Here is a 288,358-nt window from a genome sequence, read left to right on the forward strand (position 1 = left end):
AAAAAAGAATCTTTCCTTCCTAGTGACTCTTGCACCTGCATTGCACCCCTGATTTCTCTCTTGTACCACCTCCTACCTTGGCATGTATGAAGTCTGGCTACTTGTGTCAACTTAAATCTGTTACCGGGCAATGTAAAATCTTCCCTGGTTTGTCTCTCTGTGTTTTTGCAACTGCTGTTTGCTCCTGTGGACAGTGGGCAGAGCTTACATACATTTTGATTGTTTTTCCTGTAGGTAAGTCAGCACTCACTCATTCTGAGGGTGTCTATTTTCCAGAGGAGTGATTTCAATTTTGATGGGCTCTTTGATCATCTTTCGATTGACTTGCCTCTGGGTCATAGGGTGCCGATTCCAGCCCTTTCCCTTTTCCTCTTAGTTCATTTGTTCAAATCTCACTATCTGATACTGTGCGGATATGAAGGTTCTAACCAGACAGCATGCAAAACTAAATATTAAACAGGAAGATAAAATGACTCTTATTTTGAATGCGGAAAGTAAAAAGAAGACCAGAGTTTCTCTATTCTTCCTTGGAAATGAAGGAAACTGCAGACTTTGGGAGCATCACAAAGATGACTTTTTCTCCCCAGTTGGACAAGCAGCAGCCTGAAGCCTGGCAGGTTCTGCCTGCTTGTGTTTGCGCTGCCAAAAGCCTGTGATTCTAAAGCATATCAGGTTTCTAGAAAAAACAGAAGTCTACCTGTGGAGGATCGGGGAGGGATTTCCCACCCGGAGTGAGGCCTGAGGGTAAAAGGATTATTTTACCAATGTCATTTGCCAAAAATATGATTTCCCTGAGTTGCATGGAGACAAATCAGTTTAAAGAATCCGGTTTTATTTTTGTCTTATGCCCTGGAAAAATCTGACATGTGGAGTTCTTTTTTAAAGCTATGTCTTTTACTTATTTTATTTAATTTTTTTACTGAAGTATAGTTGAGGTACAATATTATATTAGTTTCAGGTGTCCAACATGGTGATTCAATAGTTTTATAGATTCTACTCCATTTAAAGATTTTTTTAATATAAATTTATTTATTTATTTTTGGCTGCTTTGGGTCTTTGTTGAGGTGCGCGGGCTTCTCATTTTGGTGCCTTGTCTTTGTTGTGGAGCACGGGCTCTAGGCACGTGGGCTCAGTAGTTGTGGCACATGGGCTCTAGAGCGCAGGCTCAGTAGTTGTGGCACACAGGTTTAGTTGCTCCGCAGCATGTGGGATCTTCCCGGACCAGGGCTCGAACTCATGTCCCCTGTGCTGGCAGGCGGATTTTTTTTTTTTTTTTAGACAATAATGTTTAATTACCTCACAACTGAAGCTGCCTTTGGGGCCAAGGGACAGGAAGGAGGCAGCGAACCCAACACTCGAGCTGCACTCTAATCCTAGGTTTATTCAACACAATTCTTTTCTCTACACAACAAAGTACAAACACAATATTATCTAAAATGCTACAAAGTTACAAAACTCAAAACAGAAAATGTATAGTACTGACTGTACAATAAAAGCCAAAAAAGCAATGTACACGTTGCCAAGGTAACCTGCACAACCACCACAAATACCAACACAACAGGGGGTTCTGTAATGACCCAACAGAGCTGGCTTTCAACTTACCAGTTTCAGAGAGAAAGGGAGATGTGGGTTTGTGGGTTTGTGTGTCTGTGTGTGTGCACGCACATGAGTACATGTGAAAAGAACCATTTTGGGTATTTGGCCCTAGAGGTCAGAAGAGGACTCGAGCAGGGGAGCAGGGCCACGCTAACAGGAATGGCAGCTGCGTAAAAGCACACCCTTTCCTGTGGGACCCTGCAGGCCAACAGGTTAGGGCATGACCAGCCCACCAGATGGGCCCCACGGCATCTGTGAAATGGGAAAACATGCTCCCAGGCTGGGGCTGTACCACTGCCTGGAGCCCCCTGCTCATCCCTGCTGGCTTTGCCACTAAACTGACTCTTAGGAACTAGAAATGTGGAAGCTTTCTAGCCAGAAAACTGGAGGGCATCTTTATAAGCACGACCCCAAACCAACAACACTCCTGCAGCCGGAACTCTGCAGCCAGGGGAAATGTAGCAATTAGCTGTCTTCACCTTCGAAGCCTGGCAAGCGGATTCTTAACCACTGCACCACCAGGGAAGTCCCATTTAAAGTTTTAATAAAATATTGGCTCTATTCCCTGTACCACACAATATATCCTTGTAGCTTATTTATTTTATACACAGTAGTTTGTACCTTTTAATCCCCTACTCCTATCTTGCCCCTTCCCCCTTCCCACTACCCACTCACTGGTAACCATTAGTTTGTTTTTTATATCTGGAAGTCTGTTTCTGTTTTGTTATATTCATTCATTTCTTTTATTTGTTAGATTCCACACATAGGTGATATCATACAGTATTTGTCTTTCTCTGTCTGACATTTCACTTAGCATAGTACCCTCCAGGTCCATCTGCGTTGTTGCAAATGGCAAAATTTCATTCTTTTTTCTGTCTGAGTAATATTCCGTTGTGTATGTATGTATGTATGTATAGCCTCTTTTTTTTGACACCAATTGTACTTGAACATTTGTTATTTTATTTATTTTATTTTTTAAATTTATTTATTTATTTTTGGCTGTGTTGGGTCTTCGTTTCTGTGCGAGGGCTTTCTCTAGTTGTGGCAAGCGGGGGCCACTCTTCATCGCGGTGCACGGGCCTCTCACTATTGCGGCCTCTCTTGTTGCGGAGCACAGGCTCCAGACGCGCAGGCTCAGTAGTTGTGGCTTGCAGGCCCAGCTGCTCCGCAGCATGTGGGATCTTCCCAGACCAGGGCTTGAACCCGTGTCACCTGCATTAGCAGGCAGATTCTCAACCACTGCGCCACCAGGGAAGCCCTGTATATCCTCTTTATCCCTTCATCTGTTGATGGACACTTAGGTTGCTTCCATATCTTGGCAGTTGTAAATAATGCTATGAACATTGGGGTGCATGTATCTTTTTGAATTAGTGTTTTTGTTTTCTTTGGATATATACCCAGGAGTGGGATTGTTGGGTCATATTGTAGTTCTATTTTTAGTTTTTTGAGGAACTTCCATACTGTTTTCCACAGTGGCTGCACCAGTTTACATTCCCACCAACAGTGTATGAGGGTTCCCTTTTCTCCACATCCTCACCAACATTTGTTATTCGTGTTCTTTTTGATGATAGCCATTCTGGCAGGTGTGAGGTGATATCTCATTGTGGTTTTGATTTGCATTTCTCTGATGATTAACGATGTTGAGCATATTTTCATGTGCCTGTGCCATCTGCGTTTCTTCTTTGGAAAAATGTCTATTCAGGTCTTTTGACCTTTTTTAAAAAATTTATTGATTTTTTAATTTAAATTTTTGGCTGTGTTGGGTCTTCGTTGCTCCATGCAGGCTTTCTCTAGTTGCGACGAGCAGGGGCTACTCTTGGTTGTGGTGCAGTGGCTTCTCTTGTCGCAGAGCATGGGCTCTAGGCGCATGGGTTTCAGTAGTTGTGGCACGTGGGCTCAGTAGTTGTGGCTCGCAGGCTCAGTAGTTGTGGCACACGGGCTTAGTTGCTCTGCAGCATGTGGGATCTTCCTGGACCAGGGCTCGAACCCATGTCCCCTGAACTGGCAAGCAGATTCTTAACCGCTGTGTTACCAGGGAAGCCCATTTTGCCCATTTTTTAATCGGTTTGTTTTTTTTTATATTGAGCTGTATGAATTGTTTATATATTTTGGATATTAACCCATTATTGGTCATATCATTTGCAAATATTTTCTCCCATTCAGTAGGTTTTCTTTTCGTTTTGTTGATGGTGGCATGTGGAGTTATTGATTTTAATTGTCAGGTGTTTAATGTCACCCATAGCTTGCCCAGCCTGTAGAATAACTTGCTGAAATTATTCAATGCTTTCATTCCAACACAACAATCAACAGAATAATATAATCCGGCATTTCGTTTTTTGCAAAGTAGATTGAAGTTGGTATGCATCATAAACCTGGCAAATATGTGAGCCTTGTTATTTTCATTCAATAGCATCTTTAAACCTTTAAGACAGGGATGCGAACTGCTGTTATGGGACAATCTGGCCTGCCACTTGTTTTTGTAAATAAAGTTTTATTGAAACATCACCACTTCCATTTGTTTACATATTGTCTATGGCTGCTTTCCACACAACAGCAGAACTGTGGAGTTGCAGCAGAGACCACATGGCCCAAAAAGCTGAAAATATTTACTATTGACTCTTTACAGAAGTTTGACCATCTCTCCTCTAAGAGGTAACATCTTCCATAGTCAGTTTCAGAATCCCCATTAGTCCTGCACTCGGGCCTTACTTTTGAAGTGAAGAATGAAAAGGTAGCATCTGTGTTGTGAGCATCTCTCTCAAGAGTACAGATATTTTGTTTTGAATAAAGAATAGGAAGAAAGCTAATAAAATTATTGTTTGTTTTCCTAGAAAATATCTTAGGCAAAGTTTCCAGCTGGCCCTCTTTGTGACATAAAATTTATGGTCATGTGTTTATGTGTTTTCAGGCACATTCAATAGTAAATAACTTAAAACATCTTATGAGAAAAAGCAATCATTCTTAAACTTTTGGTGGTTACCGACTCTTTTGGGTACCAGCAAAGGCCCAAAGAGCCTCCCTTAGGGCTAAAAATGGGCAAATGCACTCAAACTCTGCGTATAATCTCAAGCGTTCACAGAGGTCTGAAGCCTACCTGTGCAGTCCAGGTAAATTACTCTTTTACTGACCGGTGAGTCTCTACAGGCAGGACTCCAGGCAGGAGCTGGTCCGAGGAGGGGGACGCGGAGGGTGCTGGGCAGTCCCAGCATCCACAGAAAATCACACCTCAGAGGCAGGCTCTTTGTTTTATAAAAGTAAAGCCTTAAAGGGTATTTAGGCTGCAGACACTAGTGTTTGGATGCTGGCTCTACATGATCTGAGGTACAAAAAAAAACCTTTGTGAGCCTCTGAATTGCAGAAGCTGCAATCTGGTGATTAGGGAATCTCCGGTAATAGAAGGCAACTGCAGAGGTCAGAGGTGATAAATGTCCCAGAAATATGCAAACACTGCACAGCTCTGAGAGTTCCGTATGGGCCCCACACTTAATTGCAAGGACCTATCTCTTACCTCTTTCAGTTTTTTCTACCCATTAGTATGCAGCGCAAGTCAGGTTTGCAGAAATATCTCTGCAGAGGTAGGATGTCACATACACTTAAAGCAACTGGAATAGGGGCTTCCCTGGTGGCACAGTGGTTAAGAATCTGCCTGCCAATGCAGGGGACACGGGTTTGAGCCCTGGTCCAGGAAAATCCCACATGCTGTGGAGTAACTAAGCCTGTGCGCCACAACTACTGAGCCTGTGCTCTAGAGCCCGCGAGCCACGACTACTGAGCCCTCGTGCCGCAACTACTGAAGCCCGCACGCCTAGAGCCCATGCTCCGCAACGAGAGAGGCCACCACAATGCGAAGCCTGCGCACCACAACCAAGAGTAGCCCCAGCTCGCCACAACTAGAGAGAGCCCGCGCACAGCAACAAAGACCCAACACGGCCAAAAATTAAAAATTAAAAATAAATAAATTAAAAAAAAAGTCACTGGAATAACTAAATGATAACCCACCAAGTTAAAGATGGGAGCCAGGAACCCTCCGGTGAAGTCTCCACTGGCATGCCAACCCACACTGCTCAGGAGTCCTTGCCAAAACCGGTGTTCATCATTTGCATATAAGCTTTGTTTATTCACCAACGGAAGAGAGCGGGTGATTTGCAAGTACCTGCTAAGTTGAGTAAACAGTTATGTGTTCTTCCCTCCAAATTCAATATGTGTGATTGGGTGCTCCGCTGGTAGGGTCCACTTCTTACAGAAATCTATTTTGTGGACGGTGGGCACCCTAGACTGGGGAGCCATAACTTCCTTGGGATGGAATGGCCCACGTCACAGAGTACCTGTTCCCCGAGTCCAGCTCATGGGTGGTTCCTGTATGGTTTTATGGGTGTGGAAGGGGTGCAGAAGGAATTGCCAAAGATAAACTACAACCACCCAGAGAGCCCTGTCACACCCGTGTCAGGTTACATTGTTTGCTAGAATAATTCCAGGAGAGCAAAGCCTCGCCACCTGGGTAGTTAGCCACGCTGTTTGTCTGCAGGCATCGCAAAATGCTGCCCAGACCCAACAGAGCAACAGGTTTTAGTCCTGATGAAGTAAAAATAAACAAGAAAGGTAATAAACTTTCGCCTTGAATGCTTGGTGATTCATTGCTTAGCCTTGATATTTTCTCTGTTAAATTATAATTGTTTCTACAGGTATGTGATCAGTTTATTCTTTTTTCAGTGTGAAAGGGAAAAAACTGGGGCACTCCCCATCTGCAAGTCTGCAAGTAGTAGGGCACTTTCCCCTCTGGCCCTCCCTCTTTCCTTCCCTCTCCCTCTCTTTCTAAGATTGGGGACAGGTTAGTAGCAAGGGGCTGGACTAAGAGTTAAAGAAACTGGGGGTCGACTTGAGCTTCAAGGTTGCTGAGTTGCCTCACGCAAATCCTTTAACTCTGTTGGGTTTGTTTCTTCAGCTATAAAAAGAGAGCTTAGGAGGAGATGGTTTCTAAATCCCCTTCTAGCTCTGAAATGTGATTTTGTGATTGCTTGGGAATACCTTGGGACATTCAAAGAATCTTTGACTCCCACAGAGGGAACAGAGTTCCAGGAGGGACATGGCCTGTATATTACTTAAACAACAGAATTTCAATAAGGCTTTTCCCATTAAGGCATTTGGTGCAGGCAAGCATTTTACAATAAACTTCCCATGAGCTCATTTAAAGCACCATTAAAAAACAAACATATTTTGGGACTTCCCTGGTGGCACAGTGGTTAAGAATCCACCTGCCAATGCAGGGGACGTGGGTTCGAGCCCTGGTTCGGGAAGATCCCACATGCCACGGAGCAACTAAGCCCGTGCGCCACAACTACTGAGCCTGTGCTCTAGAGCCCGCGTGCCACAACTACCGAGCCTGTGCACCACAACTACTGAAGCCTGCGCGTCTAGAGCCCGTGCTCCGCAAGAAGCCACCGCAATGAGAAGCCCGCGCACCGCAAGGAAGGGTAGCCCCCACTCACCGCAACTAGAGAAAGCCCGCGCGCAGCAAGGAAGACCCAACATAGCCATAAATATATAAATACAAAAATAAATACATAAATAAATAAATTTATTTAAAAAATAAAAAACAAACATATTTTTTAGAGTGAGCTCCTTCTAATTACCTGCTATTAGAGCTTCATGTTTCCTTCCAATCTTGAGTTCTGGGCATCTGTAGCTGCCCAGGAAACTGTAGCTGTCAAGAAAGATAATTGGGGCTTCCCTGGTGGCGCAGTGGTTGAGAATCTGCCTGCCAATGCAGGGGACACGGGTTCGAGCCCTGTTCTGGGAAGATCCCACATGCCATGGAGCAACAGGGCCCGTGAGCCACAACTACTGAGCCTGCATGTCTGGAGCCTGTGCTCCGCAACAAGAGAGGTCACGACAGTGAGAGGCCCGTGCACCGCGATGAAGAGTGGCCCCCACTTGCCGCAACTAGAGAAAGCCCTCGCACAGAAACGAAGACCCAACACAGCCACAAAAAAAACAAAAAACAAAGAACAGTTTAAAAAAAAAAAGATAATTGGTTTGATAAACACTGTAGATACAATGACTAAAGCATATAAACTAAATGGATTTGTCCTAATCTCCCTTCCTGAGTTCTTCCCACTCTCCTGCATCACAGCCTCTATCATTTAAAACAGTGATGTAAAAGGTAACATTTACCCAGTGCCTAATTGCCAAACACTGTTCTAAGGGCTAACACTAAACATAGCACTCACAATATTCCAAGTCTTACATTTGTTAATTTAGCAAGTTCTCCCTACAGTCCTATAAGGTAGGTAATTTTATTATCCCTATTTAACAATGAGGAAACTAAAGCACAGACAGCTTAAGTAACTTGTCCAAGGTCACACAGCTAATAAGTGGCAAAAGCAAAATTTGAAGGTGGTAGGGCTCCAGAGCTCAGACTCTCAACTACTTTACCATAGTGCATTATACTCGGGCATGCAAGAATTCAGGAAACAATGTTTTATAACAGAAGTTTTTAAAATGTCATTTCATCTAGTATTTTATCATCCAAGCAAAGGCTAATCTAGAGATGATTTGGAATGACAAAATGATTTCCATCTAATAATCTTTCCATTTAGTAATCTTTTATGCTGATAATAATCAGCATAAAAGCAACAGCTCCAAGATTTTATGGAACAGCCAAAGATGTTTCAGTACTTTCTTTTTATCTCTGCTCCCATAGTGAATTCTGAAAAAAACTGCCAGAAGGCGTCTATTTTAAACCAAGTTAGGGAGTCTCAGCCTCAGCCTCCTCTCGGGCTCCGCCCGGGACCTGCAGCCGGAAGCTTCGGAGCCGCGGCCCCAGGCGCTGCGGTCTCAGGTTTCTTTACCTCCAGAAAGAAAACAATTGACACCTTGCATCCTGGAAGTTCATTTAAGAGATTGAAATTAGAGACTTCTTTCAAATTTGGACATGGCTAATCGAGGGGCAACAAGACCCAACAGGCCAAATACTGGAAATAAAATACGCCAGTTCAAACTAGTGCTTCTGGGAGAGCCTGCTTTTGGCAAATCGAGCCTAGTGCTTCGTTTTGTGAAGGGCCACGTTCATGGATTTCAAGAGAGTACCATGGGGGCTGCTTTTCTAGCCCAAACTGTGTGTCTTGATGACACAACAGTAAAGGTTGAAATATGGGATGCAGCTGGTGAAGAACAATACCACAGCCTAACACCAATGTACTACAGCGGAGTGCAAGCAGCCATAGTTGTATATGATGTCACAGACGAGGAGTCCTTTGTCAGAGCCAAAAACCGGGTTACAGAACTTCAGAGGCAAGCCAATCCTAACATTGTAATAGCTTTATCAGGAAACAAGGCTGACCTCGCAAATAAAACAGCTGTCAATTTCCAGGAAGCACAGTCCTATGCAGATGACAACAGTTTATTATTTATGGAGACATCAGCTAAAACATCAATGAATGTAAATGAAATATTCATGGCAATAGCTAAAAAGTTGCCAAAGAATGAACCACAGAATCCAGGAGCACATTCTGCCAGAGGAAGAAGAGTAGACCTTACTGAACCCACGCAGCCAACCAGGAGTCAGTGCTGTAGTAACTAAACCTCCAGTTTAAACTAACTGGAATGTTCTTCTGCTTCCTAATTGTTAATAACAGTGGAACTGGAGCATTTAACCAGCCCAGTATGACTTCCAAAAAGAAGAGACTTACAATAGCCAAGTTTCTAATACAGAATTATATTAAGTGTTTTGAACTTAATTTTTAATAACATGCATGTGACCCTCTGACGAGTGTTTCAGCAGTGGAAGGGGGAAATGAGAGCTGTGTGTACACTTGTTTCTTTGGAAGGTTAGCGGGACTCACTTCTCTTCACCAGTGATATAAACAAATGACTCTGAACCCACAGGTAACCAGCCAGTTCTGTGAAAAAGATTTGGAACTTACTCATTTGGACTTTTCCAAAAAAATTCTTTCTTTGGAAGGAGGTTCTAAAGATATTTCTGCTTAGCTACCATATTCAGGCAACCTGTAATTTCTCTTAGTATCCTTATTTAAAGTATACATTCCACATTTTAACAAATTAGCCACAAGGAAACAGTCCCACATCTTCAGCGGAAAAAAATGAACATTAGTGGCATCTAAATTATAGCTAGTCCTGTTATTTTTTAAATGGGGTAAAATAAAAAAAATCAAATGTAACCCTGTCTTATTTTAGGAATATGAAAACTAATAAAATGCATCTTAAAGGATAGTGTTCCCTTTAAACATGTAAGTTCTTCAACAAAAATGAAACAAACCAGGTGTCTGTGATTTCTGTTTAATCACTGCTGGCCAATACATAGCTTTTGTTGTTTGGGAGTAGGGAGGCGGCTTTTGTGCCCTTTGGATATAAACGTAGTCAACACACTAACAATTATGTACATTCAAACTTGATTATTTTAAATTCGATCTTCAGCTGTACTGTAAATAGGGTACTGCATTGCAGTCTCCATATATGTTTATTACTTTTCTATAATATTCAAGAGTTGCTTAAAAGTATACCAAATGTACAGTTACTAAAACAGCTAATTTTTTCCTTCTCTCCCCCTTTGAAAGGAAGAGACTTCAATTGTTCCTACCTGGCTAGAACCATAATAAACAATGTACCAGTAATTTGTAACATAAGTATTGGATATGTTAGTAACAATCTTGCAGCCTTGTTTTCCAAAGTTCATTTTATTTTGATCAGGTCAGTATATTGCACTAATTGTTTTAGGTATTTTCATTATATGAAATCTACCATGTGTCAGAGATGATTTAATCTATTTAAGTGTTGAACTGCTAGCAGAACTTGTACATTCACAGTAATTCAAAATTAGTAAGGAAAACATTTCTCCAGGGTTTAGTTTTATATTGAGGTGCTCAGGTTGGAATACAGTGGTATAAAAAGCAAAAAAACCTTTTTTTAATTAAAAAAAGTAAACCGGGCTTCCCTGGTGGCGCAGTGGTTGAGAATCTGCCTGCTAATGCAGGGGACACGGGTTCGAGCCCTGGTCTGGGAAGATTCCACATGCCGTAGAGCAACTAGGCCCATGCGCCACAACTACTGAGCCTGCGTGTCTGGAGCCTGTGCTCCGCAACGAGAGGCTGCGATAGTGAGAGGCCTGCGCACCGCGATGAAGAGTGGCCCCCGCTTGCCGCAACTAGAGAAAGCCCTCGCACAGAAACGAAGACCCAACACAGCCAAAAATAAATAAATAAATTAATTAATTTTAAAAAAAAGTAAACCAAGTTAGCGTTCACAGGTCAGGTCCTTCCATTTAAGGCAGTTGAAGCTACAGTCTTGAAGGCTGAAGTTAATTTCCCCAGGTGACGTACATTAGGTCTACCCGGAAGTAATAATCATAATGGTCATCCCTTGTGTTCATACATGTAGCCCATGGATCCTCTGACAAGCTTATTTTAGAGAAAAGGAGACTGAGGGTCAGAGTACTTGACATTTCTCCTGGGACAGCACACAATGAGAGCCAGAGCTGAGGTATCCGGACTTGCAGCGCTGGTCAATTTCCATCCCACCCTTTAAACATATAGGCATCAAACCATCTGCCAAACTAGTTCTTGGAGGAACCATTTCAAAGTTCTTTGCTTTAAGAATCTTCGATATGGATTTGTTGGATGGCCTCTGTCCATCTCAATGCCCAGTGAAATGGTCCCTTCCTCGAAAACATTTGCTTGGATTTAGGGCTGGGTAGGTGGGGGCCAGCCTAATGTTTTTGATCCAAATGGTGGATTTGGTGACTAAGATGAGAGATCATTTAAATAGTAATACATTTAAAGCTGAGTATTTCATCAAGTGAAAGGGAAAACAAAACGTTTTCAATCTTTGTATTTATCATTTATTGTGATGGAATTTGTGATGAGGAGTCAAAGAAAGGTTATGGAACAGCAGCCGCATTTGTTCACCAGACTTAGCATGGGAAGGTCAAGCCATCCTGGTTAAAGTTAAAAATTAGTTACGTTTCCCCATGATACGATTGAATAAGCACATTAACAGTTTATAAAAGAGGTTGTGAAACCTCCTAAGGGGGAAAAAAAATATTATGTAACCAGTTTAGGGGAGAGACTTGCCTGACTCCACTTCTCAGTAGGGGGTTGAACTGCCTGACTGGGAGGTTCATTCCTATTTCAAAACTATTATTATTTCTCCGGAAGGGTTTATCTTTTATTGCTAATAACACTTTACTCTCCACTTTCTCTGCTCTGTCCTCTCAATCTACGTCACCACCCACACCCTGAACCAATATAAACATCTACCCAACATCGGAGCACTAATCTTTATTAAGTAAAAGCAGCACCGTCTTTTCTGCCTACCAACAGGGTTATAATCCTTGAACTGTCATTGGGCCAAGCTTTATTGGACTTTGTGGTTAGGGTGCTTGACTATCTATTTAAACCCAAACTAACAAAATACATGTGGACATCAATTAAAACAATGACACCCAAAGGTGTATTGAAGAGCCACAAGAAGTGTTTAGGATTGTAACAGCCCTGCTACCTTAATAAGGAGATTCTGTTAAGCATTTATACATGGTTAGTCGTAACGTCATTCATAAATTTTTTTCTAAAAAATGTTCATCTACTATAACCAGACAGTAAGGGCACTGATATATATATCAACTTTAAATTGTTTAAAAATATCCTACCTTTTGTGATACTTGTCATCATTAAATATGTATTAGGTTGCTGGGTAAAAATGCTCTAATGCTAGATTTGTGATAGGAGACAGAATGTGAAGTTCTACCTACAGTGGGAATTCAATTAAACTTTTTAAACAAAATTATGGCCTTCAAATACATGAAAAGATGCTCAACATCACTAATCATTAGAGAAATGCAAATCAAAACTACAATGAGGTATCACCTCACGCCGGTCAGAATGGCCATCACCAAAAGATCTACAAACAATAAATGCTGGAGAGGGTGTGGAGAAAAGGGAACCCTCTTGCACTGTTGGTGGGAATATAAATTAATACAGCCACAATGGAGAACAGTATGTAGGTTCCTTAAAAAACTAAAAATAGAACTACCAAATGACCCAACAATCCCACTACTGGGCATATACCCTGAGAAAACCATAATTCAAAAAGAGTCATGCACCACAATGTTCATTACAGCACTATTTACAATAGCCAGGACATGGAAGCAACCTGTGTCCATCGACAGATGAATGGATAAAGAAGATGTGGCACATATATACAGTGGAATATTACTCAGCCATAAAAAGAAATGAAACTGAGTTATTTGTAGTGAGGTGGATGGTCCTAGAGTCTGTCATACAGAGTAAAGTAAGTCAGAAAGAGAAAAACAAATACCGTATGCTAGCACATATATATGGAATCTAAAACAAAAATGGTTCTCATGAACCTAGGGGCAGGACAGGAGTAAAGACGCAGACGTAGAGAATGGACTTGAGGACATGGGGAGGGGGAAGGGTAAGCTGGGACGAAGTGAGAGAGTAGCATTAACATATATACACTACCAAATGTAAAATAGATAGCTGGTGAGAAGCAGCCACATAGCACAGGGAGATCAGCTCGGTGCTTTGTGACCACCTAGAGGGGTGGGATAGGGAGGATGGGAGGGAGATGCAAGAGGGAGGGGATATGGGGATATATGTATACGTATAGCTGATTCACTTTGTTATACAGCAGAAACTAATACAACATTGTAAAGCAGTTATACTCCAAAAACGATGTTTAAAAAAAAAAAAACAATTTTTAAATGTGAACAATCTGTCCTCTATATTCTTCCAGAGGCAATATAGATGGCCTTTAGTCCCAGTTCCACATATTAACAAGGAGATTTTGGCTAAGTTAGTTAACTCCTCTGTATCTTAGTTCATTTATAAAATGAACGTAACAAAAGAAGCTGATTCAGAGAGTTGATGAAGATCAAGTGGGATGTTTTTGTCTTTTGTATCTCAGTGAACATTCAATATGGTTAAGCTATTATTATATTCCATCACTAATAGTTAATACTGATTAACGGCTGAACTTGTACCAGGAAGCTTTGTTACAAGTACTTTACTCATCTTACCTTAATGATATAACAATCTTATGAAGTAGGTAGTTTTATCCTGGTTTTATAGATAAGGGAAATGTGGCACAAAGATTTTGAGCAATGTTTCCAATCTCACAAAATCACTAAGTGAAAGGGCTAGGATTTGAACCCAGAAAGTCTGGCTCCAAATCTCTTTTACGTAAGTAGTGTGGCTAGACAATAGTAATTCTCAAGTCATTGTACTTAACTCATGGCAGGTCAGTGACACAGAAAATTGTCAGCAAAAATTTGAAGCCATTGGCAATGGGTGTTTCTAACCAAAATACATCCATTAGAGCCTAGAGGGTTTTTTGTTTTTTGTTTTTTTGTTTTTGTTTCTTTCACCTACAGAAAATGTCATTGGAAAAATAACTAAAATAACTGAAAATGAGGTGTTGCCTTATCTACACATCATTCCTGAAAGAAAAGTAAAAGAATTCCAAATTTTTGGTTTTGAAGAGGCAAGTCAATACATGAACATCAATACATGCACTTAGTTACAAAACAAACAGACTCCCAGACTTAGAGAGAGAACTTATGATTACCAGGGTGGGAAGGGTCAGGGGGAGGAATAGATTGGGAGTTTGGGATTGACATGTACACACTGCTATATTTAAAATAGATAACCAACAAGGACCTACTGGATAGCACAGGGAACTCTGCTCACTTATACATGAATCACTTTTCTGTACACCCAAAACTAACACAACATTGTTAATCAACTATACTCCAATATAAAATAAAAAGTTAAAAAAAAATCAATACAAATAGCCAAACGACACATGAAGAAAATGTTCATCTTGATAGTAATGTGGTAATAGTAACACGCAGTGTGTGTGATCATGGGGAGGAGAAGCAGAGGTTCAGGGTCAAATAACCTTCCACAGGGCAGTTTGACAGAGTATCAAAAACCTTCAACAAGGGGACTTCCCTGGTGACGCAGTATTTAAGAATCTGCCTGCCAATGCAGGAAACACGGGTTCGATCCCTGGTCCGGAAGATTCCACATGCTGCGGAGCAACTAAGCCCATGTGCCGCAACTACTGAGCCCACATGCCACAACTACTGAAGCCCGTGCTCCTATAGCCCGTGCTCCGCAGAAAGAGAAGCCACTGCAATGAGAAGCACACACACTGCAATGAAGATTAGCCCCCACTCTCCACAGCTAGAGAAAGCCCGCACACAGTAACGAGTACCCAACATAGCCAAAAAAAATAAATTAAAAAAAATTTTAAAAAACCTTCAACAAGCATGCCCTCTACCTGGCCATTCCACTTTTAGGAATTAATTCTATACAAAAGAATGCATAAATGTGTTTATTTAAACATTATTTATAATAAAAACGGGAGCAACCTCATGAGAAATTTATTATGCATATGGCAATTCAATTTTTTTCTAAGGAAATGGACATGGATGTGAGCAAAGATTTACCAAAACAGATGTTCATGCTAGTAAATAGTAAATAATACGAAAAAGAAAGAAAAAGAAAAGAAAGAAGGAAAGAAAATGACTTCATTTGTTAAAAAGGAGGAATTAAAGAAATTACAATGCACCTGCATAATTTGGAAATTATATTGTAGAAGTCCATAAATATGCATATGAAAAAGACTCAAAGAACATACACTAAGATGTTAGCAGTCCTAACATCAGAGTTGTAGTACTAAAAGTGAATTTTGCTATATTTTCTTTGTGTTTTCCAGATTTTCTTCATTAATCATGTATTACTTTTGTACTAGGGGAAAATAAGAATATTATAATAAATAAAAATATTTATTTTAATGTGGAAAAAATTTCAGGTCTATATGAATCAAGATTCTAAACTTTGAGTGACAGAAAACCCAGATCAAACTGTCTTAACAAGAAGGAAGTTATTCCTGAATATGCCTCAGGCATGGTTGGACCAGGTCTCAGACCTCTCACCATCTCTGTATCTCTTGTCTTTCTTTTCTTTCTATTGCTTCGTTTTTAGGAATGTTCTCTCCATGTGGTGGCACATGTGTCCACAAATCTATTTATATCCTCCTCTCTCAGCAAATCCACCAATTGCCTTTTCAATAAGACTTAAAAGTCCTGACTCTTATTTTCTTTGGCCGTCTGAGGATAGTGTACCCGTCCGTCTGTGATCTTATCAGCTCTGTGAATGGAATGCCATGATTGGTTATGCCTGGGTCACATGCCCAGTGCTGGAGCCAGGAGGTGTGGTTAGCTAGGATGGCTGGAGTGAGAGTTGGGGGAGGTGTTTTCCCTAAGAGACAGTGGGGTTGGTTTCATGTGAAAAAAGAAGAGTGGAATACCTGGTAAGGTAAAAGCCACAAAAACAAAGACACATTCACCACAAGACTGCAGTTTCTTTAGAGGCTGGCTAGGCATGGCTAGGAGTAGCATTAGCAGCCTTGAATCATTTAGATTTCTTTTGGTTGCAAGTGACAGAGAATTCACTTAGATTTGGATTAAACAACAAAGAGAATTTATTGGTTTACATAACTGAAAAATCCGGGCTGGCTTCAGTAAGGCTAAGCTACCCAAGGATCTGGCTCTTTCAGTCTTTCTAGTGGTGACAGTTTCAGCTCCAGATTCTACACAAAGGCTCCTGGCAACTCTGGGCTCTCCCTCCAGGGTAGCGAATTGCTCATCCTCACCACCCACCAGGTGTGATCTAGGGACAGAGAATCTCTTTTAGTATTTTTCAAGCAAGCGATCCTGTGATTGTCACCTCTCTCACTGGCCCAAATGGAAAGAGTTTGAGAAGGATTAGTATTCATTCTTCTTTAAACGTTTGGTAGAATTCACCAATGAAGTCATTTGGTCCTGGATTTTTTTTTGTTGTGGAGTTTTTGATTACTGATTCAAGCTCCTTACTAGTAATCAGTCTGTTCAGATTTTCTATTACTTCATGATTCACCTTTGGTAGGTTTTATGCTTTTAGGAATTTATCCATTTCTTCTAGGTTGTCCAATTTGTTGGCATATGATTATTCACAGTAGTCTGTTATAATCCTTTGTATTTCTGTGGTATTACTTGTAATGTTTCCTCTTTCACATTTTTTTTTAAATTTAAAAATTTTAAATCTTTATTGGAATCCTCTTTCACATCTAATTTTATTTATTTGAGTCCTCCTGCTTTTTTTCTTGGTAAGTCTAGTTAAAGGTTTGTCTATTTTGTTTGTCTTTTCAAAAAAACAGCTCTTAGTTTCATTGATGTTTTCTATTGTCTTTTTTTTTCTATTGCCTTTTTAGTCTCTATTTCATTGAAAATTTCTGCTCTGATCTTTGTTATTTCCTTTTTCCTACTAACTTGGGCTTAGTTTGTTCTCCTTTTTCTAGTACCTTGAGTTGTAAAATTTGGTTGTTTATTTGCGCTCTTCCTTTTTTCTTAATGTAGGTGTTTATCGCTAGGAATCATTGGCCTAAATTGAATCATGAACTCATCCCTGACCAATCCATACGGCCTGAGGAATGGGATACACTGATTGGCTTGAGCCAATCATAGTTCATTCCTGAAGCCGGGGCCAAGGTCAATCCCATCTGGACCACCAGTGAGGGTGGAAGAGGTGTGTATTCCCAAGGAATGTCAACATGGGAAAGGGAAGAATCCACGCTGGAGGGGTGACTAGCAAATGTCTATAACAACTCTTTAGGAGTCTGTTGTGTTTAAACACTGTCCAGGTGTCCATTTCTGAACAGGAAATATTTATTAAAACTATATCTTGGGCTTCCCTGGTGGCGCAGTGGTTGAGAGTCTGCCTGCCAGTGCAGGGGACACGGGTTCGAGCCCTGGTCTGGGAAGATCCCGCATGCCGCGGAGCGACTAGGCCCGTGAGCCACAACTACTGAGCCTGCGCGTCTGGAGCCTGTGCTCCGTAACAAGAGAGGCCGCGATAGTGAGAGGCCCGCGCACCGCGATGAAGAGTGGCCCCCGCTTGCCGCAACTGGAGAGAGCCCTCGCACAGAAACGAAGACCCAACACAGCCATAAGTAAATTAAAAAAATAAAATAAAATAAAATAAAACTATATCTTGCCTGCGGCTCAGTTGCAGAATATTGCTAACTTACAGGGCTAAATGAAGAAGCGTACACCTATCACAGGTCTTCAACCGTATCTCCATTTTGAGCCTTTCCAACACGCCTGCTGTTTACCAAGAGAGGCAGAGGCGATCAGGGCACCCTGTACACTGCCCTACGCAGTCACAGGCAGGCAGCGTCACTCCTCTTGGGTTGTAACAACCTAAAACCCGTTATATTATTACTGAATACATATTTTCATGAAACTTTGTTTAGGGAAACATATGGGGCTTTGAAATGTCAGCACACTGGGAGGAAAGCAGGAAGTTAAGGAGTTTTGTGCTCCTGTCTCTTTTATTTACGGAGTGGGTTCAAAGTCGTGCAGGGTTAGCAAGAAAAACAAGCAAAATGATCCATGCCTGCTTTGGATGACATCTGTCCCCTAGGACAGTCACTAGCTTTTGGTTTGGAAAGGTTTTCAGTGGATTGCACAGGCTAGGAATGAGATGTTTTCTTTTCAGCTCCAGAAGGAAGTTTGCATGGGTCCTTTCAGAGCGAGGCTCTTCTGTGATAAATAAATGTGCCTCTGCCAGAGAGAGCAGCAAGAAAAGCTCAGCCACTGACAGCTTAAGTTGGGGAAGAAATTCACCCAGGCTAATGTCATTGTAGCTGAGGCACAGCTTTGAAAGTTACATGATTAAAAATGCTCTGCATAGACAGTAGCCGGGCTTGGCATATGATGTGACTAGCGGATCTGTTTGCCCAGGTGGCAACTGCTGCAGAAAAATCCCCCATCTTGTCTTGCATGAGTCAACGGAATTCTGCAAAAGTGTCATAAAATGTCAGTGAAAACATTTCCTTCACTAGGGCCTACGAGATGATGAAGGTCATGAAGGGAAGTGGTCTGCCTGGCCACCAGAGGTCTACCACACATCAAGAATGGATACCCTGTTCATTCATGCCGGCAGCCTAGGACAGAGACTCATAGCCCAACCACAGCGAGCCCTGCCACAGTTCCGGGCTCCCCACCACACTCATGGAACATCTCTCATTGCCAAGGACCTACATTATCAGGCAGTAAAGGGACACTTCCATTTTCTAATCTCTGACTTCTGCCATGACTATTTTATCCATTGGATTTTCTAGGTCCAAGACCTGGTGCAATGAGATTCCAGGGGCCCATAAATATGGCTGAGTCCATAAAGAAAACAATGATCGGTTCTCATACACACAAGGAGCATTGCAAAACCCGAATTCACAGGTGCTTACATAAATGCTCACAAAGCACAGCATTATCCCCATTTCATTAACTGTTGAATTGATTATTCAGAAAAATTTCATTACATTTGGAGACCATTTGAAAGTTAGATTTGATTTCACTTCCAAAGAACTCCCAAGTGCATGACTGCTGAAAGTCAGAGCCAGTTATAAATTAACTTTGTCACTCATTGCCAAATGATTTCAAAAGCAAAATTATAACAGTCCTTCACAGACCTACTAGAGAATGGACTTGAGGATATGGGGAGGGGGTGGGGTGAGATGTGACAGGGTAAGAGAGTGTCATGGACATATATACACTACCAAATGTAAAATAGATAACTAGTGGGAAGCAGCCGCATAGCACAGGGAGATCAGCTCGGTGCTTTGTGACCACCTAGAGGGATGGGATGGGGAGGGTGGGAGGGAGGGAGATGCAAGAGGGAAGAGAAATGGGAACATATTGTATATGTATAACTGATTCACTTTGTTATAAAGCAGAAGCTAACACACCATTGTAAGGCAATTATACTTCAATAAAGATGTTAAAAAAAAAAAATTATAACAGTCCTTTAAAAAAATTTAAGCTAAAATTATGTTTAATGTGAAAGGTAGGTGCGTTTAAATAGATTTTCTAAGATGTAAGGATTTTCCAAGATGTGGGATCTTCAAGAGAAAGGGTGGCTAGGACTTGAAGACCTTTCGAACAGTCTGAAGCTGCTGAGTATTTAGTCACATGCATGCTTAAGTCCAAAGGTCCTCTCTTCCATGCCTCACATTAACATCCATGCATCCCTACACCAAATTCAGCACGAGGGTCAGGGCATACGAAAACCTGAGTAGAGTGATTCCTGTCTGTTTAGTAACCAGTCAACAGACGTTTATGTGCTATATTCTACTATATTCCAGGAGATGTTCTGGGCTCTCAGAATACAGCCATGAAAACAAGTCCCTGTACTGATGGAACTTTTAGTCTAATGGGGCCAAAGAATATCACCACATAAGTTAAAGGTATAATATGTTAGGTGGCAGTAAGTGCTAAGGAGAAAGTAAAGCAGAGGAAGTGTACTGAAGGTTGCAGTTTTAGACAGACATAGTGGCAAGAGAAGGCCTCATTGAGAAGGGGTTATCTGAGCAAAGAGCTGAAATTGGTGAAGAAGAAAGTCAGGCAGATATCTGAAGGAAAAGCATTCCAGGCTGAGGAAAGAGCAAGCACAGATGCCCAGAGGCATGAAATGTTTGGGTAGCTTGAGGAAGAGCAAGAGGTCAGCACAGTTACAGAGACATAATCAAGGCAGGGACTAGTATTTGATAAGGTCAGAGAGGCATCTGACTACCAGACTGGGAAGGGCCTCATGAGTCATCGTAAGGAGTTTAGACTTTATTCTGAGTGAGATGGGAAGCTACTGGAGGCAACAGTGTGCCACAATCTGATTTACATATTATTGACAAGATGACCATGGCTGCAGTGTTGAGCATAGACTGAAAGTGACTAAAGCAGAAGCAGGGCGATCATGAGTTTTGCTGTTGCTATGGCCAAGTCTATGGCTCTCACAGTCATCTAGATGAGAGATGTGGGCGGCTTGGACCAGTGTGTGTGTGATGGAAATTATGAGAAATGATAAAGACGCTGGATCCATTTAGACTTTATATTTTTCCTTTTTCTCTGTGTGGTTGCTTCCCTCCTCTCTCCAGCATTCCCCACTCTGTTCAGGGGAAACAGAAGCAAAACAGAGCAGGAATAGGTGACCCAGAAGACCCAGCACCCCTTCCATCCCAGTCATTTTCAGTGACAGAGATTCCATCCCAGCTACCTCGATCTCCATGCACTATCTCTGGTTCCTACAACCTCCGCGGGCGGCTACACTGGGAGAGAAAACAGATGCCCAAGTTTAGAACAAGTTGCTCACAAACACTAAAGAAAAAAAATCTCATTACTCTTTTCTTCTAGGAACCAGTTAGTCGCTGGGAATTTCTTTTATCCTTGTTCCCAGCAGCTGCCCTGGGAGGTCACAGCCTGCCTTTGTTGGGCGTTGGCCTCCCTGGCATCCATTTCTCTGGAGATGCCACAGCTGCTGTTTCCAGAAGCTCAGATGAGTTTTCTACATATGAGCTAGCCTCTGGGCTTACCTTAAGCCTGGCATCTGGAAAGACTCACTTTTACAGGATGGCCTCACAGCTCTCTGCTTCCCCTGGGGCCTGGGTCTCAGCTTCCAGTAACGGGCTGGTCTTGAGTCCAGTAGCTGTCAGGCGGCCGTGGGGTTTAATAAGAGAACTGGGATCCGGGCAGGGGTGAAAAATAAATTTTAAAAGTATAAAAGTGGTATATGCCTGTTTAAAGATATTCACACAATACAATACTTTTAAAAGTAAAAAATAAAAATTCTTACTCTCTAGGTGAAACCATTGGAAACAGCTAGATTGGAGGCCTACCAGATTCTCGAAGCTGGTTGGAAATGCGGACTCGTGGGTCCCCACCTCTTTAGTAGAAGCAGGAGTGTGCTGCTACATACATTTTAACAAGTTCATCAGGCGGTTCTTACCGACTCGAAAATTTGAGAAGTCTATTGTCCTTGACCTTCCTATTAACACAAAATGTGCGTGTGTACATATAGTTTTACACAAACACACACACACACACACGCAGATTAAACACATTCCTGCCTGCACAAAGGGATTCATATAACACAAACTGCATGCGGCTGGGCTAGTCTGACTCAGTAACACATGTATCAGTATATGCAGCAATAACCCATATTTTAAACAGCCACTTCCTGTTCCCCAGTAGGGATCAGCATACAGTGTTAAACTGCCACCCCCGCTGTTAGGCATTTGTGTTGTCTTCCATTATTTGGACCTGATTTTGGATCCCTCCTTGGCCACTTGTAGCTGTGTTCCATTAATCAAGTTCCCTTCGTCTGTAGAATGAGGTTTCTAACAGTCTCCCCCAGGGTTGTTCTGCGGACTGAGAGAGTACCTGTAAGAAAGTCCGTAACATTGTGCTCAGCGTAGAATCGATGATGAAACAATAACTGACTTACAGTTATTTTCCGACTCGCCTCTAACTCTTGGGTCTAAAAGCATGGTATCTAACACGGGCTTCCAGTGATCCAGCTGGGGTGCTGCAGGGCTTCCCCTCCCCTGAGGTCAAGGGGGCCGCTCTTTGAGTAACACCCCACAACCCAGAGACTCAGATCACTGTGGTTCCTACGTTGGGACACTGTACTTATTACTATGACACCAAAGACACATTTGAATCTACCTAGGAGGACATTTCTTCAAACTGAGTTGAACTTTATTTCCTTTCAACTTTTTTATTTTGCTATAATTTCAGACATAGAAAAGTGGCAAGAATAGTACAAAGGATCTTCACTCACATCCCCCAAATGTTAACATTTACCACATTTGTCTTACATATGTACATACACACAGACACGTACACATAGACACAACCAGACACCAAGACACCCACACATACACATTTTTGTTCTGAACCTTTTGAGAGTCAATTGCAGCTGGGGTGACCAAATCTTCCCAGCTTGCCTGGGCCTTTGCTGATTTTAATATTAAAAGCCCTACATCTGAGAGCTCCTTGAGTACCAGGCAAACTGGGACAACTGGTCACTCTATTTGCAGCTGTGATGCCCTTTTACCTGTAAATACTTCAGTGTGTATTTACGAAAATCAAAGACATAACCACTGTACAATTATCAAAATCTGGAAATCAATTTTGATGCAAAATACTATTCAATCTGCAGACCTTTTTCAGATTTTGTCAATCTTCCCAATAATGCCCAATTTTTCTTTATAAAAAGAAAATCCTGGATCATATGGTGCCTTCACTTGTCATGTTTCTTTTCGATTCTTCAATCTGGACCAGTTCCTCAGTCTTTGTCTTTCGTGGCACTGATATTTAGAAGAGTATAGTCCAAATATTGTGCAGAATGTCCCTCAGTATGGGTTTCTTTGATGTTTTCACACAACTGGACTTGGATTATTTATTTTTGGCAGGGATCCCACAGAAGTGAGACGTATGGTGTTGATTTACCCCATGACCAGGTATCTTAACTTTGATCACTTGATTGAGGGGGATTTTGCCCGGTTCCTCCGCTGTAAAATTACTATTTTCTCCTTTGTAATTAATAAGTATGTTGTGGAGAGATACTTAGAGACTATGTAAATATCTTGTTTCTCATTAAACTCTCTCACTCGTTTTAGTCTCCACTGATGACTCTTGCCTGAATCAATTATTTTTATGATGGGTTGCCCAATAATTGGTCTTTATTTTTGAAAATGTTTAACAGGGGAGAATCTGCATTAGAAGTGCATGGGTTTATGGAGGAGACAGACAAGTTTCAGGAAATTACAGTACAATATAGCAAATGCTCTGAGGTAAAGCAAAGGAGGGGATGGCAAGCTACAAGCCCCTGGGTCAAATCTAGCCGAACACCTATTTTTGTAAATAACGTTTTATTGGAACACAGCTATACCCATTTGCTTGCCTATTATTTCTGACTACTTTCACACTATAATGGCAGAATTGAGAAGATGCAGCAGAGACCGCATAGCCCTCAAAGCCTACCATATTTACTACCTGGCCTTTATAGAAAAAGTTTGCTGACCCTTGATAAAAAGGCCCGTGGGGAGAGATCTGCTGAACTGGACTTTTCTTTAAGTCATACATAGGCAACATTCATCTACTCTGTAGGCCCTGAGGGGTACAGCAGGTCTGGGGGGATCGGGGTACAGCAAGTCACATGCATTCCTGCCCCAGAACCTAGGAATGTGTAAGGCTTCCCCATTTGGGCTACCACACACATTACAGAGGTGTCATGCAATGTCTTACCTAAAAGAGAGTAATTCTGGTTTTTCGTTTCTTTGTTTTTTGAGTATAACTATAAATTATCAAGAAGGAAAATTATACCAAGTCACAGCAATTAAATACAATTATCATAATTAGCATGATCAAAATCTTTGCATATCAAAGTATTGCCAGGTCCTGTAAGAATGTCCTCTTTATTTCTAGCAAATATTTGGTACAGCAAAACTCCAGGGATCAAACGAATTTGAACAATTCTCAAAGCTGTTTTGGCGGTAGATTTGGTAAAGATAAATAATAAGGGTTATTGGGAGGTTAAAAGTATCAACTGGTCATTTACATGTGAAGTCTCTTTTATTTCCAGAATGCATCTTGTTTGCTAAAGCTCCAGGCAGAATTAGGCAAAATTTAATGTGCTGCTCGGGCTTCATTTTGTGATAGGAAGAGGAAGTTCTGGCAAACCAATTAAGAACTCAAAGTAACTTAATCTTGTTGATTGTTCCCTTTTATGGGGAACACCCATGTAGTGTTGGAATGACCAACTACTGGAAAAGATCAAATTTTTAGGCCACATCTATATGATTAAAGTAAAATAGAGAGTAGAATAACTTTCTGTTGAATTTTGGCCACACAAGAAAACTGATCTCGATTTTTCTAAAGCCAAAGCAACAATTTCTTATTGATAAAAACCATCCACAGGAGATTCTTGTCTGAGATAGTGTTGGCTTGAGGCGGTGAAGAGAATTTCAGTGAATGATAGAGTCCTTACTAAAAATTATTACTTTACACTCTATGGAAATATGTGACTTTAAAGCAGATAGAGAAGCCCTCAAAACAGGACAGAATATTGAAGATCATAAAAATGAAGCCCAAACAATTACAAAATGGCAGAAGATGGAAAAGGAAACGTAGATTGAGCCCTGTCAGGTTAAAACACACAAGCTTCTGGCTAAGACACTCACTGAAGTTGGATGACAAAAATTAAGTTCAGGCAGCAAAGAAGGTGGACACCTAGGAAAGAGAGAGGGCAGGCTGGGGGCTTTCCTTTTTCTAGTCACCTCTGGTCTCAGCATAGGTATACTTTGCTTTAACAAAGTGTCATGAACTAAATGTTTGAGTCCCCCCAAAATTTATATTTTGAAACCCTCACCCCAATGGGATGGTAGTAGGTGGTGGGGCCTTGGAGGATACTTGGAGTAAGATGAGATCATGAGAGTGGGGCCCTCATGCTGGGATTAATGCCTTTATGGAAAGAGGAGGAGACACGGGATCTCTCTTCCACCAGGTGGGGATACAAGGAGAAGACGGCCATCTCCATCTGCAAACCAGGAAGGGCCTCCTCACCAGACACTAAATCTGCCTGAGACTTGATCTTGGACATCCCAAGATGTTTGCTGGTTAAGCCACCCATGTTGTTTTTGTTATAGCAGCCTGAACTGACTAAGACACAAAGCAAATATTCTTCTCCAGAAGATTTGGGAGAATAGGCTATTCGGAATAATTGAATATTCAAGTTTTCTAAGCGTTCTTGAATTCTTAGTATTTCTGTAGTTTCCTGGACATTTCTACATACATTGATTTGTTTTATTATCAAGGCACACTCTGAAATAGGCATATCAGCCCCCTTTGAAGGTAGGAAAACTAAGGAGGAGAAGAGTGAAATGACTTGCCCAAAATCAGCCAATCCTGAAACTCAAGCCTCTTGATTCAAGCTCAGTGCATTTTACAGGGCATTACAGGGACTCTCTGATTTGTCAGCGTATTGGTTGGGGTACAGCAGGAAACAGCATTCACTCCAGATGGTTCAAATGGAGAGACTCTAACAAACGAGCCGCTTACGAGGTGTGGGCAGGATACAGAGAACAAACACGGAGGTGGGTACATCCACCTCCTGCAAGAGTGGGGAGCAGATACTACCCTTAAGAGTTGAAGGAGGGAGGGGTTTAGTGGTTGGAGCTGTGAATGTGAATTGGGCTGCCAGGCAGGAGCTGACATGGGGAGGGAGGCAGGTAGTGCCAGCAACGGGCACTGAAGCGGAGTGCAGTAGGGAGGAGACACCCCAACTTCCCTCTCATCTGGTTCTCCAGCCAGCCCCTGACACTGGCCACCCAGAGGGTCAGCCAGAATGAGGCCGTCCATGTGGGTGGCCACCTGGGACAGAGAGCCGGGGCGGGGGGGGGGGGGGGGGGTGAAGTATGGATCCAGGAGGCGACAGGAGGGCGGCAGGCAATGAAAAAGGAATAGCCAGCACTTCAACGTCACAAAGCTGAAATACCCTAAAAAATGTCTAATGTCAACTAAAAACATATTCACAACCTAATAGTTGAGAATTATGTTTTATTTGACAGGAGTTTTTAGGACTTCAAGCCCGGGAGGCAGCATCTCAAGTAACCCTAGGACATCTGCTCAGAGGAGGTGAGGGAGGAAGCCAGGTTATATAGGAGTTTTGCAACAAAGGGCAGGTATTCTGAATGTCAAAGGAGTATTGTTAATTAAAGAAAACCAGATATCCCAAGTTAAGGAATTTAGTGCTTTTCTATGTATGGGAAGATGAAAGAGTCTGGGCTCACTGAAATCATTCCTTTGATATGCACCTCACCTATCTGGGGCCAGTATCCTGTGTTTTCATATCCTGAGTTTCCTTAGGCCTCACTGAAGGGAGTGGCTGCAATCTGATGGCTGCTAGATGGCAGGTATTCTTTCCTTCCTGAGTTCCCTCAGGGCTCACCAGCTCACCACTGGCTGCAATTGCTGATGACTGTGACATCCTTTGTTTACTGATATGGCAGGAAATATTCCATTTCTCACTAACACTAAAATAAAGATGAATACAATTTACACGAGCTCAGGCTCATAATCCCTTATCTGAAACCCTTTGGGCCAGAGGTGTTCCGGAATTGAGAATATTTTTACTCTCATGAACTATATATTATATAATGCCCCCAGCAGGGTCTAGGGCAGCACCCTGTAATAAAATATATTCGTGTGTTTGAAGCAAAAGGCATGAATATTTACTTTAAGTGAGATAAATGAATATAAATAACTTCTCATTAGTTCAGGTCAATTTTTGCTATCAAATGATTTTTTGGAACCGTTGGTAGGAAATTATTAACCAGTAGTTAAATTTTCAGAAGTCATCCTAGGAGTTGGTAGCATTTTCTTGTCATTATTATGAATGCTGATTGTCCTTTATAGTCTTTATTTTACTGTGTAGTTATTTATAGATACATATATTATCTGGACTCTAGAAAAAAGGAAATTTACCTTATATAGGTTTTTCAAATTTTTAATTAAAAAGTAGAAGAGAATGGTGATCCACTTCACAAGAGAGTCTCTGTCCTGGAAATGATTCACAGCAGGATTCCTTTAAATAGCAAGCAGCCTGGTCATTACAAATTGGCTTTGTGGCAAGAAGTGGAGTGGTGCAGGACTCTTCCTGAGTGGCCTTGAATACTCTGTCAAGGATGGGACCCCACAGTGAGGAGAACAGCTTATCCCCCTGGATGGTTGGCACTCCCTGAAGTGCCCAGGTTAGCAGAGTGATGAATCATTTCTTGGAATTCATTGGGGATCTTTAGTGGTAATTTTGCTGGCAGGCATTCCTGGTCTCTGAAGCTCTGAAAACCACAGTTCTCAGAACAACTTAACAGGAAGCCTCACCCACTAACAGAGGAAGCTAAGGAAGGAAGGAAAGATGGCAGTGCTGGGGGAGGGTCAGTATATGAAACAATAAGTAAAGTCACACGTTTTGCGATGGTGTCTACATGGTCAGAGGAAGCACCCCCAGCGGCCCCCTCCTCACTGCCCCCCCAGAAGCTCTCCTGGGCGCTCTGCACTCTGCTGGCCTGGATCATTCCTCAGGACACTTGTGCTCACGGTTCTCTCTCTCTAGGACACCTCCTCTTCAATTCCACTGCCCAACTCTCACCATCCTTGATGACTTTCGAAGCCAAAGTGCATCTCTTTTACAAGGAAGTCATGGCTGCCTTGTCTCTACACTGGCTGCCCACAAAGTGGTTTAGACTTTCCTCATGATTCTCACCATATCCCACCTTGTATTAGAAGAATTGTCTTATTCCCTTTTCAAAATTAAAAACTTTGTTCATTTAGTACTTTTTTCCCCCATTAAGTCATCAAACATTTTTTCAAAACCTATTCTGCATAGGTATGGTGCTAGGCTTGAGAATTTGAAGATACATAAGATAGAGTTCCTGCGTGCTGGAGCTTACAGTCTAGTGAAAGAAAACAGGCCATATGAGGACGGAGTGGTCTGGGAGCACGGAAGAGGGACAGGTCACCCAGCTTTGGTGCTTGCTTGTCGGGGTGGCCAAGGAAGCCGGCAACCTCGCAGCCAAGTGGGAGGGAGACAAATGAACGGTGGCGAAGGATGTCCCTGGCAGAGAGACCAGCATGGCACCGGGCCAGAGGCTTGAGGATTGGAATATATTCCAAGAGCCACACATAACTGACGGTAGCTGGTATGTGGGAGTCACGCAGGGGGGTGGGGTGGAGAAAGGATTGGGGAAAGGTGACGCTGGACAGCCAGCAGCGGCCTGATTGTAGAGGATCTTATCAACCTGGCTATGGAATTTATTTATTTATTTATTTATTTATTTATTTATTTATTTATTTATTTATTTAAATGCTTTCTTTTTTTTAAAATTTATTTTTATTTATATTTATTTTTGTCTATGTTGGGTCTTCGTTTCTCTGCGAGGGCTTTCTCTAGTTGTGGCAAGCGGGGGCCACTCTTCATCGCGGTGCGCGGGCCTCTCACCATCGCGGCCTCTCTTGTTGCGGAGCACAGGCTCCAGACGCGCAGGCTCAGTAGTTGTGGCTCACGGGCTTAGTTGCTCCGCGGCATGTGGGATCCTCCCAGACCAGGGCTCGAACCCGTGTCCCCTGCATTGGCAGGCAGATTCTCAACCACTGCTCCACCAGGGAAGCCCGTCGCTATGGAATTTAGACAGTTCGGTCCACAGTGGCTGGTAAGTGACCTGGATAGAGGAGGCAGAGGAGGCCAGAGGTCAGGATTAATCAGGACCCCTGATTACCTGGGGTCCTAGGTTGAGTTCTCACAGAAGCAGATTCTGAGGCAAAGGTTCAAGTGCCAGCAGCTTCGCTGGGCGACGATCCCAAGAAAGACTGTTAAAGGTTGGGAAAGTGGGCCGGGGAAGGGAAGGCGGCCCCGATGAGCAGTTACCGCCCTGAGCAGCCCGGCTCAGACCCCTGGAAAACTGCGGAGCGAGCTTCGGAGTTATTCCACTCCAGGGGCGAGGACGCCGGGGGTGGGGGGGGGGGCAGGACTGTCCATCGGCTCCCGCGTCATTGCTGGAGGGCAGCTCCCAGGGGCTTTGGCTCGCGACACTGTGGCTCCCGGCGCGAGCGCCAGCGGAGCCTGCAGCCTGAGAAGCCCGCAGGCAGAGCCGCAGGCGTGCGAAGAAGCTGTCCTCAGAACCTGAGAGATAGGTTGGGGGCGGGACCCGAGCATCCGCGCCCTCTGGTTATTCAGATAGAACGATTTGGAAAGACAGGGCGAGTTTTGGAGTCAGGCAGGGAAGAGAAGGCACACCCAGGGGGTAAGCGAAGAGAACTGCATGGAGGGACGATGGGGGCGGAGGTGTGGGCGGGCGAGGCCGGCGTCCACGGGCAGCCGGTTAGAGCTCCGGGATCGGAAGGGGGACCCTGGCCTCCCCACCCTTCAGGCGGGACAACGCGGAGGTGCGTAGACACTGTTTCGCCGAGGTCTGAGCCGAGCAGCTCAACAGTGCTCCCTGTATCGCCACCTTCCCTTTCCTGGCCCATCTCCCTACTCCCCTAAACAGTCCTTCTTAACCCAAGAATCTTCTTGGTGGGAGACACGGAGAGCTAGAGCCCAGGGAAAGTGGTTGTCCAAGGGGAGTGTGGTCTTCCGTAGAGAATTGCAGCCCTGCCCTGCTTGCTAGGCAGGGAGCTGAAGGCAGAAGTTCCGTGTCCCCTCTCTTGCCCAGTCCCCCAGCCAGAGGGCAAGGAAGCCCCAGTGATGTGGTAGGTCCCAGAGGAAGGGTCTCCAGGGGCACAGAGCAAGGAGAAGAGTGGAGGGCACAGTCCGGGTGCGGGGCAAATAGAGAACACCCAGCAAACCTGTATCCCACCAGGATGTAGCATGTAACCTGCACTGTTCAGAATAGCGTCCATGCTGCTGGAAAACTCATTTCATGACAAACACAGCTTTACCCAACAATGCCTTATATTTGTGAGCTCTTCATAGTTACAGTTACTTTACATTGACCCCAGATCCCTTTTGCCTCAAAATAACTGGGTCAGCTAGGCAGAGCAGGTACAACACTCATTCCCTATTGAGCCAGGAATCTAAATCTTCTCTTTTGCTTCCAAGTCCAGCATTCACCCCGGTACACTATGTCCTCCCAGAAAATAAGGTTATTGGTGCTCAGCAATGACCACATTCTGAGTGTTTACTAAACACTTCTATAATTGTTTAGTTGGTGCTTAGAATCAGTAACCAAACTTCTTGATTCCTGGAGGTCCCTTTTAGCTTCAAATATCTTAGTTTAATAATGATCTCACTTAGATTAGATGTGACCTAAGGTAGTTCTATAGATGGGATGTTTGCATCCCCCCACCAAATTCATGTGCTGAAATTCTAACCCTTAAGGAGATGGTGTTAGGAGGTGGGGCTTCTGGGAGGTGATTAGGCCATGAGGGCAGAGCCCTCAAGAATGGGAATAGTGCCCTTATAAGGGTCTGAAGAGACTGGGGTTCTCCCTTCTGCTGTGTGAGGATACAGGGCCAGGAAGCAGCCTCACACTAGACACCCAATCTGCCGGCACCTTGATCATGAACTTCCCAGCCTCCTGTGAGAAATAAATTTCTGCTGTTATTAAGCCACTCAGTCTATGGTATTCTGTTATAGAGGCTGGAAAGGACTAAGACAGTGGGTATATCATACCTCCTTAACTGTGGAATTTCATGTAAAATCTACTTAGGCAGAGGGAGCTGACAGAACTAAAATGCTGAATACCTACCATGTGCCAGGCAACTTGTAAATGCCATCACTTTACAGGTGGAGAAACCAGGATCCAAAGAGACTGAGTAACTTGCTCAAGGTTACATATCTAGTGAGGCCAGAGCCAGGAATGAAATCTATGTCTCACTGACTCCAAATTTGATATTCTTCTATGCTTCAATAAAGGTTTCTAGTGGATTATTGCTAAGAAAGTCGATACTGGTTATTTTTAGAAACACAAACAAGGTAAGTCCTCAGAGAAATCATTTTTGGGTCCTCAATGATAGCATAATATGCTTCTTGCAAAAATGGGTCCTTCAGCTCTGATATCAGCAGTGGCTGGGAGCCTGGGCTCTGGGGCCAGACGACCATCATCACACTCTGGCTTGTCACTTGTCCCTTATTCACTGTATAACTCGGGATAAGTTATTCAACCTTCTCATGCCTCAATTTCCCCATCACCAAAGCAGGGTTTAATAGTAGTCCTTACCCCTGTGGGGTGTGATGAACATTAAATAGAGTTCACAGTGCCTGGTACAGAGTAAGCCCTCACTAGGACCAGCTGTCATTATTTTAATTAGTCTCCATTGTCCTATCAACCTGATATAGTGTGTAATTATGTCTCAACCTATGACCTGGCCTAGAGAATATAGGGATTGACCTTAAAAGGCCAAAGATCCAGAGAGAGAGAAACCCACCGGAGCTGCGTGCTTTTGTGTCCTGGGTGAACTGATAATGTCCCCCCGTGGATGGGAGAGAATGAACTCAACCCGCAAGTGGCACATTGATGGGTGGGCGGTTCTCATCAGAAACGTATTTTGGTCTGTGGTTTTGCCGAGCCATTTTTATCTTTGCCAAATGACCCCCTTGGGAAAATGAGGCAGCTCAGTGTGTATAAATAGCCAAGATTCAGAGAGGAAGTGAGAGGTTTCCCAAGAGAGGGCAGAGCAGTGGTTGTGGGAGCCCAGAGTCAGGCTCAGTACCTGGCACGCGTCGGTGTGGGGGGGTGGGTACTCACTCGGTGTCGCCGAACCAATGGATGGGTTTTAGCCGCTTTTGCTGTGGAAGACCTTCCTCCCACCTTGAACAGAGGCCATTGTCTTGATGACAGATGGCGGCTTGGTTTATGTTGGGCTGACCTTGGCTGAAGCAAGCCCGTTACTGGTCTCCCCACCTCCAAATCGAAGGTGGGAAGGACTCTGGGTCCCCAGCTGTATATCCCGAGGGGACCCTGTCTGCCAGCACCGCGAAGAGCTCCCTGGTAATGTTAGAGGGAAAAGGAGGAGAGGAGCGTTTGCCTTCCCGTGGGAGTCAGTGTGCTGGGAGGATCTGAACAGCGTGTCTTTGAATTATTCTCTCTCTCTGACAGCAGCTACTGGCTGTTGTATTCGTTTGTACTTTGCCACAACAAAGTACAAATTGGGTGGCTTAAAACAACAGAAATTTCTCTCACAATCCTGGAAGATAGAAGTCCAAAATCCAGGTGTCAGCAGGGCCACGCTCTCTCCGACGGCTCTGGGGGACGATCCTTCCTTGCCTCGTCCTGGTTTCTGGAACTTACCGGCAATCTCTGGTGTTCCTTGGCTTCAAGTTGCATCAGTCCAACCTCTGCCTCTGTCATCACATGGCTTTCCTCCCTCTGTGTCAGTGTCTGTGCCTGTATGTGTCTTCACATGGCCTCTTATAAGGACACCAGTCATTGGCTTTAGGGCCTGCCCTAATCCAGTATGACCTCACCTAATTGCACCTGCAAAGACTGTTTCCAAATAAGGTCACATTCTGAGGTTCTGTGTGGACATGAATTTTGGGCTCTATTCAACCCAGTAGAGATGTCTTCTTTATGCCAGACACCCTGCCAGTTGACCTGAATATTAAGATGAGTAAGATCCTCCCATAATCTCACAATCTGCAGATGACGTAGGCACATAAGTAAATTATTGTAATTCAATGAGACAAATATGATCTAACACCTTGAGCACTAAGTGCCTGGCACTGTTTTAAACAATGTACATTTTCCATAGATGGATGAATAGATAAAGAAAATGTAAGATATATAATATTTATTTATTTATATAACATATTTCTATAAAATATTATTATATATTATTTTATTTATTTATACAAAATATTATATTATTATATATAATATTATTGAGCCATAAAAAAGAGGAGAATCCTGTCATTTGTGACAACATGGATGGAACTTGAAGGCATTATGCTAAATGAAATAAGTCAGACAGAGACAGACAAATACTGTATGATCTTACTTATATGTGGAATCTAAAAAATAGTACAAATGAACTTATTTACAAGACAGAAAGAGGTTCACAGACATAGAAAATAATTATGGTTACCAAAGGGGAAGCGGGGGGGAGGGATAAATTGGGAGTATGGGATTAACAGATGCACATTACTATGTATAAAATAAACAAGGATTTATCTATTATGTATAGCACAGGGAACTGTATTCAATATCTTGTAATAAAGTATAATGGAAAAGAATTTTTTAAAAGAATATAGATATATACTTGTATATGTATAACTGGATCATTCTGCTGTACACCTGAAACTGACACAATATTGTAAATCAACTATACCTCAATATAAATAAATAAATAAATAACTACAGAGAACAGATTGGTGGTTGCCAGCAGTGGGGTGTGCGGGAGTGGAGGGAATGGGTAAAGGTGGTCAAAAGGTATAAAGTTCCAGTTATAAGATAAATAAGTTCTGGGGAGGGAATATACAGCATGGTGACTATAGTTAACAACACTGTACTGTATATTTGAAAGTTGCTGAGAGAGTACACTGTAAAAGTTCTTATCACAAGAAAAAAATTGTAACAATGTGAGGTGATGGATGTGAACTAAACTTTTAGTTTAGTGGTAAACATTTTGCAATATATACATATATCAAATCATTATGTTGTACACCTTAAACTAATACCATGTTATATGTCAACTATATCTTAAAAAAACAGGAAAATAATTTTAACTAATTTTACATTTAAACTCATATAATCTTCATAGCGACCCTAAGGGGCAGGTGCTAATATTATCCCCATTTTACAGATGAGGAAACTGAGTTCGGAAAAGCTGAGTGACCTGCCAAACCTCACAGAGTTAGTCCCTTTGGCTGTGACGGTCAGAGCAAATCTCTCTGAAGAGATGGCCTGCAAGCAGAGACTTGGATGAGGAGAAAGCAGCAGCTGCGGGAAGGCCGGGGGGTGAGTCGGGGGGAGCACAGGTGTTCCAGGCACAGGCAAGAGCCAGTGTCAAGGCCGGGAGTGAGGCACAAGTTTAGCATGTGCACGGGAGAGAGGGGAGGCTATGGCTGAAGTCTAGAGCGAGGCAGCAAGGAGAGAGGAGAGATGCAGGCCTTGGGAGCAGGGGGCCCGGGGGCCTGATTTAATCTTTATAGAGCTCTCTCTGCCTGTGCATGGGCGTCAGCAGTGGAGCACAAGGGAAAGACGGGAGACGGATCAGGTAAGGGGGAGGTCAGGAGGAGAGGCTGTGACGGGACTTGTTGGGGTAGGAGGCAGGGAAGGGGAGAGAGAGCACAAGCTCGAGGCCTGAGCGACTGTGTGGCTAAGGCTGCGATCTGGGAGGTGCGGGCGAGGTAGGAGCAGTCGGGGGGAAGTACTCGGCTCTGTACTTCTGTTAAGCATCCATTGGTCTGTTAGGCACCTCATCCAAATCCTAATGAGGACCTCTGGGTTGAGAATCTTACTGGCATCCACTGTAGGGGCTGGAGACACTTCTGCGTGAGGTCTTGAGACCCTGGTCTCCAAACCTGGTTGCCCAGTAGAAACCCTTGGAGAGCATATTCAAAATACAGATCCCTGGGCCTTTTCTCAGACCCACTGAGTCTTCATATAAGAGGGTCAACAACAAACAACCCAATCCAAAAATGGGCAGAAGACCTAAATAGACATTTCTCCAAAGAAGATATACAGATTGCCAACAGACACATGAAAGAATGCTCAACATCATTAATCATTAGAGAAATGCAAATCAAAACTACAATGAGATATCATCTCACACCGGTCAGAATGGCCATCATCAAAAAATCTAGAAACAATAAATGCTGGAGAGGGTGTGGAGAAAAGGGAACACTCTTGCACTGTTGGTGCGAATGTAAATTGATACAGCCACTATGGAGAAGAGTATGGAGGTTCCTTAAAAAACTAAAAATAGAACTACCATACGACCCAGCAATCCCACTACTGGGCATATACCCTGAGAAAACCATAATTCAAAAAGAGTCATGTACCAAAATGTTCATTGCAGCTCTATTTACAATAGCCAGGACATGGAAGCAACCTAAGTGTCCATCATCGGATGAATGGATAAAGAAGATGTGGCACATATATACAATGGAATATTACTCATCCATAAAAAGAAATGAAATGGAGGTATTTGTAGTGAGGTGGATGGAGTTAGAGTCTGTCATACAGAGTGAAGTAAGTCAGAAAGACAAAAACAAATACAGTATGCTAACACATATATATGGAATCTGAGGAAAAAAAAAAGAAAAAGTCTAGTGGCAAGACGGGAATAAAGACACAGACCTACTAGAGAATGGACTTGAGGATATGGAGAGGGGGAGGGGTAAGATGTGGCAGGGTGAGGGAGTGGCATGGACATATATACACTACCAAATGTAAAATAGATAGCTAGTGGGAAGCAGTCACATAGCACAGGGAGGTCAGCTAGGTGCTTTGTGACCACCTAGAGGGGTGGGACAGGGAGGGTGGGAGGGAGGGAGACGCAAGAGGGAAGAGATATGGGAACATATGTATATGTATAACTGATTCACTTTGTTATAAAGCAGAAACTAACACACCATTGTAAAGCAATTATACTCCAATAAAGATGTTTAAAAAAAAAAAAAAAAAGGGTCTAGGAAACTGTAGTTTCCTAGGCCTAACGTAGAGTTAGGGAATAATAGTTCACTTTTATTAAGCACTTCCTATGTGCCAGCACTTTACATTCCCTTTTTTTGTAATCTCATAAGAGCTCTATGAGCTAGGTATTTCCCCCTCCAACTATAACAGATGCAAACACCAGGGCTGAGAGCAGCTAAGTAATTCGCCCATAGTCTCATGGCAAGTCCAATCAAGCATCTGTGCGATGAGGAGCTGGGCCACGTGACCTCAAACTGTAAACTGATTTCCTGACTCTCCTGAATCTTCACTCCCTCTTTCTTTCAACCAGGGGGTTTCTGTGTGGCCGGTGGCCGACTGCAGAAAGGCAATCTTCAGCTTCTCGTCCTGAGTCTAGGTTAGAATGTTTCAGCTGTCCGCCTCTCTGAGTAAATATTTAAATCACGTTTAAATTTTTCCTCTTCAATGTTTCTAAATAAAAATAAACCTTGCCCTCTGGACTGTGTCTGCGCTTCCCGTTTATTTAAGAGCTCCGTTTATCGCGCACGGCGCAAGTGCTAGTGAAGTGGATGGCTGCGCGCAAGGAAGGGGAGAGGGGCCCTCCAGCCTGGGCTGACCTCTCCTACAGCTGCTCAGGCAAAGCCGGCTCTGTCCTGCGGCCGTGCCTGGTCGTCTTGGCCGATCAGAGCCAGCTCCCCTTTCAGTGGGACGAGGTTGCTTCCCTGCTCTTTCAGGGCGCTCTTGTTTAGCTGAGGTCCGCCAACTCCGCCCCCCCCCCCCAAGTGAAAGGCTGGGGAGGGAGTCACGTCCCAGGTAGACTTTCAGATGCCAGGGTAAATGCCCGTGATCTGCTGGCAGAGATAACCAGTTGTCAACTTTTTAATAACCCAGCTAGCTACTTGCTTTTTTTTTTTTTTTTTTTCTTTGTAGGAGTTAGATCCCTGGGCCCTCTGAGACAAGTCCACTGAAAGAGAAATTGAGGCTGCCCATTGAATTCCATCTGAATTCATTTGAATCCATTGAATTCCAGAAAATTCACCCTTCCTAAATCAACTCCCCCCTTCCCTTTTATTTATAATGTAGCTGCAGTTTACTGAGGGCATGCAAGCAGTAAAAATTCTTGTTCAGAGGGCCCTGCAAAATCAAAAATGAAAGAGACATTTCCATCTCCTCCTTTCCCCAACCTCTCTCTCTCCCCGCTGTTCTGCCAGAACCCCCTCCAGCTTGCCAAGAGCCACCCAGGAACAGATTTCCTCTCTAATCTGTTGCATCTGTTCACCCACTCCTACTCCCTGTTAATCCCTCCAAATGCACCGTTTGCCACAAATGGGCTGGAGACAACTGGGAGCGGGACCACAGAGCTGATTCACGCGGCTCCAGCCACAACCGCATTTGTTCTGTTTCTTTCGGAAACACATACAGGCGGCCACTTTCACCTCCACCCCGAGAAGCGACACTGGATACTCTCTGAAGTCACGGGGCCAATTCCAAACTCCCAGGCTGTGAAGCCAAGCCTTTGTCATTTATATGTTTGTGTTCATCGATTTCATGCTAATGACTTGGTTATATTTATCTGGGAATAGTTCCGATTCAAGCCATGGGAAAGTCAGGAGGCTTGGGTGGTATTTATGGTTCAGTAATTGCCTTGCTGTGAGGCCCTGGCTCAGGAAATAATCCTCTCTGAGCCAGCATTTCTCCATGTTGAAAACAGGGAGAAATCTTACGGGCTGCAACTATTAGTCAGGTGCCCTGAAATCTGTTGGAACAAGATAAATCTTTATTTTAACAGATACATCTTGTGATTCATTTTCTTCTTTTTCCATTCTTCTCTTTTTTAGTTGTACTGTAGCACCCCCAATGCATTGTTGGTACCCCAGGCAACCTGTATAGACAACTTAGGACATATCTGTTATGGACTGGATGTGTCTGTCCTTCCAAATCCATATGTTGAAGTCCTAACTCCGAATGCGATGGTATTAGGAGGTGGAGTCTTTGGGAGGTAATTAGGGTGAGATGAGGGCACTTACCAAGAATTGAATTTCTTGATACCTTGATCTTGGACTTTAGCCTTTAGGACTGTGAGAAGTAAATGTCTGATAATTAAGCTGTGGTATTTTGTTACAGCAGCCCTAGCTGAATAAGACCTTATCCTTCCATTATTTTTTCTCCATGTTCATATAATCATCTGTAAACATCCATGTACATCTATACAGTTTAAGTTGTTTACCATTGTTTTATTATTTTTATATTTTTCTGTATCTTGCTTTTTAAAAAACCTCTAACACCTCATGGAATCTCTCTTCACCCCATTTAGCTCCAACTTATTCTTTTTAATGACCACATATAACTTTATGGGGTGACAGAACTATAATTTATTCAACCGTTCCCATATGGACGATACTCACTTTGTTTCCAGTTTTCGGTTTTTGTTTGTTTGTTTTTATCATATGCAGTCCACTTCCATGTAAACATGTCCTTCGGTTTGGAAGCTTTCATTCCTAAGAGACATATTCCCGGGAGTGGGATTTCTGGTCAAAGATGAATGTATTTTTAATCATAACAGATGTTGCCATATTGCTTTCCAAAAAGACTGCATTAATACATATTTCCAACCAGAAATGTACTACGAAAGTCCGCATATCCCCTTTAGCAATAAGGATTGTTGCTGTCTAATTTTTCCATCTGACCCGTGCAAACTGATGTCTCATTGTGGCTTTATTCACATCTGCTTGATTGCATGTGAGTTTGAGCCTCTTTTCACGTATCTGTTGGCTACCTGGAATTGCTTTTTTGTGAATTGCCTATTTATATCCTTGGCTCAATTTTCTGTTGTGGTGTTTATCCCTGTCTTATTTATTTGTTTTGTAAGAGTTCTTTGTATATTATAGCCATTTACCCTCTGTCTGATCTCTGGGTTGCCAGTCCTCCCCTGCTTCCCAATCTAGTGTTTATCTGTTGACTTAGTTCATGGTATCTTTTCCAAATATATCTGATTTTCGTTTTATCAAATATGTATATATGTCCTTTTATAGCTTCCGAGTTTCCAATCTTGATTAAAAAGCTTTCACCCATCCTTGATTTTACATGTGATGTTCTAGTATTATTTATCCTATTTAATTTTTTACATTTAGGTCTTTAATCCACCCAGAATTTATTTTTGCATATGGGATAAAAGAGGGGTTCATTTTTATTTTCTTCTTGCTGGATAGTCAGTTGTTTTAGCAACCTTATTTAATATCTAATCCTTCCCTACTGGATTGAAAAATGACTTTTAAAAACAGCTGTACTGAGGTATAATTTACACACCATATAAAATTCACCCGTCATTAAGTGATTTTTAGTAAGTTTAGAGAGTTTGGCAACCATCATCACAATCTAGTTTCAGAACATTTCCATCACCCCAACAAGTTTTCTTATGCCTGTTTACCCTCCAGCCTAGGCAACCACAGATCTGCTTTCTGTGTTTATAAATTTGCCTTTTCTATAGGTGAAAACTCACTTTGGTCCTACCAGAAACTATAAGTATGTGGTTAGATCCATTCAGGACCCTGCTTTGTTCCACTGATTTATTTGTCTATCATTCAACCCAGTAGAAATATGAGCAAAGGATACGAAGAGTTTTTGAAAAGAAAATACAAATGTCTTTTAAAAGATGCTCAATCTCACTCCTAATGTAACTGTGCCAAGATACCATCTTTAACCCCTTAAATTGGCAATAATCCAAAAGTCTGCTGTGTTGGTGAGGCTATGGGCAACACAATCTTATTCATTTCTGATAAGAGCATGAGCCCTAGGTAAGGCAATCGGGCGATATGTCAAATGCATATTCCCGGCAACCGTACTTTTGGGAAATTACTCTACAGACACATTTTCATTAAGGAGAAAAGGTGTGACACACACAGTTGCAACATTGTTTGTAGTAACAAAATATTAGAAACAACCTCAACTTTCAATAACAGAGGAATAGTTAAATAATTACGGTATATTTATGCAATAGAACATGAGCTATATAGTAAAGGACAGAAAAGCTCTTTTTATACTACAAATACCTTGGAGACTTAGTAAACAAAAAAACAAGATTCAGAATGAATAATATGCAACCCTTTATGTAAAAAGTGGGGAAAAAACAAGATTCTGTATTTGTATCTGCTTATACATATACAAAGAAATTCTGGAAGGATATGGTGGGGGGGGGTGAGGTGGACCTGGGCAGATGTGGGACAAGGATGGGAAAAAAGTTTTCACTCTATAATTTTTCCCTTAACTTTAATTAAAATGTTTGCCTATTCAAAGTTTTCTGTTAGCCATTCTCAGGCACTTATCCTTCCGTAGAAATTTTATAATTTTAGCCAATCCTCACCTTCCTAACACTGCTGGTATTCCAATTGTAATCGCATTAGATTTATATCTTAGTTTTGGGAGACTGGATTTTTATGCTTAATACAGTGTTTCACCAGATATATAATTCCTTCCTCCAATTTTATCAGTCCTTTAGAAGAAAAGGAGGGCTGATTTTTCTATTTTTACTAATAGATATTTATGGCGATAAAAATGTGTGCTCTTAGACAGATTAAGGCTGATTCCTGCACTGCAGATTGACGGCTGTGGGCCTGGCTGGGCTGGCTTTATATAGATGTTTCTTTCTTCTTTTTTTTTTTAATTTTATTTATTTATTTTACATCTTTATTGGAGTATAATTGGTTTACAATGGTGTGTTAGTTTCTGCTGTATAACAAAGTGAATCAGCTGTACAAATGCATATATCCCCATAACCCCTCCCTCTTGCGTCTCCCTCCCACCCTCCCAATCCCACCCCTCTTGGTGGTCACGAAGCACCAAGCTGATCTCACTGTGCTATGCAGCTGCTTCCCACTGGCTATCTATTTTACATTTGGTAGTGTATATGTGTCAGTGCCACTCTCTCACTTTGTCCCAGCTTACACCTCCCTCCCCCCCCCCGCCCACCCCCATGTCCTCAAGTCCATTCTCTACGTCCGAATCTTTATTCCTGTGGGAGAGTGGATTTTTAAATTACGTTGTCCTCTCAACCAAGACTACGAAATATTTTTCTATTTGTTAAGATTTTGGCTTAGATACTTTGATTTATGGTTGTGTCCTTGTTATTAAATTTATTTCTAGAAAAGTTTTGACTTTATTGTGAATGAAACATTTTTCCCCATTTTGTTTTTCACGTGCTTATTGCCCAAAGAAAGAACACATTAGTTTTTTTTTAAATTTAATTTTATTTGTTTTTTTATACAGCAGGTTCCTGTTAGTCATCAATTTTATACACATCAGTGTATACATGTCATTCCCAATCTCCCAATTCATCACACCACCACCCCCCTACCACGGCTTTCCCCCCTTGGTGTCCATACGTTTGTTCTCTACATCTGTGTCTCAATTTCTGCCCTGCAAACTGGTTCATTTGTACCATTTTTCTAGGTTCCACATATATGCGTTAATATACGATATTTGTTTTTCTCTTTCTGACTTACTTCACTCTGTATGACAGTCTCTAGATCCATCCACGTCTCAACAAATGACCCAATTTCGTTCCTTTTTATGGATGAGTAATATTCCATTGTATATATGTGCCACATCTTCTTTATCCATTCGTCTGTCAATGGGCATGTAGGTTGCTTCCATGACCTGGCTATTGTAAATAGTGCTGCAATGAACAGTGGGGTGCATGTGTCTTTTTGAATTATGGTTTTCTCTGGGTACATGCCCAGTAGTGGGATTGCTGGATCATATGGTAATTCTATTTTTAGTTTTTTAAGGAACCTCCATACTCTTCTCCATAGTGGCTGTATCAATTTACATTCCCACCAACAGTGCAAGAGGGTTCCCTTTTCTCCACACCCTCTCTAGCATTTATTGTTTGTAGATTTTCTGATGATGCCCATTCTAACTGGCGTGAGGTGATACCTCACTGTAGTTTTTTTAATTAATTCTTGTAACATTTTATAAGATTATCTTGGGTTTTCTAGATATATAACCATATCATCAGCAAACAGAGATCTTTTAGACTCTTTCAACATTTATACCAGTTATTTCATATTCTTGTCTGAATGCATTTTTTAGAACCCAAGACATTGTTAAATAATAATGATGATTATAGTTTTCCTTCCAAGTTCCTTTTTTTAATGGAAATAGTTTTAGCACTTTGCATTTAGGTCAATATTAGGTTGAACCATACACAATTGTTTTATAGGTCTAAAAGAGTTGAACATTGGTGATTTCACATGGTTCAATAGAAATGTTTGTTCTTGGTTTCCATACCTCTTTTACCTAGGTTTTTTATTAGAAATGGCTGCTAAATTTTATCAAATTTGTTTTGCTACTCGTTGGTAGGGTCCTATGATTTTTCTCTTTTAATATTGTGGTCAGCTGTCACATTGGTGACCCCAATGAATACCCTTCCCAGTATTCCCACCCCTGTGTGACTTCAGCCAATTGGACATTAGCAAGCATGCTGCAATCAGAGCTTGATAAGCACTTGCACAATGGAAGTGGTCCTCTTGGAACACTCCCCCTTAGAAGCCAGGCTCTATGCTGTAACAAAGCTTAGGCTCAACTACTGAGTGATGAGAGTCCATCTTGGATGCTCCGGGCCCAGCTGAACGCCCAGTCAAAGACAATCACATGGGACTCAACCACACCATGTGGAACACAGCGGCCCTGCTGAGCCCAGCCAAACTACAGAATCACAAGCAATACTACATTGTCATTTATTGAGGCCACAGGTTTTGAGGTCATTTGTTAAGTATTAATAGATAATTGGGAAAATGTTGTAGTAATGAATTATGTTGATAGATTTTCTGAAACTAAATTAACCTTGAATTATTGGAATAAAAACTCAATCATGAAGCTATTATTCTTCTCATTCATTGCTGGATTGTATTAACTGATTTGTTTTCAAGTTTTACATTTATGTTTAATCAATTAGTTTATTTTATCTTTTAACTGAATTACAGAACTTTTTACATTTTTCTATGGCTTAGAATTATTTAAGTAACATTTAATTATCCATTTTTAAAAGTTGAAATTCAACTGTGATGCCATCTGATACTAATGTCTGTTTCAATGGTGGTTTTAAAGTCACATTTTCCATCTCCTCTATGGTAATTAATATTTGACATTTCTAGTTCTTTTATGATTAATTTTGATATTTTGTATTTTGTTTTAAAAATCATACATTTCCTTGATGTTTTCCATTGTACATCCATTTGTGACTTTTAATCTCTTCTGTATATGTGGTTGTGTTTCCTTTTTACTTATAAATGTACATTTTTCTCTCTTTTATCCTTAATAAAGCTCATAAAATCTGTTTATTAGTCTTTGCAAGTAATTCAACTTTGGATTTATTTATCCTTTCATTATTTTGTTGATTTCTATTTCAATAATGTTAGATTTTTGTCTCATTAATTTCATCTTCCTAGTTCATTTGGCTTATTTTCTTATTTAGAAAAATTAATTTTAAGCTCCAACGCATTAACAAAGTAGGCTGGAAAACGTGAATAGTTAAGTGACAATAATTCTTGACTAAATTAGGATTTTTTTCCTTCAAAAATAAGTTGAAATTAGTAGTGTAGAATGAACATCAATATTTCTTTTTGCTCCTGTAATATGCATCCCCCTTCTTTTTGGCAACAGAACATCAATTTTCCTTTAGGGACAATGTCTCCCTTATCCTTAGGCAATGAGATCTCACTGCCAAGCTCGAGGATAGAGGCACATGACTCAGACCTAGCTATTCAGAGCTCTGCATCTACCTGGCCACATGATTGGTCCAGGAATGTGCTCAGGACCCAAGATGAGCCAATCAGATCTCTTCCCAGGGCTTGCTAGAACTGTTGGGAAAGAGAGAGACTGTCCTTCTGAGATTTCAGATGCTATGAAGCAAGAGTCTGGAGCTGCTGGCGGCTGTCTTTGTTGCCGCTAGAAAGAGCCTGAGACTGAAGTCAACACAGAGAAACACAGAGACAAAGCAATGGATTCTTAATGACATCATGTCATGTCTGAGCTGATTCACCTCTTTTGAACATTCTAGTAATATAAGCAAGTAAATTACCACTTTAGTCTAGTGAGTTTGAATTGGACTTCTGACACACACCATACGAGGAATCCTAATAGACACAGATTGTGTGGTCACTGCACATCTCTTGGTAGAGAGGGGTCAAGTCACCCCCTATACTTTAGGCTTTCTTAGTCGCATCCCTCTTGGCCCACTTCGTAGGTCTCTTCAGCGTGCAACTTCTACATTATTTGGTTCCCCAAGTCTTATGGGTGTCTGTTAAATGTTGATGTTTTTTAAGGGAAACAGGAAAGAAAAACCCTTTATTTCAAAGCTGGCTAGGAGTTTGAGTGTTTTGACTTGGGAGAAAGGCAGAATTGTTTAATTTTTTGGTCACAGAACTACCTCCTTAAGGGACCCATTTGCCTGGAAAGGCAGGAAGGCTGCAAACAGGGTGTGTGTGTTGGTGCAGAGAGAGAGGGAGGCCAGGAAAGGAGCTGTGTTCAGGGTATAGAGGGCCTGGAAAGCCAGACTAAACAGACAGACCTTGATCTGAACTCAGCTTCTCAGAATGGGGCATGTATATATTTTGAGTACTTGCAGGAAAAGAGGACAAATATAGCTTTTTTTTTTTTTTTTGGAGGGTCAATTTTACTCAAAGATTTTGGGAGGATAAGTTGCTTGTAAATTAATACATATTCTTCAGAATAAAAGGGAAAATTGATCTGAATCTTTAAGACGTCAAAGAAGTTTTATGCTTGTGACAGGCTGCTTCAGCCAACGCACCCTCAATTTTCTGCTGACATACAAATATGATGCAATTTCTCCCATCTTCAGGAAAGCCCTCTCCTGACCCCATATTCTCCTCCAGCTCTAGCCCCTTTAATTGACTCCCTTAATAGCAAAACTCATTCAAAGGGCTATGTCTAAATTTACTGTCTCTCCTTCTCCTCATCTTGGTCTCTCTTGAACCTACCCTACCAGTGCTTTGCTCCCACTTTGATCTTGTCATGTTCCTAGTAGCTTCCATGTTGCTAAATCCAGTGGTCAATTATCTGCCCTCAGCTTCTGTGACCGCTGCAGAATCTGATGTAGTTTACCAGCCTCTCCTCCCGGAAGCACTCTTTGCAGTTGGCTCCCAGGACCCCACATTCCCCTAGGGTCTCTTTTCTCACAGTGGCTACTCCTTTTCCATCTCCTTTGCTGGCTCTTATTTCCCAGACCACTTTGCATGGAGGTGGGGGGAGGCAAGGGGGTGGAGCATTCTGGGTCTCAGCCCTTTGTTGCCTGTTCTATTCACATGTCTGGTGTGGTGATCTCGCCAGTCTCACAGCTTTAAATACCGTCTACATGCTGACAACTTCCAAACTGCTGTCTCCAGCCTGGACCTTTCCCCTGAATCCCAACTGCATACTTGACATCCCTACTTGTGTCTAATATACATCTCATGCTTAACACACCCAAAAAGGAAACTTTTGGTCTTCCCACAGTAAACCTGTTCTTCTCACATCTCATTAAATGACAACTCCATCTTTGATATTTTTAGGCTTCAAACAATGGAGTCATAGTTGATTCCTCTTTTATACCCCACTTCCAATCAATCAGAAAATTGTCTTGGCTCTATGTTCAAACTATATCCAGAATTTCTACTGGTGCCACCCTGGTCTAAGCTGCAATGATCAATTGTCTCTTGCTCATATACTCTTCAGCTCCTTACTGATCTCCTGGCTTCCGCCTTTGCCCACTTTAGGGTATTTTTCATCTAGCAACCAGAGCTATCACTTTAGTACATAAGTCAGACCATGCCATTCATTCCTCTGTTGAACCCTCCGATGGCTTCCCAGTTCACTCAGGGGAAAAGCCAAACTCCATCTGATGGTTTTCAAGTCTTCACTTGATCTAGCGCCTTTTCTCCTTACTCATTCCATGCCAGTCCTGCTGGATTCCTTGCTGCTCCTCAAACATACCAGGCCTGCTCTTGGCTCAAATTTCTTTCTTCTGGAATGCTCTTCCTCAGCTCTGCACATTCCTTGCTCCCTCATGTTCTCAGGTCTTGACTTAAATATCACTTTTCAGTGAGTCCTTCCCTGATCACCTATTCAAAACAGGTGCTATTTAAAATAGCATCTTCCTACACCCACACCTGGTACCTACTATTACTCACCCCTAATTAACTATTTTCCTTCTGCTTATCACCATTTAATGTACCGTGATTTAACTTATTCATTTATCCTCTATCTTCCTGCACTCTAGTGTAAGCTCCTCGAGGGCAGAGATTTTTTGGCCTGTTTTTTCACTACCCTGGGTTCATAACAGGTGCTCAAAAGTGTTATTGGAATGAACTGAATCAATGATTAAAGAATCGGTGACAGAGTTTGTTCTCTTATTCCATTATGGCTCTTCTCTAGAACAGTTTGAGCTTCTCTGTGGGAAGCGGCCAAGAGCCATGCAGGGTTTAGAGCAGGAGAGAGAGAAGGGACAAAGGAGTATCTGGGGGCAACTGTCTTGGGGAAAGTGTGATGGATGGCTGTGGGGTTGGGCGGGGGGGCATGGGGAGGAAACTGGGGGCAGGTTGGCCAGCAGGAGACCATTTTTATAGTCAGGAAAAGAACTAATGATGACTTTGGGGTTTAAGCCTTTGTGACTGGGGCAGAAAGACAGCAGTGCAAGGGAAAACCCAACATCTGGAGAGGGAGATTCCTCTGATGCATGTTCAGTTATGACCTTCCTTCCTTTCTTCTTATTTCCCAGTAAGCAAATGATTATAATGATTATTTGAGTGGAAAAGTGAAAATATTATTTTTTCATAAACACCATATTTGATTGGAAAAAAATTTAATTGTCTCATCCATACTATATCTCTATGAGGAAAGTGGTAGACTTTTGTTTTTCTTCAAGAAACATAGGAATGTACTAATAAATGCTTCAATGTATTTTTCTACAATGCCATCTTTTGACCCCAAAACGCAAACTCTACAGCTGTATGGTAAAAATATATTTTTAATATTATCTTGGCAACAATCTAAGAAATAAGACTCGGGCCTAAGTGAAATAAGGTAGATAGAGAAAGACAAATACTGTATGATCTCACCTATATGTAGCATCTACCACAAAACAAAACAAAATCCAAAAATGAACCAAACTTATAGAAAAAGAATCATATTTGTGGTTACCAGAGGGGAAGGAGGGGGAGGGGGAATTGGATGAAGGTGGTCAGAAGGTACAAACTTCCAGTTATAAGATAAATAAGCCCTAGGGATGTAATGTACAACATGATGACTATATTTAATACTGATGTATGGTATATTTTAAAACTGTTAACAGAGTAGGTCCCAAGAGTTCTCCTAAAAAGGAAAAAATTTTTTTTCTTTTTCTTTTTTTTATATCGAGATGAGGTGATGGATGTTAACTAAACTTATCATAATAATCATTTCACAATATATGTAAGTCAAACCATTATGCTGTAGACCTTAAACTTATACAGTGCTGTGTGTCAATTACATCTCATAAAACTGGGAAAAGACTCTGGGGCCAATACCTTTGCAATCCTTAAAGGTAATTCTCTCGGTCTCTCACTTTCTCTCTCTCAATACCTAGTTATCCATCCATCCATCCACCTATCATGATAATAGCAATCATGTATGTAGCTCATTTATATATATATTCCAGGCACTGTTTTGAGCTTTGCATATGTTACTTCATTTAATTATTACAACTGCCTTATGAAGTAGGCTAACTGCTGTAGAAACCCACTCTAGATTTTCAGCTTCTTAGCACAATAAAAGTTTGTTTTGGGTTTCCCTGGTGGTGCAGTGGTTAAGAATCCGCCTGCCAATGCAGGGGACACGGGTTCGAGCCCTGTCGGGGAAGATCCCACATGCCGTGTAGCAACTAAGCCCATGTGCCACAACTACTGAGCCTGAGCTCTAGAGCCTGCAAGCCACAACTACTGAAGCCCGTGAGCCTAGAGCCCGCGCTCCACAACAAGAGAAGCCACTGCTATGAGAAGCTCGCGCATTGCAATCAAGAGTAGCCCCCGCTCGCTGCAACTAGAAAAAGCCCACGTGCAGCAACGAAGACCCAATGCAGCCAAAAATAATAAATAATTTTTAAAAAAAGTTTGGTTTTCACTCAAGTGATAGTTCATGCAGGTGCTTGGCAGGCAGCCTTCTTCATGGTGACTCAGGGGCCCAGGCTCCTTCCATCTGGTGGCTCCCTCACCCCCAAGGCCTCAGAGTCCTCTTAGGCACCCTAGGCTAGCAGATGGGTTAAGTGAGAATGTGGAGGATCACCCAGGAAGTTTCCATGAGCCAGGCGTGGAATCAGTGCACATCACTCCCTTCTCATTCCATTCGCTGGATTCCATTCGCTGGAGAATTCAATCCCATAGCAGACCTACCAGCAAGGGAGGCTGGGCTGGGAAGAACAGTCTGGCTGTGTGTGAACAGTGGGCACATATCTGTCTTTGCCAAAGGCGGGCACTAGTATATTGTTTTACATATGAGAAGACCAAGGGCTAGAAGGTTAAGAAATTTCCCAAGGTTATATCAGTAAAAAGCGATGGAGCCAGGATGCAAACCCAAGCTGTCGGTACCCAGAGTACAGGCTCTTTATCACTATAACTGTGATGATGTTCCATGGAGGTTAGGGCAAAGTGATGACCAGCCACCCCCATAAATGAAAAAAAAAGCAACAATGATTCCTAGACCCCCAGAGTGCTCCCATTTTTCTGCTCACTCTCAATCTGCTGTCTCCCCTGAGGGTACAGCCAAGAGGGCCATAAACTCAGCAACAATCCCATGCCCATCCTCCCCCTCCCTGCCAGGTGCTTGATAATCAGGGAGCCAGCCTCAGCAATCCTCCCATCACAGATGCCTGTCACTAAGAGCGCGTTGTTCTCTTAACAGGAAGCCAGCCTGGCAGGTGGGCGGGCTGTGGGGGAGGGCTTCGCCGGAAGGCGGAGAGGGGCTGGCGGGATCAAGACTTTCACAGTAGTCCGTTTGACAGGTCTAATTTCTGTCTAGGGAGCCCTGTTCAGAACATCATGGGCTGTCGTCTTATTTTAGGCTCTCTCATGGGGCCAGGGCAGTGGAAAGGGCCCTGGAGACCTCGCTTCCTCTCTCTTCTCTGCTGCCCACTGGTGGAGTAGCTTTGGGAAGTCACTCACTCATGTTCTCTGGGCAACGTGAGGAGTTGAGATGTGATCAAGACATCCAGGGGGGTTTGAAAACCGAAAGTATCTAACTAAAACTAGGGGTCTTCTCCCCACAAAATGCACATAGCCACCTGACTTTGCAGGACTGCCAGACTTCCTGAGGGGTATCCCTGAAGCCCTCGTTAAGATCAGCTGACTCTGGTTATTTTTTAGCTTGAATGCTCTTGCTTTCCAAAAGCAGTGAAGAGCCGCTCCCCCTGCTTTCGCTGCCTCCTATGGAAGGAAACCTCCAGGAACCTTCTGGGTTCCGGGGTCAGCCTCCAGGAGGTCCGCTTGGCTGTGCTAAGCACAGCCGCACCCCACGAGCCAAGGCCTCTGGTTGCCTGGCACCGCGCCCCCAGATCTGCTGGCAGACAGCCTTCTCCACCGAGCCTTGTGAAAGTGTGAGTCATGGCAGAAGCTCTTCTGATTCACAGGGAGCATTTGTTTGACAAAGGAGGTTTAAGGGGCCTTGTTTCCCTTTGTGACAGCTAATCTTTAAAAAGCATTTGCTTCTTCACTGTCAGAGGAGGGTTTCTGTAATGGAGGAAAGGCTGGCTGCCACAGTCCTGCAGCTGTCCTGGGCACAGGAAGTCCAGGGGCTACTTGTAAAAGGTAAGGGAAACTAGAAATACTGTAAAAAATGAGAGCCTCCAAGTTCAAAGGAAGTCCGGATGTTGTCAAGGTTGGGCTGAGGAAGAAAGGGGGCCCAGAGGGAGCCTTTCTGCTTCCTCTGAACCTTCCGTATTCCCTGCTGACCTCTAGGGAAAAGCCGGAACTCCTTAGCATTTCAAGTCCTCTAAGCTCAGGCCTCAATTCGCCTTTGCCACCTCAGGAAACTATGGCTCCAGGCAGCCCCCCTTAGTGACACCGAATGTGCTTCCAGCTTTTCTAGGCACACGCTCTCATCATGCTGTTCTTCCGCCAGACGACCCTCTCCCTGCTTTCCATTCATCTCAATCCCATCCTTTCTCCAGGCCTGCCTTTAATTCATGTCCACCTGGAAACTTTTCTAGACCATGACGAATATAAATAAGTCACTCTTTACTGAGTGCCCACCATATAAGAGGTGTTTTCCAAACCTTATCACATTTGATTCTCTCAGCAATCTTGCAAGGCAAGTATTATCATCTTATTTTATAGGTGAAGAAACTGCGTTTGAAGGAGTTATTTAAATCTCCTGAGATCATGTCACTAGTAAATGACAGACCAGCAACTCTTGCCCAGTTGGCTTTAAAACCACTGTGGGACTTCCCTTGTGGTCCACTGGTTAAGAATCGCCTTCCAAAAAAAAAAAAAAAAAAGAAAAGAATCGCCTTCCAATGCAGGGGACGCGGAAACAAAGATCCCACATGCCATGGGGCAACTAAACCTGCGCAACACAACTAGAGAGAAGCCTGCAATGAAGAGCCCGCACGCTGCAATGAAGACCCAGCACAGCCAAAAAACCAAAACCAAAACCAAAAACCAAAAAAAGAAAAAGCCACTGAGTTATGCTGCAGCACCCATGCACGTGTACAGGCACCCATCTGTCTGCCCACCCCTCTACCCTCCCATCTATCCATTCAATTGACCATCTACCACCCTCTTGTTCCTTCCCCAAATACCTACATACAGCAAAGCAGTTCTCTTCCACTTCCAATGTCCTGTGACGCTCAGTATCTGTAAGGCTCCTATGGTAGCCCAGTGTGGTACTAATTCTTTCCTAGTGTAGACGTTACCATTCTAGCCAGATAGGAGTCACCAAGGACAGGGATCAGGTGTCCCTCATGAAGCCTGTCACAGCACTTTGGGCATTTTGGATACTTATTGACAGCTGGTTGATGACTGAATATTTACCCTGCTTTTTATGGGCAGGCTGAGACAATAAAAACCACGTTCCCAGATGACCAGGAGGCAGGAGGCCAAGTCTTTAGGCGACCAGGGCCAGGGAAGGCCATTCAAGACAGGTCAACAGACAAAGGGCCTCTTGCCAGAGTCCTGAGCCAGCGTCTCCTGGAACCCCAAAGAACCTGAGTTTTATATTCTTTCAAAACCTTTTGACAGGTATACAATGCTGTCAAGAAAATTCTGCAGTGAGCATTGAACTTTAGCCTTGAGATTGTAATCACAGGAAGCAGTGCTCCGTTTCCTAAACAACCATAATTCTTTTTCTTTCCATCCTGCCTGCCCCTTTATATTACAGTGAAAGCTCTGATGACTGGAATACAAATCCAACCTACTCTCCAACGGCAACCAAAGTGGTATTTTAAAAAGCTCCTGGAGATCCTGGTCCTATGCAGCACAAGGAAAAGGAAATGAATAAAGCAGCCGTTGTCTGAACCCAACTCTATGCCTGTTTGCACAGCAGATGGACAAACAAGCGGCTGTCAGCCACCCATGCACATCCACGCAGCACCCGCGTGTGTTGACTGAATGGTGTGGTCCCCACCCGCTCCCCTGCCCCCAGGCTCGGTAGAGTTCTCCTATCTAAAGTCCTGATAACACTTCATGCAATGTTCTCACCGCACTGTATGATCACCTGTTTACTTGAACGCTCCCTCCCCTAGGCTGTGAACTCCTGGAGGGCAATAACCATGTCGTCATCATCCTCATCATCACATTAACATCTTTCAGTGCAAACTGTGTGACAGACATTGTGTTAACCACTCTGCATACATTATTGGAATTATTGATGATTGGCATAGAAGCTCGGGGGAAGCTTCCTGGAGATGGCGATCACCAGAAGACGTTGTGCTCCAGGAACATTTCTGCCACGGCTGAACCATACCTATTAGGGGAACTATGAGGAGCCCCTATTTCTCTAAATTAAAAACCGTGAAGAGCATTCCTTCTCAATTTTTTCACCCCGCCTCCATCCTCCTATCTTATATCTCCCCCATCTAGCTAGCATTTTGACATTGTATTGCCAATCTTTACACTTTAGCTCAAAAGGCATACCTACTTTATTTCTTGGGATGACAAGTTCTTTTGCATTAAAGGGAGAAAAAATAGGATTGGCTAAGGTTTCTACCAAATAGCTTCTTTTTTAAAAAAGTGATTTTTTATCTTGGAATAAGATATTCCAATTTGTTCTGCTCTTCTGGTCTATTCAAGATGTCTTTCAGTAGACCTTCAATCGGAAACCAGATTTTGTTTCCCTCATACATTTCAATGGAAGGTGCTTCTCTAACACACGGCGAGTCATCTTCCCTGATCAACATCTAGAATCAATCACTCCTCATGCCCTTAATTAAATCTTCAAGTTGGAACCTACGTAGTGAGATTCTTTATTCAAAAATACCAAGAGTTATGGGAACATATGTATATGTATAACTGATTCACTTTGTTATAAAGCAGAAACTAACACACCATTGTAAAGCAATTATACTCCAATAAAGATGTTACAAAAAAAATACCAAGAGAAACATAAGCAGGCTTCATTTCTTGTTGAAACAATGCCAGTTTTCCATAATCTGACCTTCACTTGACATCAGCAGACCTGAACCTTTCTTCAAAGCAGTGCGTATATTTTTATATCCTAGATGCACAACATGACGACAGAGGATTATCTTCAGTCATTTAAGATGTTGGAACATTCTTTATTACAGTTGGAAAAAATAGCCCTGAGGTTAGTTATAATTCCTGTTTGAAGCTGACTTGAGTTGTCTTTTGTTGTCACAAGGTGTGGACTCCAGCTGTAGGATTATAAGTACTTATATTCTTTAGGACCAATATTTAAAAGCAGATTAGATATGTGACACACATTCTGTAGAATGTAGAATGTGTGATCATAAAAAATGCAAATATACTCACAAACAGGAAAACTATTTGTATTCTCTTCCCTGAGCAATCTGTATTTATTTTCAAGGAAAACTTATTAATGCCTTGTTTTCAGGATATATGCTATGTTTTATTCTTCCATGGTTTGCTGTTGTTTCAATTTGTATTTTATTTTATTTTTAATTACTTTATTTTTTAATTGAAGTATAGTTGATTTACAATCTTGTGTTAGTTTCAGGTGTACAGCAAAGTGAGTCAGTTATATATATATATATATATATATATATATATATATATATATATATATATTCTTTTTCTGATTCTTTTCCCATATAGGTTATTACAAAATATTGAGTATAGCTCCCTGTGCTATACAGTAGGTCCTTGTTGTTTATGTTTTATATATAGCAGTGTGTGTATATTCCATGATCTTTAAAAATTTGTTTTATAAGAAAAAAAATCAATGTTGTTTTTTAACCTACACATCCTTCTGGAATATGAATAAATAAACGATCAGTTACAGGAAAAACAGGCATTGCCAAAGACACCAATGTCAAAAGAAATTTAATCTGACAATAAAGCTTTTGGTCACCATTAACCGTAGTACAACACGCAACGCTAAATTTAAGACAAAGATGCAAAACCGTGCAAGTAATGGAGTCTAACTCCAGTTTTGAGGTTTGTCTGCCGACAACCTTCAAGCCCCTCTCCCTTTCCCTGTCTGGCCCACGGCTGGGCAAGCTGAGGAGCCCGCCCAGGTGCAACCTCCTTTGGCACCAGCAGGAAGTCCAAACCATGCAAGGCTCCAGTCTCCGTGCAGGAACTCTCACCCAGCACCCCCTTCTGACCACACTAAAACCCCCAAGCCAGTCTCCTTTCTCTACTCTTTCGAGCCATTTTTGGACCTCCTTTGAAGCCTGCCCTGCATTCCCCAGAATACCTCACAGTGTGAGTAATAAACCTTTTCATGTCCTCCTGGTGCAGGTGTGGCATCATCAGTTTTGACATTGAACCAAATTTTGAGTTGGGGTGATCACAACAATACAGTGAGCTCCTATGAAAAAGTTTTTCTAGATGTACACATATTAATAGTTACACCTGTGAGCAGAAAACCAAACCACAGAGAAATATATTGAAACCTTAACAGTACTTGAGTGATGATCTCTAAGCAGTAGGATATGGGTGTTTTCTTTCCTCTTCATAGTTCTCTGTATTTTCTAAAATTCTTGCTATAGAGATATACTTTTTAATATGTAAGTAAAAAACAATGTAGCATGCAATATAGAATCAAAATTGTTGTGCCTTAAGAGAGAAGGAAAATGCTCACATTGTTTTGATTAGTTTTGTTAACTTGGCCTGATCCTGAATTATATATATGAAAAGCCCAAATTAAGCTTCCTCTCTCTCTTAAAAAGTAAAAAAAAAACAGATGTAGAGGACTAACGTATGGACACCAAGTGGGGAAAGTGGCGGGGGTGGTGGTGGGATGAATTGGGAGATTGGGATTGACATGTATACACTGATGCGTATAAAACAGAAAGCTAATAAGAACCTGCTGTATAAAAAAATAAAGAAAAAAGGAAAAGAAAACAAGAAGAAAAAAAAAAGAAGTGGAAATTTGGACACACAAAGAGAAACCTGGGATGCACACACAGAAGGAAGACCATGTGAAGAGGTAGCAAGTGGGCAGCCGTTTGCAAGCCAAGGAGAGAGACTTCGGAAGGAGCCTGCCAACACCATGATCTTGGACTTCTGGCCTCCAGAACTGCGAGAAGATTAAATTCTGTTGTCTAAGTCACCCAACCTGGTATTTTGTTATGGCAGTCCCAGCAAACGATACAGTGAATGACTAGGTATCACGGTTATGGGCACAGTCTTGTTTCAGGGACATCATTGCCCACCTGTGCTCCTTGACATCTCAGCCCCAAATGGGACATTTATTATGTGTTTTTACCTTTCACTCTCCTGTGTTCTATTCAATTAGGAAGTGAAGCTGAGAGCTGATCAGCTCCCTCATTCTGAAAAGTTATTAAATGAAAGAGGTGCATGACTGCAGAACCACATAGAGATTATGGAAAGTACTTTGGCGATACATGTATATGAAAATCCTTGAGAGAGTTCATATTCTTTGGCCCAAGATTACATTCCAATAAATATATCTTTAAAATTAAAAAAAAAAAAAAAGGGAAGCATCATTGCATGAAGTTAAGGTTCACTTTTTAGGAAAGTTTTAATTTAATCTTTGAAACTATTTGGATGAAAGTCAGCATGAGGAAATATATTTCTGCTAAAAGAAAAAATCCTTATCCTCAGGATTCAAAGGCTGAACTGAACTCTTAAACCTAGAACCATTAAAAAATGTTAATTAAAATATATTAACATTAGCATCCTATACATGTGTGGCCATTTCCTGTCTTGCCGATTTTCACTCTAAGGACAGTAGGTCTTGTTCTGTAAATTTCCTATCAGAAACAGTGGAGTGGGAAAGAGACAGAAACTATTATATGCTCATGACCTCCTGTGGAAGAGGTGTTATTTGCCCCATCTTAGAGCCGAGGGAACCAATTTGCAAGGTCACATGACTAGGAAGTTGCAGAGCTAATATTCAGAACCTGACAATCTAACTTGGAAGCCCCACTTTGTGACCCAAAGTCACATCCATTACCTCTGGATGGTCCCAAAGCAGCCTGATGTCAAGGGGCTGAATAAACGATGAGCAGTAGTCCTCGTACTTGAGCCTGTGCCAGAATCACCTGGAGGGCTTGTTAAGTCACAGATTGCTGGATGCCACCACCAGAGAATTGAACTCAGCGGGTCTGGGACGGTGCCTGAAAATGTGCATTTCTAACAAATCCCCAGGCGATGGAGACGCTGCTCCTTAGCAACCACACCGAGAACAAGCGGGTGAGAGCAGGACCTTAACTCGGGCTTTCCAAGGCAGACAGCTCAAGGCCTGGGTCTTAGAGCCCTTAAGAAGTTCCTCTAATTTATTGGATGCTTAGGGCTGTCAGAGGGCCCCAGTGGCCAGGCTGAAACTTCCAGTCCCATAAACAGACAATCTCCACACACTGGGCTGTTTCTCCACTTGTCGGGTACTTCCCTCCAGAGCTGCTTCCGCCTCTGCTCTCTACTGGTTAACTAGCTACCCCCAGGTGAGGTTTCACTAGGCCAATTACTCACTCGCCAGGAAATAATTTCTTCTTTTGTTTCCACCCTCAAATGCCTACATTTAAATAGTGCCCCCGAGGGGGTGTTATTAGGCTTGGGGAAGTGAAGACAGGAAACTAAATCTACTTAGACTGGCCATGGGAGACCAGAGGCCCATCTGAGAAGCTGGGTCCAACCCACTGATTGCGCTGTGGGTACTTGGCCACTTAGTAGCTGGGACCAGAGCCTCTGGGAGGTTGTTGAACACCCGCGTCTGGGGAATGAAGCATTCCCTTGGCTATCCTTTGGGGAACAATAAGGATTAATTATGCTATCAGTAGAGAGGAGAAACTTGCTCAGCCTTTGAGCTACATTAAGTCTTTTAGTTCCCAGAGTGGCTTTCTCTAAATCCTTGGAAACTGGCAGGAAATTAAAGAGAGTCTCAAGAATCTGGAGGGTGGGAAGGGCGGGGGGTGGGCAGGTGTTATTGCAGAGGGTGAACAGTTTGTGTTCTGATGACTAGTTTTATGTGGCACGTGGTAAAATGCCTTGTAAGTAGGGCTTAGAAACATCAGTGAACAAGCCCCAAATAAAAAACATGGGATAATCCCAGTTAGAAAGAATCCCCTACTTGGCGGCCTGTGCACTAGACATCTTAAGGTCTCAGTTTTCCCTTCCTTTCCCATTTTTCTTTTTTTTTCTGCCAACCCTAAAGAAAAGTGAATTAGTTTGCTCTGTTGTATAGGTTAATTTTGGGCCCACTGGAATTTTGGGTAAGTGTCCTGCCTTCTTAGAAACAGGGCCAGGGGGCTTCCTCAGCCTCAGTGTGTCCAGAGGGACCCCTTACTCAGCCTTCGCGTCACAACCAACCAACCCAGCCCTGCCTGCTGGAGGCCAGGGGATCTGAGTCAAAACTCTGGACCCAACACAGGCCCGCCTCGCACTCGGCAGGTCCCACGCAACCTGCTGATGACAGTTGCTTGGGTCTTGCCAAGGGAGAAAAATATGTAAATTAGAAGCTGGAGTGAGCACAGTGTGTGTTAAGTCCTGCCAAGCTCCAGTCGTCAGACCGAACCTTGCCTGCCATGCATGGAGCCGGGATGAACAACAAATGGAGTTCCGTCACTCCGGGTCTCTTCGTCACTCATCCTGTGGCCCTTATTCTCCTGGCTTGAGTTCCTCAGTGTTATGGCCTGAACTTTTGCAGTTTTGACTTAGTCTAAAGCCCGAGTAAGCACACGCGGGGCCGAGCAAGTGTCCCAGGGCCTGCTGGTAAGCCTAGACGCAGGAGCCCAGGGAGAAGTGAGAGAATAACTAGGGGAAGAAAAGGTAGATGGCCCGTGAAGGCACAGGCAGCCAGAAAGGAGAAGCGCGTACTTGCAAGAGCTCCGCCCCGGGGCCCCAGTGCAGCCGCCCGATGCTGGCTGGCCCATCAGCCCGGGCTTGGTGTGGCTGCCCGGCCCAGCACCAGGTGTGAAGCAAGCGGGAAGGCCACGGAAGAGCCTGAAGCACCCGCTCCCTTCTCCCAGAGCTCCTTATTGCATCTCACTCAGAGATGAGCAGGCCAGGACTGTGCCTTAGATAAGCTTGCCTTGATTCTGTGCTATTTGCGTTTATTGGTATTGTTGAAAGAAACCCCAGGGAGTTTCATTTTGCTCCAGAAACTCCTCGGACCAGTAGCATCTGTCATCTGGGAACTTGTTAGAAATGCAGAATCTCAGGCCCCGCCCCAGATCCACTAAATCAGTATCTGTAGTTTAAGATGCTCCCGGGTGATTCCTAGGAACATTAAGAACTAAAAAGCTCTCCCTTAAGCACTGGTGTCCAAACTTGGCTGTACTTTTGGGGAGTTTTAAAATATACTGATGCATGGGCTCCATCCCAAGAGATTCTGACTTACTTGGTAGGAATTGTGGCCTGGGTATCCGGATTCCAAAGTGATTCTAATGGGCAGTAAAAGTTTGAGAACCGCTGCATGAAGCACCTTCAGATATTTCTCCTAGAGCAGTGCTTCTCAAATTTTAACGGCACAGGAATCACCAGGCCATCTTGTAAAAATTCGGATTCTCATTCAGAAGTCCTGAAGCAAGGGAGATTCTGCAGTTCTAATGAGTTCCCAGGTGATGCCAATGCTGCTGGTCCAAGGACCTTACTTTGAGAAGCAAGGTTTTAAGACATATGAGAGTGACCATGGGAAGGAAAGGCAGTGAAACAAACACAGTGAAAGGCCGATTTCTGGATCCAGGCAGCAGGGTAGTGTGGGAGAAAGACCTCGGGATTCAGAGTTGAGCAGCCCAGAGTTCTAGTTCTATTCCTACAAGCTGTGGAAGCTTGAACAAATTGCATAATCTTTCTGATCATCAGTTTCATTCACTGAAAAGTGAAGAAGGCTTATCTAATAGAGCTATGTAAAGATATCAGGGGGTCTACTATCCCAGGGTTTCCTGTAGAAGAAAACCAAAAACAAGGAAACAGAACAAATACTAAACACTATATTTCAAGAAAATTTTCTTGAAATTAAAAAAAAAAAAAGGTTTGAAATTATGTGTTGAAAGAGCACAGAACGAACCTCAGAAGATCAGCACAAAACTACCAACACCAACATCCTGATTTGTCTGCCTAATTTTTCTGTAAATAATTGATAGAGGGGTGCTAAAATCTCTATGATTTTAGATTTGTCTCTTTTTCCTTGCACCTCTATCAGTTTTGCTTCATAATTTTAGAAACTCTTGTATGTATAAACATTTAGGGCTATTATATATTCTTGATGATTTCACCTTTTATCATTATGGTAACGTTCCTTTCTTTACTTTGAAATCTAATTTGTCTGATAGTTATACAGCCACTCTAGGTTACTTTTGATTAGTATTAGCATGCTATATCTTTTTTCATCCTTTTAACCTAAATATACCCTCATAATAATGTGGGTTAATTAAAAGGAGTATATAGTTAGGTCTTGTTTTTTATCTAATCTGACAATCTCTGCCTTTTAATTGAAATGTTTACATTTAAATCTTACATTTTAATGTGATTATTGATTTGGCTCAATATTTTGCTATTTTCTATTTTCTCCATGTCTATTTTGTATCTTTTTTACTCCTTTTTCTGCCTTCTTTTGAACTGCATGTTTTTATGATTCCACTTTATCTCCTTTGGCTTATTATAATAACTGTTGTTTTATTTTAGTGGTTGCCTTAGGATTTATTATACACATCTTAAACTTATCATAGTATACCTTCCAGTGATATTCATACCACTCATGTGGACAACCTTAAACTGTATGTATACTACATTTCTACCCTACTTGCTGTTGTGCTATTGCCATGCATTTTACTTCTATATAAACCTCATAATTTCTTATTATTTTTGCTTGACACGGTTTATTTTAAAAATAGATTTAAATAATAAGAAAAAAGTTTTTATATTTACCTACATAATTATTATTTCCAGTGCTCTCCATTACTTTGTGTAGATCCAGGTTTCCTTCTAATGTCATTTTCCTTCTGCTTGCAGGATTCCCTTTACCATTTCTTTAAAATTAACTTTATTGATGTATAGTTGATTTACAATGTTGTGTTAATTTCTGCTGTACAGCAAAGTGACTCAATTTTACATATATAATATTCTTTTTCATTATGGTTTTTTAAAATAGATCTTTATTGGAGTATAACTGCTTCACAATACTGTGTTAGTTTCTGTTGCACAACAAAGTGAATCAGCCATATGCATACACATGTCCCCGTATCCCCTCCCTCTTGAGCCTCCCTCCCATCCTCCTTATCCCACCCCTCTAGGTCATCGCAAAGCACCGAGCTGATCTCCCTGTGCTATGCTGCTGCTTCCCACCAGCCAACTATTTTACATTCGGTAGTGTATATATGTTGATGCTACTCTCACTTCGCCCAGCTTCCCCCTCCCACTCCATGTCCTCAAGTCGATTCTCTATGTCTACGTGTTTATTCCTGCCCTGTAACTAGGTTCATCAGTACCATTTTTGTTTTTCTGGATTCCATGTATATGCGTTAGCATACGGTATTTGCTTTTCTCTTTCTGACTTCCTTCACTCTGTATGACAGACTCTAGGTCCATCCACCTCACTACAAATAACTCAATTTCATTTCTTTTTATGGCTGAGTAATATTCCATTGCATACATGTGCCACATCTTCTTTATCCATTCATCTGTTGATGGACACTAAGGTTGCTTCCATGTCCTGGCTATTGTAAACAGTGCTGCAATGAACATTTTGGTACATGACTCTTTATGAATTATGGTTTTCTCAGGGTGTATGTCCAGTAGTGGGATTGCTGGGTCATATGGTAATTCTATTTTTCATTTTTTAAGGAACCTCCATACTGTTCTCCATAGTGGCTGTATCAATTTACATTCCCACCAACAGTGCAAGAGGGTTCCCTTTTCTCCACACCCTCTCCAGCACTTGTTCTTTGTAGATTTTCTTATGATGCCTATTCTACAATTTGTATTCCTTTTATTTCTTTTTCTTCGCTGATTGCTGTGGCTAAGACTTCCAAAACTATGTTGAATAAGAGTGGCAAGAGTGGACATCCTTGTCTTGTTCCTGGTCTTAGTGGAAATGCTTTCAGTTTTTCACCATTGAGTATGATGCTTGCTGTCGGTTTGTCATATATGGCCTTTATTATGTTGAAGTAGGTTCCCTCTATGCCCATTTTCTGGGGACTTTTTTATAATAAATGGGTGTTGAATTTTGTCAAAAGTTTTTCTGCATCTACTGAGATGATCATATATGGTCTTTATTCCTTAATTTGTTAATGTGGTGTATCACATTGATTGATTTGTGTATATTGAAGAATCCTTGCATCCCTGGGATAAATCCCACTTGATCATGTTGTATGATCCTTTTAATGTGCTGTTGGATTCTGTTTGCTAGTATTTTGTTCAGGAGTTTTGCATCTATGTTCATCAGTGATGTTGGTCTATAATTTTCTTTTTTTGTTATATCTTTTTCTGGTTTTGATATCAGGGTGATGGTGACTTCATAGGATGAATTTGGGAGTGTTTCTCCCTCTGCAATTTTTTGGAAAAGTTTGAGAAGGATTGGTGTTAGCTCTTCTCTAAATGTTTGATAGAATTCGCCTGTGAAGCCGTCTGGTCCTGGGCTCTTGTTTGTTGGAAGATTTTTAATTACAGTTTCAATTTCATTATTTGTGATAGGTCTGTTTATATTTTCTAATTCTTCCTGGTTCAGTCTTGGAAAATTGTACTTTTCCAAGAATTTGTCCGTTTCTTCGTGGTTGTCCATTTTATAGGCATATAGTTGTTTGTAGTAGTCTCTTATAATCATTTGTATTTCTGCAGTGTCAGTTGTGATTTCTCCTTTTTCATTTCTAATTTTATTGGTCTGCATCCTCTCCCTTCTTTTCTTGATGAGTCTGGCTAAGGGTTTATAAATTTTGTTTATCTTCTCAAAAAACAGCTTTAGTTTTACTGACCTTTGCTATTTTCTTCATTTTTATTTCATTTATTTCTGCTTTGATCTTTATGATTTCTTTCCTTCTACTGACTTTGGGTTTTCTTTGTTATTCTTTCTCTGGTTGTTTTATGTGTGGGGTTAGATTGTTTATTTGAGATTTTTCTTGTTTTTAAGGTGAGATTGAATTGCTATAAACTGCCCTCTTAGAACTGCTTTTGCTGCATCCCATAGGTTTTGGGTTGTCATGTTTTTCTTGTCATCTGTTTCTATGTATTTTTTTATTTCTTCTTCAATTTCTTCAGTGATCTCTTGGTTATTTAGTAGCGCACTGTTTAGCCTCCTTGTATTTGTGTTTTTTACAGTTTTTTTCCTGTAATTGATTTCCAAAATCATGGCATTGTGGTCAGAAAAGATGCTGGATACGATTTCAATTTTTAAAAATTTTCCAAGGCTTGATTTGTGACCCAAGATGTGATCTATTCTGGAGAATGTTCTGTGTGCACTTGAGAAGAAAGTGTATTCTGCCACTTTTGGGTGGAATGATCTATAAATATCAATTAAATCTATGTGGTCTATTGTGTCATTTAAAGCTTGTGTTTCCTTATTTATTTTCTGTTTGGATGATCTGTCCATTGGTGTAAGTTGGGTGTTAAAGTCCCCTACTATTACTGTGTTACTGTCAATTTCTCCTTTCATGGCTGTTAGCATTTGCCTTATGTATTGAGGTGCTCCTATGTTGGGTGCATAAACATTTATAAGTGTTAATCTTCTTCTTGGGTTGATCCTTAGTGTCCCTCCTTATCTCTTGTAACAGTCTTTATTTTAAAGTCTATTTTATCTGATACGAGTATTGCTACTCCAGCTTTCTTTTGATTTCCATTTGCATGGAATATTTTTTTCCATCCCTTCACTTTCAGTCCATATGTGTCCCTAGGTCTGAAGTGGGTGTCTTGTAGACAGCATATATATGGCTCTTGCTTTTGTATCCATTCAGCCAGTCTGTGTCTTTTGGTTGGGGCCTTTAATCCATTTACATTCAAGGTTATTATTGATATGTATGTTCCTATTACCATTTTCTTAATTGTTTTGGGTTTGTTTTTGTGGGTCTTTTTCTTCTCTTGTGTTTCCCACCTAGAGAAGTTTCTTCAGCATTTGTTGTAAAGCTGGTTTGGTGGTGCTGAATTCTCTTACCTTTTGTTTGTCTGAAAAGTTTTTGACTTCTCCATCCAATCTGAATGAGATCCTTGTTGGGTAGAGTAATCTTGGTTGTAGGTTTTTCTCTTTCATTACTTTAAGTATATCCTGCCACTCCCTTCTGGCCTGCAGAGTTTCCACTGAAAAATCAGCTGATAATCTTACGGGGATTCCTTTGTATGTTATTTTTTGTTTTGCCCTTGCTGCTTTTAATATTTTTTCTTTGAATTTAATTTTTGTTAATTTGATTAATATGAGTCTTGGTGTGTTTTTCCTAGGGTTTATCCTGTATGGGACTCTCTGTGCTTCCTGGACTTGGACTATTTCCTTTCCCACATTAGGGACGTTTTCAACTATAATCTCTTCAAATATTTTCTCAGACCCTTTCTTTTTCTCTTCTTCTTTGGGGACCCCTATAATTTGAATGTTGGTGCGTTTAGTGTTGTCCCAGAGGTCTCTGAGATTGTCTTCAATTCTTTTCATTCTTTTTCCTTTATTCTGCTCCTCAGCTGTTATTTCCACCATTTTGTCTTCCAGCTCACTTATTCGTTCTTCTGCCTCAGTTATTCTGTTATTGATTCCTTCTAGCGTATTTTTCATTTCAGTTATTGTGTTGTTCATCTCTCTGTTTGTTCTTTAGTTCTTCTAGATCTTTGTTAAACTTTTCTTGTACTTTCTCAATCCGTGCCTCCATTCTACTTCCGAGATTGTGGATCATCTATACTATCACTACTCTGAATTCTTTTTCAGGTAGATTGCCTATTTCCTCTTCATTTATTTGGTCTTGTAGGTTTTTACCTTGCTCCTTCATCTGTGACATATTTTTCTGCCATCTCATTTTTTTCTTTTTTTAATGAGTGGGATTGTGTTCCTGTCTTACTGGTTGTTTGGCCTGAGGCTTCCTTCACTGGAGTTTGTAGGCTATTGCGTAGAGCTGGGTCTTGGTGCTGAGATGAGGAACTTTGTGAGACCTCACTCCAATGAATATTTCCTGGCGTCTGTGGTTCTCTGTTAGTCCAGTGGTTCGGACTTGGAGCTCCCACCACAGGAGCTTCGGCCCGACCCCCGGCTCGTGAACCAAGATCACGCAAGCCACGTGGGGTGGCAAAAAAAAAGAAAAAGAGAACAATAACAAAGTAAAAAATAAAATTAGACTCGGAAACTAACAGATATGTTAGAAAGAATATAAAAATAAAAATACAGATGAATCAACAACAGGAAGGTACATCATTACCACATTAGTAAAAAAGAGGAGGAGGGAAAAGAAAGAAAGAAAAAGGGGGGGAAAGGCCTTGGCTGTGGAGGGCAGGGCCTAAGCAAAGGTGACCTTTGGATGGTGGGCGGGACCTATGTTTAGGACCCACAGGGCTGGAAAAGGCCCTGGGGGCTGTGGGGGGTGGGGCTTAGGCTCAAGGAACAGAAGGGGCCCAGGTGTGCCCCCCACCCCTTGTCTCAGAGGGCGGGGGACCTCACCTGGGAGCCCAGCAGGCTTCCCGGGCTCGAGTGGGCAGGGCACATGCCCTCCTCTCCTCTCCTGCTCCTCTGGTCTGGGAGGGCCCCTCCCACCTGCCTCTGCTGATCTCCCCAGCCTCTCTCCTATGCCCCTAGGACCCACATGGCCTGGATGGGGCTTTGGGGGGGGTACTGGCTTGGGAGCTCAGAAGGCTTCCTGGCCCGAATGGGCCAGGTGATTGCCCTCCACTCCTCTCCCGCTCTTCCTGGAGAGTCCCTCCTGCCTGCCTTTCATGATGTCCCCAGCCTCAGGGTCGCTGATCCTGTCTGGCTTTTCCTCCCTGCTCTGTCCCCCTATGTCCTACTGGTTCACTTTGGGGTTCCTCCTGTCTCCTTGGGCGTCAGAGTTCCCCACCGGCAGCCGGCAGGCAGTCTAGTTGTGGGGAGATGCTAACTCCACGTCTTCCCACACCACCATCTTGACTCCGCCTCCTACCATTTCTTTTAAGGCATGTCTGCTGGTGATAAATTCTTTCAGCTTTTGAATGTGTGAAAAAATTATTTTTATTTCCCATTCATTCTTTTTTTTTAACAGTTTCTTTTTTTTAAGTGTTAAGATTTTTTTTTAATTTTAATTTTATTTTTGGCTGCATTGGGTCTTCGTTGCTGTGCGAGGGTTTTCTCTAGCTGTGGTGAGCAGGGGCTACTCTTTGTTACGGTGTGTGGGCTTCTCATTGCGGTGGCTTTTCCTGTTGTGGAGCATGGGCTCTAGGGACATGGGCTTCAATAGTTCTGGTGTGTGGGCTCAGTAGTTGTGGTGCACCGGCTTAGTTTCTCTGCAGCATTTGGGATCTTCCTGCACCAGGGATCGAACCCGTGTACCCTGCATTGGCAGGCGGATTCTCAACCAGTGTGCCACCAGGGAAGTCCCTTCCCATTCATTCTTGAAAGATAATTTTACTGGGTAAAAAATTCTAGATTGACAATATTTTTTCTTTCAGTACTTTAAAGATATTACTCCACTGTCTTCTAGGTGGCACATTTCTGGCAAGTAATATGCTGTCATCCTTAACCTCATTTCTCTGCATAGAATGGGAGTTCTTCAGCTGCTTTTAAGATTTTTTCTTTATCACTGCTTTTAACCAAATTTATGATTTGTCTTGTTGTGGTTTGTTTATATTTCTTGTGCTTGGGGTTTGTTGATCTTCTTGCACATGAGGTTATTTTTCATCAAATTTGGAAAATTTTTTACCTTTATTTTTGCAAATATCATCCTCCCTACCCCCCACCTTAGGGATTCTAATTACAAGTATATTAGGTTGTCTGAAGCTGACATATATCTCATTTATCTTTTCATTTTTTTTTCCAGTCTTTTTTTTCTTTGTATTTCATTTTGTATACTTTCTATTGCAATTTCTTCATGTTTCACTAATCTTTTCTTCTGAAATGTCTAATTTTATGTTAAAACATCCAGAAATTTTTCATCTCACTGTATTTTTGTTTTTCTCCAGAAGATTGATTTGGAACTTTTAAATATCTTCCATGTCTCTACTTAACATGGTTAGTTTTTCCTTTAGCTTTTTTAACATATAGGACACGGTTATAAAAAAACTGTTTTAATGCCCTTATTCACACATTCTATCATCTGTGTCTTTTCAATCAGTTTTTTTTAAAATAAATTTATTTATTTTTATTTATTTATTATTTTTCGCTGTGTTGGGTCCTCGTTGCTGTGGGCGGGCTTTCTCTAGTTGCAGCGAGCGGGGGCTACTCTTCGTTGCAGTGCGCAGGCTTCTCTTGTTGCGGAGCACAGGCTCTAGAGCGTGTGGGCTTCAGTAGATGTGGCGCGTGGGCTCAGTCGTTGTGACTCGCAGGCTCTAGGTGCATGGGCTCAGTAGTTGCGGCACACGGGCTTAGTTGCTCTGCAGCATGTGGGATCCTCCTGGACCAGGGCTCGAACCCGTGTCCCCTGCATTGGCAGGTGGATTCTTAACCACTGTGCCACCAGGGAAGCCCCTCAATCAGTTTTGATTTACTGTTTTTTTGCCTCTTATGAAGTGAATTTTTCTACTTCTTTGCATGCCTGGTAATTTTTAAATTAAATGCCAAATATTGTAAATTTTACCTTGTTGGGTGCTGGGTATATTCGTATTCCTATAGATATTCTTGAACTCTCTTTTGGGATAGGGTTAAGTTACTTGGAAACCATTTGATCTTCAGTTTTGCTGTTAAGGTTTGTTAGGTGGGACCAGAGCACCATTGGTTTGAGGATTAATATTCTCCACTAATGAGGCAAACCCCTTTTGAATACTCTGCCTAATGCCCCATGAATTATGAGGTTTTACACTTTGACTGGTGGGAACAGGCACCATCCTGGCCCTGTGTGAGCTCAAGGGATTGTTCTAATACTTTTGGGTAGTTTTTGTTTTCCTTGGCCTTGGGTACTTTCCTCACATGCATGCTCTGAAGAAAGCTCTCAGCTGGATAGTTGAAAAGGATTTTTTTGCAGATCCTTAGTTTCACTTCTCTGTGCATCGTTCTCCTCTCCAGTACTCTGTCCTGCAAACTCGTGTTGCCTTGGCCTCCTTGGCCTCCTAGTTCCATTTCTTCAACTCAGGGAGACCATCAAATTCTTACTGGGTTTCCCCTTCCTATGTTGCATCATGGGACCTTTCTATAGGCAGTAAGTTGGGACAATGTAAGGTTCACTGTCCTTAGTGTCTGATGTCCCACATGTCTTGAGACCTGTTGTTTTAGTTTGTTTTTTAGTTGTTTTAGGGAGAGAGTAAATATGATTCCAATTATTTCATTAACTGGCTGCTATAACAAAATACCATAGACTGGGAGGCTTAAACAACAGAAATTTATTTCTCACAGTTCTAGAGGCTGGAAAGTCCAAGATCAAGTTTCTGGCAAGGTAGACTTCATTCTAAGGCCTCTTCCCTTGGCTTGTGGTGGCTAATATATCTTGGTGTGCCCACAGGACCTTTTCTTCCTTGTGCTGGAGAGAGGGCTCTGGTCTCTTCCTCCTCTTATAAAGACACTAATCCCATCAGGAGGCTCCACCCTCATGACTTCATCTAAACCTAATTACCTCCCACAGGTCCTACCTCCTAATACCATCCCATTCTGTGTTAGGGCTTCAACATATGAATTTGGGGGCAACACAAACAGTCAATAACAACCACCTTGGACAGAAGTGGAAGTTTCCCCAAACTGTGCTTTGGGGAAGACTAAATCTGCAAGATGTTAATAGTCTGTGTACATACGATGTTGAAAAACCAAGGGCTAAGTAATCAGGTTGTTTATTGCAAGAGTTCTCAGAGTCTCTAATGGCAGTGTAAATCTCCAAAAGGAAGATATTGTACTACACATTTCCCAAATGTATTGATCATGAAATCCTAAAAATGGCAGAGATTTTGGTGGGCCCTTCTATTCAGGACTTGTTATTTTTGGTGTGACTATGTACCTATTAATTCTATACCTCTTGAGGAAAAGAACAGTTTCCTTTCTTCTTTGTAGGTAAAGTGTCATGTGAAATGTTTTATATGCATTGTCTCATTTAATTTTCAGAGTAATCAGTCCTATTTGGTTCTAATTAGCATTTTATAGATGAAGAAATTAAGGCTTATAAAGTTTAGGTAATTTCACCAAGGTCACATAGCTAGCAAATGGTGGAGCTGGGCTTAAAGTTTATGCCTAACAGGGCATAAAAAAATATGGGGGGCTTCCTGGTGGCACAGTGGTTAAGAATCCTCCTGTCAATGCAGGGGACATGGGTTTGAGCCCTGGTCTGGGAAGATCCTACATGCCATGGAGCAACTAAGCCCGTGCACCACAACTACTGAGCCTGCGCTCTACAGCCCGTGAGCCACAACTACTGAGCCCACGTGACACAACTACTGAAGCCCACGCGCCTAGAGCCTGTGCTCCGCAACAAGAGAAGCCACCACAATGAGAAGCCACCGCAACGAAGAGTAGCCCCCGCTCGTCACAACTAGAGAAAGCCCGCGCGCAGCAACAAAGACCCAATGCAGCCAAAAATAAATAAAGTGAGGCCACTGACCTTGTCCTAGGGCTGAAGTCCTGGGTTGGCCTTCTGTCCAGGGGAGTTCTTGTCCCTCATACGGTGTCCCCTTACAACATTTGTGAACTTGGCCACCAGCCTGGCAATGTCAGAGCCCTGTCAGAGTTGGGGTCCTAGAGGCCTGTCCGCAGATCTAAATCTTTCTTCCCATACATTTATTCCGGTCTTTCCATTTTCTTTAGGCTCTCACACACGAGATGTTTAATTATTCAGCCACTTTTCTCCTACAATAAGGGGAGGAAGCCCATCAACACAAAAAATAGTATGCCCTTCTTTGAGGGTAAGGCACACAGTCCTTTGAAAGGTGAGAGAGTTTCTTCATATACAGTCTTAACATTGACATTCTCATCCTTTCATTCATTCATTCATTCATTTTTTCTCTCTCTCTCACATACGCACATTGTCTCTCAATGAGTCAATCCATCACTTGTACAATGGGTGCAAATTAAATTGTAATTAGAGATAATTTGTTGCTTTCTATTTCATGAAAATTTGCAGTGATTCCATTTATAAAGGAAGGATCCTTTTGTCTGAGTAATTAAAATAATCTCTCCCTAAGCCATGAATAAGTTGAAACATGAATAGGCAAAAGTCCAAAGAGGGAGAGGAGAACCAAATTCACTGGATGGGGAAAAAAATAGTTAAGTCACCAAACTAGTGCAGTACTGGCACAGAGACAACCACAACTCCTGCTGACTGAAGAAGCAGCTGACTATAATTAGACCATACCAACCCCAGGCTCCCTGAGGGAGCAGCTGCTCCACCACAGAAAACAGTCTGGAGCACAGCAATCATCTCTGAGAGGATTCCATTTATTCCTCTCTCCATCAGAATTCTAAGCTTCCCAGTCATCAATTACTAACCTAAACTTTCTTCCCTTATTCGGACCTAATTCCCACCCACCCTTCATTCCTCTCCCTAGTAAATTCCTCCCCCTTTGTCTCTTAAAATTCCTAATTCCCAATGTGAAATCAATGAACCCTTGTATTTTTCAACCCTTTCTCTGAAGACTGTATTCACCTCTTAACTGACAGTGGCTGTATCCTGGGGACATGGTTTCTATGCAGCCCTCTCAAATGGATTCTTTCTTTTCTCTCAGACCCAAAGTGCTTCAGCATCAGCCTTACTCCTCAATGCCAGTTGGAGTTTTATCCCCCCTTCCCTCTTGCAAACCCCTTCTGCTCCTTTGAGGCTCACAGCATCCAATTGTACCACTCTTCTTCCTCCATGTTATAGTCACTAATTAGTAGCCTCTGGGTCTTTCTTCCTCATTCTCAGTAAAACTAACTTGCAATTCAGTTTTCTTCTTATCTCTACCCCTGTCATCCTTCTTGCTGATTTCAACATGTAGGCTGATGATTGATTCATCCAATACTACAGATTCTTGGTTTCTTGACTTCCTCATATTTTCAATGATGTGTTCTTCTACCCTACCTCAGCTATCCACCATGCCTTAGATCTCAGCATCAACAAAAATGGCACAATCTCCAAAATTTCAAATGCAAATATCTCATCCTGGCTACAAATATTATTCTTCCAAGCTACCTGCTAAAGCACCCTTTCTTCAAAAGTGCTTTCACTTTTTTGTTGTGACCTTTAATCCATCCGCTTCTCTTTATTCATATAAGAGAATAAAAGCCTTCAATCACCAACCCCTCCTTATCCCTCATTTCTTCTTTTCTAGTTTATATTCCATGACCCATTGTTATAGTTTTTTCCTTGAAACCCTTAACTTCTTTGCCCTTCTTTTTTTTGGCCATGCCTTGCGGCATGCAGGATCTTATTTCTCCGACCAGGGATCAAACCAGTGCCCCCCTGCATTGGGAGGGTGGAGTCTTAATCACTGGACCGCCAGAGAAGTGCCCTCTTTGCCCTACTGAATGAAGTTTGGAGGTCCAATAAACAGCACCCTTCTTCCTGCCTGAGTTCTGAGTACTTGAGAGGTAAGATGAAAATCTAGGTAAATAAAAGCAGATGAAGATGATGTATCTTCTTTCCTACTGATAAAGTTAATCCCGGAAATGTGACTTAATTTTGCAGCAAGGACAGGCTTTTCAAAAGTGTGTCTTGGGCTTATGTACTCAGTGATGACCTGAACAACTGCAGCCACTCCCTTACCCCACTTTCTCCCCATACCACAGGATCCAGACTTCTAAAGCTAGGGCATAGAGGAACAGTACAGAACATACGTATGCTCTGGGCGGCTAGACCCTAAAAGAAAGGTGAGAGAAAGGGGTTGGCTTTCTTTAAATGCCCACTCATTGATCCCAACCTCAACAATAATATAATTCACTCCTCTCTATGGGAGGAGAGAGTGAGAAGCATTACACCAGTGAACTCCCTCCAAATGGAGAGAAACATTGCGACTTGGCAATGCATTTCCCCCAACACGTCTCTTCCTCCGTTACACTTGCCTTATAAATCCCAGCCTTTTGGGGTCTTTTCCCTGTCAGCACCAGAGCAATAGAAGGTTGTCTTCAAAATACTTTCACAAATTTTATCCTATTTGAATATTATAAAAACCACATGAGAGGAACTCGACAGGTAGAATCACCTATTTTTTAGGTAAGAGAACTGAAGCAATGCGAATTTATTGTCATAGGTTACAGTCGATATGGTAAACACAATTTATCTGAGAGGAAGTAGGTTAGTTTCCTGCTGTTGCTGTAATAAATTACCATATATTTAGTGGCTTAAAATAACACAAATTGATTATGTTACAGTTCTAAGGTCAGCAGTCTGAAAATCAAGGTGTCAACAGGGCCAAGTTCCTCCCAGAAGCCCTAGGTGAGACTCCATTTCCTTGCCTTATGCATTCCTGCATTCCTTGGCTCATGGCCCCTTCCTCCATTTTCAAAATCAATACCATAGCATCTTCAAACCCTTCTCTGACTCTGATACTCCTGCCTGCCTCCCTCTTTTCCTTATAAGGACCCTTGTCATTACATTGAATCCACCTGATAATCCAGGATAATAGCCCCATCTCAAATCCCTTATATTAATCACACAAACAACACGCCTTTTTGTCATGTAAGGTAACACATTCACAGGATTCAGGGATTGGGACATGAAAATCTTTGGGGAAACATTATTCTTCCTATCATAGAAGGGATAGCACCATTACTTCAAAAAAAGAGGTGTTAGTATTCTAGTTCCAGAAAAAGTAATGTCTCTTACCACATATATTACTGAAAAAGCAAACATACAAATACATATAAACATGAGCACCCAGAATAGTACCTTGTTCAGAGGAAGCATTTAGTGTTTGTTGAATAAATACATGCATACCACATATCTAAGAAAAAAGTTTTAAGGGTAAAGAATAGTTGAAGTAATATAAAATAAGCACCTAATTAACATAACAAAGACATTAATACCTGAGGCCAATTGTTTAATTAAATGATCTGAAGAAGTGATTTGGATCATCAGCAAAATAAAACTTAACAAAGTTATCTTCACTTTGTACCAATATGTCTCCCCACCTCATTCTGAATCTGTCTCATTTCCTTCCACTGTTTTATCCCTAAACTGGCCAAACTAGTAAATGGACATATATTTAAAATATTTGTTGCACTTATTCAAGAAAGGAGTACATTTAATTTAAAATTAGGTGAGCTGCAGCACTTCTATATTCTACTGCAGGTTCCAGTGAATAAAGGAAGAAAAAGAAATAAAAGGCATATAGATTTGAAAAAAATGTAAAAGTGTCTTTATTTATAGGTGACACATTGTATATGTAGAAAATCCTAGGGCAGCTACAAAAAAGGGATACTAGAAGTAGTAGGTTTAGCAAGATCTCAGGGTACAAGGTCAATATAAAATAAGCAACTGTATTTCTATATATTAACAAACCATTGGAAATTGAAATTAAAAATACCATTTACAATAGCATAAAAAGTGAAATAATTAGGGATAATTTTAACAAAATATGTGCAAGAACTCTACATGGAGAACCACAAAATATTGCTGAGTGAAACTAAACAAAACCTAAAGAAAATGAAGAGATAGTCCATGTTTATGGATTGGTAGATTCAATATTGTTAAGATATCAACTGTTCCCAAACCTATTTATAGGTTTAATGCTACCTCAATAAAAATAAAAATTGTAGCAGTTTTTTTTTTTTCTTTGGTACAAATGGAAAAGCTGATTCTAAGATTTAGAAATGCAAATAACTTAAAACAGCCAAAATAGTTTTGACATAGGTGAGCAAAATTAGAGTGCTTATACTACTTGATTTCAAGATTTACTCTAAAGCTACAAAAATCAAGACAGTGTGATATTGGAATAAGTATAGACATGAATCCATGGAGCAGAATAAAGAGTCCAGAAATAAAGCCATAGATAAATGATCAACTGAATTTATACAGAGGTGCTGACATAAAAGGATAGCTTTTTAGTAAATGGTGCTGGAACAACTGTACATCCATATGCAAAATGTGACCCTCAACCCTTAATTGGTACCATACACAAAAATTAACTAAAAAAAAAAAAAGAAGAATCAAAGGCCTAAATGTAAGAGCTAAAACTATAAAATTTCTAGAAACAAACATAGGAAAAAATTTTTGTAACCTTGAGTTATACAAAGATTTGTTAGATAGGAGACAAAAAGTATGAACTATAAAAAAATGGATAAACTGATTCAACAAAATTAAAACTTTTGCTCTTTAAAAGATAGTTAAAAATTAAAAGACAAGCCACAGGCTGAGAGAAAATTATACAAACCAGAAGTGTAGCCAGAATAAAGAATTCTTACAACTTCAGGTAACTGATTAAAAACGGGCAAAAGATTTAGACACTTTATAAAAGGATATGTATAAATGGCAAATGAGCATAAAAAGATGCTCAACATCATAAGTAACTAGGGAAATGCAAATTTAAAACCACCTATTAGAATGACTAACATGATAATACCAAGTGTTGGTGAGGATCTGGAGCAACTGGAACTCTTACAAATTGCTAGTGGGAATGTAAACTGGTAGAACCACTTCAGAAAAGAGTTTGGAGGTTTCTTAGAAAGTTAAATTTATGCTTACATATGACTCAGCAATTCTAATCCTAGGTATTTACCCTAAAGAAATGAAGATATTCTACATGAAGGCTTGCACACAAATGTTTATAGTGGCTGTATCCATAATACACGAAAACATGAGAACAACATGGATGCCCGTTAATGATGGATAAACAAACTGTATGAAATACTACTAAGTCATAAAAAGGAATGGAAAACTAATCACACAACATGGATGAATCTCAGAACATCATGCTGAGCAAAAGAAGTCAGACACAAAAGAGTACATCTGTATGATTCCATTTCCATGAAACTCCAGAAAAGACCAATGTAATATTTAGGGATAGAGCAGATCAATGGTTGTTTGGAATGAATGTGCATATGGAAGATCAAAAGGGAAGGAGCATAAAGAGATTGCTTCAGGTGATGGAAATGCTCCGTACCTTGACTGTGGTGGTGGTGATGTGGGTTTATACGTTTGTCAAACTTTATAGAACTGTATAATTTAAATGAATATATTTTATTGTACATAAATTATATCTTAATAAAGTTGACTTAAATGAAATAACTTGAGTGAGCTGAAGTGTGTACATTTTTTTCTCTCAAAATATTCTTCCTTTTTGGACTTCAACAGGCAACTCCACAAATCAACTTAGTAGGTAAAATAGCTGAGTGACACTGAACAAGTGAGTTATTACTCTGAACTGAGCAATTTTCCTCATCAGTAAAATGAGTGAATTAGATGACTTCATTTGTTCATTCAATAAGCATTGACTAAAGCTCACTATGGGCAAGAAATATGCCAGGTTCTAAAGATATAAAGCTGAAAAAGAAACCATTTTTGCCCTTAAGGAATCTGTCTAGTGGAAGACAAAGACAAGCTAACATATCATTAGGATACTGCTTATGTATATTTAGGGTATGAGGAGAATTCATAAGAGAAGCGATCTTCCCTGATGATGCAACACCTGAGTTGGGTTTTGAGGTACAAGTAAGAGTTAGGTAGAGAGGGAAGAGAAGGCATTCCAAGCAGAAGGTGCTGTATGGGCAACGGGCCAAAGGAGAGAAAGACATACCATGTGTTTAAGGTACTGCTGGTTGCTTAGTATATCTGGAACACAGATTTCATCCTTGTGTCCTGACTGAAAAAAAGTTTAAAAAGATTCCGCTAGTTTAACCAGTGTGTAGATAGGGGTCCTGTACCAAAGAATGATATCCATGTTGTAGAGGATCACCTAAAAGGTAAAATAACTATAACTTCAGTTAGGATCCTTTCTATTCTCTTGCAAAGAGAATCTTTTGGCTCATGTAACAAAACAGTCCAGGGGTAGACTGATGGAGTGTGACCTGGGAATTAACAAGGTCAACAGAGCAGCTTCTCGCTTTTTGCATTCCTAGGCTGCAGCAGCTCCAGACCCTATATCCTCTCTTGTTCATATCCAGCTTCCTTGAAAGATTAAACCAAAGCCTCATAATCAAGTTTCATTGATTTTGCACAGTCTTAGGTATTGCACAGATCCTGAAACAATCCTTGTGGCCAGAGAGATGGTACATAATGATGGCTTGGCCAGGACCCAGAGGTCCTGGAGGTGAGAGTCAGCCTCATCTGAAGTGCATGGAGGAAGGGTAGATCTCCAAATAAAAATTAGAGCCTTTGCAGAAGAAGGGAGACTATAGATACTTAGGAGGAATTATATTTTAAGAAAAACATAATTGTTGAACAGATTCCAACAACTTTTAGAACAAGTCCGGGGGTACAAACACACATGGACAAATTTCTTCTTTCATCTTCCATTCCTAGACTAGTCAATGAAAATTGACTTCAGAACAAAGTGATGTGAGACTCAATACATATACACAAAACTATCACTCAATATTATAAGCACCATATTAGTAAATGAGCAGTTTTATGAGAACAAAGAGAAGGGTGTCATTAATTCTAATTTATAGGCTCCAGGGTATCTTACAGTAGAGGAGAGTTTTTTAGTGGGGCCTTGAACAATGGAGGTCCTTCTGGCAGAGATAAAGTACAAGGCCATAGCTGGTTGAGGATGAGCACGTAATCTGGTGAGGATGAAGCACAGGATCACAGATCAGTGTGAGAGAACAGGAGTGGAAAGATCAAGCTGTGGTGAATTTCCCCCACTCTGCTACAGAGCCTGGACTTTATCCTTCAAGCAATGTGGTATTGTTTATTTTTTAAGCATGTAAGTGACACAATCGAACCTGTATTTAGACAGCTGTAAGAACAGATCAGATACTTCCTGAGACAAGGAAGAAGATAAGTATAGGGGAATAAAGCTAAGTTGTGAAGTGGAAGCCTGAGAGAGTTCAAGCCTAATGGTCTCTATTTTCTCTATGAAATAGGCAGAGAGAGTACATGCAGAGTGTAAGGGCGTGCTATGCGTTTAAGATACACTGAAAATTTCAATTAGCCAGAAGGCTGCATTACCAAAACATTCTGATCTAAAAGATTGTTCAATAAACTCTTCCACAATATAAGATCATACATATTACATACATACGTAGTGAGTGAATTGAAATCCAGAAGAGCCAAATGCCATTCGTCTATTAGGCTATTTCACCATCAGTAAGAATGCCACAGGTAGAATAATGATCACTGGTCCCCCAGATCATTGTGATCACTGGCAGAGCCTATGTGAGGGGCTGCCAGGGGTTGGTAGGAGATGGCGTGGGAGAATGCTGGAGGGAGGAGGCCAAGAGAAGTAGTGTGAGGAAGGTAGAGATGGAGTGGGCAAGGCAACCTGACTGCCCTCAGTGCAGTATTTTAACAAGCAGCCAAGAGCAGCATATGGCTGAGAGGGGTTTGTGACAGCAGCGAAATGTGTGGCAGCCTACCAGGTTTGGCTTTGGGATTCAGATTCAGAATGACTGGCTAGAGCCACCTGTTCCAAATGAAAGGATCTGCTATGCCATGGTCCATTCATTTTCTTATAGATATAGATGAAGTCTCAAATTATCAAAAAAAGTCATGCAAATGCTAATGAAGTTGGGCATTCTTCGCATATTATCTTCTACCACTTGATCTTAAAATGTCATATTTAAAATTAATTACTGGGACCTCCCTGGCGGCGCATTGGTTAAGAATACACCTGCCAGTGCAGGGGACACGGGTTCGAGCCCTGGTCCAGGAAGATCCCACATGCCGCGGAGCAACTAAGCCTGGGCACCACAACTACTGAGCCTGCGCTCTACAGCCCGCGAGCCACAACTACTGAAGCCTGCGTACCTAGAGCCCGTGCTCCGCAACAAGAGAAGCCACTGCAATGAGAAAGAAGCCTGTGCACTGCAACTAGAGAAAGCCCACACTCAGCCACGAAGACCCAATGCAGCCAAAAAATAAATAAATAAAACAAAATAAAATTAATTACTGACAACCTCTTATATTTGCTTGGTGCTTTGTAGTTAAAAAAAAATTGCTTTCAAATGTATTTTCTCATTTGGTCTTACTCAACCCTGTAAGGTAAACAGAGCAAATACAAAACTTTCCTGCTGCCTGTCCTCTCCCCCGCATACCCCGCCCAAATTACAGATAAAAGAGATTAGATTATCTGGGGACTTCAAGCTAGGACAAGAACTCCTCCAGTTTAATGTTTCTTCTACTAGATTACTACATTGCTACTTTTTAAAAAGCTTATGAATATTCTCCTAAAGAAAAAAGCCAAATGTGGGTGTATCTGAACACATTTGACCTTAATCATTTAAAACTCTCTCTCTTCCTAACAATCATGCTATGGGTATATGCTTATCCCTGTGATGAATGTGCATTTGTATACACAGAATGGCAAAGCATATGATTATAATTGTATCGCCTTCAAAAGCAATAACATGGAGTTTATTAAGAATCAATCACTGAATAAATGATTATTTAGTCCTCAATAAGTCAACAAGTACCTGATGAATAAAAGCATTTATATAGATTTTCAAATTAATAACTAGTAGTTATATAAAATTCCACCACACTTGCAGTCTTGTGCTAAACCTCATACATTTCCTAAAAATATATTCTCTAAATAAAAGACTCGGGAAATAGATTTTGATAAAACTTAATACAATTCTAAGCATTCAATAAGACTATTAATCTATTGATTCAGAATTTTATTGAAGTGATCAGCATCTTGAATTTGAGTATAAAATTGAAAGACAATGAGTTTTGGACTTTTTTTTCACATTCTATCATTCTGCATTATAGAAATGCTAGGTCTCTAAGAAGTAATATAAAATAAGACCCTCCACTTACAATAAGGACCAAAATAAGATTGATGCCTTGCATAATGTCTTCAGTTCTAGAATGAATGTATAATACCTACTTCTGGTCTCGCTAAGCTGCTCTGCCCTAGAAGTAAATCTCATTAAACCAAGCTTCAGTAAAAGTGCATATGGTTTTGATTTTTCATTCCCTTCATTGAGTCCTTGGGTGTCCTCTTTGTATACTTCCAAAGTAATGGAATCTGGCAACAGATCTCAGCAGTGTCAAGTCTTCTAACTAAGAGATGGAAGGTTGAGAAATTTAAAGGGATCATTCTATTGTTTTCTTTTTTCAGAAAGTGATGAATAAAACACTGTCAGGTGGAGACAACTGTATTTGACCTTCCCCAATAGAGGGAGAGATAAAATGGAGAGGGATCTAGAAGATCTCTGATGAGAGAAAAGTTGTTAAAAACACCAAAGTACATTTGAATTCCTACTTAAAAGCATTATCTTTTTCAAGTCTTCCCACATCCTACCCCACCCCTGGCTTTGAGTGAAAAGCAATTTATAAGACAAAATGATTCATTATCTAGAGATAAATTTACAAACTGACATAAGAGAACTGTCCCAGAGGCTACATTACCTATTCAAGTTTATTACAGTATCTTTAGTTCTTATTGCGTATATTGTTACATGGCTTTTACAAGCCAGGGTTATCTATGCTATGTATGCTCAATTTAGCAGAAGTTATATCTATTGCTTCTCTCTTGAAAATCAGCAGCATGCAATGCAATATGTGGTGTGCAGAGTTATTGTTTCAAAAAGTGAAAAACTACTTAGGTTTAAGTGAGGAGGAACATGATCTTTATTGGCTTATATGCAAAGTTTAATTTTGGTTTTATGCAGAGTTTGCATAGTTCATGATTACTTTCTAATGAAAAACTAGATTTGTTGTCAGTGACCTTGAAGAAGATCAGGTGACAGTAGCAAACAGAAAAATTTGAAGAAGAGGCATGACTTTTAAAGTAGAAAGGTCAGCAAGAACTGCCTGAAACAAAAAAACAAAAGGAATGATTAATATCCGCATTCTGATCAGCAAAGTGAAGCCTATGAAATAAACACAGAAGCACCTTCACAATGTAATTCTGATATCAACACACTCTTAAGTTCTTCAGACTGGTCCCAAATCTCTGTACTGAAGCTACAACCTTCTTTCTCTTTTCTGAACATCTTAATGTTAGAACACGTGCAAAATACTCAAATGTGCAGTAGAAAATAATCTGGACTTTAGCCTTGAGCCTTCTTCAAATATACAAGGTAGCGTGAGTTTATAAGAGGTCTAACATTTCAACTTGCTTCTATAAATAAACGTACATTATGAATCCTAGTCCCGTTATACTAAGGAGTAACTGACTTTAGGAAATCACTTTAAGATGGAACTAATGTTTACTCAGTTGCAAGATGCTTAAACATCCTCTTCCCTTTAAACAAAGAATGTAGGCAGCTATTTTAAGGATAAAATTTACATTTCTATGAGAGATAACAAATAGAGTATTATTGTAAGCCACTGTTTAATTGAACCATGCTTCAGGTGTAAGATATACTACTGAAAAGAAACGAGTTTTAAATAATTAACTCACAACTAAAACTAACCAAAAAGCCCACATATCTTTACTATATCATCCAAACATATGCTCTTTAATTCTTTCAACTAGTTTGTCTTTGTTCTAGGAGCATAACACATGGATATGAACAATTATAAGAAAATGCAACATAAGCCCCAATAGTTTCTATTAAAACTACTAGGTATCTTGTTTCCTGTAACGGTTATAGTGGTTTCCCATAATAATCTTGTTTATGACTCCTTCACAAGAACATTGTTTTCAAGTAATTAAGGAATTCTGAATACTTAATATTACTTAGCTCAAAACTTATGGGTTTTACCCAACTTAAAAAATTAGGCTGCGAGTAATGTGTGTCCTATGCATCTGACACTAGAGTGGCCGAGCCTGGCAATCTCTCAGGAACTATTTCCATCCCATCTGAGTGAAACTTATCCTTACTTCAGCTGCAGCCAGTGATGTCACCTCCATCAGGTTCACTGCTCGGAAAGCAAACACAGCAGCTGCCAGGACTGGAAAAGAATGCACACTATTTCAACTGCTGGTCTACTCATCAGCCAGACAATTTTACTGCTATACCCACAACCCACTGTGAGGGCTCAGAATTAGTGCTTCACAACTGCATCCTGCATTCTGAGTTAAGGCCTTGTGATGAATGGAAATTGTCTCCTCTGGAGAACAGTGGCTTGACGGCACAGTTTTGGGAAAAAGGGAAATTTTAGTGGTTTTAAAAAAGCCATTTTATAAATTGTTTCATACCTATAACTTTAATTGTAACAATTTTTAAATGGCATGAAGATCTAATGACTATCTTAAAAATAAAGATGTATTTTGATGCAGGTGTTTCTTACTGATGCAATGGAGAGGCTTCTGAAAAGTTATGTGCAGACTGAATTTTTAAATATATCAGATGATGTTTCATATGTACCAAGGAGGTATCCTGATAAAAATGTGGCAATAAAGTCTTTCCTTAAAAATATTTTTATACTCAGCACTGACTTTCTTAGAGTGTCATAAATGGATACGTCTGTGGGGCGGGCTACTGTGGGATTGATCCTGACTTTTACATTAATGTTGGCCACAGAAAAAGAAGTTGAAACTTTGAAAAGAAAATAAACCAAACCATTAGAGAACATCTTGAAGGTCAATAATATATACTGAGTAGAAAACATTTGGATTTTTGTTCCCATTAATCATCTGCATATGAAAAGAGAGTAATGCTGACATGCATTATGTCTTATTATATAATCTACCATAAAACTTTGTGAAAGTGAATGAGTCATCATGAACAATGGAAGGACCATGTAATAGGTTCAGGCAACTCTGATAAGGAAACGGGACTGCCTGGAGGTGACTCTTGACTTTTCCCCATTTTTTTTCATCACCAGTAGTGGTAGTACATTCCCTACCCAACAAGTCCTTAAAGTTTAGGAAATGAATGGTAAGGAATCTTTAAAATTATTTGGAAGACTGGTTCCTAAGTATATTGCATAGATAATGCAAATGCTTTTTTAAAATACATTTTTACTATGGAAGTAATAATAATGATAATAGCAGTTAATTCTCATATCAAAAATGAGTTAAGTACTATTGTTAGCCCCATTTTACTAATGTAGAAACTGAGGCACTGTGAGTTTGGATGACATATTCAGAGTCACACAGGTAGAAAATAGCAGAGTGACTACTCAACTCTGGCCCTAGAGCTCAAGCATTTAACCACTATGTGATGACATTTTTGAGATTGAAGGTAAGCATTAATGACTCATCCCTGATATAGAAATCTGTGTGCTTTCCTAAGAATCACCTTCTCTTCTGTCCCTCAGAATGGTTTTCCCCTGGGATAAACCATAATGGAAAAGAATATAAAAAAGACTGTATATACATGTATAACTGAGTCACTTTGCTGTACAGCAGAAATTAACCCAACATTGTAAATCAACTATATTTCAATAAAAAAAAAAAAAAGAATGGTTTTCCAGAGATGGCCTGAAGGATGATGCATGGTGGTCCTGGGCTCTGGACCACCTGATAGGGGTCATGCCTATGGAGCAGAAGTCAGGATCCAGGTCTCTTAATTTCCCCAGATAGAGGCAGGGTGACTGGGAAGCACAGGCATGTTTCGAGGGGACAACAGATTTTGGACAGTTTGTCAAAAAAAGCATTAGAACTAGTTAGGAAAATTCTGGGAGAAAAAAAGATGGTAGTGGTAAAACAAAATTTAAAAAGTCATCAGCTGGGATTATTTAACATGTAACAAGGGATATATGAGACCTGGGGCAAAGAATTTACCCTTTAATTGAAATGGAGAAAACTTAAGTACCTAAAGTCCCTCAGCTTCCATTTTTACAAGAATATCAAAGAAAACCATTTCTGTGGACCAACAACTTCTTTATAGTTTTCTAATATCTGGAATCATATTTGAAAATGGAGACATTTTAGGAAATGTCTCCATTAAGGGTTGTGGTCACTATTTCCTTTTTTGAGTATAATTTAATGGAGTTGGTGAAAGCTTGACAGGATGGTCAAATTTTCCGCTGTAGCAGGAAAGAGTTTTACATGGTGGGAAATATACAGTTTTTCCAAAGGTAGATAAGAGGGGGAATAAAACAGTAGTTACTAACTAATTGACTTCAGCATCCAAAATGCTTATGTGCTCACAACCTTTATTTATCTTGGTGTCACATCACAGAAGTTCCTTTCCGTCTGCTTCATGATTGCTTTGCCCAGTCCTTCCTCAGAGCAGGTTTATTTGCCAAGGAGAAAAGGTCTATACTTTGGGATATTTTCTTTTTTTTTTTAATTAAAAAAATTTTTTTTTTTATTTTTGGCTGTGTTGGGTCTTCATTGCTGAGCGTGGGCTTTCTCTAGTTGCGGTGAGCTGGGGCTACTCTTTGTTGCAGTGCGCAGGCTTCTCATTGTGGTGGCTTCTCTTGTTGCGGAGCATGGGCTCTAGGCATGCGGACTTCAGTAGTTGTGGCTCACGGGCTCTAGAATGCAGACTCAGTAGTTGTGGCCCACGGGCTTAGTTGCTCCGTGGCATGTGGGATCTTCCTGGACCAGGGCTCGAACCCATGTCCCCTGCATTGGCAGGTGGATTCTTAACCACTGCGCCACCAGGGAAGTCCTGGGATATTTTCAACTGAAGTCATGCTTCATATGAAATATAGAAACTCAAATATTTACTTTTGGTCTTTTAAACTGTTCTCATTAATTTTAAACAACTCTATCATGAACATTAAGACACCTATGCTTTAAACTGTTCTTCAAAAGGCCCTAATTAGTTCACAATTGAAACCAGTAATATTTACTAAAATATTTCTAAAGACTATATAAGCTCACTTGAGCAAAAAAGGTGGTCGCAAAATATTCAGACCAAAAAATGTATAAAATAATCAAAACTAACTTATATACCCATCTACATGCAATTACCTACCTATGGCTCTTTATCTGAATTCCATGGTAGGAATTCCCATTAGTCTAATTCCATTTCTAGATGTTCTACAATTCTTCTCTGTGATTTTTTAAAAACACTCAGAGAAAGTGAATGGATGCAATAGTGTGAACTGCATTTCTATCTATACATCAATAACTTTTTAATTAATGTATTAAGCTTACAGCAGAGTACGTGGCTTAGAGCAAATGCAGCATTCAGCATTCATTTCTCTTTCACTTCAGTTTGCTGAGGGGTGATAAGTCACAGAATGGGAGACTTTAAATTGGAAGACGCTTTGAAGGTCTTCCAATTCAACATTTCTTTCATGATCGAAAACCTCTTAACCCTTCAGATGACTGTTAAAAAGCCCATTCTACTTTTGGAAAGTCCTAATTATTAGAAAGTACTTTCTAATACTGAGCCCATTTCTTTAACATGCTCTAATGTTTTTTGAAATGATACAAAAAGCTACATACAATACTCTTCAAAATTTATGCCCTACCCAGAAGAGTTATTTGGTAGAAAATCTAAAATCCTGGTACCTGAGAAATGGTAGCAAAAAACAAGACTACTTAGCCTGGAAAATAGAAGACTTTGAGGAAAGGAGGGGGTGAGAGAGTAGGAAAAACATGATGATGATCCTGGTTTAACAGTAGTACATTTTAACAAGTTATATTATCCAGGGACTTCCCTGGCGGTCTACTGGTTAAGACTCCGTGCTTCCACTGCAGGGGGTGCAGGTTTGATCCGTGATGGGGGAACTAAGATCCCACATGCCATGCAATGTGGCAAAAAAAAAAAAAAAGTTATATTATCCAGAAATGAAATGGGCAACTTGATAAGACAGGGATTATCCAACACTGAATGTTCAAACACAGGATAAGGACTGCCTGTCAGAAATATTTAAAAGAAGTTATACCTGATGACCTCTAGGATTCCCGTCCGTCTCTAGATTGTATGTATCACTGCCATTCAGCCAAAAGAGGTGATGGCAGACCATTTTTTCCTAACTCATATTTGTATGGGCTTTAAAAACAACTGAGATAGAAAGATACTGGGAGTTGTTAAAAACCCCAGTAAATGATATCTCTCATTATACCAGGGGCAACATTTATCTTCAGGGCACTTTATTATTACCTCAATTTTCCTTTTCAAAATGCCACCTAATTACTCGAACTCTCAGCATTCAAAAATATGTTAATATGGTACCTAGAGAATCTTCTGCAAGAAAAGGGTCATCAATTAAGCATTATTTCCAAATGGCCCAGAGAGGTGTCTTTACAATGCTATCACTGGGTAAAGATTAAATAATTTGTTCAATATCACAAAACTGGAGAAGGTTGGAACCAGCACTCTGCCAACTTCTCTGCTCTCCATCCATGTGAAAACCCTGTAATACTTATTTGAATTCCCTGATAATTTCAATGATAAAAATAATTGAGTCTATTTTACACACAGAGGAGCAAAATAATATAATAAGAAATCTGTGCCCTATGTGTTATCACACAGTTGCCCTCTGTGTATATCTGTTGTAAGAACTTAATTATTAAATAAGAGATGGATTTGTGGCTCTCTGAAAAAAAGATGAATTTCTTTTTGGCTTAAGAGAATATGTAAAAGGGGAAACTCAGTTACCAGGGCAGGAGTCAGAGACTGTTAGCAACAAGGAAAAGGTTTTGAGTTCAGTATAAACTGAAGTCCAGAAGAGCTGAGATTTCAACTATGCAGGGAGGCTCAGTCTCAGTTTGGATTTTAGGTAGTAGTTGAGAAAGGGCACAGAACAGAACACTAAGGTAGTCAGAGGAGTCAGGAAAAGAACAGAAGTATACCTACACTCTGCTGTGCAAACCTCACAGGTGCTGAGACCGTAAGCCCTGGCTGGACTAAAAGCAGGGGAGGGGAGCTGGACATTCCTAGAAGCGACGAAAAAAGACTGGGAATAGACGTGATGGGCAGTTATGCAGACATATTTAGATTGCAGAATCTCAGTGCTTGTCTTCTAAGGCAGATAAATCTACTAAATGTTCATGAATTAGAAATGACAGACAACTGTAGACTCAAATTCCAATTACAGATGGTGAATGTTAGAAAGGAAAGGGGCTTTACTATAGAAAGAGCATGTGTTTTACAAACAAGCACTTACTCTTACCAGCAAGAATTTCCAGAGAGTTGTACCCTAGGATTCTATCCCACAAAAGTAAGAGTTGATCTGTAGCTAAGTATCCAGAGAAAGCTCGAACCATCCATTTAAATGATATGCGAAGTCTGTAAGCAAAGAAAAAAAAGAACTTTTACCAGTGGAATTTTTTCTCGTCAAAAAGCAATATCAGAAGAACTCAACGAGTTCCATTATTAGGTAACTCCTTTGTGGGTCTGAAAAATCACATGGGCATTTAAAACTCAAGCACTCTACATATATACAATGGAATACTACTCAGCCATAAAAAAGAATGAAATAATGCCATTTGCAGCAACATGGATGGACCTAGAGGTTATCATACTAAGTGAAGGAAGTCAGAAAGAGAAAGACAAATACCACATGAAATCACTTATATGTGGAATCTAAAATATGACACAAATGAACTTATCTATGAAACAGAAACAGGCTCACAGACATAGAAAACAGACTTGTGGTTGCCAAGGGGGAGGGGGGAGGGATAGATGGGGAGTTTGGGATTAGCAGATGCAAACTATTATGGTATTGAATGGATAAAGAACAAGGTCCTACTGTTGTAGGTCCTACTGTTCCTACAGGGAACTATATTCAATATCCTGTGATAAACCATAATGGAAAGAATATGAAAAAGGATGTATATATACGTATAACTGAAACACTGCTGTGATTAACACAACATTGTAAATCAACTATACTTCAATAAAATAAATTAAGAAAAACCTCAAGTACTCTATTAAAAGCTGTAAAAAGTGCAATGGTGAGAAACCATGAGTCCTCAAATTAGTGGTCTCAAAAGCATTAAGAGAAAGAATTATATTCCTGGGTCCTACTTTATGTTATAGTTCATTCTTTAGAAAACTCACTTCTACATTCTGTTTTTCAGGGTGTGTACTAATTAGCTATCAATGAGGTGATCTTATATTGGATCTTAACAGTTCCAGGCAAGCCAAAAACATTTGAATTTTTATTCAAGATACTTGAAAGAGCTTGATAGCTGCATATTTTTCCAATTCAATAAATTATATTCCTACATTTCACTCAAATGGCTACAAAGGATGAAAAAAGACAAAGAAAACTAGTTTTTAAGCTGTAGGGGGACTTCCATGGTGGCACAGTGGGTAAGAATCTGCCTGCCAATGCAGGGGACACAGGTTCGATCCCTGGTCTGGGAAGATCCCACATGCCATGGAGCAGCTAAGCCCATGCGTCAAACCACTGAGCCTGCGCTTTAGAGCCCGCAAACCACAACTATTGAGCCCATACACCTAGAGCCCGTGCTCTGCAACAAGAGAAGCCACCACAAGGAGAAGCCCGCGCACCGCAACGAAGAGTAGCTCCTGCTCGCTGCAACTAGAGAAAGCCCGTGCACAGCAACAAAGATCCAATGCAGCTAAAAATAAAAAATTAAATTAAATCTTAAAAAAAAAAAAGCTATAAGGGGCCTTAGAAATAGATCTCTGACTTGAAACCCTTAGTTTTATAGAGGAGGTCATCAGAACTCTGAAAAATCAACCAGAAAATTCAATTAAATTCCATTTTGCAAAAAAAAAAAAAAAAAAGTCCTAAGAAGTATGAGATCCTACTGTTTCATAAATAGGTTATGTTACAATAACAATTTATCTCTAGAATAAGGAAACAAACTCTTTGGCTTTGGTGCCTGAAGAGATAAAATAGTCTCTCAATTTCTGTACTACCTATTGGCAATTAAACATCACTTGACTGCCCCTGAGAGGTTCTAGCCAAATTCTTTGTTAAAATTGTTATATACATAAATACCCATACTTTTTCTTAAAAGAGAAAATGGGATTGAGAGATTGCCTTTGTTGGTGTCATATTAATTTTCTTAAGACTGAAAAAGGACCCCCAAGTTTCAGAAATTCCTCAATACTAGATAACTATTGTTCTAATATAACAAAGTACATGTAGGCAGTAGTATTGATAAATCAAGATTTTTGGTTGGTTTTAGAATATCTGTTTATAGATGCCAAAGAAACTTTTAGCCACCGATTATTTTAAATTTAAATAATTCACTAACTTTTAAGTCTAAATTATTAACTTCAACTAGTTTCATTTTACTGGATCTCTCAGTGTCTTATTAGAACAACAGCACCACACATCATGCCTCCTGCTCCCTAGTATACAGATTCAATTTCTTAGAAATAAAGTTTATTGAGGTATAATTTATGTATAGTAGAATTTGCCCTTATTAATGCACAATTCTGAGTTTTGTTAAGAACCAAATGGAAATTTTAGAACTGATAAATACAAAAACAACAAAAACAATAACAATGACAACAAAACAACCCTCACTGGATGGATCCAATAGCAAAATGGAAATAACCATTGAGAGAGCCAGTGAATTTAAATATAAATCAATAGAAAGTGTCCAGTCTGAACTACAGAGTAAAAAGGATTGAAAACAAAACGAACAGAGCTTCAGGAAGCTGTGAGATAAGACTAAAAGTTTTAATATTTGTGTCCCAGAAGAAAAGGATAATGAGTGTGGTGCAGAAAAAAATATTTGAAGAAATAATGGTTGAAAACTTCCTAAATTTGGCAAAAGAAATAAGCCTCAAATTCAAGATGTTAAGCAAACCCTAAACAGGATAAACCCAAGAAATCCATGTCCAGATACATCATAATCAAACTGCTAAGATCTAAAGACAAAGATCTTGACAGCAGCCACAGAAAAACAATAATTGATATTATTTCTTCCTGACATGTTTTGTAGAATTTGCCCATGAAACCCTCCAGGCCTGGAGTTTATTTGAAAGTAGAAGGTGATAAATTAAAGATGTATACTGTAGATCCTAGGGCACTGTTACAGACTGAATGCTTGTGTCCCCACTCCCACCCCCAAATTCATATATTGAAATTACCCCCAATGTGATGGTATTAGGAAAGAGGTGTGTGGCCTTTGGAAGTTAATTAGGATTAGATAAAGTTATGAAGGTAGGTCCTCATGTTTGGGATTAGTGCCTTCATAAGAGTCATGTGAGAGCTTCTTTTTCCTCTCTGCTCTCCATCATGTGAGAAGCAGTCTGCAACTTAGAAGAAGGTCCTCTCTGGAACTCAATCATTCTAGCAACCTGATCTTAGACTTCCAGTCTCCAAAACTGTGAGAAATAAATTTCTGTTCTTTATAAGCCATACAGTTTATGGTAATTTGTTATAGGAGACTGAACTAAGACAGACACTTATCAAAAAATATTTTTAGAAAGGTATAACTAATAAACCAATACTGGAGATAAAATGGAGTAAAAAATTATTCCAATTCAAAAGTAGGCAGGAGGGGAACTTCCCTGGTGGTCCAGTGGTAAAGAATCCACCTTACAATGCAGGGGACACAGGTTTGATTCCTGGTCAAGGAACTAAGATCCCACATACTGTGGGGCAACTAAGTCCACGTGCTACAACTACTGAGCTCATGCGCCTCAACTAGAGCCCACGTGCCACAAACTACAGAGCCCACATGCTCTGGAACCTGCGTGCCACAACTACAGAGCCCACCTGCCCTGGAGCCTGCGCGCCACAACTAGAGAAGAGAAAACCCACACGCCACGACTAGAGAGAAGCCCGCATGCTGCAACGAAAGATCCTGTATGCCTTGACGAAGATCCCGTGTGCCGCAACTAAGACCCAATGCAGCCAAAAATAAATAAAATAAATAAATAAATAATAAATAAAATAAAAACAAACAAACAAAAGTAGGCCGGAGGGACTTCCTTGGTGGTCTAGTAGTTGAGAATCCGCCTTTCAATGTAGGGGACGTGGGTTTGATCCCTGGTCAGGGAACTAAGACCTCACATGCCACGGGTCAACGAAATCCCCACGCCACAACTAGAGAGAAGCCTGCGTGCTGCAATGAAAGATCCCGTGCGCCACAACTAAGACCCGATGCGGCCAAAAATAAATAAATAAATATTAAAAAAAAAAAAAGTAGGCAGGAAAAGAGGAAAAAAAGAATAAAGAGCACATGGCACAAACAAAAAAATGTCTATCAAGATAGTAAATAATATCAATTGATATTATTTTAATCCAATAATATCAATTACATTAAAGGTAAATGGAATAAACACACCAATTAAAAGACAAACTGCCACACTGAAAGAACCAAATATACTTTTGACAAGAAAGCCACCTGAAAAGTAAAGACACTGATAATCAATACATTAAAAGTAAAAAGACAGAAAAGAATACACTATACAAATTGTAATAAAAAGAAAGCTGGAATGGCTATATCAGACATAGTAGATTTATTGCTAGGAAAAGACATTACATAATGATAAAAAGATCAATTCTCCTAAAAACAGAGTCAACTACATGAAGTAAAAATATATATAGCAATGCAGAAATAAAAAGACAAATTCACAATTATAATTGGAGACTCTAACACTTCTTTCTCAATAATCAATAGAAAAAGTAGACAGAAAATTAACAAGTGTATAGAAGTCTTGAACATTATCAACAAACTTGACTTGATTACCACTTACAGAACATTCTGCTCAACACTAGCAGCATACGAATTCTTTTCAAGTGTACATGGAAGATTCATAAAGAGATCATATTCTGGGTCATAAAACAAACTGCAAAACATTTAAAAGAACTAAAATCTTATGAAGCACATTGTCTAACTGTAACAGAATTAGAATAGAAATCAATAACAGAAAGATATAATATCTTTCCAAATATTTAGAAATTAAACAATGCAGTTTTATATAAACTATGGTCAAAGAGGAAGTCACAAGAGAAATTAAGAAACATTTTGAATTGAATGAAAGTGAAAACATAACACATCAAAATTTGTTGAGTGGAGGTAAAGCAGTGCTTTGAGGGCAATTTATAACATTATTGCTTATATTAGAAAAGAAGAAATGTCTCAAGTTAATTATCTAAACCTCACCTTAAACAAGTAGAAAGACAAGACCAAAACAAAACTAAAGCAAGCATACAGAAGGAAATAACAAATAAAAGAGCATAACTCAATGAAACTGAAAATAGAAAAACAAAATCAATGAAACCAAAAACTGATTCTTTCAAAGAAGAATAAAATTAATAAACCTCTGGCCAGAATAATCAAGAAAGAGAAACAAGATACAAATATCAATCTCAGGAATGAGAGAGGTAATGTCACTCTGATTCTATAGATATTAAAAGGCTAATTAAGAATTATTATGGAATATTATGAATAATTTATGTCCATAAATATGATAACTTAGATAAAATGCACTAAGTACTCAAGAAGAAGGAGATATCCTGAAGAGTCCTATATCTAGTAAAAAAATTAAATTCTAAATTAAAAACCTTCCCATAGCATTAGTTTTAATTCATGAAAGCCTTTTAATAATTGATTTCTAGCCCGATAATTAAATTTTTATATTTTCTCTTGCATCAGAATTTTAATGTTTATCATAATTCACTGAAATAAATTTGTTCCTTTTAATGATTAAAGTGTATAAATAGACTAGAAAAAAATCAGGATTTTAGTTTCTAGCAATAAACTAAATGTCTTCACTCTAGTAAGGAAAAGCATAGTTATATTCAAATATTCATTTCACAGTAGTAAAATAAAGGTCAGTTTACCACAAGAAAAAATGACTTGTATGTAATATAAAATATTTCTGCCATATTCTTGTTTTATAATATTAATTATTAATGAAATCCTGTTTTTTAATGTCTACAAAAGAAAGAGTGTCACCTAGGTGTTATCAACGGATGATATGAAGTGTTGTTTTATAAATGGCATTTCTAAGATCTAAAATGTCTGAAATTCGATGGTGATTTTAGAATGGAGATATATATGTATATATATATACATATATATATCAATATATACACATATACATATTCAATCTTTAAACAACTCCATAGGTAGGAATGAGGTAGGAATTCTCTTGATTTTAAAGATGAATAAATTAAATTATCTTGATTTAATGAAAGAAATTGAGGCTTAGGTAAATTAGATAACTTTATCAGGATTATATAGTTTAGTAGAGATAGAATTTGAATCTGGGTCTGTCTCTTAAACCCACCCACCCACTCATCCATCCATCTATCCATCCATCGGCTATGGATTCTATTTCCCATTAACTACTTTTGTGGTCTCAAAGAGTTAGTGCTCCTTTCAAATATGCCCTTATATAGGAGAAAATGGTTACACAGAAAGGAAGCCAGTAACAAAACACTGATAAATCATTTGGAAATTTCTGTTGCCTTAAGACACTGTTAATTAAAAAAGAGAAAAGAGAACCAATAATAATGAGGTCCACAGGTACCCTATATATTCACTGATAACTCATACTGAGATAAATGAACAAAAATTCAAGCTTTTAGAAGAAAAAAATCACAGTGTACAACCACTGGTAAATAATCAGTCTAGATTCCTTTAATGAAAGCCAGCAAATTTTAACCTTTCTGTCTTTCATAAGTTGTTTTCTGATAAGTTTGGCCTAAACTGACTTAATTTTAGTATTATCACATTTCTCAGGTAGTATTTGTTTCCACAAATTTTTGCCTCAGTTTGGCCAACACCTTTCATTATGAATAGAAATTAGATCTTTTGGTGATTCTTGTACCAAGCACAAAAATCCAAGCAAATAAGAATTTATTAGGATTTTGGTAAGTCTCCCAAGAATTTCTGGCACAATGTTGAGTTATAATTTACTACTTGATAATTGTTGTTTTATTGGGGAAACTGTTAGTTTAATGTCTCTGAAAAATTACTGTATCTTTGATGATGAAAAAGAACCTTCTGATATCAATTTATTCTTCAATTAGGAGAGAAAAATACTCACGGTTGAGCCCCAATTTCTCGTAGATGATAAAACAGTTGGGGGAGATAAGTTTGAAGAAGAGTTTCAAACAGCAGACAGAGTGACACAATACCCTGGATACAATAATAAATCACAAGAGAAATGCATAATTTAGTATTTAAAAATGAACTCTGCCATTAAATTATTCAAATGGAAATGAGAAAAAGATTATCAATATAAATATTTTTTCCTTTTTAACAACGATAGGCTCCCCACGTAACCTGGCATGTAGTAATGTTAGGAATTCAAGGAAAACGTCATTTTATAGAAAAACCTGCTACTCTGTAAGTCATATAGTATCACGTAGGCCCAGCAAAATTAGTTTTTTCTGGATGCATTCCAGTTTCCAGGTATTTCTCTGGTGCTATAGCCACACCCTTCACTTTCTCCTCCATGTGTCCCTTCCCTTCCAGCTGTCTCATCCATCAGGGAAAATATTTCCTGCTTTTTTAACTCTTTCATTGAAATCCATCCCCAGGGAAAGACTAACTGTTTGAAATTTGCACCAGGAAGTTATCAAACAAGAATGTTTGATTACTTAGTATAAGGATAACTTTTTTAAAAACTGAAATCCACTTTTTTAAAAGGGCATTATCTGTAGAGTACAAAGTAGATGGTTTTTCAAGTGCATTTATTACTTGACAGCTCTGAATAAAGTCTTTCTTGCAGCTCAGCATTCCTCAGGGTTGATCTTTGTAAGGAAGTTCTAATCCTCTTTTTGAATTTCTAAAGAAATAAGGCTGTCATGGTTCCAAATAGTTAAGTCTGGCTGCAAGCCAGAAAAGATGACTGCCTGTAAGTCTTTATTTCACTGAATAAAGAACGGGCAGAGGCAGGGCTGTCCCAATCAATCAGCTAAAAAAGGACACCTTAGGGTCAGCGCGGCTATAGAGAAGGCATATCCAGAGTTGCTCAGTGGCAAGCATCAGCGGTCTGCACAGGGAAAACATCACGGGTATCTACTGGGCAGCCAGTTAAAAACATTTTTTTGAAACTCTGAAGCATAAAATGGTACAGAATATGCGAGTAAGAAATCTGAGGCTAAGGATGAGTTCTAAGAAAAAAGAATTATTAATATATTCTTGGTTATTCTAGATTAAATATGCATGCAATATAGGTATTAAATCAAGTTGTCTCAGAGAGAAGAAACCCAAGATAATTGGTGGTACTTCATTTGCTCATCCGTGACATCCTGGGTTTCTGTTATTTGCCCGCTCTCACTAGCAATGTACGAGAGCAGCACTGGAGACAGGAAGGCGGAATAGGGATACACAGGAATGGCGCGGGGAGGATAATGAGCTGCAGTTTAGTTGGGTGGCAGTGACAGCTTCCTCTTTTGGGAAACTTGGTAGCCCTGACACATTCCAATTTTTAATGTTTTTTCTGGAGAGTCAGTCAAGTTACCCACAAGCAGACCAAAGCAGGCTCAAAGACAGAAAAAGTATAACTGAAATAAAATAAACACTGCTTTTACTCAGGCTAAGGAGGGTGGGGGTGGGGGAAGGAAGATATGATAAAGGACTGGACAAAATAAAACAGATACAAATACTCAACTCCCAGTATGCTTCTCTTTGAATTTCATGTTAAGGCCAGGGAGCCATCTATTGAATAAACACAAAGGAGATATCTAGTTTGATAACTGATAATTAGCCAAATTGAAAAATAAGGGACAAATAGATGTTTACTTTTCATTAACAAAGAAAAGAGGATGATGATGACGATACTCATAATGACAACAATAAAAACAGCAGCCATCTATTTACTGAACATCTGCCACGAGCCAAGTGCTACCCAGGTGCTTTGTACACTGCTCTACAGCACCACAGAAACTCATTATTAACTCTGAAAAGAGTTTCAGAGATGAGGAAGCCAGCATTCAAAGAAGTTAGCCACCTTTGTCAAAGAAAACAATACAGACATTGCTATGTTTTTTCTTTCAACATATAAAAGATAATTTAAATGCAATTGATAAAAGGCTTTTTCCTCTCCAATTATTTACTAAAACTATTTAAATATCAATTTCTTCTTCTCTTTCATTTATTCTATAGAAAAGTGTTGCTTGGGCTTCCCTGGTGGCGCAGTGGTTGAGAATCTGCCTGCCAATGCAGGGGACATGGGTTCGAGCCCTGGTCTGGGAAGATCCCACATGCCGCGGAGCGACTAGGCCCGTGAGCCACAATTGCTGAGCCTGCGCGTCTGGAGCCTGTGCTCCGCAACAAGAGAGGCCACGATAGTGAGAGGCCCACGCACTGCGATGAAGAGTGGCCCCCACTTGCCGCAACTAGAGAAAGCCCTCGCACAGAAACGAAGACCCAATACAGCCATAAATAAAAAAAAAAAAAATTAAAAAAAAAAAACAAAAAAATTAAAAAAAAAAACAAAAAAAAACAAACAAAAAAAAGAAAAGTGGGCTTCCCTGGTGGCGCAGTGGTTGAGAATCTGCCTGCCAATGCAGGGGACACGGGTTCGAGCCCTGGTCCGGGAGGATCCCACATGCCGCGGAGCAACTAAGCCCGTGAGCCGCAACTACTGAGCCTGCGCGTCTGGAGCCTGTGCTCCGCAATGGGAGAGGCCGCGACGGTGAGAGGCCCGCGCACCGCGATGAAGAGTGGCCCCCGCTCGCCACAACTGGAGAAAGCCCTCGCACAGAAACGAAGACCCAACACAGCCATAAATAAATAAATTAAAAAAAAAAAAAAAAAGAAAAAAAAAAGAAAAGTGTTGCTTGACTTCACAAATTAACATTTGTTTTTCTTAAGGAAAGAAAAAACAGATTAGAGTCTGGTTTGATCCATTTTTTTTTTTATGAACTTACAGAAGGATGAGAAGAGATGGAATGAAGTCTGAAGAAAAAACGCACATACATCTCACGGAATATCTGATACAATTTGGAAGGTTCATGGTACAGAAAACAAAGTGGTGCAACTGAAAGAACAAAAAAATTAATTAATAATATTGCAGAACTACTAAAATTAAAAAAATAAGTTCACAAAACATGAAAGAATATTTTCTAGTAATAATATTCATTCATAGACAAGTTTAGAATCATATATATATTCTTTTTTCATGTTGAAAAGGGAATATATGCACACGTAAAAAACTGAGTCATTAAAAATTAAAAAGAAGGGAGTAAATTATAAAATATTATAATCTCAACAGTAGAATAAGAATGACACAATGGAACTATATAGGGATATTGAAAATTCAAAGTAACTTTTAAAAAATACATAAAGTCAAGTCTCTCTTTTTTTCAATTGCAATAATAAGAAAGTGACAATCAGGTAATTCATTTTTACTTTGTCCCACAAAGGATCTTTTGAAATTTTTAATTTTTGAAGTCAGGTAAGTAAAATATAAGATGATTTACGACTAGCTTTTAGAATGATGGTCTTCAACTAACTGAATTTGAAAATTAAAATTTTGATTAACAGTTTAGGCTATTGGTCTATATTGGCATATCTCAATATGTATCTAGACAGTTTTCATAGGCTTAAAATAAAACAACTCTAAGAATTTATTTCTCTAATGAATTTGAATTAAGTTTTCTTTTGTACCCAGTTCATGGCAATTAAGCACAGGTGGGTCAACTCAACCAGACAGCCCATAGCTGACTGTCAGAAAGTCAGATTTTAAAATCAGATGCTGACCTGACAGTCTGATTATTCTGTACTTGCGAACGTGGTCATGCTTTTCATCCTTTCAAGACTCAAGAATTTTAGGCAGTATAAATACACTTATAATGCAAATATATAAAACTGCATTACCTAAATATTAATTTTAATAAAAGTGACTTACTTATTGGGTAATTTCATCTATGATATAGGTCAGACAGGTAAGAAGGTCTTGGGCTCTATAATGTCAGTGATGCCCTGAGGGCAGTAGGCATTAAGTAAGCAGGGAAACCAATGAGCCAACTCAGCTCACTTCCTTCTGACAATGTGAAAGGAAAAAATGATAAAAAATTTTAAATTCTGACAAAACAAAAATTCGATTATCTGGGATAAATGGCGGTGCACAGTATTACTGATGAATAAATTATCAAAAACTAGCATTGCAACTGAGAAATTTCACTTTTTGAAGGGCAAAAGAGAAACAAATCAATTTTAGGGTGGTAAATATCTAAATACATCCAAAAAAAAATTCCTTTTATATATATGTATAGGAAAAGACCTTTATGTTATATATATATATATGTTTAAAAACTAACAGCCATGTCCTTTCACTTCAAAACTAATTTTAAAAAATTATTTTACTATCAAAATAAATTCCTACTTATTTAAATAGCCCCAACTGAGGTATTCCATATATTTAAAAAGAATAACTCACATTCTAATTGCAACAACCTAAGAAAAAGCAATGTGGCACAAATACATGGTATTATTACAAATTCAAAATGAAGGTTTGGAATTCATTTACTTTTTGTGATGATGCATATTCTCCCCTCCAACTTCTTAAGTTATTGACATTTAAAAACTTGTAATTTGAATCTAAAGATTTTAAAGATTCAGCAATCATTAATGATCATTTCCAGTGAAGGAATGAAAGAGAATTTTAAAATCAGCACTCTTCTATAAACATATATAATATAGAAAACGTTATAATCAGTTATTATTCAAGATGCCACAATTGTTGATGTTGAATTCCCTTATACAGCTATGAAATGGAAAAGTTTTAGTCCATTACATATAATATGTAAAAAATCTTCTACATGACTTTATTTTCCATTTTAAGCATCTTTCCCTATTTGGTTCTTCCATAAAAATGAATTAGCTCATCATCTTTTTAACCAATTAAGTACTGCACTATAGGAATTTATTTATGAAATCATAATATACTACACTTACAATAAAAAACTTCATTAATCTACATATGCGGGAAAGGAGAACGCCAGTTTAAATTAGAGAAAAGTTTTGAATAAATTTTTAAAAGAGTTATTATAATTTTAAAGAAATACATTAACTAAAACTAAAATGGCCTAGTACTATGTAGAGTTCCTGGGGATAAGTTGCGATTATGCTAGTATACTGGTTCTAAATAAGTGGTCGCTGCTCTAAACTATTTGTGGATTCTTAACATATTTTTCTAAATAGTATAAACTGTATATCAAACATTTTGCATCACCTATTTCCTTAGCGAACGTTTCCCCCTTGCGTGTATAAACTTTAACCTATTAAAACGACCAGAAATGTGAATAGGCAGGAGTCAAAGATGTATATTGTACCCTGAGAGTTGTTAGAAGATTTAAACTTTCCTGACATTATTAACTGTTCTCCAAATCGCTCAAGTACACCTTTTAAAAACTAATTACTTGAAAAATGCTTGCAGTTGGAATTATTAAAATAAAAGAATAAAAGGGTTAATAACATTTTTTATTATTAAAGGTAAAAATTTATATTCTTAACCTTTTTAGGTTTTCTATTTTAAATTCCTCACATATTTATAAAAGAGAAATATGCTGGAACCTCACTATAACATTATGTGTTACATTATGAAATTTTGGTTGCTCAAGAGAATAAAGCCAAGGGCAGCATAATGCAAAATTCCTAGGCACTTTGAATCCTTTTCATTGTATGCTGGTTTTAAAAGTTTTATATTATGTCATTCATGATGACTGTCTGATGCTGAACACTTGAGGGGTTTTTTTTACAAAGAAAAGTGTTAATTTATTGCTGATTCTTTTTACAAAAGTAAACATTAATATATATTTCTGTTTAGTCTAAAGGCTGGGGAGTAGGAATAGTTGGGACAACAATCTTCAACAAGCTCATATGTAATGCATGAAAATTTAAAAATTAAGTGGCACTTAAGGCCTAGAGCATTCTTCCTCTTGCTAATCTTTGTTACGCTTCCTGCATTCCTCATTCAATGATACGTGAGGCCACAAAGGTGCTCAGGGCTCTCAAACCCGCACGTGCGTTTGTCACGTGTGCCTCAGGATGACTGGATGCTTCAGTGTCATTGTTGCTGTGCACACCAGCCGGTCTGGAGAAATCATGGACTCACACTCAGTGTTGTCCCTCCCTTTGCATTCTTTCTGACCTATTATTTTTTTTAAAGACTTAATGAGAATTAGTTTAGGAATTTAAGCAATCTCATTTTACATCTATTAGAACTAAATATCAATGTGTAGCTCTAATTTCCATTGAATTAGAAAATAAACCACAGAACCATTTTCCTGGTATGTTCAATTCTAATTTGACAAGCAATCACCATCTGAGCAATTATGATGCCCTTTATCTGAAAAAATTTTTAATTGGACATATAAACAGATATCAAATCCAATGTTTAAAAATGTTCACAATAACATTGTTAAGTGTGTGGGTGATGTAATATAAAGTGTGATTTTCATGTTTAATTTTCTAAAGTGTAATAAAAACAGTGAATATTTTAAAGCCCAACTTACCATACATTGAAAATCCATGAAAAGGGATTACACCTAAAAAAATAAAAAAGTATTTCTTTTCAATTAGTATACCCACTGAATTATTAGGTAAACTTTAGAGGATTAAATCCAAAAATAGTGAGGTTTCCTATTTTTGCTTCAACTTTGTTCATGCATGTCAGAAAGACTTAGTGATGGGTCACCAACAAAACGATAGGCTTTTTAATTCCTTTAGAAAAGCAATCTAGAGGTTTTCAATATATATCCAGTTAACTTTCTATTGATAAAGTTGAAAATTAAGACTGTGAATATGTGTTACAAAAAACAGAACAAGGCAGATCACAGAACTAAGTTTAAGAACTAACTACAATGGTCTCAGAAAGTCAATAGATAAGTCCTTCTTGAAGCAACTTCATCCTGTATATTGGAGTCCCATCTGTTAAAAAATAAGTGAGCATTTCAAGGCACCTCTTGTATAGATGCATTCCCTTATAAACTTACCACAAATTACATCACAGGATGTGGTTTAGAAAAAATATTGGCAGGAATATGGTACAAATTCAGTGTAATCTTTGGCAAGAATTATACACAAGTAAAGTGCACATCCATTTAAAAGAAAACACTCGAAGCCTAACTTGGTATGCTAAACATCTTGTCACACTCTAAGTGAAAAATTAGAACTTGTACAGCTTAGGTTCAAAATGGAAGTTCTGTAATATATACACCACCATATATCTAACACAGTACTAAATCAGGCTGCAAACACAAAAGAAAGATGAGAAGTTTACTTTTTGAAAAATAGCACAGAAATGCTTCATTCATCAGACATGTTCAGAGGCAAAAACTTAGTGTTGGCAGAGCCTTCAGAGGTCACCTAGGGTAAGTTCTAACAAATGATAGTTCAGTCTCAGTCTAAAACATCCAGCAATAGGGGGCACATTCATTCGCAATACAACCAATTACAATTTTGAACAGGTTTAATTTGGGGGGGAGTTATTTCTCATACGGAGTGAGACTCTGGTTCCTTGTAATCCCCACTTATGTTTCCTAGTTCTGACCACAAGGGTCACATGGAACACACCTAACTTATCTTCTATGAAAACTTTCAGAAATACTGGAGGACATTGTTCTCTCCCCCACCCCTATCACCATCACCACCAGGTTGGGTTTTTTGTTTTGTTTTGTTTTGTTTTGTTTTTTGCTCTGAGACTTTATTAGTTTCTTTAACAGTTCCTCAGATGAAGTGGTCCTGAATACCTTCTCTATTCTATTCTCCTCTGGACAAGCTGTAGTTTACCACAGTCCTTAAAGTGAGGTGATGAAAGCCTCTAAGCCTTTTTCCTCCCTACACACCCCACAGCTAAAGCACAGCGCGCTTGTGCAGCTGTTTCTGACCTAAGTAAAGGACTGTATTCTTATCTCTATTATATTTCCTCTTTGGTGAACCGTTCCAATATGAGATAATCCTGGATTCTCATCCTGTTATCTAATGTATTCCCTCTTCTTCCTGGGTCCACATTACTGGAAAGTTTGATAAATGCACTATCTATGTCCTCATCTAGAGCATTATAAAAATGTTGAACAAGACAGAGTGAGGACAGGACTTGTCACTAGAGACCTCCTTCCATACTGATAGTAATTCATTGATCAGCACCCTATTGTGGTAAGTTAAGAACACAGACCAGATGTCAGACAGACTTGGTTGGGTTCATCTAGCTCTGTTGTTTAAGAACTTTGTGTGCCCTTTAGGTAAGTTCCTTAATTCCCCTAACCTTCAGTTTCCTCATCTCGTAAATCAGAGACAATGCTAGAACTACATAAATGATTAAATGAGATAATGACTGTAGCTCAGCCATTAATAAATAAATAATTTAGACTCAATAAAAGTTAATTATTGATGTTATTATTCACAAATTAGCTCATATTTCTTTGATGATCCTAGAAGTAATTTTATCAAAAAAAGTACAAGGAAAATCCAATATTATTCTGAACTAGTATGCCAGGTCAACCACCTTTAGAATTTTGTGCTGCATCACTCTTAAGCTTCACAAGCTGTAATTCTCAGGATCCACCTTTTCCCATTTTTCCCTAGTCTTCTAGAACACACCACAGATGATTCATGTTGTCCAACTGTGTCTGAATTCTGTGTTGTTTATCATTTCCCGTTTATCTCTGTTTGATTAGCTACCCTGTTCTTTCAGAACCTTCCTGCTCTTCAAATGCTTCACACTCAATTGCAGAACTCACTTCCCCCCTCTCTAGAAGGCTGATGCCACTGACATAAATTCTCACTTGTCTGTTCTTTACCTCAAATGTTCTTCACACATTTCATCTGTTTTCTCACTTCCCTTTAGGGAGGTCTTCAGAGGAAGATGTTTCTTCCTTTTTCTTTTTCAGAGCTACCATCTTCACCTGTGTTCTTAATCCTGTTTCCTTCACTTTCTCTCATAGAAGCTATGGTCAGATCTGTGGCTTGTCTATGTTTGGCCCGTGAGCTAAGAATGGATTTTACATTTTTGAAAGATTATTTTAAAAAACAACAAAGAGGAATATGTGGCAGAGACTGTTTGTGGCCAGCAAAATTTAAAATATTTACTATCTGGCCCTTTACAGAAAAGCTTGCCAACCTCTGCTTCGGAATCCTGCCCCATCAATTTTCCTCTTCACCCTTTTGTGTGCATCATTCAACAAATAGGAATTGAGCCTCGACTATGTGCCAGACACTGTTCTGAGGTCTGGAGCCTACTTTTTATTAGGGACAGGAAAGTCATGATAAAATAAGTGAATATATGTCAGACAGTGATAAGTGCCACAAAGAGAAATAATGGAGGGAAGGGGGAGAGAGAGGAAAAGGCTGGGGGAGGGAGGAGGTCTTACTGATAAAAGAGCCATTGAAGCTAAGTAGACGAGAGTCACCTGGTAAGAGGTGACCGGAGGCCCTGGGCTTCGCGTGGTGATTGCTGTGAACCGGGATAAGCTTCCTAAGGTCGATGGCTTGAAGGCGGAGAGTGGTGACATCAGCTCTCACCCCTACTAGTGGAGGAGCAGAGGCAAGGCGTGGGTAGGTCCTATCAAAGTACTCCTCTCTCCAGTCTCTCCTGTTTCACTGCAACCTTTCAGCCAAAGATATTACAAATACCCTTGCTAATAATAATGACACCAAAGAAGAGGAGGAGGGGGACTTGTCCATTTTCTTCCCTGAACCTTACTTTCCCATCAAACAAATCTCTAACCTCTCTTTCCTTGAAGCCAAGCTTAACTTTTAAAAAACTGTTCAAAGTAACTTCCTTTATTTCCACATTATATATATCCCCAGTTCCTTAAACTGGTTCCCACCCCCTCACCCCAACTCCTGATGGCTGAATCCAGGCATCTCCCCTCTGTGTGTGTCCTGGCCCCCTACCAACCGAACGTTCCTTCTCAACCTTGAGCCCACCAGGCACTGACGACGCTGTGCAGATCAGGCTCCCTGCCTCAGAAACTTCTGCTGCTCAGTTGCTGTTTTTGTTTTGTTGTCTTTTGGACTAGTTCTCTCTTCTGCACACTCCTTAAATATAGCTACTTTCCAAGACTCTGTCATACTTGTTTTCCCTCTCCTTCCACGAGTATTCTCATTGTTAACCTGTAATTCAAACAGTAAAAACCCAGTTTCCTGCGCCTCCTTCTGGACTACCTAGTTCTGTAAACAACTCCTTAACTCCCTAGGCTTCAAGGAAGAAAGCTTTTGAGTCATCTTTGCTTTCTAATCCTCCCTCAGCCCTTATACCTAAATGTGATTGTGTTCCTTTCCTGTCCCTTTAAGATAAAGAATGCTTAACTCTTCAGGATTCAGCCACAGTCTAACATCAGCAGCTTCGTTTTTCTTCCCTACCCCGCAAGCACAACTCTAACCCTGCCAAACTGACTGCCAACGCTTCAGCCTCTGGGGCTTAAGGACAAGGGCTGTAGGCCATGCTCTCCTACACCTCTAGCTGTGCCCCAGCCCCACCCCTTCGAGATTTTATTTAATTAATTTATTTATTTAAAAATAAATTTATTTATTTAATTTATTTATTTTTGGCTGCTTTGGTTCTTCGTTGCTGTGTGTGGCTTTCTCTAGTTGTGGCGATCAGGGGCTACTCTTCAGTGTGGTGTGCAGGCTTCTCATTGCAGTGGCTTCTCTTGTTGCAGAGCACGGGCTCTAGGCATGTGGGCTTCAGTAGTTGTGGCACGCGGGCTCAGTAGTTGTGGCGCATGGGCTTAGTTGCTCCACAGCATGTGGGATCTTCCCGGGCCAGGGCTCGAACCCGTGTCCCCTGCATTGGCAGGCGGATTCTTAACCACTGCGCCACCAGGGAAGCCCCCTTCGAGATTTTAAGCAATACTCCTCCTAGAAAGATCTCCCTGACAGCCCCTGACTCTCCACCCCCCAATCATTCATTAATCAGTACTCTTGTATCAGCTGATTTGCCCTGACTGGTTGAGGTACCCTTTCTCCTCTGTGAGCCTAGACAGCCCTGAGCAATTCTGGTTCCACGTTCCATCTGCGTACACTTAGGTCACTTACTTAACCTGTTTCCTCATCCAGTACTGCTCTTAGACCAAGGCAGGCGGGCTTGGAGTAAGGGCCCTGCTCTGGCCCTCCTCTGACTATACCCCTCACCCAGAGTTCATGTCCCTCCTTTCAGACCACAACCCAGACACCCAAGACAAATTCGCAGCCCAAAGGCTCCTAGCCGGCTCCCAGGGTCTGCACAGCCTCTTAGGTGGAGCTACCTTCTTGATGGGTGCTCTCCTCAGGATGGAGAGGTGGGCAAAGGATGGTTATTAGAGGAAGATGCGAACAGAGCTTGGACCTACAGGCTAGTGGGTCCACATGCATGAAGTCTGTCCAGGTGTGGGGTAGAGTCATAGATAAGAAGCGGGTGAGGGATACCACAAGCTAGGGACTTCTGAGGAGTCTAAGAATTCTGAATCTGAAACTGGCCTTCCAGACTGTTACAAAGGTATATTTTTCAAGACAAGAAAACAAAGTAGACTTTACTTATCAGTTTATTAGTCTGATTTATAACTTCTAAAAATCTAGACTTATAGTAGGTGGGCTTCCAATTGTACTCCTGCCCTGGACCCTGCAAAAATTAGGAACAGACTTTCCTTCAGCTGCAAAATGAGGACAATACCAATGAAGTTGTGAAAATTAAATAAGATGATGTATGTTACATGCCTAGCACAACACTTGATGCAAAGTCAGTACTTAACAAATGATGTTTTCATTCTCTTATCATACAATCATTTTAGTTTTTCTCTCTTCCAATGAAATAAATTACCTGAGTATAAAAACTATTCCTTATTTATCTCTATCCCCAGAGGCAAGCTTATTGCCCCGAATATAAAAGGTACTCATTAAATGTTTGTGGAATGAATATATGCAGTCCTAGAGAATCTACCTCTACCATTTTTCAACTGTTCACTTCCTTCCTACTGCCAGGGCTCTGAGTTCAGGCTCTGACGAACTCTTACCTATGGTCCTGCAAGAGCCTCCTAATTGGTATCCCTTTACCAAAACTCTCTGCCATCCAACAAACTTTTGTAATGGTTCAGGCTATCTTCTAAAAAGGTTGATGAGAGCATGAAAAAGACCTCTACATCTATCGAGGATTTCCCTCTGACCATTCATCCATCCACCAAGTATTTGCTGAGTTCCTACTCACACAATTAATCAACGTTTAAAAACCTACTCTGTAGCCTCTGGAGAGATTAAAATGAATATAACATTTTCTCTATATTTATGGAATTCACATTCTAGCCTTATAATATAGGCTAAGTGTCTACAGAGTGAAATTCAAAACCTTGACCTGATCTTAACCATTCATGATGGCAACCTGAGATATATCTACCTCCCCTTTGTCATCCTGACTCTATACCGACTGTGGTACAGTCACACTAGATTATTCATCATCACCAGAACTCATCATGCACTTTCATACTTTGGTAGCTTTGAACTTGGTAATTCTGTACCATGAATTGCTTTAATGTCTATCAAAACCTTGCTAAGGACAAGTCACATCTCAGAGAAACATACCAAATCTCTTAATCACAATTAAATGCTCATTCTTCTGCATTCTCATGGCACTTTGTTCACATTTCCATCACTATAATTTCACTGTATTTTGTGTTGTCATTAACTGTTTAACAGATTGCTCCAGAGGACGGGAAATATGTTTTATTCATTTTTGTATGCATTTTATGATGCCACATAGTTGATAATGAATATAGTTTTGCTGAATGAATGAATGGGTAGATGGGTAAGTTAATGATGAATAGAGAAGGAACAAGAAATTTATTGGTCTCTAGGCGGGAGATCAGGATTCCACTGTGGGCTTATCAGAAACCAGCTGGGTAACCGTAGGAAAGTCATCAAACCTCCTGAGCTTCAGTAATTGGTTGTCATTAAAAGGGACTAAGATTGTCTCCGAAATATCATCTAACTCTAGAGTTCTATGTTCAACAATTATGTCTAGGGCAAATACAGAAAAATTTGTGAGACTTGAAGAAAACTGGACATATGAGAATCTTCCAATGGTTAAGATTCTTTACCAACTTAAAAGTTTTTTGCTTTCTAAAAACAAAAAGTTCAAAACCAGATTAGATACACACACTGAAAGTCAATATTCCTAATGACACTATAGCCACCAGCTCTAGTTCAATGGAATACTTAGGAGGGCCCAAAGACAATCTTTCTTCTTTAATTTCTCTCTTTGTTTATATCTTTGGTTGAGTCTCTTTTTCTTCTTGTGAACACCCATCTTTTTCTATCTTCCCTAATTTCAGCTTCATTTTATTTCCTTTATTGATTATAAACTTTTAACAAATAATTTTAAAATTCATCTTCGCCTAATCATGTTGACATGTGAAAGAAAAACTAAGAGAGAAAAATAAGTTCATAAATAGAAGGCATATTTTGATATCTTACAAAAATATAAGTATATATTATATCTTTCTAAATACTAAATATCAAAGCAGGTTGCTATTATACAAAACTCCTATATTCTTACTGCAAAAACACTTTTTCCTTCCTCTATTAAGTACTGCAGAAACCTTTAAACAAGCATGTTAAAGTAGTCAGAAATGAAGACCTTACTATTATTATTTTCATCTTCTACAAATATTAATGAAAGATGTCCTAAGTATAGGAATACCTTAATCAGGACAGAGCGCTTTTCGTTAGGAAGGTTAGAGTGAATGAATTAGTGAACTGCCAAGAAGCAAAAGGGATGCATGTATTAAGATGACCCATGGTTAATCACACTTTCACCATATTTCCCCCAAGTCCTGAAATCTATAGCTGCTCTATAAGCAGCTAGGTTATAAGCTATTTGAGGCAAGGGCCACAATTCATACTGTGTATCATCTTCAGCACCCAGCATAGTATTTTCTATAAGTGAGATGTTCAATATATGTTGTTAATGATGGAAATTCAAGCATTTATAAGTATAATCACAGCTTATAAATAAGATACTAAAGTATTAGATTCATTTATGAATAAGCAATTAACATATAGGACAGGAGGCTCTCAATAACTCAGTGTTGAAATTATAAATGGCCCACAAAGTCATACAGACATGCATTCGAGTCTTGTGTGTCTCCAGGAAAGTTACCAACACTCTCTGAGTCTCTATTTTCATTTTTGAAAATGGAGATAAATAATACTAACTTCACTGGGTTGTACTAAAGCACCAACGAGTTAATGTATTTAAAGCATACCAGTATAGTATTTAGTACACAGCAGATGCTCACTAACTATAGCTATTTTATGCTCTCAGAAGGGAGAGTACCACATTTAAGTATCAGCTTAAACCTAAGGAAAAAAAAATTTTGTCAGTATTAAATAAAGGTTCACTTCTGCTTAATCAAGATTAACCAGGGCTTAAGATTCCAGAAGAGGGTACATAGTTTGCTCTGTTGAAGAAGGACAAAGTCAGATTCTGGCAAACAAAAGTAGGAGGCATAAGAAGCAGTGAATTCATTAACACTCTAGGGCACATACCACCTAAAACATTTCTTTGATCTCAGAGGCTGTCATGTTCTTGACCAGTTTTTCAAAATCCTTTCCTTTCCCTCTCACCACTTCAGTCTTTCAAGGGTCAAGTTTCATCCCTGGCCTTCATCCAAGAGTGTACTTTTAACAGGCATTGGGATTCTTGGGACACCATCGCTAATCTGGCCTCAGAGTTCTACAAGTCTGCTATGAGCAATTATTTTAAGATCTTAGCCTACCTCTATCTAACTGAAGAAAGTCTAAAATATTAACTGCCTACTCCATTCAATAGAAATAACTTTATAAAGTAATGATTTAATGGGCCTTTGACATAGTCCAGAATGGTAAACATCATCAACAAAAATAAATCTTGAACTAGATGAGATATAAATAGTAAATATGACTCAGAAAACACCTCAAATATTAACAAGCTTTGCACTTACTAAATATTTTCCCTTCATTTCCTCACTGTCTCTATTAATACTTAGCGTTTATAGTTGTACCATAACTCTCATATCTGATTCACTTTAACATCATTCCAGTTGAAAGCAAATTTTTACACTCTTTCATTTGGGATTACTTAGTACAGTTTATTTAATTCAATGTTGAAATAATCATTTCCTCTGTTTATTCTCATTTCACATGTAGTCTACAGGTCAATAAACATAGGGATTAGGACAATGGTCAAATTGTTTTCTAGCTATTTCTGCTATCTTTCTGAATTGGAACTGCAGAATATGACTTTGTTACTTTATTTTAGTAGTTAAAAGTTCCCAAAACATCAGAATATAACCATGTTTAAATATCAATCTAGAAATGATACTTTAAATAATTAGTTTTTCAATTTATGTCCAAAGTTACACATGAAATGAATTTTGGATTATGAGATGTTTTAAATTTATTTAATTAATTTAGATAACAAAGTACACTGCTATTTATCAACCTGACACTTGCAGGCAGATTTAAAATGATATATTTTTGTTATTTCTTCCAACAGCCTTTCCTAATCTTTGTTGTGAGGCGTTGTCCTGCACACTGTAGGATGTTTAGCAGCAACCCTGGCCTTTAACCAGGAGATACTGGTAGTATATCCCTCCCCTCTGACAACCAGAAGTGTCTTCAGACATTGCCAAATGTCCCTGGAGGGTAAGGGGGTGGAATTGCCCTTACTGGAGAACCACTGCTCTGGAGTCCTAACACTCCTCTCCCTAATGTTCACTAGCAATTACTTATTTTGTCTTGTAGGAAACAAATGGTATTAGCAAATTATGATGTTTGTTTATTTTAAGTCTCAGTCAGAACTATGTATATTTTTCCTATAAGTCTCACCTCCTTGCTTCTATTCTTGTTCCTCTATATTCTTCTACATTCATTCCCTCATTCCTTAGCTCACTCATTCAATAATGTTTCCTGAGCAGTGACTTTATGCCATGCATGATTCTAGATGCTAGATAATGTTGGTCATCAAAACTATTAAGGTCCTTATTCTCTTGGAGCTTATACTTTTATTCTACATAGCAGTCAGGATGATCTTTTAAAAATATTCATCAGGAACTGGAGGAGAGATGTCACTGAGAAGAGTGAAGTAGAAAACTCTAAAACTCCATCCCTCCGCTATAGCAATGGTTAAACTGGCTAGAACTGTTAGAATCAACTTTTTTGAATTCTGGAATCTAATAAAAAACTTCCAACAACCAAGGAAATACTTAATAAAGAAAGATGCTACTGAATTTTGGAAAGAGAAGATTGTGATATTTTAATTTACCCACCTACTACCCCCCACTCTCTAGTTTGGTGGCTATAAAGACAACTGTCCACATTCCTGGTGCAGCTTTCTCATGCCAGAGGGGGCAATATAGATCTTGAATCAAAAAATTGTGGTGGTGTGTTTTGACCTGTCTCGTAGCTACCTGAGGGATTGGGCTGAAGTGGCCAGCCAGGTGATATTTATCAGATTTATTTATTTTTTTTAAATAAAAGCAAATGTATTAGCCTTAGCCACCTGGGGTAGCAAGGGATAACAGATGGGGCAAGGACTAGGCAGACTGAAAAGCCTCGGAAGGAAGAGACTAGAGAAGCATAAATATGGAGGGATAAAGGCTTTGAAAAGCTCCTCTGTAATGAGCGGAATCTAGAAAAGACCTGAGAAGAACTTCAGCCTTCATTTCTGCCTGATTTCTGGGCTGTGTGCAAGCAGGAAGTGAAAGCTAAGGCAGAGCCGTGAATGGCCTGCCTAAGCCTTGAAGGAGTACTCCCTACATAGAGTATATCAGTAAAGACTGATTTTGGTTTCAGACATTTAAGGAAATCTCTGTCAAATCACTAATTGATCACTAAGCTAATGGAACAGAGACTTCAGGGGGCACTCAATACAAAAAAAGATAATTTTTACAGAAACAGTTTAGAAAAGTCACTAAAAAACTACATCCCACAACAAGCAACAGCAAGTTCTGGGGAGGGGAGAAAATCTGATTTTTCAGAGTTACCACAATGTAATACTCAAGATATCCAGTTATCAACAACAAAAAAATTACTATGCATGCAAAGAAATAAGTATAGCCTATTCATAGCAAAACAAGAAATTAATAGAAACTGCCCCTAAGGGAGCCTAGACATTGGACTTACTAGACAAAACTGTAGATCAACTGTCCCCCTAACTGGTCTGGCCCCTGTCTCCCTCTCTTACCTCACCTTGTACCAGTTTATGCTTTGCTCACTCTCATGAGTCACACTGGCCATCCTGTTGTTCTTTAGTTCATCAGGCATGTTCCTCTTAGGACTTTAAACATGCTGTGCATTCCCTCTGGAGTGCTCTTCTCCTCCTCCTTTGCACAGCTCACTCTGCACATTCTGGGCTCTGTTCACATTCTACCTCCTCAGAGGCATCTTTCCTGACTTCCTTCTCTACAACAGCTGTGCCCTTCCCCCACCTCCCTACCTACTATCAATTTCTGTTCCCTTTAATTGTTCACATCATCACTCTCTGAAATTATTTTCAGAGTTATTTATTTATGGTAGCTACTTATGTACTTGTTTATTGTATGTCTCCCTCACTAGAATGTAAGCTCCTTGGCAGCAGGTACTTTATCTGTGTCCTTTAATAAGTATTTATTAAATGAATAAATAAAGTTATACATGTTGAACAAAGAATAAAAACAAGAAAAGCTTAAAAATTTCCTGTGAGGAGTCTCCTTCAGCTCAGAAATTTTTGCTCACCAGTTGTTTAATAAATCTACCAGAGAAAGTCTTTCCACTGACAAGGCTTCAAATAAGGTGACAGGGTAATGTCCGATGCCACGATGGCCTGTTATTTCCATCCTAGGAAAGGAGATCACAGGTGGGGAAGTGAGTGAGCAAACCTCTGTCCCCGTTTAAGCAGCTGCCGGGTCAGGGGTGGACAGTGTGTCAGTGAGCTGCAGGCAAAGCTCTCTGGGTGAGCCCCTGTGACCACGAAAGCCAGGCCACTTTTGGTGGCAGTGGGAGAGGTGTCCTTGAGATTTCAAAGTAATCCCATCTTTGGCGGAGGTTGAAAAACAGGGCGGGTAATATAAAAATGTTGCGCGGTATTGCCTTGAGTAAAGAGCAAAGCGACAGTGGACTGACTGCTCTTTGTCTCTTCTTGTTCTGCAGTTTCAGACTCGATCCCCAGAGAGGAATCTCCTCTGATTCTGGTAAGGTTCTAAAACTACCTGAGACAAGAAATGATACTTAAGTATTAAGATTATGAACAGCTTATGAACAGCTTTTAATTTACCCACCTACTACCCCCCACTCTCTAGTTTGGTGGCTATAAAGACAACTGCCCACATTCCTGGTGCAGCTTTCTCATGCCAGAGGGGGAAGTATAGATTGTGAATCAAAAAAGGTGGGTAAGTTAAAATACCACAATCTTCTCTTTCCAAAATTCAGTAGCACTTTTCTTTCATAAGTTTATAAGAAATGGGTTTATCCCATTAAACATTAAACTATTTTTTTTTTTCTGGATGAAATTGTTTCTAGAACCTGTTATATACATCAACTTTTTCAATATATTAACCACTTGATTTTCTTCTAAAAGATACTACAATGAACTCAGTAACATTTTTCTGAGGTAGTAGGGCATGGTGATTAAGCATACTGCTTCTTGGGACTTCCCTGGTGGTCCAGTGGTAAAGAATCTGCCTTACAATGCAGGGGGCTCAGGTTCAATCCCTGGTCGGGGACTAAGATCCCACATGCCTCGGGGCAACTAAGCCCGCATGCCACAACTACTGAGCTCGTGCGCCTCAACTAGAGCCTGCGGGCCGCAAACTACACAGCCCACATGCTCTGGAGTCTGCGTGCCACAACTAGAGAAGAGAAAAACCCGCACGCCACGACTAGAGAGAAGCCTGAGCACTGCGACAAAGAGCCTGTGTGCCGCAATGAAAGATCCTGCATGCCTTAACGAAGATCCCGCGTGCTGCAGCTAAGAGCCGACGCAGCCTAAAATAAATGATAAACACATTTTTTTTTTTTTAAAAGAAAGTTTAAAAAAAAAAAAAGTCTGACTTCTTTTCTGAAGTCAAAGAACTTGGGTTCAAAGCCTGGCTTTGCCACTCACCAGCTGGGCAAGTTAACACTCTGTGCCTCAGCTTCTTTATCTATAAATAGGGATAATACTAGTAGCTGCCTCAGAAGGTTCTTGTAAGGATTAAATGAATTAATACATGGGATGTACTTAGCACACTGCTTAGTATATAGTTCTGCATGGAAAAATGCTAGCTGCTACTGCTATGACTACTATTACTATTATTGTTATAGCAATATTTTTTTTCTTGGTGCCTTAGCTCATTATAAAAGTCTTAAATTACTATAATATGTTACAACCCAATGATACTTATTTAAAGGGTGGAGGGTTATTGGCTTTTACATAAAATGGTCCCAGACTGATTTGCAGGAGTGCTTTTATATGCTGTTTTATAGCTTTTCTATTTTCCTTTGTGAGGTCTCTGATTTTCACTTCTACTGTTGTTAATCATTTTTCCTATGTGTATCAGTTTCTTTCCACACTTCTTTTGTTACAGGGGTCATAAAAACCAGCAAACCAAGTTTGTTAGGCATGTGTGTTAAGTAAAAGCGAATATATTCTAAATTAAGTTGGAAAAGCTCTCCTATATATGAATAGAGAAAAGAAACTTGACTCCATGGACATCTCATTTGGCCTTTCAGAGGTATTTATTTTTCCTTATTTTCCGATTCTTATATAAATATAAAAAGTTATATGAAAATTAAGTTTCTGGGGAGACAGATGTAACAAAGTTTACACATAAATGTTAAGATTAAAAAGCCTCTAATTTAGTTCAAATAAATACTCATTAAGGTCCTACTATAGCTAGATACTGGAGGAGCAAAAAGGAGTGATATGCTTCTAAACCTCAAGAGGTTTGCAATCTAGAGGGGGAGATAAAGCATAAACAATTAATGCCAAGATAATATAGTAAGAGATACCAAAGATATTCACACTGGGTACTATGGGAGCCTAGAGGAAGGGCCCTTAACCTCACCTGGGGTTCCAAGGAAAGTTTCCTGAAGAGGATCACGCCTGAGCTGAACCAGAGGGCAGCCAGGTGAAGAAATGTTGAATGTGCTATTACAAGCATAGGAACAGAAGTCATGAGGTAGGAAAGCAGCATAGTGCTTTTTTGAGAGTATGTAGCTGTGTTTGTGTAAAGAATTAATAATTTGATATTGTTGCGATTAAAAAAAAAAGTGAAATGTGAAATGGTGAGAAATGAAGCTAGGAGTTAGACTGAATAGGGGCCAGAGTCAAGAGAGGTTCTCTTATGCCATGCTGAGAGGCTTGGACATTGCTTATAAAGAAATGGGGAGCCATTAATAAAACTTTAAGGAGAAAAATGGCAATTTTCAGACTTTCCTTTTAGATGTATAACTGAGACAGCATTGTAAAAGGCAGAGAAAAGCTAGAAAAGACTGGCGGAAGGGAGACAAGTTAGGTGTCAGTTGCAATTAATAAACTAGAGATAGTAAAGCCTGAATGAGGGCAAGGTAGTAGTTATGGTGAGGTAGAGAGGGTTCCAGATGTAGTTTGAAGATAAAATTGGATGATCCTGGTGATTTATTAGATGAAGGGGGTCCAAGATTGAAAGGAATCAAGGATGACTATCAGATTTTAGGCCTTGAATTACTGGTTAAATGAGAGTACAATTAAGGGGAGAGAGAAAGAGGACAGTGTTTTTCTTGTTGTTGTCGTTTTGTTTTTTAAATTTAAGTTTGCTTTTGTTTTTTTCTTTTTTAAATAGTGGGCATATGAAGATTAATTAGTTCAGGTTAAATTTGAGTTAAATAATGTAGAAGTCAGAATTGAAGATATCAGTTTTAGAGTAATTAACAAATAGAAGCAAGAGAGCAGATAAGAAGTCCTAGGAAAATGTGTGAAAAGAAGAGCAGCAGAAAAAAAAAAAAAAAAAGAGCAGCAGAACAAGAGTGGGGTGGGACATTGGCATGCCAGTGCTTAAAGAGGGATAGAGGAGGCTAGCCTGTGAGGGAACCTGGGACAGCACACTGAGAGGTACAAGGAGAGGACAGTGCCATGAAAGCCAAGGATGAGTTTCAGATGCGCTGGTCAGTAAAGAAGCTAAACGCAACTTGTATCAGCTGCATTTTGTGAGCACCCACTACACATCCGGTGCTGTTTCATACAGTGTTACCTCCTTTAGTCTGTTACCCATGTGCTATAGATGACAAATCTGAAGTTCAGCGAAGATGTATAACTTAGCCAAGGTCATAGGGTGAGCTGGCAGAACTGGGATCTGAACCCAGGTCTGCAGGATTACAAAGCTCATGTTCTTAACTCTGCTGGAGTAAAAGAACTTCTTCAGGATGCAACTTTATAGTATCATAATAAGGACTGCTATATATTGCTTTTCCAAGAGGCATATCTTAAAACTATCTGATAATCTCAAAGAAGTAATATTCAAGGAGGTCACTATACATTTGATCACTTTAATCAAAACATCCTTTTTTCAGTGATGTATTTCTTGAAATATTTTTATTTCATAAATATTACACTTGTCAAATCATGAGAACAATAAAGTACAACACAAGGCAATCCACTCATTAAGGCACTGCTCCAATAAAGCCAAAAGGAAGGTCCTAGACGGACGAGTTAATGTCCTTCAGAGGAAAGCTAAGCACCCTGGACTTAGACACCTGAGTCTTCTTAGTTTTCTCACAAATGCTACTACTGGTCTCAAGGAAAATCAGAAAGGATATGCACAGTTCAGCAAAAACCAACCACAAACATGAAATTAATTAGAATAGTTATTCTATAGAAGGTTTATTTTAGATGATAAATTATTATATATTTAAAGATAGAGAATAAGAAAGTCACAGTGCTATTATACAAGTTGTAATTTTCATATTTCCCACTAGAGGAAGCAATAGTATTGCTCTTACCATTTGGTGGATAAAAGACAGCATATTCTTCTAGTCCTAGTTTTCCTGTAAGAGAAAACCAGAGAGTTCCAATATGATTAGATAAAATAGAAAAAACTTTAAAAATTAATTTTGTGAATATACTAAAAATTAATGGAATTTTAAAAACTACTATAGTACAATCTCCTTTCATTTCATTTTATGATATGGAATTAATTTGAAAATATGCCAGCCAATCTTTTGGTATTAGCAAATCCTTTCATCAATTAAAGTCAATAATATAAACTTAAGCACTACAAGGTAAGTGATACAAAATAATTAAAAGAACAAACGTTTTCAAGCTCCTTAAGCACTTAAGAAGAGCAGCATCTATTTGTAAGCCTAGAATTGTTGTGTTAATTATACGTAATTCTAGTCTAGTCATTAAAGTAAGTCCTAAGCTTTGCAACACCTCATTAGTTTACATTTTTATGGAATGAGCTAAAAAGTTAAAATTAAATGTCTTTCACTGTATGGTGGTAATATTTTCTGAATTCCTAAACAATTGATATGGTCTGAGAATGAGGCTAAATATTTGAAATCAGGATTATCTCAGAAAATTAAAGTATATTCACCATAATTAAATGTTTAAGTGAGTTTTAAAAAGTTTTTCCTCAAAACTTTTAAAGGTCTGAGTTTTTTCCCACCTTCTACTGAGGTGGGAAAAAGTAGGTAGCTCTTATCTGGACAGTTTTTCTAACACTGTTGAGTCTACTGAAAAGTCACATGCATTTTTGCACTTGGCTCTAAGGTAAGATTTTTAATTAAAAAATTTTTTTTGGTTGGGCATGGTGGGAGAGAGGAAATGAAGAACTGCATGAGCAGTTTAGGTTAGGGTGGAGACAACAAGGATTGATCTTGTGAGTAAGAAGAGAATGAAATGATAGATGGGTAGGTAGGTAGACGGATGGATGATAGAGAATACCTGCTGGGTACTCAATACTGGGCTAGGTGCTGAGAGGCGAACAGAGTAGATATAAGATATGGTGTCTGAACCATGTGGCTTATAATCCAGACTACAACAGGAAACATTAAGATACGTTTGCTAAATTTTCTGGCACAGGCTTTAAGTGCTTTAGAGGTTTAGAGGAGAGGGAAATTGATGATGGGTTGGTGGACTTGGTGAGTGTGAGACAATGGAAAATGTGTATTGGTCTCTACCCCTGGTTGCTGGCACAGAGCTCCTGAAACCCTTGTACTTTCCTAACTGATAAGAGCATTAGGAGCATCTCTTATTCTAATATTTGTCTTTGATGCTGTCCCTGACACAAGGCTTCTGAAACCCATGCAAATTCCTAAATGATAAGAGCATTAGGAGCATCTTTTATCCTATTGGGGTGACTCTGAGTGGGCTTCTGAATGGGCGCTGGTCACCAGAAAGACCAAGCCTTGATTAGAAGCCCCACCCCCTCATACTCCAGAGGGACTGGAAATGGAGTTTAATAATTGATCATGCCTCTGTGAGGAAGACTCCATAAAACGCCAAAAGTAGGGGGTTTGAAGAGCTTCTAGGTGCGCAAACACATCAACACTGGGAAGAAGACGCACTCCAACTCCATGGGGACAGAAGCTTCTATGCTTGTGATCCTCCCAGACGTAGCCCTATGTATCTCTTCATCTGGTTGTTCATTTGTATTCTTTATCATATCCTTTAACAAACTGGTAAATGTAAGTACGTGTTTCCCTGAGTTCTGTGGGCCTCTCTAATAAATCAGTCAAACCCAAGGAGAGGGTTGTTGGAACTTCCAATCTAAAGCCAGTTGGTCAGAACAGGTGATAACCTAAACTTGTGACTGGTGTCTGAAGTGTGTGTGTCTGTGTGTGTGTGTATGTGTGTGTATGTATGTGAGAACTGAGTCCTTAACCTGTGGGATCTGACAGCATCTCTAGGTAGACAGTGTTAGAATTGAGTTAAACTGTAGCATACCCAGGTGGTGTCAAGACTAGCTTGTTATTGTGGTTATTGGTTCCCACATATGTGCGACCAAAAGTGTCAGAAGTGAAGTGCTTTGTGTGAGTAGTAAATTAAAAACACAGGAGCAAAACACAGTAGGAAAGAATTGGGTTTTTCCCTACATAGAAGGAAATAATCTGAGTTTTTCTGATACTGTGAGATATAGGCTAGTTCTTCAAGAACCTATGATTTTGGAGGTGGAGGAGTGGGAATCCTTCCATGTTTAGGGAATATATAGAGGCTTAGAATGAAAATGGGGTAATGTGGAATAAACAGAGAATCAAAGTTAGCTAGGTTAAGACAGGATCAACTGATGGAGGGCTGAATTAAAATTTGGCTGAATTTAGAGGTAAGTCCATTAGATAAGTTCTATAATCAGTTTTTCAGCAGATGATGTGAAAGAAACAAACAAGTAAACCAAATGTCTCTATCAACTCAGTATAGAAGCAATGTAACCAAGAGAGTCCCCAGGTGGGGGGAGCCTGATCCCAGCACTGGGAATGTGGGCCTGTCTTAGGGCAGGGGTTGTAGTAATCAGGCAGACAGTTGGACTTAGGAGATACAGGACAAACAGCATCTTTCTTTATGGGAACAGCAGAGTGACCATACACAATAGGCTTATAAGCTTTCAGTGCTGGGTGTTCACTACTTAATAAAAAGGAGAAATCGGGGAAAGGCTTCCAGCTGAAATTAGTTCAATTGCCAGGTGACAGCAGGATACTGAAATAGCATTATCTTGTAGGCAGCTAGTGATAAAGAGAAGAAAGCACTAAAATAGAATTAAGAAAGCTAATAGCATATAAATTATATCAAACTTTAAGTATGGTGTAACATTTTGAGAGAAGTAATAAAGAAAGCAAAAAAAAAAAAAAAAAGAAAAAGCAAATTCAACTGATAAACTCATAGTTAGAAGGGTAAATAAAAGTCAACAGGGCTTCCCTGGTGGCGCAGTGGTTGAGAATCTGCCTGCCAATGCAGGGGACACAGGTTCGAGCCCTGGTCTGGGAAGATCCCACATGCCGCGGAGCAACTAGGCCTGTGAGCCACAATTACTGAGCCTGTGCGTCTGGAGCCTGTACTCCGCAACAAGGCCGCGATAATGAGAGACCTGTGCACCGCGATGAAGAATGGCCCCCACTTGCCGCAACTAGAGAAAGCCCTCGCACAGAAACGAAGACCCAACACAGCCATAAATAAATAAATAAACCCAAAGTTTAAAAAAAAAAAAAAAAGTCAACAGATATGGCAAAAACAGCAACAGAGGAGAGAGCAAACAGGAAAAATAAAGAAGTAATTTTAAATGCTGTTTTTGGGAACCACTTTCCTGTGATCTGCGATAAGTGGCTTGGGCACTGATTTAAGTGGGAGTGAAAGATGGTTAAAATAACCTGAGAGACATCTTATTAAATAATTTAAAACAAAAATTTTGACAACTAATATATGCTATAAAATAAGCAGTCTTGGCATGATTATGTAAGTGTTAAAGAATACCTCCTTTATATACTAAAATTTTACCTCTTATGTATGATTTCGGTGGTGAAGCACTGCTGTATGCAAAGTGACCCAACACAGATGTATCTCGGGAGAAACAAAGTAATACCTGGGTACAACATTGGAGAAAACAATTAAGCACTGGTTTTTTTCCTTTAATTTATTTTTTATTGAAATATGGTTGAATTACAATGTTGTGTTAACTTGTGTAGTTTTTATTTTATTTTTTTTAAACATCTTTATTGAAGTATAACTGCTTTACAATGTTGTGTTAGTTTCTGCTGTATAACAAAGTGAATCAGCTATACATATACATATATCCCCATATCCCTTCCCTCTTGCGTCTCCCTCCCACCCTCCCTATCCCACCCCTCCCTGTCCCACCCCTCTGGATGGTTACAAAGCACAGAGCTGATCTCCTAGTGCTATGCAGTTGCTTCCCACTAGCTATCTGTTTTACATTTGGTAGTGTATATATGTCCATGCCACTCTATCACTTCGTTCCAGCTTACCCTTCCCCCTCCCCATGTCAAGTCCATTCTCTACGTCTGTGTCTTTATTCCTGTCCTGCCCCTAGGTTCTTCAGAACCATTTTTTTTTGTTTTTGAATTCCATATATATGTAAGCACTGTTTTATAACAGGTAATTCATTGCTACTTCTGCTTGAGAGGCACTGAGGTAGAATCTTTCAAGTTCAGTACTGTGCCTCTCAATGGGAAGAGTGCCCTCTATTGGTACACCTATGGTAAGTGTTACAGTAGATACCAAGTGCGATGGGCAAAGTTCATCCAAAGATTTCTCACTGTTAGTCACCTAAACCTTAAACAACAGCAGAAAATGCAAGTTACTAACGACCAGTTTCTTCTTTTTTTTTTTTAACATCTTTATTGGAGTATAATTGCTTTACAATGGTGTGTTAATTTCTGCTTTATAACAAAGTGAATCAGTTATACATATACATATGTTCCCATATCTCTTCCCTCTTGCGTCTCCCTCCCTATCCCACCCCTCTAGGTGGTCACAAAGCACTGAGCTGATCTCCCTGTGCTATGCAGCTGCTTCCCACTAGCTATCTATTTTACATTTGGTAGTATATGTAAGTCCATGCCACTCTCTCACTTCGTCCCAGTTTCCCCTTCCCCCGCCCCATGTCCTCAAGTCCATTCTCTATGTCTGTGTCTTTATTCCTGTCCTGCCCCTAGGTTCTTCATTACCATTTTTTTTAGATTCCATATATATGTTAGCATATGGTATTTGTTTTTCTCTTTCTGACTTACTTCACTCTCTATGACAGACTCTAGGTCCATCCACCTCACTACAAATAACTCAATTTCGTTTCTTTTTATGGTTGAGTAATATTCCATTGTATATATGTGCCACATCTTCTTTATCCATTCATCTGTCGATGGACACTTAGGTTGCTTCCATGTCCTGGCTATTGTAAATAGAGCTGCATTGAACATTGTGGTACATGACTCTTTTTGAATTATGGTTTTCTCAGGGTATATGTCCAGTAGTGGGATTGCTGGGTCATATGGTAGTTCTATTTTTAGATTTTTAAGGAACCTGCCTACTGTTCTCCATAGTGGCTGTATCAATTTACATCCCATCAACAGTGCAAGAGGTTTCCCTTTTCTCCACACCCTCTCCAGCATTTATTGTTTGTAGATTTTTTGATGATGGCCATTCTGACTGGTGTGAGGTGATACCTCACTGTAGTTTTGATTTGCATTTCTCTAATGATTAGTGATGTTGACCAGTTGATTCTTTTAGTGTATTTTTAATCTGGAAAAAAGAACCAACTTGAAGAAATTTAGTAAGATAAGAAATGTAGAGGGGGGAACCTAGGTAACTACGATGGCACAGAGCAGTTTGAAAAGTGCAGGAAACTGGAACCAGCCTCATTGCTGGGATGCAGCAGCTGGCAGTGGGCATGTCAGGGTGGGAGGGAAGGCAACTCATGGTATCTAGAAGGGATTAGCAGCAGTAGAACAAGTGGCAGCCCAACACAGGTTAGAAGCTGGTTGTCCTGACCAGCAGGTAGATATGGCAACTCTACCTGGAGAGGAAAATAGGTAGGGCAGAAAGTCAAAATCAAAGATGTCCAGTAGGAGGAACTGGATTGTTGATACCAGCCTGGAGGCAGGGAACCAATCCCCAGGAAGGTGATTAGTGACAGGAAATCTAGGTCCTGGTATTAGAAGTCCTGGGATTCAAAAGATGTTACTGAGAAAAGAATTCAGGAATAACAGAAAAAGGCAGAAGCCCAGTTAACAGAACTGGGGAACAAAATCAGGGCTGGACTAGCAGCAGGAGTGAATGGAGAGGGAACCATGAGTTCAAGACACAAGAAAGGGGCCCAGCTTTAGAAACAGGATAGATATGGAGACTGGGCATCAGTCAGGCGCAGCGGTGAGATGCGTACCAACCATTGCTCTGATTTATTTTTATATTTTAAAAGACTATGCAAGCAATACATGTTTATGATAAAAATTAGAAAAAAAATTAGAAATAGAGATAATTAAAAAATGGAGAAAGAACACCCACAATCCCACCAGTGTTAATATTTTGATGTATATCCTTCCGGGCTGTTCTTATACATACATACATAAATTTTTCCAACAAAATAGGATTATGCATACTGTTCTTTACTCTACTTTCTCTCAGTATTATAAAATATGGGATTTCCTTGGTGGCACAGTGGTTAAGAATCCACCTGCCAATGCAGGGGACACAGGTTCGATCCCTGGTCCAGGAAGATCCCACATGCTATGGAGCAACTAACCCCATGTGCCACAACTACTGAGCCTGTGCTCTAGAGCCCATGAGCCACAACTACTGAGCCCACGTGACACAACTACTGAAGACCGCATGCCTTGTGCTCCACAACAAGAGAAGCCACTGCAATGAGAAGCCCGCACACCGCAACGAAGTGTAGCCCCCGCTCGCCGCAACTAGAGAAAGCCCATGCGTAGCAACAAAGACCCAACACAGCCAAAATTTTAAAAATAAATAAAGTAAATAAATCTGTAAAAAAAATATTATAAAATAAGTATTTTATACCCACATTTTTTAATGCTGCAGAATAATCCACTATACAGATGAACAATAGTTTATTTAACCTGTCTTTTATTGTTGAACATTTAATTATTTCCACTTTTCCCCAGCTATAAACAATGTTGCAGTGAACTTCCTTACAGCTAAATATTTATGTACACCTTTATTTAAATTCTTAAAACTGGACTAGCGGGCTTCCCTGGTGGTGCTGTGGTTGAGGGTCTGCCTGCCAGTGCAGGGGACATGGGTTCGAGCCCTGGTCTGGGAAGATCCCACATGCCGCGGAGCGGCTGGGCCCGTGAGCCACAATTACTGAGCCTGCGCGTCTGGAGCCTGTGCTCCCCAACAGGAGGGGCCGCGATAGTGAGAGGCCTGCGCACCGCGATGAAGAGTGGCCCCCGCTTGCCGCAACTGGAGAAGGCCCTCGCACAGAAACGAAGACCGAACACAGCCATAAATAAATAAATAAATTAATTAATTAATTAATTAAAAAAAAAAACTGGACTAGCTGTCTGGTCAAAGTGATGGGTATTTTAAATGTAAAACTTTTGATACATGTTGCCAATTTTGATACATGATCCAATTTTGTATCTGTAATGAAGTGATAGTTCAACCTCCAGAAAGGTTTTGTTTTAGTTTTTAACATAGACAGCCGTAGGATAGTGCACATTTTCTCTTATTCTCATCAAAGTGGTTTATTATCATCTTATAGGTAAAAAATGGCATAGTGCTTTAATTACTAATGAGATTGAACACCTTTCCATTTGCATTTCTTTTGTTATTTTCCAGTTTATCATCTTAGTACATTTTAAAATTAATATTTTTTAAATTATTGATTTGTTTAAATTTTTATATATTAAGGATGCTAAACTTTGGTCTAATTATATATTATAAATGGCTTTGCTCAATAATTTGTTAATTATTTTTGACACAGAGATATTTTAAATTTTTATATGCTCAAATCTACCAATACTTTCATGCTTAGAAAGTCCCTTCCCACATTTATAATGTTCTCTATATATTCACCTAAATTATGAAAGCCATTGTTGTTTTTCATCAAATATTTCTGGTTCTTCCCCTTTGGGAACATATGTTAGCTTATCTTTTCTGGCCACTTTGGTGTTAGGTGTGGTCATGTGATTTGCTCTTTACTCAATGAAAGAGATACATGTCACTTGAAAGTTTCTGAACAGAAGCTTCAAGAACCAGAGTAGTTAACCAGGTCCCCTCTTTCCCCCTGCATGGAAACCACCGGTGTTCCAGATAGTGGGTATGACATCAGCCTGGGTCCTGGAGTGAGGATGACACAGAGCTACATCCCCATCCTATCTGGGATGGACATAACCATGAGCAGGAGATAAACCTTTGCTGTTTTAAGCCACTGAGATTTTGGATTTACATGTTGCCACAGTATAATCTAGTGCATCCTGACTAAAACAGGAAATTTTGTCTAGCATTTTTGATAGATTCATTTTGTGGTAAAATCATTAACCCATCTGGAATTTATTTTGAAACTAGACTGCTGGAATTCAAATTCTAGCCCTACCATGTACTAGTTGTGTGACACTGGGAAAGTTCCTGGACTTCTTGGTGTCTCAGTTTCCTCTCTGCACACAATAATAATACCTACATTAAAGTCTATTGTGGGGATTAATTAATATACATAAAGTGCATAAAGCAGTGCCTAGCACATGGTATTATTACAATGTTAGCTGCAATTACTACTACCACTACTACTATTAAATTTTATTCTATATTCTGTAGTTCCTCGCCCCCACCAGTATATTTAATTTTGGGTTTGTTTTTATTTCTATGGTTTAAGATTATCATGTTTCTTCACCTTGAAATTTTGTTTATCCTCATTTCTGGAAAATTCTCAGACACTATCTTTTTGAATGATGCCTCTCTCACATTCTCTATTCACTTCTACCTGATTCCTGTAGATGTAAGATTGACCGACACTTATTCAACCTGCCATATCTCTTAATTACTTTCATCCCTCTATGCTCCATTCTGGATAACTTCCTCAGACTTTTATTTTAATCAGTATACTAATTCTTTCTTTTTGTTTCTACTATGTACCAGGTACTGTTACAGCTGCTTGGTGCTTGGGATACAACAAAGGAAACAGACAAACAAATAAATAAAAAACCTCTCTTGTGGAGCTTAATTATGGTGGGGGGTAATAAATAGCAAACATTATAAATACTTACATCATATAATGTATTAGGTGGGAAGTGCTATTGGGAAAAAAGCAAAGGCGAAATGGGGAAGGGTGATTGCCATTTTAAAGAGGATGGTCAGGGTGGGCTTCATTGAGAAGGTAACATCTGATCAAAGACTTGAAAGAACTTGAGGAAGTTAACATAGATATCTGGAGGAAGGGCACACCAGGCAGAAGAACCAATAACTGCAAAGGTGCTAAGGCAGGAGTATGCCTGATGTACTGTAGTAACAGCATGGAGACAAGTGTGGCGGGAGCAGATGAGTAGAAAGAGATATATGAGAGAGGTAAAAAGAGGCCAAATTATGCAAGGCATTGTGGGCCATTGTCAGGATATTGGCTTTTATTGGAAATGAAATGGAGATCCACTGCGGGGTTTTCAGCAGAGGCGTGAAATGACCTAATTTATTTTACAAGGATCACTCTAGCCACTGTGAAGAGAATTGGCCATGGGGGACAAGGGCAGAAGCAGGGAGGCCCTATAGAAGACCATTGACAGTGGCTGGGACTAAGATGGTAGCAGTATGTAGTGGTCACTGGGATGTGCCACCCAGATCCCTCTTCAGGAATAAAGGACTTATGTTGCCTGGCTCTTTATTTTCCATTATATATTCCAAATGATTACTTCTCATATTGAAAAGAGTAAATGATTTCAATATTTTATTTCATAAACAGGCATTTAATTGAATTATAGTTCTAATGGTTTTCAGTTAATTCTTTTGAATTTCTATATTTGATAATAATTTTGTATCCTTTCTGGTATCTATCACTTTATTTTTCTTATCTTATTCATTGGCTAGAAATTCCAAAATGACTCATGTTCTTTCCTTGCTTTAGTGGGAACATCTCTAATATTTCAACATTAAATAACATTAACTTACATTAAGATGGCAAATGTTGGTTTCACAAAAATATTATTCATAAGTCAAGAAAATACCCTTCCATTCTAGTGTGTAAAGAGTTAGTACAAAAAAAAGGATGTTAGGTTTCATAAAAATGTGAATATACTTAACACTGCTGAATTGTACACTTAGAAATGGTTAAAATAGTAAATTTTATAAAGCGTTTTTTTTACCACAATTTTAAAAAATGTTATTAAATATGTTTGGGGCATCTACTGACATAATCATATAGTTTTTTTATTGAGATGTAATTGACATATAACATTATATTAGCTTCAGGTATACAACATAATGATTCAATATTTGTATATATTGTGAAATTATCATAATCATTTTTATTTTTAGACCTATAAATGTGATAAATATTTGCCAATAATTTAGTAAATCATTAGGTTCTAAAAAATTCTAAATCCATGAAATGTTATCAAACCAGTAAATAATATTAGTCTCTTCTCTTGTCAAACCTTCCAGTACCACTGTGGCCTCCAAGGATACCTACACCTTAATCCCTGCAACCTGTGGACATGCTAACTTACATGACAAAAGGAATTTTGCAGATGTGATTAAACTGAAGGTCTTTAGATAATCAGATTGTTTTAGATTATCTCATTAGGCCCAGTGTAATCACAAGAATCCTCATAAATGAAAAAGAGAGGCAGCATAGTCAGAAAAAGAGAGATTTGAAGATGCTGTCTGCTGGCTTTGAAGATGGAGAAAGGGATCATGAGCCAAGGAATGCAGATGTACCCAACAAGATGGAAAAGGCAAGGGAATGTACTCTTCTCCAGAGCCTCCAGAAGGAACACAGACAGCCCTGACAAGAGCTTGATTTTAGCCCACTAAAGCCCATTTCAAAAGACTTCCCGATCTTCAGACAGAACTGTAGGAGAATACACTTGTTTCGTTTTAAGCCACTAAATTTGTTAATTTGTTATAGCAGCAATAATAAGCTAATACAATTAATATAACTAAAAAAGTTATACAATTAATATAATAATAACAAACTAATACAGCTACTAATAAGCTAATACAATTAAAGTAAAATAATGCAAAAGAAAAGTATACTTACAAATATCCTTCTACCATTGCCTAGAGGGAAAACAATTCCTAAAAAAATGTTTGTATCAACTTTCCCTTAGAAACTGGTGGGAACATAGTAATGTTAGGAGAAGCTCTGTGCTTAAATATATACCTCTCAAGTCCTTATTGCCTTAGAGCAGACAAGATATCTGAGACTGTTCTTGAGAGAACCTTGGTGACTATAGTGTGATAAGCCAGAGGTGGGATGTTACACATTATGTACTGATGTGCAACCCTAGCATGCAAGCAACGAGCTACCAACTCCTGTTCTAACCTGAGTTGTTGTTTTAACTTCTGAGATTCCAATTTTGTATCTGTAATGAAGTGATAGTTCAACTGTAAATTTGCTAGAAATGTGACTATATGAAGATGACAGTCTCAATCAAATTAACTAGAAAATTTAACTTTGATTACTCACTGATTAAGTAAAAATTGAACTTTATGAGGATGAGGGTATATATAGTAATGATTTATTTTATTTTGAAAAGCTGTAAGTGGAAGCACAAGTTGGATGTGTAAGTCTGAACTACAGTTTATATAGCAGAATTACACCTAACGTTTCTACGTACAGCTGTAAAAGATTTACATGGGCCTATAGCTTTCTTTAGTCTTTTGAAAATATGTTTATAATGAATGTTTTTGAGAAATAAGTTATTTATGTAATAAAAAGCAATTAAGAAACAATGTGTATCAATTGGGCAATCACTTTAACTTACAACTATTACACAATTTTAAAATTTGTGGTGCTCTTGCATTTCTATCCAAACTAATCTGGAGAATTTTTGAACGATAAAATTTCACGAATCACTTTTTGAAGCACTCTGCCCTGACTTAAATTTTCATAAATCAAAGAGCAATGTGGCTTACAGGGCTTTGAAACTGAGTGGACCTAGCCTGGGTCCTGGTAGCTGTATGAGTTTGGGCTCTGAGCCTCTGCTTCTTCATCTGTAAAACAGAAATAAAGCTACCTTACAGGGTGTTGTAAGAATTAGCTGTAAAGTACGTAAAGTGTCTAGAGCAGACCTGGGCACCTAATAAGCACTCCATAAATAAATGACACAGATAGTGCTGATAATCTCACTTACAATCATTAGAGAATACAGGGAGAAAAATAAAAAACAAAGACTTTTTCTGGTCTAGCTTCTTGCTTGGGCATGGGCTCTCATCTTCTTGTTACCTTCTTATGGAGAAAAATATACTTTAAAAATCTTTCTCTGCTCCATCCCCCTGACTTCCAACCTTACACATCCTTCCTGCTTTTCTAATCTTAACTCTTGTTATCACCATGCTTATAACTATCCAAAGCCTGAAAACTCAAGTCACTCTTGATTCTTCCTTCTCTCTCAACCTGCATATTTAGCCAATTACCAAAATCCTCCTGATTCTACCTCCGATAGTTTCTTCCTTCTTCCTCTTTCTCTCCCTCCCTCCTTCCCTCCCTCCCTCCCTCCCTCCTTCCCTCCCTCCCTCCCTCCCTTCTCCTTTCTCCTTCCTCCTCCCTCCCTCCATCCTTGCCTCCCTCCCTCCCTCTCTTCCTTCCTTCCTACCTAGTTACCTACCTACAAGTATTTACTCCTACTATGTGGCAGGCACTGTTCTAAAGACTGAGAATACAGCCAGGAATGAAGCAACAACAACAACAACAAATCCCTGTCCTCATAGTGTTTATGTTTTTGTGAAGGAAGACAGAGGGAAAGAAGCAAAATATATTGTATGTTATATGGTGGTAAGTGCTACAGAGAAAAATAATGCAGACAAGAGGGATAACGCATACTCACATGTATATATATATTGGGAGAAGTTTGATGTGTATTTTAATTAGGAACCTAAAAGTGGTCAGGAAATAAGCCTGGGATAATAAGATTTTGGAACAGGTCACTGGGACCAGATAAATAAGCCTAAGGTTGAAGGGAGAGGTCCAGAAAGCCCAAAAAGACAAATATAAATTAAAGATAAATATAAATTTGGAAGTTGTCAGTGTACAGATGGTACTTAAACTTAGGAGAATATATGAGATCACCAATGGCAAAGATGGGGGGAAAAAAGAGGTCCAAGGACTTATCCTTGGCGTACTCCAGGGTATGACAGGGAGATGAAGAGAAATCAGCTAAGGTGAATGAGAATGCCAGACAGTAAGATAGAAGGGAACCAGAAAGCATGATATCCTAGAAGCCAACTGAAGAAACAGAATCAAAGAGAAGGCATGATTGAGTGACCAAACAGATAAAGTAAGGTGAAAACTGAGAAATGACCATTGGATTCAGCAATATGAAATCACTCGTGATCTTCAGTAGGACAGCTGGGCAAAAAAAGACTGATTAAGGAAGGTTCAAGAGAGAATAGGAGGATAGGACTTAGAAACAATACCTGCAGATTTTTTAAAAAGAAGTTTTGCCAAATAAGGGAACAGGGGAATGGGGCAGTAGCTGGAAGGGATAAGGAAAATTTTTGTTTCACTTTATTTTGCTTTGTTTTTCAGATTGAGAGAAATAACCACGCATTTGTATACTAAGAGGAGTGATCCAATAGAAATGGTAAAATTGACGATGGAAAAACTAACAATTGCACTGCCTTTGAGTACCGAGGGACGATGAGTTTCAGTGTCCAAATGCAGGCATTGGTTTTGTTATAAATAAAAGCCCGGGCAGTTTATCCATAATGAGAGGAAGGGAAAGCTGAATATATGGGTGCAGAGGCAGGTAGGTGGAATACGTGTGGTGGAGGGTGGTTCTCAGAACTTCTATTTTTTTCAGAAACAGGACTCAAAGTCATTACCTGAGAGAGAAGAAGTGGAGATCTGAAGAGAGAGGAGGTATGAGAAGTCCTCTAGGAGAATGGATGAATGACTGGAGTAGGGAAATGAAGCAGAAATGCCGAGCAGAAGTAAGGACTCTCTTGAGGTTAAAGGTCATGAATTTAAATCAAACCAGTTATCATGGTTGCATGATTTTCTCCAGCCACTTTCAAATGCACACTGCAGCCACAGAATTGGTGGAGAGTTGTACTTAACCAGATTAAGGTTTTGTCAGGTAATTACTACTAGAAATTGGGAGAAGGGTGAGGGAGTTGAACATGTATTCAGGAGGAAGTGATTATAATGATAGGTCATGGTATTGACATGTCTTTCACATTTGTTCTCTCTCTCTGTTCACACAGACCTTGCTCTATATCAAGTGCTCATTAAGGTTAGCCTGAACCGCCAGAGTTGTTCACTGCCATGAAAAGCTAATCTCTCCTCACTAATCACCATATGCACATGGCTCATGTTTATTTTTGTTTTTCTCAGTCTCCTAATTCCTTGCCTTTAAGAACCAGACATTTCCTCAGAGAAAGACAAATACCATGATTTCATTTATATGTTGAATCGTAAAAAAAAATAACCACAAACAGACAAACAAAATAAAACAGAAATAGATTCATAGATACAGAGAACAAATTGATGGTAGCCAGAGGGGAGGTGGGTGGGGCGGTTGAGCGAAATAGGTGAAGAGGATTAAGAAGTACAAACTTCCAGTTATAAAACAAAGAAGTCATGAGGATATAACGTACAGCGCAGGGAATACAGTCAAAAAGAACTGGAATAACTCTGTATGGTGACAGATGGTTACTAGACTTATCACGGTGATAAATTTGTAATGTATATAAATGTCAAATCACTATGTTGTACACCTGAAAATAATATACTATTGTATATCAACCATACTTCGATAAAAAAAATTTTAAATTTTTAAATTAAAGGAAAAAGAACCAGACATTTCAGATAACATTTCTATTCTGAAGCCACCGCTAAGCTGAACTACTCCCAGAATTTATTTCTCCTTTAACTGTATTTGCATGCAACATTGCATAAACGTCTATCAGAGCATTTATCAAATTATAACTATGTATTTGCCTTTACCTCATTTTTCACTGAAATGTGAGCTTAATAAACATCTTATGCAGCACCTTACACAGTGCCTGTATCAGAACAGACACTCAATAATTTGACATGAATAAAGGATATCTGATTGCACCTGGGCCTTTCTTGAACACCATTCAATGGCATTAAAATATGTATAACTATGGCATATTCTAATATGTCAGTATTCCTACTAAGCATATGCTAGATAAGCCAAGCGTATGGTAGAGAATTTGTCACCCAACAGAAAGATTAATTCCCATGTCTTCTCTTTACTATATAAAAATTCTCCCCTATAAATATTTTATATACTTTGAACAATAAGTTAACTTTTATAGGTTGTCATGATGCTATTAAGTACTAGAACCTGAAAATGATATTGTCAAACTACCCAATATATTTCCATGGAATAAGGGTTGTCTTCTGTTTGAACACATTTTAAAACTCTGACATAATTTAAAACTTTCAGCACACGAAGTATTTTTAAGAATTTCATGCAAAATAAAAACTAAACTTTGGAATACAAAAAAGTTGACTTATTACTCAAAACATTATTTCTGTAATGCTCAGTGTTGTTGCTTATAAAATTTAGGTAACTAACATGAGTCACTCAGAAGAGTGCCTGTGTATCCTTGTAGCACAGGCCCAGATTTTCCTTCAGGAGGGATTACTGGAGGTTTTCTCATCTATATATGGACACAGCAATGCCACGTGCTGTCTAATTTTGTAGCCTAGTCACAAAACCCAATAAATTGGTTATGACACAGAGCATGCCAGAAACATTAAGTTCACTCCATTACAATCAACAATTTTCCCACAGAGCAGTTGTGTTGCTAGGCAGCTCTGCCAAAGGAAAGCCTATAATTAGTGACAAGAAAAGCCTTTCTTCTTTCTTATCTCATACATACATACACAGACAAGTGTGCACGCACAACACACGTATAGGGATAAAATTTTTTTCCCATTGAAAAATCAGAACTCAATTTCTGATGATATTGTTTTCAATACATACAATTATAATTTTTATTACTTAAAATGAACTTCTCTCTGATAAGTCATACTAATTGTAAAATTAATTATTAAAAGGTATGATCATGGAAAGTATCCACATGAGGAAAATTTAATTCTGCATAATTCCCAAAGACAGAACTTAGGTGTTATAATTATCCTTTTATTTATGTTATAAGGATAAAGATCCACATTAAAGCTTTACAAAGTACTAAGAGCAGCAGAGGCCAGGAGATGTATGACTGAAAAAATTATGTGAAATCTAAAAATAGTACAATTTGGACTAAAATATGATAAAAATGGAAAATAAAGGTTAAAGCACACTCTTATAGTACTTACTATCTGTGATATTAATTAATTTAATATCCAATGCTTTACATAAACACTTTAAAACAATTTCAAAACATTTTTGCCTCCTTAGCTAGAATGTAAGCCCATCAAAGGTGGTATCATTTACATATAAGAATCAATAAATATTTACTGATGATCAATCTGCTTTCTCTCAGAGAATGCATCCATTGTTTATAAATGGTTCTGTTTGTCAGACTCACTTATAAGTTATGTTTCCCAAGTTTATGGGGTACACAGAGATGAATATATCCTCAAGGGCCAATTCTGGCACTATTTGGAGAAATTGTTACTACTCTCATTTAAAATGATATCCTTACTGACCCTGTTCATCAAATGAGGCAGATTTGTTGCCTGGCAAATCCCTTTTACTACCACCAAAAAGCCTTTGTAGTTGTAACTTAAAATTGATAATCCTCTTCTTCCCAGTCACCAAAGGGAATGAAATTGTCAAATTTACACTTTTTCTACCCACACACTGAAGTGGAATAGTCAACACACTATAAATCATATGATTATTGGCCTTTGGTTGATATTATAATTTATGTATTCATGTTTAGTGTCATAATACTAAACATTTATGGGGGGAAATTATAAAATAATCAAATAAGCTATAAAAAGTACTATAAATAAAAAGTATGAAAAATACTACAAAGGACTTTAAAAGCATACTTTAGATGGCCATGACTTTGTGTGTGTGTTTGTGTTGGGAAGCAGGGAGTGGGTCAGGGAAGGTATTTGTGAGTAAGTGATATTTTAGCTGAGAGCTGAAGGAAAAATAGGAATTTATTAGAGGAAGAGGGGAGGGTAACAGTCTTTTACATCAAAGGAATTGCAGGTCTCATGGCCCTGAGGTAGAAAGAAGTAGCGTGAACTTGAGGAGTAAAAGACCAAAGTGGTTGGAATACACTGTGCCAGAGTGTCAGGGCAGAGGTGAACAATGAGGCTGAACAGGTGGACCAGTGCACGCAGGGTCATGTAGGCTTCATGAAGGATTTTGGTCTTTTTGGTTTTAATCTCACAAGTAACATGAATTGACTGGTGTTTTTACAAGACCACTCTGAGCAATGAGGTAAGAAAAAGAAAAGAAGGCATCCAAACAGGAAAGAAAGAAATAAAATTATCTTTATTTGCAAATGATATGATCTTATATGTAGAAAATCCTAAGGATTCCACCAAAAATCTGCTAGAACTAAACAATGAATTCAGTAAAGTTGCAGGATACAAAATCAACATACAGAAAACAGCTGTGTTTCTATACACTAACAGCAAAACATCTGAAAAAGAAATAAATAATTCCATTCACTATAGCATCAAAAACAATAAAATACTAAGGAATAAATTTAACCAAGGAGGTGAAAGATCTGTACACTGAAAAGTACAAGACTTTGATGAAAGAAACTGAAGAAGACACAAACAAATGGAACAATATCCAATGTTCATGGATCCAAAGAATTAGCATTGTTAAAATGTCCATACTACCCAAAGCCATCTATAGATTCAATGCAATCCCTATTAAAATTCCAATGGCATTTTTTTCACAGAAATAGAAAAACAATCCTAAAATTTGTATAGAGCCACAAGAGAACCTGAGTAGCCAAAGCAATCTCAAGAAAGAATAACAAAGCATCATACTTCCTGATTTCAAGCTATACTACAAAGCTATAGTAATCAAAATAGTATAGCACTGGCATAAAAATAGACACAGAAACCAACGGAACAGAATCAAGAGCCCAGAAATAAACCACACATAAATAGTCAACTATAGTCAACAAGAGAGCCATGAATACTCAATGGAGAAAGGATAGTATCTTCAATAATAAATAGGGTTGGGAAAACTGGATAACCACATGCAGAAGAATGAAATTAGACTCGTATCTTACCCCACTCACAAAAATGAATGTGAAATGGATTTAAGACTTAAATGTAAGACCTGTACCATAAAACTCCTAGAAGAAAACACAGAAAAAAAGCTCCTTGACACTGGTCTTCACAGAGATTTCCTGGATATGACAGTAAAACCACAAGCAACAAAAGCAAAATAAATAAGTGGGACTACATCAAACTAAAAAGCTTCTATAAAGCAAAAGAAACAAACAACAAAATGAAAAGGCAACCTACAGGATGGGAGAAAATATTTCCAAATCATATATCTGATAAGGGGTTAATATCCAAAATATATTAAGAATTCTTACAACACAATAGCAAAAAACAAAAAAACCCAATTAAAAAATGGGCAGAGGAACTGAATAGAAGTTTTTTAAAGAAGACATACAAATGGCCAACAGGTACATGAAAAGGTACTCAACATCAATAATCATCAGGGAAATACAAATCAAAACCACAATATGTTATTACCTCAGGCCTGTTAAAATGGCTATCATCAAAAAGACAAGACAAAGAAAGACAAGTATTGGGGAGGGTACAGAGAAAAGGGAACCCTAGTGCACTGTTGGCGGGAATGCAAGTTGGTACAGCCACTACGGAAAACAAATATGGAGGTTACTCAAACCTGCTCTCCACAGAGGTCTGCCCTATGAGTTGGAGGCAGGGAACTCCTGACTTCTTGGCAGCATTCTTCTGGAATTTAGCATCTGCAACACAGAGCTGAGGAGTATGAGAAATACTGGTTACCTGACCCTCATATAGAGATACTGCAGCCCTTGACTAGAAGTTATAGGGAAAGGGAACCCCATCTTCCTGGCCACACTCAGCTGAATTGAAGCTTCCATCATGATGATCTGGGGGTGAGGGGAGGGAGAGAGTGCATCACGACTCAAGTGCTACAGACTGTTCTGAGATTTAGTAGCTTTTCTTGAATAAATGTTTTTTGTTTTTGTTTTTGTTGCTGTCTTCATGTATGGCCTTAACACAGCTTCCAGATACTTTAAATATTTTTGTTTTTTAAATAATTTTCACTGATTTTGACTTTTCTGCTAGGGATGGTTCTGTGGACCTCCTTGTGATACAATACCAAAACTAATCATTTCCACTCAATATTTCTTAAGTATGGAAACAAACATTAATATATAAATGAAGCATTAACTTTACTGTACATTCAAAATTTTACTGAGTACTAAGAATTAGGTACCAGGCTACATATTAGCTAGATAAGTAAATAAACTTTTAGATTTTTGTATTTTCCAACTTTTAATTATGTTAAAGAATGGGATTTTAAATCTTTACTGTTTTTTAAAATTAAAAAAAATTAATGGCAGATTTGAAATCACCGAAACTTCCTTAAAATTGTTTCCAGGGTTATTTCAAATTTTATCTTTATAAATAAATTTTATAAAATCGTTGGAATTTAGTTCTTGGAATATATGATTAACTAAACCTTCTTGAGAGAATCTTATTTAACTCTTTTCTTAAACAGACACACAACTACCACCACTATTACCAATTAGAAACCTGCTAATCCAGACAGCTGGGACTGATTTACATTTAATGAAGCAGAAATTGTCATGTGGAATCTAGATATTTTCTCCATGACACATGCTGACATTCACTCAAAATCAAATTATTAATCTATCTATCTATCTATGTGTGTGTGATCTTTAAAAAAAAGTATATCATTTAAGCAAGTCTACATAAATTTCATATTTCCTATTTGTGATAAGATGTTTCTATTTTAGTAGATATGAAAAAGACCTAGGTAAATCCAAACACCTACAATATCAGCATATGAAATGATCAAAGAGTAATCACAATGCTTCAAACTGATTTCAAAACATTTAATTTTTTATTCAAGGCCTTTAATAGAAAACTATCATGTAAAATGCTTTCTCTGAACATCCTGGGATGACTGAAATATGAACTGGACATTCAATTTAAGAATCCGTGCCTAATCAAAAACTCTACAAACAATAAATGCTGGAGAGGGTGTAGAGAAAAGGGGACCCTCCTACACTGTGGTGGGAATGTAAATTGGTACAGCCACTATGGAGAACAGTATGGAGGTTCCTTAAGAAACTAAAAATAGGGTTACCATATGATCCAGCAATCCCACTCCTGGGCATATATCTGGAGAAAACCGTAATTCGAAAAGATACACGTACCCCAATGTTCATTGCAGCACTATTTACAATAGCCAGGACATGGAAGCAACCTAAATGTCCATTGATGGAGGAAAGGATAAAGAAGACGTGGTACATATATACAATGGAATATTACTCAGCCATAAAAAAGAATGAAATAATGCCATTTGCAGCAACATGGATGGACCTAGAGATTGTCATACTGAGTGAAGTCAGTCAGACAAAGACAAATATCATATGATATTGCTTATATGGGGAATCTAAAAAAAAAAAATAAGGTACAAATGAACCTATTTACAAAACAGAAATAGAGTCACAGATGTAGAAAACAAACTTATGGTTATGGGGGGGAGGGATAAATTGGGAGATTGGGATTGACAGATATACACTACTATATATAAAACAGATAACTAATAATAACCTACTGTACAGCACAGAGGACTCTGCTCATACTCTGAAATGACCTGTATGGGAATAGAATCTACAAAAGAGTTGATATATATATATAAAAAAAAAAATCTGTGCATATACCTCTCCTGGTTGGAGCAGATATGTAGCTCTTATTCTCCTACCTAGTCCCATGTAAGAACAAAAATTAACTTTATCCCAAACTTAGAACATTTAATTTGATAAAAAATAAACATAGTGAATTTCAGGAAGATTCAGTTAACAAAAGAGATATCTTCTAAAGTATCCTGAGTTAGAGAACTTAAAACAAGAACATTACATATTTTAATTTTTCAACTTACCTGATATAAATAATCTTCAAATACAAAATAATAATCATCATTGCTTGCTGTCAATTTCACATCCTATAATTAAAAGTAGAGAGCACTGAAGAGAACCTAAATGAATATGTCTATAGTACTAAGACATAAATGCAACATCTAGAAATAATACTGCAATGATTTTACTTTTATGTATGATTATAAACTTCTCAATTAGATTTTATCATTGGAATTATCACAGGTAAACTTATAAATTTACTTGGCTCATATAAGTGATACATTATTTGACTTCAAATTGTTCACACTTTTTTTGGTTCCATTAGTAATTCTTTATTATTTATTTCAATTTTATCTCCTTTAAATCTAATATTTAGGTGTCTTAAAATTAGAAAAGGAGATGCAATCACAACATCCAAAAGCAACCATAACAATCTGGCCTCAAATTACTGTTCCAATCTCATCTTCCACTATTCAAACCCACATTCTTGCCATTCCCTCAAAATACCAAAAATCTTTCATGTTTTTGTGATTATTCACTTGCAAGTCATTGCTTGTTAGCAAACAAACAAACAAACAAACTAGACAATGTTCATCTTCAATCTCACCAGCAAGAAAACATACATAGTAGAAATATTGGAACAGTTACAAAGAAATATTGCAGAAATCTATGATAATATTGCTCAACCTACAAAATTCAATCAGACTACTGATCAAAGCAGCAATTACAGGAGGATGAAATGAGCTGTGGATGACTCTGGAGGTAGTGAATGTGTGTTAAGCTTGGGAAAACTGAAAGACGCAGACTAAGAGAAAAGAAAGGAGCCAGTCTAAGTCACAACGTGGGCAGAGGTAGAGATCACGCAATCTCAATGAGGATGATATTGCCTCTAAGGGGTGAGACTTCATTCCTGGGGATCAAAAACTTTTACATAGTACAATGGTTTGTGGACCTCCAAAGCTTATCCTTACCCACCAAAATCTTATTCTTTGGTATTTAATTTTTTTATATTAGAGAAAATTTTCTCTTTAGGGATAATAATGAAGAAAAGGTTGAGAAACCCTGATATAAACTGACAGATCAACTGTTCATCATAGCAAGTGGTGGAAAACTGTAGATGGTGTGGATTCAAGGCAAGTTTGTGGAAAAAAAACACAGTCCAGAGAGAACCATTAGATATTTTAGCTTAGGGAGGGTTTGATGGTGTTCTGTATATAAGCATTGCCTTGTTTCATTAATTTCTTTAATCACTAAAATAATTCTACTTTACTTTCAGTTAAATTAAAAATGAGTCTTTGCCAAAGGGACTTGTAATGAAACTTCAAACAATTTTAAAATGCTCATTTCCTCAAGGGTTGACTTTAATAATGTTTGGAGTTGCTCCAATAAGATCAGCAGAGCTCAACTAACACAAGTCAGAAACAACCAGAGACAGATATCTTCCTTAAAACACTCATGTTGTGGACAGTCAGGATTGATTCTAGCAGAACTTATTTTCAATTCTTCAGACACAAACTGTTTACCTCTTTCTCATGACATTTTTTTTTTTACTGATTCTAACTGAAATCTGAAACTGACAGATTTTTTTTTTTACTGATTCTAACTGAAATTCTAACTGTTGGTAGCAAAGAGAACTCTCTTGCTAGCACTCTTGGATTTTTTGAATAACTTCTCTTGTGAGTCTTCTCTCATTTGAACAGAAAGGAGATTGAAGGTCTTAAAGCCCAAAAGATCTCTTAGGCTGTTGCTAAAATAATCCCCTGAGCACAATCATTTGACCTCAAAGTTAATAGTAGTACCTGTGATCCAAATCTATGTAAAAACTTCTGTGAGAGTCAAGACTTTTCATCAGAAGACTGCATCCTCTTAAATTTCCTCATCTTCCCTCTCTGTAGAGCGCAGTGGTTAAAGGTACAGTTGTGAAGTCAGATTACCTAGATTCAAATCTTGGCTTTGCTATTTAATATATGAATTTAAACAAATTTCTTTACTCTTTCTTTACCTCAGTTCCCTCATCTGTAAAATGGTAAAATGATAGTACTTCCTGTTTTGCTACAACACATGTATCAATATGTGGCTGGTGAGTAAGGGATGATGGCAGTATAACATGAAAATTGTGTTGGTTCATAAGCAATTTTTCTTTAAAAAAGGGAAGCCAGAACAGCAGAAGTAGAATTATAACCTTCAGCAGGAAAGGACAAAGTCTTCCACAGGCATGAGCCCTTATAACTGTATTTCAGGAGAGCAGAAAATGAATTATTGCACGGGGGCCCCCTCTCCAGAGAGGCACACCCCCAGCCTTGCACATCTCTTAGCTTCTGCACTTCCTCTTGTGCCCACCTGAACAGCAGCCCCAGTGGCACTGTGCACCACTTCCATCTGCGTTATTTTAGCATTTACACTTTATTATTTTTGTACATTTTTAATAACTCCTGCAGGGGCAGCCTGCCTGAGTTGTCCAATTCATCTCCCACTTATTGTTTCTGTTAGCACTTTAGTTACAAAAGTGCTATTTTTCCTATAAGCTGTTATTTTTAATACATGATTTTGCAGAATACAAGTTTTTTTCCAGGAAAAAATGCATTTATCATTTACAGCCCAAATGCTGGTATCTACCACCCAAGGTAGCTAACAGGATCAGATGACAATCTATATAAAGAGTTTGGAACAATGTATGGCACATAGTAAGCAATCATTAAATGCTAGTAGTCATTGTTATTATTAACTTTGGTTATGTTCTACCCAGACAAATCTTTAGGTTCTTCTCTCCCCTGTTTCTGAGATCTGGAATAATATGCCCTTCTCCTCTATCTTACAAGTTCTAAATCTAAAATCCAAGTCTTTTAAACAACCCAATTATTAATCCAGAATCAGTCATATCCTATACCACGTTTTCAGCATCTGCATCTCGTCTCAATATCAGATGCCTGGAAACAAAAACTCAATGAATCCTTATCATAAAACTTGAGATGTGCTTAACTATATGTCTAGAAACTAAAAGAAATTAAAAGTAAAACATGACTTCAATATAATAAATAAGCAGGCCCTAAAGATTCTGAGACAAATAAGATAAAAAATCCATAATCTCATTTTCCTTTTAGTTTCTTTTTTATGTAGTTTGTGTGGAAAACTTGAATTTATTAAGGACAGGAAATGTTTATCATTCTCTTAATCAATAAATGGGAGGGTCAGGAAAGGATTATGAGGACAGTTTCAAAGGGAAGGAAGATAACACTGAATAGAAACTGCAAATTTTGAAGGTCAAACTTAACTTTGTAACTATAATGATCACTTAAAATTATTTTTCAAGGTTAATACGTATCATCATGCATAGTGCAATCCCTACATGCTGAAGACTAAATAATTGCTTAATGATATTAATGAAATGGAAAAACTATGTATACATTTACTTACTTTATAAATTAAACTGTCCACCAAAAGGTCATGTTGTATCACATTAGTCTTAAGCTGCTCATAATACAAGATATCCTAGATTTAAAAGTTAAACAAACAAAAACATTAAAAGTCAATCACATTTTAAAGTCAGCCTCAAATAAATAATGCCTTTAATAAATAATGATCATTAATAGTATTATAAACACTAAGAGGATAAGGACTTTTTTTAAAAAATTTGTTTATTTTTGGCTGCATTGGGTCTTTGTTGCTTCGTGCCGTCTCTCTCTGGTTGCGGCCATCAGGGGCTACTCTTCGTTGCGGTGCATGGGCTTCTCACTGCGGTGGCTTCACGGGCTTCTCATTGCGGTGGCTTCTCTTGTTGCGGAGCATGGGCTCTAGGTGCGCGGGCTTCAGTAGTTGTGGCTCGCGGGCTCTAGAACACAGACTCAGTAGTTGTGGTGCACGGGCTTAGTTGCTCCGCAGCATGTGGGATCTTCCCGGACCAGGGCTCGAGCTTCTATCCCCTGCATTGGCAGGCGGATTCCTAACCACTGCCCCACCAGGGAAGTTCCCAGGACTTTTTTTTATTCACTACTACAGTCTCCATGCCTGGCCAATAGTAGATGATCAATAAATATACCGATTCCCATCCCTTAGGATAAAATCTGGTACCTGGTGGGTATTTAATCAATGTTTGCTAAATTGATTAACTGTAATTTAACTTTAATAGCAAAGGCAGGACTTCCCTGGTGGTGCAGTGGTTAAGAATCCGCCTGCCAATGCAGGGGACACGGGTTCGAGCCCTGGTCCAGGAAGATCCCACATGCCACAGAGCAACTGAGCCGCGTACCACAACTACTGAAGCCCGAGTTCCTAGAGCCTGTGCTCCGCAACAAGAGAAGCCACTGCAATGAGAAGCCCACGCACTGCAACGAAGAGTAGCCCCCGCTCACTGCAACTAGAGAATGCCCGCATGCAGCAACGAAGACCCAACGCAGCCCAAAATAAATAAATTTATTAAAAAAAGAAAAAGAAAAATATAGCAAATGCAGTATTTATTAAGTAATTACTAGGTGTCAGGAACTGTTTTACACATGAGTTAATCTATTTAATCCCACTACACATGAGTGAATCTATTTAATCCCATACCAACAAAATAAGACTGTTCAACAATGATTATTATTCCCATTTACATTTGAGAAATTGAGGCCCAGAGAAAGAAGTAACTTGCTGTCCAAGGCCACAAAGGTAGTAAGATTTGATCCCGGAAAAGCCCCAAAACCTATATAAAGACCCAGAATGACTACACTATACTGCCTTTCTAATATCTAAATTATTATAAAATAAAAAAGTTTAAACATACTAAATCAGCCCTGGTAGTAAAAGTAATCATAGAGTATACGAAAAAAATCAGGGTTTTTTTTTTAGATGAAAAATCCTTTATTACTCATTTTTTAGTTCAAAATATAATGATTATAACTATACAGAATCCTATGCAGTTAACCTGTATGTGATTTAAGCACAGCTTGAGAAGGTATGTAAGTTTCCAAGAGATAATGAGAAACGCTCTCATCTCATCTGGCTAATGGACAATAATAAGGGTTTAGGACTTTTAATGACATTGATCAATAGAATCAGCAGTGTACTTTTCTTTACATCTGAGTCCAGGTTTTTAAAAAAGTAAATAAAAATCAGTTATAGCACAGGGAACTCTGCTCAATATTCTGTAATAACCTAAATGGGAAAAGAATTTGAAAAAGAATAGATACATGTATAGGTATAACTGAATCACTTTGCTGTACACCTGAAACACACTGTTAATCAATGATACTCCAATATAAAATAAAAATTAAAAAAATTGTAATAGCAAAAAAATCAGTTTTAAAAAAATAAGAGAATATGGTATTATATTAGAAAATCTAACTCTAAACAGTGATAAGATTTGGCTAATGTTTAATTTAATAGAGAATAAGAAATAAGAAGGAAGAGAGGAAAGATAGGAAGAAGAGAAAAGAGGAGGAAAGGAAAAAGAAGAAAAGACAGGGGAAGGGAGAGAGGGAGTAGGGACATAAGACGTAATCCAGTTAAGCATCAGGCTAATAGTTGGTCGGGGTGTTCATAATAAATAATAAAGGTTGAAAAAAAAAGGTTAAGACTAAATGGGTAGTGGTTGTGTTAAAGAGAGCTGGAAATATCATCTCACTACTTCAGCTGATCCCTGTGTTCCTCCGAATCCCTCCATCCATCTCTTGGGCATCTTAGCCCTGGTCTCCACCCATATCCAAATACTGCTTGGCTCCATCAGTACACCCCAGTCTACGTGATTCTTTCTGAAGACATTCCCTCAAATAAGAGTTGTGGGACAGGTTCGTCTGGGACAAAGAAGAATGTCTGTTGCATGCAGCTGCCTTGGCAGGGTGGTGTCCAACCCTATGTTTCCTGAAACACGATTTCTTTGTCTTGAAAGATGCTTAATACACAGTTCTCTGATTTGAGGCAAAGTGCTCTTTGCATAAAGATAATCTGGGGATTTACTGGCTATTTTTAGTCATTTTAATTTTAATTAAAAAGCCTTACTTTGTTCTCATTCATGTTGTTTTGATTTCTTACCTAAAGCAAAATTATTTTACTATTTTATTTACCTTCTATTGTATTTATTAAATCCATCTCTCTGGCTAAAACAAAAAAACATTTTTAAAGTCAGGAACAGCACCTAATTCAAATACCAATCCTTGACAACTGGCAAAGGGCATAGTATTATACTTTAATGTCTTCTAGGGAACACAGTGGAAAAGCTAAGATGCTTAGAGTTATGTCTCTTTTTAAAAATAAAATGAGTTTAAAATTACAAACTGATATATGACCATTAAAATAAGTGAAACAATAAAGCTGGATAAAGAAAAAGTTAATAATCTTTTCTTCTTCCCTCCCACCACACTGAAGAAACTAATGTTATTTGTATTGTATTTGTAACATTATTTGTAATTTTTATTCTTCCATACTTTTCTCCATGCTTATACAAATATATAATCATATTTAAGGGTTTTAGTTGTTTTTTTTAACATAAAATAGAATCATTCTATACTTATTTTTCAGTTTCTAGTGTATATCATGGTCATCTCTCTATGTCTTTTTAATAACTACATACACTTTAATATTTTTAAAGCTGTGCTACAGATGTATCACAATTTATTTAACCATTCCCCTATAGATGGCTACTCAGGTTGTTTCTAGTTGTTTGTCACTACAAATACTGCAATAAATATCCTCATGCACATATGCTTTTGTATCTATGGGATAAACTGGCAAAGGTAGGATTGTAGGCTGAAGGCCATACACACACACACACACACACACACACACACATATATATCTTTAGTTGGACTACAAATTGCCTAGCTACTTTCCAAAAAAGTATCAATTCAAATTCCCACCAGCAACCCATGAGAGCACAAAGTTTACCTATATCCTCACCATTTTAACTTTTCTATGGATGAAAAATGGTTATTTTATTGTTGTATTAATTTGCACTTTCCCAAATACTAATAAAGTTGACATTCTTTCATATGCTTACTGGTCATTTGAATTTCCACTTCAATGACTTACATATTTTTCTATTAGATTACATTTATTTTATTAATTTGTCAGGCTCTTTATTGATAATGAGGATTAACCTTTTGTCATTTGTGTTACAAATACTTTTTCTTCAAATTAATACGTGGTGTTTGATTTTTGTTTATGGTATACATTGACAAATTTTTAAAAATTCTTTATGGCTTTGGATTTTCTTGCTTCCCTTAGGCAAGGCTCTCCTACATCACATGTTTATACAAATATTTTTCTAGTTTTTTCTAAAATTGATATTTTTAATTTAAATGTTTATAACCTACCTGGAATTTATTTTTATATATGGTAAGCCAAAGGTCTGAGTTTTCTTTCAGAAGGATGGCTTTCAGCATCATTTATTAAATAAACCATGCATTTCCAATTGAAATAAAACTCCAACACCTCCCTATCAGAAATAGATTCAGCAGGCAGAAAATCAGTAAGGTCGAAGTTGAACTCAACAACATCATCAATCAACTGGATATGATGGACACCTGTACACTACTTTATCCAATAACAGCAGAATACACATGCTTCTCAAGCTCACACGGAACATTCACCAAGATAGACCACATTCTGGGTCATAAAACATAGCCTTAACAAATTTAAAAGAATAGAAATCATACAATGTCTGCTCTCAGACCACAGTGGAATTAAACTAGAAATCAATAACAAAAAGATAACTGGAAAATCCCCAAATACAGGGAGATTAAGCAACATACTTCTAAATAACACATGGGTCAAAGAAGAAATCTCAAGAGAAAGTTAAAAATATTTTGAACTAAATGAAAAGGTAACTTATCAAAATTTGTGGGATGCAGTAAAAGCAGTGCTTAGATGGAAATTTATAGATTTGAATGCATGCATATATTAGAAAACAAGAAAGATCTAAAAATCAATAATCTAAGTTTCCACCTTAGGAAACTAGAAAAAGAAGAACAAATTAAATTGAAAGTAAGCAGAAGAAGAGAAATGATAAGAATTAGAGCAGAAATAAAATGAAATTGAAAACAGGAAATCAATAGAGAAAAATAATTGAAACAAAAAGCTAGTTCTTTGAAAAGATCAATAAAACTAATGAGCCTTTAGCCAGGCTAACTAAAAAAAAAAAGAGAAAGGACACAAATTACCCAAATCAGAAATGAAAGAGGGTACATCACTACAGATCCTATGGACATTAAAAGGATAATAAAGGAATACTATGAACACTTCTCTGCCCACAAATTTGATAACCTAGATGAAATGGATCAACTACTTGAACAAGACAGAATTTGCTGAAACTCACACAAGAAGAAACAGACAATAGGAATAGGCCTACATCTATTAAAGTAATTGATTTAATAATTAATAGCTGTCTAAAACAGACAGTACCAGGCCTAGAGGGGCTCATTGGTGAATTCTATCAAACATTTAAGGAAGAAATTCTGCCAGTCTTCTACAATCTCCTTCAGAGGACAGAAGCAGAGGGAATACTTCTTAATTCATTCTATGAGGCCAGCATTACCCTAATACCAAAGACATTATAAAACAAGAATTTATGAAATATAACAATTACCAATAATATAATAGGATATTTCAAGAGTATTTTGTATAAGCTTTGGCAAAATAGATATTTAACAATAATAAATTAGGATTATAAAAAGCAATCTTTGAAAAGCAAAATAGCCCAAATTTTTAGCATTAGAGAATATTTAAATTTTAGTATATGTATCTATTTTATATTTTATGCAGACTTACACTATCTCTTTAACTAAAGAAAAAAGGAAATATACTCTCAGGAAGTCAAAGAACTCACAGAACAGTCCTAACAGTTTATACTTAATTGTTCATTAAGCATTTAGATGAGCTGGCCATTTCCAGACACTCACTGTACAAGATACTGACTTTACAGATGATGAAGAAGAAAAAAATCCCTGTCCTCAGGTACTCAATCTAGAAAGGGAGGCAGCCAAATAAAGTAAGAAGTATGGTATATGTTTCTCCATCTTTAGGTCTTTGCTCCTGCACTGGTTATGCTGGGAGAAAAATGAAGGAAGTATCTAAGAGTAGCAGTGATGGAGTTGGGAGAAGACAAGGTAAAGGAGATGATAGGAAGCCTTCTCAAAAAAGGTGATGGAATAAACTGTACATGAAAGAAAATTAGAATATCCAAGAAGATAATAGTCTGACAAGGTTTTTTTTTTCAGGGAGAGAACAGCATGGTGGGAAGAGAGACAATTCAGCATCTCTTGGATGACCACAAACATATTGAGGTAAAGATTATACCTTTTCTTTTAGATATCATGAGTCTGATACACTTTCAGACCATGTATTAGAGTTCTACAGGAAACTGGAAATAAAAGTTTTAGGCTTAAGACAAAGTTTGGTTGAAAACAGAGTTGAAGCCATTATGGAAAAGGTGACTGTGGATGAGACAGTCCAGGGAAAATGTGCAGGGTGAAAAGAGGATCAAAATTGAATTCTGAGAAATACAAGCACTTGAGGTCTAGCAGGCGAACCCAAATGCAGACTTAAAAAAAAAGAAAAAAAAAAAGAAAAAGAAAAAGAGGGAAAGAAGAACTAAGAAAACAGGATGAACTAAATTAAAGACCAAGAATATTTCAAGGGCAGAGTAGATAATAGTATCAAATGCAGTAGATGTAAAGACTAAAATGTATCCACTGTTCCTTGGTAACTTTAGCTAGGACAGTTATAGTCATGTAGCGGGGTGTATGCCAGACTATGGTAGACTGAGTGATTAATGGGGTTAAGGAAGTAGGAGCATCTAGCATAGATTTTTCTTGCACAAGGTTTAGATGTAAAAGTAGAGGCAAGAACAGGTGCTGATGCAAGTAAGTTTACATGTTTGGTGGAAGGAATTTGAATGAGTTCCTTCTGATGACTTCTGTTTTCTCTGGTTAGGAGAAGGTGAGATCTTTTGCTAAGACTCTGAAATAAGTGGCTGAGGAGAGTGAAGGACAGAAACAGGCACTGGGAAGACTAGGTGAGCTGACCAGAAAGATCTAGGATGGTCAGGCATTATTGCAGACCTTTAGGTCAGGTTGTGGAGAACCTTATTGCGAAATCACTAAAGGAAATCTTAAATGTTAATACTCATCTTGGCTATCTTATCAGTAAGCAAGAACCTAGAGCAAAGTATAAGACAATTTTCTACTTTTAATTAGCAAACTGAAATTAAGCAAAAAAATTTAAATATGAATGTTTACTATATATGGATATTTTGATCCAGAGATCTAGAGAGCTGTAGAAAAGAAAATATATAAAAGCAATTCTTTTAAACTTATCACATATGTTCTTAAAAAGAGAAAAAAATCAAAGTTAAATAATGTTCTAGTAAAAGTACTAAATAAATTAACAGCTAGGAACTTAAAGCATTAAATCCCAAGTCTTTCTATTGAGGTAAGAGTTTAAAAATAGCTTTATGAGTGTGAAATTTGAAATATTCCATTTATCTCTCTAACTCCTCAACTATGATGCATTTGTATGTGCAGCTTATTTTAAGTGATTGAAAAGTAATTGAACAAAAAGTTCTGATAAAGTACTCTTCATAAGAAGTAAGTATTCTCCCTCTCTCCGTCTCTCACTCTCTCCCCCTCCACCCTCTAATGTACCACCTACAACAATTATTTCGGAACCACTATAGTTTGTCCAGGTCACACTTTTACAGTGAAAATAAGTGTAAGTGATAGAAAATGTTTTATTCAATAAAATCAAGATTGCCTTCTGATCATATTAATTTCATTTACAGATTTGTCATTTTGAATATAGAAAATCAAGATAACTTAACTCCAGAATTCAAGTGTAAAAACTGCCTTTGAACTTTATACAATCATTATCTGGGATTACTACTTTTATTCTACAACTATACTTCTGGAAAAATTCTAAATCTATTTTTGAAATGGTAGTAGTTCCTCTGCAGAGACAGGACTTGCTAACTTAGCTCCTGATCAGTGAAGTTGGTAGGTCATCTACACAGTTAGGTCAGGACAAGAATTACTACCTCTTCTACAAGAGTTGATACACTCACAAAAAATGCCCAGTGTACACTCAAAACTGTTTTGTAAACTGTTACTTTTAAAGTGTCACCTCAAAACATCAGCAGTATCATTTGGTTTAAAACTGCTCTAAAATAAATCACAAGGTTCATTCTTTCAAAAAGGAAGCAAGTGATTTTTGATAGTGCTGTTCAGAGTGCAAGATTTAAAACACTCACACACACACACACACACACACACACACACAAGCATGCATACATAGTTTGCAAAGGTTACAGGTGTAGTTTTTATAATATATGTTAATAATGTTTGATTTTCTTAAAAACTGCATTATTATAAATTAAAATTAATTTATAACATAATTACATGTAATATGTAATTATTATTGCTACCATCAATGGTGACCTGTTACATCAAGTACTGTGTTAATAAAAGACTCACATAGATTTCATTTAATTCTTTCAACCACACTGGGATATAAAAATTATTACCTATATCTAAGTATGGGTAAGTTGCAGTCTGAAGATATTTAACTCACTCAATGACTTATTTCAAATAAGTTGAGGGAGCTAGGAGTTGAAACTAGGTCATATGATTCTAAACAAAACCCATGTTTTTAACCGCTAGGTTAAGGAACTATTAGTTTGCTATTTATTAAAATCTTTAAATAGATGACTTATAGGATCAGTGAGCTTCAGCAAAAAAAAAAAAAAAAAAAAAAACTTCTCCAAAATATTTCAAAAAGAATCAATGTCTTAGAGTTTTTTCTTTACTGAATCTATTACCTGTCTGTTGGTGATTTCTCTTCATATTCATTTTATTTCCTAAAATAAAATGTTCTTATGCTTAGAAAAATAACATTCCCACATAATCTGTCAATTTTTAAAACCATAAAAATCGTGCATATTTTGAAAGTAACTGTAGGGACAAAGTAGTCGTTTACATATATCAAGCTGCCCATCTTTATTTCTCCCTATTATAACTCCCAGTTCTACCACACATCTTCACTGATTTAAATTGGTGGACTCCACTTCTTAACATTTTACTTATTGTTCTGTTGTATGTATAGGTTCACACTATCCAACTAATTATTAATAACAAAAACGTCTATGTTAAGCACACAGTGATTAAATTATATGTTAATCTTATCTCTAAACTACAGTGAATTTGAAAATTAAAAAGGGAGTAAATATTAGACTAAGAAAAAAATATTTCTACTTTGAATGCAGGTCTTTGAAAAACAAATATCAAATCTGGCCCGTCCTTTTTCTTCTTACCTCAGGTTGGCTGGAAATATTCAAAATGAGAGCCCATAATTCAGCTCTCAGTGCTGTGGGACTTCCTTGTCTGATATACTGTTGGGCAGCAGCACTATCTTGTTCTGATAGAACTGTCAAAAGTATATTAAAATCTCATTAGAAAATTCATAATGTAAGAAATAACATTGAAATCTTTAAAAATCTTTTGGTAAGCTAACATTTCATCTTTATGTCTAACATAATTGCATCATATCTTGACAATCGTCTTTTACTCTCGGATTTTTGATGTGGCCTTATTTACAGCCCTGTAAGTTTCAAGCCGTAAGCTCCTCCACCTCCTACCCAACCAGGTGAAAGTTTTTAATGTAGGTACCTTGATTTCACTGTGCTTTAACTATAGCTCCATGGATGTGAAACTTGTGATGCATATATAGAATAATTTTTGGATTTCATGATCACATGAAGTCATAGCTACAGAAACCCTAAATTTCTTATGCATATTCTACTAAGTCATGAATGTTCTAGTATTTGGAAGTGGTATGTTATTTGAAGTATTATGACTGAGAATTCTAAAGAATGTAGATATCCATTCTATTAGATGACTTTTTAGCTATCTGCCAAAATCAACAGAAAAGAGGAATTTTTAAAGAAGTAAAAACAAAAAAGATCTGGTAACCTTTTAAAAAGGCCAAAAATTATTCATAAGCAGTCAAGTTCACAAAATTAATATATTATCCTTTTGTTTTCATCTTTATGTTAATGAAAATACTAGCTATTAAGTCTGGAAATTAAGCGCCCCTCCAAAACAATCAAACAAAACCAAAAAATAAAAACAAAAGAAGAAATACTAGACAACTGCTGATATTTGTCAAACAGTTTTGTTTTCTTATATTTTCTTCTTAAAAGAAAAAGGAAAAAAATCTTACACTAAATTAAAATGAAACAAAGGGACCACATGATAACTTGCAATTGTATTTTATGAAAATATCAAATCATACAAATGCAGTCTTCTAAATAAATAGGATTCTGAAAAATTGAATAGGGAGTTTAGAACATGATAATATAATTGCCATAGAAGATTTATTCTGACACAAAGACTTACCTGCACTTCATATTTCAAAGACAAAACAGGATTTATAAAAATAAGGAAAAGAATCTTAAAAAGATGGGGAAAATTTATTCTCCAGAACGCTAACAGCTGCTTCAGTTATTAAGCCCTACCATGGTGAACAGTCGCTGGGAAGTGTGACAGTTATTATTTTCTCCTGATGCAGGAGCATATTCCTATTAACACTAATGAGAAGGGTGTGGGCACATCAAAGAGAGAATCTGGCTCTTTGATTTTAAAATGAAATTCTACTGTTGAATGGATTAAGCTAATATCCTTGAGAAACGCGTGCCTGCATTTATCATTTCCTTTTTAGTGAACCATCTGTGTACTTCTTTATCTGACATTTATTGATAAAGCCAAATTGATGCATTTCCCCTCTTTATAAAGATTCCCATTGTTTTATCTACATTGTTAAATTTTATTCCTTTTTAGGTCTTTAGCTTCTCAGAGATTAAGTTTTAGTTGAGGGTATACGATACAGACATTTACTTGAGACTATCTCATTTTCAGAAATTAAAATAAGTATAATCAAAAGCTTACCTTTTTGCCCTATACGTACATGCTCATTTTCAAAAAGTTCTAAAAATGATAAAATAAAATAAAATTATTAGACACAAATATAATCAGCCACATTTAGAACAATATTATGTAAATTTTTTCTGGTGTTGATGCTTTTAATTATTTTCAAAGCTGAATGGCTCTCCAGGAAACTATAAGAATATTTATCTTTATATGTAGAAAAATCTTTTTTCTAAGTTATTTCAAGTTTGTAGAAATGAAAAGGAAGTATATTTAATCAGAAGAAAAGATTGATAAACTAATTTTCCTTTGTTAAAATAATATAGAATATCTTCTCACAACACAAATGTTTCTGTCCATTCATCTTTAACTTTTTTTCCTAAAAACAAAACAAAACAAAACTTATTGATAGCTTTATTTGAAAACCCCTACTTCTACTCTATTCTACCAAAAAGCAAATCTAATAAAAGCCTTAATACTATGTAGGTAATCCCACTATACGAATGCCATTTAAAAAGATTGTATGGGAGAAACAAAGATTTGTTTTTAAAGTACCAATCATAATGGAAAAAACCTCCTAAACTAGATCATATTAAAACCAAGAAACATCTGTTCATCAAAAGATACCACTGAGAGTGAAAAGGTAAGTCACAGAGTGGAAGACTATATTTGCAATACATATATCCAGCAAAGGACTTGTACTTAGAACATATAAAGCACTCCCGGTAAGTCAATTTAAAAAAGACAACTATCTGACACAAATAGGCAGAAGCTGTGAACAGGTTCTTTACAAAACAGATAATCCAACGGACCAATAAACATATGAAAAGATGCCCAACCACATCAGTCACCAGAGAAATGCAATTAAAACCATTATGAAATACACACCCATCACAATGGCTAAAATGAAAAAGACTGACAATTCTAAATGCAAAGGAAATGGAGCAAATGAGCTTCTCATACAAAGGTGGTAGGAGTGTAAATCAGTACAGCCATCTTGGAAAGTCAAAACAATCCCTCAAAAGCTATGTAAAGCAATTATACTCCAATAAAGACGTTAAAAATAATAATAATAATAATTTTTTAAAAAGCTAAACAATCCCTCAAAGGCTAAGAGGGAGCGTTAAGTGCTATCTCTCAACAAGAAAATTAAAATCTTAGATCTTTTGAAAAGTGGCATATTTCTTGCCAAGGCGGGCCATGAGGTCAGTAAGAACAAACTGCGCATTTGCAAAATAAAGCAGAAAGAAGCTGAAATTTTTGGAAGTGTTTGTGCTGCCCCTACAACAGCAAAAATGGTCTCTCGTTCATGACAAAATGCTTGCAAAGGCGTCAAGTATGTGGCTGGAGGACATGTCACAGAAGCATATCCCTGTTCATGGCAAAATGATGTGTGAAAAAGCACTTAGCCTCTGTGAATACTACTGTGACGGGGTTGAGGAGAATGAAGGAGTTTAAGGCTCGTAAGGGATGGCTGGCTAACTATGTAAAGTGCTACAGCCTCAAGAACTTAGAGATCATGGGAGAATCAGCATTGGCTGATGCCAAGGCAGCTTCAGCATTCTCAGAAGAGCTCAAAAAACTTATAGAAGAGAATGGCTACCTTCCAGAGCAAATCTTCAGTTGTGATGAAATGGGCTTGTTTTGGAAGGAGATGCCCAATCGTACTTATATCCATAAGAGTGCAAAGCAGGCCCCAGGGTTCAGGGCCTGGAAAGATCACCTTAGGCTGGTGCTGTGTGGCAATGCAACAGGTCACCTGATCAAGCCAGGCCTCATCTACTGAGCAAGCAATCCCCAGGCCCTTAAGAACAAAAACAAAAATTGCCTGCCCATGTTCTAGCAATACAAGAAGGCTTGGGCGATGGCCATTTTGTTCTTGGAGAGGTTCCATCAGTGCTTCATTCCTGAAGTAAAGGGATGAAGAGAAGGGGCTGCCATTCAAGGTCCTCCTCATAACTGACGTTCTCTGCTTCACTGGCGAGCATGTGGATGTGATGTTCCTGTCTCCCGCAGCAGCGCACTGAGGTGAATTAACACCTACTTCGCCTTCAGGAGGTTTCGTGCTGCCCCTGATGCTAACCCTGACTGAGCAGCATTATCGATTTACGAAAGAGCTTCACAAGTGCAGGTGCAGTTTTGCTTCCTGCAGAGGCTGTAGATGCCTTAAGGCCTAAGAGCAACAATGCATGCTGGAGGCAGTTCTGGAGTGAGGTGATCAGTGATTTCAGGGGCTTCTCCACTACTGACACAGAAGTCAGTAGTATTTTGAATGTTGCAAGGGAAGTTTGGTGGGGAAGGCTTCTCTGACATGATCAAAGACAATGTTGAGGAACATACAGAAGAGTATAGAGAAACCCTTACCAATAAGGAACTTGAAGATCTGCTGAAATCCTCTAAAGATGATGGTGATGGTGATGATCATGATGCAGAAGATTTAGAGGAGGTAGAGCCATCAATCTGGACACTTGGAAAATTTGCAGCAGTTTCTCAAGTATGATTAGAGAGAGAACACACATGTGTGTGGAAGTGGGGATGGGAGTAGCAGGAGGGGGAGGGACAGTGTGAGGAGGCAAGAGATGAGATTTGAACAGTAAAAATAGTGGTTATCCTTGACACAGGGGATAAAGATTGAAAGATGGTAGGAAGGGGCTTCAGTTTATTTATCTGGGTGGTAATTTAATTAGATGTGTCCAATTCATGCAAATTTATTGAGCCATTCTCTTAGAATTTTGCCAACAAAATGACTTACATATGTCTAATGAGTTTTCAAAATTATTTTAAAGACCCTCAGATAAAGAGACAAAATCTAGTTGAACTCTAATAATTGTAACATATAAGATTCTATTCAATAATTAATAGTAACCGAAGAGAGGCAAAAAGCATGTTAGTTGTCAGATATTAAAAAGTTACTATATTAATTTGGAAATGGCAAGATAAACCTTAACCTCACTCTCATTTTCATTTAGTATATGCCATATGGGAGAAATACTAACCAGGAGGCACTTGTGTAGAGTCATCTACACCAAGTTGTCCTGCAGTTAAGCCAAGTTCCACAAAGAATTCTTTCTGAAAAATAACACACAGAATTACCATGCATCTCAGACTTTGCTACACATTATTTTAAAAAATCACCTTCACCTAAACATCAACTTAAATGAAAATCACAATGTAAAATAAATCTTTGCTTCATTCAAATATCTAAAGAAGAAAAGAATACTATTGAACTTTTAAATAGTAATGCTTTAGTCCAAATTTTCCCTTTTTAGGTAACAAACTAATCAGTAAAAGTAAGGAATAATTATTCCGAGGAAAGAATAATAAAATTTAAATCTCTCCTGAAACATACGTACACATACAGCATATGTAGCACTTAGCAATTTTATTTTCTAAATTCATTGTCTAAAATTACCAATATAATTCTGTATCTGTGCTTTCTATGGTACTGTACTTCACTCAGCTCTTAATCAAATAAACACTGCAAATATCCAAAACAACTTAAATTAATTTTTAAGTAAAATTAGACTATCAAGTACTCTGCTAAAATAAGAATAAATTAGATTTATTCTCCAGACTTCCTCTACTTCCTTAATGTCTAAGGAAAGTAATCATGTTTGTCTGTTGTTTTATAAATATATAAAAAACAACCCCATAGTATTCACATTATTTTTATTCCCTAAGTAATTAAATATTTCTATTAATATTTGCCTCAGTGTTTTGTTACTATTCTAATTGCTAAAACCAAACTTCCTTCTCCTTTAAAAAATGGAATTAGTTTTAATCCTTCATAATTATCTATGATTATTTATTTGTGTCCCTCATAAGACAGTTATTCAGCCTAACATACACACATTTCATTTTTGTATCAATTTTAAATAACTGCCCTTATATTTCAATTTTTAACTAAACTACTTTTAATCTATACTTTTAAAAAGCACTGCAACTTATGTTACCAATTTTTAATGACTCAAGTGGTAAAAATTCACTGCTTTGGATATTTTTTACTCTATGTCAGTAGACCTGGGCCCTAATCTCAGATTTCCTTCTCTATTAACATGTATTACCCTTTTTCAACCTCTATCAACGCATATAATCACACCATATTGAAATTATCTTTTGACTGTCCATCTCCTCATTAGCCTGAAGCTCTTGGAAGACAGAGACTATCTCTTACACACACTTGCACCTCCCATTCTTAGCACAGTGCTAAGTGACACATAACAGTGGGGAGTCAGTAAATAGTGAACCACACTACTGAGTTCTAGTTCCCACCTGCTGTCTCTACAACACTGAATTAGTGAACAGGAATTAGTCAGCAACTTCTCTTTAGAGTTAATAAATTTCAGTTTCAAGAAATTCCCTTTTGGCAAGAAAGGGATAGGGGGTTAAGAGATATAGATTACTACATATAAAATAAATAAGCTACAACAATATATTGTACAACACAGGGGATATAGCCAATATTTTATTTTATTTAATTAATTTATTTTTTAATAGATCTTTATTGGAGTATAACTGCTTCACAATACTGTGTTAGTTTCTGTTGCACAACAAAGCTAATCAGCCATATACATACAGATGTCCCCATATCTCCTCCCTCTTGAGCCTCCCTCCCATCCTCCTTATCCTACCCCTCTAGGTCATCACAAAGCACCGAGCCAATCTCCCTGTGCTATGCTACTGCTTCCCACCAGCCAACTATTTTACATTCGGTAGCGTATATATGGCGATGTTACTCTCACTTCGCCCAGCTTCCTCCTCCCACCCCATCTCCTCAAGTCCATTCTCTATGTCTACCTCTTTATTCCTGCCCTGCAACTAGGTTCATCAGTACCTTTTTTTTTTTTTTTTTTTTTAGATTCCATATATATGCGTTAGCATACGGTGTTTGTTTTTCTCTTCTGTCTTACTTAACTCTGTATGACAGACTCTAGGTCCATCTACCTCACTACAAATAATCAACTTTGTTTCTTTTTATGGCTGAGTAATATTCCATTGCATATATGCGCCACACCTTCTTCATCCATTCATCTGTCGAGGGACATTTAGGTTTGTTCCATGTCCTGGCTACTGTAAATAGTGCTGCAATGAACACTGTGGTACATGACTCTTTCTGAATTATGGTTTTCTCAGGTTATATGCCCAGTAGTGGGATTGCTGGGTCATATGGTAGTTCTATTCTTAGTTTTTTAAGGAATCTTTGTACTGTTTTCCATAGTGGTTGTATCAATTTACATTCCCACCAACAGTGCAGGAGGGCTCCCTTTTCACCACACCCTTTCCAGCATTTATTGTTTCTAGATTTTTTGATAATGGTCATTCTGACTGGTGTGAGATGATACCGCATTGCAGTTTTGATTTGCATTTCTCTAATAATTAGTGATGTTGAGCACCTTTTCATGTGCCTCTTGGCCATCTGTATGTCTTCCTTGGTGAAATGTCTGTTTAGGTCTTCCTCCCATTTTTTTAACTGGAGTGTTTGTCTTTTTGAGATTGAGCTCCATGAGCTGTTTGTATATTGTGGAGATTAATTCTTTGTCTGTTGTTTCATTTGAAAATATTTTCTCCCATTCTGAAGGCTGTCTTTTTGTCTGGTTTAAGGTTTCCTTTGCTGTGCAAAAGCTTTTAAGTTTAATTAAATCCCATTTGTTTAGTTTTGTTTTTACTTCTGTTACTCTAGGAGGTGGGTCAAAAATGATCTTGCTGTGGTTTATGTCAGAGTGTTTTTCCTATACTTTCCTCTAAGAGTTTTACAGTGTCTCGTCTTACGTTTAAGTCTTTAATCCATTTGGAGTTTATTTTTGTGTATGCTGTTAGGTAGTGTTCTAATTTCAGTATTTTACAAGTAGCTGTCCAGTTTTCCCAGGACCACTTATTGAAGAGTCTGTCTTTTCCCCATTATATGTTCTTGCCTCCTTTGTTGTAAATTAGGTGCCCATATGGGCATGGGTTTATCTCTGGGCTTTCTATCCTGTACCATTGATCTATACTTCTGTTTTTGTGCCAGTACCATACTGTCTTGATTACTATAGCTTTGTGGTATAGTTTGAGGTCAGGGAGCCTGATTCCTCCAACTCCATTTTTCTTTCTCAAGATTCCTTTGGCTATTCGGGGTCTTTTGTGTTTCCACACAAATTGTAAAATTTTTTGTTCTAATTCTGTGAAGAATGCCATTGGTAATTTGATAGGGATTGCACTGAATCTGTAGATTGTTTTGGGTAGTATAGTCATTTTCAGAGCATTGATTCTTCCAATCCAAGAACATGGTATATTTCTCCATCTGTTTATGTCATCTTTGATTCCCTTCATCAGTGTTTTACAGTTTTCTGAGTACAAGTCTTTTGCCTCCTTAGGCAGGTTTATTCCTAGGTATTTTTTTCTTTTTGTCGCTATGGTAAATGACAGTGTTTCCTTAATTTCTCTTTCTGATTTTTCATTGTTGGTGTATAGGAGTGTCAGAGATTTCTGTGCATTAATTTTGTATCCAAATTCATTGATAAGCTCTAGAAGTTTTCTGGTGGCATCTTTAGGATTTTCTACGTATAGTATCATGTCATCTGCAAACAGTGACAGTTTTACTTCTTCTTTTCCGATTTGGATTCCTTTTATTTTTTTTCCTTCTCTGATTGTTGTGGCTAAGACTTCCAAAACTATGTTGAATAAGAGTGGTGAGAGTGGACATCCTTGTCTTGCTCCTGATCTTAGTGGAAATGCTTTCAGTTTTTCACCATTGAGTATGTTACTTGCTGTGGGTTTGTCATATATGGCCTTTATTACGTTGAGGTAGGTTCCCTCTATGCCCATTTTCTGGAGAGTTTTTATCATAAATGGGTGTTGAATTTTGTCAAAAGCTTTTTCTGCATCTATTGAGATGATCATATGGTCTTTATTCCTTAATTTGTTAATGTGGTGTATCACATTGATTGATTTGCATATACTGAAGAATCCTTGCATCCCTGGGATAAATCCCACTTGATCATGGTGTATGATCCTTTTAATGTGCTGTTGGATTCTGTTTGCTAGTATTTTGTTGAGGATTTTTGCATCTATTTTCATCAGTGATACTGGTCTATAACTTTCATTTTTTTGTGATATCTTTTTCTGGTTTCGGTATCAGGATGATGGTGGCTTCGTAGAATGAATTTGGGAATGTTTCTCCCTCTGCAATTTTTTGGAAGAGTTTGAGAAGGATCAGTGTTAGCTCTTCTCTAAATGTTTGGTACAATTTGCCTGTGAAGCCGTCTGGTCCTGGACTTTTGTTTGTTGGAAGATTTTTAATTACGGTTTCTATTTCATTACTTGTGATAGGTCTGTTTATATTTTCTAATTCTTCCTGGTTCAGTCTTGGAAAATTGTACCTTTCCAAGATTTGTCCATTTCTTCGTGGTTGTCCATTTTATTGGCATATAATTGTTTGTAGTAGTCTCTTATAATCCTTTGTTTTTCTGCAGTGTCAGTTTTGATTTCTCCTTTTTCATTTCTAATTTTATTGATTTGCGTCTTCTCCCTTATTTTCTTGATGAGTCTGGCTAAGGGTTTATAAATTTTGTTTATCTTCTCAAAAACCACCTTTTAGTTTTACTGATCTTTGCTATTGTTTTCTTCATTTCTACTTCATTTATTTCTTTGCTGATCTTTATGATTTCTTTCCTTCTACTGACTTTGGGTTTTCTTTGTTCTTCTTTCTCTAGTTGTTTTAAGTGTAGGGTTAGATCGTTTATTTGAGATTTTTCTTATTTCTTGAGGTGAGATTGAATTGCTATAAACTTCCCTCTTAGAACTGCTTTTGCTGTGTCCCAGAGGTTTTGGGTCATCGTGTTTTCGTTGTCATTTATTTCTATGTATTTTTTAATTTCTTCTTTGATTTCTTCAGTGATCTCTTGGTTATTTAGTAGTGCCCTATTTAGCCTCCATGTATTTGTGTTTTTTACAGTTTTTTTCCTGTAATTGATTTCCAATCTCATAGCGTTGTGGTCAGAAAAGATGCTGGATATGATTTCAATTTTCTTAAATTTTCCGAGGCTGGATTTGTGACCCAAGATGTGATCTATCCTGGAGAATGTTCCATGTGCACTTGAGAAGAAAGTGTATTCTGCCACTTTTGGGTGGAATGGTCTATAAATATCAATTAAATCTATGTGGTCTATTGTGTCATTTAAAGCTTATGTTTCTTTATTTATTTTCTGTTTGGTTGATCTGTCCATTGGTGTAAGTGGGATGTTAAAGTCCGCTACTATGATTGTGTTACTGTCGATTTCTCCTTTCATGGTTGTTAGCATATGACTTATGTATTGAGGTGCTCCTATGTTGGGTGCATAAACATTTATAATTGTTATATCTTCTTCTTGGATTGATCCATTGATCATTATGTAGTGTCCCTCCTTATCTCTTGTAACAATCTTTACTTTAAAGTCTATTCTATCTGATATGAGTATTGCTACTCCAGCTTTCTTTTGATTTCCATTTGCATGGAATATCTTTTTCCATCCCTTCACTTTCAGTCTGTATGTGTCCCTAGGTCTGAAGTGGGTCTCTTGTAGGCAGCATATATATGGCTCTTGCTTTTGTATCCATTCAGTCAGTCTGTGTCTTTTGGTTGTAGCATTTAATCCATTTACATTCAAGGTTATTATCGATATGTATGTTCCTATTACCATTTTCTTAATTGTTTTGGGTTTGTTTTTGTGGGTCTTTTTCTTCTCTTGTGTTTCCTGCATAGAGAAGTTTCTTTAGCATTTGTTGTAAAGTTGGTTTGATGGTGCTGAATTCTCTTAGCTTTTGCTTGTCTGAAAAGCTTTTGACTTCTCCATCCAATCTGAAAGAGATCTTTGCTGGGTAGAGTAATCTTGGTTGTAGGTTTTTCTCTTTCATCACTTTAAGTGTATCCTGCCACTCTCTTCTGTCTTGCAGAGTTTCTGCTGAAAACTCAGCTGATAACCTTATGGGGATTCCTTTGTATGTTATTTTTTGTTTTTCCCTTGCTGCTTTTAATATTTTTTCTTTGAATTTAATTTTTGTTAGTTTGATTAATATGTGTCTTGGTGTGTTTTTCCTAGGGTTTATCCTGAATGGGACTCTCTGTGCTTCCTGGACTTGGGTGACTATTTCCTTTCCCACGTTAGGGAAGTTTTCAAGTATAATCTCTTCAAATATTTTCTCAGACCCTTTCTTTTTCTCTTCTTCTTTTGGGACCCCTATAATTTGAACGTTGGTTCATTTAGTGTTGTCCCAGAGGTCTCTGAGATTGTCTTCAATTATTTTCAATCTTTTTTTCTTTATTCTGCTCCTCAGCAGTTATTTCCACCATTTTGTCTTCCAGCTCACTTACTCATTCTTCTGCCTCAGTTATTCCATTATTGATTCCTTCTAGTGTATTTTTCATTTCAGTTATTGTGTTGTTCATCTCTGTTTGTTTGTTCTTTAGTTCTTCTAGATCTTTGTTAAACTTTTCTTGTATTTTCTCAATCCGTGCCTCCATTTCTATTTCCAAGATTGTGGATCATCTTTACTGTCATTACTCTGAATTCCATTTCAGGTAGATTGCCTATTTCCTCTTCGTTTATTTGTTCTTGTAGGTTTTTACCTTGCTCCTTCATTGTGACATTTTTTTTTGCCATCTCATTTTTTTCTTTTTTTAATGAGTGGGATTGTGTTCCTGTCTTACTGGTTGTTTGGCCTGAGGCTTCCAACACTGAGTTTGTAGGCTATTGGGTAGAGCTGGGTCTTGGTGCTGAGATGAGGACCTCTGTGAGATCTCACTCTGATGAATATTCCCTGGGGTCTGAGGTTCTCTGTTAGTCCAGTGGTTCGGACTCGGACCTCCCACTGCAGGAGCTTTGGCCTGACCCCTGGCTCATGAACCAAGATCCCGCAAGCGGCGTGGGGCGGCAAAAAAAAAATAATAATAAAATAAAATAATAGCAAAGTAAAAAATAAAATTAGACTAGGAAATTAAGATATGTTAGAAAAAATACAAAAATAAAAATATAGATGAATCAACAATCAAAAGATACATCAGTACTGCAATAGTGAAAAAGAGGAGGGAAAAGAAAAAAAAACAGGGGGAAAGGTCTTGGCTGTGGAGTGCAGGGCCTAAGCAAGGGCAAGGTTTGGGTGGTGGGCGGGGACTATACTTAGGACCCACAAGGCTGGAAAAGGCCCTGGGGGCTGTGGGGCATGGGGCTTAGGCTCAAGGAACAGAAGGTGCCCAGGTGTGCCCTTCCTCTGGTCTCAGAGAGCAGGTGACCTCACCTGTGAGCCCAGCAGGCTTCCTGGCTTGAGTGGGCGGGGCAAACGCCCTCCTCTCCTCTCCTCTTCTGCTCTTCCAGTCTGGGAGGGCCCCTCCCACCTGCCTCTCCTGATCTCCCCAGCCTCCCTCTTGTGCCCCCAAAGACCAGTGTGGCCAAGGCAGGTGCAGGGGGGCTTGGAGGGCAGGGAACAGGCCTGGGAGTTCAGCAGGCTCCCTGAGCCGATCCCCTGCCCTCCAAAGCTACCTCCAGGCTGCGTGGGTCCCTTTTGATATGGATAAGTCTAACCCTAACACTGTGAACTAGGTTTGAGGGCCATCTACTGAGGCATCATATGAGACTCACTGAGTCTCACCAAGTTCAGTATTCACACAGACAGATCAGGGTTACAGATAAACCATGCATCATCAGGTCAGACTCATTATCACAAGGTCACATGGTTGAGGAAACATGGGGACAACTATCCCTCATGCCTGCAGACATTAGGTATAGTCACAATTTTTTAAAAATTTGCCACAGGCTTTTGGTTCTCCAATAGCTAAGAATGAATCCACACCAGCTCCAGGTCCCCTCAGACAGACAGAAGGCATAATTAGCCCCACTTACGCACATGCTAAAGCTTTTCATACATTATCCTTTCCCTGCTTCTTTATCTAGCAAACTCCTTCAAACTATTTCACATGGCAGTACCTTTGAGAAGACCTCCCACCACCTCTAGGAAAAGAATCTGTCACTTCCTCTTCTGTACAGCCATATCATTTTGTATAAACAGCTACTAATAGGGCTTCTAACATCTTTTAAAAATAACTTCTTAAAAATTATTTTTTAATGAAAGTTGTAGTAGTAATGTTTAATAGTTATATACTGCTTACTATTTTCCAAGGACCATCTATATGCTTTATATTTATATATAAGTTTCCTAGGGCTGCCAGTGGTACAAAAAGTACCACTAACTGGGTAGCTTTAAACAATAGAAACTCATTCTCACAGTTCTGGAGGCTAGAAGTCCAAAATCAAGATATTAACATGCTCTTCCTGAAGGCTCTAGGGGAGAATCTGTTCCATGTCTTTCTCTTAGCTTCTGGTATTGCTGGCAATCTCTGGTGTTCCTTGGCTTATAGATGCAACACTCCAGTCTCTGCCTGTCATATGACATTCTCCTTGTGTGTCTCTCTTCTGCGTCTCTTCTCCTCTTCTTATAAGGACACCAGTCATATTGGATTTTGGGCCTACCTTACTCCAGTAAGACATCATCTTAATTTCATTGCATCTGCAAAGGCCCTATTTGCAAATGAGGTCACATTCACAGGTACTGGATGTCAAGATTCAACATATCTTTTGGGGGGGACACAATTCAACCCATAACTTATATCTTAACTTACTGATCTGCACAGCACTTCTATGAGATACTATTGTCCAGGGCTTCCCTGGTGGCGCAGTGGTTAAGAATCCACCTGCCAATGCAGAGGACACGGGTTCGAGCCCTGGTCTGGGAAGATCTCACATGCCGCAGAGCAACTAAGGCCATGCACCACAACTACTGAGCCTGTGCTCTAGAGCCCGCGAGACACAACTACTGAAGCCTGCGCGCCTAGAGCCCATGCTCCGCAACAAGAGAAGCCACCTCAATGAGAAACCCACACACCGCAACGAAGAGTAGCCCCTGCTCGCCGCAACTAGAGAAAGCCCGCACTCAGCAACAAGGATCCAATGTGGCCAAAAATAAATAAAAATAAAAATAAATAAATTTATATTAAAAAAATATACTATTGTCCATATATTAAATAAGAAAACTAAAGCTCAAGGTTAAGAAAAACTTGCCCAAGGTCACACAGCCAGTGAGTGGCAGAGCAAGAATTTAAACCCAGGTTAGTTGGCTTCAGAATCTAATCACCTAACCACCACACTATACTATCTTTACAGGCAATAAATAGAAGTCAAATAAGCTAAAAGACTTAACAATAACAACAAAACAGCAGTTCTCTATTTATGCACTCCTCCCCAACACACACACACACAACACACACACATACACGCAATCATAATTAGCCCACTATTCAGGAACAACCACTTTCAGCTTTTTTCTGGTATTTACACCCATATTTCAAGTAACAAGTATATATTGTTATTTTTATCAGTTTCAAATATCTACTGATTTTTTATAATAAATGAGGATTTTTAGCTCATGTACATTCTCTTCCATTCTCCCTCCATCATTCCATTATCAGTATATATCAATTCTTGATTAAATCCATATTAAGAGTTTATATTATTATTACTATTTAAAAATTATTCACTGCTGAGGCAAGGAGTATGCTATTAATATGTTTCCTTTCCTAAAATACGTATTTTTTTTCATACAGTTTATAATTAAACCATTTTTTCACTTATGCAATTTTCTGTAATCACTTACCTCCTTCCTCTACCCTTTAACAACTCTGAAAAGACCCTCCACGATACAATTTTGCATGTGGTTAAACCTGTCAGATCATCTTTACTTTTGGTGTTTTTCTTGCAGGCACTCATCCTGGAACCCTCCAACCTTCTGCTCCAATCTGGAATCGCTCTGCTCTGGTCCTGTTGCACAAACTTTGTCCTGGAAACTCTCTTCACTGTCATTTTGGAAACTGTTCTTCTCTTAGGTTGGAATCCCATTGCCTGGATCCTCTGTTTTGCTCTTTTTGTTTTTGATCTTGTTTTGGAGCATTTCTACCAATAGCTCCCTTAATAAGAGTAAATATTTGAGATCACATACATCTGAAAATGTCTATTTCAAATTCTCATTTGATTGACTGTTGGTTACATACAGAATTCTAGGCTTGAAATCATTCAGATTTTTAAAGGCTTTACTTAAAAATCTTCTGGCTTCCAGTCTTCCTGCTGAGCAGTCAGATGCTTGAAACTTTATATATACTCTGTTTTTCTTCCATAAAAAGTTTTTAGTCTTCTCCTATTCAGGTGCCTTGGGTCTTATTTCATTCACAGAATTGGGTACTGGGTGGGCCTTTTCACAATGAAGATTCCTGTCTTTCAGTTCTTAAAATTTTTAATCATTCCTTTACCTCTGTTTTCTCTATCTAGAACTCCTGTTGGTCAGGTTTTAGCCCTTCTGGATTGATCCTCTAATTTAAAAAATAAACTTTTCCCTTTTATTTTTCATCTCTTTGGCTTTTTTGCTTTTGCTCTGTCTTCTGATAGAGATTTCCTGGGCTTTCTACTGATTTTTTTTTTTTTTTTGGCATATCATATTTTTGAGTCCTATAAGCTCTTTTTTCATTTTCTAATGTTTTGTTTTGTTGTTTTAATGAAATTCTATTCTTGTTTAATGAGTAATATCTTCTCTCTGAGAATATTAATGTTTGCTTTACATCTTCTGTTGGGGAGAAATGGTTAACAACAGGCTAACCTCTTTGTCCATGTGAAGATAACCTTGGGTTTACCTTCTCCCAGCACTGTTGACCTGAAAACGTACTGGATCACACAAAAAAACTGTGGAGAGGAAAGCCAGCTATATTAACTAAGCAATATAATTTACTGAAAAAATATGACCCTTGACTGGTAAATTACATCTGAAATGGAGGACTATAAGTGGACTATAAAAATCTAATGGAAAACACAGGCCTTAGCTACCTGGTGTGCCTCTTGAGAGGACTTGGAAGCTATGTTCATATGAATTATAAGAAACAGTTGCTACTGCATATGAGACTTTCCTATGCTGTGCCTATGTAGCCTTGGCACTTCCAATTGCATGCATTCCTTGTGGGGCTAGGAAGTAGCATCTGGTTGGCTGCAAGGACTTCCAGTGAAGATCTACGTGATATACTGACATGCCATGTTTTCTGTCCTGTATCATTTTGCAAATCTAGATGAACCTCGCACCAGGTTTTGGCCTATTGTATCTTGTGAGTGTAGATGTAAATTCAAGCCTGAAATAACTATTGGTGGCCATAATAAGCACTCATTCCCTAAATTGGCTATTTCTTCTTCTTTTTTTTTTTGTTTGTTTATTTGTTTTAGTTTTGACCTATGCCTTTAAAATTGGAAGATTTCAAGTATCTGGAGATTCTAGGTTGGTCAGTTATATTTAGGGTTGAGGCGATTAACGACTGACTGGAAGCTCTGTCTGCGAAAACTGGGCAGAGTGTGGTGGACTTCACTGTGAAGCAATTATAGCCAGCCAGCTATTTTTCTTTTCTTTCCCCCGCCCCCACCGCCGGTAAGGGTTCTCCAAATCTCTGTTAGCCTTTTCTCTGGCATTCTAAAGTCGGTGGAGGGTGAAGAATGAGAGACTGGTCAGGCATAGTGGTGGTGGCAGGGGACAAGGGTATTAGTTCACTATTCGGTCAACTTTAACTTAATTCCTCTGTTTTCAATACCGTGCCTCATTCCTGTTCAGCTCTATGTCTGAGGTCACTGAGTTTATAGCCTTTCTGATTCTGTTTCTGTAGTGATTAACACACCTCTGGTCTTCTGTGAGGGAGGAGGAGTCACCGGAATATGCAGGATGAGAAGAGTCTGGGGGTCTAACCCCTCCTGATACAGACTTTCACACAATCTCCACTTTCAGCCCTATGTCTCCTCAGCGACTCTATAACATGTGGTGTCTCCAATTCTTGATCCTTTCCAAAGTTCAAGGGAGAAAAATCATCTGGCTTTTTGTATCAGTCAGAGTCCCGTCAAGAAATAGAAACCATACCAGAAATGTGAACAAGGAAAAACAAAATAAGCAAATGCAGAAAGGAACTATGACTTCTAAGCAGGAGAGTGAACCAAGAAGGAACTAAGAACTCAGGAAAGGGTCCCCCAACGCCCTCAAGACTGAGATTCAGACTTTTAAGGAGAGGATATGCCTGCCGCAGGAATGTGCAGACCAGAGGTGAAGAAAAACCTTGCCAGAGAGTACAGGCTGGAGCTGGTTGCCTGAGGGCTGCCAAGGTAAGTGTTACTGGGTCTTCTGTTTGCTGATCTGCTGGCTTCTGTACATGGAAAGTCCCTTTGTCCTGCTATTGTCTTGCAATGTCCCTCCAGAATCCTCTATTGACAAAGCCTAACATCAAGCTAGTTGGCAAAAAAGAAATGTTTATAAGGTCCAGCTCCAGTATAATAAAACAGAGCAAAAAAGGCAGATTTGCAAAACTACAATGAAGTAACACTTCACACTGGTCAGAATGGTCATCATCAAAAAGTCTATAAATAATAAATGCTGGAGAGGGTGTGGAGAAAAGGGAACCCTCCTACACTGTTTGTAGGAATGTAAATTGGTGCACCCGTTGTGGAAAACAGTATGGAGGTTCCTTAAAAAACTAAGAATAAAGTTACCATATGATCTAGCAATCCCACTCCTGGGCATATACCAGGAAAAGAAAAAAACTCTAATTCGAAAATATATTTGCATTCCAATGTTCATAGCAGCACTATTTATAATAGTCAAGACATGGAAGCAACTTAAGTGACCATCAACAGATGAATATATAAAGAAGATGTGGTATATATATATATAATGGAATATTGCTAATCATAAAAAAGAATGAAATATTACCATTTGCAGCAATAGATATGGATCTAGAGATTATCATACTAAGTGAAGTAAGCCAGACAAAGACAAATATTATATGATATCACTTATATGTGGGATCTAAAAAAATAATACAAATGAATTTATTTACAAAACAGAAACAGACTCACAGACATAGAAAACAAACTTATGGTTACCAAAGGGGGATAAATTAGGAGTATGGGATTAACAGATATACACTACTATATATAAAATAGATAAAAAACAAGGATTTATTGTATAGCACAGGGAACTATATTCAATATCTTGTAATAACTTATAATGGAAAAAAATCTGAAAAAGAATATGTGTGTGTGTGTATAACTGAATCACTTTGTTGTACCCCTGAAACTAATACAATATTGTAAATCAACTATACTTCAATTTTTAAAAAAGGTAGATTTGGAGCTGAAAGATAATAAATTGATTACTGTCACACTTGTCGTCCATACCTCCCACCTTTTAGAGGCATTAAGTCTCGACCATCTTCATGTTTGCCTCATTCTTCATTCTCCCATCAGCTCTCTATCTTAATATTTTAAAGCTTAGAGTTACAAGTTGTTTCTTACTTTCATCAAAGACAGTATTTACATTTCTGTGCTCCTTATCGTTTTGGGGTAATTAACAAAAGAAGGAGTGATGGTAATTTCTTAACTCCTTTATCAGGAAATCTTCCCACCTTTCTATAATTACTCTATTTTAAAACTAATGTCCTTATCAAAATGTGACAGTCTCCAGAGCAAAGACAGACTTTAACTCATCTTATGTTCTTTTATCTCCCTCAGTGTCTCACCATGTTATGAGCTTAATAAAGGTTGGGTGAATTAAATGAAATGTACATTCTTTAAAAAATTTTTTTATAAAATTCACAATTTGTTTCAATCAGTTTTATAGCCATACATCAGGCACCCAAATTCCAACAAGGCTGTCTTATGAATCTATGCTGTTTATTAAAATAAGAAATAAGCAAAAGCATTTATAGGTCAAGGAAAGCTCATCTTTAATCCTACTAGCAAAGCAACTCACTCTCTATACAACATACTTACAATAAAAAAGAAACTTTTCATTTTATTCATTTATTTAATGAGCAGATTGTCCTACTGCTTTAGATATATGCTGCACTATAATATATTTCTAATAGTTGCCCTCTAAAATATGTTAATTTATTTTTAAATGCCTATACTTACCAATTCAGGGATGTCTTTTACTTTTAGAGGAACTTGGATTAAACCCAAATGAGTCCTGAAACTATGAGAATCACCATTTTCATAATTTGGGTTGCGAAGATTAATTAATACCTTTAAAAACAAATCCAACATAATTGGTTAGTTTCTTTATTGACTATTTACACTTATAAAATTGGCAGTAATAATCTTAGTATATATCACAAGATTAAAAACTATCTCGGTTATGCATATACTTTAATTACATTCTGAAAACTATAAAATTGTATTAAAATGTTAAAATACTATAAATATGTTTTTAATTTAATATTCCAACAGATGATCTACCATATAAAACTAAAAAATTAAAAATTTAGTTAGAAAGAAAAACTTTCTGATGGTAAAAAGAATTGTTTGATTATAATATTTTACCAGGGAAAATGACAGAAAAATTTAAATTGCTTGATTGTAATATTTGCCAGGGAAAATTTCAGAACCAACTCTAACTCTTTCAAAAACAGATACTGACAAGGTTTATAGAAAGACAGTGAATAACATCATAAGGTTTTGCTGCTAAACCAAACCCAAAGGGAAAAAACATTTTTCAGAAGCCAAGCTAACAATAAAGACGGATTTATATATTTTTCAAAATTAACTAGATTAAAAAAAACCTTAGATATTTGCACAGCCTTTACTCTAGGAATCTCACTTCTTTCAGTATGATTATGGAAATAATTAAAGCTGTTTGCAGAGATAGTGCAGAAAAAAACATCAAGGAAGTACTGTTCTCTTATAAAACAGAAAAACATGAGACAACTTAAACATTCCATTAGAGGAAATTACCTAAATAAATTATGTTTAATTCATACAAAATACAGTGTAATATGCCTCAATTAATATCACAATATGTTTATTAAATTAAAAAGTTACAGTATAGTAGTATTTATTGCTGTATGATGGCATTATGAGTAATTTTTGTTTTAAATTTTCTTCTTACATGTGTTTTCTTATTTTTCTAACAACACACATTTTGGGGAGAGAATAATAATAATTTCAAAAATATTTAAAAATTGAAACTGTTGAGGGAAAGAAACCACCAAGAATCCAAGGAAGGAGATTAGAATGACAGAAACACTATCATATCTGAAGAAGGCATTCATAAACTGATAACTAATGGCTGATAAAATGGAATATGCTATAAGGCCAAAAGAGTTTCCTAAAATTGCAAACACTAAATTGAAACTAAAAATATCAAAGGTATTTGTTTAAAAAAAAAAAGAAAAAAGATTTAGCAAAGAATCAACAGTGTTAAATACAGACTAATATAGAATAACACAATTTTAGTCTAATTACACAAATAAGGGATCATACTTGCATGGGAAACTCAAAAACACAGAATTGAAAAGAAAAAGAAACTACGAATATGTGGGCAATAGAAAAGAGAAAATATTAGAAAAGCAGAAACTATAACTAAGGAAATCATTATAGAAAATTTGCTTGAGTTAAAGAAGAGTCTCAGCATGACTAATAAAAGGATCAATTCAGCAACAGTCCTGAAGGCCACAGAACACTATGATTATTAAGGAGAAAACATAGTTAAAGACAACCATAAAAAAATTACATGAAATTTAAGTGCTAGAAAAGGAAAGAATTTGGGAGAAATCTTTAATAAGCTAAGAGAAATAATGCTAGAACCATAAAAGCAGTTTCAAACCAAAGTAATTTTTCTTTAAAGTTAAAAAGATACTGCTTACAATTCTAAAGGCCTGAAATAATTTCTAACAATGTTCTATGCTGGCAAACTGGTATCAGAGACAACAGGTTCAGAAAAGAAATAAAAATAAAATGTGAAAGATTCAATCATTCGTTTACTCATTCACTCAACACATTTACTGAGCCATGATGTGCTAAGCACTGTTCTACCTGTTGGAGAGAGAACAGTTAAGGATAGGATCAGCTTGCAGCTGCAGCTGGTTTATGGTAGCTCTATCTTATCTTCAGGGATACCTGGACATCTAGTAGTAACCCTTGGCCAAGATGGGGTAAAATGCACTAACTAGTCATTTATAATGTGCTATTTAATGTCCCCTGGAGGAACTCCATATCAGTTTATTTACATTGTTTATTGAAAAAGATGTACAGATTGCTGGTTTACATCTGAATTACCAGTGGGGTATAAAAGACCCCTCAGAAAACTTGTGCCTCGACTCCCAAGACCGAAGTATCTTGCATGTACCTTGGAGATTCATAACCCAAAGACAAAGTGCATCCTGTGCACCTGAGAAAGGGGCCTGGGAGATGTGTCTGGAAATTCCTATCTCTTTTTATTTGCATGTATTTTCTTTCTCTTGCTGAAAGAAAGCCTTATGTGGGTGTATCCTTGTGGGTGAAGTCTTGTTGAGCCTTTTCAGTTATCTGACTTGACTCTGTAATTGTTGCAGCAGTGAACAAAACTTCCATCTAATAGGATAAGGCAGGCAATAAGCCAAATAGGAAAATAGTATGTTATATGATGCTAAATGCTATGGAGAAAAACCAAGTAGGAAAGGGCTATAAGGAGTTCCAACCAGGGGAGCCAGGGAAGGCTTTGCTGAGAAGGCGACATTTTTGTGTGTGTGTATGTGTTTGAATTTTTTCCATGAATGTTCTTTTTTTTAATTGAAATAAAAAATAATTGAAATATAGTTGACGTACAATATTATGTTAGTTTCAGGTGTACTACAAAGTGATCTGACATTTGCATACATTGTGAAATGATCACCACAATAAGTCTAGTAACCATCTGTACCCATATAAAGTTATTATAATATTATTGACCATATTCTTTATGTTGAGAATGTGACATTTAAGCAAAGACATAAGGAGTGAGGGGAATGTACACACAAGTATCTGGGGGAAAAGCACTGCAGGCAGAGAAAACAAGGAGCAAAAGGCCCTCACAAATGGGCGGAAGCCAAGGTAAAGCAAGGAGGCTAAAATAGCTGGAGTAGAACAAATCAGGAGAAAAAGTAATAGGAGATGAACTCAGAGAGGTGGTGGTGTAACAGACCAAGCAGGATGTTTTAGGCCACTGTCATGACTTTGGTTTTTAAGTAGAAGGAGATAGGAAGCCACTGGATACCAGAAGAGTGGCTTCTTCAGAATTGTACTTACAAGTCTTCCTCTAGAAACTCTGCTAAGAACAGATTCTAGGTGGGCAGCTTAGAAGCAGAAAGAGCAATTAAGAGGCTACTGAAATAGTCCAGACAAGAGATGGCTGCTTGGACCAGTGAAATAGGAATGATCGTAGTAAGAAGTGGATGGATTCTGGATATACTTCAAAGGTAAAGCTGAAAGGATTTGCTGATGGATTACATGTAAGGTACAAGAGAATAAGTGGAATCAAAGACAGGTGAATTAAAATAATTAGTGAGTTGTAACTGCCTACTGAAAAGTTCCACTTGAATGCTCAATATGCTTCTCAAACTTAATTAAGCTCATCATCTTCACTAATGGACCTGTTTCTCCTCTTGTATTCTCTATCTCAAGGGCAAGTTACCTCTGCCCAGTTACCCATTCTAGACACTTAAAGGTTATCTTTACGTTTGTTTCTTTTTTTCTCATACTCCTTAGATCTAATTGGTTCCCAAATCTTCCTTAAAATCTCTCAAGTCTGTTGAATTCTTTCCATTTTGAATGCTGTTCTCTTAGTTCAGACCTTTATCATGCCTTGCCTGAACTACTAGAACAGGGAGGAAGTAAAAAAGGAAACAATTCACTGAGCACCTATATGTGCCAGGAAGCAGGCTACATGATTTACAGTCACTATTTTTTAATCAAATCTTCCTGATTTACTTCCCTCTAATTTTTCCACACTCCAATGTATTTTCCAAGAGCAATTTCCAAATATAATATAATCATGTTATTCTACCGCTTCAATGGCTCTGGGGCTTTTTACATGGTGATTCCTCTGCCTGGAGATGTTCTTATACCATCATTTCTTTTGCATTTTTACCTCATTAATATATATATATATATATATATATATTTAGTCAATAGAACCTACCTCGAGAAAATCCTTAGGTGCATAAACAGGCCTGAAAAGGCTTAAATCTAGAATTAATAAGATAGATTAAAACAAAATTTCAATTATAACATAAAAATTCTTATTAATAATAAATTTTAATGATTCTTTCATATGTTGCTATTCAGCTAGATTAATTCAAACATTTGCAGAATATCCGTTATTTGTCATACATTGTGTTAAGTACTGGGCCAATAAAAATAAAAAGATAGTCCCTTCCCTTGACAGCCTAGATGACATACTCTAGCAGAAATAAAGAGTCCCCCCTTTGATAAATTTATAATAGATTATTTGTAGTTGAATTGAAAAACAATGTCAGTATAATATGAAAGTTCTATATGAGAAGAGAGAATTCTATATGAGAATTCTCAAAGTACTTAGAATACAAACAATGCATTCTTAGTGAATTCCTGTAGTTGTATTGAACTGTTCTCCCTTTTGAACTTCTGTAACACACTGCTCCCTTTAATATGGCACAATTTCTTGCCCAGTACCCACCCCCCTCAACTTTTTTTTAAGAAGGAGTGGTGAGGAATTATGTACATGTCTACCTAAACAATTTTATATATGTATCTGTTTATCATAGTAAATGTTAGAGTTCTCACTCATTATATGTCTATAAAATTGATTGACTCAGTTTTAAACATTAAAATGAACCAAAATAAATTCTTAAAAACATTTTAGAAGTATTAAAACTGTTCCACATATACTCTGGTTTCTCTTCAGATCAAATAAATCTCTTGCCTTTTACTAAAGATTTTCGTGGAGAGAAACAAATCTGAGTGTTTAATAAATTTTTTGAGGCCTTGCTTTGGCAGGACTAGTAAAAAAAAACCAAACTTTTCCACATTTAATCCACCTTTAACATCTCAATGTAATTAAAGTTTGAAAAAGATTTGTCTATGAAATCCACTGAATGATTTAATTTACTCTTTTATAAAAATGTTTTCAACTGCTGCTTTAAAAAAAGATAACTGATTTAAATATCCTCAAAATAATGGAGAACACTGACCAAAGTTAGGAATTTTAAACTGCAAAGTAGAAGTTTAAGCAAAAAAAATCAGATGATAGTAAATTAGTGGAGAGGGAAAGTTGCTATCTTTCCAAAAAAATTGTTAATATTGTTATTTTGGATTCACAATTAAGGAGGCAACTTTTTTTTCCCCACTACCACATTTTGAAAAGAGTTTTACATATACCTGGCTCATCAGTTCCCATTTCATTCCATTTATTGAGAAGTTCTTTCTGTTCTCCAACTGGCCTCTAAAAAAGGTAATTTTAAAATTGGTTTTGTTTTGTGAAGTTAAGCAATGCAGCCGAAAAATAAGAATCAATACCTTATCTAAAAGCTTAAATAAGCTACCATAACACAAGAAAAAATAATTTCATGACATATGGTTAGCTTTTTTAGGGAATTACACTTAAATTACATTATTTAACTATTACATTATACGTAGTCTCAGTGGCTCAGTTACAATGTGGTGCTAATGAGTCCAAGAATAGAAGGCAAATGATCTGTGCTGGCTAGTAAAATTTCACAAAGAAATACTGCTCCTCAGTCACATACTACATCTCTTACCCCATCCAGCAATCTCAGAAATGCACTGCAAGGGGGGCTGGCCAAGGGAGTGTGACCTTGAGTCAGCAGCATCATCTTCCTATATGCAAGACAGTATATTATACAATACTACATACTTAGACAGTTTTTCATATAAATTTATCTTTTTTTTTACACCATCCTTCTGGTGCCTTCAGTGACTTGTACTTGGATATTATCCAAAGTACATTCACTATATCCTGTCCAACAGCAGGAAATAAATAGCAGGTTGGGAGAATGAAGTGAAGAGAAACGTTCTCTCCTACTCATGAGCAGCTATAAAGAATCCAGAATATTTCTCAAGGGGCTTTTCTCTCCTTTTTCACCTCTCCCCTCTCGAAGCCCAGAGTGACAGATAAATGTTGAGTATTAGATCTAAATAGTTCTGCAGAGATGACAAATCATTCAAGTAAGGAGACTAAAGGTAATTAAAATCTTTAAAGTGTATTTATAAGACAAATCTCCAAATCACCTATACTGCAGTCTATATTTATTCTCAAGATATAGGTTTATTAAAAAAAGCACTACAGCGTACATAATAGAAACCTATATAAACTACATCCACATAATTGGCCTTTTACAGATTTTTGTTTCAAAACAAACTGATATACTAGTAATAAAAAAAGATAAATCTGCCTGACAGTTATTTCCTGATACTTCCTAGTACTTGATTCACAAAAAAATACTTAAATGTTAAAAGTACTTTCCGTGCTCTGTGGTGACCTAGATGGGTGGGAGGGAGGTCCAAGAGGGAGGAGATATATGGATACATAATAGTTGATGCACTTTGTTGTAAAGCAACGTTGTAAAAATTGTAAAGCAATTTTTATACCCTAATTAAAAAAAAAATAAAGTACCTTTCGTGCCAATGGGATACTCAGTTCAGTGCACATACTATTTAAACTCTTCAAAATTCTTTTTTCCCAACTTCCCTGAAACATAAGGAACAATCTATTATTATTTCTGTTTAACAGTACCAAAACTGATTTTAAAACATTAAAGATGTTATGAGTTATATAGAAATGGTGAAGTTGGTTGAGATTGGTTATCTTTATTCATTAGTTTACTCAACAAATATTGATTACTGCCTACTATGTGCCAGATACTATCCTTAGTGCTGTGAAGTAAGCTGTGAATAACAGAAAGTCTCCGTCCTCATGGAACTGACATTCTAGTGGAGGATGGGAATGAAGATAGACAAAAAAAATAAATCAACAATCAGATGGTGATAAACATTACAAAGGAAAACAGCAGATAATAAAAAGGTAAGTTAGATTTAAGCATTTTATAAATGTTTGATACTCAGGAATCCCATCAATGACCTAGTAAAATAAAATTTTACAGAAATTGTTATAATTTTTCCAAACATGATATTTTACCCTAAATACTTCATCATGAATTTTCTAAAAATAAGAACCTTCTCCTACATAACCACATTACCAGTCACACCTAAAAACACTAACAATAATATTTCATATTATCTAATATTTAGTCCATATTAAAAAATTTCCAATTATCCTCATAAATGTCTTTATAGTTTTAAAAATCCTGGATCCATTAAAATTGAATGCATTACATTACATTTGGTTGTTATGTCTCTTTCCTTGTACCTTAATCTAGAGTGTTTTCATCCTTTTCTTTTTCATATTGACTTTTTTGAGGAGTCCAGACCACTCGTCTTTTATGTGTCACAATCTGGATTGGTCTTACTACTTTTTCACAGTATTTATTACATTTCTTGTAAACTTGAAATAATAAGTTAATTTTAATGGTCAGTCATAAATTGATTATCCATATATACCATATTTTAGTAAATTATTCTTTTTAATGCCAAGCTAAAATGCCATAATTTTTTGGTCTTTTTATTAAAATATGCCTACAGACCACTTCTGACTCACTAAAACCAAAATAAAATAATGCCAAAGCTCCAAAATTTAGACCAAATGAGGAGAAAAGGAGAGAACTATATATTACATTATCCATAAAGGACAGTTACAACCAGACAATAAAAATAGAATAATAATAATAGCTCCATTATGTGATTGTTATAAAGATTAAAGTACTTTGAACTGTGACACAATAATGATAATAATCATTCAATAATTGATAGCTTTTACTACAGCTATCATTATTCAGAGCTTCTTCTTTAATACACATATTTAAATACATTACTCTCTATCTGGAATAAACCCTCCATGCCCTCCTCCCATCCCAACATACTCATTCCTACATTATCTGAATAAATTTTATTCACCTTTCAGGTCTTTACCTCTATTACGCCTTCTCTTACCTGGCCCCTCATCCCAGATAATATTCGGTACCTTTGCTTATGGGTTCTCACAGCACCTCTTCCTTCACCTATCATAGCACATATCACACTTTGTCTGGCACATAATAAATTCTCAATAATTGAACAGATTTTACCCTAAGTTATGTTGCAAGCATTTAAAAATAATCTGATACAACTGCCTAAGCAACGAATGAACAGGGAAAAAATCATCTATAGGAGGAATACAGAGCTGTGTGAAATGCCTAAGGCTTAATTTACTAAATATGTAGAAATAGGTTTTCAAGAATAAAAGAATACTCTTAACATATTGCAGGAAATACTGCCCATACCGTGTGACCCCACCCCCTTCCCACCCTGGGCTGGCAACCCGGCCCCGCCCCGGCTGTGGCCCCTGGCTGCAGAGAAGTCTGAAACGCAGGTGCCCTGCCAGGGCCTGAGTGGCCATCCCCCCAACCGCCGGCAGACCCGGAGCGCCCTGTACAGGGGACACGGGCTCAATCCCTGGTCCAGGAAGATCCCACATGCCACACAGCAACGAAGCCCGTGCACCACAACTACTGAGCCTGCGCTCTAGAGCCCATGAGCCACAACTACTGAAGCCTGTGAGCCACAACTACTGAAGCCCACACTCCAGGAGCCCATGCTCCGCAACAAGAGAAGCCACTGCAGGGAGAAGCCCACACAGCACAACGAAGAGTAGCCTCCGCTCACCACAACTAGAGAAAGCCCGCGCGCAGCAACGAAGACCCAATGCAGCCAAATAAATAAATAAAATTAATAAAAAAAAATTTTTAATTGCATGAAGTACCCCCAAAACGAATTCCATTTACTGGCTTATTTTCAACTCTCTCTCTTTTCTCTTTTTTTTTTTTTTAACTGTAAAAAGTTCTCTTAGATCCAAGACTTAAAATACATTTGGGTACATTATTCATGACCAAACTTTAATTATTAAAATATAACCCACTTTCACCCTCAACATCCTTATCCCCAATTTAACTAGATAAATCTTATTCAACATTCAGATCTCAGCTTAAAAATAATTTCCTTTAATAAGCCTTCTGTCACTTACTTCCCCAACTCCAGATTGTTGGGGGAGCAGGTATGAGAAAGTTTAATTTAAAAAACTGTAATTTTAATTCAGTCATTACTATAAAAATAAAATTTGCGTAAAGATTAAGAAGTCAATCCCTGAATTTGTATTACTTATCCTATTATATAAAGAACTAAGTTTCTAGCTATTGAATTATGATTCCAAAAATTCTCATTTTCAACCACTAATAAGAGGGCTCTTGAGTTGATAAAAAGAAAATAACTCTAAGATATAAAAACAAAATTAAAGTTACAACAGACATCAATGTGTGGCTTATACGCTGTGCATATTTTCAAGACTGCAATACACAATTTTAATACAGCATAAAACCTACTAAAAACTCAAACATGAAGACCATTTAAAATAGAATGATACTTTCTATAATTACACCTTGATAAGATATTCTGAAACATATTTATCTTATCCTTTAAAAAATTCTTCTAACAAAAACCTCTCTTCAGGTGTTTTCAATAAAGTAAAATTTTAAGTGATTAATCATAGTTCTCCTAAATGGATATCCCACTTTACCAAGTATTTCAACTTACCAAATTTAAATTTAATGTTACATGTAATATATAGAGAAACTAGTTAAGAAAAAAGTTACAAAGAAAAGAAATTAGATATTAGAAGAAAGCATTCTGAATGAAAATAATTTAGGAAACAGAGCTATGTGATTTTCATGTGTTTACATATGTTATTTTATTAATCCTGTGAGATATGTATCATTACCCTCATTTTACAAATGAGGAAACGTTTTAAAAGAACACCTGAGAGTAGAATGGAAAAGAATATTAAGAACTGAAGCAATGCTGCACAAAGTTTTATTCAATTATCATTTTTTCTGTGCTCCGCAACTAAAGCAGAAACTTGGAAATGGGAACTTCCCCGGTTTTCCAGTGGTAAAGAATCTGCCTTACAATGCAGGGGATGCGGGTTTGATCCCTGGTTGGGGAACTAAGATCCCACCTACCATGTGGCAACTAAGCCTGCGCACCACAACTACTGAGCTTGCCCACCTCAACGAGAGAGCCTGCGTGCCACAAACTACAGAGCCCATGCACTCTGGAGCCCACGTGCCACAACTACAGAGTCCACGTGCTCTGGAGCCTGCGCACCACAACTAGAGAGAGAAAACCCACACACCACAACCAGAGAGAAGCCCATGCACCTCAACAAAGAGCCCACGCACAACAACGAAATATCCCGCGTGCCGCAGCTAAGAGCTGATGCAGCCAAAAAAAAAAAAAAAAGGAAACTTGGAAATGATCCAGAAGAGAAGAACAACTTAAAACTGAGAGAAGGAAAGAGGAAAAGGATGTTCAATTCAGAAAAAATCAAATTTTTATGGCTAGAAAAGGGGGAAATGAGGGGTAACAGCTTAGTTTTCAAATAATGAAAAGACATAGATCCAACAAATGTTTATTGTGCACCTATTAAACACATGTCACTAAAAGATGAATGAAACAGCATCCCTGTAGTGAGGGTGGGGAGGATAAGACAGAAACAAATAATATAAGCTGCAAAAAGTTCAAAAGGGCTACACCAGTCTATATGTCATAAACCAAAGAAAACATAAAACAATAAGCAAGCAATAGGAAGCCAGGTATATCAAAACTTCTAGTTGACAACAGAACACATACCACTTCCTTGAAAATCCTAAAAATAGGCAAGGTTGGCAGGATTTTTCCAAGGTACGCCTTGCAAGAACTTTAGTCAGATGGTCAGAAGTCATTTCATAGAAGTCTTGGATGGTCAGAGAAATCATTTACTCAGACATCAGAAATAGTAATAAGATTTCCTGACAATGAGGAGAAATCCAAGATGAAGCAAGTGGCTGCTTTTAAGTTGGGTCATCCTTTAGGTTCCCTCAAGACCTCTAATCTTGAGTAAGTGGTATTCATTCATTCTTTTGTCTCACTGACCAACATGTACTGAATGCTTTCTATCTATAAAGCACAAAGCTCAGACCAGTGAGTAAATGTTATAAGGAGCATGTAACCATTTAACAAGAGAAAGAAACTTTCCAACAAGTAAGAAGACTTAATCAAAACGGGTTAAGTCAGTGAAATTGTGAATTCCCTGTTTCCAAAAGTTCTCCACCAAAAGGAGATGAACTCTAGAGGTTGGATTGGATAAATGTGAAGGTCCACGTTAGCTCCAGTTTTACAGATACTTAATTTTTCTCAGGTCCTATTTCTGGAGGTGAATAAATAAGCCCTAAGTCTCAAAACTAAATGCTCAAAAAAAATCATAGTTATTTCTATGCTATTATTTAAGTAAAAATTTCAGTGTGTACCTAGCACCAAAAAAAAGTAGAAGTAGCAAATAAGTTATTGAAAAATGACAGTGCATTAATACAAAATAAGAAGAAAGTAATAGTTTCTACTCCAAAGACTTATAAAATAAAGATCTTCTAAAATGTTGTTTAAAAGGAAAATGAATGGCATTTTACATTTAAAATGTTTAAATAGGAAGATATTACCTTTTACCTAAACCCATATCCTCTCTAAATGAAATTATTGTTGCATTCTAATCAGTTTCCCTAATAATTGGAATCTATGGTATTAACTCAAAGTATTTCAAGAGTTTTATAAATACAGTAGTTTCTAAGCCACGAGAGGCAAAAGATTCACAAAAGAACTGCAACTGTATTGAAATCTTTAAATGGGTATTAACTATCACCTTGCTACTTTTTCATAGTAATGAAAATAAATAAGAAGTCATTAAACAATATATAATAAATATATAACATGCAAACAACTATGAAATTATAAAGTTTAAAATTACTTTCTTCACCCTGAAAAGAATAAAGTAAAACAAAATAATAATCATCCAGCTATCTAATGGAAAAAGGTTTTAGTAATTCTCTGATTATAAAAGTAACACATTTATTCAAGATAGTTAGAAAAACAGTAATATGTAAAGAATAAAATAATAAATAAGCACTCATAGATTTCAATCAGCCAAAATAACCACTGTTACCATTTTATTCTCTTCATTTTTTTCTACGCATGTATGTGTACAATTGAGATGTATATGTGTGTATGAATATACATACACATATATATACATTTAATTAAAGTAGAATTATTTTGTTTTTATAGTTTGCTTTTCCATTTAAGATTATATCATATGCAATTTCCCATGTCATTATATTTCTTCAAAAATGTCATTTCTGATGCCTGTATAACATTGTCTTTTGGAGTTTCCATGTTATATTTAAGCAGGCCCTATTGCTGTTCATTTAGATGCTTTAAAATGTTTTACTATTATCATGAACATGAATTTCTGTGTTTCTCTGATTCTTTCCTTTAGGGTCTGAGAAATGAAATTACTAGGGATAAGGGTATGAATATTTTCTAAAAGGGAATACTTTGCAGTTTTTGATTATTCAATCATTCATTATTTTAAAAAAATATCTATTGAGCATCTACCATGGGCTAGGCACTATGCCAGATGTTGCAGATACAATTGTGAAAAGAGAGACACTGGCCCTGCTCTACAGAATCTAGTGATGATGCAGACAACCCAAGTATTGTGGTGGGAAGTATAGCGTGCCTCCCATGTGGAAGACTGGAGAAACAGGATAAATATCTGAGTATCTGAGAACTAAGGGTCAGAAGTCCTTCCTAAAGAAACTATCATCTAACACAGGACCTGAAGAATATGCAGAAGTTAGCCAAAAATATGTGGGATTTGAGGGTAGGCAGTTTTGGGTAGAAGCAACAGCATGAGCACAGGTTCTCCTGCTGGGGAACAACTGAGGAGATCCAGTATGATTAGAGAGAGAGAACGTACATGTGTGTGGAATTGGGCATGGGAGTGGCAGTAGGGGGAGGGACAGTGTGAGGAGGCAAAAGATGAGACTTGAACAGTAAAAAGGGGCAAGATCATTTATAGTCTTTTAAGCAAAAGAAAGGAATTGGAGCTCTATCCTAAAAGTCTTAGAAGTTTTAAGAAATGGAGTGACAATACAGAAGGCAGAAAGACCAATTAGGAAGGGGATGTTAATTGAAGTAATATAAAACTAGCAAAATTCTCATTTTTGCTAAGGTTACTGGATTGACAGTGAATAGGATAAATTCAACCATGCAGCACACCTTAAGTTTGTCTGAGCATTTCTGGACTGGATTCAGAAATAGGCTGAATATCATCAGGTAGTGTAGATTCTGGAGTGGCTGTCCAGATTCAAATTCCAGGTCTTCCACTTAGTAGTTTGGTAAAGTTGGCCCTATCTAAGACCGTAAGAGTAACTCATTTCATAGAGTCAGCATAAATATTAAATGAGTGAATACTTGTAAAGCACTAGAATGGTACCTGGCACATAATTAGAGCTCTATGTGCTTACTACTATTATTTCACAAGAAAACTTATGCACTTATATTTATCACACTGCATATAAGTTTCTTCAAATATTGCTTTCTGTGAAAGGGGTAGCAAAATAGTTCCCAAAGTATTTTACATGGAAATAGATTACATAAGTTTGAACAACACTAGATTAAATAAAAATTAAACAGTTTCTTTATTGCAGAACCTCTCTGAGCTGTTAACATGCCAAAAGAAATTGTAAGCAACAAAATTAAGGAGTATTAGATTTAAAAAAAGTATAAAATAAATATCCATGAGTCCCTACTGATAAAAATAAATGATTGAAAAAATAAATAAATGGGGGAGAGGAGACAACTCTTCCATGCAGAAGAATTCCAAATAATTTCTGTAGATACCCGCCCCCTCAGGGAGGTGGAATGTAACTTCTCCTCAAGTGTGGACCATGACTTCCTTCCAGAGGGTACAGTATACGTACAAAGGGGGGGGGAGGGGGGAAGAGTAGCTTTACAGTGGAAAAACCTCACAAATAATACCTCAATCAGGCAATCAAGGTCAACATCAACAGTGATATATCATATTGATAGTATATACCATGATATAATTTAATGAATATAAATGGCATTTTATATCTGTGATCTTCCTCCAAAAAACCCACAACCCTAGTCTAATAATGAGAAAAACATCAGACAAATTCCAAGAGAGGGATATTCTACAAAATACCTGACCAGTACTTCTCAAAACTGTCCAGGTCATCAAAAACAAGGAAAGTCTGAGAAACTGTCATAGCCAAGAGGAGCCTAAGGAGACATGACAACCAAATGTAATGTGGTATCCTGGATGGAATCCTAAAACAGAAAAAGGATATGAGGTTAAAACTAAGGAAATCTGAATAAAGTATGAACTTTAGTTATTAATACTGTATTAATATTAGTTCACTAAGTGTAACAAATGTACCATAGTAATGTAAGATGTTAATAGGGAAACTGGGTACGGGTTCCATGGGAACTCTCTGTACTGTCTTCTCAATTTTCCTGTAAATCTAAAACTCTTGTAAAAAATCAAATCCACTAAAAATAATAAATTGTGATTCACCAAGAGGAAGGCAATGTGTGCTTCCATCCCCAAACTTATTTGTCCCTGGAACCCCCTTTTATGGAGCATCTCTCAGGGCTAGGATTCAGCATAAAACACTCTGGAAAATGCTGATGCAGTATAAGGAGCCTCTTCCCCTCATCAGCCCAGAAAGCTTCCTAGCCATCTTCCCTATAGCACACAGCACTTTCTACCTTATGTTATCGGTACATATGTCCAAGTCTTATTTCAATTATTAAATCATGAAGTTACCTGAAGGCAGAATCTGTATCTAATTTATTTCTGAATCTTCACAGCACATAGCAGAGTGTCTTCCACTCGTAGGCATTCAGTAAATATCTTTTAAATAAGTATTGTAATAATTGCTAGAAAAGATGGTAAATGCCTTTACTTATTGATTCATTATAATCTTACTAAATTCCTGCTACATAAAGGTCAGTATACTAGAGGTAACAGCTACACAAAAGTCTTTTTAAAATTGTTACTGCTTTCCAGAGGCTTATAGGAAAAGATAGAAAGATGCGTACAGAAATTACTATAATAGAATGCAATTTGTGAATGAAGGCCATAAAATGACAGTGTGCTACAAGAGTCCAAAAGAGGGAGAGATCCTTTTCAACAGGGGTAATAACAACGTCAGAGAAGAGATGCCATCTGAGTTGACACAAAATAGATGGGATTTACATAATGTAAAGCAGGCAGAGGGCTTTCCATGACAGGAGAACAAAGTAAGTGTTAAAGATGCAAGAGGAAAGGCAAAATGATTCACTTGGAAGGGCACAAACGGCAGTTATAAGACAGCAGAGACTGATAAAGTGGAAGGAGCAGCTGGGGACAGATAGTAAAAACTCTTAAATGGTGGGCTGTGGAGTAGAAACTTCATTTGTTAGGCAATTGGCAATCACTGAAGGTTTGTTAGAAGGCAGTGAGATACATTATAAGGGTTCATCTGCTTGAGGTTAAAGTTAATAGTATTGAGGGTACATAAGGAGAAAGACAGATTGAAAGTTGGTAGTTATAAAAGTTAGTAGTGAGGGACCTTCAAGATGGCGGGGGAGTAAGATGTGGAGATCACCTTCCTCCCCACAAATATATCAAAAATACATCTACATGTGGAACAACTCCTACAGAACACCTGCTGAACACTGGCAGAAGACCTCAGACTTCCCAAAAGGCCTGAATGAGTCAGAGCCCCCTAATCAGCCACTGTTTTAACCCTGTCCTGTCTGGGCAGGAACAGATGCCTGAGGGCGACCCACACACAGACAGGGGGCCAAAACCAAAGTTGAACCCCAGGAGTTCTGCGAACAAAGAAGAGAAAGGGAAATTTCTCCATGCAACCTCAGGAGCAGCGGATTAAATCCCCACAATCAACTTGAGGTACCCTGAATCTGTGGAATGCCTGAATAGACAACATCCCAAAATTGAGGCAGTGGACTTTGGGAGCAACTGTAGACTTGGGGTTTACTGTCTGCGACTGACTTGTTCTGATTTTTATGTTTATCTTAGTTTAGTTTTTAGTGCTTGTTATCATTGGTAGATTTGTTTATTGGTTTGGTTACTCTCTTTTTTTAAATTATTATTTATTTTAATAATTTTACTTATTTATTTATTTTTTAAAAATTTAATTTTCTTTTTTTCCTCCCTTTTCTTCTGAGCTGTGTGGCTGACAGGGTCTTGGTGCTCCAGGCCATGTCAGGCCTGAGCCTCTGAGGTGGGAGAGCCGAGTTCAGGACATTGGACCAGAAGAGACCTCCCAGCCCCGTGTAATATCAATCAGCGAGAGCTCTCCCAGAGATCTCCATCTCAATGCTAAGACCCGGCTCCACCCAACGGCCAGCAAGTTCCAGTGCTGGACGCCCCATGCCAAACAACTAACAAGACAGGAACACAACCCCACCCATTAGCAGAGAGGCTGCCTAAAATCATACTAAGTTCACAGACACTCCAAAACACACCACTGGATGCAGTCCTGCCCACCAGAAAGACAAGATAAAGCCCCACCCACCAGAACACAGGCACCAGTCCCCTCCACCAGGAAGCCTACACAACTCACTGAACCAACCTCACCCACTGTGAGCAGACACCAAAAACAATGGGAATTACGAACCAACAGGAACTCTGCAAGCCAGAAGGGAGTGGCAGGACATATTTAAAGTGATGAAAGGGAAAAATCTACAACCAAGATTACTCTACCCAGCAAGGATCTCATTCAGATTCAACAGAGAAATTAAAACCTTTACAGACAAGCAAAAGAGAATTCAGCACTACCAAACCAGCTTTACAACAAATCCTAAAGGAACTTCTCTGGGCAGGAAACACAAGAGAAGGAAATGACCTACAAAAACAGACCCAAAACAATTGAGAAAATGGTAATAGGAACATACATATCAATAATACCTTAAATGTAAATGGATTAAATGCTCCAACCAAAAGACATAGACTGGCTGAATGGATACAAAAACAAGACCTGTATATATGCTGCCTACAAGAGACCCACTTCAGACCTAGGGACACATATAGATTGAAAGTGAGAGGATGGAAAAAGACATTCCATGCAAATGGAAATCAAAAGAAAGCTGGAGTAGCAATTCTCATATCAGACAATATAGATTTTAAAATAAAGACTATGACAAGAGACAAAGAAGGACACTACATAATGATCAAGGGATCAATCCAAGAAGAAGATATAACAATTGTAAATATTTATGCAGCAAACATAGGAGCACCTCAATATATAAGGCAAATGCTAACAGCCATAAAAGGGGAAATCGACAGTAACACAATCATAGTATGGGACTTTCACACCCCACTTTCACCAATGGACAGATCATCCAAAATGAAAATAAATAAGGAAACACAAGCTTTACATGACACACTAAACAAGATGGACTTAACTGATATTTATAGGACATTCCATCCAAAAACAACAGAATACACATTCTTCTCAAGTGCTCATGGAACATTCCCGAGGATAGATCATATCTTGGGTCACAAATCAAGCCTTGGTAAATTTAAGAAAATTGAAATCATATCAAGTATCTTTTCCGACCACAACTCTATGAGACTAGATATCACTTACAGGAAAAAAAAAAACTGTAAAAAATAGAAACACATGGAGGCTAAACAATATGCTACTAAATAACCAAGAGATCACTGCAGAAATCAAAGAGGAAATCAAAAAATACCTAGAAACAAATGACAATGAAAACACGACGACCCAAAACCAGTGGGATGCAGCAAAAGCAGTTCTAAGAGGGAAGTTTATAGCAATACAATCCTACCTCAAGAAACAAGAAACATCTCAAGTAAACAACCTAAACTTACACCTAAAGCAATTAGAGACAGAAGAACAAAAAACCCCCAAAGTTAGCAGAAGGAAAGAAATCATAAAGACCAGATCAGAAATCAATGAAAAAGAAATGAAGGAAACAATAGCAAAGATCAATAAAACTAAAAGCTGGTTCTTTGAGAAGATAAACAAAATGATAAACCATTAGCCAGACTCAACAGGAAAAAAAAAGGGAGAAGACTCAAAACAATAGAAAAAGAAAATGAAAAAGGAGAAGTAACAACTGACACTGCAGAAATACAAAGGATCATGAGAGATTACAACAAGCAACCATATGCCAATAAAATGGACAACCACAAGGAAATGGACAAATTCTTGGAAAGGTACAATTTTCCAAGACTGAACCAGGAAGAATTAGAAAATATAAACAGACCAATCACAAGCACTGAAATTGAAACTGTGATTAAAAATCTTCCAAGAAACAAAAGCCCACGACCAGATGGCTTCACAGGCGCATTCTATTATACATTTAGAGAAGAGCTAACACCTATCCTTCTCAAAGTCTTCCAAAATATAGCAGAGGGAAGAACACTCCCAAACTCATTCTAGGAGGCCACAATCACGCTGATACCAAAACCAGATAAAGATGTCACAAAAAAAGAAAACTACAGGCCAATATCACTGATGAACATAGATGCAAAAAACCTCAACAAAAAACTAGCAAACAGAATCCAACAGCACATTAAAAGGATCATACACCATGATCAAGTGGCGTTTATCCCAGGAATGCAAGGATTCTTCAATATACACAAATCAATCAGTGTGATACACCATATTAACAAACTGAAGGATAAAAACCATATGATCATCTCAATAGGTGCAGAAAAAGCTTTAGAAAAAAATTCAACACCCATTTATGATAAAAACTCTCCAGAAAGTAGGAATAGAGGGAACCTATCTCAAAATAATAAAGGCCATATATGACAAACCCACAGCCAACATCGTTCTCAATGGTGAAAAACTGAAACCATTTCCTCTAAGATCAGGAACAAGACAAGGTTGCCCACTCTCACCGCTTTTATTCAACATAGTTTTGGAAGTTTTAGCCACAGCAATCAGAGAAGAAAAAGAAATAAAAGGAATCCAAATCAGAAAAGAAGAATTAAAACTGTCACTTTGCAGATGACATGATACTATACATAGAGAATCCTAAAGATGCTACCAGAAAACTACCAGAGCTACTCAATGAATGTGGTAAAGTAGCAGTATACAGAATTAATGCACAGCAATCTCTTGCATTCCTATACACTAATGATGAAAAATCTGAAAGAAAATTAAGGAAACACTCCCATTTACCACTGCAACAAAAAGAATAAAATGCCTAGGAATAAACCTACCTAAGGAGACAAAAGACCTGTATGCAGAAAACTATAAGACACTGATGAAAGAAATTAAAAATGATACAAACAGATGGAGAGATATACCATGTTCTTGGATTGGAAGAATCAACATTGTGAAAATGACTCTACTACCCAAAGCAATCTACAGATTCAATGCAATCCCTGTCAAACTACCAATGGCATTTTTCACAGAACTAGAACAAAAAATTTCACAATTTGTATGGAAACACAAAGACCCCGAATAGCCAAAGCAATCTTGAGAAAGAAAAACAGAGCTGAAGGAATCAGGCTCCCTGACATCAGACTATACTACAAAGCTATAGTAGTCAAGAGAGTATGGTACTGGCACAAAAACAGAAATATAGATCAATGGAACAGGGTAGAAAGCCCAGAGATAAACCCATGCACATATGCTCACCCTATCTTTGATAAAGGAGGCGAGACTATACAATGGAGAAAAGACAGCCTCTTCAATAAGTGCTGCTGGGAAAACAGGACAGCTACATGTAAAAGAATGAAATTAGAACACTCGCTAACACCGTATACAAATATAAATGCAAAATGGATTAAAGACCTAAATGTAAGGCCAGACACTATATAACTCTTAGAGGAAAACATAGGCATAACACTCTATGACATAAATCACAGCAAGATTCTTTTTGACCCACCTCCTAGAGAAATGGAAATAAAAACAAAAATAAACAAATGGGACCTAATGAAACTTAAAAGCTCTTGCACAGCAAAGGTAACTATAAACAAGACGAAAAGGCAACCCTCAGAGTGGGAGAGAATATTTGCAAACGAAGCAACTGACAAAGGATTAATCTCCAAAATGTACAAGCAGTTCATGCAGCTCAATATCAAAAAAACAAACAACCCAGTCCAAAAATGGGCAAGAGACCTAAATAGACATTTCTCCAAAGAAGATATACAGATTGCCAACAAACACATGAAAGGATGCTCAACATCACTAATCATTAGAGAAATGCAGATCAAAAGCACAATGAGGTATCACCTCATAACAGTCAGAATGGCCATCATCAAAAAATCTACAAACAATAAATGCTGGAGGGCTTCCCTGGTGGCACAGTGGTTGAGAATCTGCCTGCTAATGCAAGGGACACGGGTTCGAGCCCTGGTCTGGGAAGATCCAACATGCCGCGGAGCAACTAGGCCCGTGAGCCACAGCTACTGAGCCTGCGCATCTGGAGCCTGTGCTCCGCAACAAGAGAGGCCGCGATAGTGAAGAGGCCCGCGCACTGCGATGAAGAGTGGCCTCCGCTTGCCGCAACTAGAGGAAGCCCTCGCACAGAAACAAAGACCCAACACAGCCAAAAATAAACATAATAAATAAAATAAAAAAATAAATGAATGCTGGAGAGGGTGTGGAGAAAAGGGAACCCTTTTGCACTGTTGGTGGGAATGTAAATTGATACAGCCACTATGGAAAACAGTATGGAGGTTCCTTAAAAGACTAAAAACAGAACTACCATATGACCCAGCAATCCCACTACTGGGCATAAACCATTAGAAAAGCATAATTCAAAAAGAGTCATGTACCATAATGTTCACTGCAGCTCTATTTGCAATAGCCAGGACATGGAAGCAGCCTTTGTGTCCATCAACAGATGAATGGATGGAGAGGATGTGGCACATGTACACAATGGAATATTACTCAGCCATTAAAAGAAACAAAATTGAGCTATTTATAGTGAGGTGGATGGACCTAGAGTCTGTCATACAGAGTGAAGTAAGTCAGAAAGAGAAAGACAAATACCATATTCTAACACATATATATGGAATCTTAAAAAAAAAAAAAAAAAAAGGTTCTGATGACCTAGGGACAGGACAGGAATAAAGACACAGACGTAGAGAGTGGACTTGAGGACACAGGGAGAGGGAAGGGTAAGCTGGGACAAAGTGAAAGAGTAGCACTGACACATATACACTACCAAATGTAAAATAGATAGCTAGTGGGAAGCAGCCACATAGCACAGGGAGATCAGCTCAGTGCTTTGTGACCACCCAGAGTGGTGGGATAGGGAGGGTGGGAGGGAGGGAGATGCAAGAGGGAAGAGATATGGGAACATATGTATATGTATAACTGATTCACTTTGTTATAAAGCAGAAACTAACACACCATTGTAAAGCAATTATACCCCAATAAAGATGTTTAAAAAAAAAAATTACAACAACAAAAATCTTCAGTCTTGCAGATTTAGAAACCCACATAAAAAGACTGTAAAAATGTCACTTCCTTTACTTTGATAAATAATAAAAAATTCTTGAATTTCAAACAAACAAACAAACAAAAAAGAATCAATTACAGTTGACCCTTGAACATCTCGGAGGTTAGGGATGCTAACACTCCACACAGTGGAAAATTCGAGTATATCTTAACAGTTGGCCCTCCATTCCTGTGGTTCTGCATCTGCAAATTCAACCAGCCCAGGTTAGTGTAGTACTGTAGTTAGCATTGAAAAAGATCCACATATTAGTGGATTCATGCAGTTCAAACCCACGTTGTTCTAGAGTCAACTGTATTTCAGCATACATTTCCTGAGAGTGTTCTGTGGGCTAGGTACTATGCTTAGATGCTGAGGATTAAAAGCACAGTCCCCGCTCTTAAAGGGACTAATTTAGTGCAGGAATCTGCAAACTTTCTATAAAAAGGCAGATAATAAAAAATTTAAGCTTTCCAGGTCATAACATCTCTAAAGCAACTATTTAAGTCTGACATAGTAGTGCAAAAGCAGACATAGCCAATATGTAAATAAAGGAGCATGACTATTTTTCCAATAAAACATATTTTATTAATTCCTATAAGTTTCATGGGTCACAAAATATTATTCTTCTTTTGATTTTTCAACCAGTTGAAAATGTTAAAAAAAATAATAAAATTCCTAGCTTGCTACCCATACAAAAACAGGTGGCAAGGCAGATCTGGCCCATGGGCTGTAGCGTGCCAACTCTGGATCTAGCAGGTAAGCCTGGAGAGAAAAGCGAGGAGTACCATACGTATACATAATACATATATTTACCATTCATATATAGTCTCAGCAACTAGCAGTAGGCTTTAAGAACAGACCTGTTATTTATCTCTGTATCTCTTCAGTCTTAATAGGAAACCAACTTTTGTGTTTTGTTTTTTATACTTACGCTAAAACTGATACTTTCTCTAAAACTTTCAGAAATTTTCAAATTTTGCCAAAAAATACTTAGACCCAAGCATTTAGTTTTATTTTCTTGAGTTTATATCTTTACAACAAAAGACCAATTACTTCGTACGTGTATCATGTGATGATTATGATTTATGACACATCGATAATAAATACTGTCTGATTGCTAGCCCTAAAGTACCACCTAGAGATAGAAACATATTACATATTCCCTCAAATATCTCCATGTTTTTTGTTTATATTGCTTCCTTTCACCCTCTAATTTTGAGGGTTTTTAAAATGAAAATAAAAGCAGAAAAAGAAAAACCTGCCTAACATCTACCACTGTGGAGCATGGTAACTCAAAGCAAGCAGAACACTTCTCAGGAGCAGCAGAGCTACTATGATAACTGTTGAAGCTGGGTGACGGGTTCACTGGAGTTCTTTGGGGTGTATCTGAAAATTTTCATAATAATTTCTGAGACTATGATGGAGAAAGAAGGTTGACTTATGAGGTCCATTAAATGCCTCAGCAGTGGCAGTTAGAGAGTCCCCAGCACTTGAGGAAGGCTCATGAATAGTGCCACCTCACAGGCAGGCAGACCACACAGGGCCAAGGCAAAGGCCAGCTAAAAGAATTAGAGGCATGTGACAGAACTTATTAAGTTCCTACTTTAACAGCTTTTTACAGTTTTTCTGTTAAAGTTATTTTATTTTATGCTTTTAAAGTGACTTTTAGTTGTTTTCAGTGCATTTTAGATACAAGGTTCATTTGGGTTCTGTAACAGAATACAATTAGTATGTATAACCTGCTGTGAAAACAAATGTTTCAAACATAGTATCAGTAACACTGGTGTCAAAAGCTAAAATTTTAAGGGAAGAGTGAGTCAGTTCATTCCCATTTCATTCCTTTAATATCACAGAACATTAGGAACAAATTGTTTCATAATATTTACTTTTATGATATTTTAAATTTTAGGCTAGTATAGTACATGATTTTTTTTTCTTCTACTCAACATTTTCAAGATTACTATAGTTAAGTAAGTGCAATCCTTGGTTACTGAAAATAAAGAGTATGCAAATACTATTCACCTCACTTTAGTGGTCTTTACCCAGTCTTTCATATAATAAATACAGTCCTAATATTAATAAGGATCTTTCACTCTGCATCATATAACTTGGTATGGAAAAATAAAATTAAAATGAACAGTAGCCAACCTGTGCTTTCCTCATGTATACCAAAGGTTCTTTAAGATGTTCAGGAGGTGCAGCAGGATGACTGGGTAAAGGAAACCTGGGGACAAAAAGAGGGAGCTGAGTACATTACTCTTTTTTTTTTTTTTTAACAAAGAATGCATGTTTTTATTTATTCACTCAACAACCACAGACCTGAGAGCCCACTGCCATGTACTGGTTATATACAGGTAAACAGGCCCCTGCCCTCAAAAGGTTTACAAACCAGAAGGCAGGCAAGAAAAACTACAAAAGCATCACAAAAGCATATATAGGGGGAAAAGAAGTCAGAGCTATGTATTTGATACAATTTTCCCTTATGCTAAGAATTGAAAAGTATATACATTACTCTTAATAATTAATCAGTTCGCCTGGTTAGAAATTACTTACCTCTGTAGTCCATGATATAAGTGAAATAGATATTTGTTAGCAGTTCTATGTGTTTACACAAGGTACAACAACCTAATAAAACTTTAATTCTTATCCTACTAGTATTGTAGTTTTAAAGTAACAATTTAATGACTCGTTAAAAGTTAAAGTGAATTCATAAATTTAGGTAATTTTAAAATTATTTAGCTCTGTAAGTGCTCATATGAAAATTTTCACAACTGTTAGTTTTAGTATGTAACTACTATAACACTTAGAGAAATTTTTTAAAGTCTGAAGTCTAAAAAAGTCCATTAACTTACTAATATATCAACTTTTCTCATTTCTCCCAATTTCCTTTTCCATAGGATTGAAATGATAGTAAAAATACTCTCTTTTATAATAGCCATGTTTTAGTATTAATATATTACATACTACATTAATTCATAAATTTAATAAAATTTTGAAAATTTAATGTCTTAAAAATTATGTTTTCTATGTAACATTACATTTTATATTCAAAATGTATTGTTTTTTATTAAGAAAACAGATTTATTTATTCAACAAATATTTGAGCCATTCTAAGTATTAAGTATATGGTAGGATTAAGACAGTTATCTCCTATTCTTATGTACCTAATATTCTAGTGAAGAAAGAGTCAATATTTATTAAAACAAATAAATCAATAGAATAATATAAAATAGTAATAAGTGCCATGAGAAAATGAGAGCAGGATAGTCAAAAGTGATTTGGAAGGGCAGGGAAGGTGTCTAGAAAAGCTAATATTTGAACCAAGACATGAGTGAAAAGGAGCCAACCATTCAAAGATCTGGGGGAAGAACATTCCAAGTAAAAGGACAGCAAGCACAAGACTCTGAGGTGGGAAAATATGGAATGTTTAAAAATCAGAAAAAGCCAGGATGGTTGAAATGTAATGACTGAGGCAGAGTGATATAAAATCATAGAGAAGGCAATAGGAGAACAGAACAATTTAACATTTACTTAGCGTTTTCAATCTCTTTCACAACATATAGCTCCCATTGAAATTAATCATATAATTTGTACCTACAGCAAAGCAACCATGTTCTAACAATCAAGAACCATACACTGAATTCTCGAGAAATTCCTCATCCAAAGGGGGACATCCAAAGGGGGACACCAGACAGTTTCACTAACTGATTATTTCTGGCTAATTGTTTTTTTTCTACTAGAATCTGCATTCCATGTACCTAAACAAATCACCTTTCCCCACTCACAAGTGAAAAAAAAATTGATAATCTCTAGATACCTCAGTATTTTTTCTCATATGCAAGATAGTTTAAAAGCTATATATTTTACACCACTCACTACATCATTTGTAAAGAGACATGTGATTTATAATTAAATATAACTCTTAAAAATTCTTCCATTTTAATGGTAATTATTTCTAAACCTAATAAAACTTAGAAATTTAGGATTGAAACTTGAGAGCACTTACTGATGATCTTAAGGGTTATTTAATGCTCAAAGAAATTTATCCATAAAAAAAAGGTAAGAAGTGACAACCCCAAATCATTCATATTAAACCAAAATAAAGTTAGATATTTATTCAATTGTAAATATTTAATGAGAACCTACTAAGAGTTCAAGGTAATAGAGATACAGCAGTGAACAAAACATGTTAAATTCTCTGTCCTTGGGACTTCCCTGGAGGTCCAGTGGTTAAGACTCCATGCTCCCAATGGAGGGGGCACGGGTTTGATCCCTCATCGGGGAAGATCTCATATGCCACATCGCGCAGCCAAAAAATAAAATAAAATGAAATAGAATACAATAGAACAGAATAAAACAAAATAAAATAAAATCTCTGTCCTCCCGTATTTTACACTTAGTAATACAAAGAGATGAGGGTCAGTAGATAGGAACAATGCAGAAACCTGCATATCACTCTTGACTCCTCCCTCTTCCTGTCTCCCTAAATCCCCATAAATGCCACTCATCTTCTCTACCCCACTGACACTGTGTGGCAACCAACATTTCTCACCTGCATTCATCTGACAGATTCATAAGCAGTCTCCCCTGCTTCCACACTATTTTCAACCTATTTGCCAATTTCCCTGGTGGTTAGTCAGGAGCAGTGTCTTCCTTATTCACCAGTGATTGTATTTCCAGTGTCTAGCATAAGGCCTGGCACATACTAGATATCCAGTACATTGTTGAATAAATAAAATGCAAATGTGGTTATGTCACTACTTTGCTTAAAATCCTAAAATGGCACCCAAATGCTTTTAGGATCCAGTCTACAAATCCTTGAGTAAGAAGCACATCCTTGCCTACAGATCTAGCATAATCCTTTCCTATGCCCCTTTCCTCTCTACCATCCAACTTTTGTTGCCGTATGACTTTTGTTCCTCCAATATACTGCATTCTTTTCCACCTATAAACACCTCTGAACCTGTTGTTCCCTCGTGCCTAAAGCACTTTTCTTCTCTACCCCTTCCCCTGACTAAATCCAGCTCAGCTTTTTGATCTCAGTCTGAGTATTATTTCCTGTGATAAGTCATCATGACATCCCCAATCTGAGTTAGGTGCCTTCCCTATGTACTCCTTGTACTTACCCTATTATAGCGCTTACTATATTGTACTATAATTGCCTCTTTAAATTCTCTGTGCCCCACTGGGATGTAAGCTCCATAAAAAGCAAAGACTATCTGCCTAGCTTGTTCACTATCCCAGCACCTAGCTCTGTACATAACACATAACAAGCACATAGTAATATTTAAAACTAAGAGGGCAGGGTGGAGTCAAGATGGCAGTGTGGGAAGACGCCGAGTTAGCATCTCCCCATAATTAGGTTCCCTGCTGGCCACTGGTGGAGGACCCTAATGCCCAAGGAGATGGGAGGAACCCCCAAGTGAACTGGTAGGACGTCGGGGGACTGAGGGGCGAGGAAAAGTGGAGGCCAGACAGGATCAGCGCCCCTGAGGCTGGGGAGATCAGGAAAGGCATGTGGGAGGGGCCCTCAGGGAGGAGTGGAGGAGGAGCTGAGGGCATCTGCCCCACCGACTTGGGCACAGGGAGACTGCTGAGCTCCAAAGCCAGTCCCCTGCCCTCAAAGGGCCTCCACTTCCCATGGCCGCATTGGTCCTGGGGGCATAGGAAGGAGGCTGAGGGGAGAAAAGGAGAGGCAGGCGGGAGGGCCCCTCTGCAACCGGAGGAACAGGAGAGGAGAGGAGGGTGTTTGCCCCACCCACTTGGGCTTAGGAAGCCTGCTGGGCTCCCAGGTGAGTTCCACTGCACTCTGAGACCAGGGGTGGGGGGCGTAACTGGGCCCCTTCTGTTCTGTTGAGGCTACGCCCCCCCTCCCACAGCCCACAGGGCCTTTTCCAGCCCTGTGGGTCCTAAGCATAGGCCCTGCCCACTGCCCAAAACTTGCCCTTGCTTAGGTCCCGCCCTCCAGAGCCAAGGCCTTCCCCACCTGCCCCTTTTTTTTCTTTTCCCTCCTCCTCTTTTTTATTATTGTGGTACTGTTGTACCTTCTGGTTGTTGATTCATCTATATTTTTATTTTTTTATTCTTTCTAATATATCTGTTAGTTTCCTAGTCTAATTTTTTTTTAACTTGGTTATAGTTCTCTCTTTTTTTTTTTTTTTTTTTTTGCCACCCCATGTGGCTTGCGGGATCTTGGTTCACGAGCCGGGCGTTGGGCCCAAGCTCCTGCGGTGGGAGCTCCGAGTCCGAAACACTGGACTAACAGAAAATCTCAGACCCCAGGGAATATTCATCAGAGTGAGTTCTCACAGAGGTCCTCATCTCAGCACCAAGATGCAACTCTACCCAACAGCCTAAAAACTCCAGTGTTGGAAGCCTCAGGCCAAACAACCAGTAAGACAGAAACACAATGCCACTCAAAAAAAAAAAAAAAAGAGATGGCAAAAAAATATGTGACAGATGAAGGAGCAAGGTAAAACCCTACAAGACCAAATAAATGAAGAGGAAATAGGCAATCTACCTGAAAAACAATTCAGAGAAAAAACAGTAGAGATGAATCACACACAAGGTTGTCCACTCTCAACACTATTATTCAACATAGTTTTGGAAGTTTTAGCCACAGCAATCAGAGAAGAAAAACAAATAAAAAGAAACCAAATCGGAAAACAAGAAGTAAAGCTTTCACTGTTTGCAGATGACATGATACTATACATAGAGAATCCTAAAGATGCTACCAGAAAACTACTAGAGTTAATCAATGAATTTGGTAAAGTAGCAGGATACAAAATTAATGCACAGAAATCTCTTGCATTCCTAAACACTAATGATGAAAAATCTGAAAGAGAAATTAAGGAAACACTCCCATTTACCATTGCAACAAGAAGAATAAAATACCTAGGAATAAATCTATCTAAGGAGACAAAAGATCTGTATGCAGAAAACTATAAGACACTGAAGAAAGGAATTAAAGATGATACAAACAGATGGAGAGATATACCATGTTCTTGGATTGGAAGAATCAACATTGTGAAAATGACTACACTACGAAAAGCAATCTACAGATTCAATGCAATCCCTATCAAACTACCACTGGCATTTTTCAAAGAACTAGAACAAAAACTTTCACAATTTGTATGGAAACACAAAAGACCCCGAATAGCCAAGGCAATCTTGAGAAAGAAAAACAGAGCTGGAGAAAACAAGCTCCCGGACATCAGACTATACTACAAAGCTATAGTAATCAAGACAGCATGGTACTGGCACAAAAACAGAAATATAGATCAATGGAACAGGGTAGAAAGCCCAGAGATAAACCCACGCACATATGGTCACCTTATTTTTGATAAAGGAGGCAAGAATACACAATGGAGAAGAGACAGCCTCTTCAATAAGTGGTGCTGGGAAAACTGGACAGCTACATGTAAAAGAATGAAATTAGAACACTCCCTAACACCATACACAAAAATAAACTCAAAATGGATTAAAGACCTAAATGTAAGGCCAGACACTATCAAACTCTTAGAGGAAAAAATAGGCAGAACACTTTATGACATAAATCACAGCAAGATCCTTTTTGACCCACCTCCTAGAGAAATGGAAATAAAAACAAAAATAAACAAATGAGACCTAATGAAACTTAAAAGCTTTTGCACAGCAAAGGAAACCATAAACAAGATGAAAAGACAACCATCAGAATGGGAGAAAGTATTTGCAAATGAAGCAACTGACAAAGGATTAATCTCCAAATTACAAGCAGCTCATGCAGCTCAATATCAAAAAAACAAATAACCCAATCCAAATATGGGCAAGAGACCTAAATAGACATTTCACCAAAGAAGATATACAGCTTGCCAACAAACACATGAAAGGATGCTCAACATCACTAATCATTAGAGAAATGCAAATCAAAACTACAATGAGGTATCACCTCACACCAGTCAGAATGGCCATCATCAAAAAATCTAGAAACAATAAATGCTGGAAAGGGTGTGGAGAAAAGGGAACCCTCTTGCACTGTTGGTGGGAATGTAAATTGATACAGCTACTATGGAGATCAGTATGGAGGTTCCTTAAAAATCTAAAAATAGAACTACCATACGACCCAGCAATCCCACTACTGGGCATATACCCTGAGAAAACTATAGTTCGGAAAGAGTCATGTACCACCATGTTCATTGAAGATCTATTTGCAATATCCAGGACATGGAAGCGGCCTGGGTGTCCACTGACAGATGAATGGATGGAGAGGATGTGGCATATGTATAAAACGGAACATTACTCAGCCATAAAAGAAACGAAATTGAGTTATTTGTAGTGAGGTGGATGGACCTAGAGACCATCATACAGAGTTGAGTGGGTCGGAAAGAGAAAAAAAAAATACCATATGCTTACACATATATATGTAATATAAAAACAAAACAAAACAAAATGGTTCTGAAGAACCTAGGGGCAGGACAGGAATAAAGATGCAGACATAGAGAATGGACTTGAGGACACGCAGAGGGGGAAGGGTAAGCTGGGACGAAGTGAGAAAGTGGCATGGACTTATATATACTACCAAATGTAAAATAAATAGCTAGTGGGAAGCAGCTGCATAGCACAGGGAGATCAGCTCAGTGCTTTGTGACCACCTAGAGGGGTGGGTTCGGGAGGGTGAGAGGGAGATGAAAGAGGGAGGAGACATGGGGATACATGTATATGTATAGCTGATTCACTTTGCTATAAAGCAGAAACTAACACACCATTTTAAAGCAATTATACTCCAATAAAGATGTTAAAAAAATTTTTTTTAATAAAATTTTAAAAAAAGATGAATCACAATCTCAGAAATAGAATGGAGGCACAGATTGACAAAATACAAGAAATGTTTAACAAAGATCTAGAAGAACTAAAGAACAAACAGAGATGAACAACATAATAACTGAAATGAAAAATACACTAGAAGGAATCAATAACAGAATAACTAAGGCAGAAGAACGAATAAATGAGCTGGAAGACAAAATGGTGGAAATAACTGCTGAGGAGCAGAATAAAGAAAAAAGAATGAAAAGAATTGAAGATAATCTCAGAGACCTCTGGGACAACACTAACCGCACCAACATTTGAATGTAGGGGTCCCAGAAGAAGAAGAGCAAAAGAAAGGGACTGAGAAAATATTTGAAGAGATTATAGTCAAAAACTCCCCTAACATGGGAAATGAAATAGTCACCCAAGTCCAGGAAGCACAGAGAGTCCCATGCAGGATAAACCCTAGGAAAAACACACCAAGGCACATATTAATCAAACTAACAAAAATTAAATTCAAAGAAAAAATATTAAAAGCAGCAAGGGAAAAACAAAATATAACATACAAAGGAATCTCCATAAAGTTATCACCTGATTTTTCAGCGGAAACTCTGCAAGACAGAAGGGAGTGGCAAGATATACTTAAAGTGATGAAAGAGAAAAACTTATAACCAAGATTACTCTACCCAGCAAAGATCTCTTTCAGATTGGATGGAGAAGTCAAAACCTTTTCAGACAAGCAAAAGCTAAGAGAATTCAGCACCATCAAACCAACTTTACAACAAATGCTAAAGAAATTTCTCCAGGCAGGAAACACAAGAGAAGAAAAAGACCCATAAAAACAAACCCAAAACAATTAAGAAAATGGTAATAGGAACATACATGTAGATAATAACCTTGAATGTAAATGGATTAAATGCTACAACGAAAAAGCACAGACTGACTGAATGGATACCAAAACAAGACCCATCATATATATGCTGCCTACAAGAGACCCACTTCAGACCTAGGGACACATACAGACTGAAAGTGAAGGGATGGAAAAAGATATTCCATGCAAATGGAAATCAAAAGAAAGCTGGAGTAGCAATACTAGTATCAGATAAAATAGACTTTAAAGTAAAGATTGTTACAAGAGATAAGGAGGGACACTACATAATGATCAATGGATCAATCCAAGAAGAAGATATAACAATTATAAATGTTTATGCACCCAATAAACATTGAGGAGCACCTCAATACATAAGGCAAATGCTAACAACCATGAAAGGAGAAATCGACAGTAACACAATAATAGTAGGGGACTTTAACACCCCTGTTACCCCAATGGACAGATTATCCAAACAGAAAATAAATAAGGAAACACAAGCTTTAAATGACACAATAGACCACATAGACTTAATTGATATTTATAGACCATTCCCCCCAAAAGTGGCAGAATACACTTTCTTCTCAAGTGCACATGGAACATTCTCCAGGATAGATCACATCTTGGGTTGCAAATCCAGCCTCGGAAAATTTAAGGAAATTGAAATCGTATCCAGCATCTTTTCTGACCACAATGCTATGAGATTGGAAATCTATTACAGGAAAAAATACTGTAAGAAAGACAAATACATGGAGGCTAAATAGTGCACTACTAAATAACCAAGAGATCACTAGGAAATCAAAGAAGAAATTTAAAAATACATAGAAACAAATGACAATGAAAACACGATGACACAAAACCTATGGGACACAGCAAAAGCAGTTCTAAGAGGGAAGTTTATAGCAATTCAATCTCACCTCAAGAAATAAGAAAAAGCTCAAGTAAACAATCTAACCCTACACTTAAAACAACTAGAGAAAGAAGAACAAAGAAAACCCAAAGTCAGTAGAAGGAAAGAAATCATAAAGAGCAGAGCAGAAATAAATGAAATAGAAACGAAGAAAGCAATAGCAAAGATCAATAACACTAAAAGCTTGTTCTTTGAGAAGATAAAAAATTGATAAACCCTTAGCCAGACCCATCAAGAATAAAAGGGAGAGGACGCAAATCAATAAAATTAGAAAGGAAAAAGGAGAAATCACAACTGACACCGCAGAAACACAAAGGATTTCAAGAGAGTACTACAAACAACTATATGCCAAAAAAATGCACAACCACGAGGAAACTGACAAATTCTTGAAAAGGTACAATTTTCCCAGACTGAACCAGGAAGAATTCGAAAATATATACAGACCTATCACAAGCAATGAAATTGAAACTGTAATTAAAAATATTCCAACAAACAAAAGTCCAGGACCAGATGGCTTCACAGGAGAATTCTATCAAACATTTAGAGAAGAGCTAACACTGATCATTCTCAAATTCTTCCAAAACATTGCAGAGGAAGGAACACTTCCAAGCTCATTTTACGAGGCTACCATCACTCTGATATCAAAACCAGAGAAAGATATCACAAAACAAGAAAACTACAGGCCAATATCACTGATGAACATGGACGCAAAAATCCTCAACAAAATACTAGCAAACAGAATCCAACAACACATTAAAAGGATCATACACCATGATCAAGTGGGATGTATCCCAGGGATGCAAGGATTCTTCAGTATACGCAAATCAATCAATGTGATACACCACATTAACAAATTTAGGAATAAAAACCATATGATCATCTCAATAGATGAAGAAAAAGCTTTTGACAAAATTCAACACCCATTTGATAAAAACTCTCCAGAAAATGAGCATAGAGGGAACCTACCTCAACATAATAAAGTCCATATATTACAAACCCACAGCCAACATCGTTCTCAATGGTGAAAAACTGAAACCATTTCCACTAAGATCAGGAACAAGACAAGGATGTCCACTCTCGCCACTCTTATTCAACATAGTTTTGCCATGGCAATCAGAGAAAAAAAAGAAATAAAAGGAATACAAATTGGAAAAGAAGAAGTAAAACTGTCACTCTTTGCAGATGACATGATACAGTACAGAGAAAATCCTAAGGATGCCACCAGAAAACTACTAGAACTAATCAATGAATTCAGTAAGGTTGCAGGATACAAAATTAATGCACAGAAATCTCTTGCATTACTATACACCAACGATGAAAAATCAGAACGAGAAATTAAGGAAACAATCCCATTTACCATTGCAGCACAAAGAATAAAATACCTAGGAATAAATCTACCTAAGGAGGCCAAAGACCTGTACTCAGAAAACTATAAAACACTGATGAAAGAAATCAAAGATGACATAAACAGATGGAGAAATATAGTATGCTCTTGGATTGGAAGAATCAATATTCTGAAAATGACTATACTACCCAAAGCAATCTACAGATTCAATGCAATCCCTATCAAACTACCAATGACATTCTTCACAGAATTAGAACAAAAAATTTTACAATTCATATGGAAACACAAAAGACCCCGAAGAGCCAAAGCAATCTTGAGAAAGAAAAACAGAGTTGGAGGAATCAGGCTCCATGACTTTAAACAATACCACAAAGCTACAGTAGTCAAGACAGTATGGTACTGGCACAAAAAGAGAAATATAGGTCAATGGTACAGGATAGAATGCCCAGAGATAAACCCACGCACATACGGTCACCTAATTTACGAGAAAGAGGAAAGAACATACAATGGAGAAAAGACAGCCACTTCAATAAGTGGTGCTGGGAAAACTGGACAGCTACATGTAAAAGAATGATATTAGAACACTACCTAACACCATACACAAAAATAAACTCATAATGGATTAAAGACCTAAATGTAAGACCAGACACTATAAAACTCTTAGAGGAAAACATAGGAAAAACACACTTTGACATAAACCACAACAAGATCTTTTTGACCCACCTCCTAGAGTAACAGAAATAAACACAGAAATAAACAAATGGGACTTAATTGAACTTAAAAGCTGTTGCACGACAAAGGAAACCATAAGTAAGACAAAAAGACAACCCTCAGAATGGGAGAAAATAGTTGCAAATGAAACAACAGACCAAGGATTAATCTCCGAAATATACAAACAGCTCATGGAGCTCAATGTCAAAAATCAAACAATACAATTAAAAAATGGGCAGAAGACCTAACTAGACTCACCAAGGAAGACATACAGATGGCCAAGAGGCACATGAAAAGATGCTCAACATCATTAATTATTAGAGAAATGTAAATCAAAAGCACAATGAGGTATCACTTCATAACGGTCAGAATGGCCATCATCAAAAAATCTACAAACAATAAATGCTGGAAGGGTTGTGGTGAAAAGGGAACCCTCTTGCACTGTTGGTGGGAATGTAAATTGTTACAACCACTATGGAAAACAGTATGGAGGTTCCTTAAAAAACTAAAAACAGAACTACCATATGACCCAGCAATCTCACTACTGGGCATATACCCTAAGAAAACCATAGTTCGGAAAGAGTCATGTACCACAGTGTTCATTGCAGCTCTATTTGCAATAGCCAGGACATGGAAGCAGCCTTTGTGTCCATCGACAGATGAATGGATGGAGAGGATGTGGCACATGTATACAATGGAATATTACTCAGCCATAAAAAGAAATGAAATTGAGTTATTTGTAGTGAGGTGGATGGACCTAGAGTCTGTCATACAGAGTGAAGTAAGTCAGAAAGAGAAAAACGAATACCGTGTGCTAACACATATATATATGGAATCTAAAAAAAAAAAAAAAATGGTACTGATGAAACTAGTTGCAGGGCAGGAATAAAGAGGTAGACATAGAGAATGGACTTGAGGACACGGGGTGGGAGGGGGAAGCTGTGGCGAAATGAGAGTAGCATCGACATATATGTAAAATAGTTAGCTAGTGGGAAGCAGCAGCATAGCACAGGGAGATCAGCTCGGTGCTTTGCAACAACCTAGATGGGTGGGATAGGGAGGACGGGAGGGAGGCTCAAGAGGGAGGGGATATGGGGACATGTGTATGCATATGGCTGATTCACTTTGGTGTACAACAGAAACTAACACAGTATTGTGAAGCAGTTATACTCCAATAAAGATAAAAAACAAACAAACAAACAACTAAGAGGGCAAAGAAGAGTCATGATTAGGACACTTTGGAGGTGCCCAGGTCTACCACCTGAGGACTCTTCCAGAGAACACTGTGAATGTCTATAAAGACTTACCCAATCTTGTGGTCTAGCATAAGGTACTCATTATCTAAAATCTTTCCATTTTGGGCCCACTGTAGTTCAGCATTTATACCTCTCCAAGGTATGGTGGACACGTGCATATATCTACTATAGCAGTAGACTACAGTACATGTTTTTCTATAATATATACATATATGGAAGGTTTAAAAAGGTTTATATATTTCTTTAATTTATATTCCTTAAGGGAAAACAATAGGTCTTCTAATTCTTTATAAAATACTCTACACAAAATACAGTAAAGAATAGGACACAGAAAGAAATCGGTACCTTTTCAATGTAATGACTTTCTTAAATCTTTACAGTAAGTTTAGGATTAACAGTTACACTAAGTTTCCTCAATTCAACAAATATTTATTTTGTGCCAGCATTGGTGGGTGGCTCAGTAACTACTTGCTGACTCAGCGTCATTTATTTGATGCTATAGGAGACACTCAAAGAAATGTAAGACATAATTCTTGTTTCAGAACACTTTTAATCTAGGTAAGAAACAAGATGTAAATACAGTAAGTCCCCTACATACGAACGAGTTCCATTCCGAGAGTGCGTTCGTAAGTCCAATTTGTCCGTAAGAACAACAAAGTTAGCCTAGCTACCCAACTAATACAATCAGCTATATTGTTCCGAACTGTAATAGGTTTATAATACTTTTCATACAAATAATACATAAAAAACAAACATAAAAAAGAAAGAAAACATTTTTAATCTTAACAGTACAGCACCTTGAAAAGTACAGTAGTACAGTACAACAGCTGGCATACAGGGTCTGGCATCGAGTGAACAGGCAAGAAGAGTTACTGACTGGAGGAGGGAGAGGAGGTGGGAGATGGTAGAGCTGAAGGATCATCAGCAATAGGAGACGGAGGGCAAGGTGCAATTTCACTCACACCTGACATTGATGGCACAGGTTCTGGTTCCTTGCTGGATTCAATTCTATCTACCCTCTTGAAAAAAGGATCCAGTGATGTCTGGGTAGTAGCTCTTTTTTTCTCATCGAAGATGACACGGTAGCACTGGATTGCATTCTGAACGGCTGCTGTAACCTTCGTGTACCATTCTATGTTTGGGTCCTGTGCCTCAAAAACTAACAGTGCCTCCTCAAATAAAGAAAATCCTATTGCCATTTTCTATGTCGTCAATCTCTTCGGTTTTTCAGTTATTTCTTCTTCCTCTTGTCTCTCTTCGTCCTTTCCCTGGGCCTCCAATTCCATCAGGTCTTCATTATAAAGCTCCTCTTGTTGCACAGCAAGGAGTTCAATGAAGTTGTCCTTTTGCAGATCTAGCTTGAAATAAAGATACAGTACTACTGTACGCTATACAGTACTGTACAGTAAAGTACACAAAAGCACAACCACTTGTAGAGGATGCACGCATGTGACAATGTATGCCAGACACGTGAACTAACTTACTTGATTGGACATGCAAAGGCACGTTCGCATCTTTGAAAGTTCTCAACTTGAAGGTTCATATGTAGGGGATTTACTGTATATGTGAGATGTAATAAAATGTATCGCTTTAGAATCAGACAGCTAGAGGTGAAACCCTAGCACTGCCATTTACTAGCTATACGATCTTCAGCAAGTTATTTAAGTGGTCTAAGACTCATTTTTCTCCTCTGTAAAATGATGATAATTATAAATTCTATTTCATAGGGTGGTTATAAAGACTACCTAATACAAGGCAACACCTATAAAGTGCTTACCACAGTGTTGGACATAAAATAAGCATTCAATCAATGTAAATTATCATCAACATAATATTAAGTAGTTATTAACACAATAATAGTTAAACAAAGTAGGCAGTTTTGAAGTGGGAAGAACTAACCTGGGCTACAGTTACAAGTTTCATGTAATAACAGAATACAGAAATTTTTCTGCTATATTTGTTAAATAAAAATCTGACTAAAATATTTGGAATGTTTGCTAAAATAAGTAAAATGACATGAGCAAATTCCATGTGTGATCTGTAGAGCTCACTTGTCCACACTTCTATTAGTAATGAGTATGGATTTTTTTTTCAGTTCCAATTACTTAACAATAAATATTTCTACTTCACTTTTGCTTTCTTTACTTATCCATCGTGGTTTTTGCCAATGAAAAATGCAACAGAATAGGCTAAGTCCACTTTATTCTTCTGACTTATGTTAGGAAACACTTCTTCCCCACTCCAGACGTGCCCTTCCACATGAAAAGAGCTCCCTCACTGTAACGTTCTTGGCCTCTCTCCAGGGCTTTGCTCATTACACCACAAAAGAGGTTTAGTGCCTTCTCCAACTTTTAAATTTTGGAAGAACAAGCGGAACACACTCACCAATGCTATTTAACTAGAAGGTTAAGTCTATTTAAGCCTGGAGTTCAGTTGAACAGCTTATTTTGTTCTTGCACTAAGCTATGTCCTCCTACCCAGTCTTTACCACAAATAAAAGTATGATTTTGATCCCCCATTTGCCTTTATGTTTTATTTTATTTTCTCAATTTGTTCAGAACCCAAGTGAGGAAAAAGGTACTATTATTGGGCTCCTTCAAATATCTCAACAAGTTATTCAAAATATTCAAAATAAAATATTTATTTAACATCTATTATGTAGGATATCAAAGATATGACATGAATGAAATACTGTCCCTGCCAGCAAGTAAAAAGGCACTCTGTCTTACAGAACAATTTTCAGGAATGCATTATGCCACAAAAATAGCAATCATCAGTAATATCTCCTCAGATGAGAATCTAATATTTGGAATTATACACAGCAGATGCTTTTATTCTGCCCATATCAGAGACAAAGACACTGAAGTTACAAGCTTTAACAGGCAGAGAGATAAATCACCATGTCCATATTAGTTTAATCAACCCGTAGTATTTCTATTACATTTGGGGAAATTTAAAACCTTACTTGTCATGATAAATGTCTTTTCCTTTGGTGACTAGAACCAAAGGCATGATCACAATCAACTTTAGTTAATAGATGGCATTTTATATGTGATCTTTTTTAAGAGGTCAAAAACCAACTCAGAAAATAGCAATAACCAAAGAAGCAAATACTAATTTTAAAAACGTGTGTCTAAGCACAAATCCACAAGCATTCATCTGAGCTCTTTGTTTTAGAGACAATTCTGGTAAACTGGGTTATCTCATTTCCCAGTTAACAGCAGATTAGAAGGAGCAAATTGGAAATGGGAGTGTGAGAAACTAGAGAATGCTAGAGACACATTGATAGCAGGAAAAAAAAAGAAAAAAAGAGTTAAGAACTCTGTTAGATTATAAACTCCATGAAGGCAGAAATTGCGTTCATTGTTCTATGCTATATTCCCAGTGCCTGGCATAGTGCTAGAAATAAATAACTGATGAATAATGGAACAGTAAATAAACTACAAAAGCTAACATTTGGGATCTATATTTTTTGTAATGACAAATAGTTCTGTACACTTCAGCAGACTCTGAGAACAAATGCAGATAAATAACAACATTAATGTTCTTAATAATGACACCAATTTTTTTAAAAAAGTTAATTGAGTTTAAAATGATCAGTTTACAAAGACAGAAGGATAATATCCAAAATGGCAACAATAAAAAGAATATTGGTAAGCTTAAATTATCTGAAATATTAACTTATGAGAAATATCATATTTCCTAATTACACTGGATAAATGAATTAGTATAAAAATTTTGGCAATAAAAAAACCCCACCTATTAATTCTCAGGCAAGACTGTAATTTTTAATAGTATTAACTTACTTGAAATGCCATATAAATACTAATGAGAAATAATAACAATGAGTACACATAGCAATACTATATTCGTTACTTACAAAGCAAATACAGCTAAACATAAGAGTATCTCAAAATAAGGAGGAAAAACTCACACACTCAGTTCACTATACACAGCATTCTGAAGTTTCTTCTCCCAACCTATTTAAAAAAAGGAATAAAATATACAAACATATTAGTTTTAAAAATAAACATACATTATAATTAAATTTATCTCACAAAAACTTTAACATCACATTCATTTGTGCAAGAACTTTATCAACTTCCAGTTGCTGTGTAAAGTGTTATACTAAGGAATTGTTTCTTTTTTTTTTTTTGTGGCCCTTTTATTTTTTATTGAAGTAGAGTTGATGTACAATATTATGTAAGTTACAAGTGTACAATATAGTGATTCACAATTTTTAAAGGTTATACTCTATTTATAGTTATTCTACAATAGGTCTGGCCCAGGCTCTTATGGAGTCACTGCTTTGCCCTGGGTCCCCATGTATGTGACACCTTGTGTGCACCCCCTAAGAGTGGAGTCTCTGTTTCTCCCAGTCCTGTGGAGCTCCTGCACAAAACCCCTGCTGCCCTTCAAATCCAAATGCTCTGTGGACTCCTCCTCCTGATGCTATACCCCTGGGCTGGGGAGCCTGATGTGGGGGCAGAACTCTCAGTCCTGTGGGAGAACTTTTGTGATATAATTATTTTCCAGTTTCTGGTCACCCACCAGGAATTATTTCTTATATATTTACCAATATCCCTTGGCTAACACTAAGTAGCAAAGTCATCAACATGATTTATTATTATAAAACTATGGCACCATTTTCTTAAGATGAGAAGAATATTTCCTTCTTCCACTGTTAAGGTACTCAATGAATGCCAAAATCTTTGGCTATCGCACTACCAGAGCTGTGAGAAATGTGCCAAGGAAAGGGCAAGAAACAGCCAGGCATTGACAAAGATTACAAGTAATTCGTGACAATCAACTAGTCATTAAACTCCTAAACAAGAGAAGTAGATTATTATGAGGCACCATCAGTCAGATCGGTTCGCTTGGCTGCTAACTACTTGAACTTACATGGGCAAGTAAACCTCTTAGTATCTCCGTTCCCATGTGCAAGGGCTGCTCAACAGCTTGCTCTAAAAAAGTTGGGATTTTCTTCTGTTTTCTTTGAAAGGGTAGAAAAGAGGAGAGAAAAGAAACATAGGAGAGAAAAGAAGCAGAGAAGGAAAAAAGCCACAAATGAAAGGTAAAAGACAAGTTACTTAACTAGGGAGATTCTTAATACATTCGGGATGTATTTTGACCAGGAAGGTAAACAGTATTTAAAACTGATTAATGTAAAGCAGTCATTCCCACAGTGTTCCTGAATTTTTGCAGCATTTCTGCAGACATATCTGAAAGTTCTAATTCTCCCCAAATAGAAACCTATCCAGCCACTGTTTCACAATTTTGGATGAGTAATTGGCTGTGGATACAGTATTCCCTCAAAATAAAGCATTTCCTTATTTTGCCTTAAAGAATCAGAGAAGGAAAAAAAAGCAACTTACAAACCTGATATTTTAAAGAATTCCTTAATATCTTCTTTTAGTGATTCAAGTTTAATCTCAGGTCGCTGAAGACTGGCCTAATTTTAGAAAGAAGAAGAAAAAGAAGAAAGGAAAAGACAGAGGTCAAAAGTAAGTCATTTGGGATGATATTTAATGCTAATGAAAGTTTTAAAAAGGAATGTCCAAGCACAGGGAGATCAGCTCGGTGCTTTGTGACCACCTAGAGGGGTGGGATGGGGAGGGTGGGAGAGAGGGAGATGCAAGAGGGAAGAGATATGGGAACATATGTATATGCATAACTGATTCACTTTGTTATAAAGCAGAAACTAACACACCATTGTAAAGCAATTATACTTCAATAAAGATGTTTAAAAAAAACAAAACAAAACAAAAACAAAAAAACAAACAAAAAAAAAGGAATGTCCAAATGTGCACACTATTTAAAAAATCCCCTTTGAGGTCAGAGCATCTGAGTATCTGGAATAGCTCATAAGAGAGAAGACTTTTTCACCCACTCTTGAAATAGAGGACCTGTGATAATATACTATAGTCTACTTAAAATATTGAATCTTGCAGCTTATGAATAGTTAACATCTTCACCTAAGCATTTTACTTTTATGAACATTTAACATCTATTTTTCTAATAGGAAAAATACTCAGATTTTATAAATTCATTCTCTTAATATTATACTTAGCATATATAGCACCTACATTCACCTAATAACCAAAAGCTCTGTTGCGTCCATATAACTGGAGCTTTGAACAGTGTCATCTTTGGATCGCTGCTCTGTAAACCTGCATTTGTTGTACATATTGATGGAAAATACATAAAACTACTCACTCACAAATGCTTATTAGTGTCTCTTTCATCTTCAATTGCATGATTTCTATTCTACTGGTTTTTCACACTGTAATTTTTATGAAAAATACTAATTTCTCCAACTTATAATGGCTTCAGTTACCTTCGAAGTGTTCCTCTTTCATCACCTAGCTCTCTCTATCAAATTCTAGAAGCATATTTTTTAAGAAGGCATTTCTATTAGGGTATCTCATAAGCATTTTAAATCTAAGAAATCAAAAACTGATCTTATTTTCCACTTACTACCTTTCTCCTCTTCTATTTTTAATCCTCATCCATGAAATTACCATTCACCAAATCTTCCAACTCAGAAACTTTATTCTCAATTCTACTCTAACTCTTCTACGATTCAACCCCTTTCTGGGAAGATGGCATTGGTGGCAGTGAGGTTTTTTTTTTAATCTTCCTGATCTCCACATAGAAACAGACCAAGCAACTAGACAGCAAAACCAAAATTCCATGGAAAACATTTACAACCAAACTTGGTGATAAGATATTCCTCACAAACCTAAAATATAAGCAGTTGTGGACAAACCAACAGCCACATGACCTGTATGGTATTAGCATCTACACAGGAAAAAGCAGAGGGGTATCTGATAGATATGAAAAGAGGAGAACCCCAAAATAGCCAGCAAGTATTCACTGGAACATATGATGAGCTAATTTTAGAACAGGAGCTGACAATGGGAGGGGTTTTGTCTAATCCAATATAGCAGATGAGGTCTGAAGACACTGGTGCAGCCTAGCACCTATGAATTCTTGAAACTGACCGGCCAGGGCTCCCTTTCTCCCTTTCTGAGGAGAAAAACTTGATAGAGTAATAAAAATTGAGGATGACAGGGAACCAATTTATTACCTTGAAAGCTGATAAATAAATGAAAAGGCATTTACCTAGCCTGCCTTTCCTACAGGAACTGTACCACTTGGTAACCAAATAATAGATAAGGAGAAATGTCTCTTTATAAAAATATTCCAGCTAATAACTAAAACATATATAATTAGAATATCACCGTTTTGCAATCCCTAATCAATTCTAGGCATTGAGCAGAAATAGCTATTAACTTTGCAAAAAGACAACCAGCAATTATGTGCTTCTCAATGAAAGAAGACTCCAGTGCCAATAGTCGTGGTCACTGAGATGGCACCTGAGCCTGATCAAAGCCTCTGGGTCCAACTGTCAACTTACAAGTCATACAAGCTGCACCGTGAGTGTGTAATCAGAAAAATCCAGGTTGTGAGAAATCCTAAAGGCCAAATGGCCCAGTTCTTCAGCTGATCAATTGTAAGGGGGGAAAAGAGAGGAAGGAGAGAAAACCTGTAGATTTTAAAAGACTTAAAAGGTATATCAAAGAATCTTTTTTTTAGTTGATAAGACTCAGAGCATCCAGGGATATACATTTGGTTAATGAAACTATCAAGAAATGCAGGAAAGTGATTACCATAAAAATCAGGTCCTCTGGGAGGGAGGGACTTGTGATTGGGGTGAGACAAATGGAGAGGTTTCTGGTGTGGCTGGCAACGTTTCACTTTTTTACCAGGGTGGTTGTTTAAGGTCGTTCATCTTATAATAATTCATTACATTATAGATTTGTTTTGTGTAGCTTCTGTTTGTGTTTTACTTTACAACAAACAGGGCAAAAAAAGAAAAAAGAAAAATACATCCCCGCAATGTATTCCTTCTCTCCATTCTAAAGTCCCACTTTATTAAGGCAACCTGATTTTTTTGTTTATAGGTCAAGGAGGAAGAAACATGGCCAGCTCCCCATCTGGTATGTGTACTTTCTTCTTTTTTTTTTTAATTGGAGTATAGTTGATTTACAATGTTGTGTTAGTTTCAGGTGTACAACAAAGTGAATCAGTTATACATATACATATCTCCACTCTTTTTTAGATTCTTTTCCCACATAGGCCATTACAGAGTCTTGAGTAGAGTTCCCCGTGCTATATAGTACGTCCTTATTAGTTATCTGTTTTATATATAGTAGTGCTGCCACCTTATTTAAATTGCAACTACCCCCCACCTGGCATTTTCACACCCCCTTACTCTACTTTTTCTTCTTTCTTAGCATTTATGCCTCTTAATATACTGTATGATTTATTTCTCTTAATATACTGTATGATTTATTTACTATGTTTATTGGTATACTATCTCCCTACACTAGAAGTGGTAAGCTCGACCAGGGCAGATATCTTTTTTTGTTGTTCTCCTTTGTATCCTAAGTGCCTAGAATAGTTATTTTCACATAGCAGATGCTCAATAAATGTTTATTGAATAAATGAACCAATTTCTCCCTTTTCCAGTCCATATTCCAGCATTTTCTTCCTAAAACGTAAGTCTTTCTCGGCTGTGGATCTCCACAGCATATATAAGAAGTCTAAACTTTTCAACAGGACACACTGGGACCTTCACAATGTAGACCAACTTGTCTCTCCAAATTCATCAGCTGCTGCTCCACCAAGCCAACAACATCCTCTCTTTTCTCACACCTCCTCCCTGACACCCTACACTCTAGCCACAGTGAGCTATAATCACTGATACCCCAAATGTCAAATACTTTAAGGGTTCCAGGCTTGTAAGGGTTCCAGGCTTTTGTTCATATTGTTTCCTCAGATGGAAGAGCTCCCTCAACACCTTGGCAAATACCTACTAGCTTCCACTTCCAGACATCCCTCAAATATCACCTCCTTTCCCAACTACCCCACCTGCTACCTGCAAAGATAGTACATGCTATTCCTCTGTGAGAGCACTTACCCAATTACACTGTAATTTTCAGCTCACCTATTTCTCTTTTTAACTCTTAAATTCAAAGGGAAGACCATGTCTTCATTTCTGCATCCCAAGTGTTACTTGGCATTAACTGTTGCTTGACAAAATTGTATTGACCAAACCATGCTCTATCCTTTTCAACTAATTTCCCCTCAAACAAGGAACTTTATAAAACTTATGTTTAACTGAAGAGACTGGTTTCCAGTCTGTAATTCCTAGGATTTTAAAAGGTGCAAAACCCTTCTTATTATTCAAGAGTATCAAGGCAAAAGGAAATAGGTTTTCTTTTTACTAAGTCTGTATTTGGAAATGACTCAGAAGTAGCAAAATTTAAAGAATTTCAAGAGAAAAAAATGATTATTCCTCCTAAGCATTTTCAATACTTCAAGTTGCTAGATCTCCTAGATATGCTTTTTTTTAATATAAATTTATTTATTTATTTATTTATTTATTGGCTGTGTTGGGTCTTCGTTGCTGCGCACGGGCTTTCTCTAGTTGTGGCGAGCAGGGGCTACTCTTCGTTGCGGTGCGCGGGCTTCTCATTGCAGTGGCTTCTCTTGTTGCAGAGCACGGGCTCTAGGCACACGGGCTTCAGTAGTTGCAGCACGCGGGCTCAGTAGTTGTGGCCCACGGGCTCTAGAGCGCAGGCTCAATAGTTGTGGCACACGGGCTTAGCTGTTCCGTGGCATGTGGGATCTTCCCAGACCAGGGCTCAAACCCGTGTCCCCTGCACTGGCAGGCGGATTCTTAACCACTGCGCCACCAGGGAAGTCCTCCTAGATATACTTTTTGATATCAAAGGCAAATCAAAATTCATTAATCATCTAAGCTAATTATAAGAATCTTGAGAAATTTGAGACTCAGAAGCAGGATAGTGACAGGAGGACAACGTGATAAGGCACAGCAATTCTCAAACATGTTTTAGCAGCATAACCCTTTTTTTCAAATGAAATCTGAACCCTATTGGAACCCAATTACATAAAACACATTGAAAGTGATATTACTAGACAATGAAAACAATGAGTCTTTTCTCATTGACTAAGGTATGATTAACATTAAAAAGGTACAGCTTTATTCTGCTATGGTCTCAATACCTAATTTATTTTTGTATTTTGTTTTATTTGCTCAATTTAAAAAAAAGATCTTGATTCACAGAGATAGGTGTTTACATTGTTAACAGCCCTCCTGGCAACCTCAGCACACTCCCAAACAAACTGCTGCAGGAGATCAAAAGAGAAGTATGCAGTTGGAATTTTTTATTTTGAAGACAAATCACTGAAAGTATTTATCACAAATACAAAAATCAGAAAAGGGCTTCTGATACTTAGAACTGCTGAAACTATGCATCCCATAGTATTACTACCACGTGACGTGTTCTCACATCAGATGTTGTCCCATATCTCAGCAGTGCACCAGGATGGGGGCTCGCGTTGAGCAGATGCACCTTCACTCGGCCTGGCCCATGCCTGTCACTGTATACCCCCTGCAGTACTACCTCACTTGTACAATGTACCATGAGTGGACATGTACAAGCCCAAATATTTGGAAAGACCAGTGCAGATTTACATCCTTCTTCACCAATGACACATTTCTAAGTGTCCAAACATATGAAGAAATGAAAGAAACAGGGTTTTGGTTTTTCTTCCTCTAGGATCTATGCAGAAACAAGTTAATGTGAAATCACAATAGTGGATTATGGAGTACTTGATATAACAACGCATTTGAAAGAGTGTTGTTTCTTAATATAATGATTAAATTAGGTATTTTTTTAATTTTTTTTTCTTCTTTCTTTTTTTTTTTTTAAAGTATTTGTTTATTTATTTATTTATGGCTGTGTTGGGTCTTCATTTCTGCGCGAGGGCTTTCTCTAGTTGTGGCAAGCAGGGGCCACTCTTCATCGCGGTGCGCGGGCCTCTCACCATCGTGGCCTCTTTTGTTGCGGAGCACAGGCTCCAGAAGCGCAGGCTCAGCAGTTGTAGCACACGGGCTTAGTTGCTCCGCGGCACGTGGGATCTTCCCGGACCAGGGCTCGAACCCGTGTCCCCTGCACTGGCAGGCGGACTCTCAACCACTGTGCCACCAGGGAAGCCCTAAATTAAGTATTTTTAAGTGAATAGAATGTTTTCAGAATCCTTGGATATAACAGAGCATAGTTCTAAAACCACTTGGGACTAAATGAGAGTGAGATTTGGCATCAGAGGACCTGCAAACATCTCTCGGCCTTATTTGTTACCTTGGTCCAGTCAGTTAACCTCTCTGTCTCAATTTTCTTTTTTATTTAATGAAGAATATAATACCTGAGCTAGGTTATCAGGAGACTCAATCAGAAAATTTGTCAAAGTTATTTTTAGGCTGGGAAGTCCAATATAAGTTAAAATTGTGTTATAAGATGTGCCCAGATGGCAGTGGACTAAATGTAGAAGGTTGGCAGGGAAGGATTGACTGGAGGTAGAGGTTTTTAAAATATCTATAACAAAAGTTAAGCCTTCTTTTAAACAAAATGCCTCTAGCTCACTAAAAGAGCTGGTAAAAAATATGTTCAAAATATAATTAGCAAGAGAGTGTATATAGTACATTCCTAACCATGGCCCTGCATACAATTTACCAATTCATTTATGTTGATATTTCTGACATCCTCCACCATTCTGCATTCTAAAAACACCTGGCCATCTCCACTCCAACCCCAACCCCACCAGCACACACACATTTGCACACGCGCACACATACGTATCCAGTTTCTTTCTACTTCCACCAGAACAGGCTTAGCCCAAAGCATTGCTCACTGGCAATCTTAAATTTCTAAACTTGGTGACTGAAGGAAACTGGAGAAGCAAAGTGGATGAAGTCATGGTGGGGTCAAAAAAGCCAGGAGATAAACTGAGGCTAAATACTCGTGAAGTGCAAACCAAGGCAGAGGAAGGTTTACAAAAAGGGTTCCAAAAACCCTCTGATTCTCTCTGAAGATGCCCTATCCTCTCCACTTCTCATGATGCCACTGTGCCAATCCTGGGCTTCATCTATCTATGCCCGAAGAATCACAGAATTTCAGGGTTAGAAGGGACTATAGAGTTCTTCTAGGTCGACTAACCATTTAATGACTGACTCTCCTCTCCAAGGGATTTTCTAGCTTAGAAACTCTCTCTTAGAAACTCTAAGCTAACTTTCCCCACCTTTGGTCAATTCCATCTTTGAACTACTCTGCTAGAAAATCCTTTATTATGAACTAAAATTGATTCCCCTTAAAATCTGCCACCACCATGTGTGCCCCCCCACGAACCCCAAGGTCACAGAAAATATGCTGAATCACTTTTCTGTGAGAGATCTTCAAATATTCGAATTTAACTACTGTGTCTTCCCTGAAAGCTTCTCAAGGTCACATACATTTCTAGGTTCTCCAAGATCTCTTCATATGAGAGATTCTCCTTACCACCCTGGCCATTCTTGTCTGAGCAAAGTCCAGTCCAACTTGTCCTCTACTGTAGTAACTTCCTAACCTACCACTCTACTTCACTCATTCCACTAAACCACTGATTCTCAAACTTTTAAGTCTCAGGACCCTCACTCTTAAAAATTACGGAGGATCTGGGAGGACCTTCAAGATGGCAGAGGAGTAAGACGTGGAGATCACCTTCCTCCCCACAAATACATCAAAAATACACCTACATGTGGAAGAACTCCTAGAGGACACCTACTGAACGCTAGCAGAAGACCTCAGACTTCCCAAAAGGCAAGAAACTCCCCACGTACCTGGCCGTGTGGCTGACACGGTCTTGGTGCTCAGGCCGGGTGTCAGGCCTCAGCCTCTGAGGTGGGAGAGCCGAGTTCAGGACACTAGACCACCAGAAACCTCCCAGCCCCACGTAATATCAATCGGCAAGAGCTCTCACAGAGATCTCTGTCTCAACACTAAGACCCAGTTCCACTCAATGACCACCAAGCTCCAGTGCTGGACACCCCATGCTAAACAACTAGCAAGACAGGAACACAACCCGCCCATAAGCAGAGAGGCTGCCTAAAATCATACTAAGTTCACAGATACCTCAAAACCCATCACCAGATGCACTCCTGTCCACCAGAAAGAAAAGATCCAGCCTTATCCACCAGAACACAAGCACCAGTCCCCTCCACCAGGAAGCCTACACAACCCACTGAAGCAACCTTACCCACTGGGGGAAAACACCAAAAACAACAGGAACTATGAACCTGCAGCCTGCAAAAAGGAGACCCCAAACACAGTAAGTTAAGGAAAATGAGAAGACAGAGAAATACACAGCAGATGAAGGAGCAAGGTAAAAACTTACCAGACCAAACAAATGAAGAGGAAATAGGCAGTCCACCTGAAAAAGAATTCAGAGTAATGATAGTGGAGATGATCCAAAATCTGGGAAATAGAATGGACAAAATACAAGAAATGTTTAACAAGGACCCAGAAGAACTAAAGAGCAAACAAACAATGATGAACAACACAATAAATGAAATTAAAAAGTCTCTAGAAGAAATCAATACCAGAATAACTGAGGCATAAGAATGGATAAGTGACCTGGAAAATGAAATAGTGGAAATAACTACCACAGAGCACAATAAAGAAAAAAGAATGAAAAGAATTGAGGACAGTCTCAGAGACCTCTGGGACAACATTAAATGCACCAACATTCGAATTATAGGTGTCCAAGAAGAAGAAGAGAAAAAGAAAGGGACTGAGAAAATATTTGAAGAGATTATAGTTGAAAACTTCCTTAATATGGGAAAGGAAATAGTAAGTCAAGGTCAGGAAGCGCAGAGTCCCATACATGATAAATCCAAGGAGAAACGTGCCAAGACATATTAAACAAACTATCAAAATTAAATACAAAGAAAAAATACTAAAAGCAGCAAGGGAAAAGCAACAAATAGCATACAAGGGAATCCCCATAAGGTTAACAGTTTATCTTTTGGCAGAAACTCAGTAAGCCAGAAGGGAGTGGCAGGACATATTTAAAGTGATGAAAGGTAAAAAACTACAACCAAGATTACTCTACCCAGCAAGGATCTCATTCAAATTCGACAGAAAATTAAAACCTTTACAGACAAGCAAAAGCTAAGACAATTCAGCACCACCAAAACAGCTTTACAATAAATGCTAAAGGAACTTCTCTAGGCAGGAAACACAAGAGAAGGAAAACACCTACAATAACAAACCCAAAACAATTAAGAAAATGGGAATAGGAACATACATATCGATAACTACCTTAAATGTAAATGGATTAAATGCTCCAACCAAAAGACATAGACTGGCTGAATGGATACAAAAACAACACCCGTATATATGCAGTCTACAAGAGACCCACTTCAGACCTAGGGACACATACAGACTGAAAGTGAGGGGATGGAAAAAGATATTCCACACAAAAGGAAATCAAAAGAAAGCTGGAGTAGCAATTCTCATATCAGACAATATAGACTTTAAAATAAAGACTATGACAAGAGACAAAGAAGGACACTACATAATGATCAAGGGACCAATCCAAGAAGAAGACATAACAATTGTAAATATTTATGCAGCCAAAATAGGAGCACCTCAATATATAAGGCAAATGCTAACAGCCATAAAAGGGGAAATTGACAGTAACACAATCATAGTAGGGGACTTTCACAGCCCACTTTCACCAATGGACAGATCATCCAAAATGAAAATAAATAAGGAAACACAAGCTTTACATGACACATTAAACAAGATGGACTTAATTGATATTTATAGGACAGTCTATCCAAAAACAACAGAATACACATTCTTCTCAAGTGCTCATGGAACATTCCCCAGGGTAGATCATATCTTGGGTCACAAATCAAGCCTTGGTAAATTTAAGAAAATTGAAATCGTATCAAGTATCCTTTCTGACCACAACACTACGAGACTAGATACCAATTACAGGAAAAAAAACTGTAAAAAATACAAACACATGGAGGCTAAACAATAAGCTACTAAATAATCAAGAGATCACTGAAGAAATCAAAGAGGAAATCAAAACATACCTAGAAACAAATGACAATGAAAACACGGCGACCCAAAACCCATGGGATGCAGCAAAAACTGTTCTAAGAGGGAAGTTTATAGCAATACAATCCTATCTCAAGAAACAAGAAACATCTCAAACAACCTAAACTTACACCTAAAGCAATCAGACAAAGAAGAACAAAAAAAACCCCAAAGTTAGCAGAAGGAGAGAAATCATAAAGATCGATCAGAAATCAATGAAAAAGAAATGAACGAAACAATAGCAAAGATCAAAAAAGTAAAAGCTGGTTCTTTGAGAAGATAAACAAAATTGATAAACCATTAGCCAGACTCATCAAGAAAAAAAGGGAGAAAACTCAAATCAACAAAATTAGAAATGAAAAAGGAGAAGTAACAACTGACACTGCAGAAATACAAAGGATCATGAGAGATTACTACAAGCAACTATATGTCAATAAAATGGGCAACCTGGAAGAAATGGACAAATTCTTAGAAAAGCACAACTTTCTGAGACTGAACCAGCAAGAAATAGAAAATATAAACAGACCAATCAGAAGCACTGGAATTGAAACTGTGATTAAAAATCTTCCAACAGGGGCTTCCCAGGTGGCGCACTGGTTGAGAATCTGCCTGCCAATGCAGGGGACATGGGTTCGAGCCCTGGTCTGGGAAGATCTCACATGCCATGGAGCAACTGGGCCCGTGAGCCACAACTACTGAGCCTGTGCGTCTGGAGCCTGTGCTCCGCAACTAGAGAGGCCGCGATAGTGAGAGGCCCGCGCACCGCGATGAAAAGTGGCCCCCGCTTGCCACAACTAGAGACAGCCCTCGCACAGAAACGAAGACCCAACACAGCCAAAAATAAATAAATAAATAAATAATTTTATTAAAAAAAAAAAAATCTTCCAACAAACAAAAGCCCAGGATCAGACGGATTCACTGGTGAATTCTATCAAACATTTAGAGAAGAGCTAACGCCTATCCTTCTCAAACTCTTCCAAAATATAGCAGAGGGAGGAACATTCCCAAACTCATTCTTTGAGACCATCATCATTCTGATACCAAAACCAGACAAAGATGTTACAAAAAAAGAAAACTACAGGCCAATATCACTGATGAACATAGATGTAAAAATCCTCAACAAAATACTAGCAAAAGAATCCAGCAGCACATTAAAAGGATCATACACCATGATCAAGTGGGGTTTATCCCAGGAATGCAAGGATTCTTCAATTTACTCAAATCAATCAATGTGATACACCATGTTAACAAACTGAAGGGTAAAAACCATATGATCATCTCAATAGGTGCAGAAAAAGCTTTAGAAAAAAATTCAACACCCATTTATGATAAAAACTCTCCAGAAAGTAGGCCTAGAAGGAACTTACCTCAACATAATAAAGGCCATATATGACAAACCCACAGCCAACATTGTTCTCAATGGTGAAAAACTGAAACCATTTCCACTAAGATCAGGAACGAGACAAGGTTGCCCACTCTCACTGCATTTATTCAACATAGTTTTGAAAGTTTTAGCCACAGCAATCAGAGAAAAAAAAAAGAAATAAAAGGAATCCAAATCGGAAAAGAAGAAGTAACACTGTCACTGTTTGCAGATGACACGATACTATACATAGAGAATCCTAAAGATGCTACCAGAAAACTACTAGAGCTAATCAATGAATTTGGTAAAGTAGTAGGATACAAAATTAATGCACAGAAATCTCTTGCATTCCTGTACACTAATAATGAAAAATCTGAAAGAGAAATTAAGGAAACACTCCCATTTACCATTCCAACAAAAAGAATAAAATACCTAGGAATAAACCTATCTAAAGAGACAAAAGACCTGTATGAAGAAAACTATAACACACTGGTGAAAGAAATTAAAGATGATACAAACAGATGGAGAGATATACCATGTTCTTGGATTGGAAGAATTAACATTGTGAAAATGACTGTATTACCCAAAGCAATCCACAGATTCAATGCAATCCCTGTCAAACTACCAGTGGCATTTTTCACAGAATTAGAGCAAAAATTACATACACAATTTGTATGGAAACAAAAAGACCCCTAATAGCCAAAGCAATCTTGAGAAAGAAAAACAGAACTGGAAGAATCAGGCTACCTGACTTCAAACTATACTACAAAGCTACAGTAATCAAGAGAGTATGGTACTTGCACAAAAACGGAAATATAGATCAATGGAACAAGATAGAAAGCCCAGAGATAAACCAACGCACATATGGTCACCTTATCTTTGATAAAGGAGGCAAGAATATACAATGGAGAAAAGACAGCCTCTTCAATAAGTGGTGCTGGGAAAACTGGACAGCTACATATAAAAGAAGGAAATTAGAACACTCCCTAACACCATACACAAAAATAAACTCAAAATGGATTAAAGACCTAAGTGTAAGGCCAGACACTATCGAACTCTTAGAGGAAAACATAGGCAGAACACTCTGTGATATAAATCACAGCAAGATCCTTTTTGACCCACCTCCTAGAGAAATGGAAATAAAAACAAAAATAAACAAATGGGACCTAATGAAACTTAAAAGCTTTGGCACAGCAAAAGAAACCATAAATAAGACGAAAAGACAACCCTCAGAATGGGAGAAAATATTTGCAAATGAAGCAACTGACAAAGGATTAGTCTCCAAATTTACAAGCAGCTCATGCAGCTCAATATCAAAAAAACAAACAACCCAATCCAAATATGGGCAAGAGACCTAAATAGACATTTCACCAAAGAAGATATACAGCTTGCCAACAAACACATGAAAGGATGCTCAACATCACTAATCATTAGAGAAATGCAAATCAAAACTACAATGAGGTATCACCTCATAACGGTCAGAATGGCCATCATCAAAAAATCTACAAACAATAAATGCTGGAGAGGGTGTGGAGAAAAGGGAACCCTCTTGCACTGTTGGTGGGAATGTAAATTGATACAGCCATTATGGAGAACAGTATGGAGGTTCATTAAAAATCTAAAAATAGAACTACCATATGACCCAGCAATCCCACTACTGGGCATATACCCTGAGAAAACCATAATTTAAAAAGAGTCCTGTACCACAATGTTCATTGCAGCTCTATTTACAATAGCCAGGACATGGAAGCAACCTAAGTGTCCATCGACAGATGAATGGATAAAGAAGATGTGGCACATATATACAATGGAATATTACTCAGCCATAAAAAGAAACAAAATTGAGTTATTTGTAGTGAGGTGGATGGACCTAGAGTCTGTCATACAGAGTGAAGTAAGTCAGAAAGAGAAAAACAAATACCATATGCTAACACATATATATATGTAATCTAAAAAAAAAAAAATGGTTCTGAAGAACCTAGGGGCAGGACAGGAATAAAGATGCACATGTAGAGAAGGGACTTGAGGACATGGGAAGGGGGAAGGGTAAGCTGAGACGAAGTGAGAGAGTGGCATTGACATATATACACTACCAAATGTAAAATAGATAGCTTGTGGGAAGCAGCCTCATAGCACAGGGAGATCAGCTCGGTGCTTTGTGACCACCTAGAGGGGTGGGATAGGGAGGGTGAGGGGGAGATGCAAGAGGGAGGGGATATGGGGATACATATATACATATAGTTGATTCACTTTGTTATACAGCAGCAACTAACACAACAATGTAAAGCAATTATACTCCGATAAAGTTGCTAAAACAAAAAAATTACTGAGGATCCAAGATTACTCTTGTTTATGTGGATTAGATCTACTGATATTTACAGTATTAGAAATTAATACAGAAAAATTAAACCTATTTTTTTATTAGTATGGAAGTTCCTCAAAAAATTAAAAATTGAATTTCCATATGGTCCAACAATTCCAAACCTACATATATACTCAAAAGAACTGAAAGCAGGGACTTGAATAGATATTTGTACACTCATGCTCAAAGCAGCATTATTCATAATAGTTAAAATGTGGACACAACCCAAGTGTCCACAGATAATTGGATGGATAAAGAAAATGTTGTATATATAATGGAATACTATTCAGCCTTAAAAAAGAAAGACAATTCTGACACATCTACAACATTGGTAAACCTTGAGGACATTATGCTAAGCAAAATAAGCCAGTCAGAAAAAGACAAATACTGTACGATTCCATTTATATGAGCTATCTAGAATAGTCAAATTCATAGAGACAGAAAGTAAAATGGTAATAGCCAGGGACTGTGAGGAGGAAGGAATGGGAAGTTAGTGTTTAACGGGTACAGAGTTTCAGTTTGGGATGATGAAAAAGTTCTGGAGATGGATGGTGATAATGGTTGCACAATAATGTGAATGTACTTAATGCCACTGAACCGTACAGTTAAAAATGGTTAAAATCTAAATTTTATGTTTATTTTACCACAATACAAATATTTGTTGGGACTTCCCTGGTGGTCCAGTAGTTAAGACTCTGCACTACTAATGTAGGGGGTCTGGGTTCAATCCCTGGTCAGGGAACTAAGATCCCACATACCACAACTAAGCCCATGCGCTGCAACTAGAGAAGCCCACGCACCACAACAAAGAGCCTGCACAGCCACACAAAAAAAAAATTTGTCAATTCATCTTAAAATAACAATGTAAATCCTTTGTATATTAACCTAAATATTTTTATTTAAAAGAACTGTATTTTCAGAAACAAAAATTAGTGAGAAAGAGGCACTGTTTTACATTTTTGCAAATGTCTTTGATGTTTGGATAGTAAAAGACAACTGGAGTCTTCAATCTGCTGTGATACTTCATCTACAGCACTATGCTCTCTTGATTGATGTATATGAAAGTCAGTGTCACACAGATATGCAACTGGAAAAGGGAAGGATATTTTAATATCCTTTTCAGATACTGTGGATGATCTCCTTTGATAGTACACTAAATTTGACAGGTAGTAGTTTCCTAAAGATTAGTTGCAATGTGGAATCTGAACATCAATAAACTTTTCATACTTTATTAGAAAAACATGTAGCAATCTGCCTTGCACTTTGAATCAATCTTCTACCTACACATGCTTTTGTAACATTATGTACTGATCATTTCAAATATACTAAGTGATGCAGTGGACACATTTCATTAAACAATATCAAAAAGTAGCATTTGCCAGGCTTCCCTGGTGGCGCAGTGGTTGAGAATTTGCCTGCCAATGCAGGGGACACGGGTTCGAGCCCTGGTCTGGGAAGATCCCACATGCCACAGAGCAACTAGGCCCCTGAGCCACAACTACTGAGCCTGCGCGTCTGGAGCCTGTGCTCCGCAACTAGAGGCCGCAACAGTGAAAGGCCCGCGCACTGCGATGAAGAGTGGCCCCCGCTCGCCGCAACTAAAGAAAGCCCTCGCACAGAAACGAAGACCCAACACAGTCAAAAATAAATTAATTAATTAAAAAAAAAAGTGAGTTATTAAAAGAAAAAGTAGCATTTGTTAATATCACCATCAATATCATCAGAAAAGGCTTTAAGTATTAAGTAGCCATCAAAGTCACAGTGATAATGCAAGTTTTCCAGAATCTGATTTTTATTTAAAGCTTAGATTTTATCACTGGCAACACATAACAGTTTTCCTTGAAGTGATAGGCTCACTTTGCTCATTTTTAAAGAAAATATCTTCCAAATATCCAAGTCTGAATAACAGTTTGTCAGTAGTTTACTCTTACAAGTAAAGATGTTTCATTTAAAAAAAAAAAAAAAAAGCAGTTCAGCTTGTACCTCAGTTAATTAGTTAATCACTAGAGTGGTTTTCCTCTAGATAATCATCTTATTTCAATATACAGCAGTAGTGCCTTATGCATAATTTCCATTTCCTCAAACAGGATATTTAAAAAATGTGCATTCAAGAAATGAGATTTAATAAAATAATTGTTTACTGTTTGATCAAGTACACACAAATTAAACTTTTTTTTTTTTTAACTGTGAATGTATATCAGTGAAGAATACAATGACTACTAGTACAGTTTGGTACTAGTTCCCTGATTTAAACCCATCACCATTGCTTTTGTACCATCAGTGCAAATGTCAGCGCAGTGAATTTTTTTTAAAAAGGCCTTTGTATTTTACAATATAGTTTTGACCTGAAAGGGTCTTAGGGACCACCAGGGGTCCACAGACCATACTTTGAGAACCACTGCACTGGACTATAGGTTTCTAGAGGACTTGTCTTTCATCTCTATACCCAAACAATACTTATCACATAGTAAGTACTTCATAAACATGTTTTCAATGAATGCATTACACTAAAGATTCCTTAGGCCTACACCTGCAAAACCCCATGGAACGGGAATTCCCTGGTGGTCCAGGGGTTAGGACTTGGCGCTTTCACTGCTGTGGCCCAGGTTCAACTCCTTGTTGGGGAACTAAGATCCCACAAGCTGCGCGGCACAGCAAAAAACAACAACAACAACAAAACCAAATAGGAGGGAAAAAAGGTTACAAATAAAAGTGCATAAAACAAAACCATGGGGAACACGATGAATAAGACATTGTCCTTGTATTTGGAATTTTTAGTCCAAAAAGGAAGATAGCTATAAGAAAATATGTTACAACAGAGGTATCATCCATAGAGAAAGAAACAATTAACTCTAACTAAAGAAACTGGAAAAGGGGAGCAAAGGCGTAGAGGTTGAGAGGACAGACTGAGCAGAGGCATGGGAATGTTCTTGTGCACCATCAGTTTGTAGAATAGTCAAAGTTCCAATAGAACGTAGGAAGAAATAAAGTGGAGGATCAAGGGGGAACACTCTGCATTCCTATCTATCCTGCTCACCAGTGCCTGACTAGTGTCCCAAAAAGCCATCTTTATGTCTTCACCCTCCTCAAAATACCTCAATGACCACTTCACTCCCTATAAAATAAAGACAAACCCATTCTGTCATCTACAAACCTCTAAAAATCTTGTCCCACCCAATTTATATAATCTCATCTCTCTAGAAGTGCCCTACAACAGAAACTTTCTGCTTAGCCTTCTCACTGTTCCTACATTGGGAATTCACTACCATCTTCCCACCTTGAGTGCCATCCAAGCCTTCTCCAATCCCAGGGGTCTCCTTTTAGTATAGCTATACCCTAGTATATGCCTATTCATTTGCATTCTTATTTCAATAATTAACTGAACACGTCCTACATGCCAGTTCCTCAGTATAAAAAGAAAACCAACACATAGTCCTCCCTCACTCTTGTGGAACTCAAAACGTATTTAGTGAGGTAAACGAAGAGCTAAGGGAGAAGAAAAAAAAAAAAAGGAAATAGTGTCCTTTCCCACATCAAACGCAAACATTCTTATCATTAACATAACTGTTTTGTACTTCGTCGAATTTTTCTCAAGAGCCCATCACCACCACAGAAAAGAGGCTCAATTAAAACATGTTGAATTGGGTACCCCCTTTTCTTCCTAATACTTTTGGTTCTTTCTAAAACTGTAAACCAGATTTGTTTCTGTAAGTCCAGTAGTTCCAGTGGACGTGCATTGTAGCCAAGAATGAGTTTTAGTTTCAAATTGGAAATTTTGGCTCTGTGCAAGCTGACCATGCCTTAATACTGAATCTGTACTGTATAATTCGAACTCTGCTCTGGTTTCTCTCACCTAAGGATGGATCCTTCACTGGTTTTCTTTTGCTGATGTCCCCAAGCTGACCCCCTTCTTTGCCAGCACTGACTGTCTTATGCCCCTTACTCTACATCTTTACTTCTTAGCCTCCTTTCATAATATATTGTACTTTTCCCTCTCACTTCGACTTGGCCTTACCTAATTCAAGAACCCTACATGACCTTCTCTAAGCAACTCAGTACTGAAATAAAACATGAAGAGATGTACTTACTTACACAAAGCAGATCCACATTTTAATAGTTATCTAATCCCTCAAGTACCTAAATTCTGTGGAGACAAGAGGTTCCTTATTTTGAAATCCTGTATACCATAATTCATTTCTTCACTGTCTTACTTTCCAAGATGAAAGGACATGACAGTAGCCAAGGTAGATATTGGTAAGGATGATACCACTCCCTGGCTCACATCAAACACAATCAGAGTCACTGAATTGTTAATTTATATAACAGATGCAGTAGTTCAGTATGGAACTTCCTCTAATATATACCAATCCCACCCTAGAGAGAAAAAAAAGACAGAAGATAGTAAGCTCTAATCATGGCACAGGACTTTATATATGTTCTATCCATCCATGCCTTACAGAAAATGTATTTAATTAAAATCTATTTAATTAAATCTATTTAATTTTCATTTCCCTAAAATAAATAATAAATAAATGTCAGTTTCTACTCTCATTTCTACGATCTCTTAATTCTCTATACATGGTACATATTTCTAATAACAATGAATAATAAACAAATGATATTTGAGATACGATTTCATAAGTTTTTTAGTAAGGGACACCAGCATTAAGATGCTATGGGGTCCTAGACTCATGACAACATCCTATCAGTTATATTATTCCTTCTCTCTCCAAAGCTTATCTTCTTTCAGATTCCTTCCTTTCACAATTCTATTATTTATAATAACAATCTGAGCAACAAGACTTATTAAGCACTTAATGGAATGGAAATAACATTTGAGGTTTTACACAACATCCATTTTAAGCACAAATAATGTATGATACAAAATAACAATGTTGATCTGGTGCTAGAGATCAAATTTGGAATTAGGCTATCACTCTAATGTCTAGAGGATGAGTGAACAAATTCAATTTTAAGATGTAGGTTGACTTCATAATTTAGGAAAACTCAGAAATCAAAAACCATAAGCTTTTTCTAGAAACACAAAATTCCATGTTATTATACCAAGATCTTAAATAATTAAACTTCAATATATAAAAGGATACATTAAAATAAAGTCAATGTTTAATACTAAAAAAGAAGCACTAGTGACAAGGGAAAAATCTGAAAATCATTTATATTTGTCTTTGAAGTATTCTGTGTGATTTTTATTTTTCTAATTAAGTTGGGCCAACACTGCTGTAGCACTTTCTGGATATACTCAGACAAAATGAAGGCAGTACAGAAAATGCTCGTGGCAGGAAAATGCCCTCCTGATTACATTTTTAAAGGCATGTAACAAATTAACAGCCAGTTGTTTAAATGTATATTATCAAAGCTGATTATAAAGTTGCCTTTTAAGAGTTAACAGATTTCTATTAAATGTCTGAGCTATTGGATATAAACTAAGGCAAAATTGTTATCACATATTTTTTCAAGCCCAAGACTATATTACATTACTTTTAAAGGATTTATAATTATATTCTTTTAAAGTATGAATCTATAATGTTATAGATCTCTTATTTTATCTTAAGAATCAGCCAAATACGTGTTTTTGAGTTTCCCATGTAACCATCTCCTTACCCTCCTTTATCTTTCCTCCTTGCTCTACTTTTTATTACCTCAAGGCAATTAACTGCCTGATGTTACATAGATACATAATCCTTTACTGGAAATTCCAAAACCTGAGAAGCTTTGAAAACCAAAGTTTTTTCATAACTGAATTAGTGGCAAAAATCTGTCCTGACTTGAACTCATTTGGTAGCAAAATCTGATCTGACCTGAATAGACATGAGACTATTTATAGTCCTTATTTATCACACTTAGTGTAAAAATTCATACATTTTACTACATTAATATTAATGTGTATAATTACAAGGTGCTGTAAGACAATGGTAAGGATATTAAATAACATACAAATATGCATGAATTACCTTTCTAAAATTTCAAAAATGTGAATTCCAAAACATATCTGCCCCCGGGTTTTGGATAAGGGATTGTGGACCTGTATTTATTTGTAATACTATCATCTTGCCATGAGGGCAGAACTTTATCTTATTCATTGTTTTATCCCCTGGGCCTAGAATTGTGCCTGACACATAGTAAATACTCAATAAATATTTGTTGAATAATCAAAATAAAGAATCACATTGAATTAATAGAAGTGGAGTTCAAAACAGAAAGGAACAAGAATATGTCTTCAGGGCAGTAATCTCCAAATGAAGTTATAATTTATATAGGTCATGAATCTCTTATTTGCAATTGTGAAATACAAAAATCTTCGAAAAAAGTTTTGTCATTACTGCTTATTTTCTGAAACTTCAGGCTTTCTTACAAAATTGAGAAACAGCTATTGACTTATTAGATCCCAAATTAGAATAAAAAGAAATATTTAAAGGAAAAACATTTTTAAAGAAAAGCAGAGTGCCACAGCAGACTTTGAATTCCTTAAGGTAAAGATGCTTTTCGTATTCTTTTATCACTTAGTAAAGTATCTGGCACATAGTAGGTACTTAATATATACTGTTAGAATGAACAGTAAAAAAGAAGAATTGGGATTTTTTCCATTTAATAAAGACATGTTGAGCACCCTTCTCAGGCCAGTCATTATGCTAGGTGTAAAAAACAGCAGGACAAGAGACACGCAGTCTTTTTTTGCCTTCATGAAACAGATTTTAGCGGGGAAGGCAGATGTTTAAATACTACAAAAAATAAAGTTCCAGGTACTATGGATCACAAAAGAAGAAGTACCTAAACTAAACTGGAAGGTTATGGAAAATCTATAAAGCTTAGACAGTTATGGCTGAAGAGTAGAGCGTGAAGAACAGTGCCACCAAGCTTTGCAGGCCTAATCAAGGACTCTGTACATTTTTCCAAGGGCAATGAAAAGCATTGAGGGGTTTTTAAAAAAGGAGTGATATTTCATTTGGACTTTTAACTCAGACTTCTATTTATTGAGTACTTACTATGTGCCTGGCATATTATCTTGTTTAATCCTCACAAAATAGGCTTTATGTTTCCAAGTTGTACGTAGGAGCTGGTGGCCGATCAGCATCCCTATGTAGAACAACTAGTAGAGCCAAACAAACAAACAAAAATCCAACTATCTGAAGACAGAAAAGAGTTGTTGAGAGAACAAGAACTAGAGAAACAGAAAGAGAAAAAATCTTGAGAGACTAACTGGCTTCTGTAGCAACATTTTCCCTGGGATCATTACTCTGAGCATGAACAGAAGGCTGAGAATCAGGACAAACCCAGTACAAAGCCTGGTGGAGGGCTACCAAGGCTGGACAGAGAAATAAGCAGAGGTGTGGCATAGACTTGGAGATCTTAAGCACATGGCCAGTTTTCTCAAGAAATTTTTTGAATACTAGAATTCTGTGGGGTAGAAGGTTACAAACCTAAGCATGAAACCTGGGAAAAAGTTTCTTAGCAGTCTGACAAGAAAAAGGTTAGAGTCTGGGACCCAAAGGGGAAAGGACCCTTAGAGTATATCAAATTCTTAGCTGAAAACTTGTGAGAGCCAGGAAAGAACCAGAGGAAAATTGAGCCTGAAAGTAAAACTCAGCCTCAACCCAGCACACTCCCTAACTGGATTAAGGGAATCAGTCACAAGACTATCTGCCCAGTGGAGGGGAGACTGAACCCTCAAGAAAGGAGGCATTACAGTTTTTTGGACACAATGTCTGGCAACAAATAAAAGTTACTAGGCATGCCAGCAGACAAAATCAGATGAATAAAAGATAAGAGAAAATAATGCCATAGACAGAGATCCACATATGATCCAGAGTTTGGTGTTAACTGACAAGGACTTTAAAACAATTGAGTTATATTTTTATAAAAGAGAAAAACTGGACAAAGTAGATGAAAAGCAGGTAATTTTACCTGAGAACTGGAATCAATAAAAGAGAACCATTTGGAGATTTTAGAATTGAAAAATACACTAAATGTAAATAAGAATTCATTAGATGGATTTACCAAGAGATATAAAATAGCATAAAACAGGATTGGTGAATTGAAAGAAGGTCAAAAGAAAATGTCCAAACTGAAGCACAGAGGAAAAAAAATATGTAAAGTAAAGAAAAAGAGTACTAGAGATAAGTAAGACTCAGTGAAAAATCTAATTGATGTACAAATTGGAGTCTCAGAAAGAAAGGAGAGAAAAATGTGGCAGAACAAATATTCAAACAGATAATGACCAAGAATTTTTCAAAACTGGAGAAAGATATCAACCCCAGATTTAAGAAGACCCACAAACTCAAACCAGAATAAATTAAATGATTATAATAATAATAATAATGCAAACAACAATAATAACACAGCAAGGCACATCTTAACAAGACTGCTGAAAATCGAAGACAGAAAATGTTAAAACAGCCAGGGTGAGGGTGAGGGACATACATTCAGTGGATAACAAAAAGCCTGATGGCTGACTTCACAACAGAAAACAAAGAGGCCAGAAGGCAATGAAATGTCTCAACAGGCTGACAAAAAAATTACTGACAACTTTGAAATTTATGCACAGAAAAAAAAAAATCCTTCAAAAATAAAGATGAAATAAAGATATCATCAGACAAGTAAAACTGAGGAGCTTGTCATCCGGAAACTTGCACTGAAACAAATACTAAAAAGAGTTGTTATAGCAGAAGAAAAATAATCCCAGTGTAAATATAGAAAAGTAGGAGGGAATAATGAGAAACAAAAAGGATAAAAATTGGTTAAAAATGAGTAAATATTACTTTTTTTCTTTCTTAAGATAGTCTTAACTTTCCCATTCAGGCAGTTCAGCTACAAATCAGAAACGATCAGAATCAAGGTCAGAGGATTTCAACTCCTTTCTGAAAAATCACATAATGAATGCACTGATTCTGGCAATACCATTAAAAATACTAAAATGCAAAACAAAAAAAACCCAAAAAAATCCCCCAGCAAATATTGACTAAATACTTATGCTACAGAAGAATAATAGCAATGTCTTGTGGAATTTAAAATAAAATGCACAACAAAAATAACACAAGGGAAAAGAGGTGTAAATAAGTAAAGTGTTCTAAGTTCTAGCATTACATTACAGGGAAATAGTAAAAAAATAAAATTAGTTTATTCAAGACTACAATTAATCAAGAATAAATGCTGTAGCCTCTAGGGTAGCTACATAAATAACAGTAAAATAATGTGTAACTATCACATTAATGGAGACAAAAATAGAACAACAAAAATATTTGAATAAAATGTGAATAATCCAAAAGAATACAAGAAAAGAGAGAAAGCAGAATGTGAAGCAAATGTATCAAATTAAAAAACCAAATATTAAGACCAGAAATATAAAACCAAATATATCAGTAAATTCATTAAATGTAAATATACTAAATAATAAAATAAAAAGGTTTGTCAGCCTGGATTTAAAAAACAACTATACAAGGATACTGATGCAGAAAGGGTGAAAATAAAAGTATGGAAAAACTCATGCCATGCAACCACTAACCAAAAAAAGCTGTTGTGGCTATACTAACATTGGACAAAACAGACTTTAAGGCGAGAACCTTATTAGAGATAAAGAAGGACATTTCATAAAGATTAAGGGGTTAATCCACCAGGAAGCTATCACAATATAAAGCTATATACAACCAATGAAATAGCCTTAAAATTTAAAAAATTTAAAAATTTAGAGAATTAAAAGAAATAGACAAATATACAAGCATGATGGGAGATTTAAACATATTTCTTTGAATAGCTGGTAACAAACAGAAAAAAATTCAATAAGATTATAGAAAAGCTGAACAGCATAACTGACACCTGGACTTCAGTGACATATATAGCCTACCTGACCCAACAGTGACGGATACACGTTATTTACAAGTGCACGTGGAACATGCAGCAAAATTGATTACATACTAGATTGTAAAGCAAGCCTCAACAAATTTTAAAATATTTAATCAGTCAGAGAATGTTCTCTGACAACACTGACATTAAGCTGGAAATCAATAACATTGACATGATACTATACATAGAAAATCCTAAAGATGCCACCAGAAAACAAGAGCTCATCAATGAATAGAATAAAGTTGAAGGATACAAAATTAATATACAGAAATCTATTGCATTTCTGTACACTAACAACAAACAATCAGAAAGAGAAATTAAGGAAACAATCCCATTTACCATCACATCAAAACCAATAAAATATATCGGAATAAACCTACTTAAGAAAGTAAAAGACCTATACTCAGAAAACTGCTAGACACTGATGAAAGAAACTGAAGACAACACAAACAGATGGAAAGATACACCGTGTTCTTGAATTGGAAGAATCAATATTGTCAAAATAACCATACTACCCAAGGCAATCTACAGATTCAGTGCAATCCCTATCAACATACCAATGGCATTTTTCACAGAACTGGAACAAATAATTTTAAAATTTGTATGGAAATACAAAAGACCCCAAAACGCCAAGAAAATCTTGAGAAAAAGAACAGAGCTGAGGAATCATGCTCCCTGACTTCATAGTACAAAGCTACAGTAATCAAAACAGTATGGTACTGGCACAAAAACAGACACATATATCAATGCAACATGATAGAGAGCCCAAAAATAAACCCACACACTTAAGGTCAATTAACCTGCAACAAAGGAGGCAAGAATATACAACAGAGAAAAAACAGTCTCTTCAATAAGTGGTACTGGGAAACCTGGAGAGCTACATGTAAAAAAACAAATTTGAACATTCTCTAACACCATATACAAAACTAAACTCAAAATGAATTAAAGACCTAAATGTAAGACCAGATACTATAAAACTCCTAGAGAAAAATATAAGCAGAACACTCTTTGACATAAATCACAGCAATAATTTTTTGGATCCATCTCCTAAAGCATAGGAAATAAAAGCAAATAAACAAATGTGGTCTAATTAAAAGCTTTGGCACAGCAAAGAAAACCACTGACAAAGCAAAAAGACAACCTACTGAATGGGAGAAAATACTTGCAAATGATATGTCTCATAAGGGATTAATATGCAACATATATAAACAGCTCATAAAACTCAATATAAAAAAACACTACCTGATTAAAAAATGGGCAGAAGAACTGAATAGACATTTTTTGAAAGAGGAAATGCAGATAGCCAAAAGGCACATGAAAAGATGCTCAACACTGTTAACCATCAGGGAAATGCACATCGAAACTTCATACCTGTCAGAATAGTTATCATGAAGAAGAACACAAGTAACAAATGTTGGCGAGGTTGTGGAGAAAAGGGAACCCTCCTACACTGTTAGTGGGAATGTAAATTGGTACAGCCACTATGGAAAACAGTATGGCAGTTTCTCAAAAAACTAAAAATAGAACTACCATATGATCCAGCAATTCAACTCCTGGGTACATATCCAAAAAAACCAAAAACACTAATTCAAAAAGATACATGCACCTCAATGTTCATAGCAGCATTATTTACAATTGCCAAGATATGGAAGCCACCTAAGTGTTCATCATTAGATGAATGGATAAAGAAGATGGGAGATTATATATATATATGTGTGTGTGTGTATATATATATACATACACACACACACACACACACACACACACACATATATATATATATATATATATATATATATGTGTGTGTGCATGCAATGGAATACTACTCAGCCATAAAAAAGAACAAAATTTTGCCATTTGCAGCAACATGGATGGACTTGGAGGTCATTATGCTAAGTGAAATAGGTCATACAGAAAGACAAACGCTATATGATATTACTTATATGTGGAATCTAAAAATTTTTTAAACTAGTGAGTAAACATAAAAGAAGCATAGTCACAGATATAGAGAACAAACTAGTCGTTACCAGTGGGGAGAGGGAAGAGGGGGCAATATAGGAGTAGGGGATTAAGAGGTACAAGCTATTAGGTATAAAATAAGCTACAAGGATATATTGTACCGCATGGTGAATATAGTCAATATTTTATAATAACTATAAGTGGAGTACAACTTTTAAAAATTGTGAATCACTATATTGTACACCTATAACATATAATATTGTACAGCAACTATACTTCGAAAAAAGTACAAAAAAAAAAGAAAATATTAATTGCTTGGAAATTAAGCAATATACTTCAGGATACCCCTTGGGCCAAATTTTTTAAATGACAAAAAAAATTAGGAAATGTTTTATACAAAAGGATAGTAAAAATATAACTCGTTAAAACTGTGGAATGCAGTTAAAGTAGTGCTTAGGGGAAAAATCATAGCCTTAATGCATATTTTAGAAAAGAAAAAAGTCTTGAAATCCATGATCTAAGTTTCCATCTCAAGAAACTAAAAATAGAACAGCAAATCAATCCCAAAGAAAATAGGAGAAAATTAATAATAAAGATGTGATCCAAAATTAAGAGAAAATTTCAAACCCAACACTGGTTCTTTGATGAGATCAATTAAATAGATAAACACCTAGCAAAACTGTTCAAAGACACACATGCACACAAATTTTCATAATCCGAAACTGTGACAGACTTTTCAGACATTAAAAAGAAATAAAAATTTATTATAGACAACTTTAAGCCAATTATTTATATCATTTAAATGAACAAATTCTTTGAAAAACACAATTTATCAAAGCTGACAATAGAAGGAATAGAAAATCTGAATACTCCTATATCTATTAAAAATTGAATCTGTTCTTTAAAATCTTTCCAACACAATGCTGAAGCAGAACAAAACTGGAGGACTGACAACTTCAACTTATTATAAAGCTACCAAAATCAAGACAATGTGGTAATGTTAAAAAAACAGACAAGTTGATCAATGGAATAGAATAGAGACTCAGAAATACCAACACAAATATAGTCAACTGATCTTTGACAAAAGAGCAAAGGCAATTCAATGGAGCAAAGACAGTCTTTTCAACAAATTGTACTAGAGCAACTGGACATCCACATGCAAAAAAAAAAAAAAAAGGATCATAAATGTAAAACCCAGATCCATAACACTTCTAAAAGATAACATAGGATAAAATCTAAGTGACCTTGGGTTTGGTGATTAATTCTTAGACATAACACCAAAAGCATGATCCATAAAAGAAAAAAATTGATAAGTTGGACTTCATTAAAATTAAAAACTTCTCTGAGAAAGATACTGCCAGGAGAATGAAAAGACTGGCCACAAATTGGGAGAAGATATTTGCAAAGCACATATCTGATAAAGGACTTGTACCCAAAACATAAAACAGACTCTTAAAACTCAACAATAAGAACACCCAATTAAAAATGGGCAAAAGACCTGAAGGGACACCTCACCAAAGAAGACATACAGATGGCAAATAAACATATGAAAAGATATTCAATATCATATGTCACTAGGGAATTGCAAATTAAAACAACAGTGAGATATCACAACACACCTATTAGAATGGCCAAAATCTAAAACACTGATAATACCAAATGCTGGTGAGAATGTAGAGCAACAGGAACTCTCAATCAGTGCTGGCGGGAATGCAAAAATGGTATAGCCACAATGGAAGACAAGTTGTCAGTTTCTACCAAATTTTTACCATACCAGCCAGAAATCGTGCTTCTTGGTATTTACCCAAATTAGTTGAAAACTTATGTCAACACAAAAATCTACCCAGGAATGTTTATACCAGTTTTATTCATAACTGCCAATCTTGGAAGCAACCAAGATGTCCTTCAACAGATAGTGAATGTATAAACAAACTGATACATCCCCACAATATAATATTATTCAGAAAAAAAAAAAGCTATCAAGAAACAAAAAGACATACAGTAACATAATGGACATTGCCAAGCGAAAGAAGTCAATTTGAAGAAGCTACATACTGTTACGATTACAACTATAGGACATTCTCAAAGGGAAAACTATAGAGACAGTAAAAAACCAAGTGGTTGCCAGGGGCTTGGAAGGAGGGAGGGATGTGTAGGTGGAGCACAGGGGATTTTTTTAGGACTGTAAAACTATTCTGTAAGATAATGGAATAGTAGGTACATGGTATTATACATTTGTCAAAACCCATAGACCTGTGTAACACAAACAGTGAACCCTGATGAAAACTGTGGACTTTAATAATAATGTATCAATATCGATTGGTCCACCAATAGTAACAAATGTACCACACTAATGCAAGATGCTAATAATAAGGGAAACAGTATATAAGGAAAGAGGATGTATGGGAACTCTGTACCTTCTGCTCAATTTTTCTGTAAGCCTTAAACCATTCTAAAAAATAAAGTCCACTAATTAAAAACAAAACACAACAAAATAAAAAACCTTCTCAAAAGAAAATCTGAGACACAGGCTTCAATGGAGAATTCTTCCAAACATTTAAGAAAGAAATAACACAGTCTCATAACATTTTTATATCAAATAGAAAAGAAAAAAGGGGGAACACTTCCCTACCATTTTATCAGGCCAGTATAACCTTGATATAAAACTTGTCAAAGACATTACAAGAAAGGAAAATTACAGACCAATCTTTCTCACTGACATAGATTCAATCCTTCAGCACTTACTATTGGACTTCTGCTAATGCATAGGATGTGGACAGCCAGAATAAGAAACATCACTCCCACCCTAACAATGAGAAAAAGTGTTATAATCTACAAAATCATAACTTTTGAACTCACCATAAAACTGAAGTTTTAAGACGATCAAGTGAACTAAATTCCAAAGAGTAACAAGCTCCTCTAAAGACAGATGGGACTCCAAACTATTTCATATTTGGCAAAGCACAGGAGGAAAAGGAGGCTACCGTACAAGCAAGAAAGAAGAATTCAGCTAAAATTGTTAACTGTTATTGATTAGATGTGGGCTAGCATGTCAGTTGAGAAACACTGGGAGCTCAAAACCCAAGGGGAATTCACACTCACTTGCATGCTCTTTTCCATAGGTCTCCATCAGGACTGAGGGCAGAGCAGGAACTGCAGAGAGCCCCCTTCTGTGGCACAGGTGTGCAAGAAAGGATAGGCTATCACTACAAAACAAGCATGCAACCATGCCCAAACTCTCCTCTCATTTGAGGAAGAGGCCTTAAACCTCTGAGGGAGGCAATAATTTGTTGCTTCTGGGGGTGAGATAGATACAAAAACTGTCTTCCTCATGGAAACGTAAGAAAACTCTCATGGGCCCCAAATCCTGTACCAGTACATAGCAGAGGTAAGCCAGAACTAGCAAGAGGCAGGAATCTCTCTTTCACCCATTATTTGCCACAAGGCAAAGTTTGGCTGCCAAAAGCAGAAGAGAAAGGAACATTGTCAAAGACCCACTCCCAAGGCACCTGGACTGAGACAGGACCAGGAGGACAGAAAACACCTGTATCTACCCTGAGCTTAGGACTGAGTAACAAACAACAGACTACTGCTGAGGAAGGGATCAGAGCATGGAGAGAGACCTCCCTCTGTGGCACAGGCAAAGGAGACAAATGAAAACTGAGGATACAGACACTGAGAAAAACCCTCCAGTACCCCAGGACTATTTCTAAGCACAAAGTTACAGCAGCCCACTGAATTTGAAGCTTGTGGTACACTGAAGCTAATGACAGTAATAACAAAACTCAAGCCTAGCTTGGCTGCTGACTGTACTGACTGAAGCCTCCATACTCAGTAAAGATACAGAACACTTGAACAAAATTGTCAATATACTTGACCTAATTGACATGTATAGTACAGTAACAGCAGAATGCTCATGCTTTCCAAGGGCATGTGGAACATTCAACAAGATAACCTGAATGGCCTCGCACATGTTTTTAAAATTAAAATTTTTATTAAAGAATGTTCCCGCAAAGAAAACTCCAGGCCCCAATAACGTTACTGGGAATTCTACCAAACATTTAAGGAGGAAATAATATCAATTCTATACAAATTCTTCCAGAAAACAGGAGAGAAGGGAACACTTCTCAACTCAATTTAAGAGATCAGCATTACCTGATATCAAATCTAGACAAAGATGTTAAAGTAAAACTATAAACCAATATCCTTTATAAAAATACTCACAAAATCTTCAACAAAGTATTAGCAAATGGAATCAAGAAATATATAAGAAGGATAATGCATCGTAGCCAAGTAGAATTTATCTTAGGAATGCAAAATTGGTTCAACATTCAAAACCAATTAGTATTATTCACCATATCAACATATATAAAAAATCACATGAGCATCTCTCCAGATACAAGAAAAGTATTTAACAAAATTCAACATCAATTAGTAATAAAACACTCAGAAAACCAGGAATTAGAAGAGAGCTTCTTCAACCTAACAAAAAGCATCTATACAACATTGCACTGGAGTCACTAGCCACTGTAACAAGGCAAGAAAAAGAACTAAAAGGCACACTGACTGGAAAGGAAGAAGTAAAACATCTTTATTCGCAAATGACACATATACTTGGAAAATACTAAGCAATCTACAAAAAAGGTACTATATCTAACAAGTAAGTTTAGTAAGTCCCCAGGATACATGGTAAATATACAAATATCAATTTTATTTCTGTATACTAACAACAAGTAATTGGAAACTGAAACAAGAAAAAAAAGTCAGCATGTTAATAGTATCAAAAAAACATGAAATACTTGGGGAAAATCTTAATAAAATATGTGCAATATCTGTGTACTTAACTATAAAACACTGATGAGAGAAAATGAAGATACGAATAAATGGAGACACAAAGCATGTTCATTGGCCAGAAAATTCAATATTGTTAAGATGTCAAGTCTCCCCAAATTGATCTCTACATTCAACATAACCCCAATACAAATCCCAGTAAGTTTTTTGTAGTAATTTACAAGATGATTCTAAAATTCATATGGCAAAGCAAAGTACCTAGAGTAGTCAAAACAATTTTGAAAAACAGAAGCAAAGTTGGACGACTAATTACCTGATTTCAAGACTTACTATAAAGTTATAAAAATCAAAATAGTGTGGTATTAGCATAATAATAGACAAATAGATCAATGGAACAGAATAGAGAGTTAGAAATATTCGTGCACGCACGCGTGTGCACGTGTATGTGTGTCTGTGTGTGTGTGTCTGTGTGTGTGTATACTAAATCAATTTTCAGCAAAGGTGCCGAGAAAATTAGTGGAGAAAGGATAGATTTGTCAACCAATAAGTACTAGAAATAGGTATGGTATTGGACATACACATGCAAAAAACAACAACAACAAAAAGCTTTACATTACATCATATACAAAAATTGACTTAAAATGGATTCTAGATCTAATGTCCAAGCTAAAACTAATAAAACTTCTAGAACAAAACATAGGAGAAACTTTTTTTTCTTTTTTTTTTTAAACATATGGAATTTATTGTTTTCTGGTTTTCCCTCCTGACATGATACCTTTTTTTTTTTTTACATTTTTATTGGAGTATAATTGCTTTACAATGGTGTGTTAGTTTCTGCTTTATAACAAAGTGAATCAGTTATACATATACATGTTACCATATCTCTTCCCTCTTGCGTCTCCCTCCCACCCTCCCTATCCCATCCCTCTAGGTGGTCACAAAGCACCAGGTTGATCTCCCTGTGCTATGCGGCTGCTTCCCACTAGCTAGCTATTTTACGTTTGGTAGTGCATATATGTCCATGCCACTCTCTCACTTTGTCACAGCTTACCCTTCCCCCTCCCCATATCCTCAAGTCCATTCTCTAGTAGGTCTGTGTCTTTATTCCTGTCTTGCCCCTAGATTCTTCATGACCTTTTTTTTTTTTTTTCTTAGTTTCCATATATATGTGTGAGCATACGGTATTTGTTTTTCTCTTTCTGACTTACTTCACTCTGTATGACAGACTCTAGGTCCATCCACCTCACTACAAATAACTCAATTTCGTTTCTTTTATGGCTGAGTAATATTCCATTGTATATATGTGCCACATCTTCTTTATCCATTCATCTATTGATGGACACTTAGGTTGCTTCCATGTCCTGGCTATTGTAAATAGAGCTGCAATGAACATTGTGGTACATGACTCTTTTTGAATTATGGTTTTCTCATGGTATATGCCCAGTAGTGGGACTGCTGGGTCATATGGTAGTTCTATTTTTAGTTTTTTAAGGAACCTCCATACTGTGGAGAAACTTTTTGAGACCTTGGGGGAGGCAAAGATTCTTAGGTAGGGCACAAAAAGCACAAATCATGAAAGAAATTGATAAAAATGTATGTCTTCAAAATTCTAAATTTCTGCTCTTTGAAAGACCCAGTTAAGAAAACGAAAAGATAAACCACAGACTGGGAGAAAATATTTGCAAGCTGCATATCCGATAAGGGACTTATGCCATATATAAAGAATCCTTACAATTCAACAATATGAGAACAAACACAATTTTTTTTAATAGGCAAAAGATTTGAACAGACTACTTCACCAAAGGAGATATAAACATTTGATAAGATGCTCAATATCTTTAGTCATTTGGCAAATGCAGTTAAAGCCACAATGGGATATCATTATGCTCCTACTAGAGGAGTGTAATTATAAATAAAAATTAATTAATTAAACACTGACATCAAGCACTAGCAAGGATGCAGAACAATCCTCATAACTGCTGGTGGAAATGCAAAATAATACAGCCACTTTGGAAAAGTTTAGCAGATTCTTATAGACATACACTTACCATACAACTCAGCAATTCCACTCCTAGATATTTATCCAAGAGAAAAGAAAACTAAAAAACAAAACAAAGCAAAAAACCTATACCAGAAAGCATGTATCGGCTTTACTCATAATCTCTATAAACAGAAACAACCCCTAACTCTATAACCAAAAATGCCCAGCAACCAATGAATGGATAAACAAATCGTAGTACATCCAAACAATGAAATATTACTCAACAATAAAAAGGAACAGAACTACTGAAATACCAACAACACGATTGAGTTTCAAAAGCATTATGCAAAATGACAGAAAGCAGGCACAAAATTTTAAATACTGTATGATTCCATTTATCACATTCACCAAAAAAAGGCAAAGATCTCCTGATCAATCTCTGCATCCAAAGAACTTAGCGTATTAGAAAATACTCGATAAGCGCCCAGTGGATGGTTAGACGGGCAATCATTGCAGGGAGGGTAGAGCGCAAAAAGGTGTTAAATAGACGCGAAAGCCAAAATGTACCTGGGGGCTCAAACCCACCTACAGGGTGGAAAAAGTGAAGGAAGGTATAGTCCAACCTACCTCCACTGACTCCAGCAGCTTAAAAAATTAGACCCTGTAAAGGACTACAATATGAATGAATAGCCTCAGCGGTTCTCTGGCCTGAAGAAAGGCGTGATGTGACCCACCTTTCTTTAAAAAAAAAAAAAATCTATTACCTCCACGCCCGAGGCTGAGCAAGTGGAGCTTACACCTGGAAGGGAGGTTTTTCCCTCCCCAGGAGCGGAGCTGGAGAGACCCGAGGCGGGCTTCGGCTTAGGTCAGCGGGGTGCAGAAGGAGCCGAAGCACCGCCACGGCCCCGCTGGTCTCCATCCCTTCCCACTCAGCCTCACTTACCCAGGCCTGCCGTTCCAACTGAGCGTACAAATTGGAGCCCTTGAGCTTTTGGACTATCTGGGCAATAATGAGAGCGAGATCCGACTCCTCCTGCAACATTTCCCCGGTCCTAGCCCGCCAAGCAGCAGGGGCAGGCCGCTAGCGGGGAGAGAACCGGCTACGTACGAGGTCCCACTCAGGGCCAGTGACACTTCTCGGGGAACTTATTACGCAGGGACTCCTCCAGCGGGCGTTACCAGGCAACTGCCGTGCCGTGTGTCCGTTCCTCTCTGGTCCCCCCCACGCCTGAAGGCTCCAGCACCTGCGTTCCGCTGGCAGAAAACGACCTGCGGGGTGGGGGGAGGGGAGTAGCTTTTCATTCCATTGTTCCTGCTTGGTCTGTTGTTGAAAGGCAAGCAGAGGAGCTCTTTCCTCTAGAGCCACAGCGCCTCTGATGCACCAGGGGAAATCAGAAAGTTGTGTATTTTGTGTTTTATTATAAAGAAAAATAATAGGAAAATATTATAAAGGAAAATAATAACCTTCCAATCTCTACAGAAACAGGGCAGTGCACACAACATGGCAAATGACTTCCAAAAATTATGAGGCTCTGATGCTAGCTGTGTGAACTTGGGCGAGGTGCTTAAATTTCAGAACTCAGTTTCCGCCTCAGTAAAATAATACCCAGTTGACAAGATGCTCTGATGATTAGCTGAGGTAACGATTGTGAGGGGTTCTAGCACTGTACTAAGCGCTCCATTTTTTCCCCGTTCTCTTTCTATTTTCTGCGATCTTATGCCAGGAATAAATAGACAGCATCTCCTTATCTAACAGCTACAACTTAACCAAGAAGCATTTATTGATAGGTTTTCTGTGAAGCATTGGCAATTCCAGGATAGCTAAGACATTGTCCCAGCCTTAAGGAATGTGCCATCTAGATTTCTCTTCTTCCATGCACTCATTCGTTCAATCAAAAATCAATTCAAAATTCATTCAGCTTTCAACTTACTGAGCATTTACATACAAGAAGCAGTGTGGACACAAAGGTAAATAAAACATGGTTCTTGACATCAAAGTAACATAGCAAAATTTTTTAAGAGAACTAGAAGTAGCTGATTTAATTAGTTGAATGGCATTCCAAAAGCCAGCTAATATAAGGCCTATGGAATAATATATGTATTAGAATAACCTCGCCAAAATAATCAAGAATTAATTTCAAATGTGTGTGTGCATATATTTTAAGCAGAGATGTAGATTCCAAGGAAACAGACCAAGATTGCTGTAAAAACTAGTCTAACTGCATTAAATTTTAATGTGCTTAGGCATCAAGAGAGACCTTTTGATTCAATAGGCCTCTGGTGGGACCTGCTAATCTGCATTTCTGGCAAGCTCCCAGGAGATGGTGACCCTGGTGGCCCAAGGACTATATTCTGAATAGCAAAGGACTAAACCGGGTAAACAATAACAATTCAAAGGGAAAGGACCTCTGGCATCTATGCACAATACCCTGGCCTTTACAACACAACTGTTCAGAATATTGTGATGGTAAATACAAATTCCAAATAACCCGTTTGGTCAGGTTTGTTTATTAAAACATCTTTGGAATGAGGCAGGCAAGGAAAAAAAGAAGTACTTAAGGCAATTAATGACAGACTCTACAAAACATTCTCCCACAACTCAGAATTTCTCAAACTCGTAGATGAGTACATCTCTTCAACTCTCTACAGTCCTTCCACCCCAACACCCCACCCATTCAGGAATCTCCAGCACAAACATCACTATGAACAAAAAAAGAAAACTGTGGAGAAAGTTCTTTTGAGATTGAAAAGGGTGAAGTGATTAATAACTAAAGAGATAAGGATGTTAGGTTAAGAAGAGTCATAAAGCATGGAAGGGGAAGAAATGAAACCGTGGAGCCAAAGAAGAGGCATGGTGCCTAGAGTCGGAAGACGGTCTAGCTTCCCTCCTACTCTGTACCCTTGGAACTGCATGAGTCCCTTCCGTCATCAGAGTTTCAGCTTTCTCATCTGTAACAAGAGGATAAAACACCCACCTGAGGGGATAGTGTACCTAGTATTAAAAATCAGTAAATATTAAAATTGAGATAATTTGGCAAAAACATTGCTCAGTTCAATTGACAAGGGAATAGAAAGTACCTAAAGAAATGTAGCAAAACATGTGAAAGTACCCAGCACAATTCTTTGCACAGATAGAGGCTTTAAAAACTTTTCTTTTAAGGAGAAAACAATTTTCAGTCTTAAAGCAGCAATTAAGAAGTTCAGATTTGATTCTGAAGGCATGCCCAAGCAAAAACAAAATTTAATTCTAACATTAAAAAAGTGTTTCTCACATACATAGAAGCGGGTGTATTGGAATATAATTCAATTCTAGAATGCCCTCGGTTCTCTTTTTTTTTCAATTCGATTTAGCCAAACTTTTCAGAACACCTGCTCTGTGCTAGGAATGGCAAGGAATACAAGTAAGAAATGGTCCCTTCTCTCAAGGACTTCTCAGACCCAAAGGGATGGTGAGGCCAGCACATAAAGAGCTGGAATGGTAGACAGGCCCCTCCCACCTGTGTATCTGGACATTTTATTACTTTATAAAGTCATTGAAGGTGCAGATTCCCATATTTATCCCTCAAGGGAGAACTTTGCCTTGGAAATTCTTACTTTACCTAGTGTGGTTGAGGATTGGGAAAACACTCTATTTCTGACATGTTAGAGTGAACCATGACCCAGACTAACAAATGATAGCAAAAGGGGTCCAAATAATCCGAATGGTTAAAACTGTATAAACAACAGCAAACTAGATGCAGAGAGAAGTCTCCTTGAAATTGCCTCAAATTCAGAGCAGAGGTACTCTGGGCCAACATGTATAAGGCCCTGTACCCAAGCTTGACTTTCTCAGACCTGCGCTGCTTTGATTTATTTTACATACAGTGTAGTGTCAGATTTCACTGTGGGTGAGGGGATGCATTTAAAATCACTGACCAGTAACCTCACAGAGGCAAGGGTGTGGACCACATCAAAAACACCCTGCTAGCCTAACGCAAAAATAAGGCATGCTTCAGGGTATGACAGAACATGTCCTTACTTTATTCACATGAGTGTGTCTTGCATAAACTCTACAATCTACAATGAAAATGATTTTCAGCTGTTGTTTTAGAAGGAGACTGCTTTTAGCATGTTGTGTCTGCAGAATGGATTGAATTGTATGTCGGCAGGAGTTGACTTAAATAACAATTATTATGTGTGTTGTGTGTATCACGAATGTCACAGATCTCACTGTCTTTGGGAACAAATGAGCTCATAGAGATATCAACTACCTGTCATGGATATGTAGCCCCACACGCTAGCACAAGACCTCAGGCTCCTCTTCAAGGTCTCTTCCTGTCACTCCTGAGAGTTGTTAAGAAACGACACAGGTGTGCTTAAGAAAAATTCTGCTCGTTACCTCCACTGCTTGCTTGGGTGATGTCTGATGCCCCCAAGCCACAGTCCAGGGTGCTGCTTCTTGGTGATCTCAAAGCTGCAAAACACCAGAGGTACTTAAATCCCAAGGGTCACCAAAGCCCCCATGAAAAAAGCCCCTTTGATTCTGTTTGCCACCTCTCTTTACAAGGTGGCCATACCTCATTTCTGAGTCCAGGCTGAGAATCAGACCGCGCTATCCTCTACTCCCCATTTTTTTTTCTTCCTCTGGTCCCAGGCAACTGTGTGTGAAACGGGAAGATTGGGCTACTGGCTCTGTGAGCAATCTCAGGAACTGTGTTGACTCCTTGTAAATTATAAAACTCTCAGGAGAAAATCCAAGTAACAGTGGTTTAAATTATAGGATACTTATTAACAACAAATCTGGAAGAGTGTCCCAAGTTTGGTTCAGTGCCTCAACAACATCATCAAGAATCTGAGCTCTTCTCTTCTTTTCCATTTTGCCATCTTTAGCATGCTGGCTTTCACCATCTAGCTTACTGCTTCAGTCTCAGGATGGCTACTGCAGTTCCAAGTAACATGTTCTCCTACTGATGCCTACAAAGGCAGGGAGGGAGGAAATCAGAGTTCTCAATGACTGTGTATGTCTCTCTTTTTTGAGGAAAAACTATTTTTTTCCAAGAAGCCCCCAAGAAGAATACTCCATGCTACTTATTGCCTGAAGCTCTGTCACAAAACCACCTCTAGCTACAAGAGAGTCTGGCAAGAAGCAATTCAGTATTTATTCTCAATCCTGGGAGAAAGATGAAGAAGAATTGCTTGTTGATGCTGCTATATTGTCCAAAGTGACTTCAGTGCAAAATTTTACTATGATATGAACACTTATAAATGAACTTCCCTGACTGATATTGGGGCCAGTCAGACTACAAATAAATTTAAATCGTTAAAGTTAAGCAATATTCAGATCATTTACCATTCACACAGAGTTGATTGTGTGCAGTTTAAGACCCAGAATCTAAATTATAATACTTCTCAATGTAGCAATTTCTCAGTATCATGATGCTATTTTAAAAGCTAAAAACAAGTAAGACCCACTTGTAAAATAAGGTCTATGAGTAAAAGATTATGTGGCAAGAGCAAAATATCTGTAAATGTTATTGTAAAAAAAAAAAGAAGACAAAAATTGGTGACATGTGAAGAAAGCAGCTTCTGCATAAATGACTTTTTTTAACATCTTTATTGGAGTATAATTGCTTTACAATGGTGTGTTAGTTTCTGCTTTATAACAAAGTGAATCAGTTACACATATACATATGTCCCCATAGGTCTTCCCTCTTGCGTCTCCCTCCCTCCCACCCTCCCTATCCCACCTCTCTAGGTGGTCACAAAGCACCAAGTTGATCTCCCTATGCTATTTTACGTTTGGTAGTGTATATATGTCCATGCCACTCTCTCACTTTGTCACAGCTTACCCTTCCCCCTCCCCATATCCTCAAGTCCATTCTCTAGTAGGTCTGCAACTTTATTCCTGTCTTGCCCCTAGGTTCTTCATGACCTTTTTTTTTTTTTTTTTTTTTTTTAGATTCCATATATATGTGTTAGAATATGGTATTTGTTTTTCTCTTTCTGACTTGCTTCACTCTGTATGACAGACTCTAGGTCCATACACCTCACTATAAATAGCTCAATTTTGTTTCTTTTTATGGCTGAGTAATATTCCATTGCATATATGTGCCACATCTTCTTTATCCATTCATCTGTCGACGGATACTTAGGTTGCTTCCATGTCCTGTCTATTGTAAATAGAGCTGCAATGAACATTGTGGTACATGACTCTTTTTGAATTATGGTTTTCTCAGGGTATATGCCCAGTAGTGGGATTGCTGGGTCATATGGTAGTTCTATTTTTAGTTTTTTAAGGAACCTCCATACTGTTCTCCATAGTGGCTGTATCAATTTACATTCCCACCAACAGTGCAAGAGGGTTCCCTTTTCTCCATACCTTTTCCAGCATTTATTCTTTCTAGATTTTTTGATGATGGCCATTCTGACCGGTGTGAGATGATATCTCATTGTAGTTTTGATTTGCATTTCTCTAATGATTAGTGATGTTGAGCATCCTTTCATGTGTTTGTTGCCATCTGTATATCTTCTTTGGAGAAATGTCTATTTAGGTCTTCTGCCCATTTCTGGATTGGGTTGTTTGTTTTTTTGATATTGAGATGCATGAGCTGCTTGTAAATTTTGGAGATTAATGCTTTGTCATTTGCTTCATTTGCAAATATTTTCTCCCATTCTGAGGGTTGTCTTTTCATCTTGTTTATGATTTCCTTTGCTGTGCAAAAGCTTTTAAGTTTCATTAGGTCCCATTTGTTTATTTTTGTTTTTAGTTTCATTTCTCTAGGAGGTGGGTCAAAAAGGATCTTGCTGTGATGTATGTCATAGAGTGTTCTGCCTATGTTTTCCTCTAAGAGTTTCATAGTGTCTGGCCTTACATTTAGATCTTTAATCCATTTTGAGTTTATTTTTGTGTATGGTGTCAGGGAGTGTTCTAATTTCATACTTTTACATGTACCTGTCCAATTTTCCCAGCACCACTTATTGAAGAGGCTGTCTTTTCTCCACTGTATATTCTTGCCTCCTTTATCAAAGATAAGGTGACCATATGTGCATGTGTTTATCTCTGGGCTTTCTATCCTGTTCCATTGATCTATATTTCTGTGCATAAATGACTTTCGATGAAGGGCTCTCTGTATCTAGAAATCACTCTATTGAAATTCTAGGTTATTCTTTCTGGTGGTACAAGCAGAAGTGAACATTAGAAATAATCTATTCTTCAATACAAGCTGCACTGCTTGGGGAGAAAGAGATTTACTGCTGCCAATTGATGTCCTAGTTTCTCCAGGCTTTTCCTCTAAGTTTCAGGTAACCGAGTAGAGCAGGATCTACCCAGCTCGTTTTCTCTTCATTTCTGTGATTACAGCTCTGCTTCTTTTCCATTTTATGTGGCCTTCCCTGCAGCACCTCCTTGCCATCTTTTTGTTGTTGTTGTTTTTGCAGTTTTCTTGAAGGCATAGTGACATATACAAGACAAGCATATATATCAGAATAAGACAGCTACAATATTAAGTCCTAGAGATCCAATTGAAGATCGTAGTAGGGCCTGTCTCTATCCACTGTGGAAGGGAACAAGTTGTCCCTATGGATGCAGATGAGGAATTAGGATCAAGTTATAGACCTAGGAAGAATATAAAAAAACATATGTCAGAGACCCAGTCACCTGGGAGCAGAGCCAGTGAGGGGCAGAGCACGGCCCTCTAGTGAATAACCAGTAGGCCCACTGCAGAGGCTGTTAACAAGAAGAGGTCCTGGGGAAGGGGCTGACAGGTCTGTTACCAGGACTTAAGCCTGAGATAAGCTCTATGCAGTGGAAGGAGCGAGGCCATGAACGCTGGAACAAAGTGGGTGTCACAGCAAGGAGAAGCCTTCAAATGGGAAACCGAGTTACATGTTTGATAAAGAGGGGAAAAGACAAAGACTGAACTAAAAGAGTGGTTCTCAAATAGCTCAAGATACCTTTGAGTTTTCATGCTTTATCTCAAAAATTCACAAGACTGTGTAGGTATTCGAAAATATGCCTCTGTTTATTTTAATATAAAAATATTTTAAATAGTGCAACATCTAGAAAATTAATGCAACCTTTGTATCCTTGATACACAGCTGTATGCCCCCAGAGCACACAGTGTCCTAGAAGTCTCTGTGGCATTGAACTTTAGCCTGCAACTGTACCCTACTTACTAACATACCCTGTTTTGTCTTCCTATCCTGTCTCACTTCCCTACTTCCCCACACTATTTACACTCAAATTCTTATTTCAGAGTCTGCTTTGGGGAGAACCAAAATAAGTCCGGCACCAAATACGGTTCCTGGAAGGTAGCAGACATTTCTTAAGGGCTGGTCAAAGAAAAAAAATGACCATTTCCAATTTTCTCCAGGCGGGGCTGCTTGGCTGGAGGAGTCTTGCAGCTTTAAACCCAAACTTTCAGGGCAGAAGAGTCTTCCAAACTGTATATCCTTGCATTAGAGAAGAACAATAACAACAGAGATCTTATCAGTCAGGATTTTCTAGAGGAAGAGAGCCCATAGACATAGAGATCTATACTCACAGATACAGATACAGATAGATTGATTTTAAGAAATTGACTCATATGACTGTGGGGCTTGGAAAGTCTGAAATCTGTAGAGCAGGTCAGCAGGCTGGAAATTCAAGTAAGAGTTGATGTGGTAATCGTGAGTCCAAAATCCACAGGGCAACAGTCTGGAAACTCAAGCAAAATTTCTAGGTTATAGTCTTGGGGCAGAATTGCTTCGTCTCCAGGAAACCTCAGTTTTTGCTCTTCAGGTCTACAACGGATTGAATGAGGCCCGCCCACATTATAGAGGGCAACCCGCTTTACTTAAAGTCAACAGATTGTAGATACTAACCACATCTACCAAAGACCTTCACAGCAACTTCTAGATTAGTGTTTGACCAAATTAGTGTTAGGACATGCCTAGCCAGGGTGACACATAAAATTAACCAACACAAGAGGTATTCATGTTCTTAACATAGGTCTTTAACAGCCCTTGTTGTACATACCTCCCTCCATGAAGTCTCATTATACTTTGACCCCTCATTGTCTCCCTAACATCCTGACTCTCTCTATAGAATTTCCATTCTGATTTTCTGTTTTGTGGGAGTCTTTGGCGCTTTACCCTGCTGCATTGTTCTTTTGTTCTTGGTGTGTCCCTGCTGAATTGGACTGCACTTTTGGGGACTGACCTCTTGAGCTGGGTCCACAGCCCTTTCCAAGACTGGGCATCTGGGCCCAATGGTCCATTTTGCTGGGTCCCAAGTAATGTATGAGAGTCCCAAAGCAAAACAAAGTTTAATTCATAGAACTAAACGTGAAATGTATGTCAAACAGCACTTTTTTTTAGGAGAAAGGGAAGGTGGCAAAATCAAACTGGAGTCCCTAAGGAGAAGGGAACAGTGGCTCTGATTTACCATTAGTATTTTAGTCAGACCGTGTGTGTGTGTGTGTGTGTGTGTGTGTGTGTGTGTGTGTGTGTGTATGTTACTTAATGTCAAAACATACAGGAAACACTTTAAAAGAGCATCACTGACATGTTATATCAGAAAAATAAATGTTTGCATCTCAACTGACTCATTTGCTGGAACAACTTCCCTTGACAGTACAAATAAAGAAAAGGAACAGGAAATGTGGATGGTTGAAAAGCACATTTTAAGGTTTTCAGGATATGAGTAAAGGTGGAAATTTTAAAATAAATTTTAAGGATTTCTTTTTATGTTTCTGCAGCACAGATTGTCAGAATTAGAACAAAGCTGGGAGGTCAAAAATTTCATTTCCTTTTGACAAGAGTGAAAATTTGCTCTTTCCAAGAGTAAAGTTAAAGAACTGCTTCAAGTCACATAAGAAGATGGAGGCAGAGCTCCAAATTTACACCCGAGTTTTCTGACAATCTACCCCATGCATTCCCATGATTCCGGAGTTTTTATTTTGGTGAGTGGGGTTTGTTGTTGTCATTATCTTTTTTCTTTCCTTTTCTTCCATTCCTTCCACCCTCCCTCTCTCCCTCCCTCCTTCCCTCCCTTCTTTCCTTCCTTCCTTCCTTCTTTTGCTTCAGAGCTGCAGAGATTCAACATGGAGGGAAATAAACTAATATTATCTCACTTAACCCTTGTAACACCTCATAAGGTCTGGGTTATTTTCCCTAAGGTTTTTAAATATATATATAAATTTACTTATTTATTTATGGCTGCGTTGGGTCTTCGATGCTGCACGCAGGCTTTCTCTAGTTGTGGCGAGCGGGGGCTACTCTTCATTGTGGTGCACGGGCTTCTCACTGCCGTGGCTTCTCTTGTTGCGGAGCACAGGCTCTAGGCGCGCGTGCTCAGTAGTTGTGGCTCACGGGCCCAGTTGCTCCGTGGCATGTGGGATCTTCCCAGACCAGGGCTCGAACCTGTGTCCCCTGCATTGGCAGGCAGATTCTTAACCACTGCGCCACCAGGGAAGTCCCTCCCTAAGTTTTATAGAAACTAAAACTTGAATCTTAGGTAACTTGTCAAAAGTCACAATAAAGTTCATAATAACAGAGCTGGGATTTGAACCCAGCTTGTTGGGCCTCACATTTCCTCTCTGGGAAAAATGAGGGTAATTTTTGCCTCAGAAATATTCAGGTCCCACTTTTGTCTTACAATCCCCACTAGTGATAGGAATGAAAATTTCAAAAGTTTTCAGAAATCCTCCCTTTTAATAATGATAAAATTTAAATGTGAGAACTTCTCTTGACCAAGAGGTTACAAAGTATGTGAGGGGAGAATATTTTCTTTTATTCATTGTGCACATCTCTATAAGAAGTTCCTCTGGACATCGTCTAATATCTTTTTTGACATTATTAATTTCTAGGCATTAGAGAAATAATCAGATTTTATTAAATCTTAGAGATGCAATCTTGAGAATGTAAGGAACATGATTAGTAAGGAAAAAGGAGTGTGAGACTCTGTAGCTAAATAATACTATATTGATATTTTCTTCTTGAAAATGTATAAATGCTTTCTCTAATAAATGGTTGGACCTAAGGGTCAGTTTTGTTATTCTTCACTTCAAAGATAATAAAATTCAGGGAATTATTAGTTTTGTATCTGAGGGCAATTATTCCTTCAAGCTATTCCTTGATTTAAATGGGTTTTATTAGACTTTGAAATATGTTGGCATTTATCCGAGAGACTATTGTTTTGCTGGAAAGATTTTTGTTAGCTCAATATTTTTCTTTAGTAACTGAAGGACCTGGTCAGAGAGACAGAGATATTGTTAAGTTTTTAAAAAATTACTTGGAGGAATATGATGTAAATTTAAATGAGATTCATCTTTAGGCTCTGCAAAGAGAAGACTATAGTGGTCATGAGCTTGGGCTCATGGTCTAAGCTCCTTGATGCTTGGGATTAGATGCTAGGATCTACCACTTGCTGTGTCATTTGGGAGACTTTTCTAAGCTCTTTATGCCTCAGTTTTCACATCTGTAAAATGGGGATAATACTACATCCAACTGTTAATGCTATTACGAGACTTCAATGAGTCACTGAGTATTAAGTGCTTAGAAGCATGCCCTGGTCCCTGGGAGGCCTCAGAGAATGTTTCAACCAGAGCTTCTCAAACTTTGGTGAGTATTAAAATCTCCTAAGGAACTTGATAAAAATATAAAAATGAGGGCTCTATTCTACCTCAATGAGCCTGGGACTTCGTGTTCTTTATTAGCCTTCCAGGTGTTGATGATACACATCAAAGATTAAGAACCGTTAGTTTAGACTACAACAATAAACATGTGTTCACCTTTTACACGTGCCAGGCATTGTGCTCAAGGCCAAAGACACAGAGGAGAATGCATCTGTCTGGATTCAGCTGCAAAGAACAGAAACCCCTCTAGCTTTCTTAAGCGGGAGGAGATTTTATCCAGACCATTAAATACTTGGGAAATAGGAAAGCCTTGAGAAGCAAGTCCTAACCAGGGCTCCAGAAATGATTCTCAGAACAACATTGTAAAGGGGACCCACCAAGGCAGCTGCAGCCTCTGCTGCAGTCATGGGAGGGGGAATCAGATCGCCCTCAGGAACAGCTGAGTTTGAGGATACACTGCCTTAGCGGCCATCTAGCAATCAAGAGGCTATCTCAACCACTGCCAACAGCTATCTCTCAATGCCCTCGAAGCTAAGTTCCGGATACTAGAATGCTATGGCAGAACAACTCAGCATCTTCCTGACTGTGCTTGTCCCAGCGACATCCTCAGCCGCCAGAAGACGGCCCCTGCCTCGCTTCCACCTTCCAAATCTCCCGTAAGGGCCTCTGATTGAGGAAACTCATTTACATTCAAGACTGAAAGAGAACACTTCGAGCTCTCTTCCTCTACAGTACAGGAGGACACACTGGAAGGAGGTTGCAAGGGATGCTGAGTGCCAATCTACCACTTCCACCATAGATGGAGGTATTAGTCGGCCGAGGCTGCCAGAATAAAATACCACAGACTGCATGGCTTAACCAACAAAAATCTATTTCTCGCAGTCTGGAGGCAGAAAGTTCAAGATCAAGGGACTGGCGGTTCTGGTTTCTCCTGAGCCTTCTGTCCTTGGCTCCACGTGGCTGCTTCTCACTGTGTCCTCACATGGCCTTTCGTCTGTGCACGTGACCATCCTTGGCATCTCTTCTTCTTATAAGGAAGTCAGTCCTATTGGATTAGGGCCTCATTTTTATGACCTCATTTAACCTTAATGACCTCTTCGGAGGTTCTATCTTCAAATACAGTCACACGGGGAGTTAGGGCTTCAACATATGAATTTGGGGGCAGGGAGACGTAATTCAGTCCATAACAATGAGTAACACATGTTTCTGTCCTGGAGGGATTTGCTCTAGGAGAAACGGTTATAAACACAGCTGCAGGTGCTAAGTGCCATAACAGAAGCAGGGAGAGATTATGGAGAAAATATAACACAGGAGGTGGGGAAGCCTTTCATGATCAGTTACATGTGTCTGAATAAGAACTTATAAGTGGAACCTTTCTTGTGAATTTTTTCCCACTCCAGATGTACAGTTCTTGGGAAACTCAAGTACCCAATAGTGAGGAAAGGGGATAGCACAAAATGTTGCCTGCAAGATGTCGTTGATGTTCTGGACAAATCTCCACTCCTTCAACTTTGGGAGCAACCTGGTGGCTGATGGGATGCAGGCAGGCAGGGAGGTCCAACATCTCTGCTCGTCACAGCCTGTTTATTGATTTTAAAAAAAATCCTAAGAACTGGCAGTTTTGAATACTCGCTAATAAGCAGGTATAGTGCTAAGACCTATACAGGTTTATCTCACTTAAGGTTCATCTCAGAATTATCTACACTTTCCAGGATTTGAATCTGGGTTGCTTCCAATGACTGGGCTCTTATTTACAGCGCCAGGAAGATCCAGATCCTCCGCGCTTCTGGCGCATCCAGGATTCTAATTTCCAAGGATCCCTGCAGGGAATATGCCAAGCGTGCAGTTCAAACCTTCCACCCAATATCTTATCTTTATTTATTTATTTTTTTGGCCAAATTTACTTCTACTTTTTAACCTTTTTACTATCTTTTGAATTTTTACCTGTAAAATCACTTAATAAATTATTTCCTAATCATTGAATAATAATTAATAATCATTGAATTTTATTTATTTTTCAATCACCTGGCTCTGCTTGTTTTATTCAGTCTCGTTTTTAGTTATTCCTAACTTTTTTCCAATTTCTCGGTTTGTCTTAGAGGGTTTTTTCCCTTCCAAAGGAAAGAAAGAGATCTAATTAAGGCCATGTGCCTTAGGCAGATATTTATTAAACAGATATTTATTGAGTGTCTTTCATGTACCAGGTTAGGTCCTGGACACTAGATACCCAGCAATGAACTGGACCATCCAGGACCCTGATCTTACAGTTCCACTCTAGAAAATGGACTGTAAATGCATAACCAATTTTTTTTTTAAGACAATTTTAGATAAACATGGTTGCTTTGAAGAAAATAAAACACTGTGATGGGTAGAGGTGTCTGATATGTAGATTGGGTGATTAGGGAAGGCATCTCTAATCAGTGATCTCTAAGCAGTGATATTTGACAAGGCTGACCCAGGTTACTTAGTCATCAACGTCAAATTGTATTCGTCATCCAAATAATTAATATGATACAAAATTAAAGGTATTAGCTTGGATGAACAAATGGAAAAACAAAAGAAACAAAGCCCAAGCTGCTAGTGGTTAGAAGTTTGGTAGCTATGAGCAGTAAAGCCTCTGAAGACCGATGAATAGATGTGGTTCAGAACAGACCTTTCTCATTTAGTACAATTTCCTGTTTTTGTGTGTTTTTTCTCCCCTGTTTTCTGGGCACCAGGGATTCCTTGGCTGAACTCTTAGACAGATGAGTGTGAACCCTTGACCTGCAAGTTACATGTGGATGTTCCTTCCTGTTAGTAATCAGTAGAACTCAGGGCTTAGGTTCCAGAGACCCTGCCTTTATATTGAAATTTTTCAAATGATTGTCTTAATAAACATTTAGGTTTAAAATACACCTCATTATGTGGACATACGCTGGCTCTGATTATAAGTTGCAGCTGGATTGCTTCAATCCTTTCTCTGACATAATATTTTTCTTTCAACTAATTTTTGATTCTATGAGTCGTGCTGTTTCATATTCAACTAAGCTATGTTCATTCATTAAGCTAGTAATCATCAAAATCTGTGCCTTAAATTTCCAATTATATGCCAGGTAGAAACAAATTGTTCCTTGATGGTAATGCAGGTTTGAATTCAAATGTGTGCATGACTGTAAATCTGGGTGATAAAAAATTCAGGCGGTCATATGATACTTGCAGAACAGCTATATGTTTGTCATTATGTAGCCCAAATACCCAGACAATTGACCGTTTGGTTTGGTTTTTTTTTCCAATTTTCCTCCAGATAATTCAGGGTAGATGTAGCCAAGGAAAACTTTAAATCATAAATGCTCAATTTTCATGGCAAATTACAAAATCCTACAACCAACACAAGTCATCAGGCTTTTCTTGGAAAACACAGCTCCTCCAAGGACCAGGATCTTGGTAGTTCAGTCAGTTATTTTAGTAATTCTTTGACATTAGTCTTGAATGTAACCTTTGCTCTTTAAGATGAACTTCTGAATTTTAAACACAAATGGAAATACTGAATGAGGAAAACATAAAACAAGCAGCCAATTTAGATGTTATTGGTTTTATCACCCAGTTAAGTGTTCTTCTTCCTTGTTACGCCAAGCAAAACGAAAAGGAGCTAAATGGAAAAAAATCAAATTCTTAGAGACGAACACATCATCTGAGAACATTTCCAGTGATCTCATAAAGCCTGGCAAAAGAATACCTTAGTCTTCTCTCCTCTTCCAGAACTGGATTTACTCCAAAGGGATCATGCCGGTCAACATTCCCCAGTTTTGAAGTATATAGGATAAGTGTCTCTCTGGAGCCACCAGAGGCCTCTGGGCTTGTTGAAAATGGTGCCACGTGGTACGACGGACAGAGACCCGGACGCAGATACAGGGCATCCAAACTTTCAATTCTGGTTCTTTTACAAATTAGGCATGCAGCTCTGTGGGTCTCAGTGTCTCATCTGTTTAGCCACATGTGTTTAAACAAGATGATCTTTAAAGATCTTCCATCAAAAATCTATAACGGTGTAAAGCCAGCAAGGAATCCAGTAGGTCTACAATACTGTATTTTAAGGAAGGACATTTTTGGTAATGTGATGAAAGAACTCAGTATTCAAGAGGATCTGTTGACTTCTCTAGTATCCTGCTATATGTTAAATTTCATAAATATGTAGAGAGAGTAAAAGATTAATGTAAGTAATAATGATTAATCTAGGGACAAAAGGTAATGATTGTGCTTGATCAAAGCAACACCTCGATAAGCACTAGAACCATGACACCTACAGCTCAGATGCACTTCAGCTGGATTTATGGAACCACAACCACAACCAAACATACAAAACCTGCCCTCTGGGGTTTTCTTCAAATTTGAGGTTTAGTCTTTACATTATTGGCTTCTTTGATTATTAAAGCATTTGGATCTTGTGGCTCTAATCAGATTTAGACTTTCTTGCTCTCAATGTTCTTATTTATAAAATAAGGGGTTTGTTCAAAATAGCTGTAAGATTCTCCCAATCTCTAAAATTCTTTTTTTTTTTGAAAGCATGTTGGGATATTTCCTCTTTTTTTTGAATTTTATTTTATTTATTTTTTATACAGCAGTTTCTTATTAGTTACCCATTTTATACATATTAGTGTATATATGTCAATCCCAATCTCCAAATCCATCACACCGCCACCACCCCACCCCCCCCCGCCACTTTCCCCCTTTGGTGTCCATACGTCTGTTCTCTACATCTGTGTCTCAATTTCTGCCCTGCAAACCGGTTCATCTGTACCACTTTTCTAGGTTCCACATATGTGCGTTAATATACGATAGTTGCTTTTCTCTTTCTGACTTACTTCACTCTGTATGACAGTCTCTAGATCCACCCATGTCTCTACAAATGACCCAATTTCATTCCTTTTTATGGCTGAGTAATATTCCATTGTATATACGTACCACATCTTCTTTATCCATTCGTCTGTCGATGGGCATGTAGGTTGCTTCCATGACCTGGCTATTGTAAACAGTGCTGCAATGAACATTGGGGTGCATGTCTCTTTTTGAATTATGGTTTTCTCTGGGTATATGCCCAGGAGTGGGATTGCTGGGTCGTATGGTAGTTCTATTTTTAGTTTTTTAAGGAACCTCCATACTGTTCTCCATAGTGGCTGTATCAATTTACATTCCCATCAACAGTGCAAGAGGGTTCCCTTTTCTCCACACCCTCTCCAGCATTTGCTGTTTGTAGTCCCAATCTCTAAAATTCTGAGTCTATATTTTTGGATGGTTTGAAAATCTGGATTCTAATCAATTAAATTCAACTAATCTAAGAAATGTACACCATCAGTTTTACAGAACTAGACAGAGAAATACTTTGCCAGAGAGCAAAATGGCTTCCTAAATAGTTTCATTTTAGAGATATCAAAAAAGACACTTCAAATCCTATGCCCTCCCTTCCCCAGAAAATCTCTCCTGCTGCCTGACCTATAGAATTACAGAATCATCTGTTTAACTTAAGACCTTATCTTCGGGTAAAATACAAATGCCTCTGGAAAGGTCACATATTAAACATTATCAGTCATTTTTACCTTTGTTTGAATGAATTTTTTTTCCAATATTACCCTGTCTTGTTGCGTAAAGGATTTGAAGCTGCTTTCTGGGGATGAGTCGTGCAATTGCATTTCTGAGATCAGATTTGGAGAAAGCCCAGGGGGACCAGGGGAAAACATGAGGAGGAGGGTGCCACCAACAAGAAAAGCTCTATGTAAATTGCAAAGTGCTGTAAAGATATTAGAGATAGTCATTAATAAAAGGAGGAGGCTGGATGGCTAAAGATAAACTTTCCTCATTTCCCGATAATTCAGGGTCTATTATGTCAAATTGTTCTTCATTCTCCTTATGGGGCTTAATGTCCCTTGTCTAATTCTTTGGACACTTTGTTAGGAAAAGAAATCTATCCATAATTTGCTCTCTACCTTGCTCATGTTGCTTTCCTATTTCCTGAATGGCATAAAATTCTGTTAGCCACTGGGACCACTGTGTTGTCTGGGACCACTATTTGCATAGTCTCATAATTGTCCCTATTTCCTGGAAATGCAAAGATCCATTCTCTGTCTTTGCATAAATAGGTGTCTATTAAGCCCAGGAAGGAGAAAATGACTAATTTTAAATGACTTTCTCGACTTGGCCGGAGCTGAAATTAGCAAAATAGATAGTTCTGCCATAAACAGCAAAGAAAAGTCATAGCCCATTTTCAAAGGTACAAATTGTAGCCAAACACAAAAAATTCAAGAAACTTCTAAATTGTACTGTACAGATTATTTTGTTTAGGTCACAAAGATAACATGACCTTGAAAAAGAAGGAAAAAGAAGCTTTTAAATCTTGGGAATTATACTGGAAATATCTCACTTTACTGGAAGATGCCAGCCCAAGAATGAGATCTATTATATGACCCAGCAATTCTACTTCTGGGTATACCCTATAGTATTGAAAGCAAGGTCTTGAGGAGGTACTTCTACATCCACATTCATAGAAGAATTGTTAACAATAGTTAAACAATTGAAGCAACCCAAGTACCCACTGACAGATAAAAGAATAAACAAAATGTGGTATATACATAAAATGGAATATTATTCAGTCTTAAAAAGGAAGGAAATTCTGACATATGCAACAATATGGATGAACCTTAAAGACATTATACTAAGTAAAATAAGCTTGGCACAAAAAAGGCAAATGCTATATGATTCCACTTACATGAGGTACTTTAGAGCAGTCAGAATCATAGAGACAGAGTAGAATGGTGGAAGCCAGGAACTGGTGAGAGAGGGGAAGGCAGTTTTTGTTTAATGGGTATAGAGTTTCGGTTTTGCAAGATGAAAAAAGAGTTCTGGAGATGGATGGTGGTGATAGTTGCACAAAAATATGAATGTTTATTAATAGCACTGAATTGTACATTTTAAAATGGTTAAGATGGTAAATTTTGTTATGTACACTTTACCACAATAAAAAATTGCTTATTAATTCATTTAAAAATAACAATAACAAACTGTTATATATTAACCTACATATTTTTATTTAAAAGAAATGTATTTTCAGAAACAAAAATTAGTGAGAAAAGAGTCATTTAGATTTCTGCACAGTTCTTTGATGTCTGACTTAACAGAAGACAGCTGGATTCTCCAATCTGCTATGGTGTTCAATCTTTGGTGCTACATTGTTTTCGGTTGACGAAAAAAATCCAGTGTCACACAGATATGTAACTGGAAAAGGGAGGATTGTTTTAGTATCCTTACCAGATATAGTGGATATTCTCCTTTGATGGTACACCAAGTCACATAAAAAAATCAAGCAGGCAAAACATGGAAGACCCCTACTAATTTTCAGCAATAGTTAAAATCATGTGATATCAATTTAGTACTTTATGACATTTTGTTAAATTGAATGATAAATATTTAGAATGCTCATTTGAAATGTTTAGATTGAAAACAAACGAGCTACACACCATAGGTGGAAACACTTGTTCTTCCCGTGGTGGTGAAATGGCTGAAATGATATGTTGAAAGCAATAGGATTACAAACAATACATACTCATCTGTCAGAAAATATTGTTGAAATATATAACCAAAAACTGCTGCAAAATTGAATAAATTAGTATTAGTTCAAGTTAAGCAGTATGGGAAGTTTGCTACTCTGTCGAAGGAAAACACAGTCACGCCAGCACGCTTCACTTGACAATATTTTGGGGGTTTTCTGTTTCAGTAAAGAACAGAGGAAGGACTGACTACTTTTGTGTGTGTGTGAGAACCTCTAAGGAAAGGCATCCAGCAGAAGAATTCAAGAGTGAATTCAATGGGAAATGCCTTGGGGGAGGGATAAATTAGGAGTTTGGGATTAACAAATACACACTACTATGTATAAAATAGATAAACAACATGGACCTACTGTATGGCACAGAGAACTATATTCAATGTCTTGTAATAACCTATAATGGAAAATAATCTGAAAAAGAATATATATTATGTGTACTAAATCACTTTGCTGTACACCTGAAACTAACATGACATTGTAAATCGTCTACACTTCAATAAAAAGTTGTTTGCTTTGAAAAAAAAAAAAAGGAATGCCTTCCATTCAAAAACAAAGAGAGAGAGAAAGAGATGTTTTAGTTAAAGCTGTGTAAGTGCAAACTACTGATGGGGCCAGAGCATTGATAGGAATATGTAAACACATTCTATGGAAAGATTACAAATACAGCACTCCCTGTGGTAGTGTTTGTATAATATGTTTTAGAGAGATGAGAAATGACCACAAAAATCTTGGGAGCCTGTGGTGAACTGAATGATTGGTCTCAATTCTTCATTCTGCCGCTGGAAAATTAACTTCAATACACTTGACTTAGACTCATAATGGACGGAGTATTCTTTCCACTCTTGATTTTGGGTTTAGTGTGTGACTCGCTTTGGCCAATATGGTGTTAGAGGCTGTCACATGAGCAGAGGCTTAAGATGCAAGCCCTGCTCACTTCTACAGCCATGAGAAGACTATGCCCTAAATTGCTGTTTCCTGGCAGCCTGAGTTCCGAATAAGATACATGAAGCGGCCCAGAGCCAAGCTCATTCACACACTACCAGGACCAGGGTCTCCCCAGACATGTGAGCAAGAAACACTGCTTATGCCTTAGACCACTGAGGTCCTGTGGTTGTTTGTAACTCAGCATCATTGCAGCAACAGTAGACTAATTTGGTACCCCACATACAAAGCAGTTATCTCAAAGCAAAATCACTGTCAAACTTAAAGATGATACTTATTTTTCTTTTACAAAAAAAAATAAATATTACAAGTCTACTGACCTTTTCTGTGATGACAAGTAAATGTCACTAGAATGCTACCTAGCAAATATTTTTGAAACAAGTAAATCTGTTTAATCTGTCCCTTTAAAGCAAGGGAGATTTTTAATGATGAGAAAAAAAAAGTCATTGTTTTTTAAAATGTATTGATGCTACGGAGGGATCAGTTTGGAAACTGGTATTGGGAGTTTCCCACAATTATTTCATGTCGCTGCTCCAAACGATTTATGTTTGTTACCTGTAAAAGCAGCCATATTTGCACACTTGAAAAACTTGGAAACTGAATTTTCTACTGCTTAAAAATCCTCTATTAAGGTTAAGATCAGTGTATTTTACCATGTGTGTTATCACTCAATAAAACAGAAGTTTTTCCCTAAACAAATAATTTCAGTGGATTTTAAACCCATTTGTTAAAAATAGAGACAGAATGCCTTACAATTAGTTTACAAGAACAAATGATTGACATCAGGGAAGATGAAAATTTCCTAGCTGAATTTCAAGAACAATCCTTGCATAACTGATGGGTGGCAATAAAAAATGAGTATCACGAATTAACAAGCAAAGCAAATGATACACTACTTCCAGTCAGATCTATGTACTTTGTGAGGTATCTTTTTTGGCTCTCACAGACATAAAATCAAGTATCAAAATAAGCTGAAATTAGAACCAGACCTTGGAATTACATAATATAAAAAGTTAAATCAAGATTTTCAAAAATAGTGAAGCATATTTGATTACTTTGCTGTGATTAAAAATATTTTTACTATTAATAATATGTAGTCATGGATATAAATAATATTTTGAAAACAAAAGATTTATGTAATATCATAAATAATTAAAACTATTTTAAAATATTTTATTTTATATCATCATTTAAAAATACCCATTTGCCAATTTTATTAATATATAATATAATATAAAATAATAATCGCACATAAGCAATTCATAAGTAAATAAACATAGTTGAATTCAAAGTAAACGCTCAAACATATTATATTGATAGGAATGGCGCAATCAAAAGTTTCAAGACCACGCACCTAAAAAAAGCCTATTTTTCTCACACCTATGCCCTCCCTCTCCAACATCTTTAGTTCCCCTTGGTGCCTCTTCCTTTCTTTCCAAGCATGCATACCCCCATCCTGTCTTGAAATCAAACACATAAGAGCATCCTCATTTGATGCTTTAACCTCCTCTGGCTAACATTCTATTTTTCTCCTTTTTATTGCCAAATTCCTGGACCAAGTGGGCATTAAATGGTGCCTCTGTTGCTTGAATAATTGCACCTTCATTGCTTTTTTTTTTGTCCTCACCACCATCCCCAGCAAGTGCGTGCACACACAGACCCTGTTGGTAAGACCCTACAAATATGACTCCATTCCTCTGAAACTGATGGTTTGGTTCCCACAGATCTTAAGGCCAAATCTAAAAATCCTTCCTTGGTCCTTGATCTCCTTGTCCCCAATCAAATTTATTGCTCTTTTGGACTAGTTTTAAAAACTATATTCAGATAAAATCTTTTGCCCTCGTTCTGCAGTATTATGAGAAATCCAGTGTTTTGCCAGATCTAGCTGAAGATTACTGATGAAAGATGCTTGTCACCACCCTCAAGATGGTTGTACCAGGCTGTTCTGGTGGGTACCTCTTGCCATCTTGCCACTCTTGCCCAGGTGTGGACACAGCCCCTTCTCTCATTCCCCATGGCCCTGCTAACACAAGTTTACTGTGAGGAATTATCACAGAAGACAAAAGAATTAACTATATATCAGTCATAAGTTACAAATCACAAATCCTAAAGTTTACCGACTGGCCCTTTCATGGGGGGCAAGGGTGGAGAGGGGACTGGGGGGACATCCAATATAGGCTGTCTACTTCCTTAGTGCAAGGCCAGTCACGGTGATGCTGAGGGTCCCCTCCTCAATCAGATAAAAGGCCCCCTCTTATCTTCTCTCTCTCCCAAGTTCTAGCTCCCCACCTCTAGCCCCAGGCAGAGGAAGGTAAACTTCCAAAAGCTCATACAAACATAAAACAGTTTAGTTAAGTTTAGCCCGATCCTGATTACACACTAGAGTCACCTGGGACTTTTTAAAAATGCCAGTGATTGGACTGTGCCTGCAGAGATTCTGATTCACATGATTCTGAATCAGGGTCAGGACATGGTTATGTTTTAAAAGCTCCCCATGTGGTTTAATGTGCAGCCAGAGTAAAGAAGTCCCAGCTTCCCTGCCCACTATTTCAGCTTCTCAATTCCAGTATGAGTTTGAGTTCTTTTTTGCATAGAGATTTGATCTCTCCTTTCTTTCACTAGAAGTGAATCCCAACTGATGACCTTTAACAAAACAAATAACCAGCAGAAGCTTTGAAATTATTCATTTTTCTTAAAGGCTGCAAAGACCCCAGATCAAATTCATAGGCTGGGCTCGAGGCCAAGTGCTCAGGCTTTTTCTAAGTGGGAGAGCTTTCCTTCATCCATGGGGGAACAGTTCTGATTTGGGTCAAGAGGGACCGTGGTGGTGAGCTGAGTCTCATCTCTCTCTTCCAGAACAAACCTGGAGGCTGTGACTTAAAATTGTCTTTATCCTTTTCTGATTCACTGCAGTGAACATTGCCACCTCTCCATTTTCAATGAAAGTCTACCCTATCTTGGCTTGGTAAGCCAAATCTCCCTTCTCCAGCTCATCTCTGTCTGGCTCACCATTCGTCTCTTCTTCCTCTTACTCAAATTAATTTAGGCCCTCTCCAAGCTCAGTCCTTGGCTCTTAGCTTTGCTATCTCTTCACACTTCCTCAAATAGGTTATTCATGTTGGCATCTTCAGCAATTATATCCATCCTTTATTCTAAGTACTGTGTGCTCAGTGCTGGGGATACAACGGAGTTTAAACCAATGTGGCCCTGCCTCCTATCATGGGGCTTACACTCTAGAGGGCACCAACTTATTCAGAAGAGCCAAAGAGGAAATGTATCAATGCAAGTTACCTTAAGGAAAGGGACACAACTCTACAAGAGTACATAACAAAGGAATAGGCCTCATTTTAGAGATTGAGGAAACTGACATTTGAGCTGATGTCTGAAGGATGAGTTGGTGAAATCAGCATGTGCTTTGGGCCCCCCAGCTCCTTGACATTGGGTCTCAAACTTTTGCTGTTCCCAACCTTCAGTGTCAACCTTTGGAAACTCAGTAAGTATCTATTGATGTAAGATTTATTCCAAATAATAAGACATTTCTGAGGTGATTATCTATTGTTTTTGTTCATGTAGGACACCTCCTCCAAGTAGAGGAATGAACCTTCCTTCTCCAGTTGAGTGATGCCCCTCCCTTACCCCCTTCCCCAGTCCCTCAGCCATTCCTCTGTGGAAGGCCACAGTCTCTCATTCCCCTGGCCACAGAGAATGGTTCCAAGGTAAGAAAGTGACCAGGCTGGGCCAAACATGGCCTTTCTCTGGGATTTTTCCATTTGCAGTTGAAGGTACAGGAGGTAAAAAATGTGGAACTGGAGCTGCTGGTGGCCCTCTTCCCTTCCACATGGAGAAAGCTCATCTTCAATAGGTGAGAGTAAAGAGAGACTGGAAATATGATGGGCAGATGATGTAGAGTCCTGGGGCTTCGGGGTCTAGTTCCAATCCCAGATGTCCCTGGAGCTGCCATGATTTCTACAAGGCTCACTTTAATTTCGTGAACCACCTATTGTAGGGTCCATGATTAACTTCAGCCAAATTGAGTTAAAATTCGGCCCCTAAAAACTGACAAGAGTCCTGACTAATACATGTTGGCTCAATCACAATTCACAGATTTTTGGGGGGAGGGGGAAGAGTGTCTAATTTTTCTTTAATTAATATGAAAATTGGTGCCAATTATTTATTATAAGTGAAATCAACAAACCGTATAGCACAGGAACTATGAGATAAAAAAGAAGTGGGTGCTGTTATTATGATGCTCACAATTAACAGAAGAAACGCTCAACAAATAGCTGCAACAAAGTATGGCAAGAGCAATGACAAAATTATATACAGGATACACTACATTATAATTCCAATCTCATCTTGTCATTTAAAATTCATGGGGAACTAGTATTTAAATGGCATTTGCCTCTGTCCTCTGACTACCCCAAATGTGCAGGTGGACAATTTACTTTAAAAAGCAGTGCAATTTTTACAATCTTTCAATTACCCTTTCCTATTCTATTGTCTGACCGTTCATAAGTTCAAACAAAGTAGCCAGTCAGCATGCCTTTTTCTCAGTTGCAAGGTAAGAAATCATTTTAGAGCAAGAATGTTTAGGAAACATCCTTTCAACTCTTCCCTTCCTTTACCACGAATAGGTTGCTTTTTATGCTTTCTTCACACATTTCCATTCCTTTGAGCCATTTTTTTTTTTGGCTCCTTCTCAGGTTGTGTCAAATTCTGTCTAAAATAGAATAAATTTGGACCCAAAGCTCTAACTCAAAATAAGAACAGCTTCCTCGGTTTGCTTGTGATCCCCTTGGGCATACATTCAGTTCCAGGCTGGGTGTGCCCTTTATAGCCTTGTGACCTGGGAGAACTTACTAACCTCTGTGAACCTCAGTTTTCTCGTCAGTTAAATGGGAGTGATATCATTACCTATTTTATAGGATTCCACTGTGCCCGTCTCTTAAAAAGTACCCAACGAATGCCGGCTGCTCTCTTGCTAGACGGTTGGGTCCAGTGTGAGTTGCACTAAGATGCCAAGCCTCCATCTGTCCTTTGTACAATCAAGTCTTTCACAACCTGACTCACTGCCATTTGTTTTCCCCCAAAAATATCTCACTTGTTCCCTTTGGAGTTTATTTTTATTTTTGATGGATCATTTTCTCTTTGGTAAAGGTGACTTTGAATTACATTTATTTTCCCCAATGTGTTAACAACAAGACTCAGTGGAGTAATCAATAAGCAATATAAACAAGCTTTGAAATGTTTTCATTCACATAATAAGAACTAAATCATTTTGACCTCTAACTCACGAGGTACAAATCAGCGTGATTCTCCAGGGTGACTTTCAGCCAGCTCTCAGTCCACCAGTACTTCATCTTCTTGATGTAATGAGAAAATCATTATCATCATCAGATTTTTATTAACTTCCTAAAGGAGTGCTAAGGAGGAGAGAGAGAGAGAGAGAGAGAAACACCAGAAAGATCTGATCTTGCTTACAGAAAGAGAGACATCCAGAATACATAAACTTCAGTAGGCCATGTAGGTAGCTAGAAATAAGACAAAGAATAATATATTTAACTGCTTTTAGGGTGAGAGCCAAGTTTGAGCATATTTGCTCCAAGAAATTACTCCAAGTCAGATCCTGTTCTAGGCACAGGAGATATATGACTGAATAATAGAAATTCCCCACGTTCATGGATTCAAATCTAGTGAGAGGTGACGGGCAACAAAAGAAATAAATAAACATATGAATATATATATGATATTGGGTGGCTATTGGTCATTATGAAGAAAATAAAAGCAGGTGATAGGGTAGAGAATAATGGGGGTAGAAGGTGGGGGGATTGTATTATTTTAGAAATAATAGTCAAGAAGACTGTTTTGAAGTGATATCTGAGCAGAGGTCTTATTGGAGTACTGTAGGGATGTTTCTTAGGCAGAGAGACAGCAAGTGCAAAGGCTCTGAGGCAGGAGTAGCTTGCCATATTTGAGAAATAGTAAGAAGGCCAGTGTGGCTGGAGCCTGGGGGCAGGGGATAGGAGAAGGAAGGAGGAGGAGATGAAGTCAGAGAGTTGGTAGAGTGGGAGTGTGGGTGCCTGGATCATGTAAGGGTCTACTAAGACATAAAATGGCTTTGGATCTTGTTCTGTGTTAGCCTGGAAGTCGCTAGAAGGTAATGGCAGAAAGACCATTTGGGAGGCTTTTGCAGTGATACAGTTGAGAGACCGTGGTGGCTTAAACTAAGTGGGTAGTGTTGGAAGTCCAGGGAAATGCTCAGACTGTGGGTAATTTTGGAGGCAGGACTGACAAGATTTACTGATGGATTAGATATGGAGGATAGGCCTCAAGGATGACTCAAGGAACTTCAGGAGAATCTGGCAACATTTACAGAGATGAACAAGGAACAAGTCTGAGATTGCGGTGGGGTGGAAGGGGATGGGTTGGTGAATACAGAGTTTGGTTTCACATATCAAGCTGGACCAGGATCAGGGGGAAACAAAGGTGGCACTTGCCTTGGGCAGAAAATTTAAGGGGCACCAAAAAACTCAACAATCAGTATAAATAATATTTTAATACGGTATTTTAAAATGAAAATTAATGCAAAACTTGATGTTGAACAAAATAACGAAATGTTAAACGAAGGTAGGCTGTTGTTATTTGTTTGCTTTAAGACCCTGCACTATTATTCAACAGGAGTGATCATTTCCATCAGCCTGTGGTTCCTCAGGGAACACCTTACCCCACTCTGCAAGGGTTGACAATGGCATTTGAACAGATGATGCAACACAAAGCTTTACAAATAATCTTTGTGTTTTTTTGCCATGCCTTGCAGCATGTGGGATCTTAGCTCCCTGACCAGGGATTGAACCTGTGCCCCCTGCAGTGGAAGCATGGAGTCGACCACCAGGGAGGTCCCACAGATACTCATTTTTTTAAATGTAGAACTTTTAACATTTTTTTCACTTGGTTCAAAACACTAGCGTATATTTTGATAAACATATATAGGGGCTCACCTGTTTCCTTTTGTCTTAGGCGCCAATATGCTTGTTGGGGCACCACATCCAGGTGGAAATGTCGAGTCTCAGCATAGACTAGGGTACAGAGAAAAATTGGAGCAAGACATATAACTGTAGGAGCGTGGGCACAGAAAGGTGGTATTTCAAACCATGGGACTGGTTGAGGTCAGATGGAGGAAAAGCATGAAGACAGAGGAGACAGGAGCTTTAAAGAGTATCTCCTGGGGAGATAAAGGAGGAAATGAGGGGAGACCAGCAAATGTGACTGAAAAGGAACAGCCAGAAAAGGAGTCGAGAGAGGGATGTTGCACACATCAAGGAACAAGGGCATTTTAAGAAGGGAGGAGTATATAGAGATAATTTTTTTTTTTGTCTGTCTGGTATTTTCACTTAAGTTTCTTTGCCATAAACACTTTTACCACAAGCATTTTTGCCACTTAGCTAATTGGCCTAAGGCAATTTTTCCATGAAAGATAAATAATGGGTTGACAGTTTGGTTTCAACTGGTTGAAATATGCTAGCATTTCCTCCAGTTAGTAACATTACTGATGGCTTTATTGAACTGACAGATGATGATGATTTGCCACAGTGGTGGGTTTCTTATTTTGAAACACACTACACTGAAGGAGAAAGAGGCCAAGGGCCTCAAAGGCATGGAGTTGAACCCCTTTTCCCATACAACTTTGGAACATCTATCAATGGACATGTGACAATATGCCAAGAACAAGCAACAGTGTAGGCTTTCACAATGCAACACAAAGCTCAGTTACACACATCCATCCTCTCATGTGGAAACTGATACCTCTCTTTTTTTAAATGAGAAAACACATATTTTATTTTTAGTAAGGAGAGTAGAATATGACAGGTGCTTCTTCAAACTTTCATACTCGTCTGACACACGGGGATCTTGTTAAAATGCTGATTCTGACTCAGTAGTGGAAACCAATACGTCTCTTAATGAAGGAAGAAATTTTAGCAAAAAATAAAAAGTGTGATGCCAAACAAGGGCACAAATCAATAAGCAGGAAAAAAAAAAGTATAAAATACTATGAACAAAAGACTTGGAAGACAAGGGCTTAGGTATGAACCACAAAATACAAGCAATTATTTGCACAGTATTGCCATGAATCTGCACACATTTTAAATGTATTCAGATATTTTGTATTTTGCAAGGAAGCCTTTTTAATTTTGTTATTCGTTTTTCTTGCTTCATTATGTCCTTTTTAATGTCCCTCTTTTAAGTTCCATTATTTTATCTTTTATGACAAAATATGGCAATGAAGGTGCAATTATTCAAGCAACAGAGGGACCATTTGATGCCCACTTAGTCCAGAAATTTAGCAATAAAAAGGAGAAAAATAGAATCTCAGCCAGAGGAGGTTACAGGGTTAAATGAGGATGCTCTTATGTGTTTGATTTCAAGAGAGGATGGAGGTGTGTATGCTTGAATAGAAAGGAAGAGGCACCAAAGAGAACTAAATATGTTGGAGAGGAAGAGCATAGGTGTGAGCCCACAGATGTAAGAAAAATAGCATTTTTTAGGTGACAAAAATGCTTGTGGCAAACATGATTTCAGCAAAAATACCTAGAACATATTTTTTCATCTATAAGGTTAGTAAAGATTTTTTAAAGTTTTAATCAACTTGTAGTGAGGTGAATGGTGGCTCCCAAAGAGATATGTCTCCATCCTAATCCCTGGAACCTGTGAATGTTAACTTATTTGGGAAAAGGGTCTTTGCAGATATAGTTAGGTTGAAAATCTTGAGATGAAGAGATCATCTTAAATTATCCAGAAGGGCCCTAAATCCAATGACTAGTGTCCTTATAAGAGTGAGGTAGGGGCTTCCCTGGTGGCACAGTGGTTGAGAGTCTGCCTGCCAATGCAGGGGACACGGGTTCGAGCCCTGGTCTGGGAAGATCCCACATGCCGTGGAGCAACTGGGCCCGTGAGCCACAACTACTGAGCCTGCGCGTCTGGAGCCTGTGCTCCGCAGCAAGAGAGGCCGCGGTAGTGAGAGGCCCGCGCACCGCGATGAAAAGTGGCCCCCGCTTGCCGCAACTGGAGAAAGCCCTCGCACAGAAACGAAGACCCAACACAGCCAAAAATAAATAAATAAATAAGTTAAAAAAAAAAAAAAAGTGGAACAGCTCACTCAAATATTAAAAAAAAAAAAAAAAAAAGAGTGAGGTAGAGGGACGTTACAAGCCAGAAGAGGACCAATATTTGGTAGTACTCAAAGCCCCACTTCTTTCAGTCTGTGGCTTCTCCATTTTCTAGGGCATTATCCTGCTCTGCTATTGGTGGAAAAGAGAAAAAGCACAGACGATCCTGTGGAGGTATTTTAGTTGGGAAGGTGTCTGTGGTCCCACTCCTGCTCACACTCCATTGGCTGTAACTCAGTCACATGATCCCACCAAACTGCAAGTGCAGCTGGGAAATGTGGTCTGGGTACCCGGGAGTTGGAACGCATAGCACTGTCTCTACTGTATGGAGATTCCCAGCGCTGATTCTTTCTTTCATGGGATGCTTTCATGGATTTCCAGAGATGCCCCATGTGATCACAGCTTCCTTAATGTAGAGAATTCCCTCCTTTCACTGGCTACTTATAATTCCTCCTAAGCCTGTGGGCATCTGGCTGTCCACTCCCTCTGTTGGAGTCACATTACGCCTCTGGAAGGTTCTCTCAGGTGGAGTCCAAGATGACTCCAAGCTGGAACCTTCCAATTTGTCCCCCAGCTGGTCCCCCAGGAAGCATCTGTGCTCCCCATCAGTGAACTGTAGTTCACTCCCAGTGTGGACCTTTCTATTCAGTTGCCTCAAGCGGCATCACCCAGCACTTCCCTGTAAATTTTTCAGAATTGGGTCAAATACAAATCCCTGTGTGCCTTCAACTCCAGGGGACACATGCCACGCTCTCTTGCAACCTGCAGAATGTGGCTTATGGTGGAAAGACAGCACTCTCCTCCCCACCCTCATCAAAGGAAGACAGAATGCACAGCACATGCAACTCTCTCCCCAACGCTGACTCTCCAGACCATTCAATTTGGGGTCACAAAATAATTTTTTCTAAATACCTTTTGCAAGTCCTACATATTTGATCCAGCACCTCACTTTGAAATGTAGGGGCTCTTGACATATTGCTTTGCTTATAGTGTTTTTGTAAAAGGTTTTTGTTGTTGTTTGTTTGTTTAATGTAGTCAAATTTGTGATGCTTTTGACTCTGGGTCCAAAAAAAAATTCTCATCCTACTCCTGGTCTTAGAAACTTTGATTCTCCTTCCATTTCTCCCATTACTAACTGAGCTGCTGTGGACAAATTACATTACAGGTTTAAACCTTGGTGTCTTTACCAGTAAAATGGGGTAATAATATGCAATTTACAGAGTCATTGTGGAGGTTAAATGGAATATTATCTGTGAAAGTGCCTAAGACTGTGCTCAGACAGACTAAATGTTCAACAAGAAAGATCTCCCGCCATCATTCTATTCTAGAACAGAGATGCCTAAACTGCTTCTAAAGTGTTAATAAATAAATAAATATGGTTTTAGACTTATGTTTGAAATTAACAAAAAGCTTTCAAAAGGAACCCTAACAAGAGAATGAATTTGCTAGAAAATCTAACCTGGTCTTTCCCTTTCATGTTCCTCTGGATTAAATGCTCTTATTTTGTAGGCAGCCTGCTGCTGATTTAAGGTAAACTAAGAGCTTGGAATGAAAATGACATTTAGATTTTACTTCATTTCAGCCACCTCAAACCCAGTACTGTATACACATTGCCAAATTGTAAAAGCTACCTACTGCTCCCAGGGAAGATCTTTTCTGAATATAAAGTGCCCTGGGGAGACTGACAATATGCTCTGAAACAAAACGAAGAAGAAAATATATCCAGCTTGCAATGGCCAACCCGGTTCCTGGTCGGTGTTTGAATATCGTTTAGTCCTGATAGAAGCAGGGAGCCCTGTTAAGTCTGTGTGCCAAGGACAGTGAAATGGGTGGTCCTGATGTGTTAAAGCCAGCCCCTGCATATGTAGTTAATGCAATGAAATTGCAAGCCAGGCCTGAAGGGTTACTGTGACTTGCTAGGTGGCTTCTATAACAGTTTGCTGTAAAAAGCATCTCCTTTCTCTGAAAAACTCTGTGTGTTTGACAAAGGGGTAGCTCAGACAATTTCAGGAATCAGAGATGAAAATTTCAACTGTTTCAGATTCCAGGGATTTTGATTAAGCTCCTACTGTGTGTTGGGGTACATGCCAGGGCCCAGTAAGTTCTGGGCTAATTGAGAAATAATATAAAGGAGTTCTTTTTTAGCTAAATGTTTATTTGCTCCTCTGCTATGTATTTGTCTCTTTAAACTAAGGAGGAACTCAATGATCATGTTTCCAGCTGAGGTTGAACCAGGCAATGCTCTGCCTCCTCGTTTCAGCTCTCATACTATAACCTATCGCCTTTTGCAGTCTATTTAGTGCCAAGATTTTTGCATTTTTCTGCTTTTTTTGGTGATATCTGTTTAGGATAATCCCCATGTGTAATGGTGAAGTGATGTCTAGTGTCCCTAAGTGCAAGAAGGCTGTGCTACGCCCTGTAGAGAAAATACATGTGTGAGATAAGAGTCATTCAGGCATGAGTTATGGTGCTATTGGCCACGAGTTCAATGTTAACTAATCAACAATATATGCTAACTAAGGTATCTTTAAACAGAAACACACATGAAATAAAGTATGTATTGACTGATTGATGAAAATGTTGTGACCATAGGCTTATAGGTGCCTAACCCTATATTTCCCCTAGGAGCAATTGTTCAGTATCAACTAATTTAAAGTTCTCAGTAACTCTTTAGAACATAATTATTGCAAATAATTAGAATCAATTGTAGTAGTAGCAATAATAATAATATACCAGTATGGTCATTTTGTTATTATTAATGATAATGATTACAACTATTATTATCATTAAGGCAGAACAATTGACAATGGAGCATTCTGGTCCCCAGGTCTCATGATAACAGAAATTAAAGCCTCCCCCTGGATAAGAGTTGTGACAACAACTTAAGGTATATTTTCACTGCCCTAAAAATCCTGTTTCAGCCTATTCATCCCCCGCCCCCAGCCAACTCTTGGCTACCACTGATATTTCTACTGTCTCCAGAGTTTTGCCTTTTCCAGAATGTCATACAGTTGGAATCATACAGCATGTAACATTTTCAGATTGACTTCTTTCAGTTAGTAATATACATTTAAGGTTCCTCCATGTCTTTTCATGGCTTACTAGCTCATTTCTCTTTAGTGCTGAATACTATTCCATTGTCTGGATGGACCACAGTTTATCCATTCACCTACTGAAGGACATCTTGGTTGCTTTCAGGTTTCAGCAATTATGAATAAACTGCTATAAACATCTGCAGGTAGGTTTTTGTGTGGACATCATAAGTTTTCAACTGCTTTGAATAAAAACCAAGAGTGATTGCTGGATCACATTGTAAGAGGATGTTTAGCTTTGTAAGAAACCACCAAACTGTCTTCTGAAGTGACTGTACCATTTTGTACTTCCACCAGCAATGTATGAGAGTTCCTGTTGCTCCACATTCTCACTGGCATTTGGTGTTGTCAGTGTTCCAGATTTCGGGCATTCTAAAAGGTATGTGTTAGTATCTCATTGTTGTTTTAATTTGCATTTCCCTGACGACATATGATGTGGAGCATCTTTTCATTTGCTTATTTACCTCCTGTATATCTTCTCTGGTGAGGTTTCTGTTAAGGTTGTTGGGCCATTTTTTAATTGGGTTGTTTGTTTTCTTATTGTTAAGTTTTAAGAGTTATCTGTACATTTTGGTAACAGTCCTTTATTAGATGTGTCTTTTAGAAATATTTTCTCACAGTCTGTGGCTTCTCTTTTCATTCTCTTGACGTTGTCTTTTGCAGAGCACAAGTTTTAATTTTAATAAAGTCCAACTTATCAATTATTTCTTTCATGGATTGTGTCTTTTGTGTTGTATCTAAAAAGGCATCGGACCTCCCTGGTGGTGAAGTGGTTAAGAATCTGCCTGCCAATGCAGGGACACGGGTTCGATCCCTGGTCCGGGAAGATCCCACATGCTGTGGAGCAGCTAAGCCCGTGTGCCACAACTACTGAGCCTGCGCTCTAGAGCCCACGAGCCACAACTGCTGAGCCCGCATGTCACAACTACTGAAGCCCATGCACCTAGAGCCCATGCTCCGCAACAAGAGAAGCCACCGCAATGAGAAGACTGTGCACTGCAACAAAGAGTAGCCCCTGCTCACCGCAACTAGAGAAAGCCTGCATGCAGCAATGATGACCCAATGCAGCCAAAAAAAGTAAAAATAAAAATAAATAAGTAAAATTTTTAAAAAACAAAATAAAAAGTTAAAAAAATTTTTTAATTAAAAAAAATGAAAAATAAAAAGACATCATCAGGGACTTCCCTGGTGGTTCCAATGCAGGGGGTGTGGGTTTGAACCTTGGTCAGGGAGCTAAGATCCCACATGCCCCATGGCCAGAAAACCAAAACAAAACAGAAGCAATATTGTAACAAATTCAATAAAGACTTTAAAAATAATAGTCCATGGCAAAAGAAAAAAATTTTTAAAGGCATCATCTTACCTAAATTCATCTAGATTTTCTCCTATGTTATACTGTAGCACTTTTATAGTTTTGTGTTTTACGTATAGATCTGTGATCCATTTTGAGTTAATTTTTTGAAGAGTGTAAGATGTGTCTAGATTCGATTTTTTGCATGTGGATGTCCAGTTGTTCTAGCACCACTTGGAGAAGAAACTATATTTGCCCCATTGTATTGACTTTGGTTCTTTGTCAAAGATCAGTTGACTATATTTATATGAATCTGTTTCTGGGGTCTATTTTGTTCCATTGTTCTGTTTGTTTATTCTTTTGCCAATACTATGCTGTCTTGATTACTACAGCTTTATAATAAGTCTTGAAGTCAGGTAGTGTCAGTCCCCCAACTTTGTTCTTCTCCTTCAATATTGTGTTGGCTATTCTGGGTCTTTTGCCTCTCTATATAAACTTTAGAATTAGTTTGTTGATATCCACAAAATAACCTGTTGGAATGTTCATTGGGATTGCATTGACTCCATAGATCAAGTTGGGAAGAACTCACATCTTGACAATATTTGGTCTTCCTATCCATAAACATGGATATCTCTCCATTCATTTCATTCTTTTTTGATTTTACCTAGAGTTTTGTAGTTGTCTTCATATAGATTTTGTACATATTTTGTTAGATTTACACCTAAGTCGAATTTTTTGGATGCTAATGTAAATGATACTGTGTTTTTAATTTCAAATTCTACTTGTTCATTGTTGGTATGTGGAAAAGTAATTGACTTTTGTATAAAAACCTTGTGTCTCGCAACCTTGCTATATTCACTTATTCGTTCCAGGAGTTTTTTCTCACACTTTCCAGATCATGTCATCTGGAAACAAAGATAGTTTTATTTCTTCCTTCCCAATCTGTATATCTTTTATTCTCTTTTCTTGCTTTATTGTATTAGCTGGAACTTCCGGTATGATGTTGAAAGCGAGTGGTGTGAGGGGACATCTTTTACCTGATCTTAGAAAGTTTCAAATTTCTCACCTTTAGTATTCTGATAAATAGTCTTCCTGAATTGTTTTTAACATTTTCTCTCATGGGGGAATCCTGGAGACAAATCCCCAAATCACATCTGAGATCTTTGACATGACCTTGTAATGCTGTTTCCTTCACATGGAAACAGATGAGATATGCCAACCAAAGTCACTGTCTCTTTTCCTTTAATGAAGGAAAATTAGTGTCAGCAGAAATTTGTTTAGAGCTTTTGCTTAATAAGCTTGTTTGTTTGCTCTTCTGATGTCTCCTTAAATTATAGAGGAGCTTATTCCTTTTCTTCCCACAAAGAAAAAGGAAGTTTTAAATGGACTTCTTCATTGGTCCTCAGTTGCTGTCCTGTGACAGAATTCACTGTCCACTCTCTGGGGACAAGCTGACCACTTCAGCAGGCAGTGCAGCTCACAACAAGGAGAGGGCATCCTGCCTCCTCTCATCTCCAATACAAACCAAGAATACCAGCAATAAACATCAGAATGACTGGAAAAATTTAGTTTCCCATCTTCCAGAAGGTGCTGATACAGTGTGGGTCGCGTAATAACAATAGCTAATACTTGCGTAGCATTTACTGTGTGCTAGGTACTGCCATAAGAACTTTAGGCATTAACTCATTGAAAATGTTCAACAACCTGAAGAGGTTAAAAAATATCATCCCCATTTTACAGATGAGGAAACAGAGGCACAAGAAAGTTTACGGAACTTGCCGAATATCACAAAGTCAGTAAGTGATAGACGTGAGCTGTGAACCAAGGTAGTCTGGCTCCAGAATCTATGCATGTGGCCATTAGGCTAATAGCCTCTCAAACAACATTTAAATACTACTAGGGAATTGCATTTATAGAGAGTAAAAGGCTTGAGAGACCAAGGGATAAAAGGCATATGAAACCCTTGTTTAAGTCTTGAAGATTGCTTATCTGAACAGTAAAAGATGAGAGGAGGCACAGAAAACAAGGTGAGGTGGAAAGAATTCAAGCAATGGTATTAGAGAGAATGGTATTAGAGGTGAATCATCCCGCTGCTGTCACTTTTACACTGCACTACTCTGGAAACATCACATCTCAAAGCATCGATTTGCTCATCTGCCGATGAGTTGAATGATACCTATCTCACAGGGCGGCTGACCAAATGAGATGCTGCCTATTGCCTGTGCCCTGCACTCTGCCTTCTTGTCCTGTGGCTCTGGAGTTACTGTGGGCAGCCACTGTGTCTGACTGTTGCACTTGCGCAGAAGCATTTGCAAGTAATGTAGACTTTAATGAAGATTGTGTAGGGGCAATGAAGAAGAGCTTTGCATATTACCCACCATAGCGAATGACCTAGTGTTTCTTTCTCCAACTCCCTTCTCTGCTAACCTGCCACCAGAAGGGATGGGGGGAGAGCTTCTCTCTCTATCTCTCTCTATCCATCTATCTTTCTCTTCCTTTCTCATTCTCTTTCTCTATTTTTTTTTCTTTTTTTGCCTCTACTCCTCTCCCTCCAGGATCTTTCACCCTAAGTAATTCTATCAAACTTTTCTTACCATATGACTTTGGCTCTAAGCCAGGTCTGAATTTTACACTAACACCACATGTAAACTTGACACACTGCTCACAAACAAAGGATCCTCCAGTCATTTTATCGGGACTCGCTATTTTGATTACCTATTGCTGCATAAACCACCCCAAAACTCACTGGCCTAACATAACAACAAGTATTTATTATCTCTGTCATGGTTCTGTGGGTTGGCTGGGCTCAGCCATGTGGCTCCCCTGCTCCACATGGGGTCAGCTGGCCTTACTGGCATCAGGAGGATGAAATGTCCAAGATGGTTTACTCACATGGATGGCAGTTGGTGCTGTGTCTCTGCTGGGAGCTGAACTGGAGCCACCCAGCTCCCCTTCATGTGGCCTCTCCACTTGCTTGGGCTTCTCATAGTATGGCAATTGGATTCCAAGAGGGAACATTCCCAACACTTGAAAGCAGAAGCTGCAGCTCTCTTAAAGCTCAGCCTTGGATGTTCTAAGGTAAAAACTTCTACTACCTTCTATTGGTCAAAGCTAGAGCCAACTCAGATTAGAATTTGCACCATCTTTAATCCACCACACCTGTCATCTTGAAAAAAGTGTTGTCAATAGCAAAATTATTTTCCTGTTACCTATTCAAAGTGCTTGGCATATAGATGCCAGAATAAAGTTTTCTGACTTTTTCTGTGTTTTTCAATGAAATGGGTATTGGTAGGCTTACAGGGGTAGAAATGCACAGGATGGAAACTACTGGCTGGGAATAGACCCTGGTTTTCATATCTGCTTACAAGTACCCTTTTTTGCTTAATCGTAGATCACAAACTCCAAAACAATTAAGATCACATTGATCAGATAGCCCTTCTTTATCTCCTCCACATCTGTGGGATATTGTTTATCCCCTCACCTACCGCAGAGTGAGTGGGTCAGCATGTGGGATATGTCCCCCCACATCTGCACTGCTCTAGACTCAGACCACCAGCCTCACATACATCAGCACATCTCTGTGTCAAGACCCTGATTTGCTCTTCTTTCCTCATTTTCCTTGCAGATTAAGTTTATTATCATCTGAATGATACATTTGAAATCTGACAAGGAATCAAAAAACATATATTTTATATTGTCAGTAAAAAGCACTTGTCAGAGCCCAGCTAGCCACAAAAGCCGAGTCCCAGCATTCTCCAGTAGCTGTAAAGAAAAGGAATAAAGAGGATTCCTTTTAACCGCCCCACATCGGTCTCCACTTTAGCAATAATACATTCAGCAATAACCTTATAAACAGAGCTGAGGGCACTGCAGGAAAAATCGACATTGTTACCAAGTCATTTCTCTTTCTAATTAAAAGAATCTCATAAGTTTAGACATGGATTAACTTAAATTCCTCTAAAAGGCAGAAAGTAATTTGGACAATAAAAATAAACATACTTTCCTAATATGTAAGAGCAATTCTTAAGAGACTGGGAAAAACAAAAGCTTCTTCTTTAGAAATATAAATAATCCTCTGGAGTAGAACAGAGCTGGTTTTTAGGCAATCTGAGAGGACTGAAATAGTTTCATTTGGACTCAAATTGTGTGATCTCTGATGACTTTCCAAATATATTTTATTCAGTTGACTTTGGCCTTACATGTGTGTATTTTAAAGGAGGCAAATGCCACATGGGGTGATCAGTCAAATAGTTCATGGTTTGCTTGATGTAAGAAGGATTAGATTTTTACATAGCTGAATCTATTGATCTGTTTCTTTGTGATTTCTTCTATTGCTTTTATGCTCAGGAAGTTCTTCCTTGTCTCAAGATCAGTTCAATATTTGCCTGTATCTTCTCCCAGTCTTTTTAGGGCTCCCTTCTTTACAGTTAACTCTGTAATTCCTAGAATTTATTCTGAAGTATAATAGTGAATATTTATCATGTTTTTGGCTAGCCAGCAACTTGGACACACTCCTTCCAGTGTGTGTGTGTGTTTAGGGGCTGTTCTCACCTTATCTGTTTGTACTTCCCTCATGGTAGAAGCCAGAAGCTTGATGTTCAGCTGCCTTTGCAAATAGGGTACAAGCAATGTTTTACCTATCCATATGAAATTTCAACTTAGAAACCAGTGATGATCGGAGTAGAGGCCTCTAAATATCCACTCTGAGCAGGGTGGCGGCACAGGCCTCCAGATCTCAGAGGCAGCGATGGCAGAGGTTCTGGGGTCACCAACTTTTGCGCAGCTACAGTGGTGAAGTCTGGAAGTCCATACTTAGGAGGGGAGCAATAGGATTTCCATTCGAGCTGGGCTGTGTTGTAATTTGGGTTATTCCCTGGCCACATGGTCCTCAGGCCTGATTCCTGATCTTCTTAAGAGAGTCTCAGGGCCACTTAATATCCTTCAGTAATTTAATCATTTCCTTTTCTACTTAAACTAACTAGAGAGGATTCTATTGCCTGCGTCCAAGTACACCGACTATTTCAAGTACGCTGTGCAGTAAGAATAGAACTTAACTTTTTTCAAATAATCAGTTGCTCCTATATGAATTGTTGAATGATAAGAATAATGTCTTTTCCCTCAACTAACTTGAAATGTCATCTGCTATAGACTGAATGTTTATGTCCCCCCAAAATTTATATGTTGAAATCCCAATCCCCAATGTGATGATATTTGGAGGTGGGCTCTTTGGGAAGTACTTAGGTCATGAGGGTGGAGCCCTAATGAATAGGATTAGTGCCCTTAAAAAGAGATCCAGGAGAACTCCCTGGCCCCTTCATCCATGTGAGGACATGGAGAAAACAACTGTCTATGAACCAGGAAGTGGAGTCTCACCAGACACTGAATCTGCTGGCCCGTTGATCCTGGACTTCCCAGCCTCCAAAACTGTGAGAAATAAATTTCTGTTGCTCATAAGCCACTTTGTCCATGGTATTCTGTTACAGCAGCCCACACAGACCAAGACACCATCTTATTTTCTTAGATACACTGGGGTCAGTTTCTGTGTTTTCGTCTGTGTTTGATTGATCAACAGTCAATGAAATTGTCTGGAAGAGGAAGGAACTCAGACGACCACAAACCTCCTTCTGGACTGTGACAGTGAACCTCTGCTTTCTGATTCCACCTGCAGATAATTGTATTCTTGCCTTGACTGCTATTCATATCATTTAAAGTAATGTGATTTTTGCATTGAGTCACCGTTCTAATTTTTTTCCTCCAACAAAGCCAACTATGGAGACATCTGAGCCTGTCCATACCTGGGCCAAGCAAACACATCCTGATGGCAGTTAGAGAATCCTGTTATTTAGCTGTTTGCAACTAGAAAATAAAAACCGGGGTGGTGAACAGAATTTTTGCCTTTCATTGTGTTGAACAGGTTGTGCAGACCGCTGTCTCTCTTCGCCTTGGAGGAAGGTTGGAAATTAGGCAACAAGTATACTGAACCAGAAAGTCCGTGATGAAGTTGATAGTGGTCAGGGTTGATGATATCAGGGGCTTTTTGCTCCCTGCTGCCTCATCTTCCACATTAATCAGGTGCTTCCTAAAGCCTCAAGAGGTAGAGGCAAGAGTTTTAATTCAGGTATCATAAGGACCAGCTTCAAACTCTATTCAACCACTAACCGGCTGTTTAATGTTGAGCAGCAGGCAATGTATACAGAAAAACAGCCACAGCAGGGCCTGAAGGGGTGTGTTAATTTCCTAGGGCTGCCATAACAAATTACCACAAACTGGGTGGCTTGAAACAGCAAACATTTGTTCTCTCACAGTTCTGGAGGTCAGAAATCTGAAATCAAGGTGTTGGCAGGGTTGGTTCCTTCCGGAGGTTCAAAGGGAGAATCTGTTCCAGGCCTGTCTCCTAGCTTCCCGTGGCAGCCTGTAATCCTTGGCTTTCCTCAGCTTGCAGACTCATCACTCCAGTCTCCACCTCCATCTTCACATCACCTTCTTTGATGTGTGTCTCTGCATCCTCTGCATTTCTTATAAGGATGTCTGTCACTGGATGTAAGACCCACCCTAAATCCAAGATGATCTCACTCTGAGAGCCTTAACTTACTTGAATCTGTCAAGACTCCATTTCCAAATAAGATCACATTCTGGGGTTCCAGGTGGACATGACTGGGGGGATGGCACTATTCAATCCATTACAAGGAGCAAGGAGACATCAAAGACTAGAGTCTGGCTGAGGTCAGTGCCTGATTCCTGAGTTCTCATCTGGTTGCCTGGCAGCCAAAACAAGCTATGAGTCAGAGCCAGATGGCTAAGTGAGGGGAGCAAGAAACCCAGCTCATCACAGAGGAATAGGGTAAGAGGGAGAAATGAGGATGTCAGCAAGATTAAGTGGAAGGGCAGGGATACTTGGAGAAGTATGAATATAAGCAAAGGACCAAGGGAGGTTGGGCTAGTGCTACTGATGCAGCTACCTACACTGCCCTCCTGCTTCCTGAGTAAACTGGGTTGGGCCCCAGCCTCTCTGGCTCCACAGGAGCCCAGTCTCTCATTCTCTTACAGTCCCTGGGTTGATTCTTACCAGACAATCAGCTCACACTGACCAGCAGCTGGAGTCTAAAATGTGTTTTGCAGGACAAGTATATGTTTTGCCTGAGGAAGCTCTGGCCCACCAGGCCAGCTTCTGGTCCATAAGCCTTCTCTGTGTTTGCTCAATTCCCAAGTCCCTTCTGCGTCACCTCCTTGGTTTTCATTAGGGTTCCCCACTTGGACGAACCCCCTATTTATCTGCCAGGTTAGACCTTCTAGCCTGTATGTTCCACCACTGTCTGGGGTCCTACTTCAAAGTGGACATCTTGCTTTTGTTATTAACATGCATTTGCCCTCTTCCGGTTTTTCTCTGAAGGGCCAGTTCCTCCCCCATTTTCTGTCCTTGTGCCAAATAAACTTAACTCTATTCCAGCTCTTGGGTGGGCATGTGACTTGGGATTAGCCAATAAGATATCATCTTTCCCTGACCATACTGATGATTTAATGGATGGGCATGTCACCAGTAGAAACCAACAAGACATAATTAGGCTTCTACTGGAACTTTCTGGAGAGGGGCACACACTGTTTTCTGCTGATTATGAACCTGGGAGAATGTGGGCCTGGGGCTGCTGGTAGCCATCTTGCCACAAAGTAGAGCCTGAGAATAGAGTAAACATACAGGAGAGTTTGCTTAGAGATGGCAAGACTGGATTCTAGTGACATCATTTGAATCTTTGGACCAAGACATATATTTTTTTCTTTTTTAAACTGTTGAATGAATGGTGATTCTGCCATTAGGTGCAAGCATCTAACTTCATTGTATCTTTTTTTTTTTTTTTAATTTTATTTATTTATTTATTTATTTATTTTTGGCTGTGTTGGGTCTTCGTTTGTGTGCGAGGGCTTTCTCCAGTTGCGGCAAGCGGGGGCCACTCTTCATCGCGGTGCGCGGGCCTCTCACTATCGCGGCCTCTCTTGTTGCAGAGCACAGGCTCCAGATGCGCAGGCTCAGCAATTGTGGCTCACGGGCCTAGTTGCTCTGCGGCATGTGGGATCTTCCCAGACCAGGGCTCGAACCCGTGTCCCCTGCATTGGCAGGCAGATTCTCAACCACTGCGCCACCAGGGACACCCCCCAAGACATATTTAAAGCCAAAATATTCTTGTATGTTTTCATGTCATTGGGCAATAAATTCCCCTTTTTGCTTAAGGTAAAAGAGTTTGTTTTTATTTCTTGAAACTCAGAATTTTGATTACTACTGCTCCACACTTGATGGATCCCCTCTATCCCAGAATTAAAACCCTGCCAATGCCTGGCTTCTGGGGTCACCAATGCTGAGAGTTTCTTATGGTCATGGCTTTCCTCTGTACCCCAGTCTCACCTGGGACTGTCTTGATGGAGTGGGCATTCATTACTTTTGGCTACCAAGAATCTGTTCACCACACCATTTCTATTCAAAGGGATCCTTCTCCCTGATCCCTGGCTACTTTAGCATGGATTCCTGGCCCAGATTTTGAAACTCAATTATCCCATCCAGACGATGACACAAAGATGCAGAAATAGTATTCAAAGCAAAAATGGCAGTTTTCAATCCAGTGGCCACAGTGGCAATGGTAGCCTTGCCAGAAAGTTCCTGAGATGTGGTCATGGCTATGTTTCTGCTAACCTGGGTTCCTGCAACTTTTTTTCAACTTGCTCTCTAAATCTTCCATCATCTCTGTTGGAAATAGAATATCCTTCAAATGATTCTCTTTTCTGCCCTAGTTAACCAAACTTAGTTTCTGTTGCTTGCGGTCACAAGCCTTGATGATACATTTGGATGTGCACACCAGTAGAGATGAAGCCTATGGTTTCCTTGGCCCACTGGACACTAAATTTTGTATGGAAAGTGGAGGAGCTCAGGAATAAGCGTGCAAGAGAAGTGGTAAACAATGCTTTCCTCCTGAATCAAGTGCTACTGGAAGCTGAAACCAGAAATAGGTACTGCTCACTGGAAGCCCACATCTAGGGTGGCTTAGTGAGTCAATGAGAGAGATCTCCTTACCCAGAAAGAGCTTAATAGAGCCACCTAACTTCTGTGTGCTTCCTTTTCCTCATCTGTAGAGATGATAATGTGAACCTTGCAAGGTTCTGAGAGACATAAATCCCCCACTAGATTGTATATTCTATGGGACAGGCATCATACATATCTTATTCACCACTGTGTCCTTAACACTAACAGTGCCTAGAACTTGGTAGGCACTCTGTAGATATTTCTTGAATAAATTAATAAAATAATGTTTGTAGATAATTTAATTAGTCTGCTATAGAAAATATGACAAAATTATTAGGATCACTCATCACAAGAAAAAAATTTTTTTTTCTATTTCTTTAATTTTGTACCTATGTGAAATGATAGATGTTCATTAAATTTATTGTGATAATCACTTCATGATGTATGTAAATCAAATCATTATGCTGTATACCTTAAATTTATCCAGGGCTGTATGTCAATTATATCTCAATAAAACTGGAAGAAAAAAATTATTGGGATCACATAGTTGAGCACCAGGATTATCACTGAAGTGTGATTGAACCCCAGGGTCAGGATAGCTTCCAAGCAAAATTCCTAGTTTCAAGAAAGGGCTTCAGAAAAGTCAGACATTTTCATTGGATTGTCTAGACAACAATGATATAAGTGTGTATATTAGTTAGGACAAGTAACTCCAGCTGCTATAACACATCTCAGTGACTTAACAAAACAAAACAGAGAAAACATTTACTTCTAGCTCATACAAAGCCTGATACAGCCAGATGATGTTATTGGGCAGAATGCCTTTTATGATGACTCAAGCAGGGATGGATCCAAGCTCCTTCTGTCACGTGGCTTCCTCATCTTGGAGGACTTTACTTCTAGCCACACAGCTGGGGAACAAAATAGCATGGAGAATGGCACAGTGTATTAATTAGGGTTCTCCAGAGAAATAGAACCAATAGAATGTGTGTGTAGAGAGAGGGAAAAAAGATTTATTTTAAGGAATTAGCTCGTGTAATTATAGAGTTTGACAATTCCAAAATCTGTAGGGTAGGTGGGCTGGAGACCAGGGAAGAGTTGGTGCTGCAGGCCATCTGCTGGCAGAACTTCTTCTTGCTTGGGGGAGGCCAGTCTTTTGTTTTTTTAAGGCCTTCCACTGATTGGATGAAGCCCACCCACATTATGGAGGGCAATCTGCTTTGCTCAAAGTCCATCAATTTAAAGGTTAATCTCATCCGGAAGTACCCTTACAGAAACATCCAGAATAATGTTTGATCACATATCTGGGAACTGTGGCCTGATCAAGTTGACCCATAAGATTAACCATCACACACAGTCTACTCTTGTCAGACCTGGAAGTAGTGTGTATCACTTCTGATGACATTTCACTGGCCATAACTCATCCTAAGGCCCAGCTCTACCCATAAGGGAAGGCAGGGAATATAATTGTCCCATGTGTCTAAGAAGAGGAAACTGGATTGGTGAACATCTAGCTGGTCTCTGTTGCAGTGGGTTTTCAACATAAAGGATCCCTGATCTAGGAAAGAATAATCCTAGAAGCACTGGAACCAAGTGACGGGGATGCTCAACAAACTTTCAAAGAGAGTAGAGGGCAGCAGGGTGTAGGATGTCCTGGGAACTCAGAGCAGAGGGCACACCAAGACCACCATGACCAAACCTATTACTAGGAATATCATTTTTAAAAGTCAGTGGGGGGCTTCCCTGGTGGCGCAGTGGTTGAGAGTCTGCCTGCCAATGCAGGGGACATGGGTTCGAGCCCTGGTCTGGGAAGATCCCACATGCCGTGGAGCAACTGGGCCCGTGAGCCACAACTACTGAGCCTGCGCGTCTGGAGCCTGTGCTCCGCAACAAGAGAGGCCGCGACAGTGAGAGGCCCGCGCACCGCGATGAAGAGTGGCCCCTGCTTGCCACAACTAGAGAAAGCCCTCGCACAGAAACGAAGACCCAACACAGCCAAAAATAAATAAATAAATAAATATTTTTAAAAAAATGGTCAGTGGAATTAAAATAATTTTAAGCTTTGGCCAACAGCCTATGTTGAATATTCTTTTGGGTAACATAGCTATGAAAACCACCAGAAGAGAAAATGTATTACTATGTTTTAGGCCTCTTTTGTTGTCCCCAATTCTTAGTGCATGGGAAGTCCCTTAGGAGAACTAACTTTAACACTGGCATCCTTCCTCAGCATGGAAGCCAGGGGGTCAGAGAGGGTAAAAAACAGTGGTTTTTGGGAAAGCCGATTTCAGGCTAATGGGACTAGCAATAAGACTATGATATAAATGAATATGAAAAATGGTACAGATGAACCGGTTTGCAAGGCAGAAATAGAGACACAGGTGTAGAGAACAAACATATGGACACCAAGGGGGGAAAGCGGGTTGGGGGTGGTGGTGGTGGGATGAATTGGGAGATTGGGATTGACATATATATATACTAATATGTATAAAATAGATAACTAATAAGAACCTGCTATATAAAAAAATTAAATTAAATTAAATTCAAAAAAGAAAGGAAGGAAGTGAGTCACAAATTACCACTATTGCAAAGTGCCTGTTGTTTAAAAGGAGAATAATACAGTGGAAAGGGCACATGTCTTACAATGAGACATAGTTTAGAATCAGGGTTCCACCACATCACACATCAGGCAAGTTTCTTAAAATTTCTAAATCTTACTTATTACTATTTTTTTAGTGGAGATTAAAAAACATATCTGTAAAAAGAGCACACAGCACTTGGTGGGTCTCAGACTTGAAGTTCCCTAGGAATGTACTACTTTTAATGGGCGAGACATTCAACTAAATGCTTGGCATATCTTATCTCATTTAAGCATCACAACAACATCGTGGGACTGATACTATTATTGGTCACATTTTCCAGATAAGGAAAGCAAAGGCAAGAAAGATTTAGTACCCGGCCCTGAAGTCACACAGCTAATAAGTGGTGTAGCCGGGATTTGAAGCCAGGCAGTCTGATTCCAGAGCCTGTGCTTTTAACTCTGTAGTACATGTAATGGATAACTTAGAGCATAGATATACTGCAACACTTGTTCAGAAAACACACATATATTGCTAGAACAGAACAGGGAGTCCAGAATTAGAATAAAGACAGGTTTAGGAAATATGATAAAGGTGGTATTTCAAATCAGAAGCAACTATGTGAATTATTCAATAGAGTGTGTTGGAATAATTGACAACCAATTTGTTAAATTTAAATGAAGTTCCTACTTCACATCAAATAAAATAAAAATAAACTAAGAAAGGTTAACAAATATATTGGAGAAAAATCAATTATTAATTGCAGTAGATTTTCCTAATAATGAAATGAAACTGAGAAGACTACTATATTAGGAAAAACAGATAAATTTGAGTACATAAAAATGGGGGGAAATCGTCTATCTGGATAATTAGAGTAAAATGAGTCACCATGGATCACAATATAAATAATCCAATAAGCTGAAAGCTTTCAGGGGATGTGAGACAAAAGGACAAACAAATAAATAATATAAAGAGTTCCTACAGAATCAATAAGAAAAAGTCAAACAACTCAATAGAAATATGGTCAAATGATATATTAAGGAAATTCACTGAAGAAATATTAATGGTAAGTACATATTAAAAAGGAGCAAACTCCTCCTAATAGTAAAAGAAGAGGATTTAAAATAGCCACAAGATTCCTTTTTCCACCTGTTGTCTGGCAAAATGTAAAAAATTGATTACCTCTGGTACTGGCAAGCATGTTGAGAAACAGGCACTTTTATATACTTTGATGGCAATATAAACTGCTAAAGCCTTTTTGGAGCATTACTTGACAACACCTAAAAAAGGAGATATATATATATATATATGTATATATATATATATATATATATATATATATATATATATATTTCATCTATGACCCAGAAATTCCACTTTCAGAAATTGAGCCTTCAGAAATACTTGTGTCAGTGTGTATAAAGATACATGTATGAGGATATTTATTGCTTTATTGTTCATAATCATAGAAAATAGACACAATTTAAGTGCTCATCAATTGGAGAATGGTTAAATAAATTATAGTATAAATAGACTGTGAATGATCATGCGGCCTTTGGGAAGAATAAGGTAGAACTATGTATGTTGATCTGGAAAGTGTCCATCATATATTCTTAAGTAAAAACCAAAATTATCACAGAACAGTATAAAATATCCAATTGCTACCCTAAGGGAGTGAAATTTGAGAATGGAGAAAAGGAGTATTTTCTATACATATATGTGCTTTTTTCCCCAAAGAATACGTTTGAAATGCATTAAAAAAAATTAGGAAAGATTCAAATATAATTTGTTACGTTTTTTGATTCCCTGTTCTGTGATTATTTCTTGAGAGTTGAACTGGGAAGGGTGGGCTAATGGAGAGTGGGAGTATGGTTTTAATATTATGTTCTTTATTTTAAATTTTTGCAGGAAGCATGTATTAATTTTGTAATAAAAATCAGAGAAAAACAAAACAAAATGTAAAAGAGATAGACAAAAAATAGCATTACTAAAGTTGGCAGCCCTTAACTGTTTTCTCTTTAATCTCTGTCTCTGCAAATGAAAGAATGACAGAGAATATTTAGAAGCCGAACACACTCCAATTAGCCAAGCTTGATGGCATTTATTCTAAGGAATTCAGGGAATGGGAAGATATTACTGCAAAGCTATTAACTATTATTTTGTAGTTCTTCAGAAGGATAAAGGAAACTCTCAGAAAATGAGGAAGACCACCCTTCCACTCAAAATGAAAAATGAGTGACCTTGGGTTTACAGGCTGGACATTTTTAACTCTGTTTTTAATCACTAAGACCTCTAAAGATCTTAGAGAAGATCCTTAAGTAGAAATGCAGCTGCCGGGATAAAGATGAAGTTCTGAGGGTGTGCACGAAGGGGGTGACACTGTAATGAAGTGGCCCCTTATGCTCTCCACTCACACTCAGATGGGTGGGTCACTGGTCCTTCGAAGGTGACTCTGAGCAGGGGCAAACACACTAGGTGTGGAGTCAGGTGAGCTGGGTCACATCAGCTTTCTGCTTTGAGCATGTGGGGCGTGATCAGGACTCGGCCACAGAAACCTAACTCACCTGGCTTAAGTCAGAAGGGGTGGGTGTTGGCTCTCTCAGCTGGAACTTCTAGCAGGATCCAGCTTAGAAAGACGCTGACTGTCTTCAGTTCTGTGTCCTTCTGCATCAACTCCATTTTCAGTCGTCTCTTTTCTCCTGTGGGTCCTCAAAGATTCATGTTCAGTAAAAAAGAAGGCCCTTCTCCAGATCACTCCCAGGATGACCTTTTGTCGCCTCTATGGAGGTCACTGACCAATTTTCAATGATGCTCAGGTGGTATAATACTCTAATAGCCATTTGTGGAACCATTAGCTGACTCAGCTTCACAAGGACCTCACGCCCTAAGACTGGGGAAGTCAGCTGCAATAAAAATTGGGATGGTGTTAGGAAAAGGGGAAACAGATGCTAGGCGAACAACAAATGTCCACTACAATCACATTGGACAAATCACCAAAAATACCCGAATCTCAGTTTTCTCATCTCTATAATGGGTGTAAAATGCCCACCTCATAAAACTATCAAGAGGATTAAAGTAAGTAAATGAAAGCATTTGCAATTCAGAGAGCACTGTGCAAATAGAAGATATTAACATCACTATTAACCTTGAATAACAGGAAGAAAAAACTAAACAAAAGAGGAAAAAAGTAGACAGAAATGAATCCAGAAAAAGGTATGTCATTCACAGGAGAAATGAAAATGGCAGTGGGGAAAATAAATTAACCTGGGCCACACATGAAGGACTAATACAGCAATCTGCTGAAGAATTATTCCTGGCATTGGCACAGGAAATATCTTTGTGGAACTGGGAGCAAGGGCAGTCTCAGCATCCTGAGGATGAAGGGGAGCATTCTATCTTGGCAGCGGGGATGGGGAGCTTCAGTAGCAAACAGTGGCGGGAACCCAGAACGAGCTCTGCGGACAGATATTAGGGGGCTTCTGTAGACAAGAAAAATGCTGAACTGTCTTCTCAAAACGTAAATAAAGGCCTACTCGGCCTGCTTCTGTTCCCTGGCTCCCTGAATGGCCTTGTCGGCACTACACACATTTGGAAAGATAAAGGCATTAAAGTTTGTTTTATGAAAAGCAAACATTTGTCCAACAGTTAACTCATTAAGGGCTGCGTGGGTAGGGTCATTAGATAACGCTTACTTCTCTGGAGGGAATAGGCCTTTTCACTCCAGTGGTAGAATGATGTCTCCATAGAGTGGCAGCTTTGAAGGCCAACATCTGGTTTAAATGTCACCTCTGCCAAATCCCTGCTAAGTGCTTCAAGACCTCTGTGCTCCATCGTCCTTATCTTTAGAATGGGGGTAACACAGATACTTGCTTTATGAGCATGATGTGAGGATTCAACACATTCACACATAAAAACTCCTCAAGTTCAAGCAACAAATATTAGCCAAGATTATTATCATAACTAGTCAATATCATACCCCTCAAGGGGATTGCCTGTCTATGCAGGTGTGAAATCAAAGAGATCCTAAATGTCCTTGTGGTTGCATTATCTCCTAAACTGAATGTTTCCTGAGAAGGAAGATAAGAAAAATGACCACTTATGAAGATCCACAAGGGCAAGACCGTCCTGTCTATCGCTCCATTCCTAGCACATAGAATAGTGACAGGTACATCTTAGATGCTCAGTATGCTATGTGCCAAGCAGTTCCACGTGCTTCGCTTTATGTATCCCTTATAACCAAAAGGTAGATGCTAATCGTGCTTTTACACATAACCCAAATAAAACAAGCCCACCTTAAAAGAAGCACGAATCTGATCTGCTGGCACTGAAAGCAATGTGAACGTTACTGAAGGTTGTATTAGGGTGGGAGCAGGATGGGGAAGTAAAGAAGGGATTACATTGCTCTCCGTAATTAAAACCTGTTCCTCAAGGATCAGCATATCTCCTCCCCTCTTCTCCCTCTCCACAGGGCCCTGCTCTCTCAGCCACCTGGTGTTCCCCAGCCCTCTCTTCTCTCCATTTGCAAATCTTTTCCCCACTGTGGTAGTCCAATATTTTTCTTCTTTTTTTTCCAAAAAAAAATCTTTTCATTTATACAGTATATTAAATTACTTTCAGGTGAAACAATAACGTAATCCGCAACGATCATGTTCACTGTGGATTAAATGAGAGTCCTGCCGCAGTCTCCCACGAGGACCTTGGCCCTTCATTCCCATTTGCCTTGGTCATACTTGCTTCTCTACGTGGTTTCTGATAGCAAAGAAAATAGTTCCCTCAGATTCCACAGATCTCCATCCTGAAGCTTGTCCTTGATTTTTCTCCCCATAAGTCAATGCTCACCACCACTGTGAGTCTACCGTTTCCTCTAAAATCACTAGGTTCCCCCATTCTGCTCCTACATCTTCCTTTTTACACCCATCATCATAAAAGGGTGGCTCCTCCTGTGTATCAAGACCTTTCACTTGGAAGCTTTTCATTCTGGATGATTCGTTCTTCACTGTCTCCTCAGAGCCATTTGGAATAGATTCAAAACTTTATCCATTAGACAAAGTGAGAGAGTGGCATGGACATATATACACTACCAAATGTAAAATAGATAGCTAGTGGGAAGCAGCCGCATAGCACAGGGAGATCAGCTCGGTGCTCTGTGACCACCTAGAGGGGTGGGATAGGGAGGGTGGGAGGGAGAGGCAAGAGGGAGGAGATGTGGGGATGTATGTATATGTATAGCTGATTCACTCTGTTATACAGCAGAAACTAACACACCACTGTAAAGCAATTATACTCCAATAAAGATGTTAAAAAAAACCAAAAAACTTTATCCATTAAAAAATGAGTTCATTCATGGTTCCTACAATACAAATTATTAAAAGCCAAGGCTTTTATTTATCTATTTTTATTAACTAATTAATTTTTAAAATATTTATTTATTTATTTTTGGCTGTGTTGGGTCTTTGTTGCCGCGTGTGGGCTTTCTCTAGTTGCAGCGAGTGGGGGCTACTCTTTGTTGCGGTGCGCGGGCTTCTCACTGCGTTGGCTTCTCTTGTTGCTTAGCGGGGGCTCTAGGCACATGGGCTTCAGTAATTGTGGCACGAGGGCTCAGTAGTTGTGGCTCGCGGGCTCTAGAGTGCAGGCTCAGTAGTTGTGGCACACGGGCTTAGTTGCTCCGCAGCATGTGGGATCTTCCTGGACCAGGGCTCGAACCCATGTCCCCTGCACTGGAAAGCCGATTCTTAACCAGTGCACCACTAGTGAAGTCCCAAAAGACAAGACTTTTAAAAACAAATGTGCTTCCCACAAGGACTCAGAGGCAAAGAATATACAAATCAATTTTCACTGCAAAGTAAAGGAGCTGTTACAGTGGAGGATTACTGGACTGAATGTCAATATTATGACATAGTATGAGTGTGTTTC

General features: G+C 38.3%; 1 protein-coding gene and 1 pseudogene across 8 annotated transcripts; one reads left to right on the top strand and one right to left on the bottom strand.

Annotated features, from left to right (window-relative positions):
- Nucleotides 1-1,177: 1,177 nt before the first annotated feature.
- LOC309662122 (ras-related protein Rab-5A pseudogene) lies at nucleotides 1,178-227,566 on the top strand (annotated as a pseudogene). 2 transcript variants are annotated; one of them, XR_014268394.1, is made up of 3 exons: nucleotides 1,178-2,499; nucleotides 2,853-10,835; nucleotides 220,288-227,566. The product of XR_014268394.1 is annotated as a ras-related protein Rab-5A pseudogene (transcript). The 2 variants fall into 2 exon arrangements; XR_014268395.1 differs by lacking the exon at nucleotides 220,288-227,566 and having other exon boundaries at nucleotides 2,853-10,840.
- Nucleotides 77,041-238,388, bottom strand: TBC1D19 (TBC1 domain family member 19). Of its 6 annotated transcripts, none has more exons than XM_082464559.1 (21): nucleotides 238,150-238,386; nucleotides 205,255-205,327; nucleotides 203,810-203,855; nucleotides 188,150-188,225; nucleotides 171,138-171,212; nucleotides 169,877-169,946; nucleotides 168,666-168,712; nucleotides 164,645-164,755; nucleotides 150,653-150,725; nucleotides 147,678-147,716; nucleotides 146,045-146,157; nucleotides 137,185-137,259; nucleotides 133,794-133,856; nucleotides 116,515-116,599; nucleotides 113,028-113,072; nucleotides 97,595-97,627; nucleotides 94,007-94,116; nucleotides 91,174-91,265; nucleotides 84,353-84,468; nucleotides 79,212-79,282; nucleotides 77,041-78,196 (listed from the first exon to the last, which is right to left on the bottom strand). In XM_082464559.1, the coding sequence occupies exons 1-21, from the start codon at nucleotides 238,246-238,248 to the stop codon at nucleotides 78,122-78,124; spliced, it is 1,587 nt and encodes a 528-aa protein (XP_082320685.1). In that variant the 5' UTR covers nucleotides 238,249-238,386; the 3' UTR covers nucleotides 77,041-78,121. The 6 variants fall into 6 exon arrangements, with proteins under 6 accessions (XP_082320685.1, XP_082320686.1, XP_082320687.1 ...); XM_082464560.1 differs by having other exon boundaries at nucleotides 169,883-169,946; nucleotides 238,150-238,384; XM_082464561.1 differs by lacking the exons at nucleotides 133,794-133,856; nucleotides 137,185-137,259 and having other exon boundaries at nucleotides 238,150-238,388.
- Nucleotides 238,389-288,358: the final 49,970 nt, after the last annotated feature.

The sequence above is a fragment of the Balaenoptera physalus genome (genome assembly GCF_965194825.1).
Source record: "Balaenoptera physalus genome assembly, chromosome: 5".
NCBI lineage: Eukaryota > Metazoa > Chordata > Mammalia > Artiodactyla > Balaenopteridae > Balaenoptera > Balaenoptera physalus.

What these genes read in the sequence shown, in the direction of transcription:
- TBC1D19 (XM_082464559.1), bottom strand. Translation starts at nt 238,248, where the DNA reads ATGTTGCAGGAGGAGTCGGATCTCGCTCTCATTATTGCCCAGATAGTC. An exon ending in TGTACGTATAGGGCAAAAAG is followed by an intron (nt 146,158 to 147,677) that starts GTAAGCTTTTGA and finishes TACTTTTGACAG; the next exon opens with TTCTATCAGAACAAGATAGT. An exon ending in CATCACTGGCTGCAGCTGAA is followed by an intron (nt 78,197 to 79,211) that starts GTAAGGATAAGT and finishes TTTTTGTTTCAG; the next exon opens with GCAGTTCTTGCTGACCTTTC.